General features: G+C 40.7%; 3 protein-coding genes and 1 non-coding gene across 5 annotated transcripts; 1 reads left to right on the forward strand and 3 right to left on the reverse strand.

Annotated features, from left to right (window-relative positions):
* The first annotated feature begins 282 nt into the window (after positions 1-282).
* LOC126251500 (uncharacterized) lies at positions 283-24,510 on the forward strand. The gene is made up of 3 exons (XM_049951975.1): positions 283-459; positions 4,337-4,750; positions 21,356-24,510. Exons 1-3 carry the CDS (start codon positions 295-297, stop codon positions 22,019-22,021), a joined length of 1,245 nt encoding a protein of 414 aa, XP_049807932.1. The 5' UTR covers positions 283-294; the 3' UTR covers positions 22,022-24,510.
* A 34,581-nt stretch (positions 24,511-59,091) lies between these two features.
* Positions 59,092-59,175, reverse strand: Trnas-gga (transfer RNA serine (anticodon GGA)). The gene is given in 2 exon segments: positions 59,092-59,126; positions 59,136-59,175. It is a non-coding gene; the product is annotated as a tRNA-Ser (tRNA).
* Positions 59,176-60,126: 951 nt separating this feature from the next.
* Positions 60,127-179,490, reverse strand: LOC126251508 (sin3 histone deacetylase corepressor complex component SDS3). 2 transcript variants are annotated; one of them, XR_007545751.1, is made up of 9 exons: positions 179,051-179,490; positions 164,132-164,195; positions 116,645-116,758; positions 108,105-108,306; positions 105,298-105,475; positions 85,951-86,053; positions 84,843-84,921; positions 65,108-65,192; positions 60,127-60,547 (listed from the first exon to the last, which is right to left on the reverse strand). XR_007545751.1 is itself a non-coding variant. In XM_049951986.1 (8 exons), exons 1-8 carry the CDS (start codon positions 179,172-179,174, stop codon positions 60,452-60,454), a joined length of 966 nt encoding a protein of 321 aa, XP_049807943.1. In that variant the 5' UTR covers positions 179,175-179,490; the 3' UTR covers positions 60,127-60,451. The 2 variants fall into 2 exon arrangements, 1 of the variants encoding a protein (XP_049807943.1); XM_049951986.1 differs by lacking the exon at positions 84,843-84,921.
* A 49,048-nt stretch (positions 179,491-228,538) lies between these two features.
* Positions 228,539-259,374, reverse strand: LOC126235948 (uncharacterized). Its single transcript, XM_049944922.1, has 6 exons — positions 259,256-259,374; positions 258,916-259,081; positions 258,058-258,242; positions 230,778-230,910; positions 229,144-229,307; positions 228,539-229,061 (listed from the first exon to the last, which is right to left on the reverse strand). Exons 2-6 carry the CDS (start codon positions 259,066-259,068, stop codon positions 228,977-228,979), a joined length of 720 nt encoding a protein of 239 aa, XP_049800879.1. The 5' UTR covers positions 259,069-259,081; positions 259,256-259,374; the 3' UTR covers positions 228,539-228,976.
* Between the last annotated feature and the right edge of the window lie 28,984 nt (positions 259,375-288,358).

The raw sequence follows: 288,358 nt of genomic DNA on the forward strand, positions 1-288,358 counted from the left end.
TACTTGTGTTTGTTTACACTGATCGGTCAGCTGACAGTGAGAGGAGGATAGACTCACTCGGTATTTCCAGCCACGTGTACGAGTCTCTTGCGACTTGTGTGATGCATCGCGCAGCGGACCAACGCTCCCTCGTGACTCACCGTGAGAGTCGCGGAAAAATTTGAGTGCATGCTGGAAGTGGCCGTTGACTCGGATGAGAGGCGTGGAAGGGGGTTTCCGCAGGGAAGGCGCGACACCTTTATCTAGGAGCGCGCCGCGCGCGCCAGCTGCCAGTCGCTCTCTGACAACCGCGCCATGTCGACCGCCAACCTGCTGGTGCTGCTGCCGCTGCTGCTGGCGGCTTCGTGCTTCGCCCAGGACCAGACGGCGCAGCTGCCGCAGGGACGAACCACGCTGGGCGATGGCACCTGCTCCCTCCAGGCTACTACCATCACCTGCGTCTGCCTCCCCGGCCAAAAGGTTAGTCAGGTTCTACCAATGACCCTTCTCACATCCTATCAAAACGGGACGACAGTGCTCCCACCAACGTGTCGCATTTTTGCCAATGGTTTTCTTTAGATTTCTCGCATCCTCTATTCGTTTTATTAGGTTGATGCAAAAGTTCGTAGCGTTTTTCCGTAAGTTTAATAAACACAACAGATACATACAACAGAGACATTCGTCATCAATAATAAATTCTCCTTCACTATTTATAACGTCCACCCCCGGCAGCTGAGTGGTCAGCGCGACGGAATGTCAATCCTTAGCGCCCGGGTTCGATTCCCGGCTGGGTCGGAGATTTTCTCCGCTCAGGGACTGGGTGGGTGTTGTGTTGTCCTAACCATCATCATTTCATCCCCATCGACGCGCAAGTCGCCGAAGTGGCGTCAAATCGAAAGACTTGCACCCGGCGAACGGTCTACCCGACGGGAGGCCCTAGTCGCACATTTATTTTACTATTTATAATGGTCTGCCAAGCTGGGATAACTTTTCGATTCTGCGACTGCAGAAATCACTTGGTTTTGAGGCGCAGAAGCCGTCACCAGGAAAGGAAGGTCCTTGAAGGTTGTTCGGTAGTGAGCGGAAAAGGTGAAAATCTGAGGGCGCGAGATCAGGTCAATAAGGCGAGTGCGGAATGGCCTCCCAACCCACTGTCACTCTAGCAGAATGGGTTGGGTTGTTTGGGGGAAGAGACCAAACTGTGAAGTCATCGGTCTCATCGGATTACGGAAGGACGGGGAAGGAAGCCGGCCGTGCCCTTTCAAAGGAACCATCCCGGCATGTGCCTGGAGCGATTTAGGGAAATCACGGAAAACCTAAATCAGTATGGCCGGAGGCGGGATTGAACCGTCGTCCTCCCGAATGCGAGCCCAGTGTGCTAACCAGTGCGCCACCTCGCTCGGTCTAGCAGAATGGTTCAAAAATGGTTCAAATGGCTCTGAGCACTAAGGGACTTAACTTCTGAGGTCATCAGTCCCCTAGAATTTAGAACTACTTAAACCTAACTAACCTAAGGACATCACACACCCGAGGCAGGATTCGAACCTGCGACCGTAGCGGCCGCTCGGTTCCAGACTGTAGCGCCTAGAAGCGCTCGGCCACCGCGGCCGGCTGGATTAAATTCCCCAAAAACCATGGGATTAAACCATCAGCTATCAAAGAATTATTATAGAAAAATTTTTCGTTTGTTTGTGTCTCCAGTCAATAGGCCACCAAAGTTTCCAAATCTCACCTGTAAATTCTGAAAACATCCTGTCCCTGTCTCGCAAACAGGAAAAGGAAGCAGATAACGTCCTGAGGCGAAGGAAGAGCAACTTGCAAGGCTTCACAGAATCTTGCAGCTCACTGCAAAGGCGGAATACTTGGTTATCTCTGTAGGAGCGTCCGAGATTGGGGAACAGTTGCACGCCTTATCCGGAGTTCATATACAACTCAGTTTGCCGACGCAGTTAGATAAGAAGTGTGCTCCCACCGCTAATTCCGTGCTGCTTTCTTCAGATTGCATGGCTGCTAAAGGGCATAGCATATCTGAACTACTGTACAGGGTCGACGAGGAGATGTGTACCTCACGTTTGTAAAACCGTGATCTCTGTTCCCATACTTTTAAGGAAAAATGTAGTTTTAGTTCATCAGAAACGATCGTTTTGGGAAACGAAGGACGATGAAAAAATCATAATAAGTATGTTAATACATGTCTGGAGCCAACTTAATTGTTTATAAGGCCTTTTTGTAAATAGGTTGGGCAAATGCTCATCTTTGCAAGGCGTTATGAGTTGTCGCTGTGTCTGATTCGCCGGTATACTCATATTCCTACCAATAGTAACGATATTAATAATAACTAGTATCACCTATAGTTGAAATTCGACTAATCGTGCTTATAAAGTAACGAAATTCTATTTTTATATAATTAATTGGAATTTATTCGTATGCAGATACTTAGTTCTTAGCTGAACACTACATTTCAAAACAACAAAAGATTTGTCATTATCAATGTCCACGTCATTCCTATTACTTTGTCAGTGCAAAAATTGTGTTTCTCTAGCTCCTCGTCTCTCAGTCCGATACTCCCAGAACACCAGCGGTCCACAAACAATCCATATAAATTGATGACGAACTTCTTCACAGCGAAAAAATCGAAATGTATATGCATAGTCAGCAAGTCGGATAGTGGGTCCAATATTTTTTGGAACAACTTAAACACTGCTGTGTATATGCAAATCTTTGAGGAATTTTACACAGATTTGACCCCCCCCCCTCCACGCTCGTGAACGTACGTATGCTGTCTTTCAACAGGATGGGGCTACCTGTCACACTTCACGCGAGCAGTCGGTTTTCGTGCGACACCCTTTACTATTTTGAATAACTCCCTTCCCGGTCGTTCACAAACGATGTATACAGGATGATTCAAAAGGTTGCGCACAAACGGAAGGAGCTGATCAGAGGAGTCGAAATACAACGCCTCTAGAACTGAAACTTCTGGTCTTGGCACTAATCCTGAGCCTTTCTCCTGACGTGACATCCACAACTGTTATTCATTATCATTGACAAAATCTTGCCTATTCGAGGCATGTTGCCACAGGATGGTAGGGCCGCAACTGTTCAGTGCTGAGGACACATGTAAAATTGATACTTCCATTTTGATGCCACGTTATTTTGTAAAACAAAATTGTCAACATTTTCTATCATGTAAATTTGATATTTCTTTACTTTTAAAAATCTTACCAATAAAAAAGACAATCGTTGCGGCAACACGATAGAAAACTAATAGGCAGTCATATGCGCACGCGCGTATGTGTGAAGTCGACACTTATAAAGGTGTCCGTTGACTACTGTAGGTAATATTCGTCAGTTTGGTTGTGACAGTCAGTTTCAACGGACACATAAGCCTAACATCAGTGAGGGTACTTGTTTCCCACTTTGCCTTTTGGTACCATATTGTACCATATTGGTACCATACAGTATGAATAATTGCGGTTAATAGCGAGGTACGTCTACAAGCATATGAGCACCTGAAATACGTACTGTTCGTACACATTATTGTAACACATGTATTTTGTAATTTCTAGGTGTGTGGTTTGAGTTGGCGTGTCAGCCCGAAACCGGTAACCATTACAGTTGAATTTTATATCAATCCAGCTGAGACGGACAAAAAGAAAACCATCCAATTTCCTCAACGATAAAATCCGCTACAGTTTCATGCCATGTACCAGGGATACAGCATTTTGTCATATTTTAACCTTTTTTAGCCTCAGATGTGTATATTTATGGACTCACATATTAATGTACACCTGAAGATGGGTTAAAGATCCTGAAACCGGGTTTGCAACTGTAGCAGATTTGATCACTGATGGTGATCCTGAGCCGACGAAAGTTTTGAAATGTCAGTTATAAAAACGACAATCAATCCAAACATGCCGTGAGTTCATCAAAGATAAATTACTGTTTCCGTGAACGTAAAATGGGTTATGGGGACATATTGAAAGCCACGTGTACGTGACACCAGCTGCCGACAAAGAGACACTTCTCGCCTCGACACTTGCAACTTCTGATGGGGTAGTGCGCTGCCTGGCGTACTCGTCAGACTGCACCAGAATATTCTGCGAAGATGTTGCGCAACTATTGACTGTCGTGGTCGCCATTTTGAGCGCCTTCTGTAATATGCAACGCTGCAGAGTAAACAATACGCTATCTTTGCTGAACTTAAACGGCACTAATTATCCTCGTTCTTCCTGGCATTCCAAAGCGCTCACTGGCTGAAGTACACATTAATACAGTTGTTCCTTCGTAATGTTTGGCTCTCTCGGAGAATACTTGAGAGGAAAAACGGCCAGTGTCAAATGCATTCTACGAATTTCAGGCGCTGGACCTGACGGCTCCCTTCATGGAAGGCAGCGGTGCGGCCGAAGTTCTGGAGGTGAGCAGCTGCCCGTCGGTGACGTTCGCCTTCCCGCCGCTGCAGAATCTGCACACGCTGCGGGTCGCGCACACCGCCAGAGCCACGTTCCAGGAGAAGGCGTCGCCTCTGCTGCGCCACCTTGCGCTCGTGAACATCTCGGAGGTGGAGCTCCAGGGCCCCACCTTCCAGGGTGCCGCTCTGGAGACGGTGCTCCTTGACGGAGTTCGCATTAGCGTTGTTCGCAGTGGGGCTTTCGCCGGCCTCAGCAAAATCCAGAACGTCACATTCAGAGACGTACGCTTCAACGCAGTACTACAGGGTGCTGTCGAACTCCAGATGGTCGGCAACTCAGAGCTCACTATCCTGAGAAGTGAAGTAAGTAACCAAGTAGAGAAACAACGAGATTTTTTTTTATTACTGTGAGTCTCTACATTATGAGACAGAAGTCAAAAACACTTGCAATTTGGGCGTTGTTTAAGCGATACCTGCCCTTTGGAGTACTGTCGCCTAACGTGTGTTAAAAAACCAGTGTCGTCTTTCTTTTTCCTCTTGTACTTATTTCTTACTCATTATGCATCCATTGTTAAGTAAAGACACCTTCATTCTTTCTGTTTCACTCGATTCCATGCTATCAAGCATCCCTCAGTTCCAACAATATTCTTCATATCATCAAGGCATTTATTCTACGGCCTCTTGGCACTTATTTTGCAGCCCGAAGAACTGTGGACCAAGTTATGTCAACATCTGTTCGAATCTTGTGTCGTTGTGAGGACCGGACGAAGTAGTTTTAGTCTAGTAGCTCTCTCGGAACTATGAGTTGCCCATGGTTGTCTTCTGCTCGCGTCCTTCTGTAACACCTCCGCTTCTTATCCCGACCTGATCTGATCGAATAGCATCCCAATATTTATTGTTAACATGACCGTGAACCTAATGGGGCTGGTAATCGGAATTGACTGCTACGGAAGTTTTTACTTTCCAGTTCGTCCTGTTCAATACTATAATACTGAATGTATGGTAATAAGGAACACCAACACATTTTTACTGATTACGAACTTATATTCTTCTCAAAACACAAAAAGGAGACAGCCACTTCCTTCGTCATACATATCTAATTACGGCTAATCTCAGCACAGGCTTTCTTCATTTGTCATTATCGTCACACGCTAATCCATCACTGCATCCAACACTGCAATCCAAGGTTAGGCCGGCGCGGTAGACGCGAAACTAAATATCGGCACTAGTAACGTCACTGATCACTTTTACAAAGATACTTCATCACTTTCCTGGTATTCATTTATTATTTAGGGGTCTAACCACGACGATGGTGACACCCTTCTCGGTTAAAAACCCTGTACTCCAATAATGGCCTCCACACACACACCATTCCCGCCAACCACTCTGGCGCGTCTCGACACTCGCTCTGTCAACACGTCACAATCGATTGTACGCCCTATCGACCTGTGCCGAGTGCAAAGTTATAGTAAGGGCCTACGGACCCCTTACACTTCCTAATTCTGCAAATATCTCCCGATTGTTCTTTCTACACGCCATGAACCTTTTCCAGACTCAAAGATTCTCTTCCATAATTCACTAGTGGTAGGCCACAAGTCCCTCACTCTTTCGTTGACAAGTTTACTGACAGATTGTTATTCTCCAGAATGAACTGAAGTTTCCCTATTGCTACACAACTCAATTACTCGTAGACCTATACTCATTGTGCAGTTACGCTCTGTGGTTGGCTTGTCACAGTTGAATTTTGAGCAAAAGGCAATTGTATACCGTTAAACATTCAACAGATTCCATTTTCATAAATAACTGGTTACATATCGTTAGTTGTGGTACTCATTCATTTTGACAGATATTCGTTTCCGAGCCAGCTTCATTTCTTGACTCAGGCCTTCACTTGTGTGCACATTGTTATCCAGAACAGCAGGAATTTCAGGCATTGGCCATCGATTTTAGTCACTTAATACACTCGCATTTTACAACGTAATATCTTAAATTTACACTCAAAGCACCAGGACGTTAGGTCTTTAAACCAGGAGAGACCGTGTATGGTAGTCACACGGGCTGATTGTTCCATAGTCAATAACTCGGGCACCAGACGACTCACTGTACTGGAATGACTTTGTTAAGAGTGGTAGTTTCCGTCGAGTGAGTGAGGAGCAATCTATATTTGTCTGTTAGTAGTGCTAGTTAGTAAATTTTAAAGCATTATAACTACAGTACCTTTTGCTGTTTTGGTGCTCGGATTCTACATACACGCGGCGTATAATTGAATATACACTGAAGAGCCATAGAAACTGGTACACCTGCCTAATATCGTCCAGGACCCCCGCGAGCACCCAGACCTGCCGCAACACGACGTGACAACGACTCTACTAATGTCTAAAGTAGTGCTGTGGGGAACTGACATCATGAATCCTGCAGAACTGTCCATAAATCCTTAAGAGAACGAGGGGGTGGAAATCTCTTCTGAACAGCACATTACAAGGTATCCCAGATACGCTCAATAAAGTTCATTTCTCTGGAGATAGGTGGTCAGCGGAAATGTTTAAACTCAAAAGAGTGTTCCTATAGCCACTCTGTAGCAATTCTGGACGTGTGGGGTGTCGCAATGTCCTGCTGGAATTTGCCGGCCGCGGTGGTCTCGCGGTTAAGGCGCTCAGTCCGGAACCGCGCGACTGCTACGGTCGCAGGTTCGAATCCTGCCTCGGGCATGGATGTATGTGATGTCCTTAGGTTAGTTAGGTTTAAGTAGTTCTAAGTTCTAGGGGACTGATGACCACAGATGTTAAGTCCCATAGTGCTCAGAGCCATTTTGAACCTGCTGGAATTTCCCAAGTCCGTCGGAATGCACAATGGACATGAATGGATGCAGGTAATCAGACAGGATGCTTGTGTACGTGTCACCTGTCAGAGTAGTATCTAAACGTATCAGTGATCCCGTATCACTCCAACTCAATGCGCCCAATACCATTACAGAGCCTCCACCAGCTTCAACAGTTCCCTGGTGACTTGAAAGGTGCATGGATTCATAAGGTTGTCTCCATATCCATACACGTTCATCCGCTCGATACAATATGAAACGAGACTCGTCCGACCAGGCAGCATGTTTCCAGTCATCAACAGTCCAATGTCGGTGTTTACAGGCCCAGACGTAAAGCTTTGCGTCGCGCAGTCATCAAGGGTACACAAGTGGATCTTTGGCTCCGAGAGCCCATATCGTTGATGTTTCATTGAATGGTTCGCAGGTGACACTTATTGATGGTCCAGCATTGAAATCTGCAGCAGTTTGCGGAAATCATGCACTTCGGTCACGTCGATTAACCGATCTAACAACTGCGCGAGACACTTGCCTTGTTTAGTTGTTGCCGACCGCAGCGCCGTATTCTGCCTGTTTACGTATCTCTGTATTTGAATACGCATACCTATACCATTTTCTTTGGCGCTTCAGTGTATTTTGTACGTTCTTCCTAAATCGTTGTGAAACATCGTTAAGCATATTAGCTAAAGTTTTCAAAATGGCGTTTCGGGTTTGCTTGTCACAACCAATGGGGATAGCCGTCACACGGACAACCATCCACGAGAAAGGATTTGCGTTTCAAATTCTGATACCATCCTTCCTCTAATTCTCAGTCCAAAAGAAGTGTGAAAATTGTGTCATGAGTTAGCTATATCTAATAGCCTAGAACTACCTGCAAAATGAACTGAAACTCGACGAGTTGGGGCTGACTGGTTTTCTGGGTTCATGAAGAGACACAATGACATGTCGTAGCAGATCAACCAAATCCTAATAGGTCTACTGCCCTATGTGCTGACACGATAGAAGAAGGAAATAATCAAATTCAAACATTTGAGATCTCTCCGAACCAAATTAATGACACAGAAAAACTGTCTGAGTCCCAGCCTTCTTACAGTGGCTTGGAGAATTTCGGTCAAGGCCTAATATTATTTCTCCGAAAGATGTCGGAATTTTCTCTAAAGCTGGAAAAAGAAAACAACGAAGGAAGTACAACAACACAAAGAGATTCTCCTTACGTACACTCCTGTGAAAAGGGAACTCGAAAGGAAAAAAGCCAATTTCCACAGATCTCAAGAAGTGTATTTTCCCAGCTGAGAAAAGTAAAACTAAAAAGCAGAAACACGAAAAACAATCTCAAAGACCTGGGAATGAGGACGATGACTTTTTGTATTGTATGTCTTGATTCACTTGACAATAGCAGATCATTGGAAATGTGGATACAATGTAAAGACTTAAAAAAATGGGCACACGAGGAATGTACGTCAGGAGATGGCCATTTTGTTTGTCAGAATCTCCAGTCTGATTTTTCAGATTAATTTTGTAGAGTCCTAACAGTTTTTATTATTACAGTTTTCACTGTAGACTGCTGTTGTAAGTCCATGATATTCGCTTTTAAGTCATTTCTTCCTTGTGTATAATGAATTGCTGAACTGTGTATACAATCATCAGAATTATTTTGTTTGCCTTTACTTTATTAGTATTACATAGGATTGTTAGATTTTAATCTTGATTACCCCTTTGGCTTCAAGTAATTTATATGATTAAGCGGATGATTTTTTTTCTTCAAACACGTAGTATTAACATGTCAAAGCAACCCCGACCCCTGTGACAATTCCGCTCCCAGGGACGGTAATCACAGACATTTCGTAATAGAAAAGGCAATGGTAATTTTATCACAATAACTATGAAGTCATAAATTATTTTTGTAAACGTTCTTAAAAATATAGACGAAAAGCTACTTAAGTAAAAGTGTGAATACTTACGTCGGTGACCGCATAAAAAATCTGAAATAAAAAAATATGACTATCACATCTGGTATCCCCTACCTTCTTAAAAAACCACGTCAGAGAATTGTAAGAACACTCGTTAACACTACCGTATGGACAATACTACAACAAATAAAGTTACTGAATCTTAAGTTCTCCTGAGAAACAGCAAAAACTTCACAAACTTTAATTTTCATCTCATAGTGTTACTACAGAAATGGGCCTAAGATAGTACTGGGACGCTAAACTTTAGTAAATTTGACATATTGCGCATAAACAGGCGGAAAGATCCGTTACTATTCTTCTACATCTACATGAATATTCTGCAATTCACACTTAAGTGCCTGGCAGAGGTTGCATCGAACCACTTTCACTATGTTTCTCCACCGTTCCACTCACGAACAACGAGAGAGAGAAACGAACACTTAGATATTGCCGTGTAAGCACTGATTTCTCTTACTTTATGACTCTGCTTGTGCATCAGGAAAGTATTTTTGGGACCATTGCTGTTCATGTTGTATGTGTAAGACCTTGCAGACGATATTAACAACAAGACTATTCGCAAATGACAATGTTTTTTGTAACTAAGTACTGTCTGAAAAAAACTGCACAAATTTTGAGTCGGATCTTGATAAGATTTCAAAAGGGGTGTAAAGATTGGCAACTTGCTTTAAATGTTCAGAAGTGGAAAATAGTGCACTTCACAAAACGAAAAAACGTAATACCTTATGACTTAAAGTTTCAACGCGTCGCAACTTGAATCGATCAATTCATACAAACACCTATGTGTAACACTTTGTAGGGGTATGAAATGGAGTGATCACAAAGGCTCATTTCTATGTAAAGCAAATGGTAGACTTCTGTTTATTGGTGGAGTACTAGGGAAATACAAGCAGTCCACAGAAAAGACTGTCTACATATCACTTGTGCAGCACATCCTACAACACTGTTCAAGGGTGAGGGACCCGTACCAGATAGAACGAGCGGGGGATATTGAACATACACAGAGAATGGGAACAGGGCTGATCACAATTTCGTTTAATTCGTGGGACAGTGTCACAGTGACTCTGAAGAAACTGAACTGTCAGACACTTGAAGGCAGATGAAAGCTATCCACAGGAAAGCTACTTACAAAGTTTTGAGAAGCAGCTTTAACTGATGATACTATAGTTGAATTCTTTTATCTTGGCGGCTCGCGCATGCCCGCCCAGACGCGGGAGATTGCTGCGTTGCCAGTTGCACACGACGCACGCGCCAAGAGAAACAGCGCCATAGTACAGTATAGTTCGCAAGCTTACGTTTAGGGGGGAGCGCGCAGTTTATGAAGTAAAGCCACCACGGCCGCATTAACCCTTTCGCTGCTACAGAGACGTGCTCCCCGCATTCCGCGCTGTGCGCGATTTTGTCACTGCACTGCTCGCCTGTGCTGACACATGGTGTTTCCGACTGCTTTGACACACTTATCATTCGATTCCACAACAACTATTTGGCCCAAAAATTAGATTTTTACACATCTTCTTGACTGATACATTCCCCCCACTTCCTTTGACTGACTGAAGTGCTTTAAAATAAAGCCAAACGCGCCCGGTGTAAATAAAACTTTTATTACAGTCGCGAAAGACGGAATATTTCTCAATATTACATACGACACCTATGTGGTACTTAAATTAAATGAGATATTGTTATACAGTAAATTTTATATGAAATTTAGGTACCTTGTCCACATTTCATTCTCAACATTGTGACAACTAAAATCGACCATACGGAAACTATACGCTATGGACTTTTACCTCTGCAAACTCTTCAAAATTTCGTGCAATGGTTTACTACATTTAATGCTGCACAGTAACTGGGTTGAACATCGAAACAAAATTAAGTCATTTATGGGGGGAAGGTATCAGTCAAGAAGATGTGTAAAAATCTAATGTTTGGGCCAAATAGTTTTTGTGAAATCGAATGATAAGTGTGTCAAAGCAGTGGAAACACCATGTGTCTGCACAGGCGAGCAGTGCAGTGATGACAAAATCGCGCACAGCGCGGAATGCGGGGAGCACGTGACTGCAGCAGCGAAAGGGTTAATGAAGAGACAAAGCACTAGAAATTTCAAAAAACTGCATTCAAACGAATAAAATTCGTGAAGTAAGACACTTCGATATTGTTTTAAAATAAAAAAAAATATTTCACCTCGCACAAGGTTTGAACTCGTTACCTATCACCTTCTAATCCAACACCTTAACCATTACGCTAACGCAGCTCGTCCTGCAAAATGCCTCCATAAGGACTATAACAACAAAATTGTGACAAACACTGTTGGTATGCCTATGAATTACTCGCACTTCGTCGAAGTACAATAGGAAATAAACAATTACCGCTGTTCTTTATTGCGAAAAAGCGGTTCGTGAAATTGATACAAACACCTTTCCTTGCTATCTCCTGAATTAAGAGTCTTATTGCTTGTTTGGTTTAATTAATTAATAGAAAATGAAGCAATTGGCATAAAGAATGGTTTTTCCAAACTTTCAAAAAACAAAGTCTGCTATCAAGACATTGCTTTTGTTCTATTACTTTATTTATGACTGAACGTTTCTAAAACTGAAGACACTCGTCCGTGCTCTGTACTACAGTCGAGATCTGGCAACGTCGTTCTCTGTTCATTGGCTGACTGTATGTTTTGACGGCAGATGCGCAGAACGAACCTAAACTCGGCCGCCAAGATATATGACGCGCACTTTAGGAATACACTGAAACACCCCATGTATCGGTCCCGTAGGGATCGTGAAGATCATACGAGATTAATTACAGTGCCGACAGGGGCATTTAAGCAGTCATGCTTCCCGCGCTCCATATATGAATGGAAAGGGAAGAAGTCCGAGCAACAAGTCCAGTGGGAAATACCCTCTACCATGTATCCATGTTTTTTACAGTGAATGCAATATCCTTTCTTTCAGGAGTGCTAGTTCTGCAAGGTTCGCAGGAGAGCTTCTGTAAAGTTTGGAAGGTAGGAGACGAGATACTGGCAGAAGTAAAGCTGTGAGGCCGGGCGTGAGTCGTGCTTCGGTAGCTCAGATGGTAGAGCACTTGCCCGCGAAAGGCAAAGGTCCCGAGTTCGAGTCTCGGTCGGGCACACAGTTTTAATCTGCCAGGAAGTTTTTTACAGTGGTTTGCAGAGTTTGGATGTAGACGTATATTGTCCTAGGCAAAAGGTTTATGAGTGCGTCTGCAAGAGAGAGAGAGAGAGAGAGAGAGAGAGAGAGAGAGAGAGAGAGAGATAAGTGCGTACATATCCCATATCCCATACATATGGACGCATGTCCATAACCCGCCCTATGACTTGGAAATCCTCAAGTGCCGTTTTGTTAGAGGACGAAGCAAGTATAAATTTTGTAAAGTAACGTGATTTTCGCATCTGTAAAACGCAGTTTGATGCTCCCTAAGAAGGAAATTTAATTTCGAACATTTTTGTCCTTCTCATTTTGACGTACGTCTTATACTCACAAGTTAAGAACACCATCTCGAACGGCTAAAACCACTTAAAAGTGGTTTTAAAATATGGAGATGTGTTTGCTGTACCATCAGTTAAGGCTATTTATCCGTAAAACTTTACGTTTGTGTACAATCGATGTCTGAAGGTTAACGAATCTGAATACTGTAGCAGCACAAATAACTAAGTAGTACGGTGTAACAATCATAACCATCAGATTCACAAGAGTCTTAAATGAGGTAATAGTTGATAAAAACGAAAAATTTGTTTGAAACAATGTATATTAACAAACGCAGCAGTTACATAGTCACATTTCCCAAAACAGAAGTTGCTGTCTTCACTTAAAACTTCCGGGCTGATAGGCCGTGGTCGAAGTATAAAACTGTCTCCTAACGTTTCGTCTCCGACTGCGGGAGACATCATCGGAGGTAAAGCGGCGAACTGCGAAGAGGACTCGAGGAGGCGCTGATTATATAGGCAGTACAGAGGGCGCCACTGTCGATCACGTGGCGTCGGCTATGAGATTGTCTCTGGTAATGCCAACATTCTCGATTGAAAGTAATCGATCGTCACGCTTGCGGTGCAACGCTGACATCCAAATTTTATCCAGTTTAAAGCACCTTCGTCTTTCCTGTTAAAATTATTAAGATGTTTATCAATCTCGATAGCCTCTCTATACAAGCGTGCATCATAATGCGAGGTTTTTGATATGACGCTCGTCTCGCTGAATTTTATTTCATGATCACCTTCCTGGTAAACATGTTCCGCTACGGCCGATTTATCCATGTGACCTAGGCGGCAATTCCTCTTATGTTCGACAAGACGGGTGTTCACACTTCTCTTTGTGGTACCAATGTAAACCTGTCCACAACTACAAGGAATTTTATATACCCCCGGTGTAGCCAAAGGGTGCCGTGCATCTTTTGCCGACCTTAAGAATTCTTTTATTTTCCTAGTAGGTCTGAAAATAGTTTCCACCCCATACTTGCCTAAAACTTTCCCAATGCGATCTGTGACCTTGCTAATGAACGGAAGAAAAACTTTGCCCATGGACGACTGTTGTTCGTCGTTACTCCTAATTCTCTGCCTAGAGTGAAGTGCTCGATCTATATCCTTGCTAGAAAAGCCATTCTTCACGAAAGCTGACCGTAGATGTTCAATCTCATCTTTTAAATAAACAGGTTCACAAAGTTTGTGCGCCCTGTCTACCAAAGTTTTCATTACACCTCTTTTTTGTCTAGGGTGGTGGTTTGAATCTTTGTGTAGATAACGATCAGTATGTGTGGGCTTTCTATACACCTTATGGCCCAACGTTCCGTCCGGTCGTTTAATCACAGACACATCCAGGAAGTTCAATTGCCCATTCCTTTCTGTCTCCATAGTGAACTGGATTTTCGGATTAATGCGAGACGAGCGTCATATCAAAAACCTCGCATTATTATGCACGCTTGTATAGAGAGGCTATCGAGATTGATAAACATCGTAATAATTTTAACAGGAAAGACGAAGGTGTTAAACTGGATAAAATTTGGATGTCAGCGTTGCACCGCAAGCGTGACGATCGATTACTTTCAATCGAGAATGTTGGCATTACCAGAGACAATCTCATAGCCGACGCCACGTGATCGACAGTGGCGCCCTCTGTACTGCCTATATAATCAGCGCCTCCTCGAGTCCTCTTCGCAGTTCGCCGCTTTACCTCCGATGATGTCTCCCGCAGTCGGAGACGAAACGTTAGGAGACAGTTTTATACTTCGACCACGGCCTATCAGCCCGGAAGTTTTAAGTGAAGTCAATACCGGCCGTGAAAGTTTACATTGTATGATCAGAAGTTGCTGTGTTGTCGTATATTCTTCCTTCACTCGTCATCGAAATGAAGACGTCGCGTTTTAATTAATTGATTAAGACACAGTGGAATGTAATAATATGCATACTTGCCAAAGGCAAAATCTGGACATGCTACGTCTTTTTCTCTATATTAGTACTATAGTGGTCCAGTATCAGAAGTCACAGTGATCACATTATCGAGATGTTTAGAATTTTGATGAGGATTAGGTCGAGGGCCTGAATGTAATTAGTGAATGCAGTAATTCCACTCATGACTATGAAAAATATTTATTGCGATTTTAATCTCGACATTTTGCAATTTTCAAGTAGAGAGGTATTGTGAAGCCCACTGTGCAGCGTTAAGTCGTGACGTGCAGGGACGTAATTTCCCAGCAATCTCAATGCAAATGCGTAATGTGATATAAGTATACTCGTGCATCCACTGATCATTTGAGCACGAGCCATGTGATGAGCACTAAAATGCCATTCCGCTTACATAAACATAAAAACTTCATCCAGAATGCAACCGAATGAATAGGTCGAGTTGATAACGTGCTTTTTATAATCCATCCTCTAAGTTGGTCACAGGAGCCAGTGTAGAGTGGGCGTTAATATTCCCCAACGCTTGAAAATTACGAAATGTTGAAACAGCAATAACAATAAATATTTTAACAGCAGTAAACCGAATGACTACATTCATAGAGGTCTTTATCAAGACTTAATTCATTCCGCAGTGTTTTAATCAATTCAATGGAACAGCTTTGCAAAAAGGTCCACAAAAAAATCTCACGCCGTGAGATCAGGCTCACTCGTTAACAACTATAACCTTATATTAAAGGTTTAATACAATAAGTTAGGTATTACAACTTGTGTGTGTGTGTGTGTGTGTGTGTGTGTGTGTGTCCTAAGGCGGCGTAATTCGCAGCGCGCAAATTAGCCCGACTACATTCATCCATTATTTGATAACGAGAACACTTAGAGGCTACCAAAAACTTTACATGTGATTTCAAACCTTTACGAAACTTTTTGTCGCGGATTCCCGCCACCTCCCCTCCCACCCACTTCTTCACAACTAACTCTGTGCGCAACACACTCTGCAGACAGCATCCATGTTTATCACTGAATGTACCAGTAAAATTTCATCGTCGTACGGTACATTGTTCGGGAGGTATGACGGTTTTACACGGGTGTCAGGTTCTATAAGAGGTTGAGAAATAGCCTTATATAGCAATTACCGATGCGATTATATCTATCTTGCTGAAAAATAAAATTTTCGGCATGTTCTCGGAGTTTTGGAAAAAGCAAGGTATATGAGCGTGCGAGCTAGCTGCAGCAGGGAGACCCCTACTGGCAGCCACATGAACCAGCAACTTACAAATGGTGCCAAGTCAGATACCTAATTTCGATGCGTAAGTTAAAATTAACCTTAAGTTTCTATCTTGATTCATGCAGAAGATATATTCTTCTGAAATCGGATTAATTGTTTTGGAACACAGTGTACACTGTTTCGAAGAAATGTTTTGGTTTTTGCGAAATAATACCTAATTTGTGAATCTGCCGGTCATAAATGTCCGTTACACGGTATTGTTCCTTCAGCGACTTATGCTCGTGTAGGGTTCTGTATTCAATATAGGCTAATTTACTATCGATCTTCGTTTATTTCGAAATTACCGGTTTCGGGCAATGTTGCTCATCTTCAGCTCTCATAAACAAAATACAGTTGGGTTCTAATCCTATGTTTACAAAGCTTAAAAATACAAAAGTTGTGTAAACCATATGTCGTAGTTACAAAGCAACATGTAGTAATGAAACTATCACTTCACTGTCATACAATAGAAACATAGTTGCATGCTGTCGCTTTGTATTAACATATCTAAAAGGAATATGATGTGACGATAGCGCCTGTGGCGTAACAGAATGCCCTCTACACGGATTAAAATCGAGCATTGTGGCGCAATGGTTGGATCATTGGTGTCAGATCGGGAGGGTGACACTTCAAACCCGTGTGCGGCCACTCCGATTTGGGTTTTCCGTGATTTTCCTCAATCACTCCAGGCAAATGACGAGACGGTTCCTTTGAAATGGCACGCCCTATTTCCTTGAAACAACCCGAGCTTGTGGTCCGATTCCCTTGACCTTCATGAGGACAGGCAGTTAAACCCCAATCTTCCGTCCTTCGTACTCTGATTAAAATACCGTACCGCTAATGAAATACTTTGTATGTAAAACGTCACTAGCGGCCAATTTCCTAACTCACAAGCATATTTTTGCTATAGGGAAACTAAATAACTATTAAGGGACTTTTAAACATGAGTCTCCTCTCCTTCCCATTGGAGGACGGCAGAGGGAGCTGCGTAAGCGCCAGACCGAAACCAGCGCCATGCTGAGGGTTCCTCCGTTGTGTGAAATTCGAACTGCTCAGTGTGCGGCGGGCCGCCGTTGCGATGGGTTTGCAACATAATATAAGGAGTTCGGATCTCGCGACCTCAGTTTACTGCGAGGCCACTTGAAAAGCTGCAAGTTTATCACATCATGTCGTTTTCTTAATGGATGATTTAAAGTCCTCCATATCTGACTGCTTTTCGTAGTAAACAGAAGGTGGTTTCATCGCAATGCGTTTCTGATCACGACCTCTTGTGTGTATTGCACTCTTTGAATTGCATTGTAAATATGTTGCTCCCATTTTGCTCACATCCGTAATATTGCGTGGAGTAAATTGTTCCATATTTGGTTTTGTTTCATATTAAACAGAAGCTGGTTTCGTCACATGGTGTTCTGTGGACTTTTGTATGGTTGTCGCAGCTTACGAACCCGTGTTTGAATTGCTCGATTTAAACGCGTTGTAAGTGTATTGCTTTTACTCTACTTTATTTTTGTTTGCATCCGTTTTCTTCACTTTCTCGCAGTTAACGGAGAACTCCTTGTTAGTAACTTTTGGCAGAATTGTGTTCAGGTTTATTATACTTGTCACGAAATGGGTATTTAACTCTGCTCTTAATGCTGTTTCTTGCTATTGAGAGCCATGCATTTCACATTGATTTGCAGAGTATGGGTGTAGATGTAGATGAGTAGTCTCGGTGACTAGAGCATTCTTTCTTGCAAAAGCAGCAGTAGTTACCCAAATTTATTCAAACATTATTAACAGTAACTACAAACCACACATTGTAGGAGAAATCAATATACTAGGGTCATCCTCTGACTCCGATGAAAATCTCGGAGACAATCGTTAAACGCGAGAAAGAACTAAGAACGGATGCGAACAAAAATAACATAGAAGATAAGTAATATACATATAGTGTATTTAAATAATGGAATTCACACATGGATTCGTAAGTAGTAACAAACAGATATAAGTCCACAGAATATCACGCAACGAAACCAGCGTTTTTTTTTATGTGAATCAAAAACAAGTATGGAATCATTTACCCCACTCAATACTGTACAGTGGATGTGAGCCATAGTTAAACTGAATATGAGCAACGTATCTACAATACAATTCAAAGAGTCCAATAGACACAAGAAGGTCGTAATCAGGAAGAGAATGCGATGAAATCAGCTTCTGTGTCATGTCATATCAGATAATTTGTAAGTCGTCATTTTTTCTGTATTCTGTTGATGCTTGGTTCTCCACGAAATTTGACTGCAAAACTGTTTATTTGTAAAATTCAATATTGTAATTTCGACTGTATGGCCATCGTCAAACGGGAATTAATTGTGCTTTAGCAATAGTCAAAATTTAAAATGATCATGATGGATGGTACCAGGTGGCTCAGGTGGCTATAATTAAATGTGCAGCTACCCACGGAGATCCAGTGTGGGCTGAAATTATCGAATGGCAGCGAAATTTGGTAGATACTTTAATGTGTTAATGCGGAGCCGACTCTCACTCAAACAAAAAAAATAAAAATTGTCCCACTTTGGGCCGCGAGGTGCATATTTGGTGCTATACAAAATGTCATCAACGTCTATGGTGCTCATAATGGACAAACTATGTAAGCAGCAGTTAATAATAAAATCAGCATATGCGTTTCTCATGTATTTGATCTTTTCTGCCCAAGTTTTTCTTCTAATCCATTACATATGGAATCATTTCTATACGTCTTTCTTGCATTCACAGCGCCATGTTTGCACCTGGTGGCCAAAATTGGAACTTATTTTTGTCCACTGTAAATCGGTTCCGCATTAATGCATTAGAATATCTACCAAGTTTCATGTGATACGATAATTACAGCCCACACTGAACGTCTCTCCGTAGCTACACTTTAGTTGTAACCACGTGGTAGAACAGACACACTTCCATTCATTTTACTCGGTTTTAGCCCTTTGATGTGGAGTACTTCCGTTTACAGCTCAAATGTCACGTTTTAGCTATTAATTAGACTTGTTATGGCACATCAGGGGGTATAGAATAATTTCATTTGGTCTGATAAACATGTTGTTGTTGTTGTGGTCTTCAGTCCAGAGACTGGTTTGATGCAGCTTTCCATGCTAGTCTATCCTGTGCAAACTTCTTCATCTCACAGTACCTACTGCAACCTACATCCTTCTGAATCTGTTTAGTGTATTCATCTCTTGGTCTCCCTCTACGATTTTTACCCTCCACGCTGCCCTCCAATGCTAAATTGGTTATCCCTTGATGCCTCAGAATATGCCCTATCAACCAACCCCTTCTTCTAGTCAAGTTGTGCCTCAAATTTTTCTTCTTTCCATTTCTATTCAATACCTCTTCATTAGTTATGTGCTCTACCTATCTAATCTTCAGCATTCTTCTGTAGCACCACATTTCGAAAGCTTCTATTCTCTTCTTGTCTAAACTATTTATCGTCCACGTTTCACTTCCATATATGGCTACTCCATACAAATACTTTCAGAAACGACTTCCTGACACTTAAATCTATACTCGAAGTTAACAAATTTCTCTTCTTCAGAAACGCTTTTCTTGCCATTGCCTGTCTACATTTTATATCCTCTCTACTTCGACCATCATTAGTTATTTTGCTCCCCAAATAGCAAAACTCATTTACTATTTTAAGCGTCTCACTTCCTAATCTAATTCCCGCAGCATCACCCGATTTAATTTGACTACATTCCGTTATCCTCGTTTTGCTTTTGTTGATGTTGATCTTATATCCTCCCTTAAAGACAATGTCCATTCTGTTCAGCTGCTCTTCCAGGTCCTTTGCTGTTTCTTACAGAATTACAATGTCATCGGCGAACCTCAAAGTTTTTATTCCTTCTCCATGGATTTTAATACCTATTCCGAATTTTTCTTTTGTTTCCTTTACTGCTTTCTCAATACACAGATTGAATAACATCGTGGAGAGGCTACAACCCTGTCTCACTTCCTTCCCGCCGCGGTGGCCGAGTGGTTATAGGCGCTTCAGTCCGGAACCGAGCGACTGCTACGGTCGCAGGTTCGAATAGTGCCTCGGGCATGGATGTGTGTGATGTTCTTAGGTTAGTTAGGTTTAAGTAGTTCTAAGTTCTACGGGACTGATGACCTCAGATGTTAAGCCCATAGTGCTCAGAGCCATTTGAACCATTTTGAACTCCCTTCCCAGCCACTGCTTACTTTTCATGCCCCTCGACTCTTATAACTGCCATCTGGTTTTTGTACAAATTGTAAATAGCTTTTCGCTCCCTGTCTATTACCGCTGCCACCTTCAGAATTTGAAACAGAGTATTCCAGTCAACATTGTCGAAAGCTTTCTCTAAGTCTACAAATGCCAGAAACGTAGGTTTGCCTTACCTTAATCTATTTTCTAAGATAAGTGGTAGGGTCAGTATTGCCTCACGTGTTCCAACATTTCTACGGCATCCAAACTGATCTTCACCGAGGTCGGCTTCTACCAGTTGCAGTGTTACGTGGCTTTATGCTTAATTACAGATTTACTATTTTATCAGTTGATTTGTTTTCACCACGTAACGCCCGCTGTTTACGTCCTTCTTCGTTGCTGAGCGATGGATCACTTTTCCTTCTGACACCGCAACTCTTCCTTTCCTATATCTTAACTACTTTTTATCTATATAAATGATGAACTGTTGGTTTTGCCGTTTAACAACTTTTTAATAACTGTGGAAGTATTACAGGCATCGGGTCCCACGTAATGTGTCACCCGCCTATACGTTTTACAGGAGCCTTTCAAGACTCCATCGATCTGTTTACAAAGAGAAAGCAGAATACCTCTTCCCTTCATGTTGTCCAACAACGACCTAGGAAGCTCGACGCCCTCGCGGCCCAGGCTCTTCCATGGCTCGCGGAAGTTTGCAGCATTCGTTTTATTCCTTGCCCACTTGCCGCTACGTCGATCTTTCGTGGTGAACGTTGGGCAACGTCTTCCACGTTATCTGCAACATAAATAAACTTTCTTCCCACAGTATTTGTGAAAACCCAAAAACAAACTTAAAGAACATAATAATAATAACTGTTCTTACAATTATTCGTATAAGCCTTGGTCGATTTAATGAGGGGTGGGACAGGCCTAAGCCTTGTGAAACCACACAAAAATGGTTCAAATGGCTCTGAGCACTATGGGACTTAACATCAATGGTCATCAGTCCCCTAGAACTTAGAACTACTTAAACCTAACTAACCTAAGGACATCACACAACACCCAGTCATCACGAGGCAGAGAAAATCCCTGACCCCGCCGGGAATCGAACCCGGGAACCCGGGCGTGGGAAGCGCGAACGCTACCGCACGACCACGAGCTGCGGACTGAAACCACACAGTTTTTCCATTCGTCTGTAAAGAATTCGTGTTAGTATTTATAAACATGTACTACTTTTGAAATTAGGTTGTGGCTGGAAAGCTAACTACTTTCCTCTAGCGGCTGTATTGTGCATACACCCCCTGTACGCCATTTATCCGTGTTCTACAGTTGCTGAGCGTTATGACATCCGGCATCGTCGTGAAAGGCGTGACGAACTTCACAATGCACGAGTCTAGACTGACGACAAAGGGAGACGACGGTCTGCAGTTGGACGCCGCTGGCGCCGTATCCGTCTCGGACAGCCAGCTGAAGTCGGGGGGCGCAATCCAGCTCGCCGTGCCGTCCGGCGCCACCTTCAGGTTCGTCAACAACGTCTGGAAGAACTCGTCCTTGCTGGTAGTGGGTCAGCAGCTTCTGCAGTCCGGCGCTGCTTTCGACGTGACGAACAACACGTTCCAGTGCGCCTGCGACCCCGCGCTCGACGCCGTGCTCCGCCTGCCCATGGCCGCCGCGCTGCTCGACAACAACCGGTGCGACGAGAGCCTGTGCGGGCAGCCGGTGCCGATGCGCGTACTCGCCAGCTGCCACAGCCCCAGCGAGAAGCAGGCCGCCTGCGAGGCCGCGCTGCCAGCCGCCGCCGCCACCGCTGGTACAGCCTCCGCACCGCCCTCCACCACTAACCGTACGGTGTCGACCACGCGCGCCGTCACCGTGTCGCCGAGGGCGGCCAAGCCGCTCAGCCCCGGAGGCAACAACACGGCCGCCGCCATCGCCGTCTCCGTGACCGCCGCACTCCTGCTGACCGTACCTGCTGCCGCGGCCCTTGCTCTGTAGCCAGTGGACTTAGCTCACAGGTTGCCACGGCCAACAACCGACGTCTACTCGTAGTGATGAAGGCGCCGACCACCCTACTTTGTGGCCAACGTCGCTCTAGCTTGCCGCTGCAGCTCATCTGTCACAGGTGGCGAGCGGTGGTACTGTGGAGCCGATCGACTGTGTCAACCTGGCGACATTCTGGGCTGTAGAGTATCTCTCACTCCGATATCGGCCCACTGGAGAATCAGGTCTCTACTGTCAAACTGGCTAGTACCCCATGTACATAAATCACTAGTTGCCTCACTACAGAACTGATTAAGTAGGCCCGCCAGTTGCCGTAACATAGATAGTCTGGTAGTAAATTTGAGAACAGTACCTGTCCGAAAAGACGCTGGAAACGAGATGTTCCTCTGTGTTCCCAGGTAGTGCACCAATCGATGGTCGCCTGCGCGAATTTCCGCAAATACTTAAGAGAACGCCGACAGTACAGTGGTGTGCGTGTAATAATGCGAGTGGTCTACATCTACATCTACACTCCGCAAGCCACCCAGCGGTGTGCGGCGGAGGGCACTTTACGTGCCACGGTCATTACCTCCCTTTCCTGTTCCAGTCGCGTATGGTTCGCGGGAAGAACGACTGCCGGAAAGCCTCCGTGCGCGCCCGAATCTCTGTAATTTTACATTCGTGATCTCCTCGGGAGGTATAAGTAGGGGACAGCAATATATTCGATACCTCATCCAGAAACGCACCCTCTCGAAACCTGGACAGCAAGCTACACCGCGATGCAGAGCGCCTCTCTTGCAGAGTCTGCCACTAGAGTTTGCTAAACATCTCCGTAACGCTATCACGCTTACCAAATAACCTTGTGACGAAACGCGCCGCTCTTCTTCGGAAGGGCAGCAACAGGTAGTGTACCACGTAATGTACCAGTTAATAGCGCCATTCGTCCAGGCCTGTCCGTAGGGTGCGCTTCGGGCAGTGCGTAGCACAGTAAGTGTTGACTTTCTTATTACTCTAGGTAAAGTGGCGGTATGTAGCCGTTGCAGTGCGCATTGTAGGTGGCACAAAGCAAACTCGTCAAGGATTACGTCAAAAAGCGATGAATATCGTTTTCCGAGTGCAAAAAGTTTTCTACGGAGTCTCAGAAGCAGGAACAGTGGCCCAGTGTGCGCTTACCCTAACACTAAAGTACTGGGCGAGACAACTGTTACGGTAGGATAAAGACACAGAACACACTGGTGGCGCTGTAAAGTATTCTCTCTCTCTCTCTCTGGACAGAACGCTCCATCCACATGCCTTCTTACTTGCACACCACTGAACTCGATGTCCTTCTGGGTATGAGTGCCGACCTGGAAACACGGCACAATATTCTGTGAAGACCTTCTAAGGCTCGCGAAAGTTTTCTGGACCCTACTACCAAGACAATCTTACCGAGTACTGTGCTTTCCGGCTGTAAAGCGGAGATGTTGATTCCATTTTATCCACAATACTTCGACGACCGGCCCAAAGCCGCCTCCATCAGCTGCCGCAAGCTGTCCTATGCGTAATCGCCGTACGGGTTTCAGCCAGACCAGTGTTCACGCAAAGAGTACACATAACAAAGCTCACAGCACCCGAAGCAGACGACTGGGTCAGTCACTGAATTATTTTGCATGAAACGGAATAAACAGTTAGCTGTTCATCCAAAAGCATATCATTAATCAATCACGACAGGGACACCTAAAAGAACACGCAGTCTTCCCTTCCCATTTATATATATTCTGAACCCTCAGCTCTGCTCCCGCGAATCTTTGAATTAAAGTAAATTCACAAGCCTGCAACCGCAACCCAATTTGATAAACAAAACATTTGTTCACCAGTTGTCCACAGGAAGTATGTCAATAAAAAGCGTACTTTCACCACACAGATTCATATGATATGTGACTGGTGCTTGTCTCACTAAAGGACACGATTATCGCATTAGCAGTATCGTGATGCCAAGGTGGAATCAACAACTGCACATCGCTTCACAATTTGTCAGTCGTGGCAGTAAATTCAAAGGTGCGATTGCACTCATGAAACAGTCGAGAGCGCAGTGCAGTTTCCTGACACTGAAAGGTTAGTGGTTTTGTAAGAAATTTCACGTTAATGTTGCAGACTCTACTGACGCCGCTAGAGATTTCGCAGAGCTGTAGTGTCATGCTAGTGTGATAAGGAATGTGAGCAGCCTGCCAATATGCTGATTTTAACGAGTGACAAGTATAGGACGTGTAATTAATTGTGATGTGACACAATTAAACTTATCCAACCACGTTGTAAATAGTTCCCCTTGTAAGGACTGACTGAACACTGTGAATTTTCTTACTGGCACTGAAAATCAAGATTCCTAGTGAAGTTTCTTCAATAAAATTATACGTTACGTCTGTTGTACGTCACTATTTTTTATAAATATTCGTAAGTATTAATTATTTATATATGTGTCTGTACGTAAAAATAAATTATCAAATAAAATCTTCATATTTCGTTGTTATTAAGAGTCATTTCCTGGTAAAAATGTGTTCAAACATTACGTATGGCTTGGAAAGGAGGATATGCAACGAGGAAAGGTAAGCAATGGTTATACATTAGCGTGAATATCTCCACAAAAACAAGTGTTTTATATATTTAGCAAAGAATTTTCACCAGAATGAGATTTTCACTCTGCAGCGGAGTGTGCGCCGATATGAAACTTTCTGGCAGATTAAAACTGTGTGCCGGACCGAGACTCGAACTCGGGACCTATGCCTTTCGCGGGCAAATGCTCAACCATCTTTTTTTATCTCATTTTGTTCTACATATTTCGTTGAATTCGTTCGTGGCGGACGTCCGACGACACCCGTTCAGGTTGTTCGTTGATTCGTTGACTCAGTTTTTGTATTAACAGAGGGTAGCTAAACCCTCTGACCGAACACGCCGAGCTACCGTGCCGGCTACCATCTGAGCTACCCAAGCACGACTCACGCCGCGTCCTCACAGCTTCAATTCTGCCAGTACCTCGTCTCCTACTTTCCAAATTTCACAGAAGCTCTTCTGCGAACCTTGCAGAATTAGCACTCCCAGAAGAAAGAATATGCGGAGACATGGCTTAGCCACGCACACTCCTCCGCAGAGTGAAAATCTCATTGTGGAAACATCCCCCAGGCTGTGGCTAAGCCATGTCTCCGCTCATCCTTTCTTCCGGGAGTGCTAGTTCTGCAAGGTTCGCAGAAGAGCTTCTGTGAGGTTTGGAAAATAGGAGACGAGGTACTGGCAGATCTGAAGCTGTGAGGACGGGACGTGAGTCGTGCTTGGGTAGCCCAGATGGTAGAGCACTTGCCCGCGAAAGGCAAAGGTCCCGAATTCGAGTCTCGGTCCGGCACACAGTTTTAATCTGCCAGAAATTAATTTTCCCCAGCTTTGAATAGGTAGGTTATTCAATGATAGTGAAGAACAATGAATTAGGGCACTAATGTTGCAGTTGTCTTTGCACTTTTGTTGCTAGTAAAGGTTAGCCTCTTGCTGAAGTTAGAAAATAAAGTAACAAAGACGCCGTTTGGGTGCTGTTTTAAAGGACTGAATACTCGAGTGTCTCGAAGCAGGTCAGGCACGAACCGTATCGCAGCAGGTTTCATGCCAGTTGTTTGATGATATGTCCGAGACGCAGAAAATGTTCGTCCTAGGTTAGGTACAATTGTGAGATGGCAACGTCACGAAAGTGCTCAACCCAGTTACCATTCTCGTCCGCCCAAAAAATCAACTGGTAGTTCTACTCCACTCGAAAATGTCTCAGCTGTTGCGCGGGGTGTCTGTATCTGTTCTGACACGAATGTTAGTGACAGAAATTATACAGCCCGGATTTAATTATCATACTGCTGTTCACAAGCCACTATTTCTCCTCCTCTTTTCTTCCTTCGTGTGTGTCTGCCTGGAGCAAGCCATTCTTGCTGACGCCATTTCTGCGGCTTGTTTGTCGTACATCTGAAGGGTAAATGTTTGTTTTGAGTATCTCCACAGTGTGTCCCAGTTCAAATGGTTCAAATGGCTCTGAGCACTATGGGACTTAACATCTTAGGTCATCAGTCCCCTAGAACTTAGAACTACTTAAACCTAACTAACCTAAGGACATCACACAACACCCAGCCATCACGAGGCAGAGAAAATCCCTGACCCCGCCGGGAATCGAACCCGGGAACCCGGGCGTGGGAAGCGAGAACGCTACCGCACGACCACGAGATGCGGGCGTGTCCCAGTTCCGTTAGGGCTGTGGCTGTGGTAAAAAAAAGTTATAGATTCTGTTCACAAAATCACTGTATTTATTTCAAATGGTCTACCCCTGAGTCAATACACAGCTGAAATCATTTTAAAATGTTTTGAAACAGTCATTGTTGTCCTTTTTGGAACTGCAGTACTGAAGTACAATTTTGAGGAATGTCTTTAATTGCGTCTTAACGGTGTCCTTTCATTGCCAACTTCAATTTGGGCAACAACCCGAAGTTGGCTGGGGCTAAATCCGGTGAATACGGCGGAAGGTCCAGGTCTGTGATCCGTTTGCTGGCCAAAAACTTGGCCGCGATCTTCGCTTTGCGGGCTGAGACCTTATGACAGAGCGACCATGAACCTGCCTCTCGGTATCTGGGTCGAATTAGACAAATTCTCACCCACAAACACAAAACTAAGCACAAAAGTTGATGTTTCCCAACTGCTCCACCGCCATTTTCCGATGATGTCAGACACGTACTGTTACTTTGGGGGCCAGGACAGCTACTCTTCGACCTTCTACACGGCTGTTGTTGAAACTTCAAAGATCGTTACGCCGCGACTCGCCACGAGATTGGTGTTTCACTTTTGATATGCAGTGGTAGATCCAAGTTCCAACCACAGCAACAACTCGGTATACGGCAATGGTAGGACGTTAGAGAAGATAAATTTCTTTGCCAACATTGCTAATAATAACCTTTATTCTCGATAACCGGTTTCGGTAATCAAAGTTACCATCTTCAGATCTGGAAAGGACTTACACGGTGTGACTATACACAAAACAAGGTAATATAAGATATCAAGTATAACCAAAAGAATAGAACCACAAATAAATGAAGACATGGGCGGAAAAACTGGCTAACTCTCAAACGTAAAAACTTATAGATAAGTGCTGCCATCTGTTGCTGGATGCAGGAACTATCAAAATTGACATTGGTCTCATCTCTAAATATAACGTTAGGGTGTAATACAACGCAGAGAATTTCTTGCGTCTCGCTAGATATGATTTCTGTAATGTCAAAAATGGGCTAACCTTCCGCTACTCTCCGGGGTGGGTTGAGGGGGCGCTCGACATCACGGTCATCAGCGTTCTGACGAAAAATCAACAGGAACTCTCATGGGCGGGGACGAAGGCTGTCCCCACATGCAGAGCAGTTTATAACATACTAAAGTCTGCCGCCCTTCCCCACCAGTTTAGGGATGAGGCCTGATAGTTCACAAAATTTCACCACTCTGTTAACATACAGTGGAAAGAAGCTGAATAGCTGAGTAGCAGAATAGCTGGTACTGTGCCATATATTAAAGAGACAACAGATAATTAACCGTAATTTACAAAGGTCTGGGGGACGAGGTAGACTATATTGGAATTAATAAAAGTGTCAACTCGAAATATAATCCCAGTGTAATATGTAATAGTAAGTACTTTACGAACGTAGGGACATTCAGTACAGAATAAAAATACCGGTAGTGAACATGGGGGATGTAGAAGTGGGAAACGTTGACGGAGTGTGAAAAATCAGTGGATATTATCGAATGAGGGAGTTTAATGCTTAGAAATGGCACAAAAAAAGTTGAGAAGAGGAAGCGAACAGTGGCAAAGAGTATAAGGGTGTAGTGGAAAATGCAAAATCACGAGATTCAGATTAAGACTATGCGATAAAATGCTTCGATATTGTACCTACACGGGATAAGTTTTTTCGTGATTTCCGAAAACTAAGTAACAATGATCTTCTAGATTCTTATATATGTGAATATGAATCCTGTCAAGTGGAGATACAATGATGATCCAGAGAGGAGTAGGCGGCAGACAACTAACATCTATAAGGTTTCTGGAGGTAAAATAGACGTTCCGATTTGTTAGAAAGGTTGTCTAGCAATCTTCAGTAGAAGCAATGAACACCTGTCTCATGTGATCCAACAAAAGGAAACATCTGAGACTCCTGAAGTTAGTTCCTGTGTTTCCTGTGTCCCGTTTTAGCTGGCCGGACATCCCCGGTATCCGGCCCGCCAAATATTTGAGGTTGTACCTATACTGCCGATAATTGAGTTTCGAGGCCTATCGCGACATTGGCTCTGCTACTCGTTACAAGACTACATAACTAAACTTATTATTGCGCCGCTTGAAATAACAATGCGTTGACATACTCTACCTCTGTTACGTCTTGCAGTAATAGTGTTGCTAACAATGATTTTGAGATTTCGTTAACTTTGCAGGACGCTTTCATGAAGAATGGGCAGTGACAAACTTTTTTGTCGGTGAAATTCGCCAGAATAAAATAGGTCAGAATTTCGGTCAGGTACGTCCACCATTCAAAATTATGTAATTAAATAAAAATCGTAGTTTGTTTCAGTGCTAGCTATTCCCACAACCTTAGATTTTTGCGATTTCATCTTTCCTTTAGCCTTACATTACGGTGATCATGGAGTGCTAGGGTGCTTTAATCCCACTAGGTAGATCTTGGCCCTTATGACTTCGTGGAGGAGTCAATGTGGCCCGCGGACTAAAAAGTTTGGAGACGCCTGCATTAGACAACAAAACACACAATGATAGATTTACGTGTAACATTACATTAAAAGCCAAATATTTTATTTAACGTGGATAAGCGGGTGAGACCGCCTGCATATTATAACTTTCGTATTAAGCAATATTAGGGAATAAGCCAGCTAAATAGTGTGACGTTCGCAGTTAAAAAGCGCTCCTTTCCCTGCTACGTGAAGTTAAAAACGGTACAGTTATACGAGATTCGGAAATACAAAGGCGAATCGGTCAACAAGTTGGTTATGCTGGTCCACAATACACAGCTCCAGATAGTCGAATGTCTGAACTGTCACTGAAAGATGTGTAGCATTGGTAGGCGTCTCTATAATCTTATACTCTGTTCCATCCAACTGATGGGAAGAATCAGTAAATTCAATGAACCAATCTATCGTTGAGCAATGTGTTCATTGCAATGTTACACCCAACGCTGATTGTACCGATAGCGGGAATATTCACTGTCTGATCAGATTTGTAAAATTTACTGGGATCCGTCTTCGAAACCTATTCTTTTTTGAAACCCAATGGTGGGCCTATTGAACCTTTCTGCTTAAAGTCAGCCGATGCATTTCAGATGTAAGTGAACTGATATTTGCACAGAGCTCAATCCTTTTTCCAGACCGTTTTAAAACTTCGATTACATCGTCAATATCGCATGCACAAGGTTCAGTTTCCACAATTTCGTTTTTACCGTTACACTTTATAAATGGTTCAAATGGCTCTGAGCTCTATGCGACGTAACTTCTGAGGTCATCAGTCGTCTAGAACTTAGAACTAGTTAAACCTAACTAACCTAAGGACATCACACACATCCATGCCCGAAGCAGGATTCGAACCTGCGGCCGTAGCGGTCGCTCGGCTCCCGAATGTAGCGCCTAGAACCGCACGGCCACTCCGGCCGGCTACACTTTATACAGTTTATTGTCGGCCTCTATGATATTTGGAATGGTGGTGTATGTATCCACACCATTCAGCGTTCTACTCCAATCTCCAATGTTTAAATTAGTTGGTGAGAAGTAATTCACGTCTAGTACAGACGATCGTTCTTTTCAAGTCATGGCATCTAAACATCAGCTGGTGAGCGCATGCTTAAAACACATCCTTACATATAATTCGTAAACGCTAGGAGGAACATGATGCATAGATGACCACACAGGAATGTATTCAACTTTTGGTAGCGTAGAAAATTGTAGATCACGTGTCCTCGTTGTAATTTTTCTGGGGGTTGCAGTCGAAATAGTAGACGTTATTTGTATTTCTTTTTTTAAAATATACTGCCCAGTTAGTTACAACAGATTCTCCTGCTAAATCCAGATTCACAATTCCGCATTTTCCTGATTTCCACACAGTCTTCAGTAATGTATACCTCACAAACACACCTCAGAATTTCGGAATGTTGAATTTCTTCTTAACAAACTTAAGCAGATCTGTATTTTTATGCACCCTGTCTGGTAAGACTGCTTGGTGGCCCTTTTTTGTTTATGAAAAGACAGTTTCTTTCTTGTATGGTTTCAAGTATAGCCCTTTTCTAATGACTCCTGCCTCCATCATGCGGTTATATCTTCTATCTTCGTGCCTCCTATAGTTGCTTCTGAGAGTTTTTTGCTTTCCTGACAGTCTTGGCATTAGCTATAGCCTTGCCCGCTGCTTGCCTCCATGGCGGCCGCGTGTAAACCAGACTTTGCCGCCAACCCCCCCCCCCCTCCCCCCCCCCCCAAAAAATATTAGTATTAAAGACTTGTCCTTCGCATTTTCCTGATATAGAATGTTTTTAATAATAATTTTTACAAACAGAAAATCAATTTACACACTAATTCACTAGCTATTACATAAAAATGAGAATCACTGTTAGGAAATTTAAGAATACTTTAATTCTAGCTTGTTTGCTGACTAGAGTGGAAGTTTCTTCGACACATACATATACACACACAAACTGAACTTTTCTCGCTTTCCTAAACGCGAAAAGTCTAGTATCTAAATTGCCTAAGATCTCATGTTCTATTGAAATAACAGCCAAATTTGGAAGCCTCTGCTAATGCATTACGATCTTACATAATTTTTAATTTCGAAAATGATCTTTCACCGGATGCAACTGTCACTGGCAGAGTAAGAAATATTCTTAGGACTATTGCTGTGTTGGGAAAAGTTGATATTAAATAATTTTTGAAAAGATATTGAAGAATCGTATTATGGTTCACAAAGACTGATTTTCTAGAAAATGGAACCTTAAAGCGTCGATTTCATTGTGCAAATAAGTACCGTCAATGTCGGTTTCATTCCTTGAATGGTCTTTAAGTTTCATATGCAAATCTTTACAATTTTTCATTAATTCTTCTTTAGGGTAACTAAATAATGCACAGCTAAAAATACCAAAAATTTCTAAACTTTTTAACTGTTCAAATCTGTTTGTTAAGGAAATCATCTGCTCTAGAATTCGGAAAAAGACTCTACTTTGAAATTCATTTTGGGGTCTAACAAAACTTCGTCATGATGTTCATACAGAAACTGATTCGGTTTTCTTCTTGGGCGAAGTATATTTACTAGAGGGGAAACTTGCTTCGGCCTTTAGTTTGTTTGCCACATTGGTAGCTTCTTTTAAAACTCTTTCAAAGTTTTCATGTGTGCGATATTTTGTGAATTTCTCAATCAACCTCTTTAACAAATTGATGCATATCTGTATTAATTGACGGGTTTTGCAACATTGTACTTAAAGAATTAATTTCGCTCAAAACATCGTGTCAGATTACAAGAAAACAAATGAACTTATAATTATGAATTTTTAAATCTAGTGACTTCGCTCTGTGAGTGGTGGTACAATCCCAACTAGAAGCAGCTTCTGATATTTCCAACAGAGCATCAAATACATTTTCTGTGCAGGACCGTAAGGGTATTGATAGCTTCAATTCTGCTAGACCATCTCGTAGCACTTAAAACTTTTAGCTTTAGATCTGGTAAATGTCTGCAAATGATTGACCACCTAATTGTTGATGATGAAAGGAAGACGTAAATTTCTCGAATTATGTCGAAGAAGTTGATTGTCTCGTGAGAAATATTTGCTGCATCGTTTACCACTAAGTTTAAGCTATGCGCTGAGCATGGGACGTAAAATGCACGCTTATTGATATCCAAAATTCTTTTCAGCAGTCCGCTATGTTTTCCACGAGTGTTAGAGCCATTATCATAATCTTGTCCGCGCAAATTTTGAATGTCTAGGTTCAGTTCAGAAAAATTCAAAACGAAATTTAACAAACCCTCACCAGTTGAACTGATAATTGGGCAGAAACCAATGAAATGTTCACATCTATCTACTTTCTTGTCTGTGTTATTTAGATAAACATGCCTTAATATTACTGTTATTTGTTTTGTATGGCTTGCATCTGAGGTGCAGTCTAATTTGATGGAAAAAATATTTATATTCTTTTACTTTCTTCAAAATATGTTTTTGTATCACTGTGCCCAGTAAATCAATAATTTCATTTTGAAAGTGATCTCCTGAATAGTGGGCCATACCCATCCGACTTGAGTCAGATTTTGATTCAATTCAGTGAAAATGTTTCCGCATAACTGAATCAAAAGATGCCAGCATTTCAACTGCTTTTAAAAAATTTCCATTTTCGTGTTCATATATTTTTTTGGAAGAACTGCGAAAAGCCAGACATTGTCGCGACAAAAACTTAATAACAGCAATAATCCTTTCTAGCACATCACACCAATGTTTTTTTCCTTCTCTATTACTCTCAGTTGCATCTGGTTTACAGTGTTCTTTGTTTGTAACATATTATTCAACTGTACCCATGACTTCACATTTTCATTGTGGGAGGCACTTGCTTCGTGTCTTTTCAGAGTCAATGATAAATGCTGCCAATCTGCAAATCCATTCATATCAAACAGACTACTTACACTTTTGCCAAACATTTTACAACAGAAACAATACACTGAATCCTTTAATAAAGAATAAAGAAGCCAGTCTCTTAACTTTTTCGCAACAAATTAACAAATAAATTTTCCCGGCGCATAAGTGACTATACTCAGAACGTGGTTGATAACGCTACGCAATGTCTCTTAATTTTTTACGAAGTGTTTATTAGTTTAGGTTACAATTGGCAACAGAGCCAGTAAGGCGGAGCCAATTAATCTATCTAAATAGGAAACCACTTTTATGTATGTTACTGTAATACGGACTGTATTTACTGTACTGTTTTAACATTAGTAAATAGTGTAGGCAATTTGTTGAAAAATGTGGATTCGCTTTTGGCTGACGTTGCATCCATATTCGGTTTAACAGTAAAACTATTGGTGATGTACTGGAGATGATATGCAACCAGTAAAAAACGCGACAAAATGTTTCTCTGTTGTTAATCGTCTGTTACGGAAGCCACATCTCCTTGAATGCGCTGCTACATCATGAGGTTATAGCCAGTGGCGGCGATCGTATGTTACTGTGCACAGGGGCGTATATAACTAGGGGGGGGGGGCAGGAGCTGGTCCCTCCCACCCCGAAATAATGAATATAAAGAGAATGGTACGGTATTCGAATTATGTTAATGAATGATGCGTGAAGGTATCGCCGCGGTAGACAGTCATACTTCACTGTATTGGTGAAGGGCGTTGGGTTGTTAGTGGTGTTAAGTTCGTGCCAGTTCGGGTTGATTCGCTCCGAGTCGTGTTCCGTCCGGCCACTTGCGCGTATGCGGACTGTTCTACCACGTTCGGAATAAAGGCCAGTTCACACTATCCCTCTCCGCTCCTGTTTATTTGCGTTCCTTTCAGCGTCCGTACCCGCTCAGAAAATGGTGTAGCATTCAGGCTACCTTCCGTCAACGTTCCGTAAGTTGACGTGACAGATTCCTGTTTCCCATCGTCCAGCTGTTTTTGTATGACGTGTACATGTATAATGGATTTAAAATACCATTTCATACCGTAAGCGCAAGGGAATATATCAAAATACTCGTTAAATCGCGTCGATTCCATTTTGCTCCAAGTCAAAAACAAACTTGATTGTTTATCAATATTCATCGTTCGAAACACAATATTTGTCTTTAGGCAATTGTAAAAATGTAAACTGATTTCTCCACAAGGAACCCCTGAAAGAGGTTTTAAGAGATACTGTTCAAATGCCGTATATCTTATCCCCATCTGAGCTGAAGTTATGTTTGAGACAAAAAGTTTAGTGATTAAGTTCTGTTAGTTGAAGTATCTCCACATCAGCAGCTTAAATCGCATTTTCACTATTTTCATTTGGATAAGTGTTAGAAGAGACATTCTTAAAATCTTGACTAATGTTTGAAATATAGTATTATTGCCTCGCTATGTTGGTTCTCCAGCGACTCGCTTAGTTTCCTCGACGCTGTTATAATCACAAGATGCCGACTACCATGACAACGTAAGGTACTTACTGAATTCCACGTTGACGCGCTAGTCGGCATCTTGTAATTATGAAAGCGGAGAGGAAACGAAGCGAGCTGCTGGACAACCATCATAGCGAGGCAATAATGACCCAGATCTTTTCATCATCTGGTTTTTTTAAAATAGCTATGTATTTTATGATTTCATGTGAACAATTAAAAAGCTTGATCTCGGTAAAGTGAAAGAGGCTTAAGCGCAAATTATCCTCTGCGTATGATACAAGGTATCATGGAATTTCTACTTAAAATTAGTTGTTTTTATATTAATCTTGCCGCCCCCCCCCCCCAAAAAAAAAGAAACATATACTCCTAGCTCACTTATTTGTTACATAGTTTAATTCTTAATTTCTTTGCGTGTTTTTGGTACTTGCATTGTTTAATTCATAAATTTCGGGCGTATTATAGCATTTGAGAGTTGTAGCATCGCGTTTTAGTACCTGAATAGTGTAAAATCGCGTAGTCTCCTTCCGCCGCCGAGCAGTGTGTCAGCAGTGCGCAAGTAGCAGCATTACTGCATTTACTAGGCAATCTTGTATTTTAATAACCGTTTAAATTTTGTGTCGATTTGTTTGTGCTCTCTGTAGATTAGTTCAGACGTTATTTGCACAACAGTTTTAGCATGGATAGGGACTGCAACTGCTGTGTTCGGATGCAGGCTGAGTTGGCATCCCTTCGCTCCCAGCTTCAGGCAGTGTTGGCTTCGGTCACACAGCTTGAGGCTGTTGCCAATGGGCATCACTGTGGGGGTCCGGATGGGGGTTTGTCGGGGACGGCCAGCTCGTCCCACGCATCCCCCGATCGGACTACGACTGTGGCTGCCCGGGATACTGCCCGCATTGAGGCTGATCCCTCACCTGTGGTAGAGTGGGAGATCGTCTCGAGGTGTGGCAGGGGACCAAAGACATTCCAGAAGGCTGAACGGAAGGCCTCTCCAGTTTGTCTGACGAACAGGTTTCAGGCTGTCTCTCAGGCTGATACTGATCTTCGGCCGGACATGGCTGCTTGTCCTGTTCCAGAGGTTTCCCCTCAGTCTGCAAGATCCGGGCAGTCGCAGAGGGTGGGCTTACTGGTAGTTCGGAGCTCCAACGTCAGGTGCGTAATGGGGCCCCTTAGGGAAATGGCAGCAAGAGAGGGGAAGAAAACCAATGTGCACTCCCTGTGCATACCGCGGGGGGGTCATTCCAGATGTGGAAAGGGTCCTTCCGGATGCCAGGGAGGGTACAGGGTGCACCCATCTGCAGGTGGTCGCTCATGTCGGCACCAATGATGTGTGTCGCTATGGATCGGAGGAAATCCTCTCTGGCTTCCGGCGACTATCTGATTTGGTGAAGACTGCCAGTCTCGCTAGCGGGATGAAAGCAGAGCTCACCATCTGCAGCATCGTCGACAGGACTGACTGCGGACCTTTGGTACAGAGCCGAGTGGAGGGTCTGAATCAGAGGCTGAGACGGTTCTGCGACCGTGTGGGCTGCAGATTCCTCGACTTGCGCCATAGGGTGGTGGGGTTTCGGGTTCCGCTGGATAGGTCAGGAGTCGACTACATGCAGCACGCGGCTACACGGGTGGCAGGGGTTGTGTGGCGTGGACTGAGCGGTTTTTTAGGTTAAATGGCCTCAGGCAAGTACAGAAAGGGCAACAGCCTCAAAAGGTGCAGGGCAAAGTCAGGACATGCGGGGACCAAGCAGCAATCGGTATTGTAATTGTAAACTGTCGAAGCTGCATTGGTAAAGTACCGGAACTTCAAGCGCTGATAGAAAGCACCGAAACTGAAATCGTTATAGGTACAGAAAGCTGGCTGAAGCCCTAGATAAATTCTGCCGAAATTTTTACAAAGGCACAGACAGTGTTTAGAAAGGACAGATTGCATGCAACCGGTGGTGGCGTGTTTGTCGCTGTTAGTAGTAGTTTATCCTGTAGTGAAGTAGAAGTGGATAGTTCCTGTGAATTATTATGGGTGGAGGTTACACTCAACAACCGAGCTAGGTTAATAATTGGCTCCTTTTACCGACCTCCCGACTCAGCAGCATTAGTGGCAGAACAACTGAGAGAAAATTTGGAATACATTTCACATAAATTTTCTCAGCATGTTATAGTCTTAGGTGGAGATTTCAATTTACCAGATATAGACTGGGACACTCAGATGTTTAGGACGGGTGGTAGGGACAGAGCATCGAGTGACATTATACTGAGTGCACTATCCGAAAATAACCTCGAGCAATTAAACAGAGAACCGACTCGTGGAGATAACATCTTGGACCTACTGATAACAAACAGACCCGAACTTTTTGACTCTGTAAGAGCAGAACAGGGAATCAGTGATCATAAGGCCGTTGCAGCATCCCTGAATATGGAAGTTAAAAGGAATATATAAAAAGGAAGGAAGGTTTATCTGTTTAGCACTGACAGTGTTGAGTGTTTATAGAAAAAGTTCGAGGCAAACGTAAAATGCGTTTTAGACAGGTACGTGCCGAGTAAAACTGTGAGGGACGGGAAAAACCCACCGTGGTACAACAACAAAGTTAGGAAACTACTGCGAAAGCAAAGAGAGCTTCACTCCAAGTTTAAACGCAGCCAAAACCTCTCAGACAAACAGAAGCTAAACGATGTCAAAGTTAGCGTACGGAGGGCTATGCGTGAAGCGTTCAGTGAATTCGAAAGTAAAATTCTCTGTACCGACTTGACAGAAAATCCTAGGAAGTTCTGGTCTTACGTTAAATCGGTAAGTGGCTCTAAACAGCATATCCAGACACTCCGGGATGATGATGGCATTGAAACAGAGGATGACACGCGTAAAGCTGAAATACTAAACACCTTTTTCCAAAGCTGTTTCACAGAGGAAGACCGCACTGCAGTTCCTTCTCTAAATCCTCGCACAAACGAAAAAATGGCTGACATCGAAATAAGTGTCCATGGAATAGTAAAGCAACTGGAATCACTCAACAGAGGAAAGTCCACTGGACCTGACGGGATACCAATTCGATTCTACACAGAGTACGCGAAAGAACTTGCCCCCCTTCTAACAGCCGTGTACCGCAAGTCCCAGTCTTCAAGAAGGGTCGTCGAGCAGATGCGCAAAACTATAGACCTATATCTCTGACGTCGATCTGTTGCAGAATTTTAGAACATGTTTTTTGCTCGAGTATCATGTCGTTTTTGGAACCCAGAATCTACTCTGTAGGAATCAACATGGATTCCGGAAACAGCGATCGTGTGAGACCCAACTCGCTTTATTTGTTCATGAGACCCAGAAAATATTAGATACAGGCTCCCAGGTAGATTCTGTTTTACTCGACTTCCGGAAGGCGTTCGATACAGTTCCGCACTGTCGCCTGATAAAGTAAGAGCCTACGGAATATCAGACCAGCTGTGTGGCTGCATTGAAGAGTTTTTAGCAAACAGAACACAGCATGTTGTTATCAATGGAGAGACGTCTACAGACTTTATAGTAGCCTCTGGCGTGCCACAGGGGAGTGTTATGGGACCATTGCTTTTCACAATATATATTAAATGACCTAGTAGATAGTGTCGGAAGTTCCATGCGGCTTTTCGCGGATGATGGTATAGTATACAGAGAAGTTGCAGCGTTAGAAAATTGTAGCGAAATGCGGGAAGATCTGCAGCAGATAGGCACTTGGTGCAGGGAGTGGCAACTGACCCTTACCATAGACAAATGTAATGTATTGCGAATACATAGAAAGAAGGATCCTTTATTGTATGATTATATGATAGCGGAACAAACACTGGTAGCAGTTACTTCTGTAAAATATCTGGGAGTATGCGTGCGGAACGATTTGAAGTAGAATGATCATATAAAATTAATTGTTTGTAAGGCGGGTACCAGGTTGGGATTCATTGGGAGAGTCCTTAGAAAATGAAGTCCATGAACAAAGGAGGTGGCTTACAAAACACTAGATCGACCTATACCTGAGTATTGCTCATCAGTGTGGGATCCGTACTAGGTCGGGTTGACGGAGGAGATCCAAAGAAGAGCGGCGCGTTTCGTCACAGGGTTATTTGGTAACCGCGATAGCGTTACGGAGATGTTTAGCAAACTCAATTGGCAGACTCTGCAAGAGAGGCGCTCTGCATCGCGGTGTAGCTTGCTGTCCAGGTTTCGAGAGGGTGCGTTTCTGGATGAGGTATCGAATATATTGCTTCCCCCTACTTATACCTCCCGAGGAGATCACGAATGTAAAATTAGAGAGATTCGAGCGCGCACGGAGGCTTTCAGACAGTCGTTGTTGCCGCGAACCATACGCGACTGGAACAGAAAAGGGAGGTAATGACAGTGGCATGTAAAGTGCCCTCCGCCACACACAGTTGGGTGGCTTGCGGAGTATAAATGTAGATGTAGATGCTACACTACTGGCCATTAAAATTGCTACACCACGAAGCTGACGTACTACAGACGCAAAATTTAACTGACAGGAAGAAGATGGTGTGATACGCAAATGATTAGCTTTTCAGGGCATTCACACAAGCTTGGAGCCGTTGGCGACACTTACAACGTGCTGACATTAGGAAAGTTTCCAACCGATTTCCCACAAATAAACAGCAGTTGACCGCCGTTGCCTGGTGAAACGTTGTTGTCATGCCTCGTGTAAGGAGGAGAAATGCGTAACATCACGTTTCCGACTTTGATAAAGGTCAAATTGTAGTCTATCGCGATTGCAGTTTATCGCATCGCGACATTGCTGCTCGCGTTGGTCGAGATCCAATTACTGTTAGCACAATATGGAATCGGTGGGTTCAGGAGGGTAATACGGAACGCCGTACTGGATCCCAGCGGCCTCGTATCACTAGCAGTCGAATTGACAGGCATCATATCCGCATGGCTGTAACGGATCGTGCAGCCACGTCTCGATCCCTGAGTCAACAGATGGGGACGTTTGCAAGACAACAACCATCTGCACGAACAGTTCGACGACGTTTGCAGCAGCATGGACTATCAGCTCGGAGACCATGGCTGTGGTTACCCTTGACGCTGCATCACAGAAGGGAGCGCCTGCGATGGTGTACTCAGCGACAAACCTGGGTGCACGAATGGCAAAATGTCATTTTTTCGGATGAATCCAGGTTCTGTTTACAGCATCACGATGGTCGCATCCGTGTTTGGCGACACCGCGGTGAACGCACATTAGAAGAGTGTATTCGTCATCGCCATACTGGCGTATCACCCGGCGTGATCGTAAGGGGTGCCACTGGTTACACGTCTCGGTCACCTCTTGTTCGCATTGACGGCACTTTGAACAGTGGACGTTACATTTCAGATATGTTACGACCCGTGGCTCTACCCTTCATTCGATACCTGCAAAACCCTACATTTCAGCAGGATAATGCACGACCGCATGTTGCAGGTCCTGTATGGGCCTTTCTGGATACAGAAAATGTTCGACTGCTGCCCTGGCCAGCACATTATCCAGATCTCTCACCAATTGAAAACATCTGGTCACTGGTGGCCGAGCAACTGGCTCGTCACAATACGCCAGTCACTACTCCTGATGAACTGTGGTATCGTGTTGGAGCTGCATGGGCAGCTGTACCTGTACACGTCATCCTAGCTCCGTTTGACTCAATGCCCAGGCGTATGAAAGCCGTTATTACGGCCAGAGGTGGTTGTTCTGGGTACCGATTTCTCAGGATCTATGCACCAAATTGCGTGACAATGTAATCACGTGTCAGTTCTAGTAAAATATATTTGTGCAACGCATACCCTTTTATCATCTGCATTTCATCTTGGTGTACCAATTTTAATGGCCAGTAGTGTATATTCGCCACTGACTGTGCAACAGCACACTGCAATTATCGTACGAAAATTATGCCATTTATCTTCGAATGCAAGCCATAAATCGCAGTAAAAGTACGTCATTTCTCCTCGACTGTGAGCCGGAAGTCGCAATAAAATTAGGTCAATTCTTCTCCAACGCGTGTTGGTATGTAACTAAAACCAACTCGTTTTCGATTAATTCTGATATTAACACCGCAGGCTAATGACATCAAAAACTCGTATGTGTCAGACAGTGTAATACGTGAAAGCAGCAAGTTATGTATCATTGGCACAACGAATGAAATTTACATAATATATGTAGATGTACGGGGCGGGGCATTGAATTTATCCTACAAGATGGCAAAACTCGTCAGGACAACTAAGCTTATATGCGAAACTATTCATGATAGATTATAAATCATGATTATATTACTGACAAAATTTCATAAAGTCAGTTTGCCACAAGAATCACATGCGTATTGGTATAAAATTGCGCCCTCCTTCCTTCAAAGCAGATAAAGATACCTACATTATTTTGAGAATTAACTGTGCTATTACTGTTAAAAGTCCTTCGTTCATACAGTACTTACTGGGTGTAAATGAAGTTTTCCAAGTGGTGTTACAAATAAAAATATCATCACTCCGAAAAGGCAATAGGTAAGGAGATCAGAAGAGTAGCACTAGCCTATATGATCACTGCACAAATGCTATAAACTTCACCGAAAATTTAATTTTTAATGTCAAAGGTGAATTCCGGCGACTTTTGCAGAACGTTACATCCGACCGAGGATTTAAAGTTCTGTATAGACACTACCGTCAAAAATTAATGTGCTAAAACAGCGACTATAAAACAGAGAATTTTTAGGTTTAGAAATTAGTACAGTTAAAATGGAAAACCGTACTCACCTTATGGACGCTTCTTTCTCCGCCTATCGTTTCTAAAACTTATACGAATATGCACTGATAGCACTCTTAAGTTGCAGCAAACAATCAGCGGGCAATGTGCTGCTTTGTGTATCGCGCTAACGACCCGGAACAAGTGAATGAAGAGAGAAGTTTCGTCAGTCAAATGCACCCGCCAAGGAGATTCCCTACGCCATCTGGAGACCGCCTTTGATGGCTTAGTAATATCCATTGGGGATGTTCCTTCGCAAGTATGAATACCTGTCGTTGTTAATGGGATCCAGCAGACAGACGTTTCGTATTTTAATTCGAACAGTCTGATATAGATTACGTTGTTAGGAGAGGATTATACAAGGTGGTCCATGTATAGTGACCGGGCCAAATATCTCACGAAATAAGTATCAAACGAAAAACTACAAAGAACGAAACTCGTCTAGCTTGAAGGAGGAAACCAGATAGCGCTATGGCTAGCCCGCTAAATGGCGCTGCCATAGGTCAAACGGATATCAACTGCATTTTTTAAAATGGGAACCCCCATTTTTATTACATATTCGTGTAGTACGTAAAGAAATATGAATATTTTAGTTGGACCACTTTTCTCGCTTTGTGATAGATGCCGCTGTAATAGTCAAAAACGAGTAAGTACGTGGTATAACGAAACATTCCGCCAGTGCGGACGGTATTTGCTTCGTGATACATTACCCGTGTTAAAATGGACCGTTTACCAATTGCGGAAAAGGTCGATATGGTGCTGATGTATGGATATTGTGATCAAAATGCCCAACGGGCGTGTGCTATGTATGCTGCTCGGTATCATGGACGACATCATCAAAGTGTCCGGACCGTTCGCCGGGTAGTTACGTTATTTATGGAAACAGGAAGTGTTCAGCCACATGTGAAACGTCAACCACAACCTGCAACAAATGATGATGCCCAAGTAGGTATTTTAGCTGCTGCCGCGGCTAATCCGCACATCAGTAGCAGACAAACTGTGCGAGAATCGGGAATCTCAAAAGCGAAGGTATTGAGAATGCTACACCAACATCGATTGCACCCGTACCATATTTCTATGCATGGCGACAACTTTGAACGTCGTGTACAGTTCTGCCACTGGGCACAAGAGAAATCACGGGACGATGACAGATTTTCTGCATGCGTTCTATTTAACGACGAAGCGTCATTCACCAACAGCGGTAACATAAACCGGCATAATATGCACTATTGGGCAACGGAAAATCCACGATGGCTGCGACAAGTGGAACGTCAGCGACCTTGGCGGGTTAGCGTATGGTGCGGCATTATGGGAGGAAGGATAATTGGCCCCCATTTTATCGATGGCAATCTAAATGGTGCAATGTATGCCGATTTCCTACGTAATGTTCTACCGATGTTACTACAAGATGTTTCACTGCATGATGGATGTCCGGCACATAGCTCGCGTGTGGTTGAAGCGGTATTGAATACCATATTTCATGACAGGTGGATTGGTCGTCGAATCAGCATTCACCATATTCATGGCCCGCACGTTCACCGTATTTCTTTCTATGGCGAAAGTTGAAGGATATTTGCTACCGTGATCCACCGACAACGCCTGACAACATGCGTCAGCGCATTGTCAATGCATGTGCGAACATTACGCAAGGCGAACTACTCGCTGTTGAGAGGAATGTCGTTACACGTATTGCCAAATACTATGAGGTTGACGGATATCATTTTGAGCATTTATTGCATTAATGTGGTATTTATAGGTAATCACCCTATAGCAGCATGCGTTCTCAGAAATGGTAAGTTCACAAAGGTACATGTTTCACATTGGAACAACCGAAATAAAATGTTCAAACGTACCTACGTTCTGTATTTTAATTTAAAAATCCTACCTGTTACCAACTGTTCGTCTAAAATTGTGAGCCATCTGTTTGTGACTACTACAGAGCCATCTATCACAAAGCGAAAAAAGTGGTCCAACTAAAACATTCATATTTATTTACGTACTACACGAATATGTAATAAAAAATGGGGGTTCCTATTTTAAAAAACGCAGTTTATATCCGTTTGACCTGTGGCAGCGCCATCTAGCGCGCCAACCATAGCGCCATCCGTTTTTCCCCTTCAAGCTTGACAAGTTTCGTTCTCTGTAGTTTTTTCGTTTGGCTTATTTCGTGAGATATTTGGCCCGGTCACGATCAATGGACCACCCTGTATAATTGTATAATGCGTATTTGGAGACACTGAAAGGAATCCGATCAAAGCGATTTGGCTGAATCTGCCGCCCCCTAGGCGTGCCGTGCGCGTGCGCCGCACGCCTTGCACGCCCGCTCCCGGCGGCCCTGGCTGCAGCACCCCCAGCCAGTGAATCCATACCTCAGGGGTCGGCTAGGATAGGAATGAGGAAGGGAATTTTTCTAGCCAACGTCGTGGGTATTGGTAGAGTGCTGAATGATTTAATCGATTTTTCTTTCCGCTCCTTTCTGTCTCAGGGCGCTTATAGCTGCATACAACGCTGTTAGGACACTGTTTTTCATGCAACCTTTGGTTATCACTTTCTTCCTTAGCGCCATACATGCAGCGCTCATAACTTGGCTAAACTTTTTCACACCCAAGCCCAATTTAACTTTACTACGCACAGTTTATTCACTGCAAATGCTGCAGTGCGTTGACTTACACCAATATCCCTTCTCGGGTGTACTGCCTTAGCTTTATCAGCTAAGTTCAATCGGCAGTGTGACGATCTTTATTTGCTGCGTATGCGATGTCATGTCCCACACTTGCTTCGTCGAGCAGATTTATTCCCTAATCACTCCGTGCCAATTATTTTTGAACTTTTGTGCCAGATCCACAGCAGTTACACTATGCGATCAAAAGTATCCTGACACCCCAAAAACATACGTTTTTCATATCAGGTGCATTGTGCTGCCACCTGCTGTCAGGCACTCCATACCAGCGACCTCAGTAGTCATTAGACACCGTGACAGAGTAGAATGGGTCGCTCCGCGGAACTCATGGACTTCGAGCGTGGTCAGGTGATTGGTGTTACTTGTGTCATGTGTCTGTACGAGAGATTTGCACACTCCTAAACATCCCTAGGTCCATTGTTTACAATATGATAGTGAAGTGGAAACGTGGAGGGACACGTACAGCACAAAAGCGTACAGGCCGACCTCTTCTGTTGACTGACAGAGACCGCCGACAGTTGGTCGTAATGTGTAATAGGCAGAAATCTATCCACACCATCACACAGGAATTCCAAACTGCATCAGGATCCACTGCAAGTACTATGACAGTTAGGCGGGAGGTGAGAAAACTTCGATTTCATAGTCGAGCGGCTGCTAATAAGCCACTCCTCACGCCAGTAAATGCCAAACGACGCCTCGCTTGGTGTTAAGGAGCGTAAACATTGGACGATTGAACAGTGGAAAAAAAGGATAGTAGTCTCCTAGTCAGTATTTCAGATGTTAGGAATTTCATTGAAAAATAGGAGACTGGCGATCGCAAAAGTACCGGTATGATTAAATGATATGACAATCTATGGCAGCCTGACACAAATTACAATTTCAGGAATGATGTAGATGGCATGAAGAGAACACGTTGATCAGATTGACTGTAACCTCATCCATAGTTGGTTTATTGGAAAGCAGTTAAAGGTGCACTCGTAAGTTGTGTGTTGTTCTCAGACCACGTGTAATGCATTCCAGTCGTCATGGCACGTCCATAAGCGGTCCATTCACCTATTTCAAAAAGTATCTTCTATCCGTAAAAATGCACATGCAGTCTGACCGGCATAAAGATGCAGTTGGAAACTGAAGTAATTTTGTTAATATTGTGGCAAACAAAACAAAGATGCAGACTACCTTGTGAATAAAAATCTTACGAGTACAAACTAATCATACTAACTTGAAATTAAATGTTTCTCGTGTATTGCATTGTGCATTAAATGACTTCCCTTTAAGAAGCAAAAAAATTCAAATGCTGTATTTCATTAAATATTGCACTTTACAATACCGTCAGGTGACGTAACATAGCGGAAATGTTATGAAAATATCCCTAAAATTCCGAAAATATTTCTCACGGAACGTAAAATGACTTCAATTGTGAAACGGACTGTCCAGTTTTTCTTTCTTTGTTTTTCACATTGTACACAAGCAGATCACAAAATAGTTTCCACACGAAATAATCTGAAAATCGATGTTAAAACTTGTAATAGTTGTAAAAAGCACAAAATGTGGAAAATGTTATCCATACAAGGTTTTAAATGGTGGAAAAACAATTGAGATAATACGGCTTATGACGAGACCAACGTAAGATAATGCAAATTATGGGAAAATGTAAAATCTAGGAAAGTAAGGGAAGGTGTTACCGTAACTATACTGTTGGCTAGTTTATGTTCATAACATTGACGTGTAGAAACGAATAGGAAAAAATGATTGGCAGATGACAACATCCTTAAAATTTCTGAATCCTGTGTAACCAGCTCCGCAGATGACAAAGAGATTGATGAAATGTATGATGAGATAAAAGAAATTATTCAAATACTGAAGGGAGACGAAAATTTAATAGTCATGCGGGATTGGAATTCGACATTAGGAAAAAGAAGATAAGGAAAAGTAGTAGGTGAATATGGAATGGGGGTAAGGAATGAAAGGGGAAGCCGCCTGGTAGAATTTTGCATAGAGCATAAAGTAATCATTTCTAGCACTTGGTTCAAGAATCATGAAAGGATGTTGTATACATGGAAGAGGCCTGGAGACACTGAAAGGTTAATGGTACGACAGATATTTAGGAACCAGGTTTTAAATTGTAAGACATTTCCAGGGGCAGATGTGGACTCTGACCACAATCTATTGATTATGAACTATACATTAAAACTGGAGAAATTGCAAAAGGTGGGAATTTAAGGAGATGGCACCTGGATAAACTGAAAGAACCAGAGGTTGTAGAGAGCTTCAGGGAGAGCATTAGGGGACTACTGACAAGAATGGGGGAAAGAAATACAGTAGAAGAAGAATGGGTAGCTTGGAGAGATGAAATAGTGAAGGCAGCAGAGGGCGAAGTAGGTAAAAAGACGAGGGCTAATAGAAATCTTTGGTTAACAGAAGAGATGTTTAATTTAATTAATGGAAGGAGAAAATATAAAAATGCAATAAATGAAGTAGGCAAAAAGGAATACAAACACCTCAAAAATGAGACGAAGTGCAAAATGGCTAAGCAGGGATGGCTAGAGGAAAAATGTAAGGATGTAGAGGCATATATCACTAGGGGTAAGATTGATAATGCTTACAGGAAAATTAGAGAGACCTTTGGAGAAAAGAGAATCACTTGTATGAATATCAAGATCTCAGGTGTATACCCAGTTCTAAGCAAAGAAGGGAAAGCAGAAAGCTGTTCAGAGTATATAGAGAGTCTATATAAGGGCGATTTACTTGAGCACATTATTATGGAAATGGAAGAGGATGTAGATGAAGATGAAATGGGAGATATGACACAGCGTGAAGAATTTGACAGAGCGCTGAAAGGCCTAAGTCGAAGCGAGGGCGCGGGAGTAGACAACACTCCATTAGAACTACTGATGGTCTTGGGAGAGCCAGCCCTGACAAAAGTCTACCATCTGGTGAGCAAGATTTATGAGACAGGCAAAATTTCCGCAGACTTCAAGAATATTGTAATTCCAATCCCAAAGAAAGCATATGTTGACATCCGTGAAAATTACAGAACTATCAGTTTAATAAGTCACGGCTGGAAGATACTAACACGAAATCTTTACAGGCGAATGGAAAAACTGGTAGAAGCCGACCTCGGGGAAGATCAGTTTGGATTCCGTAGAAATGTTGGAACACGTGAGGCAAAACTGACCCTACGACTTATCTTAGAAGATAGATTAACCATACAGTTCTAGCATTTGTAGACTTAGAGAAAGCTTTTGACAATGGTGACTAGAATACTCTCTTTCAAATTCTGAAGGTGGCAGGTGTCAAATGCACGCAACGAAAGTCTATTTACAATTTGTACAGAAACCAGATGGCAGTTATAAGATCGAGGGGCATGAAAGGGAAGCATTGGTTGGGAAGGGAGTGAGACAGGGTTGTAGCCTATCCCCGATGTTATTCAATATGTATATTGAGCAAGCAGTAAAGGAAACAAAACAGAAATTCCGAGTAGGAATTAAAATCCATGGAGAAGAAATAGAAACTTTGGATTTGCCGATGACACTGTAATTCTGTCAGAGACAGCAAAGGACCTGGAAGTGCAATTGAACGGAATGGACAGTTTCTTGAAAGGAGGATATAAGATGAATATCAACAAAAGCAAAACGAAGATAATGAAATGTAGTCAAATTAAATAGGGTGATGCTGAGGGAATTAGATTAGGAAATGAGACACAAAGTAGGAGGGTGAGTCTAATGAAAACCTTAAATATTTTTTTAAATATTATTTATTATGCAGAAGTGGTACAAAGCTGTATCACTTTTCAACATAATCTCCCCCACGCTCAATGTAAGTCCTCCAGCACTTTCAAAGTGCATAAATTCCTTTAGAAAAAAATTCTTTTGGTGGCCCGCGCAATCACTCATGCACTGCGTGGCATACCTCTTCATCAGAACGGAACTTCTTTCCTCCCATTGCGTCTTCAAGTGGTCCAAACATATGGAAATCACTTGGGGCTGGGGCTGGTGAGTATGGTGGATGAGGAAGACACTCAAAATGCAGGTCTGTGATTGTTGCAACTGTTGTATGGGCAGTGTGGGGCCTTGCATTGTCATGTTGCAAAAGGACATCTGCCGACAGCAATCCATGTCGTTTGATTTGATCGCAGGCTGCAGATGATTTTTTAGGAGATCTGTGTATGATGCACTGGTGACAGTGGTCCCTCTACGCATGTAATGCGCCAAAATGATGCCTTTTTCATCCCAAAAGAGAGTCAGCATAACCTTTCCTGTTGATGGTTCTGTTCGAAACTTCTTTGGTTTTGGTGATGAGGATTGGCGCCATTCCTTGCTCGCTCTCTTCGTTTCCGGTTTGTGTAAGTGAACCCAGGTTTCGTCCCCAGTAACGATTCTTGCAAGGAAGCCATCACGTTCTCATTCAAAGCACTGAAGAAGTTCTTCACAAGCATCAACACGTCCTTCTCTCATTTCAGGAGTCAGCAGCCGTGACACCTACCTTGCAGACACTTTTGTGAACTGGAGCACATCATGCACAATGTTGTGTGCTGACTCATGACTAATCTGTAAACATGCTACAATGTAACTCAGTGTCACTCAGCGGTTTTCCTTCACTATGGCTTCAACTGCTGCAATGTTCCTGTGGAGTCACAACTCGTTGTGCCTGAGCTGGACGAGGAGCATCTTCCACAGAAGTCACACCATTTGCAAACTTCCTACTCCAATCGTAGACTTGCTGCTGTGACAAACATGCATCACCGTACTGTAACTTCATTAGTCAATGAATTCCAATAGGTTTCACACATTCACTACGCAAAAACTGAATAACAGAACACTGTTTTTCCCTGGTGCAAGTCACAAGTGGGGCGGCCATCTTTATACTGATACTGTGATACTATGTGTGCATCTGCACTATGCTGCCACCATTAGGCCATTCTGCACGCTGTTTGTAGCACGCTTACCAACTTACAGGATAATGGCGCAAAATTTCGATTTGTTATTACAAATGTAAGGTTTTCATTTGACTCACACTCGTAGTAGATGAGTTTTGCTATTTAGGGAACAAAATAACTGATGATGGTTGAAGTAGAGAGGATATAAAAAGTAGACTGGCAATGGCAAGGAAAGTGTATCTGAAGAAGAGGAATTTGTTAACATCACGCACAAATGTTTCAGGAAGTATTTGGGAGTGTATCCATGTATGGAAGTGAAACATGGACGATAGATAGTTTAGACAAGAAGAGAAAAGAATCTTTCGAAATGTGGTGCTACAGAAGAATGCTGAAGATAAGATGGGTAGATCACATAACTAATGAGCAGGTACTGAATAGAACTGGGGAGATGAGAAATTTGTGGCCCAACTTGACTAGAAGATGGCGTCAACTGGTAAGGTATGTTCTGAGGCATTACGGGATCACCAATTTAGTATTGGAAGGCAGCGTAGAGAGTAAAAATCATAGAGGGAGACCAAGAGATGAATACACTAAGCAGATTCAGAAGGATGTAGGTTGCAGTAGGTACTGGGAGATGAAGAAGCTTGCACAGGATAGAGTAGCATGGAGAGCTGCATCATCAAACCAGTCTCTGGACTGAAGGCAACAACAACTACATGTGTCACGTAGAAAACGTAAAACCAAGTTAGCTGTGGAGGCATTGTCTCCTAAAATTGAAGGAAGTGTGTCAGAAAGATTAAAATTCCGTCTCAGAACAGCTAGATGTGGACAGTCCAACAAAATGTGGACCGCAGTGACAACATGGTGGGGCCTCATGCCGGAGAAGATAGCCATACGTCAGCCAAGTGTGGCTGATGTGAAGGCGGCAGAGGACCACAGAGTCCCTGCGAGAAGCCCACAGAGAAGACTTCCACTCATTTGTGCTCTCCTTGATGGCGCGGAGTTTATTGGGCGTAACTAAGTTGCGCCATTCAGCATCCCAAATCCCGAAAACTTTACAGCATAACACCGATCGGAGGTCAGGTTTGGGTAGACCAATCACCAGAAGCGGCTTATGAGTGGCCTGTTTGGCCAGCCTGTCAACGAGCTCATTTCCCGGAATCCCGACATGCCCCGGGGTCCATACAAAGACCACTAAACGACCAGACTGACTCCTGGATAGCTGCTATCAGAGGATGGCATGGGTAGCACTGATCAATAGCCTGTAAACCAATTAACGAATCACTGCAGACCATGTAGGACACACTGGGGCAGGAACGAATATGCTCAATGGTACAAGAGATGGCCACCAGCTCAGCAGTGAAGACACTGCAGCCATCTGGCAAGGAGTGCTGTTCGATATGTGCCAAGTGAGCACAGGCTAAGTCTACGTAATCATCAACCAGCAAGCCGTCAGTATAGGATTTCAAAACCCTGGGACGCGTCAAAGATCGACAGGAAGTGACTGGAGTGTCTCAGGAGGAACGTAGTTCTTATGGAAACGTGATAGGTCCAGCCGTAGTTCTTATGGAAACGTGATAGGTCCAGCCGTAGTTTCGGCTGAGGCATACACCACAGAGGCGAATCTTTATGGACCAGCACAGGATGCTGTAAAGAAAAGGACTCGAGTTCAGACAGTAGGGAATGGATACATACAGCGATCGTTATACCTTAGATCGCCGTTCCGGGAGATGAACCACTGTGTTCGGGAATAAAAGAGGGTAATTCGGATGCTAAGGTGGGCTACGGACGTGCGCTGCGTAGTTGGCGGCTCCTGATGTGCAATGGAGGGACTCCAGCCTCCTCTAATAGACTGGCCACTGGACTTGTTTGAAAAGTGCCCATCGCTAGACAAACCCCACAGTGGTGCACAGGATCAAGCAACTTCAATGCTGAGGGCGCCAACTAACCATACGCTACACTCCCATAGCCAAGTCGTGACTGAACTAGGGCTTTGTAGAGCCGCAGCAATGTAGAATGATCTGCCCCACAAATGGTGTTGCTCAGGCAGCGGAGGGTATTAAGATGCCGCCAGCATTTTCACATAAGTTGACGAATGTGGGGGAGCCACGTTAGCCAGGCGTCGAAAACCAGTCCTAAAAAGCGATACATTTCAACTACACGTAGCGGACGGCCATCAAGAAAAAGAGTAGGGTCAGGATGGACTGTCCGTCGCTGACAGAAGTGCAAAACGCAGGTCTTGTTGGCAGGGAAGTGAAACCCATGGGCGAGAGACCATGTCTGCGCAGCCCGAATGGCTTCCTGTAGTTGGCATTTACCAACATCAATGGTTGAGGAACTGAAGTAAATGCAGAAATCGTCAGCATACAATGACACTGACGGCCCTACAGCTGCTGCTAGGCCATTGATAACACAATGGAAAGCTCAATACAGAGCCCTGCAGGACCCCATTCTCTTTCATATGGGAGGAGCTAAAGGAGGCCCCAACTTTAACACGGAAGGTACGGAAGGAAATTTCCGTATAAAAATCTGAAGTGAGCCACGGAGGCCCCACCCAAGCAGTGTGGCAAGGATGTGGTGGCGCCAGGTCGTGTCGAAGGCCCTCCGTAAGTCAAAAACGATGGCTACCAGATGTTGGCGCCTGGAAAAAGCTGTTCGGACGGCAGACTCAAGGCACACCAAATTATCAGTCATCGAGCGGCCGCAGCAGAAACCACTATGGGATGGAGCCAAAAGGCCCCGAGACTCCAGGAGCCAACACAACCTCCAGCTCACCATTCATTCGAGTAACTTGAAGAGAACGGCGGTGAGGCTAATGGGGCAGTAGCTGTCCAACTCTGCCGGGTTCTTCCCAAGTTTCAACACTGGGATGATGATGCTGTTCTGCCACTGGGACGGGAACACTCCCTCACCCCAGATGCAATGCAAGATAAATTGAATCTGATGCAGTGAGGCCACAGGCAGATGTTTGAGAAATTGGGAGTGAACCAGTCATGGCCTGGAGTTGGGTCAGGGCAATGGGCAAGGGCACTGAGGAATTCCCACTCACTGAAAGGAGCATTGTATGGCTCAGGGTGGCGCAACGTAAAACACAAATGCCATCGTTCTGCCTGCTCTTTTAAGGAACGAAAAGCTGGTCGATAGTTTGCAGATGCAAAACACTCTTTGATGGCCACAGCGATTTCTGGTGACCACCAAGGCACAGTTTTACGCTGAGGGCACCTGGAAGAAAGAGGAACCACGTGTTCCGCAGCCAATACGATCGACAAGGTGACCCGCTCGACCAACACATCAATAGTGTCATGTGCAGGAGTGTCAACAGTGACAGCAGATGTGAAAGCCAGCCAATAGGCCCTATTAAGGCCCATCACGGCAAATGTCCAGATGTGTGACACCTGGGTATTGACAGGAAGATCGGAAAGTGGTCACTACCACACAAGTCGTCATGAAACCTCCAGTGGGCAGATAGTAAAAGTCCGGGGCTGCAAAGCGATACGTCAATGGCCAAATACGTGCCATGAACCACACTGAAGTGTGTGGGGTCTCCTGTACTTAAGAGGCAGCGGTCGAGCTGAGAGAGAAGATTCTCGATATCTCTACCCAAGCCAATAATCATGGCGCCACCCCACAAGGGGTTATGGGCGTTGAAGTCCCCCAAAAGTAGGAATGGTGGGGGGAGTTAGAAGACTAGAGCAGCCAACTCATTAAGAGGTATTTCACCATCTGGAGGAAGGTAGACATTGCAGATGGTAAATCCAAGGTCATCCTTATCCTCACAGCAACAGCCTCTATATTCTGAATCAGTGACCTGATTCAGAATATACAGAGGTAAGGACATATAGACATACACCACCTGATGCCCTGTAACAGACAGTCCGGTTTTTATAAAAACCCCGATAGCCACGAAGGGCAGGGGTCTGCATTGCTGGGAACCAGGTTTCTTGGAGGGCAATACAGAGAGCAGTTGCTGAGCTTAAATTCTGTCTTAGTTCAGCCAAGTGGTGGAAAAAAAACCATCACAATTCCACTGGAGGATAACGCTTTCTGTGTTCTGGGAAGGTACGAAGGGACATAGAATGCAGGTTACTCCCTAGGGTCAGCTGTTGCCAACAGTGGAGGGCTAATGGCTAGAAGCATTGTGTCGGAGGCATCGGCGAGAGCTTGGTCCTCATGGGACACTAGAAGCTCCACCTCGTCCTCAGAGGCAGAAGTGGTGGTGGTGGTGGTGGTGGTGGTGGTGGTGGTGGTGGTGGTGGTGGTGGTGGTGACCACCAGAACCTCTTTTGGTGGAACAGGTTGTTTCTTTTCCTTGGACTTTTGTTTGTACTCCCACCGCTCTTTTGGAGCTTGCTGGGAGGGCTTCCCCGAAGCAGCATCAGGTAAGGATGAAGAGCGGGAAGCCCTTCAACCTGCAGCCTGTTGCTCCTTGAGCCACTGGCTAACTTCCACTTGTGCACTGTGTGGGACCTTGGAGGGTCGAGCCCCAAGGGACCCCATACGTGGGAGAGGGGCCGAAGAAGAGGGGCACTCCTTCGACTCAGATGTGGGGACTGGCGGCCCTGACGGTCAGGAGGGCATTGCTCCCGAAGATGGTGTTGAGGGAGCAACAGTGACAGGTGGAGCCCCCTCCCTTAAGGGGGCAGGTGTGGTCCTGTGGTCCACGTATAAATATACAAAAGGTATACGTGGCGCCTTACAATACAACATGACAATGTCACAGTATACAAGTCAGCCAGGGGTGCGAGAGGTTTGGAGTTCTGGATGGTACAGAGAGAATAAATCTGCTCCTGTAACGGGCCAAGCTGGTTTTGACTGTCAGTTATCACCTGCCCTGCGGAACAGTTTCTATGAGTGGACATGATATTTAGGGAGACACACCAACAACTCGGAAGTTACTTGGTCGATTTGACACAAGTGAAAGCTGTTTGGTTTCTTGGACACTTAAGGAGTGGAAGGATGGTGGCCACCCTGTCCAAGTTAACTAACTTTCATGTATATCCTTACCTCTCCCTCTTCCCCTTCCTGCCCCCTGGTAGGTTTTATGTAATGACCACTCCTAACTAATAGCAGTCATTTGGTTAAAAACTGAGCAGTGAATTTTGGCTAACAGTAGCTCTCTATTCAGTGAGTGTTAACTGTTCAAAATTCTTGTTTTCTGCTGTGCCCCACTCGGTCCTTTAACTAACATCCTGACTGCACCTAGCTTGCCTACTCTCTCTCCATTTCATCCCTCTATGCTTCCCCAAGCAGCACTTTAGTCCTCCAACCCCACCCTGCTATCCATATTCCTCCCCAACTGAGCTGTCTCCTTGCCCCCACAACTCCTCAAACCTTTCAGTGTGCAAATATGAAACTGTATCATTATGTTCTGGATAAGCTACACCTCATTTTCATTTTAGCTTTATTGGCATCAATAAATTGTTAAGATGATGTAATGACAGTTTATTGAAGTCCATTTTCTGATGAGGCCACCAAGTTTTCAAAATGTGTGAAACTTTTTCCATTACTGAGTTAGGTGAATACATTATGTGAATGAAATCATACCAATGACTTTTCATCTACATAGAAATGATCATACCTCTGGTGTAGAGAAACAACTGAAAAATTTGAAAACAAATAAATCACCAGGTCTGGATGGCATCCCAGTTCAATTTTACAAAGAATACTCTATGGCCTCTTACCTAGCTTGCATTTATCGTTATTATCTTGCACATCACAAAGTGCCAGGCGACTCAAAAGAATCACAGGTGACTCCAGTATATAAGAAAGGTAGAAGAATGGATCCGCAAAATTACAGCCCAATATCCCTAACTTCTGTTTGTTGCAGAATCCTTGAATATATTATCAGTTCGAATATAATGAACTCTCTTGAGACTAATAAGCTTAGGTACATGAATTAGCATGGTTTTAGAAAGCATCACTCATGCAAAACTCAGTTTGCCCTTTACTCACATGATATACTGAGAACTATGGATGAAGGGCAACAGGAAAATACCATATTTATAAATTTCCAGAAAGCAGTTGTCATGGTGCCCCATTGCAGGCTGTTAACAAAGGTACCAGCACATGGAATAAATTCACAGATATGTGACTGGCTCTAAGACTTCTTACATAATAGAATCTTAGTATTTTGTCATTGATACCGATTGTTCACCAGTAATAAAGGTATTGTCACGAGTGCCCCTGGAAAGTGTGATAGGACCATTGTTGTTCTCTATAAACATAAAATGATTTGGCAGACAGGGTGGGCAGCAAGCTGTGGTTGCATGCTGATGATGCTGTGGCATACGGTAACGTGTCGAAGTTGAGTGACTATAGGAGGATACAGAACGACTTGGACAAAATTTACACATGGTGTGATGAATGGCAGGTAGCCCTAAATGTGGAAAAATGTAAGTGAATGCGGATGAGTAAGAAGAACAAACCTGTAACGTTCAGATTCAGTATTACTAGTGTCATGCTTAACACAGTCAAATCGTTTAACTATGTGGGTGTAACACTGCAAAGAGATACGAGGTGGAATGAGCATGTGAAGACCGTGGTAGGGATGCAAGTGGTCGACTTCGGTTTATTGGGAGAATTTTAGGAAAGAGTGGTTGACTTGTAAAAGAGACCACAGATAGGATGCTGGTGCAACCTATTCTTGAGTACTATTCGAGTGTTTGGGATCCATAAGAGATGAGACTGAAGGAAGACATTGAAGCAATTCAGAGGTGGGCGGCTAGATTTGTTACCGGTAGATTCAAACAACACGTAAGTGTTATGGAAACGCTTCCAATACTGAAATGGGAATCCCTGGAGAGTGAAGGTGACATTCTTTTCAAGAAACACTACTAAGCAAATTTAGAGAACCGGCATCTGAAGCTGACTGCCGAACAATTCTCCTGCCGCCAAATTACATTGCGCCGAAGGACCACGAAGATAAGATACAACAAATTAGGGCTCTTATGGAGGTGTGCAGACAGTCTATTTTCCCTCGCTCTATTTGCAGGTGGAACAGGAGGGGAAATTACAAGTAACAGTACAGGGTACACTCTGCCATGCACCGTGTGGTGGCTTGTGGAGCAGTATGTCATACTTTTTCCATGATGCTCCACGTATGATTGATAGCTTTCTGCCTGTCTTCAGAGAAAACATCTTTAACGGCTTATTTTGCAACTACTTTGATTGCAGACACAGTAAATTTGTTATTACTCTTGGCAACGTAAATTTTAATTTCTTTCCTTATCAGCTCTACTACGTTCAAATCGCAATGGAGATGTAATTGTTTAATAATTGTATGCCAATGTTTTTGCCACTGTGGTGATTCTGTAAATGGAGAACTGGGGTTTATGGAGAAATACAGTCAATTATTTCCTTCTTTCACTTTGCCATGTTAGGTGTCTTTTCATCATCCAGGTGGTTGGAAACTTTATCAACATCTGACAATAATTTCCCCATATTTGTAATTAGTGACTCTATAAAACTCTTGCTAAATGTAACATGGTTTCATGATAATCTTCTTTAACATTTGATTTAAAAAGCAAAATAATGTTTGGGAGCAAACCTGAAATCTGCCCTCCCTTGTCATAAGACACTTTCATTGTTCCTTTAGTTGTGTCACCTGTCCAGGCCTGCTTGACATGAGGACATCACACACATCCATGCCCTAGGCAGGATTCAAACCCGTGACCGTAGCGGTCTCGCAGTTCCAGACTGAAGCGCCTAAAACCGCTCAGCCACACCGTTCGGCTGTATGTCATACAAAGAGTTTCCACCTGTGCAGTTCACAAAAGCTATTGTTGATGACAAGAAGCCACATGGCATAGGCTGTGAAGGAGTCATGAAAGTTTTGGCTGGCAGGTACACTATGTGATCAGAAGTATCTGGACACCCCCAAAAACATACGTTTTTCATATCAGGCACATTGTGCTGCCACCTACTGTCAGGCACTCCATATCAGCAACCTCAGTAGTCATTAGACATAGTGAGAGGGCAGAATAGGGTGCTCCATGGAACTCACAGACTTCGAACGTGGTCAGGTGATTGGCTGTCACTTGTGTCATACATCTGTACGCGAGATTTCCACACTCCTACACATCCCTAGGTCCACTGTTTCAGATCGGATAGTGGAGTGAAAACGTGAAGGGACATATACAGCACAAAAGCGTACAGGCCGACCTCGTCTGTTGACTGACAAGAGACCGCTGACAGTTGAAGAGGGTCGTAATGTGTAATAGGCAGACATCTATCCAGACCATGACACAGGAATTCCAAACTGCATCAGGATCCACTGAAAGTACTATGAGAGTTAGGCGAGAAGTGAGAAAACTTGGATTTAATGGTTGAGCAGTTGCGCATAAGCCACACATCACGCCCGTAAATGCCAAACGATGCCTCGCTTTATGTAAAGAGCGTAAACATTGGACGACTGAACAGTGGAAAAACATACGGAGTGACGAATCACGGTAACATTGCAGCAATCCGATGGCAGGGTGCAGGTATGGCGTATGCCCTGTGAACTTCATCCACCAGCATGTGCAGTAACAGTGTGTATTATGGTGCGGTCGTGTTTTTCATGGAGGGGGCTTGCACTCTTGTTGTTTTGCATGGCACTATCACAGCACAGTCCTACATTGATTTTTTAAGCACCGTCTTGCTTCCCACTGTTGAAGAGCAATTCGGGGACGGCAATTGCATCTTTCAACACGATCGACCACCTGTTCATAATACACGGCCTGTGGTGGAGTGGTTACACGACAGTAAAATCCCTGTAGTGGACTGACCTGCATAGAGTCCTGACCTGAATGCTATAGAATGCCTCTGGGATATTTTGGAACACCGACTTCATGCCAGGCCTCACCGACTGACGTCGATACCTCTCCTCAGTGCAGCACTCTGTGAAGAATGTGCTGCCATTCCCCAAGGAACCTCGCAGCACCTGACTGAATGTATGCCTGCAAGAGTGAAAGCTGTCATCAAGGCTAAGGGTGGGTCACCACCATATTGAATTCCATCATTACCAATGAAGGGCACCACAAACTTGTATATCATATTCAGCCAGGTGCCCAGACACTTTTGATCACATAGTGTATGTGCAGCAATCAGATGGTCCAGCTATCTCCTGGCCACCTTTTGGCAGTGGACATTCATGTGGACAGACAGCTGTTGGTACACACGTGGAATGCGGCACAGTGTTTGTAGCTAAGTTTGTAGACCACACGACTGCTGTCAAATTTGGTCCCGCCTTGATGGCATAGGAGATGCCAGTGACTGACTGGCGTAGGTGGTTGTGGGAGGACGTATGGGACAGGTCTTGGATCTGGGTCTATTGCAGTGATGTTAGCCATGAGGTAAGTGGTTGGTGGCAGGGACAGAGTAGGGAAGGACAAGGTTTGGTAGATGGTGTACATCACTGTCAGAGGGTTGGGGAGGATAGTGGGGAGGATATCTGTCATTTCAGGATAGGATGATAGATGAACCCCTAGTGGAGAATGTAATTCAGTTGCTCCAGTCCTAGTTGGTAATGAATAACGAGAGGAGTGCTCATTTCTGGTGGTGGTGGTGGTGGTGGTTAGTGTTTAACGTCCCGTCGACAACGAGGTCATTAGAGACGGAGCGCAAGCTCGGGTTAGGGAAGGATTGGGAAGGAAATCGGCCGTGCCCTTTTAAAGTAACCATCCCGGCATTTGCCTGAAACGATTTAGGGAAATCACGGAAAACCTAAATTAGGATGGCCGGAGACGGGATTGAACCGTCGTCCTCCCGAATGCGAGTCCAGTGTGCTAACCACTGCGCCACCTCGCTCGGTGCTCATTTCTGGCTGGACTGTGGGTATGTAGTGAATGGTAGGTGACTGGTGAGACAAGGCATGGCAGATCTGTTTCTGGACAAGGTTGAGAGGATAATTTCAGTTTGTGGAGGCCTCAGTCAGACCCTTGGCGTATTTGGATAGTGAATGCTGATCACTACAGATGTGATGACCACAGTTGCCTATGCTGTATGAAAAGAACTTCTCTGGTGTGGAATGGGTGGCAACTGTCTAAATGAAGGTATTGTTGGTGATTGCTAGGCTTGATGACGACAGAGATATCAATGAAGCTATCCTTGGGATGGAGGTCAACATCACGCAAGGTTGCTTTCTGGGCTGAGGACGACCAGGTGAAACAAATGGGTAAAAGGTATTGTGATTCTGGAGGAATGCAAAGTCCAGGTCATGAAAATGTCATCAGTGAATCTGAACCAGGGGAGATGTCTGGGTTTATGGGTGCTTAGGAAGGATTCCTCTAGTTGGCTCATGAATAGGTTAGCATAGGATGGTACCCAGTGAGTGCCCATTGCTTAATCATAGACTTGTTTGTAGGTGATGCCTTCAAAGGGGAAGTAATTACAGGTGAGGATATAGATGGGTCATGGTGACCAGGAAGGTGGTTGTAGATGTGGAGTCAGTCAAGTGTTGGGAAAGATAGCAGCAAGGCCAAAATCATTGGGGATATTAGTGTACAGGGAAGTGGCACTGACAGTGATGGACAGGGCACGGAGTGGTGAAGGATCAGCAACTATGGAGAGTCAGGGGAGTAAACGGTTGGTGTTCAAATGGCTCTGAGCACTATGGGACTTAACTGCTGAGGTCATCAGTCCCCTAGAACTTAGAACTACTTAAACCTAACTAACCTAAGGACATCACACACATCCTTGCCCGAGGCAGGATTCGAACCTGCGACCACAGCGGTCACGCGGTTCCAGACTGTAGCGCCTAGAACCGCTCGGCCACTCAGGCCGGCAAACGGTTGGTGTCTTTTATAGAAGTTACAGGAAATATGCTGAAAGTGTTGGACCACAAGGACAGAAATTTTCTCTCTGTGAGGCACAGAAACCAGCTCCTTAGTAGATCGGTTTACAATCTTTAGGAAGTATGTAGGGAGCAGGACTGCAGAATGACAATCTTCACCCCTCTATCTTCCTTTTTTCTTCCCTTTTCCTTTATTTTTAGTTTGTTCTTTGTTCCAATGACAAAAAATTGTTTTGAAAGCCATTATTCCTCTTTTAGTTTCTGCCACCTCAAAGGACACTCGCATTCTGGTTGACAGAATTTAACGCCACTCTGACATGTAGCTCTGTTTGTATCACTGCATACTTGCCTTTAGTCCACCTCTGCATCTGTGTGGTCAACATGGCTGATTGCTCCAAGTCAACCTGGGTTCTTTACTGGTGCTGACAGGAATTTTTCTCAGTGGGAGGACTGGTACGGGATGCACTCGGCCTCATGAGGCCAACTGCAGAGCTATTCCAAGATCAAGAATCCTTTTGATGACTGGGAGAGTGGTGTGCTGACAACATGCCCCTATATACCGCATCGAAAGATGCCACTAGCAGACGATGACATAATGGTTGATGGTCCCTGACTGGCCTGTCTAGGGCCAGAAGTCTGAACTACTTTAATTTATACTTACATTATCTTGTCACTGCTATCAGCTCTTACACCTTTCAAATCACTTCCATCTAGGGACATACAGAACATACAAAATATCGAACGTCAATTCAGTATTTCGTTTCATTGTTGAAAAAAATTTCAGCATACAGTAATCTTATTTTAATTTTAGTAACTCAACTGGTAGCATGCACAGACAATTTCAGTACAACTGCATGTAGTTTCCCACAAGGCTTTGTCAATAACTTCGAAACACTAGAAGGGTGTATACTTCTAAACAACAACAAAAGCACTGATAAGTAAAAGAGACAAAATAGCGTTTATTTACAGTATTTGTCATACAAATATTATAAAAATTAGGTGCTGTACACAGACTCTTGTAAAACAAGCAAGGTCTATGAAGCACTCTATCACATTTTAAACTGACGTTTCCAATATCTGAGATGATACCACCTCCTGGTTTAGAATAAATGCTACTTACATATTCTGCATAGAATATCATGCAGATTTAATAAAACTGAATGGCCAGAGATATGCAATGAGGGAATGCTATGGTCTGCACATCAAAAGTAATTATTTCACAGAAATCCAAAGATTTTGAAGGATATCGACATGTTTATGACACCTATGATGCTCTTCTTTTTATTGAGACCTTCCCACGTGTCAACTGTGACAGAAAAATGCGAACCTTGTTTCCATCAGAGACTTTTTTCACCCAGACCTGTGAATACAAACATTTCATTTCCATAGAGTATCTGCAGGAAAGTCAATATAAACTACATGTAGAAGATTTATTTACAAGAAAGCAACAATGAAATAGAACACACACAAAATTTTAAGTACAGTGGAGTAGAACTGACTGTGCATATTTTTTTATTTGGTTAAAAATGTCAGACTATTTATTTGCGTATAATAATTATCACCATCAGGCCGATAGCTTGACAAACAGTGTGACATATAAATTGCCCCCCCCCCCCCTCCCCCAGTTTCATTTTCCAGTAGATGGGATGAGTCACCAAAACTTAGCTACGAAGTTTCCTTGATATCCTGTTCTCAGAATAAGGTTTTCAGTAAGTGGCAGCATGTGATGGGGTAAGTATTCCACTATATGTTCAATGCCCACATGTTAAAATCTACTACAGATTTTACAATGAACTCTTGATTTTTGACAAAATTCCTATGTCCTTTCGAATAGAACATGCTGTGGTCTGCTGTGAAACTTCATGAATAGAAAGATGAAAATACATTAAGAATGAAGAGAAAGACTCCCTACATTGTGCTGCTCCATCACGCTTTGCCACACAGCTTATCACGCAACACTGTGGAACTTCCACTAGGCACACAGTCGTAGCTTCAATGTTCAGCATAAACCCAATCGATATTTATGAACAGTTCCACAGCAAAGTGCAACAATAAATCATCATAACACTATTCTCCTCTTTCAAAACCTATGAACTGTTGGAGAGTCATTCTTCATCCCAACACGCTGTGTGTATTACTGTATGAGAGACTTCATAATGCTGTGCCCATCCACATTTCTTGTTCACACAGCTTACGCCACATCAGCTTTTCAAAGTCATCATGAGATCTAACTGACTCTTAGCATGAATATTTTGATCAAAGTATATTAAAGGCATCAAGTGAGGAGACACTGCCATGCCATCTGTTTACTTTATGGATCTCCAGCAGGCCTCTTTTCAATGCCAGCTGTTAGCAGATACATTCATTCTTTATTTTGTACATCAGGACTGAGAAAGTTCATTTCTGTTAGTTGGGATGACAAACAGTCTAGTAATTTTTGCTTTTCCCACCTCCAAATCTGTATCTCACCCTAGGTACAATGCATTTTGTACAGCCCAATTCTGGAAGCCAGGGGATACGCGTCAACACAAAATAGCTGACATACTACAAGGAGGCAATACTTGGTCAGCCGGCCAGTCTCTCTCTCTCTCTCTCTCTCTCTCTCACTCACTCACTCACTCACTCCCCCCTTCTCCCTCCCTCCCCCCCCCAAGTGCCCAATATTTCTGGTTCTTAATGAATTTATGAATTGTTGAAGTTCTGCCCGATTCCAAATCTAATGTGTATTTTGCTGATTCTGAGACCTGGTGTCAAATTCTTTATGTCAGAGATCTAATTTGACTATACAGCAACATGGGGAACAGTTTTCTATCACTGAGCAATTCTACCATTTTGTGTACTAGCACATCAAAAAACTCTTTTGATATCTCTACAAGTTTCTAAAATATTTTAGTTTGACATCTGAAGTGACACAATGCTTCTGACTGTTACATATCTTATTACTACAGTTGGAAGCTAATGGAATGTAATCTGTTAACACTTCAACAAATAATCCAATATTAAAAACAATAACAATTTTTCACTTCTTTCTTTTATTTCATTCTATATTTCTCCCACAAGGAGGTAGTAGTGCATAGTCAGGGTCTATGTATGGTTTATAATTTCTGGATCTAGAACATTTAGACTACGTTAAATCATGGTCCAAATAACATACGGAATTTGGTTCTGTAGACATCATCCTCCATTCTTTCTTTTTCACCTTTGCTGATTGAATATCTGTTCACAGGTCACAGAAAAGCACCCCTGGCTCCTACAGGATCACACCTAGTAACATGTCTAAAGTGCTTTGTGAGGCTTTTATCTGTTTTTAAGTGTTCTTTCACCTTGTACCAGACAGAACCTCCGCTTCTTCTAACTGTTCTTCCCATAAAGCTGTTTTTACTATGAAGAAGAAAAGGCTATGTACTCTGGACACAATCTTGTTTACTGGCGAGATCATATATCAAACTCAATTTACAACTCAGATTACAATTTAATTGTTTCACAAGAACATCTCGTCAGACGAATTCTGTTGTCAGATTATTTTCTTTTCTCCATTCTACATTCTTAGATCAGTGTTGATAAAAACCAAGGAATTTCACCAGGGAGGAGCTTCATAGTGTGCCCACAGTGCTGCAGACTCTGAGCGACTACTTGTACTGACAAACTCATCAAAAGGGTGTCTTTTCCACCGCACAATGCCACAGGAGCACTTCAAGTATAAAAATCAAACGCCAACAAACCCAGAATCATCTTAATACCTTAACTAACAGTGATAATGCTGCTTAATCTTAGCTGAATGCCAACTGTGCTCATATAGGTACAGGTGTTTCACAAAACCCCTGAAATGTTAGCCAACTTATCTTTACCCTCACAGTTTCGACCAACCTTCAGGCTGATCAGAGTGCAATTCCTGTTACTTCTGCATTCGCCTTCATCTTAATATCCTAATTTTACATGGAAACTGCTTCTACACATTGTAGTATTGGTGTGTATTTCAATTTGTCCCTAACCAGTCTTTCATTTAAGCCATAAATACCATTAAGTACTGAATGGGGAGCAGCAAAAGCGGAAAATCGATGTCTTATTTGAAGTACCCCTTACCACGTACCATTAGATGACTTGTGGAGTCTAAATGCAGGTATCGGATAGTATTAGTATGTCTTATGTGTTCATGATAAACCTCTCTTTTGTACATGTTCATATTTTCACTGTCATGTGTATTCTGTGTAGTAACTAAAGGAATACTCAGCAACTCAAACTGTTTCATGAAATGTTTCATCTTAAAACTCTTTATGGTACTCCTTTGTTTACTCAACAATGCGTAATTTACATTACTAAATACACGCGTGACTCCTGCAAAACTTTTAAGATTTTGTGATCCATACTGTTTATTATCCTGAAGCAGGAAAGTCGGCTGGCTGAAAACTTGTCACAAGGAGATCGTGGTCTCAGCAAGGTGAGATCTCAAATCTCCAAGATTGATTACTGTTATGGCTTATACAATAGAGGACGAAACATACCTGTCAGTGCATGTGCTTAAATTTTTCACTGTCAAGCTGGGCATTACAGGATTCAGGGGGAGGCGGGAGGGAGGGATCGATCACACTTAAGGAGATTTGTGGTGGAAGTCTGAGCTTTTAAAGATTAAGATTAGAAATGTCATGGGGCGGGAAACACAGTGAACAGTGAGTAACACTGTTGCTTGCAGTGAACAAGAAGTTCCCAGAAATTAAAACATTTTTTATACAAAAAGCTGCCATCCTTGAACATTTCAAAGACAGCAGATTATTTCTTGTGTTCCAACATCGCTGTAAAAAAACGTGACAACAGAATTGTTTAACAAATGGCTTTTAAGCCTAAACAGATATTACAAAAACAGAAGCAAAAACCTGTGCTTCTCAATGATTGTGGAGTTGTTGATAACACATCACTTCTAGATGATATGTAACTTCATGTTTTCCCCAGTAACACCATTCCACAATTACATCTACTTGATCAGAATTTAAAAAATTTTTATTGCTAATAAGGAGCAATGACTGTGTCAGATAGCACTGAGGATGGTCAGAGGTCCATCATAAAAATTTTGACATTGATGACCCTGGCTTATAAAACATGGAAGAATGTTACTCTGATAATGATTCGGAACAGTTTCAAGAAATGTGGATTCATCAGGGAGCACCAGAATTAACTGGAACAACAGGAGAGCACAGAAATTCCGAAAGACCTAGGACATGCTTCCTGACTTAGGAGAAGATGTGAAATTTCATACATTTTGACAATGACAATAATGTGGGAGTACGTGGTCGTCTGATGTTGAAATTTTGGCTATTCTGAGTGACAAGAACAACGACAATGACAAAGCAGAAAAATGAAAAGGAAAATCAGAACTGATTCTATCTGTGACTCAAAAAGAGGGAAAGTTGTCATAGGAAATGTTGCACATTTACAGCCTTCGAACAAAAACAGACAACTATTTATTTCTGGCTTTGATCACAATATAAAATTCCCTTCAAAAGCAGCAGTGGAGGTCACTGAAGCTTGAAAAAAGTCATCAATTTCTTTGCAAAATCATGTTTTCTTGCTTATTTTCAGAAATCTATGTGCCTTTTGTTTGATATGTTTAAATAAATTAATTACTAAATAACATAATTGGTAAAAATATCACCTTCCTTTTACTTAAATTATAATTCTTACTTTTTACTTCGCTTTGTAAAGAATACAAATGTTTCTGAAGCTAACAGCACTTTTTTAAGGGTAGACTGACAGACTTTTCCTTGATTCTACTTATTCTGCTTTGATCAGTCAAATTTTGATTAAATCAAAATCTCAATTACTCATCCGTGCACTTCAATTTATCAAGAGTTGTCTGTACCACTAAAATAATATATTACACATCAAAGTACATGAAAAGAAGAGTCAAATTAAGGGGAAAAATTACCACATCCAATCCAATGGCAGAAATTACTGCTGAAAAGCGAGAGATGTCCTTTCCCTCAACGTAAACAGGCTGTCCTCGATGATACCTGGAAGAAATACAACAGCTTCTTGAAAAACAAACTTAAAAGTAAACTCCTACCGTACACAATATATTTCATTAACTCTGCTGTCGTTACCATTTAAAACCCTAGTCTGTAACCCTCCAAGTAGGAGCAGTGTTATCAATTAGATAAATGGGATGGACGACTACCCTCTTGCACTGAACATGGACGCTGCTAACGAGATCATCATCATGGCAGAACAATTTTAGTTCATCCATTCTGCTAAAATATGCAGGACGAACATTGATAAAACCAACAAACTGCAGGAACTGATTCCTAACTGGAAATTGAGGAAAAAGGGTTCTATGAACATGTCCAGAAATGCGTCATTGCCACGATAAATGGTGCTGACAAATGACAGTTGCTCTGACCATTTAACGTGTGTTTTTTGTGTGTTGCAGATGATAAGGATAGTAATAGTTGTCATGGAGGATACACATAATCATACTTTGGTTTACACCATGTTAACAGGTCACTTATCTGTAGATTGTCCTAGGGTTCCTATCAATACCCTGAAAGAGCCTGGTCCTCCAAATCTGGTGAACGCACAGTCTGTCGCCTCCCTGCACGTTTGTCTCAAAGCTTCCATGACCACACGAAACACCCAAAAAGGACTTGAAATGTTGTGTGACACATTTGGTGTCTGCGTGGGTACTTGTTTTGATATAGTCGTGCTGCCTCTCTACCATTTCTATCTGCTTGGCCATACACAAACACCTTCTCGGTTTGTTCCCAACAGGAATACTGGACAATTCTGCTGCTTACAGTATGCTTCATCAAACACATAGCCTGCAACACAAAAGGAACAAATGACACATGGACAGAGAAACTGTCATTCATCAGTGCCATCTACTGCGGCAACAACGCATTTCCAGACCCATGTTCATATAACCTTTTTTCTCCATTTTTTGTCCGCCATCTGACTCTGCAGTTTGTTGGTTTTATTAATGTTCACCCTGTCGGTCCAGTAAAACCATATGAGCTTAGAAAAGTTAGCGGCATAACTGTCAAGCACTCCAACTTAAGTGTGACAGTTACAATTGAGTATGTTCGCGTAGTTCAGAAACCACCAATTTTGCATCCAGCAGATATAGGCTTCAGGAATTGGTTGCCTGAACAATTACATATTATCTTACATAACAGGCAGAAACAAGATATCTAATTATATAAATGTAGGCTTCCACGGCCATTGTCACAGTCAATAACACACCCTGAAGGAGGTCACTTGCAACAGTGACCCAAATGTCATTAGTTTTACATACTGACAATGCAGTCACAAACCCAGAAAAATTTTACTGACTAAGATTTCTAATGTGTGTACCTGATTAGGTCTCCAACTCTAAGCACAACAGAAATGGCACGTAACATGTTTCATGTAGATGAAACTTGTCTGCTGGGCCATTTACAGATATGATACTGTTTCTTATTTACAGTCATTGCTATTTCCTTAATGGTAAATTCTTAAGGGTAATGAACAAGCACATATGAATAAACTTTATGTTGTGATGCAATATAACTGTAAATGTAAAAGAAGAAGTTTCATTGTTGATAATAAGACTTATTTTGAAGTCAACTAAAAAGTTCACTAATATTACACACAGGACAGTACAAAACAAATAGAGAAACAATTATTTCACATTTAGTGGTTCTGTTTTGATCTTTCCAAATAATACATAATGTTCTACTAGTTCACATTTAATGGTGGCATACAGTTTAACTAGCTTCAAATGAAAACGCGAAAGGAATTCTGCAACTGTCTTCACTATCCAGTCTTACTTGTACGACATCAGCATCAAGAAAAATATGTCGACTGCCTGAATGCAATTGCCACCTACCATGAATATTTCAGTGCATTACAGACAAGAAACAAAGATGGATGACTCACTTAACTTTAAATTATGGCTCTATTGTTCATGTTTAATTTATGGCCTCCGTTATTGTTTACTGCACAGAACTGTTTACTTAATGTAATAAAATTGAAAATTTTAACACAGCACTGACAACAAAAGCTATCACTGCCCTAAATGGAAGTTCTTTCTTGACAAGTTTACATGAAGAATTCTCCCTTATTAGTAAAGTTTTTAGTATTGCAACTCAGAAATCTTTCCATCCCAGTTGTTAAATTGAGTTAACCATTTCATGGGCAATGGGAAAATACCTTCCCACACACTCTATTGTCTTCCATGGTCCAAGGGACTAAAGATTCCACGTCTTGCTGGTGCCATCATCTGTAGATTAGAATGAGAAACACATGAAAATTCCTGCCACTGCCAGCATTCGCACTGTCAGCAACTGACTGAGTATTATTTGTCTCTTGTTCTCAGTTTGGTGGCAGAAAGACGTTTTGCTGTTATTTTGTGGTTTTGTTTATCTGCAAACAGTGGCATTTGGAAGTAACCACATGGTACTTATTTGATATTTTATGTAATTTTCTTTATGTCAATACATCAAAAATATGACTTAAACATGTGGGAATTTTTGCCCCCACAGTCCAAGTTGGACACACATCTAGCACTGTTTCACACTTTTAGTGTAGACAATAAGCCCGTTTATTGAGGTGTTATTAGGCACATTCACTTATTTGAGGTATTTCATCACAGAATTACTTCACCAGACAGGAAGATGGGTGGAGTATATCTTCTCAATTCCTGAGGACGAGTCAGTTTCCACGATTGAATCAGATGATGTTTCAACAGATGAGGAAAACGATATACTGAACATCCAACCAGTGTCTCCCATTACTTTTCAACAATTGGTCCCCTCAGTAGTAGACAATGTTTCAGTCCAAGAAGTGTGTTCGGTAGATGCAGGTTCTTCCACAGAGTTGACAAAAGTTCCACTCTGAGTGATAGTGGTCAGAGTCCTGAAATGACTGGGATGAAACACTGCCAAAAAAAGCATTATCTAAAACGAATAGTCCATATGAGTACTTTCTTGATATCTTCAGTGAAAGTATCATTCAGAATATTGTTGAAAAAACGAACTTATATGCATCCGCAGAGCACCAAAATCTTCAAATGAACTCAAACACCTGTAGCAACAAAGAACTGGGTGGGCACAGCAAAATCTGAAATAAAAGCATTTATTGGGTTGCTCATCATTATGGGCAGCTACAAACAGATAAACTTATCAAATTACTGGAGTCCAGATCCTCTTTTGCATGTTGAATCAGTATCAAAAGTGATCGCTCTACAAAGGTTCAAAGCAGTTTTAGAAAATCTTCAACTCAACAATAATTCAAAGGCTGTGGGGAAGGGTGCTCCTGGATTCGATAAATTATAAAGTGAGGCCGCAAACTGATGTCCTAAATAGTAATTTCTTAGAAGCATATACTCATTCTGGCAGATTATCCATTGATGACGCTATGATACCTACCAAAGGAAAACTGAGCATAAAACAATATATGCCCATGAAGACTATAAAAAGAGGGTACAAGGTCTGATATCTGGCTGATGCTAAGAGGTTCCATCTCTATTGTGAAACAGGAGAAGATAATAATGCCAAAGTTCCTCTTGGTGAAATGGTTATACTTGCATTGTGTCCAACTTTGAAAAATAGTAAATGTATTGTTGCATTTGACAGTTATTTCATTGCGTGCAACCTAATGAAAACACTTTTGGATAATTGAGTATATTCTGCAGGCAGTGTCTACGTCAACAGCAAAGTTCTTCCGGAAATGATGAAAAAATGACAAACGTTCACAAGGTGAGTTCAAGGCACAGATCAAAGATTCAGTCGTTGCAATAAAGTGGCAAGGAAAAAAAAACAGTTGTGTCTACAGGAACATCTCCCAAGGATGGAATATTTATTTCCACAAAAGAAAGAGATGGTTTCATGTGTAACATAGCTCATCCAAATGCTGTGAGTCTGTACAACAGTGTAAAGGGCAGTGTGAATCTCTTCGATCAGAAGTGAGAACCATGTGAGGTTGAGACAGGGATCTCTAAAATGGTGGTGCACAATTTTTTGTTTTCTAGTTGATTCTGCCATTGTAAATGCATTTATACTGTACACAGCAGTCACAGAAAATGGAGAGCAGCTAACACTCTGTTTACAGTTAGCAAAGAGAATTACTGTCAGGGTTCTCACCATGGAAACGACGTGGGTGTCCTCCTGTATTCATTTCAAAAAAAGCAGACAGCATTGGTGTTTCTGATGAACTCATACTTTAAAATGTGGGTGAAAATCAGCCGAAGAAAACTGAAGTATAGGCATTGTTGTATGGGCAGTACAAGAAAATAAGAAGAAAGGACAAAATAATATGCTCCAATTCCAATGTTGCTTTGTGTGTATATCCGTGTTTCACACTGTTCCATAACATCTGGGAATTAAATTTTCATTAATATTTTGTAAATAAAAGGTAATCTAGCAATCTTGTATTTTTATTTTGTTTTGCAGTGTCAATTTTTATAATAAAAAATCCTAAAAAATTTTATAGTAGCATCTCAGGGTCCATGGAAAGCAATCTTCTTACACAAATTTTCAAAAAATTGTTGCCTTAACATTTTTGTTTTGCCATGGTGTGACAAGTGATTCATAGCAAGTCATTGAACCACCAACTGACACCTGTAACCAGCTTAGAAAAAAGTGCCCACGAAAAGGTTAGGTCGATGTTGCTTTTAACTGCTGTATACAAAAAAACAAACAATTGGAAGACAGAAAAAAAGTTTTCTGATAAATAAAAATGAAAATGATAAATACAAATGAAAACTGTAGAAAAAGTAATTTTTAAACCAGTCTCTGGACTGAAGACATTAACCACACTATAGCTGATCATTTATTTGAACCACAGTTGTGATTTAATACAGATTACTGGTTTTGGGTGTTATCAGCTGTTTTCAAATCTTCTCACTTAGTTACAAAGTAACTTGTCCTCTTCTGTCACTGGGTATGATTGCTTCATCATTCAAAGACAGGCTGGGGAGAAGGGGGTGGGGGGGGAGGATCTAGGACACATAGAAACCTTTCTGGATGTCTATCCACATCATTTTAATGATGGGACAGCATTTTGACCATTTATGCCACAGCGACAAAGTTGCAGGATGAGATATTCACGCAGTATTGTCAGATAATACCCAATGTTAAAGGTGAAAGTTATCTCATTTTCTTCAATGAAATAATGCCCTGTGACACCAAAGTTACTGTCACATTGTAACTAAGCAAACGTACTGGTTGCCAGTAACAGCCAAAGCCTGTAACTGTGTATGTTAAATCACAACTGTGACTCGAATAATCAGCTCTAACTTACGAACAGTTTCTGCAACTCTCCACAAGCATTATGTCTGCCCTTGCATAACAAATCACACTGAAAAATAGAGAATGTATTATGAGATATATGATAATTCCAGGAACTGTGACTGCACAGTGTACTGTACATTACAAAGGTACGTGAAATAGTAAGTAGTTGCAAGTTTTTGAAGGGAGCTGCATTTCAGATTTCAGGCTCAATTAAAAAGAAGTTAAACCAATATACAAGGTGAGTCCATGTTAACTGGTGCTGTTCGCTCAAGTAGTATTGGGTGAGTCAACATACTGGAGGGGTGTGCTTGGGTTCATTGTTTTCCCCTACAGCACCAGTTTAGTTACAATGGAGAGATGGACTCTGCAACACCATGCATTCATCACAGAGATGTTCTTTAAAAGTGCGGAATCTGTGACCACCACTAAGAGGAAGTTCCGTCTCCAATTCAATGTTCCACGTAATGGTGCAATTCCAATCCATAATACCATGTTGCTATGGGTCAGGAACTTCCACGAGACAGGTTGTGCACTGAAGAAAAAACTGGGAGGCAGTGCGAATTCGGCCACATCACGTGACAACGGTGAAGTTGTGCATCCTGCAATTCAACAGCATCCCAAACGATCTGCAATATCACACACACAGTCTTTTGGATTATCAAATACATGTGTTCAACACAATTTACACCATCTAAATTTTAGTCGCTACAAAACCGTGATTGTTTAGGTGTTGATGCCCCACGATTTCATGACATTGAGGTGTATTGCTGGAGTAATGGAGGAGATGTTGGAGAAAGAACCCAAAATTGTAGTTTTTAAGTCAAATGAGGCTAATGTTTACCTAAATGGCAATGCTAATAAACAAAGCTGTCATTACTTGTCTCCAAACAAACCTCAGCAACTGCTCCAGCACCTACTGCACTGTGACAGCATTATAGGATAGGCTGGTTTAGGGAAATTTGGTGTCGCAGGGCCTTATTTCTTTGAAGAAAATGAGAGAGCTGTCACCATGAACTCAGAGTGTTATCAGACCAAATTGCGTGAATTTCTCATCTCGGAACTTCGCCACTGTGGCATAAATGGTCAAAATGCTTTGTTTCAGCAAGATGGCACAACAGCTCACACTTCCAGTGCTTGTATATCTGAAGTAAGGAAGTTGTTTCTAGAGAAAATGATACCCAACAGAGGAGATGTTGACTGGCCAGCCATATCTTCAGACCTTACTCCATGTGACTTCCGTCTGGGGCTTCCACAAGAAAAAAGTGTACATCAGTAAGCAACATACAGCGCTTCAATTAAAGGATACCTCTGAGCGAGAAATTTGTGCTATACCCTTTAATATGTTGGAGAGAGTGATGACAAACTTCACGCAGAGGGTTGATGGGTGTGCCAGAAAAAGTGGCCAGTACTTAAGGAACATTATCTTTCACAAATAATTAATCTGTCAAAATTAACATATACGATGTAAACTGTTATTCGCTGTGTATCTTTTGAAATAAAATAAGTTGCTATATCTCGAAATGTGTCTGTATACTATAAATTCAAATCACTGAAGACCTCAATAAATTTAATTAATCAAATTTTTGTCAGTCCCCTAGGTGCAAGATCTCTGAATACTACCTTTAGCCTACACAAAACAGAACATCTGTGGTTAAAGCTAAACTGCACGGTCATCTGTCTTAGCCTCCTTCCCTTTGGGAGAAAAAAGGAAACACACAATTGTTGTGATGGTAATCATTACATGATGTGAGATATTAAAAATAACAAATTGGTGTTTCACTGAAAGTAAGGCACAAAATTGCAATTACATGGGAACTGCAGCAGTGGTAGACGAAAATAATACAATGGAAGATCCTAAAATATAAGTGAAAGAATTAGTGAGTCGAAAACACAAGAATCACACCAAGATACTTTGAATGTTGCTGTAGTTGAGTTACATGGTAAATTCCATGACGTGTGCATAGAAATTCAACAGTTACACTTCATGAAAAGAATTTAAGTGTCAATGCTCTTATCTCTCAAGAAAAATGACTGACTGACATGTACACTGCTTAGAAAATCTAAAATACTAAGTCACTCATACATAAATATATTATTTTTATGTTCAGAGGAATCGTTCTACACATTTTTAAAATTTTCTGTTTGGAATTAACTAATTATATTGCATAAAAGTGCAGCACACATCATCACTAATAAGCATTGTAATTGAATAATTATGAAGCACAATAAATATGATAGTTTGGAGTATGATTTGCAACCACATAGTGGATGTAGATGATTTAATATCTCCTGCTGTTTAAGCCTGAAACGTGAGATGGTCGGTACAGCAGTTCAATTGTCTCAATTTTTACTGTTATGTGTGATCATCAATCAAATAACTTGTGGTGTGTGTGTGTGTGTGTGTGTGTGTGTGTGTGTGTGTGTGTGTCTGTCAGAGAGAGAGAGAGAGAGAGAGAGAGAGAGAGAGAGAGAGAGAGAAGAACTGAAAGAGGGATACTAACCATTTGACTGTGCACTACACACACCTACCATACAAAATTCACAACTCTGGTACTAAATTGGCTGAGGTATTACGTATTTTGTTACATAGATCTCTCCATGGTTTGTCAACAAGCTCAAATGTCACAGTGACAGAAATTAAAATCCCTCAAGGCACTAAATAAACACTATTACAAAAATTGTTTTTAAAAAATTTAGTGTCATATAATCACATATGGAATATGCTTGAATATTCAAAATGAAAAGTAAGAAAGTGATATGGTCCAACTACAATGTTTTTACAAATGTATTTCACTACATAATGTAAATCTAAATATAGCCATCTTTCAAATTAGCTGGTGCCATTAAAGTTGGGCTCGATCTACCAACTGGTTTCTAGTGATCAATGATTTTTTTGTATTAATAAACAATATCATCATTCCTGTAAATGACAACCTGTGACAATTCTCACTCATTAACAACCCCATTAAATCATTAACAACCCCATTAAAAACATTTTTTCATTATACATTCTCTTCTGATAAGCATGACAACATAATTTGTTGTTCACTTTTCTGCTTCTGCAACAGGAGCCTCAATATATGCTGGTTACAAGTCATTCAAATCCCCCCCGATCAGATGCCTGGCCTTACCAAAGGGAGAACTGAACACAATCAGCATGAAAGAGATTCCTAAGCGACTTTGTATTACATACAAACTAATTTTTAGTTTCACATTTTGTGCAAGAAAGTAGGGACACACAAATCACTCTGAACCTAACAACTCTCACAATGATTGTCACCCCATGTTGAGCAAATGGTTGACTCATACTAATGATAAGCCAGAGTTTCTCAAAAGTGTGTAAGTAATTTCAATTATCTTCACATTATTCTTTAACAAAATCAAAATTATACTGTGCAGAGACAAAATAACTGTCTATACTTACCTTCAGGAGATGCTACTCCTAATGCCGCTGCTACTAAAAGTACAAAAGAAAATGCTGCTCCTATCTTTCAAAACACTGTGTTCCATCTAGTGGGAGGAAAGGGATTGATTGGGGAAGATTGGGGGGATAAAAAGAAGGAAAAAAAGAAGAAAGTGGTGAGAAATCACTCTAAGCCTAGGCTGAGTGGGACCAACAAGATGTGAGAATGATGGCAATGATGAAGGGTAAGACATTGGAGAAATGAGGTCAATGATAGTAAATTGGTAAAGCATTTCGCCAACTTCAATTTAGAGCAGGTAAAGTGCAATGAATAATGTAGTTTGAGAATAGGAAGATTTATTAGTAAATGATGAAATTCCACAACCTGAAAGTCTCCCAAATACCAGAGTCACACTAGCCCACATAACCCTTACCCACAACTACTTTATACCTTTAAGGCATAGACCTACAAACAGAGGAGGATGGCAATCAGAACCAGGTTGACGCTACCCTGTGTCACCTTTCAAACAGCCACATGAAAGAAGTGTGTCTCAATTTCCACAAGATATGCCCTAGGCTTGAATCTCTGATCTGGATTCATGGCATACATACAACATCTTCTACAAACACAATCTCCAAATCCACTATCACCTTGATGAATGTTTATCTTCCGATTTAGGATTACATGCAACTCTCAGACCAAATCAGTGCAACCAATAAGTGACAACATTTTCACTTTGAGCCACCTCTTCAACATGTATGAATCCCTTCAATGCAGCCCATGAATCTATTCTGAACTTCCTGCCCCAACACCAAATCCCTCAAAATCTAAACCCATCACCTCTCCCAGCATTACTCCAGCCCAATCCAACAATAAATCCTATGACACTAGAGACAGAGCTACATGTGAAACCACTCACGGTGTTTACCAAACAGCACGTTTTCACTGTATCGTTTTTTTCTATAGAGTAACACAATCATTAAGCTGAACACGTACCCAAATGAACACAAACAATTGTACTTAAGGACATCCAGTGCCTAGTTGCCGAGCATGATATGTAGCGTAACTCTACATACTTGAGTTCCTACTTCACCACATGGGCCAATAGGAGCTTCCCACCCAGTATTAGTTCCGCTGAACTGCAGATATGAGAAGTTTCTTGCCAACACATCAATTCATCCCATCACTTTCCTAAACGAAAGTTCTGTTAATATTCCCTGTTTTTCCAATAAGGTAGAATATCATTGTTGACTCACACGTACATTTACTTATCAATCTATTTTGAACTGCCTTTCAATTTAGGCTGTGGGTGAGCTGCCTCTCATGCCCCACACTTTACAATCTTTCTCAAACAAAGTATTTAAGGGTGAACAGTAGCACCAACTTGGTTATTTGTCTTTGATGGGTAGTCTTTCATCGTGAAAGCTGTATTGGCCACAGTAGGTGACAGTCTGATTATCTTAGTTCGAGTGCAGATCTTTGGACTTTTAATGATTTTGGTGAGTGCAGGTTAGTACTTAAACTTCTTGCTGGACTTGAATATGAGTGCCCATGCAAACTTTACTTTGTGGCATCTGAGGCAGCTGAAAACATTTACTACTTCGAATAATTAACACTATGCCATCCGGCGACACCACAGTGGTGTAGTGCACAAAATAGCGGTCAACGGCCGGTAACACCAGTGGTGTCTTGTGCATAGTATCAATCACTGGCCAGCGACACCACAGTGGTGTCATGAGCATAGTGTCGTGCAGTGACCGGCGACAGCACTTTAGTATCTTTTGCATTCTGTTGGTGTTTTGTTTTTATAAGTACTTGTGCCCTTTCATCATGGCAGACAAAAAGAGGCGATACAGTTATTTACGATGAATGCGTGGACATTTCGTCTGACGTTCCAGACAACTTGGCCGATTGGGAAGAAGACATTGGATCTCAAAAAAATGAAAGTGAAGCAGAATCATCGGAAGATAGTGAAATACGCCCAAGAAGAATTCGGCGAACGCTATGGTTGCCAACTGATTTGGATGAATCAGACAAAGAAGGTGACGCACAGAGGTCAGACTGATTTACCGAGGATCAATAATAAATTTTAAGGAACTCCGGATCCAAACATATGTCCCAAAAATACACAGAGTGTCAAGGGTATTGTATAATTATGTATTGGGAATGATCTATTTGAATACATTATTAATGAAACCAACAAGTACTACAGTCAAAATTGCAATAGAAGGAAACTGTATTTTTAAAAAAGCCAAATTTTTCGACGATACAGGACCAAAACTTAGAAAATGGTTGGGGGCTTGCTATCCTTATGGGAATTGTAAAAAACGCAAGGATCGATGATTACTGGTCAACGAATCCGTTGATAGACACACCGATATTTCGCAAAACAATGTCCTGCAACTGATTCAGACAAATATCATCATTTGTACATTTTTCTGGAAACAACAATAAACCAGATAATGCCGACCAGCTTTTCTTAGTGCAATTTGTAAATTGATTATTTTTCCAAAAAGTTTGAAGAAACTTTTAATCTAAGCAAAACATCTCAACTGATGAAGGAATAATACCATGGCATGGATGGTTAAATTTTAAAGTTAACAACCCGTCGAAAATTACGAAATATGGCACACTCATTAGGATGCTGTGTGATTCGAGTATGGGATACATTTCCTCATTCAAGATATATTCCAGTGCTGGACAGTCTTTAGGAAAAACAGTGATGGAACTAATGACGCCTTATGGAAAGTGGCATCACCTCTACAAGGATAATTATTTTAATAAAAAATGAAAGCGTGCAAAAGTCAATGTGTTTGAAGCTTGTTATCAAAGGAAAAGTGAAGTACTCACACAGGTATGAAGAGCTTAGAAAACTAAAACGATACGAATGACCTCTACAATACACAAGGCCACTTTGACTGACACTCAAAGAAAAGTGTGTTGGACTACTACAAATACATGAAAGGAGTGGATTGGGTAGACAAATATTTGAGTTATTACCCTATATACAGAGAAATCATAAAATGGTCAAAATAGGTTTCAATGTACCTTTTTAACTGTGCATTATTTAATGCATTCCATACAAGTCAATATTTCAATACAGAGCACAGGAGTCTCAAATTTCACGATTTTTTTTATTGGAAGTGTCCGATTCATGGATAGAAGATCATTTATCCGCTTCTGAGCAAAACTTGGAGGTTGCCACTGCATCGTGTACATCTCATCATGATCCAGTTGACACGCTTTCTGGTCACATTAAGCAACACCAACTAATACTTATTACTGAAATGAATAAACGAAAATGAAGAAACTGACATGTATGTTCCAAAAACAAAAAAAGAAGAACAACTGACTTAATGTGCAAGTCTTGTAGAGTTGTGTTACATCTTGGAGACTGTTTTGCTCAGTATCATATTGAAGAGAAATACTAAGTATCAAAGACAATGCAAATAAAGAACTATATGAAACACACAAACTCTGTATTTATTTACGTATGTTTATTTTCAAAATTTCATGAAAGTAGGGGGACAGGGTTGAGAACTTATAAGAACTGACGATGAGATTAGTAAAACTTAACAATTTATAATTGCTCAATAATGTCAAGAATGGCCAGGGACAAGCGAAGTAACCAAATTAGTGCTGCTGGTGTCAAACAAATAAATCTGTACTAGACGTGCAGACGGCAAAGTGTTAATATTGAGACACACACATGATGGATTTGCTTTTTTTTTCTTTTCCTTCCCCATGGTGATTATTTAGGGTAATGAACTTCAGTTTTATGTCACAATTAATAGTGAGAAACTAGGTTTTCAGACTGAGAGTTTGCTATTGAATTTTGTGACTAATGGGCAGTTAAACAAACTCTGCACACATGCTCCTCTGTTGTGCTGCACTACATTAATAATCATTTGTCTTCGTTTTCATTTGTCAGGGGTGATCCTACGCTATTGGACGGGTTGAAGGTAGCAGATAGCGGATGGCCCTCAAAAATGGGGTTTATCTATAAGTAAGACAAAAAAAATGGAAAAACTAGTAGAAGCCGACCTCGGGGAAGATCAGTTTGGATTCCGTAGAAATACTGGAACACGTGAGGCAATACTGACCTTACGACTTATCTTAGAAGAAAGATTAAGGAAAGGCAAACCTACGTTTCTAGCATTTGTAGACTTAGAGAAAGCTTTTGACAATGTTGACTGGAATACTCTCTTTCAAATTCTGAAGGTGGCAGGGGTAAAATACAGGGAGCGAAAGGCTATTTACAATTTGTACAGAAACCAGATGGCAGTTATAAGAGTCGAGGGACATGAAAGGGAAGCAGTGGTTGGGAAGGGAGTAAGACAGGGTTGTAGCCTCTCCCCAATGTTGTTCAATCTGTATATTGAGCAAGCAGTAAAGGAAACAAAAGAAAAATTCGGAGTAGGTATTAAAATCCATGGAGAAAAAATAAAAACTTTGAGGTTCGCCGATGACATTGTAATTCTGTCAGAGACAGCAAAGGACTTGGAAGAGCAGTTGAACGGAATGGATGGTGTCTTAAAGGGATGATATAAGATGAACATCAACAAAAGCAAAACGAGGATAATGGAATGTAGTCGAATTAAGTCGGGTGATGTTGAGGGTATTAGATTAGGAAATGAGACACTTAAAGTAGTAAAGGAGTTTTGGTATTTGGGGAGCAAAATAACTGATGATGGTCGAAGTAGAGAGGATATAAAATGTAGACTGGCAATGGCAAGGAAAGAGTTTCTGAAGAAGAGAAATTTGTTAACATCGAGTATAGATTTAAGTGTCAGGAAGTCATTTCCGAAAGTATTTGTATGGAGTGTAGCCATGTATGGAAGTGAAACATGGACAATAACCAGTTTGGACAAGAAGAGAATAGAAGCTTTCGAAATGTGGTGCTACAGAAGAATGCTGAAGATTAGATGGGTAGATCACATAACTAATGAGGAGGTACTGAACAGAACTGGGGAGATGAGAAATTTGTGGCCCAACTTGACTAGAAGATGGGGTCAACTGGTAGGGTATGTTCTGAGGCATTACGGGATCACCAATTTAGTATTGGAAGGCAGTGTAGAGAGTAAAAATCATAGAGGGAGACCAAGAGATGAATACAGTAAGCAGATTCAGAAGGATGTAGGTTGCAGTAGGTACTGGGAGATGAAGAAGCTTGCGCAGGATAGAGTAGCATGGAGAGCTGCATCAAACCAGTCTCAGGACTGAAGACGACAACAACAACAACAAAGACAAAACCCAAATACAATGCTGGAAATAAGGGTGAAGTCATTGTATTGCGAAGTGCGGTGACAAGTAATTCACCATTGTATGAGTAGATAATAAATTCAAACCAAATAAAACTCACACCTCACAGTAAAGAGTGCCCTAACACTCACATCAGTACACAATGTACCCCTCCGGTGGCAAAACACATGTATTCACACACCTAAACAATCAATCATAAAGGTGTCAAATGGAAACCTGGAATAGATAGTCTCAAGAATCTACCATCCTTTGTCACAATTCAGCAATAGTTCACACAGGCCCCAAAGAATGAGTAAGTTCTCACTTTATCGGGATCCAGAAGTGTGGCAAGTTAGCCTCTGGCAGAACTACAATCAGTGAACACCACATATCGATGGTAGGCAAAGAAAACCTTTTAAGTCCATTTTGTTAAATTTTACGGGAGAAGAAAAAACAGTTTCTTAAAAACTATGTGAAGTGATACAGATAATGTTACTTCATGTGTAACTACATAGCAGAAGCCTAGTTATTCACAAGTTAGAGAAATCCATGCCCTTTCAAATCACTCCCAGATAATGGAGTTACTGGTATCACGAGGTTTTCATTGCCTACCATCAATATGTCCAATGCTACACAACCCGTGCCCCCCAAACCATGGACCTTCCATGGTGGGGTGGCTTACGTGCTTCAATTATACAGATAGTTGCAACCACAACAGAGGGATACCTGCTGAGATGCCACATGAACATCTGGTACCTGAAGTGGAGCAGACAATTCATCCGCAACACAGCTGCACGTAACCCCAAGAATGACACTCTGCACACTATCTCTGCTTATGGCCAATAGCATTTGGGCATTGTTGATTTTTTTTTAAACAAGAGGCAACAGTAGTTGCAGGGGCAACAGTCTGAATGATTCCCTGATCTGGCTTTGTAATATCAACCAACAATGCTTTGCTGTACCAATACTGTGAACAGCAGAAAGCTAGGGAAAACTACAGCCATTATTTTTCCTGAGGGCATGCAGCTCTTCTGTGTGGTTAAATGATGGTGACATCCTCTTGAGTAAAATATTCTGGACGCGAAACAGTCCCCCATTCAGATATCCAATGCAATGACTGCCCAGGGGGATGTCATCAGGAAAGAGGTATCTGGCAATCTATGGGCCAGAGTGTAGAATGCTAGAGCCCTTAATCAGGCAGGTAGGCTAGGAAATTTACATGGGGAATGGATAGGTTAAAGTTAGATATAGCTATGTTCGTGAAGTCCAGTGGCAGGTTGAACAGGACATTAGGTTAGGTGAGTACAAGGTTAATTTAGCATTAGTGTGGAGTGTAGGTAATAAAATTTGTAGAGGGAGACCAAGAGATGAATACAGTAGACAGATTATTAAGGAGGTAGGTTGCAGCAATTATTCAGGATGAAGAAGCATGCACATGATTGAGTAATGTGGAGAACTGAATCAAACCAGTCTTCGAACTGACGATGATGACATGCTCAATGCTGATCCTATCTCAAAGCAAGTAAGCACCAGTATTAAATGCTACCCTTGCTGTCTTGGGGGCAGAGAGTGGCCTGAAGACTAAGGGACAGAAGACCCCAACACAAAACTAAAGAGCAGAATCAGCCAATCTTTTTACTGGAGAAAGCTCTTTAAATATTACAGCTATCTTTGGTGTTATCACATAGTAATATGGTACTACTTACTCATCTGGAATTTAAAAAAAAAAAAAACACATCGGCAATGCCCAAATGCTATTGGCCACGTGCAGAGTGTCATTCTTGGGGTTACATACAGATTGGTTGCACACTGTCATGTAGTGGATGAATTGTCGGAAGAATTTGCTAGGAAGTTGCAAACATTGTCTTGATTTGTAGGGTAAAAGTATTTCAGCAAATCTGTTCATTCATGGAAAGGGGCACAGAGTTACTTATGAAAACTGTGGTTGAAACAATGTTTTGTTTGTTAATCAGTAACTTCCAAGGCAGAACATATTTGCTATTAGTACATTTTCATTTTTAAAAAAATAGCTTCCATGATTAGTGATTGCTTGTTGAATTAAAGTGGAAATGTAATGCAGAAATGGTTTGGTTCGTAAGTGCAAAATGAGCTTAACTGTTAACACAAGTTAGATTTAGGCACTGTTGGGGAGCATTTTATTTGCCAAACAGGTAATATATGTAAGCAATATTGATGTGTACTGTTATTACTCCAAGGTGATATTTTCACCATTTAATCAAGATACTTCAACACCTGAAAAACATGAGACACACTTATTGTATTAGGCACATGATCAGATTTATTTTGTTATGAACTGCAGTTTCTGTGAAGCTCCAATAGTGGAGTCCAATAGTCGAGAAATAATTATAAAGGAGCTTTGCAACCTTGACTGGCAAATTTGCATCCTCCACACTGAGGGTTGGCGACAGGCTACCAACCTGCCTCAAAAAATAATTATCCGTATAAATGACACACTAGGATCTTGGATAGGGCTGATCTCTGCAAAATGACCAAGTGAGAACATGGAGTACGAAATGAAGTATACTTAGCTATACTAGCCTGGAGCAGCAAAACCAGCCTGGAGAAGCAAACTGCATTGTAAAGGAAGCTGATAAATATGGAATACACTTGCTGGCTCTGCAAGAGCCAAGGTGGACAGGAACTGTGTCTGTAGAAATGGAGAACTATATCATGTTCTATTGAACCTTGGAAGCAAATCCCTCACTAGATATTGGTTTTTGGTGAATCATAGTGTACCAGTCCTTTAGATTTTAAAATCAATCAATCCCAGAGTCTCACATGTAGCAGTAGTTTCCAGGAAACAGTTCGCCACATATATAAACCGTTACTCCCCAACTGAAGAGAGTGATGGTATCAAAAATGATTCATTCTACAAGAAAATAGGGACAGTCTAACAATTTGCCAAATGAGAACAACAAAACCACCTTGGGAGATCTTAATGTGAAAGCTGGGAAAGTGGAATCCCCCAAGGAACCCACTGGAAAGCACAGTGTACACGATGTAATCGTTCCTAAGCAGTACTGACTTCATCAGGAAGAAAATATATTGTGGGAACTTGGTTCTCTCTGGTAGGATGTCAGTTAACTAAATTTATAGTGATATAGACAAGAATAAGTAAGTGGATGCAGATCAGACTTCCCAACCAGCGTAGTGATCAACAGAATTAATTTTTGGACCCAGGAAGTGAGGAGGGAGGGAGGTGGGGGGTGACACACACACACACACACACACACACACACACACGAGAGAGAGAGAGAGAGGAGAGAGAGAGAGAGGGGTGGGGGAGGAGAGAGAGAGAGAGAGAGAGAGAGAGAGAGAGAGAGAGAGAGAGAGAGAGAGAGATTACTGAATGTGTGATCAGGAACGTTTGAGCAATGGTAATATAAGGCACTTTCAAGATCAAATTGACCAACCATTTTGAAGTACTGGAGAATGAAGAGGATGGAAATATTCTGCTATACCAAAACTTGAAGGTAACTGCAGATGCAATTAAAGAAGCAGTGAAAGAAGTAACTACAAAGCAAAATTTGATGAGAAAAGTGAGAATGCTATCCAGACAGCAAGCCGAACTGTACGGGTAATTGCACATCACGAGGTCCTATGGACCTTATCACACAAAGTAAGCAAATTATTTTGTTTTCACTTGAATTCACAATTGTGTAAGACCACCATTTGCATATGGCAAAGATACATTTATTGGGTTTAAGTGATAATTATTTTGTTTTGACAGCACTATTAATCCCAAGATGTTTAATAGTGTAGTTTATTTGTATATTGCTTCACTAACCTGTCTACCATTATTACAATCATCTAAGGGTCAGTTCTTTAATAAGTGCCCTGAAGCAAGTCAAGCTAATAGTCTAGGTAATACCCACACCACAGGTGGATTTTAAAAATCAGTGGTGCAATCTTAACTTGGGTATACTATGTCAATTTCAGTCAGTCACATCTGAATTAGGAGGCTGAACCTAAGACATGTTACTTTGGTAATTGACCTAAACTTTTTTTCCTAATTTTTAAAAAAATTTTATACTGTGTGTAAAAAATTTTTGTACCATGTATAAAAATTTCTTCAAAAATTTAAGGAAGTATTAGCAACTGTAAATAATTACTTTCAAAACACACAGGTAAGATGAATGTATTTAAAGAGTTGTCATCTGGTAACCTACAGTAACATATTGCCTGTCACCTTCTGTCTCACATACTTCAGTTGAAGTTAGTTTAACTCTTTTGCTGACATTTCACCAGCACACATTGCCAGCATTGTCAGAAGTTCACCCTCCATTGCTGGTGGCTGACTGGAGTCTAGATCGCAGACAGAAATTGATGTCCCTGTCATGTTAACATCTCAGGGCTTTTCTAGGTCATTACTTCTGTGGTACACCCCTGTGGGGAAGAGCTACCAGGCCAGTTCATCCACGCAAGCCTTACAAATTCGCTAACATGACGACAGCTTCAACAAGAAAAAAGAAAGCCTCAAGGATACTGGATTTCTGTGCTGCAGCAAACTGCAGTTACATCTATTAAGGGGATAATCACAGCAGTAATGACCTTGAAAAAGCCCTCTGATGTTTGCACAATAGGTACACATCTGCCCACAAGCTCGACTTTAATCGGCCACCAGCAATGGAGGATGAACCTTTGATAATGACAGCCACTCATTGAATGTCAGCCGAAGAAACAAACAGAAGCCAACAGACAAAATGACAAGAAGTGACCATGAAGGCCTATACAATACAAAATCTACCCTACGGTTATGTTGGTAATTCACCCTAAATTTGCATAGTGAGTGGGCTATGTATTTTTGAATACGAAAACAGCCAACACAGATGCAGCACGAACTTGGTATGATGAAAAGGAATTGCAGAAACCTAACTGGTAGACTGATGCTCTTGGCTTGGAAGCAAATTGCTGTCACCACTTTGACTCCTGACAGCTTTTAATAATATAAAAAGTATTCCTTGCTTGACATTTGTTCTCAAGTAGACTTTGATGGTGTATCTTCCTTTCACTACAGGGCTAGTGTCATTATGTATTTCATTTACCCTTATATGCATAAATAGGTGACTTCTTTGAACTTAATGTTTCAAAGACAATCACATCACACTCCATAATAAGTAACATTAACAAAAATGTAAGAATAAGAACTTTAAAACAAAGTAAAAGACTGTCAACTATGTTACATAACATTATGTGATGTACACATTATTTCACTCCCTTGAAAGGAAAGGTACAAAAATGCAGAGCTTCTCTTTGGCATTGCCTGAATCTAAACAACAAACCTTATTTCTTTTGAGCACAGTGAACACACGAAACTCTGCAAATCAAAAAGATATTGGCACACAGTGTAACTAATAGACTAACTGCCAATATGGTTTGTTTATTTTGGACCAAATGAGATCTCTACAGTCAAGCATGAAACTGTTTTTCCTACAGGTTCTCCATTCCCCAAAATTATGTCATGGATGCTGTGATGGTTACAATAAGAAAATACACAAAAACTTTCACCACGACTCTTGTCAAGAAGCCAGCAAGGTGCTAAAACGAATTTTTTATATTAACTGGTCTCTCAAACTCTAAAGGCTCAGTTGGGATCTGAAACTGCATGACAAAGTAAAAATTTACAACTGGCATTGCAGTCCCTGGTCTGAAACAATGCTTATTTCTTGTACCATCATGACTGTGCAGTATTATAATTCACTTAAGCAGTGTTCTGCCCCTGGGATCTTACCTGTACAGCCGTTCCAGATGCATATCTTGTCCAATGCATCCATCTATCACTAGTAACTCCAGCCCAGCCACTGGGACCACTGAAATCACCAGAGGCAGAGCTACCTGTGATCACTAACTTCATACAAAATGGAATGTAAACACAAAGAAGTTCCATTGCTAATAATGAGTTAACAGTAGCAAGGGTTGGCTATAAGCAGATGTTTGTGATGTGGAGGTGAAATACTTAGATACAGTTAACTGTCTGAAAATCTCTAAAATTACTAGCCTGCTCTTTTGAATTCCAGTTCCTAATCTTGCCTGTATCATCTACCTTTCATACTCCCAATCATTTTTTAAAGCTGGACCATATTCCACAAATATACAGTTACCTATTTCCAAATTTGAAATGATGTCCACTTTTATTAACTTTCATAGTTTATAATAGTTTAAAATGAGGGATTTAGTATGTACTGGTCATTTGTGTCACACTGAAGTAAAAGTCACTTTAATGTAACACTAGATTAACGTTTGGCCATTCCATTCTCTGTGGCATTACCCATTAACTTCACATCAAAAGGAATAAAGTTGAAACAAGGTTAGAATTTTTGGTCTAGAAATATACTGCCATAAATTTCACAATAAATCCTAAAGAAGTGTTGATCTATAATGACAACAAACAGTGCACTAAGATACTGCAGCAAATCATACCACCAATTAATGTTAGTATACACAAACACATAAAAAAATTAAAACTGACCACTAAACCTCTTAATACACTACAAGTACTGCACAGATAAATACATTTATTATTTTCTGTTTTTATCTCCAATTCAACTTAATTACAATGCGTATTTGAGAAATTCCTTCCATATTTCTGAAGATAACACATTTAAGCCTTATTTCAACTGAGACTCCAGTGCTGCTTCACAAGTACTCTCGAAGATCTACACATAAGAACTGCTGCTTTTGGTCATACCTCAAAACGGATACCTACACAAGTAACTAATGGGGTGGTCTTAGTCCACTCTTTATGTAATACTATAAACAAATAACTTTTTAAATTTCAACCAATGCTTTAAACATTTTTGCTAATTTCAAAACAAGAATACTGACAAAAGATCTCTTACCATCTCCTCTCATAGAGCAATTTACCATCTTCAATTCTTGTCTCTGGTAGTGAATTTTCTGGGACAGCTGGTGTAACAGGCAAACCAGTGTTGGATACAAGAGCTGGAAACAAATACCATCCATGAATATGCACTAATAGTTATGCCAAAAAACACAATATCCCTATTTGCAATACCAAGCACTAACATACAGAATAAGTGAAATGATCAACCTTGTGCAATGTAACAACAAATACACAACATTATTTAACAGAACAGTCAAATATATATGGACAAAATAAATCAATAATAAAACAAGGACCATTAGTAGAGAACAAGAAATGGGTTACTAGAAAATCGAAAAAAGTTTTCTAATTCCAAATGTGTAATTACCATATAAAACTGATTAAAGGAAAAACTCATTCAGGAAGAAACAGAAGTATGCCTGCCACATTAAAGCAATCTCTGGAAATTGGTGAAGAAAGAAAGGCACAAGTAATTAGTTCTAAACTCATTATAAAAATAATTTACACACTGTACTGGTTGATGTATGCAACAGCACGTATTAACAGAAACAGAATATACCTTTAATGTAAGACATTTAATGATCAGACGACGAAAGTATTTCCTCACTTTGGCTGTTCTAAAGTGACAGATATTTCATCACTCCCAGAATTTATCAATGATAGATATCAAAGCCCATATTTCAAACAGTTACATAAAAAAAAAGAAAATGAAGAGTCAATTTCATTAAATCTCTCCGAAGAAACATGTGCACCTGAGAAAGATGAAATAGAATGGAGTCTGAAATGTGGCTATAATCAAGTGGAGAATTGTATTCTGCCACATTTTGCAAACTAGCATACACAATAAATAGAACATGTTCAACAACTTACAACTCATCTGACAACAGAGATGATACTAACAGTTGACTGCACAAATGACCACAAGGTATCTGTTAGCTAAGATATAGTGCAGCAGGCCCATGTGCATGTGCGCAGGGGGGGGGGGGGGCCTTTATAGAACATGATGAAGGAATCCTTGTTTAAAAAAAAAATCTGAGGAAAATGAAATAGTCAGAAGAAGTTCATATGGCTTACTGTTGATAACAGATTCATGAAGCAGAACTGATACCGTATCAGTCAAAATTTGGACTGTGGTAACAATGCCCAGTGAACTGTTAACGAAAACAAGTCAAACGTTATGCACCCTAATGACATGCACCTTGTAAGCTATATGTTCTGAGAATTCAGTTCACTAAATGAAATTCTCTACAGTAATAATCCTCCATTTGTATGTGAACTAACTGCTGGACTTTACTCATTAGTAAAGTCTGATTATTTAGAGGGTGTGGCACAAAGTGAATACAACAATGAACAACTGCATAAGAGATACTGGTTGTTGGAAAGACAGGTTTGAGAAAACAGGGTAGTGCAGCCTAACACACAACCATAATAATCTCAGATCCTTTACTAGTCATCTGAAAGACTGTCTTGCACAATTTGGAGAAGACACAATGTGTGCATTTGACTGAAACCACACACATGGATGATTTCATCTTAGAAGTTGTGGGGAGCGAGGCATTTCTCCAGGAAAGACTAATTTGAGTACGTTACTCCAGATAAAATTGATACTACTAAAAGTGTTTTTCACACTCCATTATGTTTATTTTCTGTTGCAGTGTGAGCCAGATGTCGTCTATATTGCAGCAGACTGTGAGCCAATTCAAAGCTGGACAACCATGCTACGTCAGCAGTTATTATTAATTACTCATTATTCACTCCAAACGTAGGGTCTCTCTCATGAGTATGTCTCCTAACTTCAACCACAATGGTGCAGAAACTACCACAGTGTTACAATGCAGTCATAATAATAAATTATGGTAAATGGTCACTCGCCCTATTTTCTGGTCACTAAGACAAGAAATGCATATAGAGAAATGGATCTCACTTGCCAGCAAATTTGATTCAGAAAGTAGTAGGTATTACAGGCTGGGGAATGATCAAAGAGAATAAAACAAGGTCACTCATACTTCTACCATCAAAAGTATACTATACATGGAGTCTGCTAGCATACCCCTACTTCTTCATTAACAGACTCCCCTGGTGCCTATGGTCAATCCACCTCTTCCCAAATTAGCTTAATGCCTATCTTATATAGCACTTTGGGTGCTATCAAAAGGACTGGACCTGTCTTGGACCTGCTCAGAGAAATTTTAGCAAGTTGTGGGCTACTACACATCAGAAATCCACCCACAAGGTAGTGGATATCCTGTGAGGTATGTTCAAAAGTGTATACTGTAATCAGATTTGTGTTTGTAATAACAACTAACTCTGTTATAAAACCAGAGTCATCTGATCTGCTCCAGATTTATTGACTTCTTTCCATAACCACACATTATGGACCTGAACTACCACAATTTTTAGAATACTGATAAGCCTGTCAGAATCCACCAGTTCTTTTCTAAAACACTATGCTCCTTTTCTTGTCCTTGTTCATCTGGCCCAGCCCCACACTTCTTTTCACAACATGCAAACCAATAGTAGTTTACTGTATTTTCTTTATGTGCAACTAGTTCATGGGTAACTTCTTTTCCCTTCATTTTCTGGGCCTTCATGGCACAGAAATATCTGCAAACACACATGGGTAAGCTAATCAGAAAGGACATCAAACAGCCTTGTAAAAAAAAAAAAAACATGGATCACTAGAGGGTAAGTGTCTTGTGAAAGGAAAAGGTAAATGTATCTGTTGGCAAGAACAACTACAGAGATCGTGCAGTACTTATACACTACAAAAACTACTCAAAATTATGAAGAAAAGTTATTAAAAATCAAGGAACATGCACATAATTTCAGAAATCAGTAATTTTGACTTATGGAATGCAGTGAAATGAGAAACAGGACAAACAACCACAGTACAGGATATCATCATAATCACTGAACTGAAAGGAGGGCAATAAATGATATGTTACAGGTAACAAATATATTTAATAATCATTTCTTAAATATAGTAGAGAGTATAGAGACAAAGAGTTCTAGATAATCACTGCAGTATGTTAAAAAGGAAACTGCCATAAAATCCAATCATATGAATTTAACACCGACTTTTCCTCCTGAAATTAAGAAAATTAATATATTCTCTCAAAAAAAAAAATAAAAGCTCATCTGGTTTTTATGTTGTTTCACATCAAGTACTAAAAATTTGTTCCCATACAATATGCCGCTGCACAGTTAGAGGCGCCATGTCACTGACTGCACGGCCCCTCCCACTGGAGGTTCAAGTCCTCCCTCGGGCATAGGAGTGTGTGTGTTGTCCTTAGTGTAAGTTAGTTTAATTAGTGTGTAAGTCTAGGGACTGATGACCTCAGAAGTTTGCTCCCTTAGGAATTCACACACATTTGAACTTTTAATATGCCCCATCTTATCTGAAATCTATGTTGCATCACTAACTCAAAGCATTTTTCCCGAGAGACTGTAATGTACCTTTGTCGAAACCCTCTTTAAGATAGGTGACAGGAGAGACATAAGTAACTACCAACCTGTTTCCTGCTGATAACATTTTCCAAATTTTGTGAGAAGGTGATGTACTGTAGATCAGTATCTCACTTGAACAACAATAATATCTTCAACAAATTTCAGGTTGGATTTCAGAAGAGTTGCTCTACTGAGAATGCCATTTATATATTCACTCACCAAATTTTACAAGAATTAAGTAATAAAGTAATACCAGTTGGTATTTTCTGCTACCTATCTAAGGCATTTAACTGTGTAGCTCACAGTATTCTCCTACATAAATTGAAGTTTCATAGGACTGATGGTATAGCCAATCAACATATATATATCATTCTGAATGAAACAAATGCGGAAAGTTTTAGACTGGGAACATAATTCTGACTGGGAAGAAATCACATACGGGGTTCCCCAAGGCTCTATCTTAGATCCACTATTGTTTCTCACAAGCAAACAATCTTCCATCTGCTACACAAAAAAGCACAATTACTTCTTTTTGCTGGTGACAGCATTATTGTAATCAATCCAAGCACACATACTGAAAAAGAAAATATAGTCAACAATGTTCTTAAAAGTATCATTGGTTTTTTGGGCAGTCTCATCCTCAATTTTAAAAAGACACTACATATTCAGTTCTCCACATGTAGTGGTACTACACCAATGATAAGAGTAACACATGGTGAAGAAATAATAAATAGAGTGGAAACTTCAAAATTCTTACGTGTCCCCATTGATGAGAATTTAAACTGGAAGCAGCACACTTTGGAACTCTGAAAACAATTTAGTTCAGCCACATTTGCACTTAGAACCACTGAAAATCTTGAGGAGAGAGAAGTAACAAAGTTGCCACGTTTTCGTTCAATAAAGTCATACGGAATAATGTTCTGGGGTAACTCTTCTTTAAAAGTGAGTTTCAGAAGGGAATAGTACGAATAATGTGTAGTGCTCACTCATCATCATCATCTTGTAGACATCTGTTTAAGGAGTTGGGCATTTTGACTGCTACTTCACAGTGTATTTATACCCTCAAGAATTTTGTTATAAATAACCCAAAGCAATTCGCAATGAACAATGATGCACATAATTACAATACCAGAAGAAAAAATGACCTTCATTACTCCACAGTAAGCATGTCTTTAGAACAAAAAGGGGTGCACAATACGGCAATTATAATTTTTGACAAATTACCAGTGATATGAAATGTCTGACAAACAGCAAAGTAAAAAGCAAACTGAAAAAGCTTCTACTTGGCAACTCCTTCTATTCAATAGATGTTCTATTATTGCAGTGTCTAAAATGTGGTGGGTAGAAATTACTAACACACATCTGTATACTGAGAAAAAGTAACACTTTATAAATGTCAAGCATGTAGCCATATTTACAAATAAATTTGCGATTTTAATGTAAAATGAGTTGTTCCACATCATTACAGTTTATCGTGCAAGTAGTCCATCAAACATGAAACTAACCAACCAACCTTGACAATATTTTGCATACCAACAGTGCTTGTGTGCAGGCATGTGTCTCATACCATCCTTTACAGATCAAGATTAATAGTACCACATCGAAACAATATTTATTTTTACACAATGCCACCTGATCTTCGAGCGTAATTTTCTTGAATCAAGGTCGTGAATAATAAAAAAAATACTTATTTTGTAAATAAAACAACCTTTTGTTGCTGCAACTTATTTTTCCCAGGCGTGTTTTGCCTGTTTCTTGCTTTAAGGCATCTTCAGTGGGGTCTGTAATGATACAGTTGTGTTATTTTAGATTAAGAAACAGTTGAATAAGCCTTTTTTTACGCGATTAATTTATTCCTTACAGTTTGCTGTGATCTGTGTTTCCTCTCATCTGGTCTAGAGGTTGAATACCACTTTATTTTCGAAACATAAGCGCAGTTTTGTACTCCGAACTTTTTCGCACTGTTCATCATATTTCTCCTGCTTTTTTGCGGTGTACTATTATTATTTTGCCACTAGATATAGCTATTTGTTCAAACACTGTGCTTTTAGGAACATAAATATTGGAACTTCACTATGTGTTTCTTCCTCTTTGGTTTGTTTACCTACATGTTATCAACCTAACAAAGAACATATTCAAAAAAAAAAAAAAAAAAAAACACACACACACACACACAGTGTTGCGAAGTGTTGAATACAAACGTAGTAGCTCTTAGAGAGTGGTTGAAATTTTAATGAATTTCATTTATAAGCAGATCAATTACCAATGGGGTCCCCTGTTTCAGCAGCCTTGGCAAATATTTTTGTAAATCACATTGTACAGACCATTTTCACAAAAATAGTAGCAAATGAATACAGTGCATTATATTGGTTTAGGCATATGGATGACATCCTCTGCTTAATAGATGAACCACAAACAAAAATTGATAAGCTACATGCTCACTCTGACAAAGTATATAAAAATATAATTATCACAATTGAAAGAGAATAGAATAACCAAATTAACTTTTGGGATATAACAAGCAAAAAACAAAACAATAAGCAACAAGCAAGTTCGGAATACAAAACTGTGCTTATGATTCAAAAATAAAGTTGTAGTGCAACCTCCGGACCAGATGACAGGAAACGCAGATCACAGCAAACTGTAAGTAATAACTTAATCACGTAAAAAAAAAAAAAAAAAAACGCTAAGTCAACTGTTTCATAATCTAAAAATAACACAACTGCATCATTACAGACCTCACTGAAGATGCCTTAAAGCAAGAAACAGGCAAAACATGCCTGGGAAAAATAAGTTGCAGAAACAAAAGGCGGTTTTATTTACGAAACATGTATTTCTGTGCTTGCTGTAGAGGATGGCCACACAAACAAACTTGATATCAAAAATCCTTTGTATACTTCCATAACTAGCCTTCTGCTGTACACACAACTGAATAACACTCCAAATATGGACTGTTACACCACTGCAACCCTCATCCATTTTATATTGGCATTCATGTCTTTCACAGTCTTCTTTTCATATGTTTTCTATTTGCACTTTTTTGCCCCACCACAAGTTTCTCACATTCCTATATTTTCTTCTCTCTCTCTCTCTCTCTCTCTCTCTCTCTCTCTCTCCCTCTCCCCCCCCCCCCCCCCCCCCGATCTGCCATAGTTGTCTAATTGTCTTTCCCATTTCATTTTATCTTTTATTTGTACATACACCCACAGTTCTTTGAAATGTTGTAAGCTCGTATATATGTACTCTCAAATTCTCTCTCTTGAGCAACAATTCACAGAGATTTCTATTGTTCTGCAGCACTTACATTACTTATTATTTCCTTTTCCACTGACCTATTTTCCACTCTCTCTTCACAAAGGAGGAATTCTCAAGTACTGGAAACTTTACATGCTTCTCTATTTCTACCACGTACAAGTCAATCGTGCTGAGCTATTGGTGCTTTTGCAATTGGCAGATGGACACCTCTCTCTCTCTCTCTCTCTCTCTCTCTCTCTCTGTCACAGAATGAGAAAAAAAAAACATTCTGTAATCTACAAGAGGCAGATTTCTATAACTAATCTTTTTCTCAAATAGATAAAACAGTGATTCTACATCTATCAAAATTATTCATTCTATTCATTTTTCGATATACTGTTCGGTATCCACGTGTACTGTTAAAAGCCAGTATTTAAATTTCTTATAGCACTGGAGAAAACACTGTATATGACACTTGGCTTCATGTAAGTCAGGGAAAAAAAGTTTTGGAGAAGTTATAGTTCTCTTTTGTTTGAAAGTCATAATGAGATAGATGTTTGTAACAGTTCTTTTATTTCATAAGTTTAGATATTCTCTTAGAAACTCACCTTCCCCTCCCCTAACGGACCTCATGACGAATTGCAACTGTAGTTCACTACATCAAAGAAAGTAAATACATGTCTGAGAACCAAGGGATGCAATAGATTCATTAAGTAAATACAATAAATCTGCAACATGTAAGCAGATACATACTTCCTCTGTGTGGCAGTGGAAAGTTTATACCTAAAAATAAACTTTTTTATGTTGTCCCCTGTAACATCACTTTACTTTGCCCAATGTTTCTCCAGTGAGTAGAATTCACCTCTAAAGCACAATTCTGGAACGTCTGTAAAACGTGTCCACAGTTGCCATTACATCTTCACTGAACTCTGTTTTCAATCAAGTTTCTTTAGATGTGGAAGGAACAGGAGTTACAGAGAGCAGGAACTACCAAAAACTGCCTGCTCCAACCATTACTGCCCTGATCTCTCAATTTTCCAATTGACAAAGCAGATGTGGAAAGATGGACTGTGTAGAGAAAAACAATTTTGTTGTGCAACATTGCAACATAGCAACCTAGGTCTCTACTCTTGTATTTGTTCATTCAGTTGGTCCTTTTACAAGGAAATAAATAAGAACTGCTTTGGCACACACGAAAAAACTCCAAGAAAAAAGAAAAAACCTTTCCAGTAGATGAACCCAATTTCATGTTTTTGGTACAGGGTCACACTCTTCCTTCCACTGCTTCAATGGCTCAGGATAAACCAAAGCTGTAAATAGTGCTTCATTTTTATGTCAACCTGTTTCAAACAAAGATTAGCATCTGTGGCACATTTTGTTGCTTTTACTTGTGGTATGGAGCCTGTCTGGAATTTGTGTTCATTATGTGGATTAAAATGCTTAATAGAGCTCCGATTACACTGATACTTACAATATTTGTGGAGCAACTGTCTGGAAATTCTGCATTGTGTTGCCTATGGTTTAGGAGGTTTGTGGTATTGTACAGTATATACATCAAGCAGAGTTCCCTAAAAAAGCAGTCACCATTCCGAAGATTGTTTTTAACACCATAGTGCTTTACTAGGCATGGAGGTGGTATGTCGTTGCTTTCCCTCTAGTATTGTATACAACCATGTCCTCTGAAGTAGTTTATTGTTGCCCACATAACATAATTTGCAGCTTTACAAATACGCTAAAGGAAAGGTCTAGGCGGAATATAAATAGTGCAAGGAGTATTGAGACATTCAGTCACCAATAGGCACAAAAATATTGGAGAATGCACGCACGCCCCCCCTTCCTACGCGCACCCCCCCCTCCCACACACACACACACACACACACACACACACACACACACACACACACACACACGCACGCACACACACACACCGTAGTTAACATGCAGGTGTATCGGTACCCCATTAACATTGGAGAACAATTTGTCAGGAAGCTAAGAATGTTCAGCCTAGTTTATGTGCCCCTGGAAGAATCAATGCCTTAACTCTACCATTAGTTGTCACCTTTATGCCTCCCATTACATAATTTTCAGGTTTGGTGAATCTTTTCAAAATGTTCTTTTTTGAATACATAAAAGCTGTGAAACACTAGCCGACAAGACATCTCCACTTCAACTTCTAGAACAATTGGTGGGCCAATGTCTCATCTTCAGTAAAAATTATTATAATCACTAACTATTTCTCCTTTGAAGGGATGGTACACAAACAAATACATGGCACAGCCATGGGCACCTGCATGGCACTGTCATATGCAAGCCTCTTCATGGACCACCTAGAGGAAACATTTCTAGCTTCCCAAAACTCCAAAACCCCTGGTCTGGTTCAGGTTTACTGATGATGTCTTTATAGCCTGGACCAAAGGACAGGACACATTCCTCCACAACCTCAACACCTTCTCTCCCACCTACTTCACCTGGCCCTCCTCCATCCACCTTTTCACCTTCAATAGATGTCGATCTCCTCCTCTCATAGCTCCACACAACCCACCAGTCATCATCAACAGTACCTGCACTTTGACAGCTGCCACCCGTTCCACACCAAAAAATCCCTCAACAAAGACTGGCCACATGTGGTAGACGCATCTGCAGTGATGAGAACTCTCTTGCCCAGTATGCTGAAGGCCTCACAAGGGCCTTCACAAACGGACAATAACCTCCAGAACTAATTAACAAACAGATCTCCAGAGCCATACCCCCCCCCCACTCCACTCCTAATCCTCACACCAATCCAAAGAACCAATCACAAAGAAGCATCCCCACTTGCTACCCAGTACCACCCGTTACTGGAATGACAGAACCACATCCTGTATCAGGGCTACCATCACGTCCTGAAATGAGGGACATCCAACCCATGATACTTCCATCCCCTCCCGAAGTGATGTTCTGTTGCCCACCCAACCTCCTAAACATCCTGGTCCACTCCCACCCCTAGTCCACTGCCACAGGGATCACACCTTTGTGGAAGACTGTGAAGCAAGACCTGCCTCATCCACTCACCCAGCACCACTTACGCCAGTCCCATCACAGGCTTGTCCTACACCATCGAAGGCTTTGCCACCTGTGAAAGCAGGCATGTTATATACCAGGTCTGCACTTTTTCTTCTCCTACAAGCTTAAGAAAGTAAGTTCAGTCCAAAAACTATTAAAGCTGTGTACCTTTCGCCTGTGAACCTACTGACAACATAGCGCTTCTGTCTTTCGGTGAGCAGTCTCCTTTATTCCTAAATAATTCTTAATTCTCAAGCTGAATTTTTCATATATTACTATTTTTTAATTAAACCTTCCAAGCACTGTTAATAACCCCCTTTCTTCATCATTATTCAACAAATGCAGCACCCAACTTGTATCACACTTATTCACAGTTAATTATTTAAGATCTATTGCATTCTGTCTTCTAGTTTGCATATGATATCGGCTGTTTCATAGACCTATAATTGTCTGTCATCCAACACCATATTGCACAAATTTCAGTACTAGTACTATGTGGCATCTTTGACCTAAATCACCTTCATGAGAGGGAAGGCCATATTTGTATTCAGCCATCTACTTCTTAGCTGTTGAATGTGAAGAACAGCCTACTAATAAACTTTCAAAATTAGTTCGCTGACTGCAAATTCTTTGACATCAGCTGTGCTGGGCATAGATCTACCATCCTATAGTTACATATGAAAGTTTGTGCCAGACAGGGACTGAAACATGAATTTCCTAGCGGCCCTAGGCAGGCACATGACAATGACTTTGGTCTCTATTACTCACTGTCTCATTCTGCCTCTCATGGGGAAGTTGCAAGCATTAGGCAATTAATTTAGAGAACTACAATAGAACATGTAAGACAGTATGACATGGGAAGTTTGAGTCAGTCCAGGAAGTGTGCTCAGACAGCCAAAGTTGTTAAGCCATACACTTGCAATAAGCAGGAAATCCGAGTTCGAGTCCCGCACCAGCACTTATTTTCATATGTCACTACTGGATAGAAGACTGATACCTATTACAACAATGTCAAAGAATATGCAGTCAGTGAACTAATCTTGAGCGTATTTTGTGGAACTGTGGAACATCAACAGTGTATGCTTTCAGACATGCAGATAAGAACTATTTATACACATTTATGAGCTTCAGAACAGTTTTTGTTGACAATAATCATCCAATAAAGTTATGACGGCTTGGTATTCCAATTTATCCACTTGAATGAAACACAAATATCACAACTACTTTAAATATCTTTTCGTTATATTAAGCACCTAAGATCGGAATGCATACTTTGAATATACGTCATTCATATCTTGCTTGGTTTAAGCAGCACACTGCATGGTACTGCCAAAACTGATTGGCATGCATTCCATCATTTACCTTCTGATCATGTCAAACAGACAACCACCAATTTTTATAAACACATAAGTATACGTGCATCAATCCACACGTACCTAGGGCACATTCTTTTTTGCAAGAATCTCAGTTCTCTCGGTTTTTATTTATTTTTTTTTTTACAACCAAAACAACCAATTTAAGTAAGTTACAGAATGATCAAACTTACATATGAAATGCCATGTAATTCTGTTAATGTCTGAATGTCTCTGAAACTTAACAGTATTGATGAAAAACTTTAACTACCAATCAATATGTGTAAAGTCCACATTAAAAGCTAACACCACTGATCAAAATCATACCTGTCATATTTCATGTTATTTCTTCCACAAGGCTACATACTGTCAATATTTTGGCACTAACTCGTGTATTTCTTGTCAGCTATTTACTTAAGGAACACTACTTGCTAGCAGCAAATGGAAGCCAAGTGCATATTTTCATACGAAATTACATCACTTGATCCTATGTGTTTTTGAATGAAGTATGAATCACGATATTATTATATAGTAATTACAGTTTTACATTCTCTTATGAAGACCTGCTACTATGGTAATAAAATATATAAAATGCCAGATCAAAGAAGTCAAAATGTGTGGAAAAAACAGGCCTTAATAGGATTCCCGTCAACATCGAGGTTATTAGAATTGGAGCACACACACTGATTGTTTCCAGGATGGGGAAGGAAATCAATAGTGCCCTTTCAAAGAAACCAATCTGACGTTTGCCTGGAGCGATTTAGGGGAACTATTGAAAACCTGAATCTGGATGGCTGGATGCAGATTTGAACTGTCGTCATCCTGAGTGTTAAGGTACGTTTACACTGGGATACATGTATCGCGACATGTATGAGCGACATGTCAATTTGACATGTCGCGATACATCACCTCATACAAAAATTCACGGAACTTGTATGCGGACCCTCGAGCTCATACATGTCGCGTATACATTTTGTATATCGCTTTTTGGCCATATACGCGACATGTATGAGCGACATTTGAACTCGCGCATGCGCAGTACTATCATTTCCTGTCGTCTTGTCGACTGCCGCTTATTTCGATGATTAGCGCATGCGTAGTACCAGGCTCTTTGGCGGCTGTTTGAGTTTTGAAGGTGCCGACTGTCGTTTCGACGTTAATGTATCTGCATAGAAAATCAAAAAGTGCCATATGCAACATTATTCTTCGTGTTTGCGAGACCATTGTGCAAGTTTTATCCCAAGAAGTGAAGGTAAAAGTTTTATATATATATATCAGAGTATGTAATACATTATATAATTTTTTCATGCATCTGGCACGTATATCAATGTTTTGCTATTATTCCGGCGGCCTCGCGTGATAATGTTGACAACGGATGCCGACAATCGTGTGTGAGACGTGCGACAATGCAAATGTTTTGTCATGAAATATTCGTTTTACGAGGAATCCCCAGTGGCTAAAAAACGGAGTGTTACTGCCAACTGATCCTCTGGTGGAATCGCTTCCTGAAAGTTTGTGTTGGTTTTGGACACAAGAGGAGCCACAAGTGATAACAAACCGCGGAAATCCTCCATACTCATCCTAACATAATTTCTAAAATATGCGCCATCCTCTAGCGTTAATTCGAGAGAATCTCTCTGTGCCACTATCTACGCTTCCTCCGCATTTGCTTCCTATCATCTTCCAAAAGAGCAAGTGTATCAGCACATAAAAATGTCAAATCTTCCAAATCGTCGTCGGAAGCTATCGCACAGTGATACGTATCAACCAGTGTAAACGCACGCTCATACATGTATGAGGTTGATACTTGTCAACTCATACAAGTCGCGATACATGTCGCAAAGTCGCATATACATGTATCTCATACATGTGCCGATACAAATCGCAGTGTAAACGCACCTTTAGATCCACATGTCAGTTGCAACAAGACCTTTTCTTTAATATTAATCTGTTTCCTACTTAATGTAAATCAATACCGTACTTTACCTGCTTGTTATATAGAAACACAGAAGTATTAATAATGCACATCAGACACATTGCAATAATTACAAGTATACAATATTGTGAAGAACAGACCAAGAAACAATCTGTAACTGATTTAATTTGTGTAATGTATGATGAAAACTACCAGCAGCCTATATCAGTGCAAGTTTTACTCCCAGGGACCTGAAATTCATTGTTTATAATAATTTATAAAAAATAAAAACTTCTGTAACACAAACCACAACTTACAACCCCGGATATATGGTCTAGAGTGTGTCTGTATATACAAATGGCCATGTGCAAGTAGGACTCGTGCTATGAGGATTCCATACACACTTATCTGCACAGATAATTAGTTTAACAATACATTTTTAAGAACAAGTGTGCAAGTATCAAAATACACAAGATAAATGGCTGGATCTTTCGACTTCACTGACACAGAAGCTTACATTTTTTACACAGCCGAGGAATTGTAGACATAGAATGTGACAAATTTCTACCTGCTACCTCTACCTGTTCCTAACAAAAAGAGGGGATCAAGAGACTGACATTGAAGTAATCCTATAATGGTTCCATTTTTACTAAAAAAAGAGTACAAAGAAAGCAACTTCAAACAGCTGTTGTACAGCATCATATTTGTGCATCAGAGTTTGTAGCGAGCATCTGCAGAAGCAAGAGTGACAAGGAGCCAACAAACATAAAACATTTAGTGTAAACAAAAACAAACTGACTTACAGACACATGTTCAACAATGACACATGCATCCAATTACATATAAAAATGAAACTGCATTCAACCACATCTACTAATGATACTACCTAAGGCAGTATGGTTTGACAGGTTGGCAGCACTTTAACAAAACACTACCATCCCAAAGCCTCAGTGGTTTATCTAAGTGAAGGACTACTGACTATATGAGAAATGACATAGGAGACATGAACAATTTTGAAGACGTATGAATGGGAGTCTCAATGACAGCACTAGACTCAAATTTTTTAAGGGACAGGAGAGCAGCAAACATCTCTGCCAGGGAAAAGTAGCAAGAAAACAGTGATGGGAAAGATCTACATCTGTGTCTAACATATGCATCCACATAAATATTCCAAAAGCCACCACCTGGTTCATGGCAGAGGCTAGTTTGTACCACTACTAGTCACATCCCTTCCTGTTCCACTCGTAAATATGCCTCCATATGAGCCCTAATTTGTCTTATCTTCACGGTCCTTACAAAAAATGTATACTGACAGCAGTAGAAATGCCATTTTTAAACCAAGATTGCAACAATCTCTGTATCCTCAGCATTTTAGAAATTAACAACTATTTATCTGCTCTTTACAGAAAGTACTTCACAAGGCTGCCTGTCCATACCATCTGCACTGAACCCACAGATGTCTCAATCTATACTCTGTGGACTGAAGTCGCCTCCAATTACAAGGCTGCGACAAAAAGTAATGCCTCAGAATTTTTTATGTGAAAACTCTTTCAGTTTTTTATATGTTACAACTTTATTAACATTCTACATCTTTATTCTTGATTTTAATTTATTTGCAGCCCTCTGCCACTAGAGGGCTATGAACTGTAGCATGTAACATGGTAGTGTGTTATGTACCTATGTCACTGCATGAGAAACAGCGTGCTGTAATCGAGTTTCAAATTCGAAGAGTTTGTCCTCACATGGAGCACCCTCCCCTTCAGCATGGCAATGCCAGAACTCTCAAGTGTTGTGACATCTGCAACAATCCAACACCTTCTATTCACTGTCATCAATCATCCTCCATACAGTCCCGACTCAGCTCCATCCAATTTTCATCTTTTTCCAAAATTTGGAAAACACCTTCGAGGATTTCACTTTGATAGTGATGGACTGGTGCAAGCTAAGGTAAGGTTGTGCCTTCCTGAACAAAGTCAAACACTCTACAGTGACAGCACCAACTAACTAGTCTCTCAAGGGGATACATGTTCGTCCCCATCTTGAGAAATAACTGTGTAGGCATGACGAATAAACATGTAAAATGCTAATAAATTATTTTTAGAGATTTCACATAAAAAATTCATAGGCATTACTTACCAGTACATCCTCTTACTAATGCATGATCTGGGTTTTTCTGTACTACTGAGTGTAGACTTTCACTGAATAATTCTAAAACTGTCACAGCAGAATTAGGTGACTGGTAAAGACATACAATAATTAATTTGAGGTAACCTAGACCAGCATCAAGATAACTTCACAGTCAGACTCAATACGCAATTTTGACTGTAACAGGCAATATTTTTGTCCGCTTCAATAAACACTCCCCTTCCTTTGGCATCTGATCTGCCTTTTCGATAAAAGTTTAATGTCTAACTGAACATTTCAGAGCTTTCTACTTCAGTTTTCAACTAGCTCTCGGTTCCACGAACAATTTGAGCATGACGGCTTTCCTGGAATGCACTAAGTTCATGAACTTTGTAACAAATACTTAGGCAATTTATTATTAACATTTCGACTGTCTAAGTGTCCTTACATTGTATGAGATCCAATTTTGCTCTCTGCGTATCAACTGGTGAATGTTCATCAGAGGATCTCAAAACTACCATCCAGCCTCATAGAAAACCACTTGCATTACAAGTACTCTGCTACCTGAATAGCTGCTCCTTTGTGTAGTGCACTCCTGAGCTATCAATGGGAGTGCTACAATTCCCCACATTTAACACAGGTCCAGAAAATGATCTAGTAACCCTAAGAAGTAAGTACAAAAATCTGATAACATAGTGGAATCTGCCAACTAGTGAAGCTTAAGTGCAACTAGAGATCTAGAAGCAAACATTCCCTTGTAGAGCTACAAAGCAGCAGTATTTCACGAGACTTGCAAAGAATGAGGTCCATAGGAATAGATACTGAGCTAGTTCTGTAAAACTGTGATTGGTTTGTATGTGGATTAAGGCACCAAACTACAAAGTCTTCACTTCCTCATTCGCAAGACAAGTCCATGGAGAATAATGTTGCTAACTGAAGTAAAAGCCATCTTAAGCACGTTGCCATTCCACATTGGAAAGTTGTGCTGATATTTGTAACTTCACTTTGGCTAAATCGAAGAAGCAAAACAATTAAAATGAGAAGTTAATGACAGCGGTACCATCTATGCACATAATAATAGAAAAAGGCAAGCTGAACAGAATGCTGAAAAAAAGGTGCAGAAAAGTGACACTGACTATGAATGGAGAAAGGCAGAAACACAAAAGCTTGAGATGGAACTTCAGAGTACACCCATGAAAATATATTGCACTTTTAATTTTTAACATGCATCAGTCTGTAGTCAAAACAGTTCAAGGACATCGAAATGAAGTTGAAAGTGAAAGCAACTGACATGTTTATCACACCTAGAGAAATCCTGTTTCCACTAACCAGTAAAACTAAGCTTTGATGAAGACAGAAAGTACTTTGTAATCTTTCGTAGCTGGAAATGTCCACCTAGAAGACAGAAGACTATCGCTTGATCTAGTCATTATTTCATGTCAATAGCATGTGCATTGATGAACCAAACCATTATGACCACATTCCACCACGACACTGATGGCTGGTGGCATTCCTAGCATGTGATGCGCTGCAGAAGGGTTATTTGCAGAACAGTGATGAATAGAGTATCATTCGAATAATTAAAAGGGTCGCAAATGGAGAATTCAAGACTTTGACAGTAGGTAGATTGTCATGGCCTGGAGCCTGGGAATGAACATCTCTGAAACAGCAAAGCTTGCATGATCTTCACATGCTACTGTCTTGAGTATCTGTGTAAAATATTTGTAGGGCAGTAAATCAGCAGTAGACAACACAGTGTAGGACATCCACACCTCATGACAAACTGTGGAGGCAATCTGAAGACAGGGCAGGCAGCAATCTATGGCAGATCTGATGGACAAGTACACTACTGGTGCAGGCACAAGTGTTTCTAAACACCTTGTTCAGTGCACATTGATGAACATGGGGCTCCACAGAAAATTACACCTACTTTTCCCATGTTGACCCAGTACAACAGCAGTAGGTAAAAAATCATCAACACTGGACCACGAATCAATGGAAACATGTCACCTGGTTGGGCTAATCATGTTTCCTTTTACATCAGGTAGACGCTTGTGTTTCGATATACTATCACTCAGGCAAAAAGCTGCCACATGCACCATGCCACTGGTGCTGTTGGGAGCAGCATTATGCTATGGAGGACAGTCAACAGGGCTTCTATGGATCTGTAGTAGTAATCAATGGTGTCATGACAAATACAGATGACAAACATTCTTGTGAACCATTTGCATCACTTTGTGCTTGATGTGTTCACTGACAGCAACAGGATCTTCCAGCACGAGAACTGTCTGCAGGACAAACCCAGAACTCTGCTACCGCAGTTTGAGTTGCATGATAGTGGATTCACATCAATGTCTTACCCACCAAATTCACCTGACTGACACCCCACAAAACCCGTCTGGGATGCTATCAGGAACCAGCTCCATACCTACAAACCCTCCACAACATTTATGGAATTGCATAACCCTTACGTACATTTCTTGTGCCATATGCCCCCATAAATCTTCTGAAGATTGTCAAATTCATGTCATTCAGAACTGCTGCTGTACTGCATTCCAATAATAGGCCAATACGTTATTAAGCAAGCAGTCATAATGTCTTATCTCCTCAGTGTAACAGAACTGAGGTGCTCAGGAAAGAATTAGTTGTTACTGTAATATGACTCCAAAAATATTACAGCAAATAATACATTTTTCACAATATTATACAACAGCACAAGACTTGACTTACAATATTTCTAGAGGATTCCCTATAAAAAGACCTGTTCTCCACTCCCAAAAAGTAAACTACTGTACTTCACACCAAAAAACATACTGCAGACAAATAAAATGCAAACTGTAACGATATTCAAATCACCGAACGTGTAAACAGTACAGCTAATGAAGCCAATGACTAACAAAACAGAAAAAGCTGACATACTAGCCAGTTTTCTACATTACACAACATGTCGTCTTGTAGTGCCCATATATTTTTAAAGAAGTACAGGGAGAAAGAAAGGAAACAAAAAAAACATTTAACGTTTCATATATTTCAGCTATAAAATTAAATTAGCTGTACATCTCTTCTTACTGAGGTGTTCACGAACATTTGCTTAATAACCTTACTGACCATAAAGTCTGACCTATTATTGAGCACAACCTAAGTAATTTTTAGTAACTTAGTCCAAACGAACATTTCCCCATATTTCCCCAGAAATATCTTCTGCAAAAATCATTGCAATTATTATCTTCATTACATCAACTAAAACAGACGTACACTAAAAACTTAAAAATACAAAAATAAACATGAAAGTAAAATAAAAAAAGTGAGTTACGGAGTTTATCTCCAAAGGGTTTACGAGTTTACATAAACTGCAGTAATTACATATTTTGCAAAGGTAATTAAGCTATCGTGTTCTTGCTGGAATTTGTAGTAGACCTGCTACAACGAGCACTGATGGGTCTAGAGATTCTGAGGTAGCCAATGAGGAGTTTGAGCACCAACATCTGTATATTCTCTATGAATGGTCCTTTTGTTTTAAGTGAAAGCACTTAGTAACTGCAAGACCATGTTGTATGCAAGAATCATCATCCTTTCTGAAATGAATCAATCAACCAACCAACACCCCCCCCCCTCTCTCTCTCTCTCTCTCTCTCTCTCTCTCTCTCTCTCTCTCTCTCTCACTCACTCACTCAGTCAGTCAGTCAGTCAGTCACTCACACACACTTATATGCATCCTTTCCTAAGTGTGTGCTGCTCAGTGGCTATTCTGCTCACAGAGTAATCAGCTATCTTCTTCCATTACCATACTAGTGTATCACCAAACTTTGTTCATTACAATGTTTCCAATCAAAGCCGTCATATTAATTCTCTCTCTGTAAAATTATCTACCATGTGTTGTGCAAAATATTCTGCTTTCTTATACTGAACAGAAATGGAAGTTTATTGCTCCCTTCAAATGAGTTACTGCTTATCAGTTTTCATGCTGAGAACTCTTTCATATTCCCAACATGCATTGTATCTGCAGAGATGATTCAGACCGGTAACTATGAATAAATTGAGCAAAACATATGTGCAGTTTTCATTTCATAAAACTGGCATAAATTTTCTTCTGTTCTAACTTCTGAGACTTTTATCCCTTCCATAAAGCACTGCTTCATCCTCACTCCTCTTGTCTCTTCTTTTATAAGTAATACAATTTTCTTTAACATCAACTGAAATCAATGAATTCTGATAGGTAGATCATAACCTGGTTTTCTGATAGGTCCCATTAACTTTCCTCTATTAATTAATTTAAGATCTGCTTCTACTTCTTTCTCATCTAATAAATAATTCAACTGTGCAGGTGGAGGTTTCCGCCTCTTCTCTGGAATTGGAACTGGATCGTTTGGCCGACGACGTAGTTTCCTCGTCATGACTGGTTTCACCTAGAACATATTGATTTATAATTACAGTAAGAAATTAAACTAACATAAGTTTCCCTTGTATCAAAAATAATGTGTCTCCACATGAGTTATATTGCAAGGAATAAAAATAATTTACTGAATTCAAAAGTCTTTCCCAATATCACACTTTTCCTGTTTTAAGGAAGTATTGTGATTCACTTTGTTTTTGCTAGTTACAAGTAAATGAGATTTCACAATACACATCAAAAATTTGAAATCATGTAGTTCCCAGATCATTTATAAACATTCATGATAAAATTGTGTGCCAAACAAGAACCAACCCATTTCCTGCCTGATCAAGCTTCACAAACCAACCAAGAGCTTCAATCTTCCATTCATCTCTCTCCACACCAACAAAATCCAAAGATGATTTTCCATAACATTTGGACTAGTGGCTCTGGCAGAAAATTTATAGATGATATCTCAACTTAATCTGAGGCATTTTACTGATTCTGTTCATACTCAACTGAAAAAAATGTAAATTATCTCAACAGCATCCCTATGGACCAGTCTACCTACAGGAGTCCAACTGCCTCGAAGGAGAAGCCTATGGTAAGCTAAAGATTTGAGTCAATCCACGAGGTACGCATGGATAGCCCAATTGGTTGCCCACTGTCAATGAAAAGCAGAGACAAGTCCCAGTCAAGCGCACACTTGTCAGACATACACTGTAGCCTGTAGTTCACTTAAAACTGTCACAACTATTCTTATTTGATACAGAAAACGAATAACTTATTCTTATTTGATACAGAAAACGAATAACTAAGACTAAAAATTTACCAAGAATTAAAAAAAAAAAAAAGAAAAAAGAGTGTAATGAATGGCTACAGAAAAAGAAACTGAACCATGCCCAATGTGAACATTTAACAGGAGTGAAAGAGGAAGAAAGATGACAGCAAAGTTTTGGGGGTAAGTTTCTAAACAACTGCAAAGAGGAAGAAAAATCAATCCCAGCTATAATGAACAATAACACCTTTTTCCATGTAAGTCTTCCTAAAGAAGATAGCACTTTTACTTCTCCAAGTCTTCTTTTTCCTTAACCTATCTTCTTTTTTATGCCCACTAAGACACAGACTTATTCAAAAGTTTCAATATTTAAGGGGACCACACCGTGGTTCAGGTCGAAAAAAAATCTATTTTCAGTTTTCATCATATTTCAATAGATTAAGGTTTTATTTAAGTACTCTGAAAAGGATTTCACTGAAAATTTTTTTTTTCCGAGCATTTAAAGAGCATTTTCCTACCACATGCGTTTATGTGTCACACCCACTTTTCTGTCACCCACTGTCAACCCATACACTGTCAACTCTAAGCCCTATGGAGATGCCATTATTAGCAAAACAGAATGTGTAGGCCATGTTCAAAAACGTTTGGGAACAAGGCTGAGAAAACTAACTGTTGATATGAGAGGAAGAATATTAGAAGATGGAAAATTGTTGAACACACAGGGTCTGTTAACTAAAACTGAAATAGAAAACTTGCATGTATACTATGGGCAGGCAACTAGGAGAAATAAAGAAAATCTGGAGGCAGTTAAGAGAGATGTTTGGGCCATATTCTTCCATAAGTCCTCTACTGATGATAAGCCATGTCATGGATTGTGTCCATCAGGAGAAAATTCGTGGTGCAAATACAATAAGGCTCAGGTAACTGGAGAATCTTATTCTCACCAGCATTCTCTTCCTGCTGCTGTTATTACAGCAATTAAACGTATTTTCAGAGACTTGGCTCATCCTGATCTCTTAAGGAAATGTCTGCATGGGCCGAAACAGAACCCAAATGAATGTTTCAACAGCATAATTTGGAATCGCCTTTCTAAAACTGTATTTATAGGCATGCACATAATGAAACTAGGAGTTCATGATGCTGTTATTACATTCAATTGTGGTAATATTGGAAAGTGCTGGGTACTGAAAAAGCTGGGAATTAATCCTGGTGAAAATATGATCACTGGGCTGCAACATTGCGATAAAATGAGGATAGCCGATGCAGACAGGTCTGCATCTAATATGGCCAAGAAAGCAAAACAAACATCCAGGGAAGCGAAAAAGAAGGGCCATCATACACAGCAGGACAGTTTTAACTAACTGTAAGTAGCAAATTTAAAAAGTTTTTTCTTTAAAGTAAATTTCCCGCAAACTAAAATTTTCAGTACATATGTCACATTATATCAGAAACTATCATAGATAAATGAATGAAATTTTCAGAGACTCTGCATAACATAAAAAGCCACATATGGTACTACATTCATTAATATTCCCCCATTAGGAAGTTCACAAAAAAATATTTTCTGCAGAAAAAAAACTTTATATTTTTTGTTAGTAAATTTCAAAAAGTATTTCTTAAAAACTATAAAATGGATAAAGTAGATTTTAGTACAGATGACTACTAGTATCATGTAACATACAGTAAAAATATTATGGTCCTGCATCAATTAGCTTTTTCAGAAATGGGTCAAATACTTGCCTAAATTAACATGGGTTAGATAGGCAGGGTGTGGTCCCCTTAAAATCACCATAATTGTGTGTCCAACAGCCACTCCCCAGTTACTACAGTCTTAAAAATTGATAAGTGCGGGCTCTTTTCTACTACAGTACTTCACAATACTTACTTCCATAGAATCGCCTGTCAACTCCATAGTGTGACGCTCAGATTCTATAAGTTTTCTCTTTTCCTCCAAATCACTTATAAGCGTCTCACGAAGTTCTATCTTCTTTTCTTCAAATTCTTTTGCTGCTGCCTTTTTTTCAATAGTGTAATCTCTTTCCACACACTCATTTAAATAATCCCTTGAAATGATGTTCAAACGCAACCTGGAACGCAAGGAAGGTGCCCAAATTAGCTTTTTTCTCTTTTTCACACTTTAACCCTAGAACACTACAGGCTGGAAAATCTTACATTACTAGTAAACCACCGTGAAGTTTACTACTACACATTTTATTCAAAGAATCCCATAAGATATAGATTATGCATTAGTTACTTTCAAGTATTTGATCTCCAATATTATGTCACATATTAGGTTAAGTACAGAAGTCCTGTTTTATACCCTACTGCAGTTTTAAATTTTATGGGAGTTTAGTAATCTAAGGTTATGTACAATTCAATTTTTATCTGTAGTTCAGACACTGCGCAATATTTCCACTGAAAAACACTTCACTTCATAACTCTTCACCCCTCAATTTGACATATGAAATGTCACTTAACTGCAATGAACACAGTAGCCAGACAACAACAGAGTGAGATTATAAACATTACTTCCAAGCCAAATTGCATCTATTCACATCTATTTCTCCCACACCCAAAATGAAATAAAATCCAAATATTTAACACTTAGCAATTGGAGAGTGAAAAGTGATTTTCAATTAATACTTGATATTTCAATCAAAAAATTATTCAGAACTGAGTCCTCAACCAATACCGAAGTTTCAAGCCACCCTTCGTTGGGTAACTACCACTGTCATAAGCTATATGATCAATCTGTAATCTACGATGGTTGGAACTTAAATAGTGACAACCATTTATTCACAACTGATACAAAAGAGTTACATGTTTGCACCTGTTACTGTCCTTCAAAGTAGTCATCAGTATTGTGTAGAACCAATTTCCAGCTATGTGGAAGCCGTGCTTTACCATTAGTAGAGCCTGTTCTGTTGATGGTGCTTTGGAGCGGTCTACTGCCTGTCGAATCTCTGGAACAGTTCTGAAGCGAATGCCACAAACTGGCTCCTTTATCTTCGGAATCAAATCAAAGCCACAAGGGCTTAAGTCCAGGGAGTATGGTGGATGGTACAGTACTTCCCAGTCCCATCTACCGAACAGAGCAGCCACAGCTTGTGCTGTATGCGCCCGCGCATTGTCGTGCAAAATGACGGGTGGGCACTGCAAATTCCTCGCACGCCTCTTTGACCTTGATGACACTATTGTGGTGTATGACCTCTGGCACATTCAATCTTGATCAAAATCCGTTTTTCCTGTTTCGAAAACATAATGACACCATTTTGTTAGAACACTCGCTCACAAGTGACTGTGTTTCCGTCAACTGTGCGTACGGAAGTAACGCGGGACAGGCGAGTCCATTTGCTCAGAGGTGCTATCAGTGTTGCCACTACTTTACTGTTGAAGAAAAATAAGTAGACCATTCGTAACTATTTTGGACAATGCCCTTTACCATTCAACAAGCCTTAGGAGGCACTAAGAGTCAACTAAAGAAAATACAGCATTTTTGATGTCCAAATACAAGAACAGTTCAACAACAACACTGTAAAAGTGGAACATTTCTTTCAGAATCAATTTCAGTTGCTTCCTACTTTTTGGATCTTGCCTCTTCAAAGATCTGCTCGTGCAAGCTGCTTCATAGTTACATCACAGCAGTCAGCATTCAGCCAGCTCACAGTGATTACCAATGGGGATTCGAAAGGGGGGGGGGGGTGTAGGAAGGAGGAACGAACACATTAACTCTGCATGAGAAACTGTTGTTAATGAGTACGTTCTACGACCGCTAATGTGGATTCTCTGGAAATGAATGTAGCTAATTAACAGTGCAGCTAACTACAAAACCTATTCTTTACAATTGATGCAATGTTATGATGACTGTCATTTCTGGACTATATTTAAACTTACGTCAACTTGTATTTTGTCAATATGTTATTGACATATTAAGCATAAAAACATTGGATGTTAATGAATACCACTTATTTGGATTTTCACTTAAGCACCAATGTCTGATACCACGTCCTGAGCACTAGTCATTCAAAGATATGTCTGTCGGTGAGCTTCTGTGGATGGATTTCATTCTCTTCATTGCGAATAAGTTGCTCTCACAAGTATGTACGTCCAAACATCGATATGATTATAGCTACGAACATGTCAAGTCATCGAAATTTATGTTGAGGGAAATTTCTATACAAGTCTATGAGACTTGTTTCATTTTGAAACTTGTCACTCAACAGCCAGCCACATTGTGCAACTGTTTTCAGAGCATTCACACAAGGTTGGCGCCGCTGGAGACACCTACAACGTGCTGACATGAGGAAAGTTTCCAACCGATTTCTCATACACAAACAACAGTTGAACAGCGTTGCCTGGTGAAACGTTGTTGTGATGCCTCATGTAAGGAAGAGAAATGCGTACCATCACGTTTCCTACTTTGATAAAGGTCGGATTGTAGCGATGGTCGCGATTGCGGTTTATCGTATCGCGACATTGCTGCTGGCGTTGGTTGAGATAAAATCACTGTTAGCAGAATATGGAATCTGTGGGTTCAGGAGGGTAATACGGAACGCCTTGCTGGATCCCAACGGCCTCTTATCACTAGCGGTCGAGATGACAGGCATCTTATCCGCATGGCTGTAACGGATCGTGCAGCCACGTCTCGATCCCTGAATCAACAAATGGGGACGTTTGCAAGACAACAACCATCTGCACGAACAGTTAGACGACGTTTGCATCAGCATGGACTGTCACCTCGGAGACCATGGCTGCGGTTACCCTTAATGCTGCATCACAAAGAGGAGCGCCTGCCATGGTGTACTCAACGACGAACCTGGGTGCACGAATGGCAAAATGTCATTTTTTCGGACGAATCCAGGTTATGTTTACAGCATCATGATGGTCGCATCTGTGTTTGGCAACATCGCGGTGAACGCACATTGGAAGTGTGTATTCGTCATCGCCATACTGGCGTATCACCCGGCGTGATGGCATGGGGTGCCATTGGTTACATGTCTCGGTCACCTCTTTTTCGCATTGACGGCACTTTGAACAGTGGACATTACATTTCAGATGTGTTACGACCCGTGGCTCGACCCGTGGCTCTACCCTTCATTCGATGCCTGCAAAACGCTACATTTTAGCAGGATAATGCACGACCTCATGTTGCAGTCTAACATTTTCTGTATCCAGAAAGGCCCGTACAGGTACGGGCCTTTCTGGATACAGAAAATGTTCGACTGCTGCCCTGGCCAGCACATTCTCCAGATCTCTCACCAATTGAAAACGTCTGATCAATGGTGGCCAAGCAACTGGCTCTTCACAATACACCAGTCACTACTCTTGATGAACTGTGGTATCGTGTTGAAGCTGCATGGGCAGTTGTACCTGTACATGCCATCCAAGCTCTGTTTGACTCAATGCTCAGGCGTATCAAGGCCGTTATGGCCAGAGGTGGTTGTTCTGGGTACTGATGTCTCAGAATCTATTCACCCAAATTTCGTGAAAACGTAATCACATGTCAATTCTAATATAATATATTTGTCCAATGAATACCCGTTTATCGTCTGCATTTCTTCTTGGTGTAGCAATTTTAATGGCCAGTAGTGTACCTACTATGAACAAAGTTATGCATTGATGATACGTAGAGTGGTCGTATACTGATATCAAAGATCTTGCAATTGTTAATATTAGAAAGATATTTGCATGTACTACTAAATTAAAGCTCGTACTGCACTTTTCTGCCTGAATGTGATGGCTAATCTCAGTAAACGCAGTAGTGATTTTGATAGGGATTTCACTAAATGACTGATTCACAAGGAAGGTTTTTGTATCTTATTTATTACTGCGGCAACCAACATTTAGTGCCACCCGTGCGAAGCCAGGATAAGTTGCTGTATGAACTGTTTAAACAGTAAAGGCATGTCAGGCTCTTGAGTTGATCCTCCTCCAATTGGTTGCCCACTGCTACATCACTTCAACTCTTACGTTATACAGAGTGTCCTGCATAAAACCAGTACGCCTTATGTACTGAGTAACTATAGTTGAATTTCTTGTGAAGTGGAAACCCTGTGTCTAAGGTTGGTTACACTGCATTTGATCAGCCAACAACCAGCGTATCTTGTGCACTATGTACTAAAATACATTAAATTAGAAGCCCATCACATGAGTGTGGTGCAAGTGTTGAAATTTAATGATCAGGAAAAAAGAACTAATTATTGTAACTGGTTGTTAACATCAAGTGCCAACAGTTACTTGGGTATCCTTGCTGTACTTTATGTCTGATGAGGCCTGGTTTCATTTGTTAGGTTAGGTAAACTCAGAGAATTCCAGTTACTGGCTGCAGGCCAATCCAGATATTCTGCGTGACGAATTCCTCCACGTGGAAAATACAGGTGCGGTGTGCAATGTCCGCTTGTGCATTACTGACCCCATATTTTCAATCGCACCTTAAAAAATGCCGGATATCTAGAGACCTTGAATCTTTCTATACATAATTAACAAGTGCAGAGAAGCTGTATGCAGTATTCCAACAAGATAAAGCAACTGCTTGCACATCCAACCAAAATATTGTCCACATCCCCAACATGTTCCCTGAAAACAGACTTGGCAGTGGAGGCATCTAGCCCTAAAGTTCCGCTGACTTAACATCATGTTGTCTTTATGGGGTACACTAAAATGCAAAGTGTATGCAGACAACACTCACACAACACGACCTTAAATAGAACATTACTAGAAAAATTATAATCATCACGCCTGCAGAATTACAGTGTGTTGCAAGTAACACCATCACACAAAGTCTGTGACGCATGGATGGCTGTGGCCACAACTTCCAGAATCTCTGACAAACATGTAAAAACATGATTTTTTAATGTTGCCTATTCTTTTTTAGTTAGTTCATTATTACTTGAATCTCAAGCATGAGGCATACTGATTTTATGTGGGACACCCTGTACTACATTCCCCACTATGAAATTAGTTTAATTCTTGTGACAGTCTGTCAATTTGGCAAATCATTTATTTACAGGCAGGTGACACATTGTAGAGCTACTGAACTGTCACTCCATACTAATCAACCACTGTGATTGAGTTCACCAAGTGGACATGTTTGAATGTGATGCTTCACAAAAATAACTGAATGTAATCGTAACAGTATTTTCCATGTATTTTAAATTATATAATAAAATATATTAATTACTTAGATAATGAAAGTAGTGAAAGTACTTTCAACTGGACAGTTTTGTCAGATTGCCATTGGAGAACAAATTACGATGTAGCAGGATGTTTTGTGCAGACACTTTTTATTGAATTTAATTTCCCTCAGCTTACAAAATTATTGGTAGCTGTATACAAACAGAAGACTTATTATTTTGTCTTTTACTGCAGTCATCTATTGCACTTATTCTGACAACTATGTTACATAAGCAGAGCATGGCATTTTAAATTGACTGGCTGCTCTACACTTAGAATAGATATAAAACTGTTCTACAACTGAACAAAATAAGTGATTGTGAAAACAGGCGAGACAACAGACTGCAATGGAATACATTACACAAATTGATCTGTAAAATGTTTTCTCCATTTAACAACATATAGAGCTTCCATAACAATTTTGCATTAATGAAAATGTATGATGAAATATAGTACACATATAAGAATAGGTCATTCCCCATCAAAAAGAAACAACAGTGATCAACTTCCATAGTTTCCCATGCCTACATGTTAACAGAGTGACATATTGACAGTGTCTCACCAACCTCATAAAAGGGGATATACACTATTTAAGAAAAACGTGAAGGAATTATCAAAATGTGCTGCAAATTGGTAGGTGTGATGTATACGTACAGGCAAACAAATGATGACAATTTCAGAAAACTTGTACTGTTTATTCATGAAAAAGAGCTTCACAAATTTAGCAAGTCACCAATGTGTTGGTCCACATCTGGATGCAAGTAGGTAATCAGCTTGGCATTGATTAATAGTTGTTGGATGTTCTCCTGACAGATATCATACCAAATTCTGTACAACTGGCACTTTATATCATCAAAATCCCTGGATGGTTGTAGAGCCCTGCCCATAATGCTCCAAACTTTCTCAATTTGGGAGACACCTGGTAACTTTTCTGGCCAAGGTAGGGTCTGATAAGCATGAATACAAGTAGTAGAAACACTTGTGTGTGGGCATGCATAATCTTGCTGAACAGTAAACCCAGGATGGCTTGCCATGAAGGGCAACAAAACGGAGCATATAATATCATCAATGTACTGCAGAGTTTTAAGCGGATGACAACCAAAGGGGTACTGATATGAAATGAAATGGCGTCACAGACCATCACTTCTGGTTGTCAGGCCATATGGTGAAGATGTGTCTTGAGATGCCCCAGGCAGGGCGGGATACCGACCTGTTGTCCACCATCTGGCCCAACAATCTGGAGAGATGACCTGGGGAGCTATTTCACTTCTTAGTACGACCCCTTTGGTTGTCATCCACAGCACCTTTAAAGCACAGTAGCATGTCAACGATATTCTATGCCCTATTGTGTTGCTCTTCATGGCAAGCCGTCATGGACATACATTTCAGCAGGTAATGCCCACCCGCCCGCACACGGCAAAAGTTTCTACTGTTTGTACAATCTTGCCAAACCCTATCTTAGCCAGCAAGATGGGCGGATTTCTTCCAAACTAATCATGCTTGGAGTATTGTGGGCAGGGCCCTCCAACCAGCTGGAAATTCTGTAGATTAACATGCCAATTGGATGGAAATTGACAGGATATCCCTCAGGAGGACATCCAACAACTATCAATCAGTGCTAAGCTGAATACCTGTTCACATATGGACCAGATGTGGACCAACACATTGGTGACTTGCTGAATTTGTGAAGTTTTTTCTCTTTAATAAATCATCCAATTATTCAGAAATTGTAATTATTTGTTTGCCTGTACATGTACATTACATCTAACAATTTCTATCCGATTTGGATAATTCCTTCATAATGCATCGTTCTTTTTGTCTTTGAGTGTGTCATGTGGTGTTCCACAGGTATTGGTACTAGGTGTAATCCAGTTCTTATCCTACATAAATGATCTTACAATGATTTTAAGACACATCTGAAAACTGCCACACTTGCTGATGCTTCAAGCACACCCATCAGTGTCCAAGTTCAACATTACCACGCACAGCTTGGATGATAAACAGTTTAAATCTTAATCTCACAAACATTCATATCATGCAACTTCAAACATTCAAAAATTATCTGCTAATACCACAAACACATACTGTCGGAACTGAATGAAACTCTGGGTGTAAAATTCTTGGATCAGTATGATGAACTGGAGCAATACAAAATCTAATCAGCAACCTAACTAAGTATCTTTTGTCCTTTAAAGCACCTATCATCGTGTTGAGCTGAAGACTACAGTGTTGTCTTACTTATTTTTCACTCTTTGTTGTCCAAGGGAATTACCTTCTGAGGCAGTTAACCTATGGTAAATACATTATTCATTCAGGAAGTGTGAGCAGTAAGAAAACTGTTAGAGAACTGACCTTCTTATAGCGGCCTCTGTAAGGATCTTTGAATTTGTACACTCTTTTCCCTACAGATTAACTCCTTAATGGCAGTTTCCGATCAGCTGTGATTTTCCCAATTACAATGCAAGGCAAAATAATTTTCATATACTTTGCCTCCTATTCTAGGATTGAGAGTAGTGGTACTTATTTATTGAGTGAAGAACTTGCCTGACAACGGATGAAATTGAAAATTTTGAACAAATCAGAAAAAAAAGAGAAATATTTCATTAGCAATTCAGTTCATATATATTATCAGATTTTCTGAATTCGAGGAGAGATAATTCCTTTTAGGTCCAATTCAAAAAGGAATGTCCATTGCAGAGCTGCATGGTAAGTGCTGTAATGTAGACAACTATTTCCTTTGAAAAATACTAGTGTATTAAGGTAAACACTAAACAGCGTAAGATAAAGAACTGTTATTTAATGTAACTGAAGAAGATACAGCTTTTTTCCCTTTTAAGTAGTGGTTTTCCCGTTCATTTACTTTGTTACTTTTAGGTGATGTAAGCACAAGAAGTAGTAACACACACAGAGGGTTAATGCATTTGCATGCACACAACACCTTTGTCTAAGCTTGCAGAAACAGACAATACGCACAATCCATACTGAGAGTAGTGGGCCTACCTGCCAACTTTTGAACATTCCGTTATGGCACTGAATTAGTTATCTACTGTAATGTTATAAATGCATAGTAACAAACATTCGAAAGATTTAATCCAAAGAAATCGTAATGATAGTAATGGAAAAACTCATGTTTTAACTACTCGATGACCACTCATGTTGAAAATGATGGCCAATAATAATAATAATAATAATAATAATAATAATAAGTGACAATTATGACTTTCTGTACCACACAATTTATAAAAATATTACCTCTCTCTATAAGCTTGTTCTAACTTCTTCAGTTTTCTGTTATATTCTGGGTGTGTCCCATCTTTCAATTGCTGGAGCTGTTTCTTTAAACTGGCAAGTTTGTCTTGGTACATTCTGCAACACAAATTTCCATATAAATGTTCACAATTGTAAATTCCAGTAAATACTAAGACAAAATATCATTGAACAGTTTAAAATTAATTGCCACTGATTAAAATATACACATCTCGTGTAAATACGTGGTTTTTTTTCTATTTTCTTTTCATCTACACTGCTGTCTTTAATTATTACAACATTGAAGACTGTGACCTTCCTTCTTTTTTTCTGGAAGAAATGGAGTATCTGTTCTCAATAATATTCTGTTACTAACACGGAAGAATGCTAGAATCTCAATTTTATCACATTTTCTATTAGCTAAGAATCAATAAATCAAGCTTGTTGTGCAAATGCCAAATAAGATATTAAGAACCAAATAATACTTTCCTCATTAGCAGTTGATGCAATTCATGCAGTAAACTCAGTGTAGTTTTATATAGGCCATATTTCCTATACTTTATCTTTCCTAACACTCCTTAAAAAATTGCTTGCAAAACTTTGTCTATGGCCAAGTGTCTTTGTTCCCTTATTGATGTCACTGGTTTGAACCAAACCAGTTTCCAAACTCAACTCTTCTTCTTGTGCCCTGTAAGTATATACCACAGACTCCTGCTTCAGCAGTTTCCTGTTGTTTTCTTGGTATCGCTCTCTGTTATCCCACCTACAAACAATGATCCCATAGCAATCTTTTTCTTGGCTCAAATGGCTCTGAACACTATGGGACTAACTTCTGAGGTCATCAGTCCCCTAAAACTTAGAACTACTTAAACCGAACCAACCTAAGGACATCACACACACTCATGCCCGAGGCAGGATTTGAACCTGTGACCGTAGCGGTCGCGCGGTTCCAGACTGTAGCGCCACCCCGGCAGGCACAATCTTTTTCTTCCACATTATGTATTTCATCCCACTGTGAACATGTTTCTGCATAGTTCTCCTTTAGCAACATTATATTTGAATACCAAGAGACCCTTATTCCATTCCCTCTGGATAGTCTAAGGTAAAGAGCCTCTTTCTTTATTATACAACATGATTTAGTGTATTTTTCTGTATTTTCTGTCAAGACAAACCACTTAAGTCTGTGTCCTATATACTGGCCTTACTATGTGTACGATGACAAAATACTGTCTTGCCTTTACCACATTAAATTTCCACAATTAAATTTTTGTCCTTATATTACCCAACAGCTTTACATTTTTATATTGTATTTTAGATTGAGCCTCAACATGTTGAAGACACAGTAGAGAGTAATTACAATTATTTGTCTCACCTCCACAGCCAAGAGTTAACGAAGGGACTGCCATGTATGTCGGTACACAGCTTCACACATCCCAACATCTTTTAATTTGGCTGTTCTTATTTATTTCACAAAAATGAAATAGCACCTCATCACATTTTACCCTCAACATGTTTGGTAAATGTCATAAAATTCACACAAATTGCTTAACTCTTTCCAGTGTGATAGACTGCAGTTTCTATTCCAGCTACCGTCTGCATGGGAAAATATTGGAATTGCTGTAACAGAATCTTTCCTCACAGGGGAAAAAGAGGTCCAGTGGGTGCATTTCCCACTAGTGGAGACAGAGTAATAAAACACAAGAAATGCCAAGTTGACACATGCACACCCACACACGATATTTTATAGCTGTCAAAGTAAAGATGTCAGGTTTAGTCATACTGATTATGCAGACTGAAATTCTTCAACTACAGTCTCAAGATTGACCATCAACCAACTAAGCGAAGAGTAAAGAAAAGAAAGATGCTTTTTATGATGGTTAGATGAAATATGCAATGAATGTCAGAGGAGAAGCTTAGACATGCTAAAATAGGGAAAGACGAGTCTTCCATCGGAAAATACAGTCTTCATGACAACTTAAATGACAATGGGGTCAGAATTTTACACTTTGCTTCCATGAGACATATGGTAGTGGATAGTACATCTCTTAATGACAACAATACACATACAATGGTATGGAAACCTCCAGCGTGCCTACATGCAGCCTCTCCAACATCCTCTTTAATAGACCTCTACCCTATGCTGAAAATACTGTTGATGACTGTAAATGTCAATTTTTTTTTCTAAAAAAGAACTACTGTTGATTAGATCTTCACAATACATCAAGTACTAGAAAACATAAAGAACTTGGCATTGATACACTTTGAGTCTTTTAAAAACTTCAGATCAGTCTACTACAGTATTGACAGAATGGGCAGTATATAGCAATGAGAAAGTAAGAGATTCCTAATGAATTTATCATCTTGAGTGAAAGCTACTATGGAAAACATGTGGAGTGAAGTTAAGATACAGAATAAGTCATCAAGTGCTGCGACCACAAATAAAAACTGGACAAGTGCAAATAAGACTTGTGATTTGATGGTTCTGCACAAATTTAATTATATATATAGATGATGATGATGATGATGATGATGATAATTTCTGTGTTGTTCAATGTCCTATGTAAGTCTTTCTATTTGACACTTCAGTAACTTGCGCGTCCCTAAACTACCCAGGGAGAGGATCTACAGTTTAAAGTGGAATCTGAACTACCTCCTCTCTCCCCCCTACCTAGGAGACTCATCACATCATTGAGATGTGAAGGCTATGTTTAAAAGAAGACCAAGATTTGATCTGAGAGTTCGCCAATAGGTTTCGATGAGTGAATTTGCAAATATTGAAATCCATGACACAAATCGCTGTATCTTTCAACTGCACTGACTTAGTTCTAGTTTTTCACACCACCAGGGGGCCATATACCTTAGTATGTGGTGTAAATTTCAAAATAGTACTTCTACCTGTTCCTGAGAGAAAGGGGGTCCAGTCAGTCAGGCTGGCTATGAGTGTTCTGTTTCTACCAGCTGAGGTGCAGAACCCTAAAAATGGAGTACGACTGGGACATTCATTATCCTGACTCCCTAGGAAAGTTCGTAAGATTCGGGCATCAATGCAATGGGGACTATCCTGCACAAACCAGTTCAGATGCTGGCATGTGCAGATGATACTAACATTACTTGTAAGAACACTAAGAGCAATGAAGGAAGCCTTTACAAGTTTTGAAACAGCTGCTAAAAAGATGAACCTACAGGTATGGAGGCTGTCCTAATGAACACCCATTCATAGAAATTGGTTTGTATGTTTCATGTGTATAGTTTCACTTGCCTTTGCAGAAGTAAACTGCTACAATAATGTCAGTTCTGAAATCCGAAACTGAATATTATCTGCCGCATGACAATAGTCAGATCTTGGTCATTACCTCTGTTCCATAACATTTACGAGTAACACCCATACCTGCCGACACTTCCACAAAGTCACCTGGAGGCAGCTGCACTGCAACCCTGTAGCCTAACAGCAGAGTAGCAATGTGATGTCCATCAATGTCTATGATGATGCTGCCATTACTATATCACAAGGTTCCAAGTTCCTGTCCCCAATCTGAACAACTAGGCATTAGGGCAGCTCCACATTCTGCTGCCTTCATGAAACAACAATGAAGGGGATCCACATCCATCCCAACCTCTGCGAATTTACCAACACAGGACTTCCACACCCTGTATCATTGCGGACTGGCCATTAGCCCGATGTATTCACCACAAAGCAACTGCATCAGGCAAGCGATGCTGTGGCCAGGAAATACAAGACTCCAGAAACGCATCAATGGCCACAGTGGGAGCACATGTCCGTGCTTCCACCAGCAAGGCGACATAGAGAGAGATGCTGTGATGATGTATTCGCCTTGTTCACCATCAATGCTAGCAGCTGCTAAATCCAATAACAGTAAAGTAACTGCAATATAAAAGTTCTTGTGTAAACAAACTGCCTTCTTCTGCTGCATCTGAATACGTCTTCAGCAGAGAATCCCCACCGACATCCAGTTAGCCTAGAAACACTATTAAAATTGATGTCAGAAATGTTCCTTCATCTCCTACTCCATTATAAATAATCAACAGAATGAACCCGACTGTCATTTACATTAAGATAAAAAGGCTGGAATTGGCAGAACATATATTGAGAGATAAAGGGAGCATGATTAAGAAGATACTCAGTGTAGCGCCTCAAGCAACAAGGGGAGTGTTAAGATCAAAACTGCCAGAGAGAACATAAGAAACTTTGGAATTCAAAATTAAAGTTTGGCACTAAACAGGGAAGAAAGAAACAATCTTCTGCAGAAGAATAAGGCTTACAAAAGCTGTTATGCCAATGACAATGAATATCTCACTTGCGCTAATTAAATACATTTATTGGCTTTCAGAACTTATCTCCAAACACTCCACAAACCACTTTATTCACTGTGATCGACTGCATTTTCATTCATACTTTGCCTTGTATTGATAACATAGGGAAAAAGTTTTCTTTTTCTTGACAGAAGCACATTTTGCAGCTGTCTTAGTACATAACATACATTGATGGCCCATAAGGCTGAGTAGCTGCTTATCTGCAAACTGGTCTGCCTTTACAATGCAATATAGCGATAATTGTGCACGGTATGAATTTGACAAGTTCTTGGTGCATTTCCAGAGATATGTGGCATCAAATGTCTATGCACAGGTCATGCAATTCCTATAAATTACAGGCTGGTGGTTTATGGGTGCACTGATGGCATCAAATTAGAGGTCCAGATGTGTTTCATCAGTTTCCGACCAGACAAAAATTAGTTCGCCAAGAAATCACCGTTGCGTTCACTATCACACTAGTTGTCAAACCAGTGTAGCACCATCTTGGCCTTTTGACATAGAAGTTATCCTGCCAGAAGACGCCATCTGTCGAGGAAGACATCAAGCATGAAGGTAGGCAGGTGACCTGCAATAATGTTCACATAGTCCATCTGTTAGTTACTATCACAGGTCGCATAGAATCCCAGGTAATGTCTCCCATAGCATAGTACTGTGTCCATTGTCCTTCGCCCATGGAGCAGAAGTTCTACTAGATTATGGCATATCCAGACACACTGATCAACATAGTCTAACAAGAAATGTGATTCATCCACCCAGACAACACTTCCATTGATCCACAGTCCAATCTTGATGATTTCGTGCCCACTGTTATTGTAACTGATGACAATATCGTGTAAAGGGGTCGTCTGCAATGTTCAACAATGTACACTGAACTGTGTTCTTAGAAACAGTAAAGCCAGCATCAGCATTTTACTACTTCATCAGATATGACACAGTTCACTGCTTATGCATCATCACCATCTGTGATGAGAAATCAATGTCTCGAACCTTGTCACCTACTCAAATCATCATCCTTCAACCACTTCCCGTGGACACTTATTACAACAGCATGCAAATAACTGACCAGCTTCAATGTCTCCAAGATCATTCCCAAGAGTGGGGGCCAGAAAATATGCCTTTTGTCGAAGGCATTATCTACAGCTACATCTACATACATGCTCCACAAGCCACCATATGATGGATGGCAGAGGGTACCTTGTACGCCTGCTTTCCTATTCTACCCACAAATGGAGCACGTGAAAAAACAACATTCTACATGTTCTGTACATGCCCTCATTTCTTTTATCTTGTCTTTATGGTCTTCTGTGAGATGCATACTGTGGTCATTCTGCAGTCTGTTGTAAAAGTCAGTTCTCTAACGTTTCCCAGTAGTGTTTTGCAGAAAGAATGTCCTCTGCCTGCCAGGGATTCCCATTGCAGTACATGGAGCATTTCTGTAGTACTCACATGTTGACTCAACCGACCAAAACAAATCTAGCAGCATGCCTCAAAATTGCTTCATGTCTTCATTTAATCCAACCTGAGGATCTCAAACACTCCAGAGCCATTCCATGAGGGGAGAAGGCTTTGTTACATTTGTAAAACTTCCTTCTCTTTTGTTTAGGAGCAAATCAATACAACTTATATCGTCAAACCTGCAATGTATATTGTTCATATTCAGTTCTATCCATTTTTATTTTCATGTTAATGCTTCAATGTCAATTGTACAATTGTCACATCAGTAACTGTGGACCATCAGTAATCAAGATTTTACCTAGAACTCTTCCAATAAACCAAAATCGACCATTCACCTTTCCTGCAACAGACCTTATGTGGTCATTTCTTTTCACGTCACTTTGCAACATTATGGATAGATATTTAGTCGACATAACTGTGTCAAGCAGCACTGTACTGTATTCGAACATTAAAGGATTAGTTTTCCTTCTTACCTCCATGACTCACATTTTTCCACATTTAGAGCAACCTGCCATTCTTCTTGCGAAAAAGAAGTTCTGTCAGTTATTCTGTATCATCCTACAATCACTCAATGACTACCCATTCCCATACACTACAACATCAGCGAACAGTGGCAGACTGCTGCTCACCCAATCCATCAGCTCATTTATGTATACAGGGTGTCCCATAAGGAATGGTCAACAGTCAGGGATATGACAAACATTCATATGAAATAAAGTTCATATGAACATACACCCTACTCTAACTGGTTTCTGAGACAAAACACAATGTACATTTGTTTCTGGGCTAGTGGTGCACACCTGTGTCTTACCTACCCAATTCCTTTGACCCAACCTACCTCAATTTCAGCCTCTTTGCTCGGGATGTCATCCTGGCATTAAACTAGCCAACGAACTTTTAGGTGTCCATGGTGTGTTGTGGGTTAAGTAGTGCAAGGGATAGAGAGTGAATCAGAGACCGTCTTTGAGTGTTTACCAGAGTTTTATCACATGCATGAACCAGATATTCTTCCAAATTCCAATTTTTCTTCTCAATATTTAGTTTAACAACCTTTGCAGCAATGGCAACACACTGTTGAACTGGTGCAGCACAGTCCCACTGCCAGTGCACGGTGACAGTGTGCACAAATCAATGTCCTCGTGTATGGCGAACACGATATGTGGGAAATTAGTATCCATTTCACATACAGTATGTCCACGACCTTCACAATGGCAACAACGCCACATCAGTTGAATTTTTCACTGGTTAAACAACATTGTTTCCATTAACAATATTCACTGACAAAGCCATGTTTAAGAATCAAAAACACATGTAATAATAATAGTCATAGTACCCATTGATGGTCACAGGAAAATCCACAAGCTATGACATACACCAATTTACAACTCTGTTTTTTGATTAATATTTGGTGCAGCATTATCAGTAACATTTGATAGGTCCAGTAATCTTAGTAAAGGAAATGACAGGACAGAATTACAAGCACTTTCTTGAAAAATTAGTTTAACACCTTGAGGATGTTCCTTTCCCCACACACACTGCAATGACAGAGCCCCTCCACATTTCACCTAACATGTAAGGGAACATCTCAACTGCACTTAACCTAATTGCTGTATTGATTGTGTTAGTACAATTAACTGGCCACTGAGATCATTAGATGTTTGTTTATTGGGCTGGATGAAGACAGGTGTATAAACAAAACATTAATTTAAGGGATGAAATGCTCGGTCACACCACAGACGCTGCTGCCCTCATTGATGTGATGTGCAAGATAACTCTTACAGTTCAATGTGATAAAAACACGTATTTTTAAAATGATACTTTGTAAAACACATGTTATAATGTATACTAAGTGTTGTAGATTCATAAACCTGACAAAAGTACTGAATAATACAGAAAACAAAAAAAAAAAATGTACATCAAATGTCTTCTATCTCGCAAACCATTTGGAATAGGGCGTATGTCCGTACGAAGTATTTTTGCTTCAAATGATCGTTCCTGAATACTGCTCATTCCACCTGCAGGGTGTATACGCAGACAAAGAAAAAAAAAATCCTGGGTTTCCCGGTTAAAAAGACACTTTCTCCTGGATGAAAACAAACTTTTTCCGTGTTATTAAGTGATAGTATATTTTCCCTCTGAACTGTAAAACTTATCAATCCTTTGAATTGTTATGTTTTTATACATGGGCATAGGATTTCCTGGCACTTTAGAAAACTAAACTCAGGGAAGAAAACCCCTTTTGGAAAGATTTTTGATGTGCAGCAACATGTATATTTTCATATTACAAAAGTATAAATTCGAATTCCACCATACACCACATGTTACTTTCCGAACCATTGTAATCGAGATTGCAATGCACTTTTGTAAAGCCAGTCATAGCTCATGTCACGTGATTCCACCAGCCGATGACAGCAGTTATTCAGCCCACAGTCGGCTAATAGTAACATCACTGTTAAGTCACGCAGATGCACAAACAGGCAAAGTTCATGTTTTAAATTAATAGACATAGTGTTGCTAAAAGAAAAAAAAAAGCTTTCACATATAATATTGGTCTCTAAGGTTAATAAGTTGCAAGAGAAACTAAGCTTTCACATATAATGTTGATCTTCTTTGGCGTGTTACGCTTTAAGATATATCACACAAATGTGCCAGTAAAATTTTTAGCCGAGTCCAGTGAATTGTCCTCGAAGTTTTCCACAAATAAATTAGTTACCGTAGAGAAGAGAAAGCTGCCCATAGCACTACATCTATTTGCTCATAATAACAAGAATGTCTGACCTTCTGGGCTCGAAATGGCTCTTCATCGAACGCTCTGTGATTTAAGAAATTAATCATACATTCTCACACAAAGTTCAACTTGCGTAAAAGGAAATTTACTTTGAAAGTAATGCTTTTCAAACTACCACTTGCAATATTTTCCCATGACCTGTTAGAAATAGGTTGGTTTCAATAGTTGTCAGAGAGTGCCAGATAACAGGCACCACCTTGCTTTGGCAGCTACTATGATACAGGAAGCCCGTATGGTCGTACATGTAAAACATTAAACGATCTTACATTATGTCATAAAAGAAAAAAAGACATCAGAGAATACTCCAAGAGCATCGGAATTTCGTGAACCATACTGAAATGGCACATTTAAAGTGTATACTTACAGAGCACATTCGTATATTCAGATTCCCAATGATGTAGGCCTCGACCTGATATTAAGTTTTCAGTGTGGGTTTCGGGATGTAAATTTTCTTGGAGTACCAGTACTGTATTAACTCATTTTTGATTCTTTATTATGGCATAATGCCATATGTGCTAGAAGATGAAAACGTGCACTTGAAATGCAGCAAGCAGTTGAAATTCGTCAATAGTGAGGAACTAAACACTTCATTTCAAACACATTGACTGCCTCGGTGTAAAAGGTTAATAAAAACCAAATTTCTTTAGCAAACTGACAAAAATATCTTCATTCTTCTACAAGGCTATTAATGTGTGACTGTCAGAAAAGTGACAATAAAATAAAATCTGAAACTAGTAACATATATTAGCCTTCCGTAATTATGAGAATTTATTTTAATTCGCTTGATAGCTCCCAGCCACAGAAATCCGTTTTGTTTTCATCTGATGTGAGAGCAGTAAACGAAGAGGAAACAGCAAAATCACTAAATGTAAACACGGGGCACGTGGAGACTACACACTTCCCCACTATAACTCTGACTGCTCTGCGCTTCAGACCTGGATCTACGATATTTCCGAACTGGGGCGATTTCCACTCTGGTAGTCCGACTGTGGATTTCCCTAGTGATTATAACAACACTAACCATTCGCAAACCCAATCAACAACATAATCAAGACAGCGATTCGCGTTCACTCGTTTGGCTTTACTCCGCTCAGCTCGTATAGCCCGGTCCCCTTCTGCCTGCAGGAAAGTTTATTTCTAGATGCGATGGGGATTCCCCTGACAGACATCACATACACTATGTACGCATTCAAAAATCAACTTATGATTCAGTCAGAAATCAACTTACAGAGTGTGTTCAAAAACCAACAGGGATGCGTTTCAAAATCATATGAGCAATTGATAGACCAACGTGTGCTGGATGCTAGGCACTTTGTGAAACTAGGTTTTTTTCTCCTCAAGAATATGAATTTGGTGCTTAAAACAGGGAATCAGTGAACAGAGGGACCTCCCAGCATCACTGAATACAGCAGTAAATTGTAAAACAAAGAAACATAGTATGGTATTTCTGCGTAGCGAGAGTGAACAAAAACAGATTTCAGATTACATACGAGATCAACATGAAAATTTCATCTCCTCCACGGACAATGTTGAGCATAAATGGACAAGTTTAAGAGAACAATAAAATGAAAAGTTGCAAATATTTTATTTTTCACTGATTACTAGTTTTGGGCCAAGACCCATTTTCAAATCAACCTACACGACAGAAAAACAAATTTACACTCAAGCATAATACAGTTATTACTAAACACTTAAGCTGAAGTTACAGAACATATCATTTCAAACTTATGTAACAATGTCATTTCTGAAGATGTCAATGTGTAACGTACATTCACAGTACATACAGATAACTGGCAGTTTACTCCTTTCTCTGCCGTAAGGAAATCTCAGGTAGGGGGTGCCCTGACAGGGCACAGGAAACCTTTTATTTATTAAAATGTTCTACAACAATCAGACTACAACAATTCATACAATAACCATACAAATACACAATAAAATTTATACTGTTTTTAAATCTTTACCAAAATGAGTAAAATACTTAAAAACACAGACCAGTAGCACACAGCAGCAGCACCACAAATGACACATATTACATCACTATGTGCCATGTAGGCACACAAAGATCTCTAAAAATGAACAGCAATATTAATATTAAAATAAAACAAAACAGGAGATTCAAAATTCTCATCACTCCTGATTATTTACAAGTATAAAAATTTTCATCACACCAAACTTTGCACATTCCGTGCAGATAAAACCTTTTTCATAATATGTCCCATGAAAACCAAACATAAAACCACAAGTTGTCTCTTTTCAAGTCATCAAAAATGGAGGAAGACATAGCATAACCATATCCATGTGCATTTAGGGCGGGCATGTGGTTGCAGGAGGGAGGGGGGAAAGGGAGGAGGGGGATGATGGCGGGCTGGGAAAGGGAGATAAAAAGGGCGGGGAGGGGGGAGGAGCATGAAGATGAAAGAGTCAAAAGGAGGTTATTAAGTGGACAGCATGGCATAAACGTAAATACATTATCAGCAGTAATAAGAGGAAATTACTAAAAATTAGACCACAAATAACTATATGCCATTTCTTTACGACCTAATAAATATTAACTGCTCTGTACAACAGGGAAACCAAACGTAAGGAGGAGTAATCATACAGATAACATACGTAAACAGAAAGGAACCCAAACAACTTTTTAAAGAATTTAGTGGTGAAGATCACATAATAAACCAGTTATTTTTAAACTGAATCAGGATATCTCTGATGACATTGTTTGTTATAAAAGATATGTTGACGATGTTTTTATGGTCGTGAAGGGCACTTACAACAAGGTTGTGTCCATTTCTAATATATTCAATGAGCAGCACCTGAGGATTAAGTATATGGTGGAAGTTGGAGTGGAGATGAAATTGAGTTTCCTGGATTTGCTTCTTATGAGACTAATGAGAGCCTTGGCTTGTCAATTTTTCGAAAGCTAAAGCTATCGGATGCCATAATATGCAATGATTTCAATCATCCCACTAGGCCCAAGGCAGCCTATTTCGTGCTATATAACTGTTGAGTTTGCTTCTAAATGAGGACGAAGTTAATAAAGAGTTAAACACTTTGAAGCAGACTGCGGTGGCTAATCGCTATAAGCAGTCACTGGTCACCAGTTTGTACAGGAAGCATGGGCAGGTGAAACCACCACGAACAGGTGATATAAAAAAGTACCGAATGTTACAATATAGGAAACCCATCACCAAAAAGGTGGCCCACTCCTTCCCAAAAAGACTTAGAATAGGATTCCTACGAGGGGGCAACTAAGGTGTAAGTTGAAACATAGGTTCGGCAAGCTCGGAGGGAGTCAGGGCAATGGTAAATATAATTCATCCGGCTGGGTACATTCAATATGGATCCTGTGAATCATTTTATACTGGACTAATGTGTAGAAGTTTTGTCACCCGCTTTAAAGAACATGTAGGTCCGTCTAATAGGATGGTGTTTGAACAGCATTTAAAAAATATTGGGTCATAGGGTTGGTACTACAGAGAACACACTTCAGGTTTTGCATCATGTATTGAAAGGTATGCAGTTGGATATTTTGTAAGCACTTGAGATTTTTAAGAGCAAGATAAAGGAGCATGAAAGTGTTGAACGAACAAGGTTTAGTCGGTTCTCTGCTCTGTTCCAAAATGGCGTACAGTTTATACTCTCTCCCCTACCACTAACCCCATTGTTACTTCCACCAAACCTTGGACCACGAACTCCTGTACACTGGGGCTTCACACACCAAGATCTTTTCCTTCACCACCTTTCCTTCCTCCATTTCCGCCTCAGCACTTCTACTCATTTTCTAATATTCTCGTAGCAGCAATTTGCTTCCCGAGTTCATTGTCATGACAGTTCAGATTCCACCTTTTTTATCTATCTGGTTACCACCTGGAATTTGTGCTTCCCCACCCCATCACCCCTTCAATCTCCTTTTCTCATTTCATAAAAATGCATTGCATATTTCACAGTATGTGGTTCCTGTCTTACATCATTATTATATTTTGTCATTGTTGTTGTTGCTGTTGTTGTCGTCTTCAGTCCAGAGACAGGTTTGATGCACCCCTCCACGCTACTCTATCCTATGCAAGCGTCTTCATCTGCAAATAACTGCAACCTACATTCTTCTGAATCTGCTTAATGCATTCATCTCTTGGCCTCCCTCTACGTTTTTTACCGTCCACACTACCCTCCAATACTAAACTGGTGTTCCCTTGATGCCTCAGAATATGTCCTACCAACCGATCCCTTCTTCTAGTCAAGTTGTGCCACAAATTCCTCTTCACCCCAATTCTATTCAAAACCACCTCATTAGTTACGTGGTCGACCCATTTAGCATTCTTCTGTAACACCACATTTCGAAAGCTTCTGTCCTCTTTTTATCTAAACTGTTTATCGTCCATGTTTCACTTCCATACATGGCTACACTCCATACAAATACTTCAAGAGAAGACTTCCCAACACAAATCTTTACTTGATCTTAACAAATTTCTCTTCTTCAGAAACACATAACTTGCCACTGCCAGTCTACATTTTATATCCTCTCTACTTCGACCATCATCAGTTATTTTGCTCCCCAAATAACGAAACTCAGTAATACTTTAATTGTCTCATTTCCTGAACTAATTTCCTCATCATCACCTGATTTAATTTGACTACATTCCATTATCCTCGTTTTGCTTTTGCTGATGTTCATCTTATATCCTCCTTTCAAGACACTGTCCATTCTGTTCAACTGCTTTCCCAGGTCCTTTGTTGTCTCTGGCAGAATTATGATGTCATTGGCAAACCCCAAAGTTTTCATTTCTTTTCCATGGATTTTAATTCCTACTCCGAATTTCTGTTTTGTTTCCTTTACTGCTTACTCCGTATACAGATTGAACAACATTGGGGATAGGCTACAACCACTGCATCCCTTTCATGCCCACTCGATCTTTTAAGTGTCATCTCATTTCTGTACAAATTGTAAATAGCCTTTCGTTGCAAGTATTTGACCCCTACCACCTTCAGAATTTGGAAGAGAGTATTCCAATCAACATTGTCAAAAGCTTTATCTAACAAGGGAACCTCCCCATCGCACTCCCCTCATATTTAGTTATAAGTTGGCACAATGGATAGGCCTTAAAAAACTGAATACAGATCAATCGAGAAAACAGGAAGAAGTTGTATGGAAAAAAAAAAAAAAAAAAAAAAAGGCAAAATATACAAACTGAGTAGTCCATGCGCAAGATAGGGAACATCAACAAGCGTGTGAGCTCCGGAGCGCCATGGTCCCGTGGTTAGCGTGAGCAGCTGCAGAACGAGAGGTCCTTGGTTCAAGTCTTCCCTCGAATGAGAAGTTTACATTCTTTATTTTCGCAAAGTTATGATCTGTCCGCTCGTTCATCGATGTGTCTGTTAACTGTAATAAGTTTAGTGTCTGTGTTTTGCGATCGCACCGCAAAACCATGTGATTAGTAGACGAAAGGACGTGCCTCTCCAATGGGAACCGAAAACATTTGATCACAAGGTCATAGGTCAACCGATTCCTCCACAGGAAAACACGTCTGATATATTCTATACGACACTGGTGACGACGTGTGTCACATGACAGGAATATGTTGCCGACCCACCTAACTTGTACACTTGGCGAATGGGTAAAAAGATCTTCGACCTTGCCCGATTTAGGTTTTCTTGTGGATGTGATAATCACTCCCAAAAAAGTGATGAAAAAATAAGTTTGTCACATAAACTGCAACAAGTGAATGCAACAGTTTCACAGTCGCACAGTTTTCCTTGTGCTATGTCAAAACATATGTTTTTAACGTTTTCAAATTTTTCCATGTTTAGACCGTCAAATCCTGCATATGTCCAAGCAAATCTGAACATGTCCTGGAATTTTGTAGAGCGAAGTTGATTATGTGAGAGTGCCTGAACTTTGATAATTGTCTGAAAATAAAAAATTAAATATTACACTTGAGGGAAGACTTGAACCAAGGACCTCTTGTTCCGCAGCTGCTCACGCTAACCACGGGACCATGGTGCTCCTGAGCTTACAATATCCTTGATGTTGCCTATCTTGCACATGGAATACTCAGTTTGTATATTTTGTTTATTTTTTTCATACTTCCACACAACTTCTTCCTGTTTTCTCAATTGATCTGTGTTCAGTTTTTCAAGGCCTGTTCACTGTGCCAACTTATAACTAAATCTGAGGGGGGTGCGATGGGGAGGTTCCCTTGTAAGTCTACAAGTGCTGGAAACGTAGGTTTGCCTTTCCTTACTCTTTCTTCTAAGGTAAGTCGTAGGGTCAGTATTGCCTCAAGTGTTCCAACATTTCTACGGAATCCAAACTTATCTTCCACGAGGTCGGCTTCTACCAGGTTTTCCATTCGCGTGTAAAAAATTCATGTTAGTATTTTGCAGCTGTGACTTAGTGAACTGATAGTTTGATAATTTTCACACCTGTCAACACGTGCTTTCTTTGGGATTGGAATTATTATATTTTTCTTGAAGTCTGAAGGTATTTTGTCTGTCCTGATAACAATGTCCTCCTGAGTAATCCCTGCCCGGAGGTCCAAATGGGGACTATTTTATCTCCGGAATATTTTACCTAAGAGGACATCATCATTTAACCATACAATCAAGCTGCATGCCCTCCCATTGTATTCCATTATATTCTACTGCTCATAAACCAAGGAGTGCAGCTCTTGTTTTAAGTATGTTTTATTGTCTGTGGTGCGTATAGGCTGCTGCTGGTTGGATAATAAAGTTTCTGGGTTTGTTGTGCCTTTACGCTGTTTGTAATATGATGTGTATGGCATATTATGAAGCCAGGTTACTGGTTGATTATGTGGTCTTCACCACTAAATTATTTAAAAAGTTGTTTGGGTTTCTTCCTGCTAGCCTATGTTACCTGTACGATTGCTCCCCAGTAACATATGGTTCCTATGTTGCACATGGCAGTTATTATTTATTAGGTTGTAAAGAAACGGCATATAGTCATTTCTCGTCCAACTTTTCCTCTGGGTGGCAAGTACATTTTTGGTGCCTAGAAAAAAAGACAACTTGTGGTTTAATGTTTGTTTTTAGGTGGGACATATTATGAAAAAGGTTGCTTTATCCTCACGGAATTTGTGAAGTTTGACATAATAAAACTTTTAAACTTGTAAATGGTTGGAAGTGATAAGGATTTTTAAACTCCTACTTTTTCCTTTTAATACTAATGTTGCTGTTCATTTTGATGCTGTTTTGTAATACTCGCTGTATGTGGCGCTGCTGTGCACTACTAGTCAGTGTTTTTAAGTATTTGACTCTTTTTGATGAAGATTTAAAAACAATATTAATTTTATTGTGGATTTGTACAGTTATTGTGGGGATTGTTGTGTTCTTGATGGTTGGAGAACATTTTTGTAAATAAAAAGGTTTCCTATATCCTGATAGGGTGCCCTCTTTCTGTGTTTTCCTTACGACTGAGGAAGGAGTGAACTGCCAAATTATGCATTTTGTTGAAATCTTCGGAAATGCCATTTTTGACTTTGTTATGTAAGTTTAAAATTATATGTTCTGTATCTTTGGCATATGCTTAAGAATTTGGTAATAACTGTATTACACTTGGTTGTAAATTTGGTTTTCTGCCCTGTAGGTTGATTTGAAAATGGGTCTTGGCCTGAAACTAGTCGCTGAATGAAAAATACAGTATTTGTAATTTGGATTGATTTGAGGAATGGGAATGACCTGTCTTGTTGGACAGCTTGTTAGGAAGCTGCTACATGACACCTTTATCTTCACTGTAAATTTAAACATAGCCAAAACCTCACAGACAAATAACTGAATGAAGTCAACCTTAGCATAAAGTGAGCCATGCATGAAGCATTCAATGAATTCAAAAGTAAAAATCTATCTGCCAAACTGATAGAAAATCTTATACATTTTAGACTTAAGTTAAATAATAATCTGATCAAAACCATCTGCCCGAAAACTGTGATCGTAACGGCACTGAAATTTCGGATGACAGAAGGCCAAAATACTAAACATTTTTTTCCAGTGTTATTTACTGAGGAAGAGTGCACTTCAATTCTTTCTTTAAAATATTGCACACTCTGCATATAAAAGTAATTAAAACAGAGTGAAAGAGGGACATGAAATAGGGTCAGGGAAGAGGGATGAAAAAGCAGCTGGCAAAAGAGGTAGAGTCGAGGGTCCACCTGATCCAGCAAGCAGTGGAAGACGTCCCAACTCTAACCACCCTAACCCCATCCTGAAGCTAGTTTAAAAATGGATATCTGGGACCCAGAGGAAGACAACTTAGCAGATATTATGACTGACGTCACAGAGGGAAGGTCATGAATAGAATATATCACCGGATGACAAGAGTAACAGTCATCAATGACTTGGGGCTGCTCACTAAGTCACAGCAAATTAAAATGTAGCCAAAGAAGGCTTGCTTAGTAAAATTTAGTGCCCTGTTAATGGCTATCAGATCCACAGTAAAAACATTACATCTTCCCGACAATGGATGGTTTTAGAGCAATCAGTGCAAATGACAGTATCATTCTGATGCTCTTGGAGAACTCTAAGGAACAGATGCTGAAAGATCACCAGGTACCAAATCTTAGGAATGTGAAATAAATCAATGCTAATTGATGGCCTGGTACCAACCAAAGACGGGCGTGTGGGAAAACTTAGGGTGTACTTTAAGGGAGTTAGGCAGAGGTCCTATGGAAGGCTACAAAGAAGATTCGAACCGGTAATTCCACCTAGGGGCTAGTGCCCTCAATGCAAAAAGAAAGTGATATATGAGGTCTGTTCAAAAAATTCTGGAACTTTGTCCACAAGATTTTTCTATGTGGTCTCCTTTGAAACACACTCCTCCACAATTGATACACCACTCCCAATCCCATTTCCACTTCTGGGAGCAGTCTTTGAACACCTCTTGCTGGACTGCACGAAGCGCCATCTTTGAATTTTTTTTTATCTCATCTATTGTTGCATATCGTCGTTCTTTCATTGGGGTTTTCAACTTTGGAAATAAAAGAAGTCTGCAGGGGCCAGGTCTGGAGAGTACAAAGAATGAGGTAATATAGTGATTTTGTTTCCTGTTCAATAGTCACGCACCAACACAGATGAATAAGCAGAACCATACAATGATGCTTAATAGCTGTTGCAATGTCTGTAAACCACCACAGGACTGCCAGAGGCAGAGCATGCTTGTAGAAAGATGAACAGCAGTTCCAGTTGCATTATTGTGTTGTCTCACCATATTTCAGGCAGTTTCCATATCACATTTTCTAGCACGTGTCGCAACACATACCAATAGTACCATCGATTAACGACTTGTCCCTGTGGCACAAATTCATGATGAACTAATCCCTCAGAGGGAAGAAAATTATCAGCAGGGCTTCAACATTCAACTGGACCTGACAAGCTGTTTTGGTCTTACAGAACCTTTCCCAACCCATAGTGAAGAGTGAACCTTGGTCCCAATGTCATAACTGTAGACCCACACCTCAATACCAGTTACGATTCTCTCAACGAAACATCACATTCCCATTTGCGTGATCCAAAAGCTCTTCACAGATAGCGAGGTGAAGGTCTTTCTGGTCTGGACTCATGAGTCGTGGAATGAACTTGGTGGCAACACAATGCATTCCAAGTAGCTGTGTCAGGATTTCATGGCTGATACATCTGAAATGTTACATTCTTCTGAACTCTGAGTCGGTCAGTCTTTGATTGGCATGCACAATTTTGTTGACATTCTCGACATGAGCATCATCGGTAGACGTCGAAGGGCGTCCTCAACAAGAGTCATCTTTAACTTCCATCCAGCCATTTTTAAACCATGTGAACCATGCGAACCATTTGTAACACTGAGTATGACTTAAGCATTGATCACTGTTGAGTTCCTGCATCATTTGGTGTGGCTCCATTAAGGTTTTATCGAGTTTCACGCAAAATTTAATGCAGACACGTCGCTTCTCTAGCTCTCCCATCTTGAAATTTGTAAACTGTGCGACAACATTCTGTCAGTACAGCACTGAACAATAACTAACAGACATACAACAATTAAACTTCCAACAGTTACACATTAAACACAGGCATGTGCAGGGTGCCATCCGCATTTTTCTCCAACACACCATTGGCGTGAAATTATGAATGCTCTGGAAATTTTTGAACAGACCTCTTAAGTTGGATGATGAGGAAATTGTCGAATAGTGGCGGCGCAAATAAGCAACAGCAGGTAACATCAGAGCTTAATTGGGAAAAGCCCCACTTTATCAGAAAGACAGGTATCCAAGAAGAGATAAGCGTCAGGATGGGCTGTGGTATCGTAACACAAACACACAGCCTGTGTTTTGCAGGAGAGACCTGGAAACTGTGAGGGAGGGTCCAAGCAGAGGCCCTTCAGATGGCACTTTGGAACTGATGGTCAGCTGAGGCTAACAATGTGGAAGCTGTTCAACTTGGTGCAAGAGGGTATGAGGAGGGGGGCGGACAAACTTTAGCATTAGAAAAGTAGCCTTGTAAGATACCGACACTTTCAGAAAGCGAGTTGTAACGTATTCAGCAAGAACTGATGCAATGGTAAAACTAACACCCTGGAGGAAGCAAGCCTTATCAGTTGTTGAACATTGCTAGAACAGAAGACTACAAAACTTGCCCTACACATGGGAGGAAGAAGCGTACATTCTCAAGGAGAGACGCGGCATTCCAAGCATTCCTCCTCAATGTATTTAAATAGATAGCAAGCCTTGGCATGGAGTCGCTTAAAAAGAAGGGTGGCCTGTGACGGACGCCGCTCGAGACATTGCAGAACCATACAATGATACTTAATAGCTGTTGCAATGTCTGTAAACCACCACAGGACTGCCAGAGGCAGAGCATGCTTGTAGAAAGATGAACAGCAGTTCCAGTTGCATTGAAGAAGTCTCCCACAATCTCGCTGATGCAATCTAACAGAGGAGGTAAAGATGAAAGCAAAGGTATATATAACTGCCAGCTGATTCTCTGAGGAGTCCATCATGCTAACTGGTACACTGGGTGGTGACAAGGGAATGCCAAGATCTCCAGAGAATAGTCACTGTGGAAAGTTCACAATGGAGGGACCTACGTAGCAAGGTATGAGATTGGGGGAAGAGATCTTAATGTCAATGGCTCGAAAGCTGTCCTGAGCAGTACTGAGGTAGGGAGGAGTACCGTCATTGATGTGGCACCAATCAAGATCAGAAAGAAGCTGGTCTATCAGAAGGCCCCTCCCAGACAAAGTGTTAATTCCCCATAGGGGGTACTGAGTACTGAAATCCCCACTTAGGAGAAAGGGGAGAAGATCTATTGGATTAAGGTGGTCATCTAAAGGGAAGTAAGTGCCTGTCTGGAGATAGATAAATGTTACAAATGACAATTGGTGGGGTAGTTTGCACTCTCAACACTATTGCTACCAACTTGATATAGAGGGGAATGTGTGCAAACCAATGTACAGACTACTCCAGTTGCCCTCCTGCGTCCATTACAATTCCAACAGAATGCACAGTAACTAGGAAATGTTGGGACAGTCATCAATAAAGCGGGTTTCTTGCAGGGCAATGATACAGACTGTAGAATGAAGTGGGATTAGTTCCCAAAGAGGACGTTGCAGGAACCACGAGAGTGAAGGGAGGCACTAGATCTGGTTTAGAAGTATTAAAAGTGGGAGGGGGGGTAAGAGGGAGGGAGGGGGGAGGGGGGGTGACAGCAGCGACTTTTGTATAGTAGCCATCACCTCAATAGGATAGGCATTCATATTTTCTTATTGCCTCAGTACATGACAGACAGTCATGTGATTTATATGCTTATATCGTTGGGAAATGAGAGAACTTCGAGGTTGGTGTTCATTACAACTGACACACAAAGGCATTTGCAATATGGAACCTGTGCCTGTTCATTTATCCTCAAGCCCTTTTTGTACACTTTGGAGAAAATGCACACCTCACTATTCACGATTAGCTCATAGTTCCTCTTCTGTCTGGAGTGTATGGTCTTGAGATTGTGCAGCAGGTGATGCCTTAAACAGTAGTGACCCATTACACATTTTTCACAGTAAGTCAACTTCTCCAAATTTGTTTTGTGTGTTCTGTAAAAAATAATCACTTTGTTACCATAGAAGTATCTGCATCTGTTGTAGTATGTGGCACGTACTGAGTAAACTGTTCTGCTCCCAGTCATCTGGCTTGTCCCTCTTCTCATGGAGTAGCCAGGGTAGGAAAAGTAGCAGGATTGTAATTGTAACTCTTCAGGTTTTCCCGGCGAGATCTTGACATGTGGAATAATTGGGTCTACTGCCAGATGTTTGTGTCGCTCTGGCACAATATTTCGGCCATGTAACTTGTTGCCTTCTTCAGGTGCCTATAAATGATGAGAGGGAAATAGCTGAAGATGTGGATAAACAAAAACAGTACCTAGGGAAATAGCCAGGTCAACATCATAGGCTGCCACTACACTGGGGTAACAGAAGTCATTGGATAGCAATATGCATATACACGGATAGTAGTAGTACCGTGAACACAAAGTATAAAAGGGCAGTGAATTGGTTGAGCTGTCATTTGTACTCAAGCAACTGATGTGGAAAGGTTTCCCCCACATGATTACAGCCACACAACAGGAATTAATAGACTTGGAATGTGAAATGGTAGTAGGAGGTAGCTGCATGGGACATTCCATTTCGGAATTTTTAGGGAATTCAACAGTGCAAGCTCTACAGTATCAAGAGTGTGCCGAGGGTGCCAAATTTCAGGTATTATCTCTCACTAAAAACAATGTAGTGGCCAATCATTTTCACTTAACCACCAAGAGTAGCAGTGTTTGTGTAGAGTTATCAGTGCTAATAGACAAGCAACACTGCACGAAATAACTGCATCGATCAATGTAGGATATACGGTGAACCTATCCGAAGGTCAGTGGTGCAAAATTTGCCATTAACAGGCTATGGCAGCAGGTGATCGATGTAAGTCCTTCTACTGACAGCGCGACATTGACAGCAGCACCCCTCTTGAGCTCGTGACCATATCGTTCGGATCCTAGGTGACTGGAAAACCCTGGCCTGGTCAGAAGAGCCCCATTTTCAGTTGGTAAAAGCTGAAGGTTGAGTTGAGTGTGACACAGACCCTAAGAAGTAACAGACTCAAGTTTCAACAAGATGCTACGCAAGCTGAGGGTGGCTCCATAATAGTGTGTTTACATGGAATGGGGTGGGTGGGTCCTGTAGTCCCGGTAGACTGACCGTTGACTGCAAATGGTTATGTTCAGCTACTCTGAGACCATTTGCAGCCATCTGGACATTATGTTTCCAAACAACAATGTGATGTTACTGTGTCACAATTTTTCACGATTAGTTTGAAGAACATTCTGGAGAATTTGAGCGAATGATTTGGCCATCCAGATCACCCAGCATCCAACATGAATCCAATCTAACATTTATGCAAAATGTTTGAGAGGTCAGTTCGTGCACAAAATCCTGTGCAGGGAACACTTTCATACTTATGGATAGCTGTAGAAGCACCATGGCTCAATACTTCTGCCAGGGAATTACGAAAACATGTTGAATCCACACCCTGTCAAGTTGCTACACTACACCGGACAAAAGGAGGTCTGACAATGGTAGAAGTGTACAAGAAGAAACAGAAGGAAAGATAGTCTGAGATGGGATGTTGCAGTGCCACAAGAAAGAAAGAAAGAAAGAAAGAAGAGTTTCATCAGCTTGGGGTCCCATGGCCACAACGCACATACTCATGAAAAAGTTATGTGTGTCTTCAGGGGGAATCAATACAGGTTTCAAAAACAACAATTGTGTGAAACCTGGCTTACTCTGTTCACAAGACCCTGAAAAACAGCAGGCAACAGTGCACAGGTTGATACCATTTTCATTCACTTCCAGAAGGCATTCACAATACGGTTCCACACAGCTACCAAATCAACAGAATACAAGTGTACAGAGTATCAAACAAGCTGTGTAATTGGGCTGAAGTTTTAATCAGAAAATAGTGTTCATTCTGAACAGAGAAATCTTCAGACGTGAAAGTCACCTCACTTCAAGCATACCCCAAGGGAGTGTTATAGGACACTTTATTGTCATAATTTATATAAATGACCTAGTGGGTAAAACCAGAAATACCATGAAGCTTTTTGGGTGATGCTGTTGCATACAGAGAAGTCATAATGCTAGAAAATAATAGTGAAATGCAGGAAGACCTGCAGAGGATAGATGCTTCATGCAGGAATTGGAAACTGAACCACAACACAGACAAATTTAACATATTGTACATAAACAGGCAGACAGACACACTATTTTATGATTACACAATTAAAGAATGCTCACTGGAAGTTGTCATATCCATAATATATCGAACATCATACATACTAAGTGATTTAAAGTGGAATGTCGACACAAAACATATTACAGTTGAAGCAAATGCCACGCAAATTCACTGGAAGAATCCACAGTAAATTTAGTCCACTCAGTAAGGTGACAGTTTACAAAATCCTCATCCAGCCAGTACTTTAATATTGCTCATGAGTCTTGGATCCACACCAGATAGACCTGATATAGGGAATGGAGAAGCTCCCAAGAGCAGCAACCCATCTTGTTACAGCTTCATCCAGTACATGCAAAAGTCATGGAGACACTCAGCCAACTTCAGTCAATGTGAAAGTGCCGAGAGAAAATATTACTTGAAGAGTCAAACAATATATTGCTTACACCCACATACAGCTCACGAAAATACCGTGAAGGTAAAATTAGAGACATTCAAGTTTAATGAAGAATTATCATCAATTTTTCTTCCCACGAACTATTCACGACTGGTACAAGAAAAGGGGGAAATGACAGTGGAACACTGAGTACCCTCCACTGAACATCATAAGGTGGCTTAAGATTTTGGAGATGATGTCAAAAGGTTGATTTTTCCGGCATTCATTCTCATTATGTCTTTTACTGACGTATACTACGCTGCGCGCCGAACAGAACGTAAAATATTTTCCAATTTTCATTCACTAACGTCTTGTAGCATCATATTCTGGGGTAAGTCATCAGTTGAGTCAGAAAATAATGTGTTCATGTATAGTATAATAAAAATAATATTTGGTGTCCACTCTGGAACTTCTTGTCAATAGCTCTCTGAACAGAGGGCATACTGACAACGGCTTGACAGCACAGTAGTTGTCAACAAACTAGCACAGTTGTTGCCATCAGCTTCAGGTCAAAGACTGTCTTAAGCATATCTCCACACTAGTCTACCCTTTGCAAGCCACCTCAACTCTGCATAACTACTGCAACCTACATTCTGCTTATTGTAGTCAAGCCACATTCTTCCTCCCTCCACACAATTTTTATCCCCCCCCCTCCGGCACTATTCCTTGACAGCTCAGGAAGCATACTATCAACCGATCCCTTCTTTCCCACAATTTATTTTCTCTCCAATTCGATTTAATACCTCCTCACTAGTTTTCCTGATGACTGCATCCTCCTGATTAGTTTCCTCCTAGAGATCCAAATGGATCACTTTACCTTGAAAATATTTTGCCCTAGAGAAAGTAGTCATAATTAACATGTGCAGACTAACGCCTACCACCGGTGGGAAGCACCTAGGAAAAATTGCCTATGGTTGCAAATTTAAGTAATGGAATTGAAAAAAGTAGCAGTTATTTTATTTCATCTGAATAATATAAACGTAACTAAATGTAACTCCCAACCATCAATTGTAAAAGCATAATAAGTCAGTACTATAAAATTAACTTATTGTTTACGTTTTCTATGCAATTTCTGAAAGCATTTCAAACAGAGTGCTGGTAAGCCCTCACAGATGGCAGTAAGTTGTTACCCTTTAAGTTTTCTTTTGTCATAGTATCAATTTTTTTTCTTTACAGAACTGTTTCTAATATTTTTTTACATCTTTTTATTGACTTTCTTGCAGGCTCTAGACTATTCTTTCATACGGTATTTGCTTTTCAATATCCATTTGCCTTATGTGATGAACATTGCTCAAAAGGTCATTAATAATTTGTTTCCTAAATTGTAAAATATTCACGTGCTTATTGCCATATTTCTGATTTATATATCACACATTTATAAGGCAAGACCTGCAGATTAATAGTATAATAATTTGTCTAGACTGTTTAATGCTTTTCTAATAACCACTACAGGAAGACATCAGTTCCCTGTATAAAGCAATGCCCTTTTCTTACATTCTTACAAGGGCTATCCAGAAAATAACAGACATTTTGAAATAAAAAATTACCAATATAGACAAATCAAATTTTATTATAAACATTTTGAAGGTACACTCTTCAGTTATTTTTCTACATAATCACCATTCAAATTTAGGCACTTATCATATGGTGGCAGCAGTTTTTATATACCGTCTCTGCAGAAATTTGCTGCTGTAATTGCAATTGCTGGTTTGTACTGACATGCAGTTCGGCATCAGTATCAAAGCCTTGTGTAGCAAGCCATGTCTTCACTGCTGGTAAGATGTGGTAGTTGCTCGGTGCCAAATCCGGGCTGTATGGTGGAAGATTAAACACCTCCCATCCAAAACCCCGTAGGAGCTCTCACGTACAATTGGCCATGTGTGGATAAGTGCTGTTAAGAGAGAACAAAACTTTTGTTTTCCCTGACACTTGTTTTGAATCGCCAGCCTTGTCAGTGTTTGAAAATACCTCAGAGTTTTTCACCAACAAAAACCTAATCACAGAACGCACCTCACACATGGCGGGATTTTCTACTGCAATGCACATTTTAACTCAACACATCACAGAAAGCAATGTAGCAGAGAGACAGACCACACACTACTACCATTGGATGCATATTGAGTGTAGGAACATTATGGCACAAAGATGGTGGCTGTAACACCACACACTGCCGCGATAGACCAAAACATGTTACTTTCTGAATAGCCCTCGTAAAAAAAAAAAACCTGTATCAGGTTACAGTTGACCTTTCTTTCCCTTGAGCAACTGTTTATTTGTGACTTAATGAACTGGCCTTTTGTCAGTCCATTTCAAAATTTAACGGTACTGCGAGTTTCAAATATCATGTCAGCCCATTTATGTTTTGTATTCTTTTGCAAAAGATGTTCAGTGAAAGGGGGTACTCGTCTAATAGTTACACATTGATATTATACTGCCCTCAAATAATAATCCATTTACTGATCTTGTTACTCATGCAGATGTGTTTTCTTGACTGTTGCTTCTCATTTTCTGGCATAAATTTTAGTGTTATAAATTTAACTTTCAGGAAGACACAGTTTATATACTTTTATACCATACTTATGGTGCCTGCTTTGAATACATTCATGAAAACTGAAACATGGAACCACACTTTTGTGAATAAAATGTTTTGCCAGGCTTAACAGCATATTTGAAAATATCAACAATTGCTTCTACAGTACTTCAACTTTCATTCAATCAATCTCCAGCTTTAACTGTGGTATTGTCCAGAAAAAGTAAAAATTTTGGATACAGATGTATGTTTAACACAAGTAGTTGTCTTTGATTAGTGGCATAGAAAACATGTGACAAACTGTGCACAATATGGTGACTAAAATGTGATGTTACTGATTTTTTCACATGGGCTAAGCTACAGATCAGTCTGTCACCACAACCAGTATTTTCCCCCTTCTTCTTCTTCTTCTCCCCCCCCCCCCCCCAAATTTGTAGGCTCTACCAACTCACAATCAAACTGTCACCTTCCAACCTAACCACAGGCAAAGCTACAGAGCAATGTGCCACCACTAATCAGTTCCCCCATCCCCACTGCTTTCACACTTGTTGGCTTCACCAACTAACAGAACTGTAAACATATGCGCCAAAAGGTAATGTGATAGTAGCCATTAATGTTATGTCACTGATCAAAGCCAACAACCCATATTGACTGTTCCTCTTAACCCAGAATTTCAATATGGATTAAAAACGATCATGTGTCATGGCATTTTTTATTAGTGCGTTCATGTACATGTACCTCTTAGACCCGTACCTATTAGACTAATACAGTGTAACTTTTTGGCAGTTGCACTACACCCATGATAAGCAGTGTGCCAATGAAAGTATTCATTTCATCTCTTAAGAGACTGGCAGAAATGATACTGTCAGCTGCTCAGTAAAGAATTTATGAGTGGTACATTTGTTTCTTCATTCTAATATAATTTGTTTAAAGCTACATGGTCATTGCAATGAATGTTGTCGATTACAACTTTCTGAATACTCATTTACTATTAGATTTTTTTTTTTTCTTATTTGCTGCCATTCCTTATCTCCATCATCTTCCGCTGACAATGAATCAGATTCTGAACAAAAAAAACTTCATGGTACATTCATTCATTTCGTTATCGAACTGCAGCGCTACCAGATGAAGTGTGAAGTATCTATACGCTCATCGCCTCACAGCGAGTAACATAGTTACCATATTTTCCAGACTATAAGATGTACTTTTTTCTTCAAAAAATTGCCTCCAAAATTAAGGGGCCTCATACTCAAAATTAACATGATGTCCAGCATTTTATTTAAAATTCCCGCCCATCTTAAAACTGGCCATATATTTGATAGCGCAGGAAACCTCTCTCTATCTGGCAACATTGGAGTCAACTAGCAGCAGCAGTGCACTAATGCAACAAACATGATATGCGGGGAATCACAAGCTTGCTAACACTATCCTCCCTCCCGCCCCGCCATCACAAACCCAGAACACTGTCTAGTCTATGTTGTGTCACTGCAGTCTATGGTGCCGGTGCACTCTAATGGGAAGCGATTTGTATTATTAGTAACAGTACACTATTTCTATTAGTAGTTAGTTTTGTAAAGGAAAAATTAAAAGGTATTCATATGATGTGTGCTATAAACTGAATGTAAGAGCATATGCAGAAGAACATGGAAACAGACCCACTGAGCAGCATTTCAGCCCTTCACCAACTGAAAAAAAAAACCTTTTAAACTGATGAGCTAATTTAGAAAAACTGAAAAAAGAGGAAGGCTAAATGTGCAAATAGAGGACTGAATGCAAAATGTTCAAATCTAGAAGATGATGTACTGACATCGACTCAAGGACACCGTCAAAACGGCATTACAATTAACGCAAAAACTATTCAAATACTTTTGAAGTGTTTTGGGCTTAGCATGCGAACCAAAACCAAAATATCTAGGGAAACACCACAAAAGTATGAAGAGAAAATATTCTCTCTCCATCACTTCATTATTCAACACCGAAAGAAAGCTAGTGTGTAATCAATCCAAGTAATGCATATGGATGAAACTCCTCTGACATTTGATGTGCTGAAAAACAGAAGGTGCTAAAACAGTAACTATAAAAACAAGTGAACATGAGACAATGCGCTACACTGTTGTCCTTTCATGTTGTGCCGATGGTACTAGACTTAATCTAATGATCATTTTCAAGTGCAAAACAAAACCAAAACCTTCTGAAATACCACCAGGTGGTGGTGTTCACATGCATGACAAGGGTTGGAGGGACGAGGCTGGTATGAAACTATGGATTAGCAGAGTGTGGGGGAGAAGGAAAGGTGCTTTATTGAAGAAGAGTTCTCACCTTGTGCTACATCAGTTTAGTAGTCATTTGAGAAATGCCTTGAACGAGAAATTGAGACAGGGAAATACAGAGCTTGCTGTTATTCCAGGAGGACTTAATTCACAATTGCAACTTCTTTATGTCTCAATAAATACACCATTTAAAATGTATATGAAAGAGGAATGGAACAAATGGATGACAATGAAATCCAGCATGAATTCACACCAGAGGAAGCTTTAGAACGACCTACAATAAAACAAAGTGGATAAAACAGTTGTGGTGTAAAATGAGAGAAGACAGTGTTAAATCTTTCAAGAAATGTGACATAAGTAACGCTCTCAATGGCAATGAACCAAGAATTTCTTTTTAGTCTGATTTTGCAATCTAATAATAAAAAAGGTAAAAATGTTATTTTTTTAAAAAAAATTGCTTAAAAATTAAGGTGCATCTTACAGACCATAGCGTCTTATAGTCAGTAATATATGGTATCAACATTGGCATGAGTGAGAAACTACACCGCAGAGCTGCATAGCTTCGGGAAAACAGCTGCTTTCAACCATTCACAGCACCACCATAACAAGACCGTGCTGGCTAATGTTATGAGGTTAAATCAGTCAATCATTCATACTGTTGCCCTTCAACCACTGTGAAAACTGTTGCCTTCTCCAGGAACTACACTACTCAGGTTTTTACAGGTAACATTCCGATGTGGTTGCACTTATGGTACAGCTATCCGTATTTTTGCATCACATGAGCCACACCAGTGCGACAAGATCCATGATTTGGGGGTAGTGTCCGTCAGTGTGCACTGGGCACAAGAAATGGAGGGAGGGAGGGTGATGGAGGGGGAGGGGGGGAGGGGAGAGACAGAGAGAGAGATCTGAACATAACTGGGTATAGGTCATTATATGTAAAGAGCAAAACAGATAGCTTAAGACAATTGTGTGAATGGTCAGCATGTTGTCAAATTTTTCACCAATATGAACTACAAGGGACATTCAATTAAAAGTAATTTTTTCATCCATTACAAGAATGGAATAAAACAACAATTTTTCAGCGTAATTCCCCTCAAGTTCCATTCACTTATGCCAGTGCTGGATAAGCATCTCAATTCCACATCCAACGAATTCTTGGGGCCATGTGCGTAACAAGTTATGCACTGCTGCCTGGACTTCATCATCATCAGCGAAGTGCTTCCTTCAGTGTGTTAAAAATGTGATAATCTGAAGGTGCCAATTCAGGGGAAGAGCGTGAGGTGGGGAATGAACTTTAAGTCTCCCTGCACACAGCCTTCAGTTCATTTCTAATTTCAAATAGTTTTGAATCCATCTCGCATTCACTTTCTTGAACATCAGTACATGTTGGGCTGATCCGACACTCATGTTCATTGTTGCTGCATCATCACTCACCATAGTATGCCTGTTTTCCCATATCAATTCAACTCTCGCAATGTTTGCTCTCTGTGACTGCACAGAAAGGGCGTCAAGGGCGTGGTGAATTTTCAACACATGTAACACCACATTTGAACTGATCTGTCCACTCATACACTTGCACTGAACTCTAACAACTTCGCTGTATTGCACTGCCAACTGATGGTGAATTTCAACTGTTATCACTCCTTCGCCTGCCAGAAATGTAACGACACTCCACTGCTCCACGAGAAGGAATGAAACCTGCAAGCGTGACGCTATCATGTTCCACCAATTCCCAGCACCCTGTTCATGAGACAGGCATGCCAGCTCAATCTGGTGATAGTTCTAGGATACCACCAGAAATAACAGAAGCACAAACTTCTCACAGTTTTTTAGTTTTTAAGTAACTTTTTCTGTTATTTAGTGAATGGATCGTGCATAAATTTAAAACTGACGTGTTCCAGATCTTAAGAGGTTGCATTTATGATTCACAGAACATACAAATAAATGAACAAGCTACACTACACAGACTACTGCTGCTACACTAAACACAGGCAAGCATTCACTGCGTACATTGCAACACATTTAAAAGAATGTAATAAAATACTGAAATCCCGAGAAGCATCTAGGGACTTTGCACAAAGCATCACCACAATCAAAAAATACAGTGCCTCTGAAGCCTTCAGTCACAAGAAAGATTAACATATGAACCCTACATTTAAGGATATTTAAGATGTAAACAGCTCCACTCAACGTAGTGATATTACACAACGAGACTGAGAAAGTCTACTGAAAATGGAACACAACAGACTGCCTGAAGATGCCCTCGATGAACCCCTAGTCATAGTAAGTATTACAACATGTTACACAGAAACTCATGATTAGGGATGGAGACTCCACAAAAAATATAAAAAACAGGTATTAACTACTCTCCCTTGAACATAATTACAGGGGGAGGATATTGATCATGCAACACAATTTTTTCCCTGCATCTCTTTTTAATTTCATCCCATTTTTCTAATGGCCACCCTATCTTTTCTGCTTTGCAAATTTAAGTGTTTTCATTTCTCATCAATGCAGATTATACACTATTTCTTTCGCTTCACAAACATTTCTATTTCCTTTCTTCATCAAAACCCAATACCTCACCCCATTACTAATGTACCACAACACACCCCTTCTCTCCCTTGCTGTTTTTGCATACAACTATCTGTTTGTAGCAGTTATGACAGTGGACCTAGCCTTAATTATTTCTTTCCTTCCATTTCCTTCTGAGAGTTTCAATTTTACACCATCATATCTTAATTCCTTGACATTCTAGTAACTAATATTGTGTTTGTCATCCTTAAAAAGTTTCAGTCTAGTCTTCATGTAATCTTCATTCTCTTCTCATCTCACTGACTTTTTCTCAAACAATTGGTTAACACAATGACCCAAGGTGTATCTTCCTGTACATCCTGGTCTACGAGATTCATCTTGATTTTTTATAGCATTTCTACAGCAGTGAAGTGAAAACTTCTACTATACCACAGAATTCATTCTTTTCTCCCACTCGTATTCTCTGGTGATTGTTACTTTCACCCTCCCCAAAGACCATACAACTCATTTTGCACACACTTTCGCACATTTTATAATGTCCTTGGTTTTTTCATACATAATGTCAGCGTATAAATCAGCACAGTGCTAGCTGTAGTTTCTTTTAGATCACCCCCTTAAATGGAAATTTAAAAAGAGCACTGTTAGTAATAAAGCCATATGATGCTCACGCATATTCAACATACAGCTGCTTCAACAATGTCAGCTGGGGTGGTTATTGCCAAAAGCTGCCTTATTAAATGTTTTTGACTTCTATCAATTTTGCTTCACTAACTTCTTCTATATTTACCTATAGCCCCCAGAACTTCATCTGAAATTCATTCAGCAATTTTAATGTGACAATGATGTTAATGATATTTGTACAATGCTCCTAGTACAGTGGTTTAATTTACAGCTGATGTTATCTTCCTGATGTAGATCAACCTATCTAGTTTGTTTTGGAACTGATAACCTTAAGACTGACAGGAAGTACAAATGCACTCACTTACCTATAGATGAAAGTTGCTCCACTCCATATAGCAGAAATGCTGAGTCACGATAGGCACAACAAAAAGATTCACACAATTATAGCTTTCGGTCATTAAGGCCTTTGTCAGCAACAGACACGCACACTCACGTAAACCCAACTTGCACACACGTCTGCATTCTCAGATAACTGAAACCACACTCGAGCAGCAGCACCAATGCATGATGAGAGTGGCGACTGGGTGGAGGTAAGGAGGAGGCTGGGGTGGGGAGGGGGAGGGATAGTATGGTGGGAGTGTCTGACAGTGAAGTGCGCTGCAGTTTAGACGGAGGGCAGGAGAGAAGGTGTGCGGAGGGGGTGGGGGGGGTGGGGGGGGGGGGGAAGTAGTGGAATGGAGAGAAATAAAAAGAAATTAAAAGACCACATGTGGCACTGAAATGACAGTTGTGTAGTGCTGGAATGGGAACAGGGAGTGGGCTGGATGGGTGAGGTCATTGACTAACTAAGGTTGAGGCCAGGAGTGTTCGGGAACGTAGGATGTATTGGAGGGAAAGTTCCCACTCGCGCAATTCAGAAAAGCCGGTGTCGGTGGGAAGGATCCATATGGCACAGGCTGTGAAGCAGTCTTCGAGATGAGGGATATCTTGTTTGGCAGCATGTTCAGCAACAGGGTGGTCCACTTGCTTTTTGGCCATAGTTTGTCAGTGGCCATTCATGTGGAGAGACAGCTTGTTGGTTGTCATGCTGACATAGAACGCAGCACAGTGGTTGCAGCTTAGTTTGTAAATCACATGACTGGTTTCACAGGTAGCACTGCATTTGATGGGATAGGTGATGTTAGTGACTGGACTGGAGTAGGTGGTGATAGGAGGATGTATGGGGCAGATCTTGCATCTAGGTCTATTACAGCGGTATGAGCAATGAGGTAAGGGATCGGGAGCAGGGGTTGTGTAAGGATGGATGAGTATATTGTGTAGGTTTGGTGGACAGCGGAGTACCACTGTAGAAGGGGTGGGAAGGATAGTGGGCACGACAAGAGGTAATCTAAATCCTGGCGGAGAATGTAATTCAGTTGCTCCAGTCCCGGATGGTACTCAGTTATGAGGGAATGCTCCTCTGTGGCCGGACTGTGGGACTTTGGGAGGCGGTGGGAGACTGGAAAGATAAGGGACGGGATATTTGTTTTTGTACAGGGTTGGGAGTGTAATTACGGTCCGTGAAGGCTTCAGTGAGACCCTCGGTATATCTTGAGAGGGACTGCTTGTCACTGCAGATGCGACGAGTGTGGGTGGCTAGGCTGTACGGAAGGGACTTCTTTGTACAGAATGGGTGGCAGCTGTCAAAGTGGAGGTATTGCTGGTGGTTAGTAGGTTTGATAGGACGGAGGTACTGATGTAGCCATCTCTGAGGTGGAGGTCAACATCTAGGAAGGTAGAATTACGTCCAAAAAATTAAGCAGATGGACAAACCTTGCCACAGTGACTCCATTCCAGTAATCCAGCAGGATCTCCAATCACTACTCAAACCCTTAGGCCCATCCCAGAACCTCTCCCCAGAGTCCCTCTCTCTACCTACCCCTACCATTCCCTGCACACCCACCCTCTACATGCATCCTGAAGTCCATAAACCCAACCACCCAGGACGACCCATTGTGGCCAGTTACTGTGCCCCCACTGAGAGAATCTCTGCTCTCACAGACCAACACCTTCAATCTATTACCCGGAACCTATCCTCCTATATAAAGATACCAACCATTTCCTCCACAGACTACACAGTCCCTGTCCCTATACCACACGGTGCCCTGCTCCTCATTATGGATTCCACCTCCGTGTACACTAACATTCCTAATGCCCATGCCCTTACTGCTATTGAACTTCTACCTTTCCAGACGCCCTATGAATTCCAAACCAACAACCTCCTTCCTAGTCGTCATGACCAACTATATCCTCACCCACAATTACTTCTCCTTTGAAGGCATTACCTACAAACATATGTGGGGAATGGCTAAGGGGACCCGATATGGCACCATCCTATGCCAACCTATTTATGGGCCATCTAGAGGAATCCTTCCTATAAACCCAGAATCCTAAACCCCTCACCTGGTTCAGATTCATTGATGACGTCTTTGCTATCTGGATTAAAGGTGAGAACACCCTATCCACATTCCTCCAGAACCTCAACAACTTCTACCCCATTTGGTTCACCTGGTCCTACTCAACCCAACGAGCCACCTTCCTAGATGTTGACCTCCACCTCAGAGATGGCTACATCAGTACAACGTCCATATTAAACCTACTAGCCACCAGCAATACCTCCACTTCAACAGCTGCCACCCATTCCATACCAAGAAGTCCCTTCCGTACAGCCTAGCCACCCGTGGTCATCGCATCTGCAGTGACTAGCAGTCCCTCTCAAAATATACCGAGGGTATCACTGAAGCCTTCACTGATTGTAATTACACTCCCAACCCTGTACAAAAACAAATATCCCGTCCCTTATCTTTCCAGTCTCCCACCGCCTCCTAAAGTCAAACAGTCCGGCCACAGAGGAGCATTCCCTTGTAACTCAGTACCATTCGGGACTGGAGCAACTGAATTACATTCTCCGCCAGGATTTAGATTACCTCTTGTCGTGCCCACTATCCTTCCCACCCCGTCTACAGTGGTACTCCGCTGTCCACCAAACCTACACAATATACTCTTCCAAGCTTACACAACCCCTGCTCCCGATCCCTTACCTCATGGCTCATACCCCTGTAATAGACCTAGATGCAAGACTGTCCCATAATACATCCTCCTCCCACCACCTACTCCAGGGTGGTCCTATCACCACCTATCCCATCAAAGGCAGTGCTACCTGTGAAACCAGTCATTTGATTTACAAGCTAAGCAGCAACCACTGTGCTGCTTTCTATGTAGGCATGACAACCAACAAGCTGTGTCTCCACATGAATGGCAACCGACACACTGTGGCCAAAAAACAAGTGGACCACCCTGTTGTTGAACACGCTGCCAAACATGGTATCACTCATCTCAGAGACTGCTTCACAGCCTGTACCATATGGATCCTTCCCACCAACATCAGCTTTTCTGAATTGCGCAGGTGAGAACTTTCCCTCCAATACATCCTACGTTCCCGTAACCCTCCTGGCCTCAACCTTCATTAGTCACTGTCTTCACCCATCAGCCCCCTCCCTGTTCCCATTCCAGCACTACACAACCGTCATTTCAGTGCCACACATGGTCTTAATTTCTCTCCATTCTGCTACTTACCACACCCCCCCCCCCCTCCGCACCTTCTCTCCTGCCCTCCATCTAAACTGCAGCGCACTTCACTGTCCGACACCCCCACCATACTATCCCTCCCCCTCCCCACCACAGCCTCCTCCTTAGCTCCACCCAGTCGCCACTCCTATCATGCACTGGTACTGCTGCTCACAGTGTGGTTTCAGTTATCTGAGACTGCAGATGTGTGTGCAAGTTGCTTTTGCACGAGAGTGTGTGTGTGTGTGTGTGTGTGTGTGTGTGTGTGTGTGTGTGGGCGCGCTGCTGACAAAGGCATTAATGGCCGATAGCTACCATTGAGTGAATCTTTTTGTTGTGCCTATCTTGACTCAGCATCTCCGCTATATGGTGAGTAGCAACTCTCCTTCTCTAATATTGTTACATTCCATCCTGGATTTTACATTGCTTGATTTTTACCTGCAGATGAACAATAAATGGTAAATGGACACACTTTTATAACTTTAGTATTTTCCACTCTTTCTCACATACAAGACAGCGGCTATCTGTCTCACATACAAGACAGGGGCTATCTGTCTGCCTATGCTCCACCCAATATTTATCTCCAGGTGAGCAGTTGCTGTTCATTTTTTTATTTGTTGTTTTCAGCCTGTAATTTCTATTATGAAGCATTTAAGAATGTTATATATCTTAATGACAACCTTTATATCTTTGACACAATCGTTTTCACAGAATTTTACATTAATATGATGTTTATAACTGCTGTAACTTTATTCTCTCATGGCCACCAGCTTCCCAACACACAGAGAACAAAATGCCTGGAAACACTATCAATTTCTCTGTAATAACTGTGAGTACAATTGCAGTTGCCCATATGTATAATTACTTCAGAATCAAAAAGCAGCTTTGATTAACCTAATTTCTGTTGATTAATGGTGTATGTTTCAGAGCTTATTAGTATCTTAAATGCAATTTTCAAGTTCACTGATGCTATAGTGTTCATCTCATACTTGATCATGTTGCCATTAATCCTGTCATCTTACTTCAGTTGCTTACTTACAGACATCTTCCAATTTATCTTTATCACTTCATTTCTTTCTTCCATTTCACATACATACGTATTATGAATCAATAATTTCAAATACTATGCCACAACCCAACCATTAAACACCAATTAACTGCAGGTCAATTTCTGCACCGTATTTCTAAATTCTAAACAACCTTATGATCAGCAACACTAAAATTCTGATTTTTGATAGTACAGTATATTAAAGGTATCATCTAGTACCTACAAAACAACTTACAATACGGCACAAGTTGAATTCCAAATATGGAAGGAAGTGAGGTGATTTTGTATTAATATTTTTGACTGCCTTGCGTCTATAATGTTACAGCAACTACGAGTCCGAAGTGTTTTTCTCCCTCCAGTTGGCACACCTGCGAACTTACTGTAAATGCTTCGACGTACTTCCTACTATTTAAAATGATTACCAGCAGAGTTCTTTTCAAGTGTCATGTTACTGATGATCACTACCTACAACAAGACAATGACCCGTCATTTGGCATTAACAATTTGTTCCGTTTGTGCACACAGCTCCAATATAGTATGAAATTTGGAAAAGGGAGGTGAGCACTGTAATACCTACAAGGGGTGGATAAAACACACACACACACACACACACACACACACACACACACAGTGTAGGAAAACTGTTCACATTCAAAACAGCATTTAGTCATCTCACAATGGATCCTGTATGGTATTCAAGGAAATCTTATATCATTCTTCCTGCAAAATAGTGGCAAGTTCAGGTAACAATTATAGAGATAGATATCAGTCAATCATGCAACCCCCCCCTCCTCTCTCTCTCTCTCTCTCTCTCTCTCTCCCTCTCCCTCTCCCTCTCCAAATTATACCACAAATGCCTAATAATACTGTGATCTGGTGGCTGTGTTGGTCAGAGGGGACGCAACAATTAATACTCGTGCTCACATAACTGGTCCTGGGTGATGCAAGCACTGTGTATGGTCCCTGTCACCTTGGACCACAGTATCACCATTAGGGTACAAACCCTGTACCATGGGATGGATTGGTTGGTTGGTTGTTTGAGGTTTAAGTGACCAAACAGCAAGGTCATCAGTCCCTTGTTTCAAATATGCTCCATTCCGCTAATGGGACATCTGAGGAAAGTCAGAACAATAAAACGGAAAAAGGTAAAAACGTAAAAGGGCGGTCATGTTGTCATTGGTAAAAACAAAATGAGGGAAGTCGGCAAGAGAACGAACTAAATGCTATGCTGAAGCAGCATAGGCAAGACCACCTGTGACTTAAAAGGTGCAACCGCTAGAATGTAGAAATACGTATGGGAAAAGGAGACTAACCAGTCCTTAAAAAAAGGTAAAAACAGAGTAAAAGGGGAAGAAAAAGAGGATCTCGGTCAGGGAGGTGAATCTGGAATCTCCAAACACGGCTTACAGTGGGAGACACCCAAACACTCACCGCCCTGCCCCAACACCAGAGAGAGATTAAAAATCTTAAAACTGAATAAAAACCACTTTCCCGGAGGAAACCAAGAACCAGAGAGACCATCCGGGAATCATCAGCCAACATCAAAGGTAAAGTGTAGGGGGGAGTCTGTACTTAGCACGCAGAGCCAAAAGAAGGGGGCATTCAACCAAAATGTGGGCTACTGACTGGAAGGCTCCACAACCACAAAGTGGGGGTGGCTCATCACGCAAAAGAAAACCATGGGTCAGCCTGGTATGGCCAATGCGGAGACGACACAGTGAGGTCGAGTCCTTTCGGGAGAGGGGAAAGCCATGGGATGGACCTTATCACCCAAAAGGCTCAAATAATTCTTGGCAGTAATGTGACTGACAGTATCCATGGAGCCCATGTAATACCATAGTATGGCTGCCCAAATCGTCAGAGACTCCCGCCACGTTTCACTCTTTGGATGTAAACTCAGCCAGAAGTTGGGAACAGTGTGCAACAAGACCCTTCCATTGCTCCACAGTCCAGGTTTTATGGCTTTGATACCACATTTTCCTGTTATGGGCATTTTCATCACTGATGAATGGTTTTGGAATTCCAGCTCTACTGGCAGTTTCCTGCTTCTGAGGCTCTGTTCATATTGTTTTGGTGCTGACAAGGTCCTCAGGGGTGAAATTCAGTTTTTCAGCGACTTTTGCAGCTGTCATCGTCTTATTTTTCTCCACAATCTCCTTGAATGACTGACTGACACAGTCACTCACACGACACTTTAGTTTACATTGTGATTCAGCAGATGATGATTTTCCACTTTCCCACACATAGTATACATCTTTGATATGGTACCTCTTGAAACATTAAACATTTCGGCTACCTTGGTTATGGAAGTATCCACCACATGAGCACCAACAAATGGCCCAAGTCTGGATTCACTTGGCTCTGACATAATGGACTCACACTTTTCTGACCATGACTGACACTTTTAACTTATTGAGGACTCTGCACAGGTGCCACTGTAGTCAAATACAACAGCACAACCTGCAGGTTTGGCCAACACTGCATGTTCAAGCATGCATTTCTTGCAATGTTTCCATATTTTTGTCAAACCCCTGTACTACAAGTGAATGATTCTTAATATATCAAAATAAGATTTGTGTAATTTACACACGTGAATAAGCAGCTCCTGTGATTGACTGTTTACTCACCATAATGTATCCTCACTGCCCACTTCTTATAAACTGCCTTGTGTAGATCTGCATCAGTTGTTGGTTAATTTCTCACTAAATTGGGCACAATGAATACTGACTTTCTCATATGATCAACTACATCTTTAACAGTGTAATAGGGGTACTCCTGTTATATCCCCCGTCACTAAAAGAGTGAGAAAATGTAGGCTTGTATCCCCTCATGTTAAGAATTTCTCTTACTCAGTTTAATTATTTGCTCAATGCTGTCAAGATGCAACATCAGATGTGCTATGGAGCCCTTTAGGGATGAAAAGGAATCCAGTGTGCACTCAGTTTGTCTGGCAGAGGGGCCTCATCCAAACTGTTGAAGAGACCCTGCCTGCAGTTATTGAGCAGGCAGGATGTAATCATACACAAGTTGTGGTTTATGTCAGCACCACTGATGTCAGCACTTGGGTTCTTAGGCCATCTTCACTTCGTACAGGCAGAAGGTGCAAGTGGTAAAGACAGCTGACCTCACATGCGGAATGTAAGCATAGCTCACAATCGACAGCATTGTTTCTATAATTAATCAGGGTCCTTTGGTTTGGAGCCATGCAGGAGGGTTGGATATTTCTGGACCTGTGTTATAGGGTGAAGAATTGTAGGAATCACCTTAATAGGTCAGGGGTGCACTACACAAAGGTAGCAGCTACTTGGGTAGCAGAGTACTTGGGGAGTGCACATGGGGATTTTTTAGGCTTGCCTATAGTTTGAGGTCCTCTGACAAATGATCGCCAGACAGATGTGCAGAGAGCGAAATCCAACAGTGTAGAAGGCAAAGATACTTCTATTGTCAAAGTTTAACTGGAAATATACCTGCCCACCAGGAAAATTTTCATGCTCAAATCTTTCTCTAAACTGACAGCTGGCTGAAACCCAAAACAGGATGCTCCAAAGTATTTGGCATGACTTGGAATGTACATCGAAAGGAAAGGCCGGATGCCAAAGGAATAGTAGTAATTGTTTCATTGCTATCTACAAAAACATGTTACCTACTGAGATCGAAATTGAATCCAAGTGGGAAATTAACTGGATGCGAGTAGCAGGCATAGGTGCTATAAAGTTTATCACCGGAGGTTTTTACCGGCCTTCAAATTCCACCCAATATTCAAATAAAGTCTACGGTCAGTTGAGTGGAAATAATACCCAGACCGTGCAATATTAGTTGCAAGTGACTTTAACATAGTAGAGACTCCGTGTCTATTGATTAACTTCAGATGGTATGCTCACACAGTTTCGTGAAGTACTTTTGATCATTTTTCCAGAAACTGTCTTGAACAGCTAGTTAGACAATCTACACACAACGGAAATATATGACGGTAATATCTGTTCCCGAAAGAACAGTTACCGTTGATGACCATGCAGCTTTGCTAGAAATGAAATAAGTAAATGGACAACCTAGCTGCAAACAGGCGTTGATGTATTTTATTGGGGACGCTATGCCTGAACTCGTACGGGACTTGGTAGATTAATCTGCCACGAGTAATGAGTATGATGGGCAAACATCTATTAGGCACACTATGAATGTAGTGGTGTGGACGTGTTGGGAATGTGGGCCTCACGGGGAGCATGCAAGGGATAAGTCCCTGCAGGCGCACTATCCTCTGTGCCCTCAGTGGCTCAGATGGATAGAGCGTCTGCCATGTAAGCAGGAGATCCCGGGTTCGAGTCCCGGTCGGGGCACACATTTTCAACATGTCCCCAATGAAGTACATCAACGCCTGTTTCCAGCTAGGGTGTCCATTTACTACTTATGTTGTTGTTGTTTGTTGTGGTCCTCAGTCGTGAGACTGGTTTGATGCAGCTCTCCATGCTACTCTACCCTGTGCAAGCTTCTTCATCTCCCAGTACCTACTGCAACCTACATCCTTCTGAATCTGCTTAGTGTATTCATCTCTTGGTCTCCCTCTACGATTTTTACCCTCCACGCAGCCCTCCAATGCTAAATTTGTGATCCCTTGATGCCTCAAAACATGTCCTACCAACCGATCCCTTCTTCTAGTCAAGTTGTACCACAAACTTCTCTTCTCCCCAATCCTATTCAATACCTCCTCATTAGTTACGTGATCTACCCACCTTATCTTCAGCATTCTTCTGTAGCACCACATTTCGAAAGCTTCTATTCTCTTCTTGTCCAAACTGGTTATCGTCCATGTTTCACTTCCATACATGGCTACACTCCATACAAATACTTTCAGAAACGACTTCCTGACACTTAAATCTATACTCGATGTTAACAAATTTCTCTTCTTCAGAAACGATTTCCTTGCCATTGCCAGTCTACATTTTATATCCTCTCTGCTTCGACCATCATCAGTCATTTTACTCCCTAAATAGCAAAACTCCTTTACTACTTTAAGTGTCTCATTTCCTAATCTAATTCCCCCAGCATCACCCGATTTAATTTGACTACATTCCATTATCCTCGTTTTGCTTTTGTTGATGTTCATCTTATATCCTCCTTTCAAGACACTGTCCATTCCGTTCAACTGCTCTTCCAAGTCCTTTGCTGTCTCTGACCGAATTACAATGTCATCGGCGAACCTCAAAGTTTTTACTTCTTCTCCATGAATTTTAATACCTACTCCGAATTTTTCTTTTGTTTCCTTTACTGCTTGCTCAATATACAGATTGAATAACATCGGGGAGAGGCTACAACCCTGTCTCACTCCTTTCCCAACCACTGCTTCCCTTTCATGCCCCTCGACTCTTGTAACTGCCATCTGGTTTCTGTACAAATTGTAAATAGCCTTTCGCTCCCTGTATTTTACCCCTGCCACCTTCAGAATTTGAAAGAGAGTATTCCAGTTAACGTTGTTAAAAGCTTTCTCTAAGTCTACAAATGCTAGAAACATAGGTTTGCCTTTTCTTAATCTTTCTTCTAAGATAAGTCGTAAGGTTAGTATTGCCTCACGTGTTCCAACATTTCTACGGAATCCAAACTGATCTTCCCCGAGGTCCGCTTCTACCAGTTTTTCCATTCGTCTGTAAAGAATTCGCTTTAGTATTTTGCAGCTGTGACTTATTAAACTGATAGTTACGTAATTTTCACATCTGTCAACACCTGCTTTCTTTGGGATTGGAATTATTATATTCTTCTTGAAGTCTGTGGGTATTTCGCCTGTCTCATACATCTTGCTCACCAGATGGTAGAGTTTTGTCATGACTGGCTCTCCCAAGGCCATCAGTAGTCCTAATGGAATGTTGTCTACTCCCGGGGCCTTGTTTCGACTCAGGTCTTTCAGTGCTCTGTCAAACTCTTCACGCAGTATCTTATCTGCCATTTCATCTTCATCTACATCCTCTTCCATTTCCATAATATTGTCCTCAAGTACATCGCCCTTGTATAAACCCTCTATGTACTCCTTCCACCTTTCTGCCTTCCCTTCTTTGCTTAGAACTGGGTTGCCATCTGAGCTCTTGATATTCATACAAGTGGTTTTCTTCTATCCAAAGGTTTGTTTAATTTTCCTGTAGGCAGTATCTATCTTACCCCAAGTGAGACAAGCCTCTACATCCTTACATTTGTCCTCTAGCCATCCCCGCTTAGCCATTTTGCACTTCCTGTCGATCTCATTTTTGAGACGTTTGTATTCCCTTTTGCCTGCTTCATTTACTGCATTTTTATATTTTCTACTTTCATCAATTAAATTCAATATTTCTTCTGTTACCCAAGGATTTCTATTAGCCCTCGTCTTTTTACCTACTTGATCCTCTGCTGCCTTCACTACTTCATCCCTCAGAGCTACCCATTCTTCTTCTACTGTATTTCTTTCCCCCATTCCTGTCAATTGTTCCCTTATGCTCTCCCTGAAACTCTCTACAACCTCTGGTTCTTTCAGTTTATCCAGGTCCCATCTCCTTAAATTCCCACCTTTTTGCAGTTTCTTCAGTTTCAATCTTCAGTTCATAACCAATAGATTGTGGTCAGAATCCACATCTGCCCCTGGAAATGTCTTACAATTTAAAACCTGGTTCCTAAATCTCTGTCTTACCATTATATAATCTATCTGATACCTATTAGTATCTCCAGGATTCTTCCAGGTATACAACCTTCTTTTATGATTCTTGAACCAAGTGTTAGCTATGATTAAGTTATGCTCTGTGCAAAATTCTACAAGGCGGCTTCCTCTTTCATTTCTTCCCCCCAATCCATATTCACCCACTATGTTTCCTTCTCTCCCTTTTCCTACTGACGAATTCCAGTCACCCATGACTATTAAATTTTCGTCTCCCTTCACTACCTGAATAATTTCTTTTATCTCGTCATACATTTCATCTATTTCTTCATCATCTGCAGAGCTAGTTGGCATATAAACTTGTACTACTGTAGTAGGCATGGGCTTTGTGTCTATCTTGGCCACAATAATGCGTTCACTATCCTGTTTGTAGTAGCTAACCCGCACTCCTATTTTTTTTATTCATTATTAAACCTACTCCTACATTACCCCTATTTGATTTTGTATTTATAACCCTGTAATCACCTGACCAAAAGTCTTGTTCCTCCTGCCACCGAACTTCACTAATTCCCACTATATCTAATTTCAACCTATCCATTTCCCTTTTTAAATTTTCTAACCTACCTGCCCGATTAAGGGATCTGACATTCCACACTCCGATCCGTAGAATACCAGTTTTCTTTCTCCTGATAACGACGTCCTCTTGAGTAGTCCCCGCCCGGAGATCCGAATGGGGGACTATTTTATCTCCGGAATATTTTACCCAAGAGGACGCCATCATCATTTAATCATACAGTAAAGCTGCATTTCCTCGGGAAAAATTACGGCTGTAGTTTCCCCTTGCTTTCAGCCGTTCGCAGTACCAGCACAGCAAGGCCGTTTTGGTTAATGTTACAAGGCCAGATCAGTGACTCATCCAGACTGTTGCCCCTGCAACTACTGAAAAGGCTGCTGCCGCTCTTCAGGAACCACATGTTTGTCTGGCCTCTCAACAGATACCCCTCCGTTGTGGTTGCACCTACGGTACGGCCATCTGTACCGCTGAGGCACGCAAGCCTCCCCACCAACGGCAAGGTCCATGGTTCATGGGGGAAGTACTTATCATTACAAAGGAAATATTTTACATGTTGTAGCTACAACTGGAGTTGTTATCAGTGTCAGCAGACATAGACATTAGTGATCAAAATCTCTTAGTGGCACTGGTTACTAAAGTGAATAAATCCAAGATGAAGGTTAGGAGAGCATTAATGCTAGAAAGTGTCGATAAGCAACTGTTAGCATGTCATTTAGACAATGAATGGACATCATTTAGTTCCATTATGATGGACATAAATTACGGCTTAAAGTTTAAAGCAACTGTGAATCATTCTGTGGATACATATTTGCTGAGTAAATGGATTAAGGACAGGATAGATCTGCCTGGTTTAATAACAACATTCAGAAAGGGGTGAGAACCAGAGATGGTTGCACTCTCATTTCAAAAAATGAGCACAATAATGACAAAAGCAAAATTTAGTAAGAATTTGTGCCTCTGCAAAAAAATCGACCTGCGAAGCATATAACAACTTTCACCATCATAACTTAGAAAAAGATCTTGCTGCGAACCTGACAAAATTATGGTTCTACGTTTAATATCACTAAGTGGACCGAAGGCTTCTAGCGAGGTACTCGTCAACCAGTGTGGTATGGCAACAGAAGACAGCAAAAACAAAGCTGACATTTTAAATTTCGCATTTAAGAAATCATTCTTGCATGATAAGCTTAAAAAGATAACGCTGTGTACGAATGCATGTTCTCACAGTGATATCCATTAAAAAAATATTCTCAGGTTTCAAGCCATGTCAAGTGGTTTAATGCCCAGGAGCTTTAGGCAGAGGTCTCCTCTGACATTGTCAAGTGGTTGACAGTCATGTGAATGCCATTGCTGTGCTGATATAGCCATCAGATCACAGACCTACACACTTGCAAGGCATTTGGCCACATATTCTCATAAACATCTTGACACGGCTTGAAACATGAGAATATTTTATTAAACATACCGTCGTCTGACTACCACACAGACTCCCATTCACGAGACACAGTAATAGGCACCCCTGGCGTAGAGAAGCAATTAAAAAAGTTGAAAACAAAGAAGTCACCAGGTCCAAAGAAGTCACCAGGTCCAAAGAAGTCACCAGGTCCAAAGAAGTCACCAGGTCCAAAGAAGTCACCAGGTCCAAAGAAGTCACCAGGTCCAAAGAAGTCACCAGGTCCAAAGAAGTCACCAGGTCCAAAGAAGTCACCAGGTCCAAAGAAGTCACCAGGTCCAGATGGAATCCCAATTCGGTTTTAGAGAGAGTACTCTGTGGCACTGGCACCTTACTTGGCGCACATCTACCCTAAATCTCTCGCCCAGTGCACAGTCCTAATTGACTGAGAAAAAAGTACAGGTGACTCAAAAGACAGGCATAAGAACTGACCTGCATAATTACAGACCAATATCCTTAACACTGGTTTGCTGCGAAATTCTTTAACATTTTCTGAGTTTGAATATGATAAATTTACTTTAGACGGAAAAGCTTCTGTTCAAAAATCAGCATCAATTTAGAAAGCATCATTCATGTGAAACTCAGCTTGCCCTCTTCTCACACATCATCCTGAGAACCACAGATACACAGGCAGATTCCATGTTCCTACACTACCAGTGTGTGTTTAAAATGGTGCCCCAGTGCAGAGTGTTTAGAAAGGTATGAGCATATGGAATAGATTCCCCAGATACATGAGTGGCTCAAAGACTTCTTAAGTAAAGGAACCCAATACACTAGGATGACAAGTGTTCATCGGAGACAATGGTGTATCATAAGCACCCCAAGAAAGAATGATAGGACTGCTGCTATTCTGTACATACATAAATGATCTAATAGAGAGGGCAAGCAGCTATTTGCAACTGTTTCTTGATGATTCTACAGTGTACAGGAAACTATCATCATTGAGTGACTGTAGAACGATACAAGATGTCTTTGATAAAATATCTAGTTGGTGTGATGAATGGTGGCTTACTCTAAATGTAGAAAAATGTAAATTACCACAAATGAGTGTTAAAAACAATCCCAGAATAGTAGAATATAACATAAGTAATGTGCTGCTTGGTACAGTCGCACTGATTAACTATCTTGGCGTAACACTGCAGAACAATCTGAAATGGAATGAGCATGTCGTGCTGATAGATTTGTTAGCAGTAGTTTCAATCAGCATGCAAGCATTACAGAGAAGCTTCTTTAACTCAAAAGGGAATCTCGGGAGGAAGGACAACATTTTTTTTCCCTGAGACACTATTGAGAAAATTTTGGAAAACCAGGATTTGAGGCAGTCTGCAGAACAATAATTCTGTTGCCAACATACATTACATGTAAAGACCATGAAGATAAGAGAAATTAGGGCTCAATGGAGGCATTTAGGCAGTCACATTTCCCTCATTCCATTTGCTAGTGGAACAGGAAAGGAAATGGGTGACAATGGGTGACAATAGTAACGCTGTGACGACACTGAGGCACTGTCAAAGAGACATTTACAAAATTGCAATATGTTAATGATTTTTTGAGGTAATCCCACAAAGTTGCCATGCCCAGCACACTGCAACTGTCAGGTATCAACTTACGCAGACTCACAAGGGGAGGCCGCCAATTGTGAAATTCAGATTCGATTCATACTGCGCATAATAAAAGCTCATGGCCAGAGGTGTAATGTGGCAAAGCACCAAGATGCACTTCTCAGCCTTTGTCGAGAAAATCGACAGTTGAAAGAAACCGTTGCGGTGAAATACTCTCTATGATTAATAAGTTCCTACAGCGTCGTGGCGTAGCAGTAAGGGCTCGGGTTTGTAATCCGAAGGTCGCCGGATCGAATCTCGCACCATGCAACCTTTTTTTTAGTATATGTTTTCCGTAATTCACACACACACACACACACACACACACACACACACACACACACACACACACACACACATAATTCCCGGCAATCAGTTGCAACAGTTATGCATATAATAAGTTGTTGAAAGTTGTTTGTCGTGGAAAAACTGTCGACTTCGAACATCATTATGTTTTCCACAAATAAAGTTGTATTTCACAAATGTTATTAATTGTCTTCATAATGTTTACCACGTATAGTTAACGGAAGACGTAGAAACGATATTCCGAAACGAATACGTATAGCGTAAGTCAAACGTTCGAATTAGAATAGGGACCCCACTAACACAAATTCGCTGTGCCAGGTATGAAATATAAACTCCGTTACTCACTCGTTACAGTTGAAGGACAGACATTGAATGGGCCGAAACGAGCCACCGCATAACAGCGTAGTTGCCTGTTAACTTCGAAAGAAGGTAGATGCGGTCCCTAGCGCAACTTATAACATCGTCGAAAATCAGTGCGGGCGGGAGAGCTTTGGTACAATTGGAGAGCAATCCGCCTTCACCAACATGCATAAGCAATTCATTAATACTATATATATTTGAATTACAAAAAACTAATAATGAAAAAAAGTTGCATGGCGCGGGATTCGATCCGGCGACCTTCGGATTACAAACCCGAGCGCTTACCGCTGCGCCACAACGCTGTAGAAACTTATTAATCGTAGAGAGTATTTCACTGCAACGGTTTCTTTTAACTGTCGATTTTCTCGACAAAGGCTGAGAAGTGCATCTTGGTGCTTTGCCACATTACACCTCTGGCCATGAGCTTTTATTATGCGCAGTACGAATCGAATCTGAATTTCACAATTGGCGGCCTCCCCTTGTCAGTTATAGAGTGTGACATTTTACCCATACTATACTACTATTCTGCAGTTTAAAAAGCATTCATATTTATAATTTTGAACCTTCAAAGCAAGATGCTAATCTCTGCATCACTATGAAATCTTAACAACTGTCTGACTATTTGTGCAAGGCTTTTTTTTATTATAGTATGCCTACTTCATTCTGGAATTAGAATACAAGCATACATTACTTTAGCTTCAAAGACAAATTTAACTGCATTTACTTACTGCTCTTTGATTTCCGTGTATTCTTCGGATTTTCCCATATCTGTTTCACTGGCTTCTTCCGTATCTAGAGAAGTAAAACAAAAGAATTAGAAAATAACAATCTGTAAAGGAACAATAATTTTAATAAACACATCTCATGTTCTCTTGCCATATAAGATCCTTAGAGACGATCGTACCACAACCTCGTGATGAAAGGAGAAGACACTGGCTGTAACACTGTTTATGGCACAATTCCTGCATACACCAAACAAAGACCGACAGATAAAATAAGAATGTGGATGATCTAATTCAGTACAAACTAAGTAGGAAAAAAATTAATATCTGAAGAAGAAACAGGCTCCCCTATATTTGTAAGTTGGCACTCATGACACAGACCTCACACTGTAGGTTAATTAACTGCTAACAAGGAAACATTGCCAAATGTCAATTTGCAATCTTGATGAAACCTGGCAGGTGTGAAAAAGGAAGCTAAATAGTTCAACACATATTTTTTTGTTTATGTCCAATTTTGTTTTTTACGGGTGAAACACAACATGAAAGGTAATTTGGCATTTTAAGTTTAGAGGGAACATCTCTGACATGATGATATATAAAAACTGTTTTCATATAACAGTTCATAAGTAATTAATGTTCTTCAAAACTATATAATAAACCTACATAACAATTTGAAATTTTGCAAAATACTCGACAACCATTAATTAATTTTGAAAAATGAAAACTTTTGTTACAACATAAATTAGAGAGGCTTTCAAGCCACATACATCCCTGTATAATAAAGCTGGAACCTGAAACACCATTTCTGGAAAATAAACTGTACATAATGTGCTGTCTAAGTACTTTCAACATACCTAATTCAATCTGTATATTGAGCAAGCAATAAAGGAAACAAAAGAAAAGTTTGGAGTAGGTATTAAAATCCATGGTGAAGAAATAAAAACTTTGAGGTTCGCCGATGACATTGTAATTCTGTCAGAGACAGCAAAGGACTTGGAACAGCAGCTGAACGGAATGGACAGTGTCTTGAAAGGAGGATATAAGATGAACATCAACAAAAGCAAAACGAGGATAATGGAATGTAGTCAAATTAAGTCGGGTGATGTTGAGGGTATTAGATTAGGAAATGAGACACTTAAAGTAGTAAAGGAGTTTTGCTATTTGGGGAGTAAAATGACTGATGATGGTCGAAGCAGAGAGGATATAAAATGTAGACTGGCAATGGCAAGGAAATCGTTTCTGAAGAAGAGAAATTTGTTAACATCGAGTATATATTTAAGTGTCAGGAAGTCGTTTCTGAAAGTATTTGTATGGAGTGTAGCCATGTATGGAAGTGAAACATGGACGATAACCAGTTTGGACAAGAAGAGAATAGAAGCTTTCGAAATGTGGTGCTACAGAAGAATACTGAAGATTAGATGGGTAGATGACGTAACTAATGAGGAGGTATTGAATAGAATTGGGGAAAAGAGGAGCTTGTGGCACAACTTGGCTAGAAGAAGGGATCGGTTGGTAGGGCATATTCTTAGGCATCAAGGGATCACCAATTTAGTATTGGAGGGCAGCGTGAAGGGTAAAAATCGTAGAGGGAGACCAAGAGGTGACTCAGAACGATGTAGGCTGCAGTAGGTACTGGGAGATGAAGAAGCTTGCACAGGATAGAGTAGCATGGAGAGCTGCATCAAACCAGTCTCAGGACTGAAGACCACAACAACAATTAAAATATCTAAATAATCATTACTATTCTAATTATTTATTTTACTTTTATTTGTTTTATGTTTTAAGTTGTTATTTTATGTTTTAAATTCATAGCTTTTTGTTTTTTAATTCACTGTTTCACGTATTGTAAACTGGGACAAATTTGCCACTTTTTTTCTCTTCAGCCTGGTTTTTTAATCCTATAATGCAAAAAAACGTTTTTGAAATCATCTTAAAACAAGAGTCTTTATCTCTAACTTCATAATTTGTGAACAGATTACAACTTGTGAATTTGTATATACAAAAAATTAAAAATGTGTTTGGCAAAGTTACCTGGCAAACTGGGCAACTTCGCAACTGTGTTAAAATCAGTGGAAACCACTAAAAAAATTACCAAAAAAGAAGTTCAAAGCACTGAAAACAATTTCCACATTGGTATTAAATGCTTTAATGCAAAGATATATATAAAAAGAGAGTCATACAGATAGATACATACAAAATTTAAATCTTCTAAGTTGAAAGTTAAAAGCGAAGTTCAATATTTTCATCAGAAAAGAAAAATTTGCCTCGATTTCAATTGCAAGGATTGTTAATTATGTACACAATGTCTTTTACATTCAGGGATGTTTCATCTGGCATATCTGGAAAGTAACAACATTTCTCCATCTCCTGTAGAAAGATATGACACCTCGAACTCCCTGATTCCGTAGAACTGAATAAGCCTGCCAACAAAATGTTTGGCAGTTTTTTTGTCATGAATTTTACTACAACAAGCATTCCAAGCTTCAGTCTTAAGATCCTGGGAAATTCTGGCATTAATTTAATTATGTTCATGAATGGCTGAATTACAATCATCTTCACTGAAAAAAGAGAGATCAACTAGATCAACTAATTCCTGGCTACCTAGTTCTTCCAAGGTTCAACATCTGTTCAGGTTCAAAGTCAATTTGTGTCATGAAAAGAAAAAGCACGGAGGGATTCCTCTGAGTGCTCTTCCATCGAACACCCTGCCCCGCCCCACACCCCCAATTTGTTTTGTTACAGAGGTACTCTGACAAGATTGATGGTTCATGAAGTGTGATTCATTAACAGCTTCTCCTGTGACCATATCAGTTCTCCTTCTATTCAGTGGACCCTTATTTCTGCATCAGGCTCGAAGGTAATTCAAGAGTGAATCACTAATTCTTGTAGTGCTGTCATTACCACCAGCTCTCTCTTCATATGTTATTCTAGAATAAATTACTTCAGTGGCACAGTGCCATATTCCTTGACCCCTGATATGATGTTCAATTTCATTTTCTCTCCTTCATCCAAAGCAAAGAGAAGTTTTGCCAACAGTTTGGGAAATGCACTTCTCTCAATCATCGTGGAACTAAATGAATTCCTCATATTATAATCTGACAATATGGCTCTCCATTTCCCTTGACAGAAAACAAAGGCTGAAACATACAGAGGTTGACACAGATGAGTGGATGCTGGAGGCAAGAACACAAACCGAACATTGTGAGTTCTGCATACCTTGATACAAAGGCTATCCACGAAGTACATTACGTTTTGGAATTAAAAATAAAGTATTGGAAATTTTTTTATTATATACAGATGAAAGCCACACTTAAATACTACTCTTCTACGTAGTTGCCATTTAAATTAAGGCACTTATCGTAGCGATGGACGAGCTTGGAAATTCCTTCGTCGTAAAATTCGGCCACCTGCGCCTTCAACCACGTGGCGACTTTCTTTTGGGGCAGAAGAGGTGTGATTTTTGTGAATTTCCTGGAAAGAGGCACTACAATAAACTCTCAAAGGTATTGCCAAACTCTGCACAACCTCAGAAGAGCAATACAAAACAAGCACAGGGGAAAGTTGGGCTCAAAGATCTTGCTGATTCACGACAACGCCCGGGCCCACACGGCAAAGTTCTCGAATCTTTTAAGTGGGAGTTGTTTCCTCATCCGCCGTACAGTCCCGACCTGGCACCGAGCGACTTCCACTTATTCCCAGCAATGAAGAAGTGGTTGGCTATGCAGCGTTTTGATGACGACGCACAGCTTCAAGAGGAGGTAACCACGTGGTTGAAGGCGCAGGCGGCCGAATTTTATGACGATTTCCAAGCTCGTCCATCGCTATGATAAGTGCCTTAATTTAAATGGCAACTATGAAGAAAAGTAGTATTTAAGTGTGGCTTTCATCTGTACATAATAAAAAAAAAAATTCCAAAGCTTTATTTATTTTTAATTCCAAAACGTAATGTACTTTGTGGATAGCCCTTGTATCTCCTATTGAACATTTGGGCCAGATGGATTTTTGCCCATGGCACAACATGGAAAAATCACTTTTCAAAATGCAGAGCATCAAACCATCCACCTGCTGTATTGCCATATTTTGTTTCTTTTGGTCCTCCTAAAATCCACGTGTCCCATAACAGTTTTGAACGATAAATCACAAAAGGAGGCAGTAGTTCTCCTGATGCCAAAGCTGCAAATATTAAAGAAACACTTGCTTTGGTAGAATTTATGACTTTATGGATACTTGCAGCCCCCATTAAATAAAACTTGTTTTACACTCTGTATCATCAGTCAAAATTTTTTTTGTCAATGGGATAATATGTGGGATAGAGGAATTCCTTCTAACGAGTCTTTCAGATGACTAAAGTATGCTTTAAGCTGTTCTATTCCAATGCTAGTTTTGGAATGGGAAATACTTTGGCGCTTCATTAAGAAGGTATTTGTTAATGCCATTTCACGAAATACTGACTCTTTTACTGTGTTTCAATTGTTCACTTATTAATCACTGTAGAGCTTTAGTGTACTGTAGTCGCAAATTTGATGCCTGAGCGTTTCCAGTTTCGTTCTAGTAAGTCTCGGCACTCTAATAATCTGTACAAAGACTCAAAAATCCTTGATTAAAAAAGTGTGAAAGAGGTCAGAAATAGGCAAAATTCTAGGTTGCCAAAGTTGTCCCATCTACACCAAGCTTGCTGGTGCAACATTGCCAGTTATGTTACTGTACTAAAACATCACACAATTTTATTTCTGACAGTGATTCTGAAACCTAATTATATACCACATAGAACAACAGAAGTAGTTTTCACTTATATTAGAATGAGTGGACAGGGCGAGACGCTTTTGTAGACTACCAGAAAATGTGTTTTCCACAAGCGGAAAGAAAAAATAATGGTCAGTCTGGATCGAGAATTCAAGAATACCTTTTTGAATCCCCATATGTCCTGGTTGTTTGTTTGTTCGTTTTTGTTTTAGGGCTCAAAAACAACTGGGGTCATACATGCCCAAGTCAAAACTATAGAACTCTAAGACAGAGAGGAGAAAAGAACCGACTATACACCAATCCCAACTGACATAACAGAAGACAGCTACTAAATGCAGCTTTGGCAGCAGTGTCAGCAGCCTCATTTCTTGGCAAACCGACATGACCAGGAACCCACAGGAACATCACACTGGCTCCATCAAGAGTGAGCAGGTGACAGTTTTCTTGGACCAGCTGCACTAAGGGATGGGCAGTGTAGAGCACACATAGGCTGGGAAGGGCACAGAGAGAGTTAGTGGAGGACACAATTGAAAAGGCTGTGTCGCTGGATGTACTCCGTTGCCTGATACAAGGAGAAGAGCTTGGCTGTAAATATGGAGGAGTGTGCCGGAAGCCGATATCTAAAGACACGGGTGCCAATGACAAAGGCACGCCTGACCTCACCGTCAGTCCTAGAGTATACAACAAAAGTACTAAAACTGAAGGCGATAGACTGAGGCCGGAGTAGTGTCCTTAGGAATCGAATGAAGGACAAGGTTAACATGTGCCACTTCAAAATCCAAGGTGGCAAAGGGTTCACACCCACTGGGAAAGGTGCAGGCAGTGCGAAGATAAGTCGCTGCAGCAAGTGCCGAAAGTGGACTCCAGGAGCTAACAAAGAAGGGAGAGCCTCATACTGACGATCAAAGGAATCGTAAAAGGAGGAGGCATAAGATGGATGGCCACTCATGGCAAACAGCATGCATACCTGCTGAGGAGAAAGTCACGGCAGTAGGACAGTGGTAATTCAGCAGCTTCAGCATACAGACACTCAACCAGGCTGGTGTAAAAGGCGCCTGTGGCTAAAAAGATGCCACAATGGTGGATAGTGTTTAGATAACGTAAGAGGGATGGGCGTGCAGACGCATGAACAAAGCACTCATAGTCTAGTTTCGAATGGACAAGGGATGTTCGATCGGCACCCCAGGAAGCACCACTGAGGACATGTAGGATATTGAGGAAGCGCATACAGTGGGCTGCCAGGTAAGAGACATGGGAGGACCAAGACAGTTTCCTATCGAGCATGAGCCCCAGGAATTTCGTAGTTTCAACAAATGGAAGGGCAACAGACCCAAGATGTAAACGTGGTGGGAGAAACCACTTGCTTCGCCAGAAGTTCATACAGACAGTTTTGTCAGTGGAAAAGCAAAAGTCATTGTCAATGCTCCAGGAGTAAAGACGATCAAGACACCACTGAAGACATTGCTCAGTGTGACAGGTCCGTGGAGAACTGCAATAGATGGCAAAATCGTCAACAAAAAGGGAGCCGGAGATGACCGCTGGGAGACAGGCCATGATAGGGATAATGGCGATAGCAAAAAGGACAACACTCAGGACGGAACCCTGAGGCACACCGTTTTCTGGACAAAGGTGTCCAACAAGGCAGAACCCACACACACCCTGAAGAAAACAGGACAGGCAGCCACGGAAGCCCCAAGTGTAAAGAGTACGGAGGATACTAGTTCTCCAGCACGTGTCATAGGCCTTTTCCAAATCGAAAACATGGTCACAGTCTGGGATTTCCACAGAAAACCATTCCTGACATGGGTGGACAAAGTAACGAGATGGTCAACTGCAGAACGCCGCGACCAAAATTCACACTGTGCATTTGTCAGTAAATTGCAAGAATCGAGCTATCATACCAGACGGGCATGAACCAAGCGTTCCATCACCTTGCAATCACGGCTGGTAAGAGAGATGGGCGGTAGCTAGAAGAAAGGATTTTGTCCATACCGGACTTAGGTATGGGTATGGATATGACGGTGGCTTCATGCCAGCATCCAGGGAATGTGCCCTCTGCCCAGGTGTAGTTGTACATGTTAAGCAGAAAGTGCTTGCCCATAAGAGAAAGGTGCTGCAACACCTGTATGTGGATGGCGTCTGGCCCTGGGGCAGAGGATCGGGATGAACTGAGCTCCCTCATAGTAAAGGTGGCACTGTAGAACTCACAATTCAGAGAAGAGAAGGGTATGCCCCAGCCTCCTTCACTCGTTTCCAATGGAGGAAGGCAGGGTGATAGTGGGAAGAGTTCAAAATATCCACAAAATGGTGGCCCAAGTTGTTGGAGATAGCAATAGGGTCCACAATAACATCATCTGCTACTGGGAATGGATCTTAGTCCCAGAGTGCCATCTGAGGTTGGCCCACGTGGCACAGGAAGGGGTGGAACTGTTAAAGAACTAGTGAATGAAATCCAACTAGCTCATTTGCTATCCTGAAGAAAATGATGAAACTTTGCACTCATCTGTTTCTAATGACTGCAGTTTGCCACCGTATGATGATGAGTAAAACACGGAGAGCACGTCTCCGTGTGTGAATGACATTGCGGCATGCCTCAGTCCACCAAGGGACGGGGACACGACTTGGTAAAGAGGAAGTACGAGGAATGGAACGTTCTGCAGCAATAAGGATAACATTGGTGAGATAGTCTACCTGATCATCACAACTGGGGAAATCTTGTTCTTCGAAGGTTGCCATGCAGGAGTAAAGCTGACAGTCAGCCTTAAGAAGTTGCCACTTAAACACGCACGTGGACGGGGTAGGAGTCAGCAAACGAATAGCACATGGGAAACGGTCGCGGTCAGAAAGAACGAACCACTCAAGATGAGGGACAAGCTGGGCAGTGCACAAGACAGGTCCAAATGGGAATAGGTGTGTGAGGAGTCGGAAAGAAAAGTGGGTGCTCCAGTGTTAAGACAGCAGAGGTTAAGTTGGTTAAGAAGGTCAGCCAAGAGGGCACCTCTCTGACAGGTCCTGGGAGAACCCCAAAGGGGATGATGCGCATCAAAGTCACTGAGTAGCAAAAATGGGGTAGGTAGCTGCCCATTAAGCTGAAGGAAGTCTGCCCGGGTGACATCAAATGACGGAGGGATATAAATGGAACAGTGGGAAAAAGTCAGGTGGGGAAGAAAAAGGCAAACTGCAACAGCTTGAAGACTGGTAGTCAGGGAGATGGGTTGACTATGAATGTAATCCCATATGAGCAGTATAACGCCCCCATGAGATGGAATGCCGACCTCGGGGAAGATCAATTCGTTTCCTGAAGCCAGAGTACAAAGGGACACTAAAAGCAGCTGTAAATCCTCTTTGTGGGACCGAAGGCTGCGGATGTTCCTTTGGAAGACAGTCATGATGAGGAAAGAGATGTAGGGGTGTCAACTCGGCAGCCACTGACTGACAGCTGGTGTAGAGTGACTGCTACAGGGCACAGAGGCAGGAGGACCCTGCTCCAAGGGGTCCACAGAAGCATCGGCATGCTTGTACGGTCCGTCTGTGGAGTCCAATGCTGAAAAACAGTTGGTGGTGCGCACCGGTGAAACTGAGGCCGGCCGGGCTAGGAAACCACGTGGTGACACCACCTAGGAGGATCTTCGAGTTGGCGAAGGAGAAGACCATTTGCCTTTGGTAGACTTCTTTGAGCCCTTCCAGTTAGAGGAAGACTTGGATGGTGTTTGGCTGGAGGGATGGAGGAAGTCTTCACAGGAGAACTACCCCTGTCCTTTCCAGCCTATTGGTTGTGTAGCTGGTGGCTGTGCCCCTGAGGCGAGAGTTTGACGAATTGTTGCACAGCTGTACGGGGGGATGGCGATGCTACCTTGACACTGGGTGATTTCACAACCTCAGAGCTGAATTTGAGGTCGCATGTCTGCGTGGACAAGTCCTTCATGGAGTGACAGATAACAAGAACATAACTGTAGGTGCCAGACTGAAGAAAACAGGGTTTGTGATTAGCCAGTAACTTACTAGCTACTGGGTAAGGCACTTTTTCCTTTACCCGACTCTCTTGGACAGCCCACTCATTAAGATACACGGGACAATCTCGAGAGAAGGCTGCAGGGCCGCCATTGCAGTTGACACAGCGGGGAGGAGGAGGTGGACAATCGCCCTCGTGCACATCTCTACCATAAGTGACACATTTGGCTGGGTGTCGACAAGGCATTCTACTGCAGTTGAAATTATGACACTGGTAACAGCGCACTGGGTTCAGAATGTACAGCTGGACTATTATAATTTAAAAGCCTGCTTTGAGCTTGGACGGAAGCACCGCTCTATCAAAGGTGAGAAAGAGAGTGCGGGTGAGCACTGAGGAGGAATCAATCTTTTTCATTATACGATGGACGGCTATGACACCCTGATCAGAAAGATAAGATTAGATTTTGGCCTCTGTTAGACCACCGAGAAGCCTGGTGGAGAATTCAAAGTTCTATGGGACTGAATACAAACAGGGTAACCATGGAGAAGCGAGGCAGCAAGCAGTAGTTGTGCTTAAGAATCAGAAGAGGTCTCCAAAAGCAAAGTGCCATTCCATAAATGAGAGCAGGCTTTCACAGGGCCAGCAATTGCATCAACACCTTTCTGAATAATAAATGGATTTCCCATGGCAAAGGACTGACCGTCTTCAGTACGTGACACCACGAGAAATCATGGCGCAGTGGGAAGGGGCTTTGAATCATTAGCCTCATTACATTTGTGTTTTGTACACTTTGAGTGGGAAGATGATTGACTCATCGCGAGAAAATCCCCATGATTGCCAGTGTCTCCGATGGCACACTCCTTCCAACTGGGGGCCCTAGGGGGCACACACACCTTAGGTGATTGTTCACATCTCCCGAACACCTGACAAGAGGGACCAATCAGCAATTTGGGAAGGTTACAGCTCAGGCAATCACCCCTCCCTGGGCCTGGCCTGTACCAGGGGGTATGTGCTAACCCTACCTGTCTACCTGGGGCTGAGAATTACGCGTTACCCAGTCACCTGTTATGCGTGAGACGCGTGGGCCGGCCTTCACGAGCGCACAAGGAGGAAGAAGAAAAAAAAGAGTATCCTCAAACACCAAAGCGGAGGAATGAGAGGAGAAGGGAAACAAAGAAAGGAAAAGTGAGCGACAGAATGCAGGACATCCCCAATAATATCCAGATATGTTCCCCAAGGAAGGGGAAAAAGAATAGCAAGAAGATAGACATGCAGCACAGAAGGAAAAAATGCTGAAACGCTGCAAAGGCTGGGGCCCTGTGGTAGCCAAGCACAAACCTGCTAAAGAGTGGTGAGCCCCCTGGGAGGCTATGTCCTGGTGAAAATATCAATATTTGGGAAACGCTTGACCATGTCAAAAAATATTTGGAAGATGCTTTCTTTCTCAGTGAGGGAGCAATATCCGTATTATTGCTAGATTCTTGCGATGCTCAATGTGAAAGAACTATTTAGAGCATCGTACCAGAGGACAAGGAACTTGTTCATCTGGTGATCATACGGGATTCAACAGCACAGGTGGAGCCTTGGAAGTATACAACTTCCAGTGTTAGAAGAACTTTGTGAAAAGACTTTTAGATTTGATGATGATATCAATTTCTATTTGAGAAACTATAATCACGGTGCAGTCATTAGTACAGAATCAATTCTCTTTGCCAAGGCTTATCAAAGCACTGAAATATGATGAGACAAATCATGGTATTTAGAGGATCACCCACGACAATTTGAAATCCTGCTGAATTCCGTTTTATGTTGTCTTCTCCACTGTGTAGGCCTACATTGTGAGACGAAACTTCATTCCTTTTACTTGCACAGTGTAAAAACAACAATTTTTTAGGCGTTCCATATAGATCATCATTATTGTAATTATTTTCTATCATAACAATCAATTATTATTTTCAGTAAACAAAAATCACATGCAAAAAACAATAAAAGCCATGAATTTAAAATGTAAAATGACTGTTCAAAACATAAAAGAAATATAAGTAAAATAAATAATTAGAATAGTAATGAATGTTTAGATATTTTAATTAGGTTTGTTGAAAATGCTCAGACAGCACATTGTGTAAAGCTTATTTTCCAAAAATGGTATTTCAGGCTCCAGCTTTATTACACAGGAATGTATGTGGCCTGAAAGCTGATTTAATTTATTTTCATAACAAAAGTTTTTATTTTAAAAAATTAATTAATGGTGGTACAAAATTTTGCAAAATTTCAAATTGTTACAAAAACAAGTTTTCAGGAGCCTTAATTACATATCAACTTTTATATGAAAAACATTTTTCATATATCATTTCAAAAATATTCCCTCTAAACCCGAAACGCCGAACTACTTTTTGGTGACTTTTACCCCTTAAAACTGTCATTCCATGTGAAATCAATCAATAATAATAAACGAAAAATGAACCCTGACGATTTAGAATCTTTTAATATTTTGCTATTTATTCTACATATGAAAATAAGACAAAAGCCAATACTAAAATTTTTTTCGACACATTGTTTTTGAATTATCACTTTTTAAAGCTCTCGAAATGGAGTGATTTTTGCCATGTTTTGAAATCTTAAATGGTCATATCTTTGAAAGTATTCACGGTACAGACTTGAAATTTATACCATTTCACTCAGTTCATAGCATACCTTGAAAATATGATTTGCTGAACCAAATTCATAAAAATGCTAAATTTTCCCAAACAATTTTTTTTCCAATTCTGAACATTTCGAAATAGAAATTTTTTGTTTTGAAAAAATATATATTAGTTGTACACTACTTGTTAAAGTGTGTACCAAATGTCATGATGTCACTCCTAAGGGAAAACATGGAAATAAATTTTATTTTACTGCTATTCGTGTTGACTACTATATCTCAACTGCACTTTGTTTGCAATCTGGTTCCTTAAGCTGTTGTTGAAACAAAATAACAGAGAACTAATTAAGCATACATCATCCTTTTGAAATTGTACTTAACTATGCCATGTAACAATTACCATCAATAATTTAAGGGATAGTCTGCATTTTCCATTTTATGTAACTTAAGTTGCATTAGTTGTTGTACATATTTATACAACTGTGTGTGTGTGTGTGTGTGTGTGTGTGTGTGTGTGTGTGTGTACATTTACTTCTACTGAAAGTAATTCAATTCATTAGAAATGAATTATTGAGACCAAGGGAGTAGATGGTCTTGGGTGGTGACATGCTAAATATACAGTAACAATGTCACCATTCTAAAACCATGCCAAAAAATAAACATGAAATCTTCGTGAATAAACCGAACAAAAATTTAAAAATGAAAAAAAAAAAACTGGAATCTAACATTTCATTTGACCAATATAGCTCTACGGATAGTAACGATACCAGACACCTCCCCCACCCGCCAATCTCTCTCTCTCACACACACACACACACACACACACACACACACACACACACACACAAACACACACAAACAAAATAACCATCACTGAAAACATTGCCACATACACCTGTACCTGGTTTGAGAAGCAGAAACTTGGCTCAACATCATAATTTCCATGCACTGCAAACACTTTACACATTCCACCAAGTTGTTACATAACTGGAGAACTTTAATTGCATAAGCCATATTGTCGTCCATAACAGCAACCAACCAATGACTAGTAAACTTTGTTTTAACATCCACATATAGTAAAAAAAAGTTTTCTGACTATTAACAACGCAATCAAACAATTTAGAAACCTACATCACACACTAGAATGTGCCATGGCTTGCTCCAGTTCACACCTTTGGCAAGCACAAACTGTTTCTAACACGCTGCGCCTCAATGATGTCACAACTAAGACAGGTCAAACCAAATGGGTGAAATAGGACCCTTCCATTGACTCTAATGTTAGACTGTAATAAGATGGTTAGTGGATCACCATAACATCTTACTTGTTGAATATGAGTAAAAAATCTCTTTACAAGGCACACAAGTAACAGCTTGGCCTACATCATTGTTTAATTAATAATACTGAATATCGTTGTTTAATTAATAACACTGAATCATATTAATGTGTCTGTGAAATGATGGCATAATTAACTAAATTATTTTTAGTCTCTTCGTAGTATGTGTTGTTACAGTGCATGTTAAAATATCGTCACACTTAACATTTGAAAGCTGAATGTTAATTTCAGTTTTAAGTGTATGATTGTAATAATGTACTAAACTGATTATCATTAAATAAAAAATACTTCTTTGACAGTTATTTGATTTTTAACATATTACACCTTAGTTAGAAGTCAAAAGGCCCAACAAACTAATGCACAAGATGCTGCGTTTATCATAAAATGATATTAATTTTAGTATGTTCCTGCTGGAGCACCATCATGGAATTTGGCACACATTAACAAATAATGAGTGAATAACTTTTTTTTTTTTTTTTTCAAAACAAAAAATATAATTTTGAAATTACAAAAATTAAAAAACAATTTCATTTGGGAAAAATGCAGCATTGTAATGGATATCATAAATTAGCATATACTACCAAAGGTTATAAGAATCTGAATAAAATGGTACAAATTTTAGGTCTGTAAGTCAAGGAGATATAGTGATTAACATTGCGCTTAATTTAGGAAGTTTTTGAAACTACTAACCCAGAATTGAAAGGTCCAAAAAAATTTTTTTAAATTTAATTTGTGATTTTTCATACAACCAAATTATCAAAATTTGATACATCAAGAACCAGACCATAGGTTGATTTTGCATGGACTGACCCAAACATAAAATTGGGCACAAACAAAAATATATGTATTGCACTATTCTGCCCTATCTACACATCCACCAAGTTTCATCACGACTGTTTATTGCCACTTGGGCACATATAACATTAGAAAAGGTTAGAAGAATGTAGAGAAAGGCACAACATTGGCACAGTACTAAAGTATTTGCCTTCCATCACAAAAAGAAGCTTTTTCAGGTAATTACAACATACAATTTAAAAATATTATATAATAAGCCCTATATGGGGAACTGGTTGATATTTTACATCTCCCACTGTAAAATCTCTATTGCATCTTTAACATGTAGAGTGGTAGTTCTATCAACAGAGAGGTAGGGAGGTTAGAGATAAGCACCCAGTCAACAATCACGTCATTAAAGAATGAGTGGGAGCTCAGATTTAAGAAAGGAGAGGAACATAAATTAGTTGTGTCCTTTTCATAAGACCCAACCAACATTTTTCTTAACTTGAGGAAGCCACAAAAAAAACCTACATCAGGAGGGCCACAAAGAGTCTGAACTCCCTTCTTGAATTTGAGTTTTCTTGGCCACCTCACTCCATAGGAGATAAAAGCTGACAGCAAATGCGAAAAGAAAAGAAATTATATAGATGCGCAATAAAAAAATAAAATCGACATGAACGTCATCCCTCAAAGGAACAGGATTGGAATTTGAACGTTTCTCTTCCAGAACACATGTATAAGCCTTCACCTTTTCCTGTACCCACTTCCTCACACCGTAAGAAGAAAGAAAGGCAGAAAGATTTTTCTACAATTGTTCTATAACACTAGGCAGTAGGCACATGCTTTCATGTCAAATGTTGGGTGTACCTGTAAGTTAAGAATCCATATGACACTCTTCTGTTAATAACAGTATTACTTGTCTTGACTGGGTAACATATGCCTAATGCTCTACTACAAAGCAACCATGGAATTTAGCAGTTCATTTCACTCTACAATAAATCACGATTTAAGCTATTCTATAAACTTTAATACAATACCTTATTATGGTACTCCTAGGCTTAATATCTATGTAAACTATCTAGGCTACATGGAAGTTTTATATTAATATACCGGTATGCCTAAAATTCATAAGAGCTTCGTCAGTTATTCAGAACCTAAATTAATAATGCTTGACACGTGAACATCCACTGATAAATGCTGACCCTCACTGACAATCTTACAGAAGAATAAAATCAATTTACAAAACTGTTGATCAAGCCAGAGGTCGAACACAAATACCGTTTTAAGACAGTTTACAATTTAAGATAGCTTTAGTCTGATCGGGAATTACCGGTCTTGTCACTGCACAACAAATTAAATCACTGGAATATTATGAAAAGTAAAAAGATTTAATTTGCCACAGAAGCTTTAATCAAGTCCCGTATAAGACAGCTGCCTTGCAAACTGGTTTTGTCAATAATCCGCTATCGTATTATTACCTTCATCGCTTTCATCGTGCTCGTCATTCTCTCTGTCGTCGTCCAAATCATCGTCGTTGTCATCTTCAAAATCATACTCGTCGTGTACGTACGCTGGCGAATATGAAGGTCCATGATGAGACATTTTGTAGAATGTGTCAAAATATTCCACTACGTACAAGTAACTGTTTATGAAATACACAGGGGACGGTGAAATATTTTATAAAAATGCCAGCGTAAACAGGCATTCTTTTGATTACAATGTTCGTGGCCCATAACAGTAAATCCTGACACAACACACAGCTAGCCTAAACATATCTATGTTCCCATCGTTCTACACACGTAAAATCTATACTGAACCTAGCATCCGTCTGCTAATTTCAACCTGACAAAATCCATACTGCCACAACATTACCGCCTCAAGCTCGGAACAAAACTAACGCTTTCACTGTTTAAATCACAGATGATAGCAACATATACAAACGAGTGAATTGTCTCTGACCCCAGTTACAATTACAGAAATCGACTCACGATATGATTGGGAGAGATTTTTCATTGACTACAACAATGTAGATTACATATTTTACCATGGTATTTATTTTCTACACAAATTGCAAAAAATTAAAAATTATACGCATTATATCAAACAAAATTAAAATTCAAGTATTCGTCATTTTTTGTGCTCAAATAAATATTCCGACACATAAATGCGGGTCCAAACGCAACGATCTGTCTGCACAGCGAACCTAAAGCCACAACTACACTGGGTGTGAAACAATCTGGAAACAATGTTCACAATATTGTTTGCCGCTACTGCTTTACTATCGATGTTCGCAACGTGTATTGTATTGAATTTTTTATGGTCCTTAAGGCTGAGTTCACTGGATGCGTCTGGAGCGGTTTTCGTCGAACAAGTTAGGCGTCGCTATATGACTGCACGAGTCCGACTAAAACATGTCACGGCATTGGTACGCGTCCACTGCATAGTGCACACGAACGGCAGCCATAGAGGAAACAGAGTTCAAACAATTGCAGATTGTGGCACAATTGAGGCCTCTCGTCTTGGCTCCTGAGCTCATAATTGGGTTATTCCAGCGACTGGCAGAGAAGGCTGAGAAGACCAGCCTTGCGTATGGAGCCTCAACGAAGCTCACAATCTGCAGAGTTGTTCCCAGAATAGATCGTTGACCTTTGGTTCTGAGCCTAGTGGAAGGGCTGAACCAGAGACGTCGAAGGTTATGTTACAAGTTAGGCTGCGACTTCCTGGATATGCAGCATAGGGTTGACGTGCACTATACACCAGAGGCTGCTACTCAGGTAGTTGACTGCGTGTGTGGTGGACAGAAGGGTTTTCCAGCTTAGGTGACAACCCCCTCCCCCCCCCCCCCAAACCCCCCCCCTCTCCCAAATCCAACCCATATAACGATATCTGTTGGAAAAGCCAGAAGTATCAGTGAAAGATCAAAAGAAATGCCTCCCACTGGTGTGAGTATTAAAATCCCAGTGATTAACTGCCAGTGCATTCACAACAAAGTACCAGACTTAGAAGCACACCTGAAAAGCAGCGAAGCCCACATAATTCTAGGTACCAAAAAGCTGGTTGAAACCTGAAATTGATAGCAGTGAGATTTTTGGAGAAAACTTAGTGTATATCGAAAGATTAGGCTAATGGGAAATAGAGGTAGTGTATTCGTCATACTAGACAAGAACCTCAAATTCACTGAGATGGAAGTTGAAGCTACAAACAAGATTGTTTGGGCACGACTCAATATCAGGAGTGGGCATAAAATGGTAATACTGTAATCATCAGTGGAGACTTTAATCATCTAGCTATCAACTGAGAAAGTTAGTTTTGTTTGTAGCGGTCATGATCAGACATTCTGTGAAACATTACTAAATGCCTTCTCTGAAAACTATTAAGAACATATAGTTTGGAACCCTACTTGTGATGGAAATATATTGGATATAATGGCGACAAACAGACCTTACTTCTTTGAGGATGTCCACAATGAAACTGGTATCAGTGACCATGACGCGGTCATGGCAACAGTGATTACCAAAGTACAAAGGGCAACTAAAAAAAGCAGAAAGAATTATGTGTTCCATAAACTAGATACAAAGTCAATAGCGTCATATCTCAATGAGGAAACCAAAAATTTCAGCTCATGGCAGGAGCATGTAGAGGAACTATGGCTCAAGTTTAAAAGACTAGTTGACCATGCACTGGATAGATATGTACCCAGCAAAACCGTTCATAATGGGAGGGAACCTCCATGATACACAATCAGTGTAAAGAAACTTCTGGAGAAACAAAGACTGCAGCATGATGTGTGTAAAACAAAGCATAGGGCTATATGCGGATAGATGCTGAACAAAAAGCATTTGGCTGTCAAGAGAGCAATGCGCGGTGTCTTCAGTGACTACTTCAGCATAATATTGTCAAATGATCCCTCACAAAACCTGACGAAATTCTGGTCACAGGTAAAGGCTGTTAGTGGCACCAAAGCTAGTGTCCAGTCCCTTCTTAAGGAAACAGGAACTGAAACTGAGGGTAGCAAAGCAAAAGCTGAAATGATTAACTCTGTTTTCAAATTTCCTTGACAAAGGAGATTTGACTCGATTTAATCCTTGTACCACTGAAAAAAATGAATGAAATAAGTATGTGTGTCATGGTGTTGAGAAACAGCTGAAAGTGTTAAAACTGGACAAAGCTCCAGGACCCACTGGAATCACTTGTCAGATTCTATACTGAATTTGCACCTGAGTTAACCCTTCTGACTATAATCTATTGTAGATCCTTTATACAAAAAACTGTGCCCAGTTGTTGGAAAAAAGCACAGGTCACACCCTTCTGCAAGAAGGGTAGTAGAAGTGACCCACAAAACTATCGTCCAATATCCTTGTCATTGATTTGTTGTAGAATCTTAGAACATATTCCGAGCTCAAACATAATGAGGTATCTTGAACAGAATGACCACCTCACTGCCAACCGGCACAGATTTTGAAAACATCGATCACTCACATTTTTCTCATGTGACATACTGAAAGCTTTGGATCAAGACAGTCAGCTAGATGCTGTATTTCTTGATTTCCAAACAGCATTTGACTCCATACCACACCTATTCTTGTCGCGAAAAGTACAATCATATGGGGTACACAGTCAAGTTTGTGACTGGATTTAGGACTTTTTGGTATGGAGAGCACAGTATGTGATCTTGGATGGAAAGTCATTGTTGGATGTAGAAGTAACTTTGGGTGTCTCCGAGAGAAGTGTGTTGCTACCCTTGCTGTTCATGTTGTATATTAATGACCTCGCAGACAATATTAATAGTAAAATCAGGCTCTTAGCAATTGATGCAGTTATCTGTAATGCAGTACTATCTAGAAGAAGCTGCATAAATATTCAGTCAGATCTTGATAAGATTTCAAAGTAGTGCACAGATTGGCAGCTTCCTTTAAATGTTCAGAAATGTAAAATTGTGCACTTCACAAAATGAAAAAATGTTGTATCGGATGATTATAATATCAATGAGTCACTGTTGGAATTGGACAACTCATACAAATACCTGACTGTAACACTTTACTGGGATATGAAATGGAATGAGTACATAGGTTCAGCAGTGGGTAAAGCAGGTGGTAGACTTTGGTTTATTGGTAGAATACGGGGGACGTGCAATCAGCCTACGAAGGAGATTACTTACAAACCACTCATGGGACCATCCTAGACTATTGCTCAAGTGTTTGAGACCTGTACCAAATAGAACTAACAGGATATATTAAGCTTATACAGAGAAGGGCAGCATGAATGGTCACAAGTTTGCTTGATCTGTGGGAGAGTGTCGCAGAGATACTGAAGGAACTGAAATAGAAGACTCTTGGAGATAGGTGTACTATCCTGAGAAAGCCTATTAACAAAGTTTCAAGAACTGCCTTTAAATGGCGACTCTAGGAATATACTACAATCTCCTACATACAGCTCACATAGGGATCATGAGGATAAGATTAGAATAATAACTGTACACACAGAAACATTCAATCAATCATTCTTCCCACGCTCCATATGTGAATGGAACGGGAAGTCACCCTAATAACTGGTACAATTGGACGTGCCCTCTGCCATACGCTGGATGGTGGTTTGCAGAGTATAGATGTAGATGTAGAACATGGACCAAGTCAGCCGACTGACAGACGGACCCTATGAAATGGGATTGGTCAGACACAGTCAGTGCTTGTTTCTGTTTGTGTCTGTGTGTATTTTGTTCTTAATTATCAACTACGTACATAGAGAAGTTTACAAGTCTTGTAATGATTCCAAGCCACTACCATGATGCAAATGAAATGGTCCCTATGCTGACTGTGGCCATCTAACTTTCAAACTCTGCAGACAGTAGTACAGATTCATAAACTCTGCTCATGTACAATAGATATAAGTACCAGGTAGTTACAATTAAAGTACATCTACTCACAGAAGTCCAACATGTGCTGTAACTAGCATATGGTATCAAAACTTGCTAGATATTAGAATACTGCGTTAATGCAGAACCAATCTATGCTGGAAAAAAATTGGTTTTAATTTTTGTCACCAGGTGAAAATCTGGCACTGTGAATGCAAAAAAGGAGTATAGAAATGTTTCCATGTGAAATGAATTAGGAACTGTACATGGGCAGAAAAGGTCAAACAAATGAGAAAGACATAATGGTGATTTTATTATTACCAACCACTTACATAATTTGTTCAAATGGGCACCAGAGATGTTGATGAGATGCTGTGTCTATAAAACAATGATCCACAGTTGCTCATAGCAGTTCTGGTGGGAACTGAGCAAAGTGTTCCTGTATACGTGCCTACAGATCAGATAGAGACCGAATGTGTCTCCAGTAAAGACATTCTTGTAGATATCACCAGACTCAAAAATCACACGGATTCAGATCAGGCAGTCTTGCAGGCCATGCATTTAGAACATCTGTGGGGAGAACACGTTTGTGGTAGTTGCATTAAGCAGATCTCTCACTGGGCAAGTGACATGAGGTGTTGTCTAATCTTGCATGAAAAAAGTTGTTTCTGCACAGCTGTGTTATTCCAAAGCAGGAATTACATGTTGCATAAGGAGGTCTCAATGATGTGCAGATGTCACAGTATACCTGACAGGCCCTCTGGGTGTATTGTCTTCAAAGAAGGAGGTATTGAGAATAAAGGTACTGATAAATACACACCACACGGTCACATGTGGTAAGTGCAATGGCTCTTCATGCACTATACTTGGTATGACAGTGCAGCAAATTTGTTAATTCTGTGTTTTCACTGCACCCTTTGGTGTAAAATGTGTCTCATCACTCCACATACTTTTGCCCAGCCACATGTCATCTACTTTGATCCACATCAGAAACCAAAGAGTAAATTCAGAATGTTGCTGCAGGTCATAAGATTTCAGTTGCTGCACAATCCAGATCTTGTACAGGTACCAGCATGAAACAGATCACAAAATGTTCCGTACTGTTGGCGATGGGATGGACAGTGACAGTGCATGAGTACTAGCACTACACAGGCCATGTGCTGCATGGCTAGTTACAGCAACAGTAACCTCATCAATAACTTCCACTGGGATATGGCATCTTCCTCTTCCAGGTGCCACACCAAGCTTAAACATATTTTTGAATTTCATTGTCATCATCCTTAAACCATTTAATGACATCGGGTCCCTTCTCAGTCCTTTCAGTCTGCAATTCTCACACAGTGTAGCACTGTAACTGCTGCTGTTCACATAAAACAGTTTCACTAACAGCACACAGTCACTCTTCTCGATACCTATACTGTTCACTCATGTTATGGCTTGTCAAATGACAGCATGGATGTCATACCATCATACAAACATACCGCACCGCCAGTGGTGGAAACAGGCAATGGTGGCACGGTATGTTTACTTGTGCTAGAGGGCAGTTACGGCACCTCCTCGCGCACACATTGTGGGCCTTCTGCGGCTTATATAGGGGATGCTGCTTGCGCTGAGAAGTCAGTTCCAGTGATATCATGTACCAGCACTCTCACCTGAAGATGGCGGCCAGTTGGACTGCTGAAATATTGTGTCAAGATGACGTTATGATCCGGCTGCACACCAAAGAAGAATATTATCTACATACTGAAGAGTTCAGAAAAATACAACACATATTTTAAAAAAATATATGTTTTCAGATACACTGCTTTACATAATGGGTATTAATCTGATCTGAGAGTTCTTGCAAATTAAGAGTTAAAAAAATAAATAATTAATATGTATTTAAGAAAGAACATAAACACACATATAACTAAGGAATATTTGAACTCTGCAGACAGTATCGCATCATTCAGGTAGGTTACAGCTGCAAAGATTTAAAACCAGAAAATTTATACTCATTTGACCATTTACACACACTGACATACATAACTTAAGAGGATAAAATGACTTAGACATACTTGCTGTCCAGGCATGCTGTCTGTCACATAACTAAACCTACCTGCTATGAAATAAGCTTTGGTTGTGGATTGCCACCTCAAAGTGCTGCTATAGGATCTATTGTCAAAATTAATAGCGAGAAGCTTCTTTTTTTTTTTTTTTTTTTAAGTTCAAAATTGTATGTCAACCAATCTTTAATCATGTCTTTAAGATCCGACCAGTGGTGACCAGGTCTCTTACAGTCTCTAACTAAGTTTACAAGGAATTAGTTAGCACAGACATATGCAGAGCTTAAAAATTATGTCAGAAAATAAAAGAGCACACAGTACAGATGAAGTAATCAAAAGTTGCTTCACATGCAATTAAATAAAAATCATTATGGAACTACTACTATAGCCACAAAGATTATTCAAATTACCTAAAACACACATTTTGACGTCTATTGCTCATAATCATAAAATATATCTTATCAGCTTCAATTAAACAAATGGTGAGGCAACACAAACGGTTTCCGAGACTGGACTAAAATACTGACTAGCTAACCTGAACCTATACCACATGAAGATTAAGACCAGAATGAACAGAATTACTGAAAGCACAAACTGACTGAAATGGTGTAAATGTTGGCCTTATAAAGAGGATATCACTGAACTTTGTTAACTTATAATAGTTTGCAAATTCTACAGATCACAAAGTTAAACTCTTATTGCCATTGATTTTGTCATTATATTTTGTTAGTATTTTATTTCTCATGAGCAGCAGCTATTAAAGTATGCAGTACTACTTCATGCCTCACAATGGGGATCCCAGATTTATGACCATAGGATCCATCTTGTATGTTAAAATTTAGTTACTGAAAATTTATTAATTTTTAATTAAGGAACCTTGCTCAGTAATAAAGGTGTCAATAGAGTCAGAAAAGTCTGGCCATATCTACAGATCCTGGAAACACAGTAGTTTGCCTATAATTGGCACTGAAAGTTGGCCAGATGAAATCTTTAATTAACAATATCTTTTAAAGTAATTAAGTTTGAGTTAATGTAAATACTTTACAGAAAAGACAAAAAATAGCTCTTAAATTTGGAGTTGGTCTTTCCTTCTGAACTTACATCGTAACTCATAAGATTTTCCCTGTGGCAAGATGAAGGAAATTTTATAACTCTAGTAGCTTCTGTTGGCCTTCATTTCTGGTGAAACTAAATAGCGCTTTGCAATCACAATAACAACCTGAATTATCTGGATAAGCAAGTTTTGTGTGCGGATTTGTTTCTACAATCTTAGTAATTTTCATAACATATGATTAATGTAGGAATTGTAACACTGGAATTTTGAAAAGAAATTTAGTGGAAACTTCATATAGACATTAATGTATGAAACAGGACTGCAGACAAAGTGGGATGGATGGTCGGAGTCGAACTGCTTTGTCACATGCGGCTTACTGTGTCAAGACAGAGTCTAAGAATTATCATTTGCTTTAAAAGCAGAGCTTTATTAGGAGTGATCTTAATTTTTTTTTCTGAAATCCTTTAGCTCTATGGTGTTCTTCATTAGTATTGGAAGATGACTGCACAATTTTATTCCCATATATTTGCTGTAGTGAGTTTTTTTGAACTTGCGTCATGGTGGTGCCAATCCACGTTCCTATTTAGTTTACTGTTGTTTCTTTTTGTAAAATGTAGTAGGTCTAGTATATGTTGGTATGGTAGAGGTAATATACTCACTTTCTTAAACAACTTTTTACATTCAGAGGAAGTTATTAAGTAGTCACAAAATATTATCACACAGTAGGTTACTGTAGGTTGAAGCCAGGATAACTTTGGTAGCAGTGGATGTGTTGTGAGGATAACTTCCATCTGTGCGCTCCAAAAAAGCAGATGGTGGAGGGGGGAATCTACATGGTCCAGGAGGTGAAGCAATCATTGAAATAAAGCATCTTATGTCCAACTGCAAGTTGTGCCTCAGGGTGGTCTACTTTACTCTTGGTCACAGTTTTGCATTGGCTGGTCATCCCTGTGAACAACTGGTTGGTTGGGTTGGGTTGTTTTGGGGAAGGAGACCAGACAGCGAGGTCATCGGTCTCATCAGATTAGGGAAGGAAGTCGGCCGTGCCCTTTTACAGGAACCATCCCGGCATTTGCCTGGAGCGATTTAGGGAAATCACGGAAAACCTAAATCAGGATGGCAGGATGCAGGATTGAACCGTCGTCCTCCCGAATGCGAGTCCAGTGTCTAACCACTGCGCCACCTCGCTCGGTCAGCTGGTTGGTAGCCATACCAATATAAAAAGATGTGCAATGATTGCAGCAGTGATGGTATATGACATGGCTGTCTTCACAGGTGGCCGGTCTTTGATGGGATAAGTCAGTGACAGGAATAGAACAGGAAGTGCTGCATGGATGGATTGGGCAGGTCTGTGTCTTCCACAGGGATATGACCCCTGTGGAAAGGGATTGGGAATGGGAGTGGCATAAGGATAGACAAGGATGTTGTGGAGATTGGGTGGGTAACAGAACAGCACTTTAGGAGGGGTAGGAAGGATCTTGTGTAGAATGTTCCTCATTTCAGGATATGGTGTAAGGAAATCAAAGATCTGATGAAGAATGTTATTCCAGAGTGCTATATGGTGATGAAGGGGCCACTCCTTTGTAGCTGGTTCTTGGGGGTGATGGGAGGATTGGGGGTGTGTGGGGAATAGCATGTGAGATCTATTTGAAGACTAGGTCTGGGGGACTGGGTAATAGTGCATGTCTGGAAAGGCCTTGCTAAGACCTTCAGCATACTAGGCAAGGGAGTTCTTGTCACTGCAAAATACGCCAGTGGCCAGGCTGTATTGGAGGGATTTTTTGGTGTGGAAGAGATAACAGCTGTCAAAATGCAGGTACGTTTCATGGTTGGTGGGTTTAATGTGGACAGAGGTGTGGATGGAGCTATCAGAGATGGGGAGGTTAATGACCAGGAAGGTCACTGGGTTGAGGATGACCAGGTGAAGTGCATGGGAGAGAAGATTTTGAGGTTGTGAAGGAATGACGATAGTGTGTCTTGGCCCTCAGTCCAGATCAGAAAGATATCATCAATGAACCTGAACTGGACTAAGGGTCTGACATTTTTTGAAGACTACAAAGGTCTCCTCTAAATAGCCCATAAAAACGTTGGCATAGGAGGGTGATGAGCAGATTCCCATGGCTGTACTGTGTGTGTATTTGTATATCTTCCCTGCAAAGGAATAGTAGTTGTGAGTTAAGATAAAGTTAGTGAGGTGTACGAGGAATGGGGTAATAGATTTGTAATCTGGAGGACGTTGGGAAAGGTAGTTTTCAGTAACGGCAAGACCATGGGCACAAGGGATGTTGGTATATAGGAAAAGAGTGTCAAACAGTGATGAGGAGGGATCCAGGAGATAAAGTGGAGGGGGTGGTGGAGAATCAGTGATGGAAATGGTTGATATCATTGACACAGGAGGACAGATTTCCAGCAGTTGGTTGGAAGTGTTGCTCAATGAGGACCAAAATTCTTTCAGTGGTGGCATAATAACCAGCCACAACAGAGGCAGCCAGGATTGTTAAGTTTGTGGATTTTGGGGAGCATGGAGATGATGGGTGTGTAGGGTTTTGTAAGTGTGAGGAGGTAAATGGATTCAGGGGTGAGGTTCTAGGAAGGGCCTAAGGCTTTCTTCTGAGATGGTGTCACTCTGACAGAGTTTATAGGTGGAGGAGTTAGATAATTGGTAGAGCCCTTCCGCCAAGTAGTCACTGTGATTCATAATTCCAGTGGTGGAAACTTTGTTTGCAGGTAGGATGATTAGGTCAAGATTTGTTTTGAAGTTGTGGCTGAAAGGTTGGTGTTCTACAGAAGGGACCTAGGAAAGGATGGTGAGGCCAAGTTGAAAGAAAGGAATTGCTGGAAGGTGACCAGGGGGTGTTGGGGTGGGGGTGTTCATGGTTGAATGTTACTATTAATTGAGAGAGGCAGGGTTCAATGTTAGGTTGGCATTGGTTGGAGGGATTAATGGCAAAGCAGTGTTTCCATTGTAGGGATAGGGAGAAGGAGAGTAGGTCTTTGACAGGTCCAACGTGGTTAAATTTGGGTGTAGGGCTATAGATGAGGCCTTTTGGATAAGACTGAAACTTCTGTGGGGCTGAAGATTTTTAGGGAAAGGTTAACAACAGTAAAACAAAACAAAGATGAACTAACAGAAAAGCACAGGTAAAGGTGACTGGCTGACCACTTCCAAAAAACTAGGGTGAGCCAGCTACCCTTTGTCACATTAAGAGCATCTCCCTAAAATCTTGTTAAAAACATTGGATAATTCACAAAACTTTACAACCCTAACTACCTTGGTTAGAACATTACATAAAATAGATGACAGATCCGCTAGCAAATCTGTCGCAGTCCGCTGGTCTTCAAATACAATGCAGTCCAATAAAATGTGCCACACCGTGATCTGCACGCCACAAGCACCACACACTGGAGGGTCCTCCCACCGGAGTAAGAATCCATGTTTCATAGGGCTGTGGCCTATGGGAAGATGAGTAAGAAGGACCTCGTCTCTCCGATTTACTCCACAGCTGAGTTGCAGGCTTGATGACATGGAGCTCATTATCAGTCACTGCCAGCCACTTGTCTTCCCGTTGACACATGACTTTGTACCTTAACTGCAAGATGATAGCACACAGGGAGATAGCACACCAAAATACTAGAGGATCACGACACACCTCCTTGGCTGCTCGATCTGCCCTTTCATTCCTCACAGTCCCAATGTGCCCAGGTACCCAGCAGAAAGATACCTCCTTCCTTATCATTGTAGGTATAGGAGGGCATTTTGGATATTCTGGGTTACTGTATTTGCTGGGTACAAATGTTGGAGAGAGTAAAAGGCACTCAGAGAATCTGAGCAGACAAGAAATCTAACACCGCGAGAATGTCTCATCTGCTCCAGTGCTTGCAAGCTCGCATATAATTCTGCGCCGAAGACAGTAAATTTTGGAGGCAGTCAGACCTAGATGACACAATCTGGGAAAACGATAGAGCAACCAACAGAGTCCCCTGCTTAGACCCATCCGTAAAAACAGCTACATGTTCATGGTACTCAGATAAAATACCAGAGCATATCGCATTAAAAACAGAAGTGGGAGTGCTATCTCCCCTTACTGCACCAAATCTAAAATCACTCTGGGCCTCTCCAGTAACCAGGGCAGCAGACGGTTAAAACCCTGGATTTGGGGTTGTACTGGCTCCACACCGAGTGATTCCAGCACACACTGCAGGTGGATCCCAAATGGCAACTTGGCTTGTGGACGGTTGGAAAACAGGCATTCCAGAGGTGGATGAGCAACAGTATGGTGTGCGGGTGAAGGTGGAGCTGCAAGGAACTTACATGCCTGATGTACCATGAGTAGCTGGTGCCGGGTGGTAAGTGGCGGTTCCCCCACCTCAGCACAGATGCTAGGTATGGGACTGGTCCGATAAGCACCTGTGGCCAGCCAAATCCCCTCATGACGGACAGCGTCAATGACCTGCAAGTAAGAGGGCCTCACTGACCCACACACCGTGCAACCATAGTCAAGCCGGGAATGCACAAAAGCACAATAAAACTGAAGGAGACACACGCTGTCTGCTCTCCAACACCTTTGGCTGAGGCACTTGGTGATGTTTAGTGCCTTCAGGGCTCTGGCTTTCAGGTCTCTCAGGTGTGGTGACCACGACAATCAGGAGTCAAAAATGAGGCCCAGAAACTGCACTGTGCCTCTAAAATGTAGGATGGTGTCCCCCATCCTCAAGGCAGGCAAATTAAAAAGATGATGAGAATGATTAAAATGAACAAACACACACTTATCTGCCGAAAACTGGAATCCCATCTTTGCAGCCCACTCCTCTAACCTCCGCACTGTAAGTTGCAACTCACCATTGCCAAACTGGAGGGGGAACAGAAAACAGCAAAATCGTCTACAAATAGAGAGCATTGTACAGGACTCCTTACTGTAGATGTGATACTGTTGATGGCTATGGTAAAGATGGTAGCACTTAAAATGCTGCCCTGAGGAACACCATTCTCCTGCTCAAATCGACCAGACAGCATGTCGCCAACTCGGGTCATAAAACACAGCTGAGATAGGAAAGACTGTATGAAGGTGGGGAGGTGGCCACGAAAGCTCCAATGATGCAGTTGTGTGAGAATACAGTGTCTACAAGTAGTATCACATGCCTTACTTATACTGAAGAATATGCAGATACAGTAATGCTTATGGAGGAAAGCCTGCTGAACAGCCACCTCTAGGAGGGTCAGATTGTCCACAGTGGACCGAAACTTTGGGATCCTCACTGAGAGTGGCTAAGGAGTTGCCTGGTCTCTTAACAACCAGACCAGATGATGATTAACTATTTGCTCCAGGGTCTTTCCTACACAGCTCATTAAGGCAATACTCTGATAACTACTGGGACGTGTGCGCTTCTTTCCTGGGTTGAGGATAGGGATCAGAATTGCCTCCCTCCATGGGGAAGTTGCCTGTCTGCCATATTAGATTAAAACATTCAAGGAGGATTTCCTTTGATGCTGCTGGCAAATGTCGAAGCACGCAGTACCGGATTTGGTTGTGATCGGGCACAGTGTCACAGACCTCAGTCAGTGCTGATTTGAGCTCCCACATGGAGAAAGGGGAGTTGTAGGCTTCAGAACTGTTGGACCTGGAATCCAACTTTTCCCTCTCTACAGTCGTATGATAGTGACAAAACGTCATATCCAGGCTTGCATTGGCAGTAGTTAGTGCAAAATGTTCGGCCAGCGTCTGAGCAATGTCTCTGGATGTTGTTTGGAGGCACCCTTGTTTCAGAACTGCTGCTATCGGTAAACAGCTGCAATTACCGTAAAACCTCTGGATGGCTTCCCATCTTTTATAGAAGAAGTGGAATGATTGATGGAGTCCAGGAACACTTGCCATGACCTTTTCTTATTGCACCTAATGATTCGTCGAGCCTTGGACCTCACAACTCGAAAGGCCCTAAGGTTGTCTGCTGTCGGTCGGCATTTAAAATGTTGAAGTGCCGCATGCCTTTCCTGGCTCGCGAACCAGGACTCAACTGTCCACCAAGGTACTGGTCACCTCTTAAGATGACCTGAGGAGTGTGGGATGGAGAGGTCAGCGGCACGATGGATCACTCATGCGAGGTGATCCACCGGTCCATGGATGCTGTCGCAGTGTTCATCAGTCAGATGGGAGAGAATGACATTTGGCGGCACTCGAGACTGCTTCGATCCAAACATTGTGAGCTTTTTCCTGCATCCTGTCCCTTCGAGGATGAGGGGGAAAGGGGGCATTGAGAGGCACTCTGCTTTTCTTGTGCCTTCTAGATGCTTGCTGTGGAACTGTTGTTGGTCTTTCCTGGTGCGGCTGCCTGGATTGCTTTGTCCTTACTCTTTTTCCCTTGACATGTACACATGCAAGTACAGGTGCTTGTGGTGGATACAGGCACTACAGGTGTCATCTGCTTCAAGGCATCCACCTTGGGAATAGATTTCTGCAGCATGGAAGAATATGAGATGGCAAAGACAGGGATTTTCGTCCCCTTATATTCTTTTTTGGTTTCGGCATAGGGGATCCACTTGATCACTTTTATGTCCTATATTTTGCATTCTTCAGCAAAAACAGGGCAGTCTTGGCTCCAGACTGGGTGGTTCCCAGAGCAGTTGATGCAGATTTCCAGAGACAAGCAGTCAGTCCCAGTGTCATGAGCGGCTTTTGCACAGTTCCTGCAGATTGCTTCACCTCCACAACTTATGGTTGTATAGCCAAAACGCTGGCCATACATTTATAGCACCACATAGGGTTTGGAAGGTAAGGCCGAATATTAAGTTGAAGGAACTGGGGTTCAGGCAGTGTTGGAGAACTGAATGTGACAATGAAAGTGGCAGTCTTTTCAGTTGCTCCATTATACCTGCATGTTCCTTGCTCCACAACAGCTATTCCCTGGGATGCCCATTTTTACTTCAGTTTGGCTATGTCCATGTCCATATCATCTCAGCATATGACAATGCCCTTACTGGAGTTGAGACAGGTGTACATCTCAACAATGATATCATATTCACCCAGTTTCTGCGATTTCTTAAGAAAGTCCACCTGCTTTTACCTGTTAGTTTCAACCAACAATAAGCCATTATGCAATCATTCTATAGATTTTAATGTTCCAGCAAGGTCTTCCAAACCCTTATGGATATGAAAGGGTGACACTTTTTCAAATATCTCCTCCTTCCTCTTTATCACCAGAAAAACATTGTTATTCATGACTACATGAGACCTGTTACTGCAGTCTGAAGTATTCTTATTGGGTTGGATTGTTTGGGGGAGGAGACCAGACAACGAGGTCATCGCTCTCATCGGATTAGGAAAGGATGGGGGCTGTGCCCTTTCAAAGGAACCATCCTGGCATTTGCCTGGAGTGATTTAGGGAATTCACGGAAAACCTAAATCAGGATGGCCAGGCGCGGGATTGAACCATCGTCCTCCCAAATGCAAGTCTAGTGTGCTAGCCTTTGCACCACCTTGCCCAGTGAAGTATTCTTATTACCAGGAGGATACTCTTTCTTTTGGATGAATGGGCGTGAATACTCCCAGGCGCTACACCCTTCCCGCTGGGAGGAGAAGAAGATGATTTCATGGGTTCCATCCTGGTGCCATGAGCAGCTAGGGAAATAACGGTCCACTCAGACAGAGCCTCGCATTTCTGAGTAACCCTTATACAGCTGAGGTGCGGCAGATTCCCCAGAGGTTGCCCCCTAGCAACTGTTCCACCTCAACAGCCATGCATCCCATCAGTGTGCACCACACCTTGAGATTGAGGTTTTTTTTTATAGAGGTTTATCCCATCCTTGTGAACCAGGTGGTCAAGCCAAGATCCCTGTTCCTTGAGATACGCAACATACCATCACCACGCCATACAGTGGACGCTGAAGCATGCCCAGGGCTTATGGTGACAGGAGATTGGCAGTGTCTACCAGTCCCCAGCTGAGGAAACACAGGGTCGCCAAGCCTGCACCCAGCTAATCAATGCTGCTGAGCCACTGAGGGTGAGAGCTTTGGAGGATGTAGCAAGTTGAACAGGTCAGCTGGGCATGGTCTTGGTGCTATGAGGGATTAACGAAGAGAAACAATGTGGCTAGGATAGGGGATGGATGGTGGTGCCCCAAGGCAGCAGTAGGATGTCAGCAGGTTGGATAACTTACATGGGTGGTGTTTGGAATGATCCTCCAGGTGCTAAAAAGCAAGGGATTCACTTCAAGAGATGTTAAGTATGTGATAGGGATTGCACAGTGACAGTATCATGCGGAGGGACCAGAGGTTGTTGTATGATGCCTGTGCCATAGAAATTTGTTTTTGTGCTACCAGTTTTGTGAGGGCCAGGGTCTGGCAGAGTCTGAAAAGGACGCTGTTAATGTGAAAGGAGGAGTGAGGTCCAGAGAAGGGAATTTTTATGGTTAGGACATTTGAGGGGGGGGGGGGGAGTCCATTGTTTAGGCAGTATTTAAGGAACAAGATGTGGGATCATGTTTTAGCCAGGCAAAGGGACACTGTACTGAACTGGTGCAGATAGATGGAGCAGGGGACCACTATGCAGGGATGGCATTGGGGAAATGGGAATGATGCAGTAATGGGCAAATGAAGGTGTTAGGTGGTTGTGAGGGAACCTGAATAACAGAAAAGACATGTAAAAATACACAAAGACACTCAAAAACAAGCACAAATACTTAAAAATACATAAAAATTTGAAAAATGGTTAAACACCGTAAAAATAAGCACCAATAAATAACATAAAAAAACTTGGGAGAAAAGGAGTAGTTGAGGTATGGGAGCATGGGCATATTGGAATGAGGAACGAGAGAAGGAGGGCATCTGGTTAGGTTGAGGTTTACAAGTTTGTGTGGTATTTGTAAGAGGTAGGAGTGGAAAATAAAACATGAAAATATGCAAGGATGAAGGAGGAAATGTGATCAATAGGAATAATAACAACTATCAGTGGGAAGAATTTGGAGCATGAGAAGCTGCACCAACAATCATGTTGTGCATGGAGAAGATCATTGATACCATGTGACTTGGAAATCAGATCATGTGGGGTTTGAAACGTGATGAAAAAACACAGGAAAGAAGAGAAAGATGTTGAGAAGGGTAAAGCTGTAGAGAATAGTAAGAAAGGAAAACATCACAGGGTTGTGGGATGGAAGAAAAACCATTAGGCAAAATCAAACAATGGGAACTCCATGTTGGAATATCAACAATATGAGGAAAGTGCTACTCACCATTAGGATGACACATCAAGTTACAGACAGGCACAATGAGAAGACTGTTACTATTTAGCTTTCAGACAAAGCGTTCTTCAGAAAAGAAAACACAAACACATTCATTCACACAAGCAAGCACGCTTCACACACACGACTGCATCTCTGGTAGCTGGGAACAGAATGCAACTGTCACAAGGAATGAAGGCAGAAACATAGAGGGTGTGGGTAAGGGGAAGGGATAGCAGGGTATGGGTAGGGAGAGAGAAGAGTGCTTTCTGGCGGAGCTTGCAGGGCCTAGATGCAGGCATAAAGAATGCCAGGCACATTGTCAGGAGAATGTGGACCATGGAGGTGATGGGGAGGGAAAGGGGGTGGAGGAGGTCACAGAAGAGGAAGACAGGTGTGTGTGTTGGCAAAGGGTGGCACACAATGAGGGTGGGGGATGTGAATAGCAAGGAGGTGACAGGAGAGAGCGAGTGGAAACTGTTGGGTGGAGGGTGAGGAGACAGTAGGTTACTGTAGGTTGAAGTCAGGATAATTTCAGGAGTGTAGAAAGTGTTTTAAGGATAACTCCCATCTGTACAGTTCAGAAAAGCTGGTGCTGGAGGGAAGGATCCAGATGGCCCAGGTTGTGAAGCAACCACTGAAATCAAGCTTGTTGTGTTCAGTTGCATGTTGTGTCTCAGAGTGGTCTTCTTTGCTCTTGGCCACAGTACGGTGGTGGTCATTCATCCTGCTGGACAGCCAGTTGGTAGTCATACCAATATAAAAAGATGTGCAATGGTTGCAAAAGAGCTGACATATGACATGACTGCTTTTGAAGTGGTCCAGCTTCTAATGGGGTTGGACAAGCTGGAATAGGAACGGCTTTGTGGTTGGATTGGGCAGGTTTTTCACCTGGGTCTTCCACAGGGATATCATCCCTGTGTTAGGGGGTTGGGATTTTGAGTGGCATAAGGGTGGAATAGGATGCTGTGGAGGTTGGATGGGCAACAGAACATCACTTTAGGAGGGATGGGAAGGATCTTTGGTAGGGTATGACGAAGATAGTCGAAGGGCATGATGATAGGTAATCAAAGCCCTGATGAAGGATCTGGTTCCTTTGTTCCAGTCTGGGGTGTTTTACATTATATATGTTAGTGTGTATGACCTACCATCTTAATCATATGACAACAAATGGATTAGTTCTGTAAAGGAACAACTCTCAAATACATGAAAATAGTTTCCAAATGCAAATATTTTGGATACCACTTATATTTGTTGAAGATTCCATTTTACACGTGGTCTTCATTTAAACAGCCTTGGGAACAAATTTTTAACACTAAGACAGCTTGACACAATCACTTTGAATCCCTTTGTGTCAAATGCAGGAAAAATGAGACAAACAAAGAGGAAAGTAGAAGCATCAGCATCCTCACTAGTAACAACAGCAAGAGCATCAACAAGATTAGAACCAATATCAGTAGTAGCAGCTGAATCATCATTAGTAACATCAGCAGAGCTGCTACCATCAGCATCAGAACTAACAGTGGCACCACCAGTTATAGAGATTGTAGCAGCAGCTTCAAATCCCCCCCTCCAAAAAAAAAAAAAACTTTACCTTCTGCAAACAAGATACAAGCCCTTTAAAATATTCCCAGCAAATTTCATGAGTCAGTAGTAGCAAATAAGATAGCATCAAGAGTCTGTCACCAATATGCATTTATTTCTAACACCTGTGTCCAAAAAATTTACTTTTATAATGTACAAGAGCTGAAGAATAAACTTAGTGAAACAGATATAGTTGACAGTAACAGTGACTTGTCAGATCTATTAATATTATGCCTTACTGAGACCTACATGAGGTCTTCTGAAATAGAATGTGTTGCGTTATCGCAGTACAGACCACTGTTTCAGTTTTCAAGTATACAGGGAGAAGCATATGTGAAAGACAATATCACTAGCATATCATTTAACATATGCATATGTAGCTCCCTCAGCAATGAAAAAGACATATTTCACACCATGTTTCCACCAAACAAAGTGGAACCCTCCTGTGACCAACTCAGCAAAACATCATCGTAAGGATGATGATGCAAGAAGACTCAGTAACTAGCTGTAGGTGCAAGAACATGCATTCAGCACACTGATGTTGCAGAAGTCACTGCCTGGAGCTCCTGTAAGGAGAACTTGCAGCACTACTACAATATCACCAGGACTGTGGAGTTGCTGATATGATGGGAAAAATGGAGCAACAATGTCATGCTTCTCAACAATCAGGACTTGTGCTTCAACTTGAAAAGCAAAACTGCTATCATTTCAGGAAAGACAGCAGACCAGCTTCCATATACAAGGCCAGTCTCAGCCATCAACAGCGGCTAGACACTAGAGGAGGTCCAGGCTAGTCTTTGAGCCAAGACGCGTCAGTGAGCTGCCACTGCCAGATGCTGTCTTCAATAGCCAAGGTCACAGCCTGTGCTAAATCTGACTACCATCAGGTTACTCTCTCAGTGATTATCATTTGCTGCCAGACGCCTGCCTAATGGAACAGCATTTAAGTCTCAGCCATCTAACTTCTCAGCCATTGCTGCCTGAGAGAGCATGTGCTGTCACTTTTCACCATCACCCAGTGCAGGCACACACCACTGGCATCATCCATTCTGGGGGTCATAGTTTGATCCTGCCTGGCCCTGTACATTCCATGCTGGGCAGTGGGTATGGGCCAGCTGCACCAAGGGTGCTCTGCACTGTCTGCCACAAGCCGCTGCGCTCTGTTCCTTATTCAGGGCTACAGTATGCTGACAGTATCTAGTATCATTCACTGGTTGCCACCATTGCCTGAGGGAAGATGCCGCATGCTTACCATCCACTGGTCCACTACTGACATCAGCATGCTTCCCCATCTGAAGCCATCTCATGTCAAAGAGAGCACTGACATTTTCTCAGTACTGTCTTCCTTGCTGTACTTGTTACATAACAAACGGATTTTCTTCAACCAGTACTGTTTCCATGACAGAACATAAGGAGACTGTATACCAGCACCAAACTGTAGACAACAACTTTATAAGCTGTCGCTTTAACCGCCACTTCCTTTAAAAATAAGGAAACCCTCCAAATGGATCACCACAGCTTTCATTACATCAGCTAGAAGAAAGAGAGAGCTTTGATCCCTCAGAAAAACCAAATTTGGCAATAGTAAAGAATGAAGTACTTTACTACATATAAAAAGATTTGTAGAAATATAGTTAGTGCAGCCACCAAAAAGCTGCAAATGATTAACTGCTCAAATCATCATAAAACAAAAGTAACTGCACATGAGAAATTATTAATACAAACACAGGTAGTAGCAACATTGACCTACAGTAAATTAACATAATTTACAGAAACACTTGAAAATCTCGCAGATCACCTCCAGAACTGGTCTCAAATATCTGCACTGCCTCATTGTTCTTACCACTGACATCAGACATAGAGACAGAAAAAAATTCTCAATCTAAAATACAGAAAATGTTATCTACACGACCAGGTACAATTCTGCACCTCCTCTTCCATAAATGCAGCAAGCTTATTAGTAAATCAAAACCCCACATAATAAACTCGTTATTGTTAAGTGTCATATTTCCAACTAAATTTAAAATGCCACAGTTCATATCAAGACACAAAAAGGGGAGCAGAGAAGATATTAGCAATTACAGACCAACTACAGTACTCTTAGTATTCAGCAGGATATTTGAATGCACCATGAGATCAGATTAAATACATAAACGTTTTGTCTCTTGCAAAGTTTGGCTCCCAAGGAAAGAGAACTAAATTTTACACTTACAGTTAGTCTTATTGACAAGAAGCTACCAACAATAGGTATTTTTTGTGGTCTTAGAAAGTCCTTCAACACAGTGTCAACATCTTGCTGCAAAAGATTTATTCCTATACTGGACACCGAGCGAGGTGGCACAGTGGTTAGACACTGGACTCGCATTCGGGAGGACGACGGTTCAATCCCGCGTCCGGCCATCCTGATTTAGGTTTTCCGTGATTTCCCTAAATCGCTCCAGGCAAATGCCGGGATGGTTTCTTTCAAAGGGCACGGCCGACTTCCTTCCCCATCATTCCCTAATCCGATGAGACCGATGACCTCGCTGTCTGGTCTCCGTCCCCAAACCAACCAACCAACCAACCTATACTGGACAAGGGGAACTGGCTCTGACTGGTTTAAACATTATCTTAAAGACTGAGAACAACATATTCGAGTAAATCATATCAGGAAATTGCCAGTACTGTACTTTCATCTATACAATCCATAAAAATGGGGTTCCACGAGGATCAGTCTTAGGCCCTTTATTGTCCTTGCTTCACACAAATGAACTTCCCTTAAACTTACCTACTAAGAGAACTTTTCTCTTTGCTGATGAATCACAATTCTCATTTTGTTGTTGTTGTGATTGTGATCTTCAGCCCAAAGACTGGTTTGATGTAGCTCTCTGTGCTACACTATCCTGTGCAAGCCTCTCCATCTCTGAATAACTGCTGCAAGCCATATTGTTTTGAAACAGCTTAATGTATTTGCCTCATGGTCACCACCTACAATTTTTTGCTCCACCTCACAGTTCCTTCCAAAACTAAATTGATGATCCTTTGATGTCTCAAAGTGCCCTGTCGAACAATCCCTTCTTTTAGTCAAGTCTTGCCACAAATTCCTTGTCTCCCCAAATCTATTCAGTACCTCCTCACTAGTTACATGATTGACCCATCTAATCTTCAGTGCTCTTCTATACCACCACAGTTCGAAAGCTTCTATTCTCTTTTTATCTAAACTGTTGATCACCCATGTTTCACTTTCATTCATGGCTACACTCCAGACAAATACCTTCATAAAAGACTTCCTAACACTTAAATCAATATTCAGTATAACAAATCTCTCTTCTTCAGAAATGCTTTTCTTGCTGTGGCCTGTCTACATTATATATCCTCTCTAATTCAGCAATTATCATATATCTTAATGCCCAAATACCAAAACTCATGTACTACTTTTGGTGTTTCGTTTCCTAATCTAATTCCCTCAGCATTGCTTGATTTAATTTGATTACATTCCATTAGCCTTGTTCTTCTTTTGTTGATGTTCACCTTGTATTCCCCTTTGAAGAACCTGTCCATTCCATTCAACTGCTCTCTGAAGCCCTTTGCCACCTCTGCCGGAATTCATTTCTCTTCCTTGAACTTTAATTCCTTCTCCAAATTTTTCTTTGGTTTCCTTTACTGCCAGTTCAATGTAAGATTGAATAACATTGGCGACAGGCTATGACCCTGCCTCATTCCCTTCTCAACCACCGCTTCCCTTTCATGCCTGTTGACTCTTGTAATGGCCGTTTAGTTTCTGTTCAAGTTCTAAATAGCCCTTCAAAATGGTTCAAATGGCTCCGAGCACTATGGGACTTAACATCTGATGTCATCAGTCCCCTAAATAGCCTTTCACTCCCTCTATTTTATCCCCGCCACCTTCAGAATTTCAAGGAGTGTATTCCGGTCAACATTGTCCAAACCTTTCTCTAAGTCTACAAATGTTATAAAATAAGTTTGCCTCTCTTTGGCCTATCCTTTAAGAGAAGCTGTAGGGTCAGTATTGCCTTACATGTTTCTACATTTCTCTGGAATCCCCTGAGGTCAGCTTCTATCAATTTTTACAAGCTTCTATGAATAATTTGTGTTAATATTTCACAACCACAGCTTATTAAACTGATAGTTTGGTAATATTCACATCTGTTTTCTTTGTAATTGGAATTATTACATTCTTCTTGAAGTCTGATAGTATTTTCCCTGTCTCATACATCTTGCACACCAGGTGGAATAGTTTTGTTTTGGCTGGCTCTCCCAAGGATGTCAGTATTTGTGAGGGAATGTCATCTACTCCAGTGGCTTATTTCGACTTAGGTCTTTCAGTGCTCTGTCAAATTCTTCTCATGGTATAATATCTTCTATCTCATCTTCATCTATGTTCTCAACCCTTCTGTAACATTACCTTCAAATTAATTTTCCTTGTATAATCCCACTATATACTCCTTCCTCTCTTCTTTGCATAATACTGCTTTATTTATTTATTTATATCCTTTTGCATGTAGCCATCAAGCTGACAGCTTTTGCAAATGCCATACATAGGCCGAGTAATAAATTAACACAAATAACACGTATGTATAGTAGTGGTACAGATATTCATCTTAATGTTCTAAAGATATTACATGTAACAACAGAGGAGGTGTAGCTTAGAACTCACTGAGTGAACACAAACACTTACTTACTAGGAAAGCTTTTAACTCAATGCAGAACAGCTCTACTTAATATGTTTTCATAGTACATGGTAGCTTGTTGAACCATGTTGGCCCATTAATATGTGAACCAGTCATTTCTAATTTTGTCCTCTGCCTGAAGTAGTTACCTTTAGTTCTAGTATCATAATTACACGTATGACTGTACTTCTATACTTTGTGTTTATTTTCAAAAACATAATAAGTCTATATAAATATAAGCAATACATTGTTAAATATTTATGTTAGACAAAGCTTCCATAGCAGTACTCGCAGGGCCTCAGTTTATGCATTAACCTAATTACTCTCTTCTGTAATATAAATATTCTATTCAGATGCAGGTCTGCCACACAGCCCTGTAGTTCAGTACCAAATTAAGCAGTGGATAAATTTTTCAGATCATACAACTTTTAAGGTTTGACTTAGAACTATTGTTGATAGGTGGGTTGTCAAGTGCAAGCTACTGTGGATTTTCTGACACAGAAAATTAAAGTGGTTTACCCAACAAAGACTTTTGTCCAGGTGGACACCAAGAAATTTGCCTTACAAAGAATGATAAGTTCAAATATTAATTGCTACGTCAGGACAATAGATATCTTATCTCACTGTATGAGACAGCGGAGTATTTGTTGGATGGGTGAATTGCAAACTACAAAAATTCAAAGTTAAAACAGGACACCAGCCAAAAAATCACCGCTGTGCTTAAAACCAGCAGCAGTGATATAGAAAATAAACTGAAATCTCTGCTGACATAGTACAAAGGTATCTTTTGAGGCAACACTGAATTGCCAGGGGGGAAGCCACAAGGTCTGAGGCATCTTGGCACAGTTCGTGCGGCTGTGTGTGTGTGTGTGTGTGTGTGTGTGTGTGTGTGTGTGTGTGTGTGTGTGTGTGTGCGTGTGCGCGCGCGCGCGCGTGTGCGTGCGTGTGTGTGTTGTTGTCCTTAGCGTAAGTTAAGTTAGATTAATTAGTGTGTAAGCCTAGGGACCAATGACCTCAGCAGTTTGGTCCCATAGTCCTTACCACAAATTTCCAAAATTTTCCGACACTGAATTTATATAAGCGAACAGTAGTTTCATCAGTGATAATGGACAAGGAAGGGGAACTGACAACAACTGCCGAGTCTCCTGTCACATTCAACTAGCACCAGTTGTGTCATTGCTGTAGAAATGGTGGTAGATGAAGATTATTTGATTTTATGTATTAATGTATGATCAGTATTTCAGTACATAATATAACAAGAATTCTATGTTATTTACATAACTCAATTGCCTTTACATAATTATTCAACTGTTGTTCACAGACTGCAGGAACTGTCTGAGATATAGCTGGTTTCAAAATCTGAAATAAACTTGCAAGGTTCTGAAAGGAATCTCTTGTTGACAAAACCGAAGACTAACAGCAAGTCTCCAGTTCGTAGGAATTGCTTTTCAGAAATCTCGTGCCTTTCTTTGAAGCAAATGGCTCTAACAAGTATGTAAGAATTCTAAAATCAGACTGCGACATCCTACTGATATTACAAAAAGAGTGTCTTCTTCCACATTCAGTTCATGCAGCATATCATTTCCGCCACATTTACTACAGTATATTTTTCATCTAACATGATGACTATATCCTTGATGAGTATTAGTGATGATTACTTATCATTAATTCATCATCTTCAATGAATGTAGTGGCCACACAGTGCAATATGCAATGTGAAATATTTTCCCCCGGATCCAGTGTTGCAGATGATGCAAATGCACGAACGGAAATGTTTGCCACTAGTGTGAATGGAGACACAAATAACAAACAAAGTTGCAAACATGTTGCAGACATACTTAGAAACAATGTTGGGAACAGGTACATGTTTCTAAACTCACGTCAGTGTAAATGCAGCAGGGCAGGCAACCCCTTCAACACCTCTTATATTCCACATGCCCACAAGCAGGCATTAGAGAAGCAGCGTAGCACCACACAGCTGAACGGGCGTTGATGTGTCTGCACAGATAAAAAGTGATCAACAAAGATGTGCAGGTGGCACCAAGGATTTTGCCAAACTGGGGTCTTAGAGGGACTCTGCCCATTTTATTCATGCATGTTCCAATGTTGCATTCCCCACAGGAGGGTGCAAAATAGGAGAACTGAAAAAGCATTTAACACATTTTGCTGCTTCGGATCACAATTACATTTTGTTGAATGGTGCCTAGTTGTTCCACATGTAACAAGGGCAAAAATTGGGGTCAGGGTGTATTTCAAAGGGGTCACATCATGTTCAGTGGCGTTACATGACCATGATGTCCTTAGAGAAGGGCTGAATCATCCAGGGACAGTCAGTGAAGTTGCACATCATCAAGATCATCATCCTGTTGCTTATCACACAGCAAACTTATTTTTGACTGCAAAATGTGTGGGACTCAATGCTACAAGGCAAGGTATGGTTTCATTGATGCCTTTTATGTCACCTCCTGAGGACTATTCAGGTCGATTTTGAGCAGTGGTGTGTCTGAAATATCTGTATATGTTTTGAGGCAGTGTAACTCACGACATGCAAATTTCACAAACTATGTTCATACAGTATTTGAGAATGAGACTTACAACAAATTTTTCATATAATTTCAAACCTTTATGAAACTTCGTAACACTGACACCTCCCACAAAAGGCTGAAAGGAAAAAAAGTTTATCGCACGCTACATTTTTGCTGTTCATGTAGAAAACTTCAGCATCAGGCATGCCATTATAGTTTATTACTTCTTTACTGCTGACCCTATTCACAACATACTTTGCACACAGTATCCACATATAGAGTGTCCAGTGCAGAAGTCCAATTTCAAAATTAGATATCTCAAAAACTAAGACTGATAAACAAGTGCAATGAAAAGTACATTTGTTGTAAAAGCTGTAACAATTTTGTACAAAAGTAATGGGAAGTTTCAAAACAGCTGAAAAAGCTGCTAAGAGATGGTATGAATGCTGTATAGCTCACACAGTATCAGCGTGCATAATTAAACTCATTCTCTGCAAGCAATCTTTGCAAACAAATCACAATATTTTCGAAATGTCCGCCACTCGCAGTATGGAGGCGGCACAAATGAACAATGAAATTTGCTTTCGTAGACTGTTGTCTCTCAACGGAAATGGATTCAGACATCACACAGATCACTGTTTTTATCTCATCCAGCATCGTGGGGTGATTCCAACAGACTGTCTTTCAATGTGTCTCACAAAAATGTAGCCACAAGGAGCCAAATTGGGTAAATATAAAGGCCAATCCACCCCTGTGCCAGTAGATTTGCAATAACCTAACAACAATGACTCTGTTCCTGAATTTTTCATCAAGAAAGAGAAAACCTGTACAATGTGATGTGGTCTGGTGCATTCTTGCATGACCACTCGGTGCCTGGTTGATCCTCCAATGCTAGCTGTGCGGCAACAAAGTTTTCCAAAATTACTGCTTAACATTCACTGGTGATCATTTCTCACACGAAAAAAGGCCAGACAATGCTTCTGCTGCTTACCACTGCCACAACAGTAACTTTGCAAGAAAGGAATCCAAAAATTGTCAGTTTTGGTTATTTACAGCTCCCTCAGGTGGAAGTGTTTTTCATCTGTAAAGCAGATGCAGCCAGCATCAAATCCTTCATTATTAATCATTCACAAAATGACAGATTTGAAGGAAATTCACTTAATAAAATGAATATTATAAAAGAGGAAACAGGAAATAATAAAAACAACAGTAAGTTGGTACAATATAGCCACATATGTTTGTGTGTGTGGGGGGGGGGGGGGGGGGGGGGAGGGCCATGTGCATGTGCTCTTGAAAGAGGATTCATCCAGGAGATAGTGATGCTCTCAGTCTTGTTTATGTGCCTTAGGTGACTCAACACCTTTATTACCGGTATTCAATGAGTTGTTACCTTTACTCCTTAAATCATTTACGATAACATACAGATGAATAAAAACTGCCAAATTTCCAGCAACCCAAAAGATGTAGATAGTGCTTCATACTTTTTGTGAATGTAGCTCATAAGCTTATTGGACAAAATATCATTCATAAAAATTTCATACATCTGAATCCAAAAACAGAACAGGCACGTAAAACAATATTTCTCATTATAACAAATGAAGTACAGCAAGTAATTAAGATAAAAATTAAACACTCTGCAGGAAGATTTGCTTACAAAAGTAATGTGTAAACATATTCCCTGAATCATCAGCTTATTTTACATATTAGTCCTCCTATACTGGCTACCTTTTCAGATCACTTACAAACTGCAAAAATGTTTCATAAAAAAGAAAGCCATGAAGAAGTGAAAAACTAAGACTAGTATCATACCTGTCAGTCTTTCCAAAATTACTTTAATTACTTTTTTATGATGGACTGTCACATTTCTTAAATAAATACAAGATATTAAACAGAATCTCAACATCAATTTTGAAGCCATCACTCACCTGAAACAAGCTATATTTTCTTTTCTGTGTGAAGCACTGCAGACAATAAATACAGGGTAGGATTATGTTTAATACATATTTCAGGACTTCTGATGCTGTCAACCATGATAAAATATTTATGACGATACATGATTTAGGTATTATAGGAGCAGCTCATGACTAGATCAAATCTTACCTCCATTAAAGAAAGCAGCACACACATATAGCACAAGAAGAAAATGACTAGCATTTCTATTAGCAATTGAACAAGCTGTGCCTCAAGGAACCATAATTGGACCAATTCTGTTTCATTGTGGGTAAACAACTTTCAAAATAATAATAATAAAAAAAAAACAGTCATAGTAAAATATAACTACTTGCAGATTACATCAGCACCTTACAACAGGAAATATTAAACTAATACTGGAAGAAAACATCAAAGCTGTTGAGAATATAGTAGACTAGCAAACCTGGCAGTGCTTTGCAAATGCTAAATGTGTGTGGGAACTGGATACATATCCTGACACCTCTCTCTCTCTCTCTCTCTCTCTCTCTCTCTCTCTCTCTATGCCCATTTCATCACTCACTTTCCTCCATGCCAATCTCCTCTTCTTCTCTTGCTGACCTCGAGCCTTGTTTATTGTTACAGCCAACAAAAAATTTATTATTACTTCAAGTCACTTAAAATAAATGGGTAAATCCCTTGGTATCATTGGTACATGAGGTATGAGAGGCCTCTCCTGCTGCTGGATCTGTGAGGATAGTAGCTCCAATGTCAGTATTCACACAGTTTTAATCTGGAACAAGTTGGATTACAAGTTTTGGATGCTTAAGATTCTACAGAGTATTCTAATCATGAGCCGATAAGCCATGAATACAATTTTCCTAATTTCTGTTAAAATTGACTGTGAGGGAAAAAACAAATCAGTAGAGAGTTGTGTATACAAATTTTGTTTAAAATTATATGGAAGGAGAAAGAATACATACGGGGGAGGCAAATCGTCTAATAGTTTAAATGTCCTGCTGTCCTAGTTAAAACTGACTGTGAGAAAGAAAGTACAACTGCACATTTTCACAGCGTAGCATTTTCTTTCTCCCAGTCGGTTTTAACAGAAAACCTGTCCATTGCTATTTTAAAAAATCTACAGGCTACATCCATCTGAAAGTTTATTAGAACATCGTGTAAAAATCTGAAGTAAGTTCGTCAAACTTTATGTGTTTGCTAATGACTTTCCCTATGTTACGTACATATTTATATATTAAATATATATTTAAAATATATAGTCTACAGTTGTTCAAATCCTTATTACAATATTGTTTACAAACCCGAAGTAAATCAGTCTAGTACTTTTCAATATTTTTGGTAAAAATGTTAAATGACCTTTCTTTATACAGTAGTGTAGATTACTTTAAGGCAAACAAACTTATTTATAAACTTAGAAAAAAAACTTTTGCAGTGGATATATTTTACCATACAGAATAGGACACCAACAAAATAACCCTCATATCGAACTAAATCACAAACAATTACCAAAATAAAGAGTACAACTTTTTTGTCATTTGGATACAACAAAATGTGAAATGGGCTACACAAATAGACTGCAAAAACAAAAAAATTGAGCAAGATATGTTTCATTATCAGAATGATACTTAAGTTCACCTCACACGATAATCTTAGGACTATATGTTTTCAATACGGTCACTCACTACTGACATATGGAAGAGTATTTTGAGAATACTGTAGAGCAAGCCAGAAATTTTTCAGGCGACACAAAAAGATAATCATGTTAATGTTGGTAGCAGATCTAAGAACATCATACAGGCAACTATTTCGCGAAAATGAAATTCTACCATTTTGCTTTACGAACATATTAGGAAATGAGTGATCCTGTGTGTGTGTGTGTGTGTGTGTGTGTGTGTGTGTGTGTGTGTGTGTGTGCGTGCGCGCGCGCGGAATTGTCCAAAAGCTAACTAGTTTTTATTCTTTTCTGTCTGCCTGTTGACAGCTTAATATTACTACTTTTTGGTGAATGGTCTCCTTTAGCTATCCCTAAATTATTTACAAGTGAATGATCTGCATGTTCCGTAGACAAATACAGCACTGTTCCAAAAAGGGAAACTCCATCCTACCGTCAAACTGTATAAAGCATTACCAAGATACACAACAACAGTAACAGACAATAATAAATTGGTTGAGTATTGCTTCTATTCTGTGAGGGAGCACCTGAGCGGAAAAAAAAAAAATCGTATAATGTCCTCACTAGTACGGTGTTACGTAACATTTTTAATTTCAAAATTGTGTTTTGGTGTAAGAAATGTTTGTAGCACTTAAGGATTGGTTCACTTCCTGCAGCACACATTGTAACACTAGATTTACAGACCCATTAAATAAATAAATATTACATTACAGAACATGAACAACTTCTCACAACACAGTACCCATAGAGAAATTACGGAGAACAACATCGGGGAGAGATTTATGCAGTAGACAGTGTAGATGGACAAATTTAACTCTTCCTTAAAATTATTTCTAAAACACCCTGTGTGACATTTTACTCTAGAACAGATAAGGGTTAAATTTAACACAATGTGTAAACTGAAAGAATGTAGGAATGAATAGAAGCAACTATGGGGTGGGTAGCTCCTGGTACTTAAGTATATTGTGCTAGGAAGAGAGATCTATGCAATTCTGAAGACAAGCTATGCTTGAAAGTTGAAGCTCCATTCCCAAGAATATTGTAAATGCCTACAGTCTGTTATTAAGAAAGCAAAACTCTTGCACTATGCACAAAAGTAAATTACTCCAAGAATAAGACAAACAATACAGAATATTAAAAAATGAGACATAAAGAAAAATAATGATATAAATTAAACTGAGCTCCCAGAAAACAGCTCTAGCATAAATAATGACACATTCTTATTACTGTCCACTAAATTCCATGGTAATGTCAGAGTGGCAGTAAACCTTGCACCCACTAATAAATAACCAAATACAGATGCATTTACTTCCACAGATGCTGAATGCAATACGACGACAGATTAGATTCTAAAACACAAGCTCTAAGGTGATAACAAAATTCACCAGTTGATTAAAAACTAGTAATTCTGTTAGTTGTGACAGTGTTTCTAGCAGAATAGTGAACTTGGGTTAACTTGGTAGGACTAACATTAAGGGGAGTTAGAACGCAAAATTTTTTTTTCGCAATTTCAGATTTTTATCTCATTATAAAATTTGCAGTTTTCCTAATAAAATCTTATAAACTCACATGGGAAGTATTTTATTTTTTTAAAATATAATCTATACCAGGTGAAAATGTTAAAATTTTTTAAGTGCATTACTTCAAGATCTAGTAAAATCGGTAATTTTTTATGTAGAAGGCTGGGGATTGTGTGTCATAAAGGTTAAATTACTTGTTTGTATTGGTAGAACTGTCAAAAACAGTATTGTATCATTCCATAGTATAAACACACATTTTATGTCAAAGTGCTAACATTTTTCTGAGTGTTGTGGGTTCAGGGGGGTCGAACCATGGACTCCAGATGGCCGAGCTGAAGCTGGGACCCACCGTGCCATATTTCGTCAGGAGGCTGAGCAAGTTCAAGAGCGTCGAGCGGCAGTGTAGAGTGATACAGCAGTATTCGGAAGTGTTACTTTATTCAGCCAATTCAGAATATTAGATGGGTGCAGCGAAGTGTCAGCATGCCGCCCACAGCGCTGCCACAAGTCCAGCCAGCTCAGCTGACCCCTGGTATGCTAACGCCACTGCTCTGTCATCAAGTCCGCTCAGCTGGAAGTCGGCCTCGCTCACCCCAGACACTGCCTGCCGATGCATCACGTCTTGCGCCGCGCTGCTCGCGATTCCGGAGGCTGCTACAGTCCCTGGTCCTTGCCACCCTCCGCCCCATCTGGCCTGCTCTGTCCGACCATGGGAAGAAGAAGGATGTACTGGTGCCCTGGGACCCTCGGGCTGCAGCTGCTCCCAGGACAGGACCGGACTCGAACCTGTGCCCTCCTGGATGCAGTGCTGCAACTTGCTGCTAGTGGTGCTTGCCGGATGGCAACATCCACCACTGTCCCTGGTGCTGCTGCAGTGCTGCCGCGCTTCCTGCAGTATACGCCTCGCCCGGACCCCGGTAAATCAGGTGGAAAGCAAACGTGGCCTTTAGACTGGAGTGGAACCGAGCCCCTCCTGGACCTGCACCAGACCACTGTCACTGCCCTCTTTCGAGCAGACCATGTGATCTCCAAGTTCCAGGCTGCTGTTTCATCCCACCCCAGTGTTGTGACCCCAGAGGCGGAATATAGCCTGAACAAGTACATAGAAACAAAGTACAAGTTTATGTAGACTACTTACAACATTGCTGCCAGACTGGTCCCTGTAAGCGTAAATCAGCACATGTCCGTCCCGACACTTGACTGATCTGGCACACTCTCTCTAACTAAAACTGTTCATCTATTTATACTGGTTCTCCCCTTGCTTCTGATGTAGTATCAGAGAGAGATAGAAACTATGGCAGGGATAAATTCCCACCCGTCAGCCACTTACAAATCGCCCTCCTGGCTCTGGCCTAGTGCCCCGCCTCATGCATCGCAATAACTTCAAGCAACGCTGCAGTTTCCTGCACCACTCAAAACAAATCATGCGTGAAATACTGCCGTCGCAGCTCCGTACCCGCAGGTGCCATGTTTACATTGCCTGGCCTGCTAGCTGTCGACTGTTACCATACTCTGCCAGTGGCCCCAAATTCCATCGTCCAACTGCCTCTTCATTGACTTCTGATAAAATTTCCCTTTCCCTCGACTAGGACTGACACCAGTGCAGCACGAGGAAAAGTGATGAAAAGATTGGTAAATCTCTTAAAAAGTAAAGTATGATGCCAAAATGAAGTATTTTAAGAAATGTGGGTTTCATGGAAATATATTTTCATATAAAGGGAAACACTTTGTTCAACATGTGGCATGTGAAGTTACAGGCAATGAAATATAGGGAAACTCATCAGTACCTATAGAAAAACCCACTAGTGCCTTGAAGATCAAAATAAAACATTATGATACACAGTTTTCCCAAAACGAAAGTGATATAAATGGTAGGTTAGGTTATATTCTGATAGATTTACACATCCTAACAAGGGTGTTAGGTGAAGGTGTGTGTTGTAAAATATGTGGAGGGCCAGTTTCTAATTCTCATAAGGGTAACACAGCTCCTGTTCAACATGCTGTCCACTGTTTTCTGCCATCAGCTGAAATCGAGAAACAAGAGGTTCCATAACGAATCGGAGTGTCTGAGTGGGTACATTCAGAATGTGTTGTATAATGAATGCCTTCAATTCAGTTACATTTGTAATCTGAGCACAGAACACAGTACCTTTCTGATAACCCCACAGCCAGAAGCCACATGGATTACGGTCAAGCGATCTGGAGGACCAGGCTGTAGGGAAATACTGCTGATAATTCTAGCCTTTCCAAAATGTCTCTGCAACAGCTGCTTCACTAGCTACAGAATGTGTAGAGGAGTACCACCTTGTATAAAAGTGGCCCTACCCACTAATTGCCCATATTTTGCAATTCTGTGTACTGTATTGACAAGTCTGGAGATGGATATGGGCTTTGTCTGTCCACAGACAGTTCCATGACTATTCATTCTCCACTTCCATGTGGGCAAGAAATTCTAGAGCAAATGTGTGTTACTGGCAGGGCAACATGAAGCAACTCAATTTTGTGTAGATAACAATACAAGGTGTTTCATAGAGCTTTATGCACCATGCTCACAGGAATGTCTATGTCTACATCTACATCTACATACTCCGCAATCCACCATACGGTGCGTGGCGGAGGGTACCTCGTACCACAACTAGCATCTTCCCTCCCTGTTCCACTCCTAAACAGAACAAGGGAAAAATGACTGCCTATATGCCTCTGTACGAGCTCTAATCTCTCTTATCTTTGTGGTCTTTCTGCAAAATGTAAGTTGGCGGCAGTAAAATTATACTGCAGTCAGCCTCAAATGCTGGTTCTCTAAATTTCCTCAGTAGCGATTCACGAAAAGAACGCCTCCTTTCCTCTAGAGACTCCCACACGAGTTCCTGAAGCATTTCCGTAACACTCGCGTGATGATCAAACCTACCAGTAACAAATCTAGCAGCCCGCCTCTGAATTGCTTCTATGTCCTCCCTCAATCTGACCTCGAGCAGTACTCAAGAATAGGTCGCACCAGCATTCTATAAGCGGTCTCCTTTACAGATGAACCACATCTTACCGAAGTTCTACCAATGAACCGAAGACGACCATCCACCTTCCACACAACTGCCATTACATGCTTGTCCCACTTCATATCGTTCTGCAATGTTATGCTCAAATATTTAATTGACGTGACTGTGTCAAGCGCTATACTGATAATGGAGTATTCAAACATTACGGGATTCTTTTTCCTATTCATCTGCATTAATTTATATTTATCTATATGTAGAGTCAGCTGCCATTCTTTACACCAATCACAAACCCTGTCCAAGTCATCTTGTATCCTACTACAGTCACTCAACGACGACACCTTCCTGTACAACACAGCCTCATCAGCAAACAGCCGCACAATGCTATCCACCCTATCCAAAAGATCATTTATGTAGATAGAAAACAACAGCGGACCTACCACACTTCCCTGGGACACTCCAGATGATACCCTCACCTCTGATGAACACTCACCATCGAGGACTACGTTCTGGGTTCTATTACTTAAGAAGTCTTGGAGCCACTCACATATTTGGGAACCAATCCCATATGCTCGTACCTTAGTTAGGAATCTGCAGTGGGGCACCGAGTCAAACGCTTTCCGGAAGTCAAGGAATATGTCATCCGTCTGATACCCTTCATCCATGGTTCGCAAGATATGTGAAAAAAGGGCGAGTTGCGTTTCACGGAAGTGATGCTTTCTAAAGCTGTGCTTATGCATGGACAGCAACTTCTCTTGTCAAGGAAATTCATTATATTCAAACTGAGAATATTTTCAAGAATCCTGCAACAAACCAATGTTGAGGATATTGGTCTGTAATTTTGAGTATCCGTCCTTCTACCCTTCTTATATACAGGCATCACCTGCGCTTTTTTCCAGTCGCTCGGGACTTTACGTTGGGCAAGAGATTCGCGATAAATGCAAGCTAAGTAAAGAGCCAATGCAGTAGAGTACTCTCTGTAAACCGAATTGGAATCCCATCAGGACCTGGCAATTTATTTATTTTCAACCCATTCAGCTGCTTCACAACCCCAGGGATGTCTATCACTATGTCCTCCATATGGGAATCTGTACAAGACTCAAACGGCGGTATGTTTTTACGATTCTCCTGCATGAAAGATTTCTCAAATCTAAATTTAAAATTTCAGCTTTCGTTTTGCTGTCTTCCGTTGCCAGGCCAGACTGATCAGTGAGTGACTGTATGAAAGCCTTCGACCCGCTTACTGATTTTACGTAAGACCAGAATTTCCTTGGGTTTTCAGCAAGATCTTTTGCTAAGGTATGACGGTGGTAGTGGTTGAATGCTCGCGCATCGCTCTTTTTACAGCAGCACGAATCTCTACTAACTTTTGCCTGTCCTCATTCTCCCGATCTTTCTCGTACCGCGAGTGCAACTGCCTTTGCTTCTTGAGCATTCACCGAATTGCGCTGTTAAACCACGGTGGGTCTTTTCCGTCCGTAACCCACTTTTTCGGCACATACTTGTCCAATGATGATTTACAATGTGTTTAAAATTTGCCCATAATTCTTCCACGTCCATTGTAACAGAAGTAAATGAAGTCAATTCATTAACTAAGTGGGATGCTACCAACTGCTTATCTGCTCTTTCTAGTAAGAATACTTTCCTAGCCTTCTTGACTGCCTTTTTAACTATTGTAACCATAGTTGTAATGACATCATCATGATCACTAATCCCTTTCTCAACACTGACACTGTCGATGAGGTCTGGTCTGGTCTGTTCGTGGCTACCAGATCTAAAATATTTCCATTATGCATTGGCTGTCAATTTAGCTGCTCAAGACAGTTTTTAGATAATGTGTTCAAAAGTAATTCACACGACGGCTTGTTTGTACCACCTCTAATGAATCCATAGACATCCCAGTCTATACTACGTAGGTTGAAGTCTCATCCGACTAATATAGCATGATCCGGGTACTTCTGCGATACAGAATGTAGACTCCCTTTCAATGATTCTAGAACAGTCACGGTGGAACCTGGTGGCCGGTAATAACACCCCACAATTAACTTTATTTCCCCTAGCCCTGTTAAATGTATCCAGATAACTTCACAATCACACTCTACTTCGACCTCTGTAGACACAATATTTTTGTCAACTGCAATGAAGACACCACCTCCTACGGTGTCTAATCTGTCTTTCCAATACACTATCCAGCCCTCACTAAATATTTCAGAACTTCCTATCTCAGGGTTCAACCAGGTTTGGGCAACTTCCTGAGCAGTGCATGTCTGCACAGCAGCACTCATCTTCTGCTTTGCTGCAGCTACATCTGCTACTGATATCTGATCAGCTGTTATCTACTTCTGCCTCACTGCAATTTCAAAAGAACCTGTCTTTCTGAATATCATAACCATTTTCACCAAACCCTTGACAGCCATCAGACCAATTATTTTTTCATACCCTTGAGTGCCCAGAACTTCTGCAGAGCTACTAGTGTACAGTGACCATTCTTGTAAAACAGCTACACCATCAATGCACAATCCTGCATCAAGACAGTCATGTCAAGCATTACAGATGCAAAATGAGTATCAGCAGTGTACTCCACATCTTATTTCGCATATTCTGCTGTCTACAGCAGTGGTAAAGTTTTAATTACTTTTTTCCTTCCATACTGTTTTCCCCTTCTCCATTAACATTCCGATCAAATTCGACATCATTCTCAGCAGATTTTCTTAAATTCTTCTTCTTATTCTTTTTTTTTTACGGGGTATTGAAATGGGAACTCTAATTATAATAATATACATCGGCCAAACAGCTTAGTCTGAACAAGCAAGTCACTTTGCTCCAATGGTTTTTCATTTTCAAAGAAATGTCAGTCACTGTTAAGTCCTTGCCCCGAGATAACGATCTAACCTCAGGTTTGAGCAGAAGTGTTTTATGTCTCCAGAATGAGATTTCCACTCTGCAGCGGAGTGTGCACTGATATGAAACTTCCTGGCAGATTAAAACTGTGTGCCAACCGAGACTCGAACTCGGGACCTTTCTTTCAGGAGTGCTAGTTCTGCAAGGTTCGCAGGAGAGCTTCTGTAAAGTTTGGAAGGTCGGAGACGAGATACTGGTAGAAGTACAGCTGTGAGGACTGGGCGTGAGTCGTGCTTCGGTAGCTCAGATGGTAAAGCACTTGCCCGCGAAAGGCAATAGGTCCCGAGTTCGGGTCTCAGTCGGGCATACAGTTTTAATCTGCCAGGAAGTTTCATGTTTTATGTCTGCTCACATAATCTTCACACAATATTGAAAACAATTGGCACGGAAAGGAGTGAGATTTAACAGTTCATTATGTTACTGCTTTATCAGGATTCCGATTTGGCAATGTCATTTTTATTGAGAGTGCTTGTCAATGCAGGGTAGAATTGTTGGCTTTGCAGTTTGATGCTTTACTTTTTTTACTAGTGATACCACCTCCTGCCATTTCACCAGTCATTCAAGGCCTTCACCCCACCTATATTTATCTTGATACAATCTTACAGATTTAGACAGTTTATTTCAAAGAAGTTGTTAATGTGCTAAAAATTTCTTTTCCAATAGTGTTAGTTTTGCAGCAATATGCATATAAGCAAGTCATCTTCAATTGAATGTTTATACGGATATAGTCCGATGGCCAGTCCTGTAACATTAGTTGACTCTTCAACTTGCAATACGAGCTTGTTCTATAGTATGTGGCCAACAGTTCTTGTTTGCTATAGCCTCCCAGATCGTTAATTCGATGCAAAACAGTGTCATTCAAAACTGGCACTAGAAAGATGCTTTGCAGATTTTTCATGAAGCATACATTGTGTTATGCATGACACAGATGGTTTTATTAAATTCTCAGCCATAGTGGGTGCTTCGCCTGCTCGTGCAATGTGATAGCTGACCAAATACACACAACAAAAAAACTTCTGCATCATCTCAGTTCTGAGAGTTCTGGAACCTGTACAGAAAACTGAAAGAGAGATCAATATAAACATCATTTCTGCCCTTTTTATTGCTCATGAAAACCACGCATTGCATTTTGTACCACCATAATGTGAGATCTTCAGAGGTGGTGGTCCCGACTGCTGTACACACTGGTACCTCTAATTCCTAGTAGCACATCCTCTTGAATTGATGGATGCCTGTATTCGTCGTGGCATGCTATTTACAAGTTCATCAAGGCACTGATGGTCCAGATTGTCCCACTCCTCAATGGCGATTCGGCGTAGATCGCTCAGAGTGGTTGGTGGGTCACGTCGTCCATAAACAGCCCTTTTCAGTCTATCCCCAGGCATGTTCAATAGGGTTCATGTCTGGAGAACATGCTGGCCACTCTAGTCGAGCGATGTCGTTATCCTGAAGGAAGTCATTCACAAGATGTGCATGAGGGGGCTGCGAATTGTCAACCTTGAAGACGAATGCCTCACCAATATGCTGCCGATATGGTTGCACTGTCGGCTGGAGGATGGCATTTATGTATCGTACAGCTGTTACGGCGCCTTCCATGACCACCAGCGGCGTACCCCAGCTCCACATGAAGCCATCCCTAAATTGCAGGGAACCTCCACCTTGCTGCACTCGCTGGACAGTGTGTAAGGCGTTCAGCCTGACCAGTTTGCCTCCAAACACGTCTCCGACAATTGTCTGGCTGAAGGCATATGCGATACTCATCAGTGAAGAGAACGTGATACCAATCCTGAGTGGTCCATTTGGCATGTTGTTGGGCCCATCTGTACTGCGTTGCATGGTGTTGTGGTTGCAAAGACGGACCTCGCCATCGACGTCAGGAGTGAAGTCTAGCATCATGCAGCCTATTGTGCACTGATTGGCAACACAACGTCCCATGGCTGCACGAAAAGCATTATTCAACATTGTGGCGTGGCTGCCAGGATTCCCCTGAGCCATAATCCATAGGTAGCGGTCAGCCACTGCAGTAGTAGCTTCGGGTGGTCTGAGCAACGCATTTCATCGAGAGTTCCTGTCTCTCTGTATCTCCTCCATGCCCGAACAACATCGCTTTGGTTCACTCTGAGAGGCCTGGACACTTCCCTTGCTGAAAGCCCTTCCTAGCACAAAGTAACAATGCGGACGCGATCAAACTGCAGTATTGACTGTCTAGGCATGGTTCAACTACAGACAACACGAGTCGTGTATCTTCTTCTTGGTGGAGTGCTGCTTACGCATCATTGTTTACATCTTTGAGTGGGTTTAGTGACATCTCTGAACAATCAAAGGGACTGTGTCTGTGATACAATATCCACAGCCAACGTCTACCTTCAGAAGTTCTGGGAACTGGGGTGATGCAAAACCTTTTTTGATGTGAGTAAATTGCCTCTGTGGCTTTTTGAGTCACAGTTTGAGTCGCAAGCTTCTTAGCTTTTTGACTTTTTTATTGTTCTTTGTTACGTATAAAAACATTCTTCATTCTGATCTTTTCAATTGGGGTGTGTAGTTTGTAAATATCAATTTACCTTGACAGGTCCATGGAACTATTTAGAAATAACTTGCTACACAACATGCAGAGGTGAGCTCTTGTAATTAACAAATCTAAAATTTTGTGTAAGTTTCATCACAACTTCCTTTTTTCACCTTTTGTGAGTCATATCTTACTGCCTGAAACCTTGATGCTGGAAGTTGTTATCTGTCAGCCAAACCAGCTCTGAACTTTCAATGCAAGATTTTGTTGCAACACCTTTAAGCCAACACACTGTTCTGTCTTTAAAATCAACAGCTTAATTTTAGAGTATGGATGCGTCATGATGAATATTGTCGCCACATTTGTACTCTTACAAGTTACATTCTTTGGTTTGTAGTTTTTGGTCACAGCATTATTGTAAATTTATATGCTGCTTGTTGCCTCGTTTTCATCTATTAGGCACACAGAAAAAAAATTGCTTTTGTAAAATCAACACTGATACAATATTTATAGAGTTATTTCTCTCAGTGTGTGACAAACCTTGATGAGCTTTGTTCTTTATGTTGACATTATTCTGGCAGAGCCCTCTCAGAGGCCTTTTGGAACCCCAGAACTCTGTGAAGCACACACAGTATCTCTGGTCGACTGGAATTACCTTCTGGGGCAGTACACATAAACTAATTGAAGTATTTGTTCAGGAGAAGCAAGCAATCGGAATATTGTGAAAACTAAACTGTGCATCCTGCAAAGGTCTGTTTAAGAATCCGGGAATTTTTACTTTCACTTCATAGTATTTTTCTCGTAATTCTTTTGCTGCTGACAGAATCTGCTTCAATTGAACTACGCTCCATACAATCAAAACAAAAGACACAAACAAACTTCAAGCAGACTTTGTTTCCTTGTCAAGGGTTCAGAGTGGTGTAGTGCACTCTAGTGAAAATATGTTCAACAAACTTCTAAACGTAATGAGACACATGGAAATTCCAATTAATTCAAAAGAAAAAAATCTCATTACTTACGTCTGCTGCAATTTATCTGAATGTCTAGGTACAAAGATTGAAAAGTTCTATTATCTTATATTTACATTTACTATGACATTTTATCTATGTGAATGCAAAATGCAAAAATAAAATTTTTCACCACGTTATATATTCCCTTCAGAACAAACTTCTCTTACAATGGCACACCCACTGCATTGCTTTCATTGACACTGTTCTCTTGACGTATATTAATTTCATAAATCATTTTCACACCATTTATTTAATAATAAAATATAACAATCCTCTCGATTATCTTCTTTTTTGATAAACAAGTTTTGGTATTTTTAAGAAGCCATAGTTTTCCCATAAGCTCTGTATATTGTCAGGATGGAAGAGCTGCTTACATGTAGGAAGGTTGATATATGAGAAAGACGACTCGTTTCATACAATTACTAATGCTGGTTGTGTGATTTTGAAGTGCAATACTACACAAAAGAGCAGAGAACGTGTTTGACAAAAGTGTTTACATTATGAGGTGAGCTGGTTTAAGCCATGAGCAGAGTTCTCCACCATGATATGGTCCAGTACCCAGGCAATTTTACTAAAAGTTACCACTTTGTATAATAACAATCAGTACACAGATTTGAAGCTATCATTAAGATGACTAATATGAAACTAGGGCCTGTATCACACAATTCGTACATCAAAAGTTATGAACTATTCAAGTTTTTAATAGTGTTGGAAAGACACTAACATACTGATGTACCCATGGAAGCAACACAGTTGAGACACCAATATCTCTGCATGTTTCCATTTGCCGTTTACAAGAAATTCGTTTCATGTTCTTTGTCACCAATAAAATATATCTAAAACAAGAGTATGTGTGTCCAAATGCATCATGAAGTGGCCCATAGGTTCAAATTGGCAGATACACATGCTGTAGAGCCTAATCATAAAAGAATTCTGACTGAATTCTCAATACATTTACTGTTCGATCAACATCAATACAATCTATTAACTGATAGTTTTAGAATATTTTTAAGGACTCTTTTTACACCAAAAACACACAGAGTCTCATATATGTGAACAGCCCTAATAATTGGGACACATTATGTAAAAACGAACAAGTTGTTCATTTTTGTATTCATTCACCACCTCAACATGTTTTTCATCTTTCAAATGGGGTGCTTCGTTCCACGTGATGCATAACAAGTGAAGTTAATCAGCAGCACGCAGAGACAACAGACTTGCTATTCAATCATTCTCCATTACAGACCACCAATTTGCTGCTGCTAAACGACTGATATAGCAACACAGAGAGGCTGAAAACATGATTCTGTCACACTGAATATTTTCAGTACATAAGTCAGAAAATATAGCTGTTGCTAAGTTCGTTAGGTGCTGAAAACTTTGTCTAAAGCTGTTGCAAGGCATGGTGCATGCTTTTACACTTTTCACGTGAATGTTTCTGGTAATAGAATGACCTAAAAATGTTACATAGGTAATTATCTCTTTGTATTTGTGACAACGCAAGTACTCCTGATAGCCCTACTATAGAAGTATTTACTTAATGTCAATCAATTATCTCTGTTCTCAAACATTTACTTTTACAAATGAAGATTTTTGTGAACAAGCTCCAAGGAGGATGGTCTGTAACAATGGACCCAATATGAGTACATAATTACCATCCAAGGACAATGTAACAAGTATTTACACACAAAATTTCCATTCACTCCCAGAAGTTAACCTCCATTACACTTTATGAAAATAACAGACTAACACACACACACACACACACACACACACACACACACACACACACACACAAACAAACACACACAAACAAGCACATTTCAAGGATACATGACTGCTATCTCCAGCCCCTCAGTCAACGTGTCATCTTTACGGTGAGTAGCAATCTATCCTTTTCATAATATTTTTGATATTCCTAAGTGGACTTACAACACCGTTTCATTCCGAAAATTTTACACCTAAGTGACTCTCTTCTGAAACGCCAACAAACGCACCAAATACATATTACCCTGAAGGTATCAAAAGAGGGAAAAGTTAATGCTTACCTGTGCTCTCTTCAATTACCTCTCCCGCAAATCAGTTTCCATGTGGTTAATGAGAAATGACTTATCTCATACACGACACAATTCTTGAACAGTCTTTTGCAGATTTTGTTGAAGGCTTCCGCAATATTGGAGTAAATAAGAATGTGACTCAACATTAAATTGCAAATGCTCCATATAATTGGATGGGTAAGGGGTAAGTCAGTTCACAAGTCAGAGAAAGACGGGAATACTATCTTCAATACAGACACACCAAATAAAGGAGTCAAATAAGGCAAGAACATTAGGATTTACTGTCCCACTGGCAATGGGTTCATCTGAGCTTAAGTTCACATATGCGTGGACATGGCTATTCTGCAATTCATAATTGCTGTAAGTGACTGGGAGAAAGTTCATCAAACCACTTCCACACCATTTCTCTACAGTCCTACTCTAAAAAGATGTGTGAGAAAAATAAACACTTAAATCTCTCTGTGCGAGCTCAGATTTCTCTTTAGAAGGCCATTTCACCCTATACGGGTGAACATAAATAAAATATTTCTTCACTGGGGAAGGAATTTGTGAAAAGATTTTGCCACATCCAAAAATGCCTCTATTTTAATCATTGCCACACCAATTAGTGTATTTTATCCATTAGTCTCCCCCAATTCACAATAATACAAACAAGTTGCTCTTCCTAGAACTTTATCAGTGTCCTCCGTCAATCTTATCTGGTAAGGATCCCATACCACATAGCAATATCCTAGCAGGTACACTGTATGACCATAAGCATCCAGACACCTCCAAAAACATACGTTTTTAATACTAGGTGCATTGTGCTGCCACCTACTGCCAGGTACTCCACATCAGTGACCTCAGTAGTCATTAGACATCCTGAGAGAGCTGAACAGGGTGCTCCGCGGAACCCACAGACTTAGAACATGGTCAGGTGATTGGGTGTCACTTGTGTCACACGTCTGTACGTGAGATTCCCACACTACTGAACATCCCTAGGTCCACTGTTTCTGATGTAACAGAGAAGTTGAAACATGAAGTGCCACATACATCACAAAAGCGTACAGGCCGACCTCGTCTGTTGACTGACTGAGATCGATGACATTTGAAGAGGGTCGTAATGTGTAATAGGCAGACATCTATCCAGACTATCACACAGGAATTCCAAACTGCAAAAGGATACACTGCAAGTACTGTGACAGTTACACAGGAGGTGAGAAAACTTGGATGTCATGGTCAAGTGGCTGCTCATAAGCCACACATCATGCTGGTAAATGCCAAACGACACCTTGCTTGGTGTAAGGAGTGTAAAAACTGGACGACTGAACAGTGGAAAAATGTGTGGCATGACGAAGCATAGTACACAATGTGGCGATCCAATGGAAGGGTGTGGGTATGGCGAATTACCAGTGAACAATATCTGCCAGCGTGTCTAGTGCCAACAGTACGATTCGGAGGCGGTGGTGTTATGGAGCGGTCATGTTTTTCATGGAGGGGGCTTGCACCCCTTGTTGTTTTGCATGGCACTATCACAGCACAGGCCTACATTGACGTTTTAACCACCTGCTTGCTTCCCACTGTCGAAGAGCAATTGGGGTACGGCAATTGAATCTTTCAACACAATTGAGCACCTGTTCATAATACACAGCCTGAGGAGGAGTGGTTACACACCAATAACATCCCTGTAATGGACTGGCCTGCACAGAGTCCTGACCTGAATCCTACAGAACACCTTTGGGATGTTTTGGAACGCTGACTTCATGCCAGGCCTCACCGACTGATATCGATACCTCTCCTCAGAGCAGCACTCCATGAAGGATGGGCTGCCACTCCCCAAGAAACTTTACAGCACCTGATTGAACGTATGCCTGTCAGAGTGGAAGCTGTCATCAAGGCTAAGGGTGGGCAAACACCATATTGAATTCCAGCATTACTGATGGAGGGCGCCACGAACTTTTAAATCATTTTCAGGTAGGTGTCCAGATACTTTTGATCACATAGCGTAGTCTTTTCAGTCTACCTTTAACATCCATTCTGCCAATATAACCCAGTTTTCTTGTTCACCCTCCCTGTGTCATCATTCCAATTTCAGTTGTTCATAAGCAGTATCCATAGGTTTTTAGCTGAATTGACAGCCTTCAGATGTACATGATTTAACATGCAATCAAAATTTAACGGATTTCTTTTAATACTCATATGGACGACCTCCCACATTTCGTTATTTAGGATCAACTGCCACTTTTCGCACCGTACAGATGTCTGAATCATTTAGAAACTCGTTCTAACCTTTTGATAACTTTACTAGATGGTAAGTGACACTACAATCCGCAGGGAAAATAAGAGGGCTGCTCAGATTGTCTGGTAAATCATCTACATAAATTATAATATTATAAAAAGGATGGACTGCTACTCACCACACAGTGGAAATGTTGAGCCGCAGACAGGCAACCAATGTATCTGGCTGTCGATGCCTACTGTAAGCAAAAGCACATCACGGTAAAACTATCAGGGTGGTGAAGATAAGGAGGAGGCTGGGGCAAGGAGTGGGAGGTATAGCAGTTTAGGGGCGGGGGACAGGTCAAGTGCTGCTTGTGTGAGCATACGGGAATGAGCTGGGGAGAGGGTAGGGTAGCTAAGTGCAGTCAGGAATTTATACGGAGGGTGTGGGGGTGGGAGCAGCAGAAAAGAAGTAAAAATACCGTGCATGCATGCACTGGTAGAATAGAAGGCTGTGTAGTGCTGGAGTGAGAACCGGGAAAGGGACAGGTTGTGAAGGGCAGTGGCTAACAAAGATTTGAGGCCAGGAGGGTTACAGGAATATAGGATATATTGCAGGGAGAGTTCTCACCTGTGCAAATCAGAAAAGCTGGTGTTGGTAGGAACGATCCAGATGGCACAGGCTGTGAAGCAATAATTAAAATGAAGAACACTGTGTTGGGCAGTGTGTTCAACAACTGAGTGATCCAGCTGTTTCTTGGCTATAGTTTGTCAGTGGTGATTCATGTGGACAGACAGCTTGTTGGTTGTAATGCCCATGTAGAATGTAGCACAGTGGTTGCAACTTAGCATGTGGATCACGACTCATTTCACAGGGAGCCCTGCCTTTGTTGGGATAAGTAATCTTGTAACCAGATTTGAGTAGGTCATGGTGGGAGCTTGTATGGGACAGGTCTAGTATCCAGGTCTATGAGCCCTTAGACAAGGGGTTGACAGCAGGGTCGAGTAGGAATGGACAAGGATATTGTGTACGTTCCATGGGCAGCGGAACACCATGGTGAGAGGGGTGGGAAAAATAGTGGGTAGGCCATTCCTCATTTCAGGGCATGATGAGAGGTAGTTTGGGTGGTACTGAATCACAAGAGCAAAGCTGCAATGTGGCCAGATGGTGGAACTTTGGAAGGAGTTGGGTGTCTGGAGACATAAGGCATGGGAGATCTCTCTTTGTAAAAGGTTGGGAGGGTAATTGCAATCTGTGAAGGCCTCAGTGAGACCCTTTTGCATATTTCAAGAGGAATCGCTTGTCACTATAGTGCGACAGTTGTAGGCGAGTAGGATGAATGGAAGGGACTTACTGGTATGGAATGGGTGCAGCAGTCGAAGTGAAGATATTGCTGATGGTTAGTAGGTTTGATATGGATGGAAGTACGAATGTAGCAATCTTTGAGGTGAAGGTCACCATTGAGGAAGGTGGCTTGTTGGGTTGAGGAGAACCGTTTAAAGCATATTGGGGAGAAGCTGTTGAGGTGCTGAAGGAATGCAGAGAGAGTGTCCTCACCCTTGATCCTAACCACCAAGATGTTACGAGTGAATCTGAACCAGGTGAGGGGTCTGGGATTCCAGTTGGTTATGAAAGATTCCTCTAGATGGGCCATGAATAAGTTGGTATAAAATGGTGCCATGCAGGTGCCCATTGTTGTACCCCAGATTTGTCTGTAGGTGATGCATTCAAAGGAGAAGTAATTGTGAGCGAGAATATAGTGTGTCATGGTTACAAGACAGGAGGTTGCAGGTTTGGGATCCATTGGGCAATGAGAAAGGCAGTGTTCAATAAGAGCAAGGCCATGGGTGTTAGGAACGTTAGTGTAAAGGTAGAAGCTGGTGTCTTTTATATAGGAGGGTAAGTTACGGGTAATAGGCTGAAGGTGTTGGTCTACGACAGCAGATATTCTCTCAGTGGGAGCACAGTAACTGGCCACAATGTGGCGTCCTGGGTGGTTGAGTTTATGGACTTTAGAAAGCATGTAGAACGCAGGAGTGTAGAAATTAGCACTGGTGAGGAGAAAGAGAGACTCTAGGAAAAGGTTTTGTGGTAGCTTTAAGGACCTGATAAGAGACTGAAGATTCTGTTGGATTTCTGGAATGGGGTCACTGTGGAAGGGTTTGTACGTGGACAAATCTGACAGCTGCCAGAGTTCTCCACGAGGTAATTCTTGCAGTTCGAAACGACATAAGTGGCACCCTTGTCAGCAGGTCGAATTATAAGGTCAGGATCAGTTTTTAGATGGAGTACTGTGCATTTTCTGCAGATTTAAGGTTAGTGTGGATATTCAGAGATTTGAGAAATGATTGTGAGGCAAGGTCGAGGTTAAGAAATTTTGGAAAGTTAACATGGGTGTGATTTGAGGGCAGTGGGATTCAATCACAGTTGGATGGAGGAATGAACTGGTTTACGAAGGGTTGAACATTGGTCTTTGGTCGAGTTTGATGTCGGGTCGATGGCAAAAAACATTTCCATTGTAGGTAACAGGATAAGGAGGGAAGCTTTTGAACAAGTCCAGCATGGTTGAATTTGGAAGTAGGACAAAAGGAAAGGCCTTTGAAAAGGGCAGGTAGTTCTGTAGGACTAATGCTTTTGGAGGAAAGGTTCACGACTTTGTTTGGCGTCTGTTTAGGTTCTGCCTTATGTTCGGTTGTGGGAGGGAGTTTTTGAGGTTGGGGTAAATATAGCAAGTCTGCAAGGCAGGGTTTGTCTGCTATGAGGGGAGGTGGGGGAAATTTAGTGGCTGCTGTAGATGTGTTAGGTAGTGGCAGTTCAAGGCAGGAGTGGGACATCCACCAGTGGACCCAGGGTCTTTTCAGTCCTCTCCCATTCTGCTCCCCCACCCCCCTACTCGCCCTCTGTCTAAACTCCTGACTGCACCTAGTTGCCCTACCCTCTCTCCACCTCGCTCCCATATGCTCCCACAAGCAACATTTGACTGTCCTCCAACCCAACCCTGCTATGCTTCCCCCTCACCACACCAGCCTCTCCATTACTGCACCACCCATACTGCTTCTAACACCACACACTGTCACTCGCACTCTGGCTTCGGCAGCCAGAAACAGTGGTCATGTATTTGTGCATAAATGTATGAATGTGCGCACGCCTGTGTGTGTGTGTGTGTGTGTGTGTGTGTGTGTGTGTGTGTGTGTGTAATTCAGAAGACAGGCTTTTGGCCAAAAGCTTACTTGCTTAGCAATCTTTCTGTTGTCCCTGCCTGCAACTCAACATCTCCACTATATGGTGAGCAACAATCTGTCCTTTTCATAATACTGTCATTATTAAATCCTGGATTTTCCATTGTTTCATCTACATGCATCAGGAATAGTAGATGACCTGTAACGTTTCCTTAGGGAATGCCTCTGTAACATTTCCTGACAGAAAGCCAGGTATCACTTCCATTTTACTCTGAAACTTTCTATCGGCTACTGCAAACTATGAACCTCCTGACAGGAAATCACAAATGCAGTCGCACAACTGAGAAGAAACTCCATAGGCACACAATTTGATTAGATATTGCTTGTGAGGAATGGTATCAAAAGTCTTCTGGGAATGCAGAAATAGAGAACCAGTTAGAGATCACCAAGCGAGGTGGCGCAGTGGTTAGCACACTGGACTCGCATTCGGGAGGACGACGGTTCAATCCCGCGTCCGGGCATCCTGATTTAGGTTTTCCGTGATTTTCCTAAATCGCTTTTGGCAAATGCCGGGATGGTTCCTTTGAAAGGGCTCGGCCGACTTCCTTCCCCGTCCCTCCCTAATCCGATGAGACCGATGACCTCGCTGTTTGGTCTCTTCCCCTAAAACAACCAACCAAGTTAGAGATCTCTTGATGCTAGCACTCATTACTTAACGAGAATAAAGAGCTAGCTGTGTTGCAGAAGAATGGTAATTTGCGAATGTGAGCTGACTGTGTGTCAACTAATCATTTTCCTTGAGATAATTCATATTGTTCGAATACAGTATATGTCCCGAAATCCTACTGCAAATTGACATTAGGGATATGGATCTGTAAATGAGTCAATTACTCTTATTTTATTTCTTGGGTATTGGTGCGACCAATGAAGCTGTTCAGTCTTTACATGTGGATCTTTTGTCGAACGAGAAGTTGAATATGACTGCTACATATGAAGCTATTATATTCTATTACATTAGCATTTTCCGAGAAGAATCGAATCGGTGTACAATCTGTACTAGAAGAGTTGTCTTTACTACGTGATTTTAGTTGCTTTGCTACACCGAGGATATCTACTTTTCAGTTACTCACATTGGCAGCAGTTCTTGATTCAAATTCTGGTATATTTACAGCATTTTTTTTTGTAAATTTCAAAACATCCCATTTATTAACTCTGTTTCAGTGTAACTGTCATGGGTAACATTACTATCACTATAGCAAAGTGAAGGTATTGATTGTCTCTTGCGGTACAACCAGAATCTCTCTAGATTCTCTGCCAGGTTTTGAGATGGAGTTTTTTTGAGGAAACTATTGACAGCATCTCACATTGACATCTGTACTAAATTTCAAACTTCTGTAGAACTTCCCTGATTGTTAAGAGTTGGAGATCTTTTTTTAATTTGGCATGCTTTTTTTTTGTTGCTTTTACAACAGTGTTCTGACCTGTTTTGGGAGATCAGTTCTGTCTCTTACTAATTTATTTGCTAAAAATGTCTCAACTGCAGTCAGTACTACTATTTTGAATCGAAGCCACAGCTAGTCAATGCTTACACGGTTAATTTGGAAGGAATGGAGACTATCTTCTAGGAAGGCACCAAGCAAATTCAGTACACAAGGCTGAGAAAGAGAATGTGCAATTTCCTATGCAAAAGAACCACACAGGCATGTGTGCATTACCAGAGGGGAATGTGAATTCTGATCTTCTCAAATGGAGGCCCATGATGTTTAAACCTACATTTGGTATGAAGACAAGCTGTTTTTTGCTTGGGAATGTGGCATGATGTAATTACCATTTTTGGATTTCTTTGACAAATATGAGTAGAAAATCAAACTCAACATGGAAATCCATGAATACGTACTATTATATCAAGAGGAATTTTTTTTCAGCCCTGTGCAACTGTCCTTTATAGATAGCTCCCATTCATTAATTAACTCATGTTGGCTGAAAATCATCTGCAATTAAAAAAAAATACTTTGTAGAAATCGTCATTTTCTTAACGGAAAAAATGGTATATTCATACAATAAAAAATGGCATCATTTATATTTATTTTAAGGCATCATGTTGCAGAGTACGGCAAATATACATAAAAAATTACCTTACTAAAATCAGCACTAAATTACACTCAAAAGTGATACAGTGTTCTGTAATACGTCATTCATGCAGCAACTATGGATTGGACATTCACAGCTTAAATATACTGGAAAGAAATGAGAAGACAACACAAATATTCTTTCAACAAGCTTATCACAGATTTTCTCCACACAGGCTATTTTCTTGCTAGCTTGGTTCACATTTGTGTTAAAAAAAAAAGTAACAAATTATTTACAGAGAAAAAGACAACTGATATGAGAAAATAATCACATGAATGTGAGCTGTATTTACACAGAATATTGCTGTTCTTACTTAAGCATACATTAGTAGTAATTAATGCTTATGAAATCTCATTTTTCTTGTTGACATTGTTCACTCAGCTATCATGTCAACACTCAGACAGTCTTCACCCATATTGCTTGGAGATGTTTCTAGTTCAAATATTTCATTTGATTCACTGGAAAAACAAGAATTATCTTTAAGAATCATCAACATGGTGACAATTAACAATGTATGTATAATTAATTGTAATGCATTACCTGTCTAAAGATGGATCATTACTGAACATCTCTGCAGGTACTGTGGGGAGAGCCTTTTCTGGTACAAGCTCCAGATATGACTGCCTAGATTCCAAGTGTCGTTCAACTTCTTCTGGAGTCATATGCCCATCTGAGAGCATGGTAACTGGCACATTTCCGAATACCTAGAAATGAATCACTACAATAAACCTATCACCAACATATAAGAGGGTCATTCCAAAAGAAATGCTCACTATTTTTTTTAAAATCCATCTTTTAATCTAAATGTTTGAAAGTTTTACAATTCGTAGATACATCCTTTAGGAACAATATTTTCATTTCTCCACATAATTTCCATCCCTCTCAACTGCCTTACGCCATCTTCGAACCAGCGCCTGTATACCTGCGCGATAAAATTCTGGACCAACCTGTTGGAGCCACTGTTTGGCAGCGTGCACAAGGGAATCATCATCTTCAAACCTTGTTCCACAAAGAGAGTCTTTCAGTTTCCCAAAGAGATGATAGTCACATGGAGCCAGGTCATGACCGTAAGGCGGGTGTTTCAGTGTTGTCCATCCGAGTTTTGTGATCGATTCCATGGTTTTTTGACTGACATGTGGCCATGCATTGTCGTGCAACAGCAAAACATCCTGCTTTTGCCAATGTGGTCAAACACTACTCAGTCGAGCTTGAAGTTTCTTCAGTGCCATCATATACGGATCAGAATTTATGGTGGCTCCACTTGGCATGATGTCCACAAGCAAGAGTCCTTCAGAATTGAAAAACACCGTAGCCATAACTTTTCCAGCAAAAGATGTGGTTTTGAATTTTTTTTTTTTTTCCTTGGGTGAATTTGCATGATGCCACTCCACTGATTGCCTCTTCGTCTCTGGTGAAAAATGATGGAGCCATATTTCATCACCTATCACAATTCTTCCAAGAAATTCCTCTCCACCATTCTCATACTGTTCCAAAAGTTTGCTGCATACCGTTTTTCTTGTTTCTTTATGACCCACTGCCAACATCCTGGGAACCCACCTGGCACAAACCTTTTTTAATGCCACCACTTTCAGGATTCTGCAAACGCTTCCTTCCCCTATCCCAACGTAGCGTGACAATTCGTTCACTGTGATGCATCTGTCAGCAGTCACCGATTTGTTAACTCTCTGCACACTGGAGTGTATGCAGTACGAGGCCTGCCGCTGCGAGGACAATCCTCAATGTTGCTGTGCCCACTTTCATCATGTAACCTGCTTGCCCACCGACTAACTGTACTGCGATCGACAGCAGCATCTCCATACACCTTTTTCAACCTCTTGTGGGTTTCCCAGTGTCTCGTTTTCACAGCACAGGAATTCTACGACAGCACGTTGTTTCTGACGAACGTCAAGTGTAGCAGCCATCTTGAAGACGTGCTGTGACGGCGCCACTCACGGGAACAGGTTGAACTAAGTTTGAAAATAAGCGGGAAGGATGTATCTACACACTGTAAAACTTTCACACATGCAGAATGAAAACTGTATTTTTACAAAAATAGTGTGCATTTCTTTTGGAGTGACCCTCGTAAAATCATTAGACTGAAACTAATTACGAACGCTACCAACAAGTAAACTTTTAAACAATTAAAGTGTTTAAACCACAGCAATTAAACTTACTGGAGGAGTACTATTCTGCTTTGGAGTTTTAAGTTGTGGTCTCTTCTTCTTGACTGGGTTATGGTTCCTGGCAGCTCCAGAGGATGACTGACCTACTGATGTGTGATTGTTGATATTCTGCTCTACTTTCCTTCTGTAAACAGATTTAGAGAATTTGCACTATTAAATGAAGTTCCATTATCAGCCATCTGTACTTTAACTACAACAAGCAAATTTATCTTGCAAATAAATGTACAGTTTGGAGGCAACCTGGTCAGGCTGAATGGCTTAGACGCACTGTCCAACGAGGTGGAGGTTCCCTCCTGTTTAGGGATGGTATTATTTGGGGCCAACGTACGCTGCTGGTGGTCATGGAAGGCGCCGCAATGGCTGTACGATAGGTAAATGCCATCCTCCGACCGACAGTGCAACCATATCGGCAGCATAGTGACGAGGCATTCGTCTTCCAGGGTGACAATTCGCACCCCCATCGTGCACACCCTGTGAATGACTTCCTTCAGGATAATGACATCGCTCGGCTGGAGTAGCCAGCATGTTCTCCACATATGAACCCTATTGAACATGCCTGGGATAGATTTAAAAGGGCTATTTATGGACGACGTGAGCCACCAACCACTCTGGAGGTTCTACACCGAATTGTCATTAAGGCCAGTATTACACTATCAAATTTCTTTGTCAAAGATTTGATCAAGTATTCCGTGAAATATATTTGACAAAGATCTTTGACGTAGCACTAGAAGGGTATTACACTGTCATCATATTTTTCGTCAAAGTTCATGGCTAACAACAACAACTTGTTATTAACCGCAGCAGTTGCACGTACCACAATTGCACTGTGTGCATACGCGGAAGGGAAGCACGGGGAAAAAAAAGGAAACACAGCTGGATGAAGCCGTGGGTTTTACGACGACACAATAAAAGCATTCAACAAAACTTGTTACATGAGCTTATAGTGAAGGACGTCAAGTGGTACTCAATTACTTAAGAATGGATGAGCACACATTTCTGTATGTGCTCAATGAAGGGTATCCTCATATCACAAAGCACAATATTCGCTTAAGAACTGCTACATCTGCAGAAGACAGGCTCACTGTAACACTCAGATTCTTTGCTCCAGGAGAGGGTTGGATTAGGTTAGGTTAGGTCAGGTCAGGTCTCCAATCTTCGTAATCTATTTTTGTATTCAGTGTGCCTCACATTGTAAAGCACCTCATCAGCTTCATACATCTCTATTAATTTTTTAGTTGTTGGCACACACCAATTGTATTTACCCGCAATGTTTATAAAAACACTACAGATGACAGAATGCAGCGATGCTAGTGCTCCATTTGGTAACATGTCGTGTTGCAGTGAATAGAAGACAAGTGACTTCTTTGATCAAATCTACAGCGAGGCCCTAGATTTGATCAAATATTGGACGACATTTGAGAAAGTTCCCTATTACACAATCAAATATCTTTGACAAAAATATTGGACAAAGAAATATGACAAAGAAATATGACAGTGTAATACCAGTCTTAGGAGTGGGACAATCTGGACCAACCGTGTCTTGAACTTTAGGCTAGTATGCCATGACAAATACAGGCAAGCATCAATCCAAGAGGATGTGCTACTGGGTATTAGAGATACCGATGTGTACAACAATCTGGACCACCACCTCTCAAGGTCTCACTGTATGGTGGTACAACATGCAATGTGTGGTTTTCATGAGCAATAAAAAGGTAGAAAATTATATTTATATTGATATCTATTCCTATTTTCTGTACAGGTCCCGGAACTCTCTGAACCGAGGTGATGCAAAACTTTTTTTTATGTGTGTATTTAACACATTGTCTTATTTGTACAGAAATCAGATGTTTGGAGCTGTTTTATACATGAGTGTTCGATTCTTTGAAGAACTGGGGGCAGCAGGATAGAGTAAGTTCATTTCAATAACAACAAATGAGCAAAAAAATCAATGCATTGCTCCTATACAGCAAGGCAATGTTGCCCCAACCTATCCACAAACAACAAGCAAGGAAATTATTTACGCAGTATGTACCCTTTTTGTTTTTCACAGTATCTTCCAAGGATTACGTTAACATCCTGCAACTTCGTCATAAAGAAAGAAATTCACATTGGCTAGGACTAGTATTGGTACTGAGTCCTTCTCCAATAGACGAGGAACAAAGAATATCTATAGCTTTCCAGAAAGTGAGTGTACCTAAGTCATCCCAGAGACTGGTAATAGTGTTCTCCTGAAAAAACCTGCAGAGAAAACTGCTGAAAGCCAGAGTATTCTGACATAGCGCGAATAGAACATCATAAAATTTGCTTTATCAAGTTTAAAATTTAGCTCTTAATTCTGCCAACACTTGTGTATTAGCTGCCACTTTGAATATTATAACCCATTCATATTCAATTACATGTAGTACAAGTAGCAAGGTCCTTAGTATACCATTACACTCATTCCAGGAAACCTGGTCTATGTACCTCCCTCCTCCCCCTTCACTTCAGCATCACAGATTTTGTTAAAATTTGGTACGTAGAGACCAAACTTCCTAAACGTAACTATACAAATTTGTAGTTCTTGATTGCAATACCTGATGTGTTGCACTAATTCAAGAAAATGTCGTGCTTGACTCTCAAAATTCTTTGTCACATTTGACAAATAATTACATAGTAGTTAAAAGTGGTGTCCTTGTGAAACTTATTGCATTGACTCACTGCTAACTGTAGCTACCAACTTAGAAACTGCAGGATACAAAGCTGAATTGTCTTATTACCACAGCTACACAAAGCTGACAAAAATTGTCAGAGTGGGGAAAAAAAAATAAATGAAAAAGGCCCTTTTATGTTTCTTCAGAATGAAATTTGCCCCTCTTATTTTCTGCCAATGCCAGTATGCCATTTTCATTTTTTTACTTCTAAGGCATGCAGCTTTACTGTATGGTTAAATGATGATGGCGTCCTCTTGGGTAAAATATTCTGGAGGTAAAATAGTCCCCAATTCGGATCTCCGGGCGGGGACTACTCAAGAGGAAGTTGTTATCAGGAGAAAGAAAACTGGTATTCTACGGATCGGAGCGTGGAATGTCAGATCCCTTAATCGAGCAGGTAGGTTAGAAAATTTAAAACGGGAAATGGATAGGTTAAAGTTAGATATAGTGGGAATTAGTGAAGTTCGGTGGCAGTAGGAACAAGACTTTTGGTCAGGTGAAAACAGGGTTATAAATACAAAATCAGATAGAGGTAATGCAGGAGTAGGTTTAATAATGAATAAAAAAATAGGCGTGCGGGTAAGCTACTACAAACAGCATAGTGAACGCATCATTGTGGCCAAGATAGACACGGAACCCACGCCTACTACAGTAGTACAAGTTTATATGCCAACTAGCTCAGCAGATGATGAAGAAATTGATGAAATGTATGATGAGATAAAAGAAATTATTCATATAGTGAAGGGAGACGAAAATTTAATAGTCATGGGTGACTGGAATTCGAGTGTACGAAAAGGGAGAGAAGGAATCATAGTAGGTGAATATGGATTGGGGTAAGAAATGAAAGAGGAAGCCGTCTGGTAGAATTTTGCACAGAGCATAACTTAATCATAGCTAACACTTGGTTCAAGAATCATAAAAGAAGGTTGTATACAAGGAAGAATCCCGGAGATACTAAAAGGTATCAGATAGATTATATAATGGTAAGACAGAGATTTAGGAACCAGGTTTTAAATTGTAAGACATTTCCAGGGGCAGATGTGGACTCTGACCACAATCTATTGGTTATGAACTGCAGATTAAAATTGAAGAAACTGCAAAAAGGTGGGAATTTAAGGAGATGGGACCTGGATAAACTGAAAGAACCAGAGGTTGTACAGAGTTTCAGGGAGAGCATAAGGGAACAACTGACAGCAGTGGGGGAAAGAAGTACAGTAGAAGGAGAATGGGTAGCTCTGAGGGATGAAGTAGTGAAGGCAGCAGAGGATCAAGTAGATAAAAAGACGAGGGCTAGTAGAAATCCTTGGGTAACAGAAGAAATACTGAATTTAATTGATGAAAGGAGAAAATATAAAAATGCAGTAAATGAAGCAGGCAAAAAGGAATACAAACGTCTCAAAAATGAGATCGACAGGAAGTGCAAAATGGCTAAGCAGGGATGGCTAGAGGACAAATGTAAGGATGTAGAGGCATATATCACTAGTGGTAAGATAGAGACCGCCTATAGGAAAATCAGAGACCTTTAAAGAAAAGAGAACCATTGTATGAATATCAAGAGCTCAGATGGAAACCCAGTTCTAACCAAAGAAGGGAAAGCAGAAAGATGGAAGGAGTATATAGAGGGTCTATACAAGGGTGATGTACTTGAGGACAATATTATAGAAATGGAAGAGAATGTAGATGAAGAGGAAATGGGAGATACGATACTGCGTGAAGAGTTTGACAGAGCACTGAAAGACCTGAGCCGAAACAAGGCCCCGGGGGTAGACAACATTCCATTAGAACTACTGACGGCCTTGGGAGAGCCAGTCCTGACAAAACTCTACCGTCTGGTGAGCAAGATGTATGAGACAGGCGAAGTACCCTCAGACTTCGAGAAGAATATAATAATTCCAATCCCAAAGAAAGCAGGTGCTGACAGATGTGAAAATTACGTAACTATCAGTTTAATAAGTCACAGCTGCAAAATACTAACACAAATTCTTTACAGACGAATGGAAAAACTGGTAGAAGCCGACATCGGGGGAGATCAGTTTGGATTCCATAGAAATATTGGAACATGTGAGGCAATACTGACCTTACGACTTATCTTAGAAGAAAGATTAAGGAAAGGCAAACCTACGTTTCTAGCATTTGTGAACTTAGAGAAAGCTTTTGACAATGTTGACTAGAGAAAGCTTTTGACAATGTTGACTAGAGAAAGCTTTTGACAATGTTGACTGGAATAATCTCTTTCAAATTCTAAAGGTGGCAGGGGTAAAATACAGGGAGCGAAAGGCTATTTACAATTTGTACAGAAACCAGATGGCAGTTATATGAGTCGAGGGACATGAAAGGGAAGCAGTGGTGGGGAAGGGAGTGAGACAGGGTTGTAGCCTGTCCCCGATGTTATTCAATCTGTATATTGAGCAAGCAGTAAAGGAAACGAAAGAAAAATTCGGAGTAGGTATTAAAATCCATGGAGAAGAAATAAAAACTTTGAGGTTTGCCGATGACATTGTAATTCTGTCAGAGACAGCAAAGGACTTTGAAGAGCAGTTGAATGGAATGGACAGTGTCTTGAAAGGAGGATATAAGATGAACATGAACAAAAACAAAACGATGATAATGGAATGTAGTCGAATTAAGTCGGGTGATTCTGAGGGAATTAGATTAGGAAATGAGACACTTAAAGTAGTAAAGGAGTTTTGCTATTTGGGGAGCAAAATAACTGATTATGGTCGAAGTAGAGAGGATATAAAATGTAGACTGGCAATGGCAAGGAAAGCGTTTCTGAAGAAGAGAAATTTGTTAACATCGAGTATAGATTTAAATGCCAGGAAGTCATTTCTGAAAGTATTTGCATGGAGTGTAGCCATGTATGGAAGTGAAACATGGATGATAAATAGTTTGGACAAGAAGAGAATAGAAGCTTTCGAAATGTGGTGCTACAGAAGAATGCTGAAGATTAGATGGCTAGATCACATAACTAATGAGGAGGTATTGAATAGAATTGGGGAGAAGAGGAGTTTGTGGCACAACTTGACGAGAAGAAGAGACCGGTTGGTAGGACATGTTCTGAGGCATCAAGGGATCACAAATTTAGCATTGGAGGGCAGCGTGGAGGGTAAAAATTGTAGAGGGAGACCAAGAGATGAATACACTAAGCAGATTCAGAAGGATGTAGGTTGCAGTAGGTACTGGGAGATGAAGAAACTTGTACAGGATGGGGTAGCATGAAGAGCTGCATCAAACCAGTCTAAGGACTGAAGACCACAACAACAACAACTTCTAAGGAATTTAAAAGTTCTTTTTGAAACGATGAACTCAGTAACTGTATTTTCCACACCCCCCGAACAAACAGCCTACAGTCTTCTTAGCACGATTTGAAATGCACAGCTTTAATATGCCAAGCAAATCAATGAAAAATTCACAGCTTTTACAACTGGGCAGCTCAGAAAAATTTAAACCATGAAGTGATGTGTCCACTTACCACAATTTTTTTCTTTTGAAACTTTAATGGTAAGGCACCAAAACAAGTTAAGCATGGTAACTTTTTCTGTAACAACTTTCATGCTGACAAACTTATCATCATTGTCAGATCACCATCACCATCATCAGCCTCAAGCATTTTCGAACATGATGATCTGGCTTTGAATGGGAGCTACAACAAATCCTTTGCGAGAATTCACAGTTCATTGAAGAATATGCTCATTATGTAGGCAAATCACTGATTCCTCACCGAATTTCAAATCTGGGAAGGTATCAATAGCTGCTTTTCATAGTCATTAAAACTCCCAAGCAATAATGATTCCTTGATGGAATAATAAGTTCTTTCCTGCAGTACATGTGTTGGGACCTGTGCTGTTCATGTTGTACATTAATGACCTTGCAGACAATATTAAGTATAACCTCAAACTTTTTCCAGATGGTACAGTTATTTATAATTATGTACTGTACAATGAAGTACTGTATAATCAAGTATTATCTAATAAAAACTGTTCAATTACATCTTGGTAAGATTTCAAACTGGTATGAAGATTAGCACAAGCTTTAAATGTTAGAAATGTAACTTTATGCACTTCAGAAAACAAACAACTATAGTATCCTGTGACTGCAACAACAATGAGGCACTGCTGGAAACTGGTCAAACCATAGATACACAGGAGTAACAATTTGTAGGGATATGAAATGAAATCCTTACTTAGGCTCAGTAGTAGGTAAAACTGGTAGCAGATTTCAGTTCACTGGTAACATATTAGTGCAATGTAATCAGTCTACAAAGGAGACTACTTACAAAACACTTTTGCAACTCATCCCACAATATTTCTCGAGTGTGTGCAACATGTATAAAATAAAATTAACATGGTATAGTGAAGGTATACAAAGGGGAGCAATGCAAATGGTCACTGGTTTGTTTCACTGGCAAAAGCATGAAGATAGAGACAAGCTATTCTGTGAAATCTGAGTTAGAAAGCTGCAATTACCAGCCTTAAGTAAGAACCCAGGAATATACTGCAACACATTACGCACTGCTCCCATTGGGATCACAAAGTGAAGATTGGAGCAATTATGGTGGCACAGAGGTGTTTAAGCTATCTTTCTTCCTGTGCTCAGTACACGAGTGGACTGGGAAGAAAACTTAGCAACTGGTACAATGGGAAGTACCTTCTGCCATGCATTTCACAGTGGCTTCAGAATAGGGATGTAGACATGGATATAGACACGTAAATGGATGGGGGAAATAACTGCTTTTGGTGACATGGCACACTGATATAGGGAACTATATAAATGATTTGATACATATTTGAACCTTATTCATTGACTTCACCACTCTGCAATCTCTCTCTGTGTACTAATTCCAGCCTACATGGATGAAATTATGATAACGGCAGAAATAATTAATTTCAGTATAGGCTATGACGCTCTGGCTGTAACGACAAAAGGGCAAATAAGTTAACAATGCTTTGACTTCTAAAAGGATAGATGAACCATGAATGACATACAACAATAAAGAGTTGAATGCTTGCAGTATCAAGAGAAGGCAAGAGCTGTGGTGGGTGCCGCAGGGCACAGCGACACTGCTATCCGGAGCTGGTAATGTAATGCTCAGACAGCTGCAAGGCAAGCATCTGCTGCCACTCTTAAGCCTCTTAACCCTCGATAAAGTCATTATGTTGTACTTCTGCAACATACAACCGTTAAGACGCTTTCAAATTTCACATTACAGAATATGCAGCACACTAATGCTGTGATACTGTAGGTTTCAAAACGGCCTCTCACAAACCTTACAAAACTATTACCCAAAATCTGAACACTATCAAGGAAGTTAAATATGTTAAGAGAAAATATGAGCAATCACTATTAGTGACAGTTCAGATATCAGAATAAACCACAATCCTATGTGTTATGGAAGTGGTGTTTTAACTCATACACTTCCTCTCTCAGTAGCAGGAATACATAATTTTCATTTCAGTAGGCTTTACATAGTTATAGCTGAGAGGTAAGTTCATCCTATAATAAAAATCTGAATGTGGTACTTCTTTCTGTATCACAGAGTGAAGCAGACGTTCGTAGGAGAATATTTGCTAGCAATAAGGATAAACAAATATTTATAAAGGGAAAAGGCCACTAAAAACAGACAAGTTCAAAAAAGTTGCCTTCGCTACATTTTTCAATATTAATCACTATAGGCACAACAGAAAGACACATAACCAAGGTCTCTGGGAGACAAAGCCAGACTGCAAGCAGCAGTGCATGATGGGAGAGGCAACTGGGTGATCAGAGTAAGGAGGAGGCTGGGACATTTCCACTATATGGTATGTAGCAACTATCCTTTTCATAACAGTGTTACATTCCATCCTGGATTTTCCATTGTTTAAAACCAAATGTATGACAGAGAGCAATGTCAGCAAACACACACAAGTTACTATTACCTAACCGTTGTAGTATAGACTTTCACCAGACAGCAGTTGTTTTTTTAGTTTAGTTTTATTTTTTCAATTTATCTCTGGAGTAGGACGAGCATCTGAAAAGTGCAAATTAAATTTCTTACAGTATATATGAATGCACAGCGGCAGATCTGATATATTAGCAGACCAGTATGTTTGAGTGCTGCTAGACTGTTTCAGAGACGACAGCTTTAGATTGGTTGAGGACGGATGTACGCATTGTTGACATCCACTACACTTGCCAACATACATTAATTTAGTATTGATTCTACACCCACAATTTTTATCCAGGGGGCAAACACTTAGATATTAGCCTAGTATGGAATTTTTAGTATTTATAGCCACAGCAGAACAATTTGCTGTGCTGATGTTGCAACTAAAAACCTTTGCTGAGGAGCAGCCAAGAAGAATGTCACTATTGTCAAGACAGCAACTTCTCAAAAAGCTGTGTCTGCTGCGGACTTAACTGTGAATTGAAGAGTAGTCATAACATAATTTAAAAAGCTGGGGTATAAACTCTGACAGGAGTTAGTAAAATCGACCGAGTAGCTGGACAAAAAAATTCATGGATATTTTGGAGAAAAAGTTTGATGAGTGGCGCAAAGGGCAACCCTGTAGGTTAGATAAACAATGCACAAGTCAACAGGAAGGCCACAACTAGAGCCCCATGAAGGCATTTTCCCAACAATACAAGGAAACTGAAACTTTTGTTAATGAAAGGTTAAATACCACGTTGGTAAACCTGGAGCTAACAAAGGTTAACTAAGTCATGGTTCTAGTCGAGGATGTATCTAAGGCTCAGTGCCAGGTACTAAGTGAACTACACACTGTGCAAGTGCAAGTCAACATGACAAAATTACAAGCCAAGGCACTGAGGGAGGTAATGATCCCATCCCAAGATCTGTAATGGAAAATCTGTGCACTGAACTCACAGATCTCTGCATTTAAAAGCTGAGTGGGCATCCCAAGAGCAGTACAGCACTACAAATGAAGTGGGGGAGAAGTTAGCTGGACGGGTCCCTGTTGCAGAAGGTAGCAACTTACACCTTCCCGCTTGGAAGGAAGGAAGGAAGTCTACCCATTGGTTTTTGTCAAATCATTTCCTGGTGTTTGGTCTTCTTGCTGAAGTGATGAGCAACATAAGTAACTTTTTGCTACACATCAGCTGCAAGGTGACACCGCTTGTGGGCAGGAGGAGGAGATTTGTGTTTAACTTCCTGTCAACAACGAGGTCATTAGAGAGAGATCACAAGCCCGAATTAGGGAAGGACGTCAGCCATGCCCTTTCAAAGGAACCATCCCAGCATTTGCCTGAAGCAACTTAGGGAAATCACGGAAAAACTAGATGCAGATGGCTGAACGCAGGTTTGAACCATCATCGCCCCGAATGCGAGTCCAGTGCCTGTGGGCAGCAGGTGCCACAGAAAGATATCAAGATTATGCGAACTTTTGACTCTGAAATGTACAACAGTCAATAGTACGGCTTGACAGTATTTCAGGGAATATCTTAAGAAAGCGAAGTGCTGGGACCACGAAATGTCACCAACAGACATTTGTTTATATAATGAAACAAAATACCAATCGAATACCTTGAGAATTTGTTCACCCTACATGACAAAGTTACTGAGGAATTTTTGGTGATGATCCATGAAGTTGATTTATTACAAGAGGGTACATGGGTGGCACCAAAATATGCATATGGCCGATCGTAAAAGTGACAATGTAGCCAAGGGGATGGAATGACCAATTGAGAATACAACAGAAATACAAGAGATACAACTGGTGCTTCACATTTGGAGCAACAACAGACGTAGAGAGCATCGGCATAACAACCACTTTGATACAGCCATCTGAGGTAATATGCTTAAAAGATTCAATAAGAAATTCCATGGGTCAAGGGCAAGAAATGAAAGTGTGACTGATGCATTTCCTCGAACAGCTGGTTGGAGGTGCGTAGAAGCAGCTCCAGACAAATCTGATTCATGCGATGGCATGGGGACAAGCTAGATCAGCAGCTGGTCAAGAGTCTTAGGTATACAAAAGACAGCAATGAATAAATCATCCATTACTATGGCATGGAAATGGGCACAAACGTTAGTGTTGCGACGCTAGAACTGTGCCATAAAGTAAAGGAGCGTTTAAGATTTTTACACCTCCCGTAACAATGTGAAAGTATGTGAGTGCAAATCTAGTGCATAGCAAGACTGTGAAAGAGCATGTTTGCCTATAAATGTTTGTAGGCAATGCTATTTGTAACAGAGCAAGCTGAACCTGTTCCATCTGCTATTATCGGATCTCTATTTTATCTTCTTCTCCTAATTTTTTGCTTAAAATGATTTATATATATCACATATGCAGAGGTTGGTCACAAATATTGAAACACCGCGAAAAATGCATGCTTGAACAAATGCAGATACTAGCTAAGCCTGCAGACTGTGCTGTAGTCTTTGTCTAAAATCAGAACCTGTGCAATGTCCCAAACACATTGCAAGTGTGAGTGCATTATGAAAGAGTTAGTGAATTTGAATGAGGGCAAACTGTTGGTGGTACTTGTATGGTGGGTGCTCCTGTAACAAAAGTAACTAACAAAAGTAGCCTAAATGTGCGTCATTTCAAGAGGCACAATATGATTATGATGAAAAATAAAGAGGACGACAGCTGTGTATGGCCCTACAAACTGAATTTCACACTCATGAACCCTGTTAGCACCAGAGCAATATGGTGGGAGATCCATAGGCAGGGAATTTCAGGGCAAGTTGGAATTCTAAAACCACTCATCAGCGATGCACAAGCCTGTAATACGAAAACTTAAGTGACCAAGACCTAAAACCCTGACTATGGAACAATGGAAGAATGTTATTTGATCAGATGAGCCTCTTTTTTCATTGTTTCCAACTTTTGGCCGAATTTGTGTCTGAAATGCGGCTGAGATTCAGTGATTATTTAGGCAACCATATCATGGTGCCCCACTGGCTGTTGAATCACCTAGAATATACGATTTCATTCTCCTACTTTCAAATAGTGTACAAACTGAGAGCAAATTTGACAATTTTTAGAAAAAAATTTGGTAATTTTAACCCACTTTCATTAGAAAGCTTATGTTTGAAACCAACTAAAAACTAGATTTACTTTTGCAATATGAACACATAAGGTGCTTAAAAACAACAATAAGGGGGCAGTGTGGCGAAAACATGTCCGTATTCCGCTCATACTCAAATCTGATTTTATTATTATTATTATTATTATTATTATTATTATTATTATTATTATCATCATTTCTTTCTTTTCTCAGACATTATGTCTGGTCAAAAATGGAAAGTGACGCGGACCTAGATCAAGCGCAACTTCCTTTTAACTATACAGTATATGTTATATTGCATTTAGGAACTTTCGGGTAATTGAACACGTATCAATAATTACAGATTTCTGTAGTTGTATATATAAGTTTGGATGTATATCTGAAAACAAAGATGATGTGACTTACCGAACGAAAGCGCTGGCAGGTCGATAGACACACAAACAAACACAAACACACACACACAAAATTCTAGCTTTCGCAACAAACAGTTGCTTCGTCAGGAAAGAGGGAAGGAGAGGGAAAGACGAAAGGAAGTGGGTTTTAAGGGAGAGGGTAAGGAGTCATTCCAATCCCGGGAGTGGAAAGACTTACCTTAGGGGGAAAAAAAGGACGGGTATACACACACACACACACACACACACACACACACACACACACACACACAAGCAGACACATTTAAAGACAAAGAGTTTGGGCAGAGATGTCAGTCGAGGCGGAAGTGCAGAGGCAAAGATGATGTTGAATGACAGGTAAGGTATGAGTGGCGGCAACTTGAAATTGGTGGAGATTGAGACCTGGTGGGTAACGGGAAGAGAGGATATACTGAAGAGCAAGTTCCCATCTCCGGAGTTCGGATAGGTTGGTGTTGGTGGGAAGTATCCAGATAACCCGGACGGTGTAACACTGTGCCAAGATGTGCTGGCCGTGCACCAAGGCATGTTTAGCCACAGGGTGATCCTCATTACCAACAAACACTGTCTGCCTGTGTCCATTCATGCGAATGGACAGCTTGTTGCTGGTCATTCCCACATAGAATGCATCACAGTGTAGGCAGGTCAGTTGGTAAATCACGTGGGTGCTTTCACATGTGGCTCTGCCTTTGATCGTGTACACCTTCAGGGTTACAGGACTGGAGTAGGTGGTGGTGGGAGGGTGCATGGGACAGGTTTTACACCGGGGGCGGTTACAAGGATAGGAGCCAGAGGGTAGGGAAGGTGGTTTGGGGATTTCATAGGGATGAACTAACAGGTTACAAAGGTTAGGTGGACGGCGGAAAGACACTCTTGGTGGAGTGGGGAGGATTTCATGAAGGATGGATCTCATTTCGGGGCAGGATTTGAGGAAGTCTTATCCCTGCTGGAGAGTCACATTCAGAGTCTGGTCCAGTCCCGGAAAGTATCCTGTCACAAGTGGGGCACTTTTGTCGTTCTTCTGTGGGGGATTCTGGGTTTGAGGGGATGAGGAAGTGGCTCTGGTTATTTGCTTCTGTACCAGGTCTCCTCTCTTCCCATTACCCACCAGGCCTCAATCTCCGCTAATTTCAAGTTGCCGCCACTCATACCTCACCTGTCATTCAACATCATCTTTGCCTCTGCACTTCCACCTCGACTGACATCTCTGCCCAAACTCTTTGTCTTTAAATATGTCTGCTTGTGTCTGTATATGTGTGTGTGTGTGTGTGTGTGTGTGTGTGTGTGTGTGTGTGTGTGTGTGTGTGTGTGCACGCGAGTGTATACCCGTAGTTTTTCCCCCTAAGGTAAGTCTTTCCACTCCCGGGATTGGAATGACTCCTTACCCTCTCCCTTAAAACCCACTTCCTTTCGTCTTTCCCTCTCCTTCCCTCTTTCCTGACGAAGCAACTGTTTGTTGCGAAAGCTAGAATTTTGTGTGTGTGTTTGTGTTTGTTTGTGTGTCTATCGACCTGCCAGCGCTTTCGTTCGGTAAGTCACATCATCTTTGTTTTTAGATATATTTTTCCCACGTGGAATGTTTCCCTCTATTGTATTAAGTTTGGATGTAGCTGTATTGCGTTGATGTACTGGTGGATATTGTGTGGTATGACTCCTGTAGTTGATAGTATAATTGGTATAATGTCAACTTTATCCTGATGCCACATGTCCTTGACTTCCTCAGCCAGTTGGATGTATTTTTCAATTTTTTCTCCTGTTTTCTTTTGTATATTTGTTGTATTGGGTATGGATATTTCGATTAGTTGTGTTAATTTCTTCTTTTTATTGGTATGATGTCAGGTTTGTTATGTGGTGGTGTTTTATCTGTTATAATGGTTCTGTTCCGGTATAATTTGTGTTCATCATTCTCCAGTACATTTTGTGGTGCGTACTTGTATGTGGGAACGTGTTGTTTTATAAGTTTATGTTGTAAGGCAAGCTGTTGATGTATTATTTTTGCTACATTGTCATGTCTTCTGGGGTATTCTGTATTTGCTAGTATTGTACACCCGTTTGTGATGTGATCTACTGTTTCTATTTGTTGTTTTTGCAAAGTCTGCATTTATCTGTTGTGGTATTGGGATCTTTAATAATATGCTTGCTGTAATATCTGGTGTTTATTGTTTGATCCTGTATTGCAATCATGAATCCTTCCATCTCACTGTATATATTGCCTTTTCTTAGCCATGTGTTGGATGCGTCTTCATCGATGTGTGGCTGTTTTAGATGATACGGGTGCTTGCAATATAGTGTTTTCTTTTTCCAATTTACTTTCTTCGTATCTGTTGATGTTATGTGATCTAAAGGGTTGTAGAAGTGGTTATGAAATTGCAGTGGTGTAGCCGATGTATTTATACTAGTGATTGCTTTGTGTATTTTGCTAGTTTCTGCTCGTTCTAGAAAGAATTTTCTTAAATTGTCTACCTGTCCATAATGTAGGTTTTTTTATGTCGATAAATCCTCTTCCTCCTCCCTTTCTGCTTAATGTGAATCTTTCAGTTGCTGAATGTATGTGATGTATTCTATATTTGTGGCATTGTGATCATGTAAGTGTATTGAGTGCTTCTAGGTCTGTGTTACTCCATTTCACTACTCCAAATGAGTAGGTCAATATTGGTATAGCGTAAGTATTTATAGCTTTTGTCTTGTTTCTTGCTGTCAATTCTGTTTTCAGTATTTTTGTTAGTCTTTGTATATATTTTTCTTTTAGTTCTTCTTTAATATTTGTATTATCTATTCCTATTTTTTGTCTGTATCCTAGATATTTATAGACATCTGTTTTTTCCATCGCTTCTATGCAGTCGCTGTGGTTATCCAATATGTAATCCTCCTGTTTAGTGTGTTTTCCCTTGACTATGCTATTTTTCTTACATCTGTCTGTTCCAAAAGCCATATTTAGTTTGTTGCTGCCAGTAGTTTTAGATCATCCATGTATAGCAAATGTGTGATTTTGTGTGGGTATGTTCCAGTAATATTGTATCCATAATTTGTATTATTTAGCATGTTGGATAGTGGGTTCAGAGCAAGGCAGAACCAGAAAGGACTTAATGAGTCTCCTTGGTATATTCCACACTTAATCTGTATTGGCTGTGATGTGATATTATTTGAATTTGTTTGGATATTAAGTGTGGTTTCCAATTTTTCATTACTATGTTTAGGAACTGTATCAATTTAGGATCTACTTTGTATATTTCCAATATTTGTAGTAGCCATGAGTGGGGTACACTATCAAAAGCTTTTTGGTAATCACTGTATGCGTAGTGTAGCGACCTTTGTTTAGTTTTAGCTTGATATGTCACCTCTGCATCTATTATCAGTTGCTCTTTACATCCTCGTGCTCCTTTGCAACAGCCTTTTTGTTCTTCATTTATAATTTTGTTCTGTGTTGTATGTGTCATTAATTTCTGTGTAATGACTGAAGTTAATATTTTGTATATTGTTGGTAGGCATGTTATGGGGCGATATTTAGCTGGGTTTGCTGTGTATGCTTGATCTTTAGGTTTCAGATAAGTTATTCCATGTGTAAGTGTATCAGGGAATGTGTATGGGTCTGCAATGTAACTATTATTATTACTATTATTATATGTTTTACAATGGTTCAGTAGTGTCAAGGGAAAGTAAAAGCAGAAATTCTAATGAATAGGAAATGCACTTATAACACAAAGAAACTGAAAAAATAGTCTCTCTTATTTTTTAAACATCTCTATAAAGCATTTAGATTGGAAGGGTATAAAGAACTCAACAAAAAGGATGCGTTTTTTGTTTATGACTGTCTAATAATCTGAGGTAATCAAGCTTCCAAAAATATTTTTTGGGTTTTGTACTATCTAACACTTTCCATAAACAGTCAGCCTTTAGTGTTGAACCATGCATTACATGATAAAAATATTTGTATCAATATGATGAAGTATTTAATTCTGAATAAAATCTGTACCCTGTGGTTTTTTTGTCAAATTAGACTGCTAAAAATGTGGAAGCTACCAGCAGTGACAGCAAGCTTGCAACAGCCAGTTAATAGGCAGACAGATCTGTTTCACTTCTGTATCGAGAGTATTAACGGCATTAAATTCACTTTCATCAGCAAAGAAGAAGAACAAAATACAGCATCGCAAGAAGAAAGGTTTAAACATAGCATACTCTAGCATGAACTGCACAAAATCATCATCTTTTGGCAACTAATTAAACAAACAGTCTGATCACCAGAGTTTCAAACAATGCACCATCTTTTCTGGTACAATTAGAGTAATTAGTGAAGGAGATATATCAATATCAGACATCCGGCCATTAAATTTTGTTCACCACTGAAGAGCACCACATTCTGGGTCCTTTAACAGAACATTATTGCAAACACTCCAACTCTGTAAGTGACGTTGTCTGGTTGGCAATATAGATTTCCTCATGATATTCAACAGTAAATTAATGGAAACTCTAAAAAGAAAAATGACGTAGTTTGGAGTACACATAAGCTTAGGATCCTAAGAGAGACCTCTTCTAGCTTCAGCCAATCATAAGGCGTGGGACCCAGTGGAAACAATCAACTATCAGGCTTGAGATCCTGTATGAAGAACCCTTTGTCAGTCTTGTGATCCTGTGTAAAGAAACACTTACAGACCTAAGGATCCTGTGGTACGGAATCCCATCAGTGGTTGCAGTTATACATGGGATCCTGTTTTCTCACTGTAAAATAAGCTGGCATTGGTTAAGCCACCATGGACTGTATCAACACATTTATACTATTTTTCCATTAGTACACTTATATTCTGTATGAACAATGAATTATGCACACAAAGAGTATGCTATACTTTAGAGAAGTTAAATGACAGTATCATATTACTGGCAGATAAACTAATCTGCAGTTGTTCGGCTGCCTGGTGCAAATATTTTTATTTGACGTCACTTTGGAAACCTGCACACTGACAAATATGAGATGAAATGATTAAGACGCTACAAACACTCAGTCCCCGAGTGAGGAAAATCTCTGACCTAGCTGGGAATGAAACCTGTGTCCCTCTGATATAAACCCCTAGATCATGAGCTGTGGAGAAACTAGGAATTAACTAGTACATAAAAAGCATCAATCTTTTGGAATGCTACTTACATGTAAACCAGAATTAAACTAGCACACAGATAGCATTGAAAAACAAAGACACAATCAAAACGTGCAGTAACATATATCCACTTCCAAAAAATGTCAGACAGACTGCTATGCATTTCGTCAAATTTTTCACAACATGGCAGTGGTATAAAACCTGAATGCAGTTTACAGGAAGTATCTTGCAGCTTTTCTGCAACAATTTTGCTACCATGATCTCCAGCACCTTGGTAATGCCTATTTAAATTTTGAAATTTGTAACTATTTTGATTCTGTAATTACTAACTAGTTTTATTCTGTACTTATTAAAGTAGAGGAATTGGCTGAAATATGTCATTACGAGTCATGTAGTTTTCCAAGTCATTCTCACTAGAGCCCATTTCCTATTCATCAGGGCTTTTGACATTCCTTTCCCCAGAGATAATTAAATGACAGTGAAAGATAATTAAGAAATGTCAGATCTAACTGGAATACCTGCAAAATACGGGCACATTTTTATTATACATCCACATTGTTGCAGCTTTTTAGGGCCTCATATGCTTGGATTGCAAAAGCAAATTTAGTTTTTGGGCAATTTATAACTTGATCTTTCTAATGGTGTGCAGAAAATACTTTTTAAAAAAAATTAAAGAAAAAGAGGGCTAAAATAGCCTTTTTTGGAGTTCGTAAAAACATAGTTGATTTTGTCCTCAATACACGAACTATTCCCATAGTGCTCAGAGCCATTTGAACACGAACTATTGGAAAGCAGTAAGACAATGAAATTTACGTTGGTAAGTTATTACATGCTGAGTGTCAGGTTTATCCTGTGATAACTTGTGGAGAAAAAGCTGGGCTTCATATTTTTTTTACAGCGGCCATTTCTTTGGCTAACTTTGCTTCAAATTATCCATAAAATATTTTTTAATTATTACATCACTTAAAAGTGTGGAAAAAGGTACACAACATGGCCAAGTTTTGTTTGTAAAGAAAATATTGCACTGAAAGCTGCAATTACTGAATTTGTGATTGTAAATCATGACCTGTGTTTATTGGGAATATGTGTGAATGATTCATCAAAAGCCATGATGATCATGATGCAATCTCTAGACCTGGGGTTCCTAACCCACCCCCCCTCCTCTCTCGACGGAACATTTTGAGAATCTTGGTGCTTTGATGAAACACCCTGTTTGATTACTTTTATTTTGAATCATAATTAATAATACAGAAATCACAACAAAATTTTAAAAAATAATTAGTGTAATTAGAATGTTGGAAAAAAATGCTATCTTATTAATAGTTTTCAGTGGTGCACTTCTTTAATTCCCACGAAATTCCAATGTTCCACAGAACACAGTTTAGAATAACCCTTCTCTAGACCATTTGGCATGGAATGATCTGTAGGTTTATTTTTCCCCCTTCCTCCCCATTCACTTGTGTTAACTGAAATGTGGTAGGAGTTAAGATGTGTCAGGAATACATTATCATAGTATAGCAATGTTGTTCCATCCGAGCATTAATGCCACTGAGAAATAGTCTGGAGTTGGCAAATAATTGATGTTTGTTTGTTCCCATAATTTTGGTTTCAATTTTATTATCATTTCATGTCTAGGACCAAAACAATGGTTTTCATTTGGCAAACACCTGCTGATAGTCTTTATTCGTTCTTTAACATACAGAGTATCGTAACAACCATTAACAACTGTATACGTGACATACAGAAATGTACTGGTGTAATGGATATGGGGCCTCCAATATTACTACAGTCCAATCCATGAATGATGGCAGTTCACAAAGGCCAGAACAAGGATGGGGAGTGCACTGTTGCTGGTTCCAAGTGACAGTTGTGGTACATATGTGCACATCCTTTGCTCTTTAGGAAAGCATGTATCCTGTATAATACCTCTCTCACTCACTCATGCAGAATGTGTCACTTACCACTACCATCAGCCCCAACAACTCACAACAAATGGAATAAAAAGTCACTAAATAACTTGCTACAATCAAGCATAACACTCACAATGTATAAAACACTAACAGCAGAGTGCTCAGAACACTCCTAACCGCTCATTGGCTGCCAAAGAGCTTGTGATATAGGTGCGAGCCTGAACTCTACCACCATAATTCATGACCCCAACTACAATAGTACGGATAGAGGTACAAGTTTAGTTTCTTATACGTCATCTGCCAATTGGAGAAATGCTTCCTATCTTTATAATAATAATGATTGTAAGTTGTATGACTTACCTCAAAGTGTAATCAATTGCTCAGAGTGAGCAGGGCACTACTTGGACTTTGTGTGTGTGTGTGTGTGTGTGTGTGTGTGTGTGTGTGTGTGTGTGTGTGTGTTTTATGCAATGCCTTCACCACAGAGTGGCAATAACCAAAGAGACTAGGACATTATTAAATAGTAAGTGAAACTGCATTTACCAAGGCTCGGATGAACACCGTATCGAAATGTGCGAATGTGGAATGAACAGTGAAGGTGTTGCAGACACCATCCAGTAATGGAGAATGGAAACCTTACATGTTATGTGGGGTAAACTTATTTAATCGCTTATGGAAACATACAAAGGTGAGAGGAAGTGCAGATGTGCTATGGATGAAATCTAATCATGAAGCACAGAAAACTTGACACAAATACAGAGCTCTGTATACTATGTACTAGTGAGTACTCCAGATACTGATCTGCAGTAGCAAAATAAAATATTAATGTCTTAACACAGCATCAACAATGCTGACAGCTGCATTGTGACAGCTTGTGGAATTGTAGCATCAAAATGTCTATGACATGAATGAATGAAAGATTTGATATTTCTTGGAGACGATGATCTGTCACAGAACTTGGTCACACGAGTGATCCACAGAACACAAACACATGAATTATTGAGTAAAATGTGAGTGTTCTGATAAGCGTCCTTGTTGAACCTCTGTGCAAGGCATTATATGAATTACTGAGGTAGGACACTTCTGATATAATTTTAACCTTTGATTTTTAAATGGCCCTGTCCTCCTGAGAGCTAATCACAATTTTGCTGCTTTTTATTAAGCCTATGTGTAATGACATCAATGCTGAATTTCTTCCATGGGGAGTACATTAATTACTTTATACTAACACTCATCAAGTGAAGATCCTAGCACACACATGAAAGGATCATCAGTGTAAAAAATTCTGCAAGCCGTGGCTGGTTTTCACATATCCCAGTCACTGACAGTCGAATAGAGGGTGAAGATCACAGTCACAGTCAAAAAGTTTACGGGGGGAGGGGAGAGAGAGAAAGCAAAAGAGAGAGAGAGAGAGAGAGAGAGAGAGAGAGAGAGAGAGAGAGAGAGAAAATTAATTGAAACCCCCAGTTGCCGACAGGTGCTGTTGATATACCTCTATGAGGACAGCTGAAAATGTGCGCCCCGACCAGAACTCTAACCCGGGATCTCCTGCTTACATGGCAGACACACTATCCATCTGAGCCACTGACGACACAGATGAATAGCACAACTGCAGGGACTTATCCGTTGCACACTTGCCGTGAGACCCACACTCCGAACCTCTCCACAATCTACATACGTAACCCTCCTAACAGATCTTTACCCATCCACTCATTACTCGCGCACACTAAGATGACGATTCCCGTAAGAGTTTGGGCAACCTCAGCGCACTCTCGCAGACGAAGGTCAATGGCCAGTTAGCCTTTAACTATATATGAAAATAGTAACAGGTTGCTCAAACCCTTACGGAAATCGTCACCTTAGTGTGTGCAAGTAATGAGTGGATGGGCAAATATCTATTAGGAACATTACGTATGTAGATAGTGGAGAGTTGGGAATGTGGGTCACACAGGAAGCGTGCAAGGGATAAATTCCTGCAGTTGCGCTATTCACCTGTGTCCTCAGTCGCTCATACGGATAGTGCGTATGCCATGTAAGCAGGAGATCCCGGGTTCGAGTCCCGGTCGGGGCACACATTTTCAGCTGCCCCCATTGAGGTATATCAACAACACCTGTCGGCAGTTGAGGGTTTCAATTAGCTATCATTTCTAGAGAAGCTGCATGGTCATCAACGGTATCTGTTCTTTCTAAAACAGTTACTGTCGTCATATACAGAAAAAAAATACTGCAAATAAATATTTTGTGGAGAAAAAGAGTAAACTAGTTGATTGTAAAACAACTGTTCTCCGATTTAAATTTTTTAAGAACTTATTTAAATGCAATCTGTGTATCACTGAATTGCATCACGAATGTGTAGCTAGTTTCCGTGTGAAAGATTACTTGAAATATATGACTGACTGTACTGGGGTTCAACATGCAAAGCAGCTAGCAACAGTGACACATAGACTCACAGAGAGTAATGGAAACATCTTAATCCAATATAATAGAGGGAAACATTCCACGTGATGTGTGGATGGATATGTGCGTGTGTGCGAGTGTATACCTGTCCTTTTTTTCCCCGTAAGGTAAGTCTTTCCGCTCCCGGGATTGGAATGACTCCTTACCCTCTCCCTTAAAACCCACATCCTTTCGTCTTTCCCTCTCCTTCCCCTCTTTCCTGATGAGGCAACAGTTTGTTGCAAAAGCTTGAATTTTGTGTGTGTGTTTGTGTTTGTTTGTGTGTCTATCGACCTGCCAGCGCTTTCGTTCGGTAACTCAAAACATCTTAATCCCCTTTTTTAAAAGTTGTGCACAGAAATGAACTGGTTTAATCTTCATAGAAAAGTCAGAGAAAGTGGTGGAAGAGAAGGGAAGAGAATACAATGCCAGCAATGATGTCGTAAAGACACACTGGTGCCATTATTGAGGGTCGTTATATCTCCTGCAATTTGTGTGTGTGTGTGTGTGTGTGTGTGTTTTTTTTTTTTTCCAACAGCAGGAATCAATTGGTTATAACTTCATCATCATCATCATCATCATCAACATAATACTGTAATGTAACATTATCATTAAGAGTTAGGTTCAATGTGTCATCTGTGTAATCTTTATCTACAGAAATTATCACTGGCTTCCTCTAGTTAAACAAATAGGCTAATGAAAATCTGAATGTGGTATTTGTTTCTCTGTCACTGAACAGAGCACACGTTTGTAATTACAGAGAATATTTGCTAGCTATAAGAATAAGCAAATATACATGAAGAGAACAGAATAACAACCGATAATTTGGAAAAAAATAATCTTGGCTAAATCATTCACCAGCAATCACTATTTTTGTTATGTTTGAAGCTCCACCAGTCTAATATTGGCATTACATTTTTTTTTTTTTGGGTGGGGGGTGGGGAAGTCTTCTTCCATTAAAAGATATGGTACAGTGGCTCATAGAATTTTGAAGTTAACAGAACCAAGTACGTTGTCCTGCAGTTGTTTGCTGGTGGTGCTGCATGGTACGAGGCAATGTCTTTAACTGACTATAGAAGGCTAAAGGGTAATGTGCATGGAATTTCTATTTCGTGTGAATGGCAGCTTCCTCTAAATGTGGAAAAATTTAAATTAGTGCAGACGGGTAGGGGAACTAATCCTATAATATTTTAACACAGTATTAGTGGTGTAACGCTTGACATAATCATGTCAGTTAAATATGTGTAATGTTGCAAAGCAACTTGAGGTGGAAGGAGCACATTATATCAGTTGTAGGAAGGTGAGTGGGCCACTTCCGTCTGCTGGGAGAGTTCTAATAATGTGTAGCTCACCTATAAAGGCGATTGGATTCAGAACAGTTATGTGATCCATTCTCGTGTACTGCTCAAGTATTGAGATACACACCAGGTCAACTTAAGGACATAAAAGGAACTCCAAGGCATGCTGCTAGGTTAGATACAAACGTTTCAATCAACATGTGAAATGCCACGCTAGGGTGCAGACAAGAAAAAAAAGTTCTGGATTTTTCCCAGATGTCCCTGTTAAAAATACTTTTTACTGGCTAAAAATGCACATTTTCCAGGTCAAAATATACCACACCCCAGATGAAAGTACATGCTCAGAGCCGTAAAACTTTTAAACCCATTGGATAGCAAATGTTTTATACAATGGCGTAGAACTTCTCATCACTTTAGGAAATGAAGCCCAGCAAAAAGCAAAGCATTTTGGAAAAATCTAATGCGCAGCAACATGTAGATTGCGTATTTTCGTATTATGAAAGTATGAATACGAATTCCACCAAATACATCATGTGAGATTCTGAAGCACTGAAATTACTAGTGAGATGCACTTTTGTCAGCCAGTCTCAGCTCATGTCATGCGATTTCGCCAGACAATGACGGCAGATATTAAGAGCACAGGACATGTGATGTAGTCAATCAACAGGAAAATCACAGTTAAATAGTACAAACACACAAACAGGAAAATTAAATTACATACAGCATATTGACAAAAGAATGCTATGCTTTCACATGAAATACTGGCACCAAAAACTCTATATATATTTACAACAAAAATAAAAAAATAAAAAATATAATTTTTTTTTTTTTTTTTTTTTTTTACAGAAGCTGAATATTTGTGACAAGCAGGATTATAACCTTCACTGCTGTGCAACAAGCATTTCGTGGGTTACCTGGCTGATTACATGTTCTGTCGAGCACTTTGGCATTTCCACACAAAAACCCATTACATGTGAAACTGCTCAAGAACTTACCTCACAGTTTTTTTAAGCATAATTATACTTTCTGGCATTGTTATTGCCCTTTAAGAATATCAAACACAAATGTGACAGTAATATTTTAAATAATGGCATAAATGGCTGGTCTATTGGGCCTGCAATTTTTTTTTACATGGCTGGTCCTCACAGTGTTACGTTTTAAATGAGAGTCAAATGGGCAGTGATTTAAGTAAGACATCCATTGCACATTCTCAAGCGTAACTTAAGCCATATTGCATGAAAGGAAATTTACTATTTACTTTGAAAGTAACTGCCTGAAACCACCATTCACAATATTTTTCCACGACCTGTTAGAAATGCAAACAGTTGAGATGCCAAAAGCAGTTTGTTGTTACGAAGTATTGCATATTCTTCATCCTAAAGCCTCTGGCACATTTTGCTGTAAGTGGACGCTTGTGTGTGCATTGTGTTCTGATTATGTAAATGGCACATTTTCTTTGCATTTTAAGTTTTATTTTGGTGTTATTCTATGATTTATGTTTTATTGCTGCAGCAGCAGGTTAAAGCATAACCGCAAACTAAAACAATGAAAAATTCCCAGGATTCTAAAAAATTCTCGCACTTTTCCTAGTCGTCCCGTGGAATATACACCGAACATGTGATTTAAAATGAGGACCCCTAGAAGAAGAATGACAAAGCACTACTGACAAAATTTAGGGGATATATATTTGTGATGGACTGCAGAATGATCCTACTGCCACCTTGATACATGTTACAACTTCAAAGACAATATAAGAGATGTCAGGGGTTGCAAAAACGGATTTAGGCAGTCATTTTTCCCTCTCATTCCATTTGCGAGGGGAACAGGAAAGGGAATGACAGGCAATGGCAAAGGGTACTACCTGCAGTACACTGTGTGGCGTATGTATGTAGGATACATCAACAGATGACATACAAAACTATTCTTAATTCAAATTATAAGCCCACACAGTGTTGAGCAGTTCATCAGCATTACCAGAACCCATAATGAAACCTGGATAAGTTTTGTTCTTTATATGGAAAAGGAGCAGCTACATCATACTAACCATGCTTCACAGATTGTGGAACAATGTTAACATTTGCTAGTCTTCGCATCATGTCTGATGTGAAGACATTCATAAAGATGCAGACTACCCCAGTTCTCACAAGTATATTCTTAAATTAATAATTTTCTGAACCTCAACAGTTATATAAATAAATTCAACTACAAATTTCAGGTCATGTAATTTCTTTGATAGGCCTAAATATGAAGCGTAATATAGTCCACCTAGGAAAACCTATATGAAACATTTAATTGAAGTTATTTTCCACAATAAGTTTAATTTGTAATATTCCCAAAGTGTGTCCATGAAACAAATTACAGTTCTTCCACATGCTAATATAAGCTAAAAAGTGGAGATTTCCCTTTGGGTTACAGGACTTCAAAATGGAGTAAAACTTTGTGTGAACTTTTTTGGGGTCGACAGAAGCGTGCGATCCCACCAGTCGGCTTCGACCCATGACATAAGGCTGTTGTGGTGTGTGACCTCACAACGGCACGGAATTTCGTTTGAGAGTAGTGTGTTTGTAGGTGCCGTTTTGGTGTGATCGGTGGTGCTCTCTGGTGGTATGTTTATGGGTAGCGTGTTAGTATGGGGTTCATTTGCGTGATAGCACTGCACGTGTGTGTTATCGGGACTGTGCTTTCAGCGGAATATTTTTCAGTGAGTTAACAATTTTAGTTTTGTTATTTCAACGTGACTGTAGTTTTTTTTCTGTTTGTCGTGTGTGAATTTTGGTAAATTGCTTTTTTTTATGTCTTTGGTAGGTATGGATATGACTGACAAGGTCAACAGTTTTCGGTTGTCGGCGATTATGGGGGACAGTGTGTTATCTCTAATAAAATTTCTTCAACTGTTCGAATTTTTGGATGATGTCGTGAAGAAATGAGGCTTACTAAAGTACCAGCGTTTTGGACCAGGGACAGCTGTATGTTGAGAATTCGTAAGGATAACAGGCCAAGGGAAGTGTTCCATTCCAATTTTGTTGGTTTGATGTGTTTTTTGAGGTAGTGATGAGTGTGGATGTGGTTGTAGTTTTGGGTTTTATGATTTGGTATTGGTAGTTTCTGTTGACCTACTTTTTTTTTTTTGTATGGTGGTGTGTGTCTAAATTTGTTTGTATTTACTTTGTCCCCACCCAAAAACCTCCAATTTCCCACACTGTCCCGTTAGTTTCATTAGGTTTTTCAATGTATTTTCGTGTTTGTGGTCATGTTTAGGTGATGACGTCATAGGCGCCATATTGGAGTCTTAGTGTATGGTCGTTTCCGCCATATTTGTGACATCATGGGTCAAAGCAGACGGGTGGAATCGGACGCTTCTGTATTTCCTTTTTTTGGATCCCCTTTACCTCAAATGTCTCAAACCGTGTAACAGTAATGCCTAGAGGACTTTGTTCATATCATAAAGTACACTACATTCTTACAGAAAGAATCCTTTTTGAAGTTTTGTAAAGAAAAATGACCAAAATGTAAAGATAATTGACATTTTGAATTTTTGGATAAAGATGAATGTTCAATACCAGTCATCAGTTTTGATTACTGATACAAAACTACATGACAAACATCATATATCAACAGAGCAACTATAACGTGACATCAGAAGCAATTTTTTTGAAACGGGCTACGCTGCAGATCAGTCTGTCAATGCAACCGCAATTTTGGCTTTCACATTCGCTGGCTTCATCAACTCAATAGCCAACTGTCATTCTCCAACCTAACAGACACTGGATTATACTACAAAACAGGCCATCGCCACCGAAAAACTTTTTTCCTTTCACATTTTTTGCTTCACGAACTAAGAACAAAAGTTCAAAAATATGTACTGACAGGTCATGTCACAGCAGCCATTAATATTGTATCATCGGTCAAAGTCAACTAGTACTGAATATTCCTCTTGACTAATTTTTCCTTTGCTTTCAGTGGCTACGATATTTGAACTATTCCTAAATGAATCCTGCAATTCGTAAATTGATTACTGTATTCAGCAGTGAGTTGACACAGGAAATCCCACAAGGAGACCACCCTTAACAACTATGGAATCTTTTGCCAAAAATGTCAAACAGTACTTTACAATACAATATTTTAATCACTATCATTAAAGTGAGTGCAACATCAGCATACCAAGCTTTAAAACTTAGTGAAATTACATTCGATAAGTTGTGAAAGCTATAAACCAAATTCCTAATTTTATTGAGATTATATGGTAGGGAGACTAGATCAGTTGGGACGGAATGATCAAATAGTAAAATACAAATCAAGGAAATTGAGCCCCTGTTCTCTTATCACTGAAGTAATAGTGTAATAGCCTGTGTCACAAATAATTCCCAAATAAAGAAAGCAATTCTAGAACCACATAGGCCTATTTATCACTGAATAATAAATTAGGATTACCTCTTAGACTGATCTGTGCGAATGATTTCACCATCATCTGATGACTCCGTTTCTTCACTTTCGCTGGATGTAATATCTAATTTTTCGTACTGAAGTAATCTGTCCAACAGGAAACTGCGGTCCCTTGCAATCTTCAACAGACGCCGCTGGCTGTTCCTAAGTGCTTCTTGGAAACACTCATTTTCCTAAAAATTACCCACCAATAAAAATAAGTGATGTGAGATTTTGTAAGATTTAGACACAAAAAAAAGATTGTGGCACAATCGCAGTTTAAAACTACAGAAGAAAGAAGTACATTGTTCTAGCACGAATACCGTTACATCAAAATCAATTCTCTACCTTTATCAACAAGTCTCGCTTCTCTCCAGACAATGAAAATGGGCAAACGCGAAACTATCTTTAATCAGGCAAGGATGAAATACAAAATAGCCTTTCAAAAATTACTGCCATTCTCAGTTTCTACAAATGGCAGTAACAAAACTTCATACAACTATGTAGTCTTACACACACTTAACGCATCTCTCCACTTAACACGGCCAAAATCAAACCTGTGCATCAATTGAACAAACCATCTTCTATAACCCTAATCAGATTTCCGTGTTAGTATAATTCCACGCCAAAACGGGTCACAGTAAAGTTTACCAAACGAATTCCTAAGTAGGACGTCACTTCATTATACCCTACTCCTACACGAGTTAAACATGAAATCGCTATAATGTGTCAAAGCTAATGACGTTCAATAATGCCGCATCATTTCTACGCCATAGTGATAATAACGAAAACATAATATATAGTTGACAGACATGGAAACTTAAAACCAACGTCATCAAACGATAAACTGTCGCAATCGTAACTCACATAGATAAGATCCTTTAACTTCCTTTTCAAACTCCTATACTGGGCTTTATAATTAATTCCTTCTTCTTGACTTTCCTCCTCTTCTTCATCATCTTCATCGTCCTCTCCTTCGGCATTTGCTACTACAGAACGACAATACCATCCATCCAACATCTGTCATCTGTATCTGGAAGAAAAGCAGGATAACTAAACAAAAACACTGTATCATAACCTCAAAACGCAGCACCACCTACCACAATGTATGGCAATTTCATATACAGAGCCAACAATCACGACAAAATAATAAAGCTGTAAGATAAGAAGAAGTGGATTTTTTTTTTTTCACAGTTGTCGTAGTTACCTTCCTACACTCACAACACGCATTTGCAGCAACAACTAAGTTCTATTATCAACCTTCGCGGTTTCGATTAATAAAAGACAGTCGCAACTCGCAAGAACGCGCAAAGCTGCAGTCGACTGCGACAAATGCTATCGAAACATCAAAATATCGTTGGAAAATATTTGGATACATTTCCACGTTTATATATATTAATATATTGATCGTTTTTGTGCTTTAACCGACGATTCCATGCATAACTTGAACACTCATATTAATAACTCTATGACGTTGTCCTAAAGCCAGGTTCATAACGCAACTAATGTGACGCCACAGCTTGTGGCATTGTGTTGTCGCACCACGATTTACCGTTCACACAGGACCACACAAATTCTATAGTCTGTCTGTAAACTCAAGAGCGAGCAGCGCTTTTGGTGGGGGAAGTGGCCTTTCCCGGAAGAACGCTGCCACCGGCCTACAGGGGCACCCAAAATCTGTTGCCCCTTACCTGTCCAGCGGTGTAGATTGGCGTGCAGTGATACACGTCGGTTCTGTTCGTGGGATATTAGCTGTCAGTGTCAGTGTGTTAAATTTGTATACTTACTGATGTACTTCGATACCCGGAAGTGACGGATAATCGTCTAGCATTGCAAGAAAATAGGCAAAATACGAAGAAGTGGAGCTATTTGCGGAGTAACGAGCGTTCGATTGTCTCTAGTGTTATTACAGCGTGTATTAAAGAGGCGGCCCAAAAAGAACTATTGGCTAATATTACCAGTCCCAATGAAATGGGTGGAATCCATGCAAGCGTCACCCTCACCCAATAGAACACGTAAGTAAGGAACGGAAAAATAAGCCGCATGGTTTACTGGAATCACCACGAAGGAAAACTAATAATTTTGGGAGGAAACCCGTCATTATAGACAGTTTCAAAATCACGTGAAACCTTTGATGCTTATGGAACACTAAATCTGTATCTCGGTCACTATTCACCCGATTCTAAGACATATTGGTTAAAACATGTGCGCATTACCTATTCTAAGCACTACTGAAATTTCGTTCGAAACATGTACACCGATTCTGGACTTCTAAGCAAAAAGCTTGACATTCGAGGTGCTTTCACATATTCATTTTTATTTTTTGGTAAGAACTTTATTTGTTAATCTACAGCAATGTTATCCTCTTCAGAATGTTCCCCATTACATACTATACACTTATGCCAATGCTTTTTCCAATTCCCGAAACACTTCAGGAGCTGTTTCTTCGGGACAGTTGATACGTCTCTTAACTGTGCATTTTTAATCTCGTCCATGCTTGTAAAACCGCTGTCCTATAAGGCCTGCTTTGAAATGTTTATACCACTTGTCTGCCTTTGGTTTACTCATAACAGGCTCACCAAAAGCAATATTTACCATTTCTAAAAATTTCATACACTTTATTCCATTCTTATAACAAAATTTAATACAGATTCTTTAATTTATTTTATACAAAACAAATAATTGTTGATGGTGTCAAAACACATGTAAGCTTTCTGACAGCTGACAACAGAGTAAACACCCAATATGGATAACATTGTACACATACTTTAGAGGCATGTTTACAAAGACAGTGCAAATCGGACTAACACAACACACAAAATTATAAATTTCTACTTACTTTTTAAACACTCTTTCTGTTGCAAGAATTGTTAAGTTTCAATGCAGTCCTTCAAAGAAAACTTCTACCTCTTGGTAGAAACACAAAGTAAGAACAGGCCTTAAATTCTACAGACTGATTGCGTTATATGGGGTTCGTTTCACGAATAGCAATAGAGGGACATACATTCACATGAACAGGCATTCGGTTCTCTCTTTGTAGTATAATCCTGACTTCCGTTCTTATGTTAATAATATTTACTCTATAATGTTGTTTCGGAAGAACTATCGTTTTTTTGTATTTCTTATGGTCTTAATGCATTTGCCTAAAAACAAACGCAGCCGAGACGTATCTGTACACAGCGTCGCCACAGATTTAAAGTGCGCGCCGTGGCAGGGCCGGTACCACGTTGTGAAACAGCGTGTAGAAGCGCCCTGTGACGTAGCTGGGTTGGCAGAGTGGGGACTCGCTCGCTCACTCTTCAGTTTACCGACAGACTATACGTCATTGCACAGTTACCAGTATGGCTTCAACTGCAAACATATGAGCGGGTATGAATGTTACAGTGCAGGTCATTGCATTAGAGCTGCGAGAAGAGCTAAATACAAGGAAGACGAAACCCAAATGTTGGATCCGAAAATACATTTCGCACCGAGGCAAATCAGGGATCACGAACACATTTATAAAATAAATAACATTCGGTGGAGAAAATGCTGTATGCTATGCAAACGAACCAAAATCTGACAAGTAAATACCATCTGCAGACACGCCATTCTTCCAAGATTTTAGAATTTATGTATTAACTGATGTATGCAATTTGAATAACTAATTTTTAGATTAACACCTGCTGCATTACACCACAGTCTAACATAACAGTCGCAACACTTCGCCTCGATTTTGTTGCCAGCAGCGCCCCAAGCGGCCGGTAGGTTGAACTGTGACTTCAGCGCGATCGTGAAAGCAAATAGTGATTGTTTATTTTGATTTATACAATGGTTTTTACCATCGGGAGCGTTTGTAACGCAACCAATTGCAGCAACAACAGGAAGAAAAAACAACAGCTATCTTTTTTTAGGTTTCCTAAGGATCGTGAGAGGTATATACCATCATGTTACTAAACTGTATCGTCAGGATTCACTTGCTAACTATATGTGTATAAATGATGAATGTTTCGTTTTAGGAGCAGAAAATGGCTAGTTAATAGCAGACGAGAAGACCTTATGAAGAAAGACTCAGTTTACCTGTACAATAATATTAGGTTTTGCCGGCTACATTTCGAACAAAACCAGTTCATGAACGCAGACAATAACAAACTCGTGTGGAATGCAGTACCCACACTGTTTGACATTCCAAATAAGCCACCTCAACTGACGATGAAGAGGAAACTGCCACAAAGATTCGACAGTCAATCTAAAGCTATAAAACAGTCCTATGACACAGAAGCAGCCAGTTCAACTCTCCATGTATCAGAGCCAGATTCGTGTGAACATCAACACAGACCTGCTTTGGCGATGAAGTGGTTAGATTAAGTGCAGCTGTTCGTGTCTTACAAAAGCGTGTGAAGTGCCAGAATGTGCAGATCGAGCGAAGCTATTACGGGACAAGGAAAGTGCCTACAGACAGATTGTTTGAAAATTATTCAAATATTTGGGTTTTCGTGAAATGTAATGTAATCAGCTCATTATAATGTTTTCAGCATATTTCTTCCACTATTTGGCAGTTGCATGTCCCACTTAGAATAATACAGAGATGAAGGATCTACTTGTGGCAACAGGCGACAATGACACACACAGTAGGCCTCCAGAACGATAAACGAGCTGTCGATCGCTTTCGCATGTAGAGGTACATGTCTGTGGTTCTTACGTGTGAATCTGTGTGTTTATATTCTTTTGATATCAACGTGGTAAGCTGCAATTCTGTCAAATGTCACAAGTGTTTCTTCACGAATGTGTTGTAGCTTGCCACTCGATTCATGGTTTTTGTCCATACTTGCGCTTATTTTAGAATCGTTTTTAGAAACATATGTGCCTTCTGATACTATACAAACTCTTGGAGGCAAGAAACTAACTCGAATAATTCGGAAATTACGTAGTAAATGGATGTAAACAAACATAATGCTTACGACGCGTCTGACGTTCACCTTACCCGCCGCCTTGAGCGCTACTGTCGCTCCACCTGTCAAAAGGCAACAACTTTCACAGCAGTGAGTGTCGCGACTGTTATGTTAGACTGTGATTACACTCTGAGGCTATTTCCTGTATATAATCCACAATTTATACAGTGTTTAGTCTCACAAATTCCGAAGTTTATACGACATGATTTTTTTGGTTACATATTAAGTTTACTTATTTATTAACCCAAAAGTCTTCTAAGATTGTGTGATACATCACTGGTTTGCATTCACACACACACACACACACAGCTACAGAAAATAAAACATATGCTGCAATTCTTGTAACTCCAAAGGCTGCGAAAGAGTACCTGCCGACCAATGGTTTCTCTATTTTCACTAAAACAACGAAAACACGATGTAAACGAATGGAGTGAAGCAGCAATTAATCCACGATCATTGCGATAGAATACATGTTTCGATATACAACCAGCAGCACAAGCAGCAGTGGTGGAAAGAACGTGACACGACAAAGTAACACCATTTATACTTTTGTGACATGACAAAAGTTGCGACTCTTAAATCGCGCCAGTAAAAATATGGAGTTCCCACATGCAGCAACAATAACAGTAACAATAATAATAAAATTTCACTGTCATTCAGCTCTTACAGCAATAGACAAACTCAAAAGCATAGATTTCTACATTAACTGCTATAATAATGTAATTTAGTTTACATGAAATAGTAAAAACTAGTAAGTAGATGTAAGAAAGAACTATTTTCATCTACAAAAAATTCGTCAGCTGTGCAACAAGGATTGTTTACTACTAGCTTATACAATTTACCTTTAAAAATATTTATAAGGAATTCTTTAAAATCTACTCTTAACCTAGCAAAAGCCCTTAGCACAAGGACAAAGTAGAAAATTTGTGGTATTACACATGTACACATGTTCTATTTCTAGAGTTATAATGTTATAAAGACGTACATTACTTCTCAGCACAAAATTAAAAATTTCTTTCTGACATAAAATAAAACTTTATAAATGAATAAGATTACTATTGTCAGTTACTTCAGTTTAATGAACAGAGGTTTACAATCTTCTATTTTATCGGAATCAATTATGATTCTTGTAACTTTCTTCTGCAAGAGTATAATGCCATTTACATGACAACTACCACCCCACAATAAGATTCCATATAACATGATACTTTGGAAGAAAACACAAAATACTGGTCTTAGATAGTTATTTGGAACATATCTTTTTAAATTTCGTGATTGAATAAATAACTCTTGAAAGTCTAGGAGTTATATTTTTAATGTGTGCTTCCCAGATCCATTTACTGACAATAAGAACAATTAAAAATTTAACAGTTTCTAATTCATGATTGATAGGAATCCCTTTGAGATTTAAGTGAAGTACCTGTGTTTTACTTTCATTTAATGGGCAGCTGTTCACTCTAGACCATAATGAAGACTTAGAATGGGTATTTTCAGTTAATGTTTTCAGTGTGCTCAGATTTGTACTTTTATATAGAAAACTTGTGTAGTTGGCATACAGAATCTCGTGAGAATATATGAACAGATGCAGATCATTAATCATTAATAAAACAATAAATGTCTGGAGACAGACCTCTGTGGCACTCCAGACCTAACATAAACTAAATCTGACTTCACACTGGTGCACATAACTTGTTATCGGTTCTCTAGAGAAGATTTAAATATACTTATGCTGTTGCCATGAAATCATAATGGAATAGCTTATTTAACAAAGAATCATGCTCTACACAATCAAAAGCTCTGCTCTGGTGGCAAAAAGTAGCCTAGGCATAGCCCCTAGCCTCGATCACATCTAGAAGAAATTTTACTAGGGAATTAAACTCTGGACGTTTTTATTATATCAGGGGACATACTATCAACTAGACATTTATTTACACAATAAGTTAAATAATTAATTACACAAAGAATAACATCTTTCAACATATTACATGACAGATCATAGTAATCCATACTACCTGAGCTCTTGAAATTTTTCACTATTTGTAGGATGGTTTTTGGACATAGTTCTGCCACGCGGGAATAGCCTGTAACCTCCCCCTCACTTATCGACCTTAATGACAGTGAAAAATTAAACTGCGTGTACCTAATGGAAATTTGGGAAAAGCAATCTTCACCGAAGTTAATCTGTCGGTAAAGAGGGAGGAAAGAGTTACATCTAAATGAAAGGAAAAATGCAAATGAAACTGGTGGAAATTAATTTTGAAAAGGGGTAAAATTAATAAAGAAAGTAAATGTGCGGCCGTTACGTTAACGATTAACTAGCGGTAATTAGATATTTGAGATTTGGGGGAAATTACGGTCGCCAGTCATTAGGACAATTACTATAGTAACTGAAAAAGAAAGGTTATTACACATATAATTAGCACTAGAAGCGTGGCAACTGAAGGTTGACACGTGTAGTGTGAAAACTGAAAGTTTGTCAGAAGTAATAAATTTCGCTACACTCTGACTTAATTTAGCAAAAGAATTAATAAAACTGGAAAATCGAAAGTTAATTTAGTGACTGAAATTAAAATTAATAGTGAGATTTGTTTCTGAAGCACTACGAAATTCAATAAAATAAGGTTAGTCTTGGGCTACCTCAACAATCATTTCAAAAGCTACTTGAATCCACGCAATTTAGAAATAAGAGATTTAACTTCGAACTTGAATTAAATGATTCTGAACAATTAACAATAGTAAAATTTAGTACGTACCAAGCTGAGCTGCAGTCACAGGTAATCTAAAATATGGTAATAAAACTCGCACTCTTGATTTGTGCTTGTGTAATCTAAATATTGTAGCCAGCTATGAATACTTTAACTGAACTTTGAAATTAAAGCAGTGAAGTAGAATAATATTGCTTTAATGCTGGCATTTGAATTTCAACGAGACTCGGGTTCATTCCGGAAAAGGAAGGGACCCTGCTTGGTAATGCAATTGGGACAATGAGCAACAAAGGTTCATGCTACGTTGCTGTAATTTTGTGATTTGAACAGTTTTAAAAGCTGAGGTCTGCCATACAGTTCTAAAACTTAACGTGCTTCCAGTCTTCCTTGTTGGTTGATTGAAGGTTTGAAACCGTCGATCGAGGAGGTGGCGACAGTCACTCATTGTCGGCCATCGCTGTTGCAGAAGCTGGGTGTTGGCGCGCCTTCTTCTCGACACGGTCACCAGGCGAAACAGGCTCTTGATGTGCGCCAGCTAATGCTTCCCGTCCGCGACACCGTGTCAGAAACTATCATAGCAAGTCGAGCGCAATTACATGCCGCCCAACCCCGAAAGCGCGGCAACTCGCGGGAGCGTCACACAACACACCTGCTCCACTGCACTACCCCAGCCAGACCCTCCCTTTGCTCAGCCCGCGCTCCACGCGGCAGAGTTAACACTACCAAAGATCCTAAACACTTTCGTTCTCCACACGACCTATCGATGTATTCGTTCGATAGCATAGTTTTCCCTAGGCCAGACCCAGCGTATAAATACAAATAATATTCATAAACAAACCAATTATACATCGACATAAATGCATATATATACAAATAGTAAGGCAATTACAATATACAAAGACACAGAAATGTTATATCTTCAGGTAACAAAATAAGGAAAGAAATTTGCAGTGCAATAGATGGAAATAGGAGGATATGCATTTCCGGCGTTACAAGCCGAGCAGTCTAAGGCACTGCAGTCGTGGACTGTGCGGTTGGTACCGGTGGAGGATTGAGTCCTCCCTCGGGCATGGGTGTGTGTGTTTGTCCTTAGGATAATTTAGGTTAAGTAGTGTGTTAGCTAAGGGACTGATGACCTTAGCAGTTAAGTCCCATAAGATTTCACACACATTTGAACATTTTTTTTACGTAGTTCTGTGAAAGTAAAAGTGAAAATGACCAGGGGAGGCTTTTGAAAGCAGTTATCTATGATATCAAGAGCATTTTCTGGGGGTTTATATTAAATAGTACTAAACTCTCCAATAGATTGGATGCAAAATTTATTACGTTCTTCTGGGGTTATGGTAACATTATTTCTTTGTTTAGCGTAATAGAATTATCCCAATCCAGGCTTTTTTACATTCGGTTTTGGAGTTTTCAATGTTTTCTGTGTTACGTAGTTTCTTTGCTTCATTGACTGCCTGCTTGGCAGCAGCAGCTGCCGAGACTGACGCATCAACAGGGAACTTACCGAGTTCTTAACCAGGAGCGAATTGTATAATACCATCTGTGAGCTTTAATAGTTTAGTTTCTTGAATTTCTGCATGTTAATTCAATATCCGACAGCTATGATTCTCGCATTTTCGTTTACATTGGAAAGTAAACCGACTTTTTTCCTAATCAGAGGCAAAATATTTAGTTTCACATGAGTGCTTTGGTAGTTCGGTTCTTGAATCTCTGTGTATTAATCTAATTTATTAGGTACAGATCATGCATTTTGGTCATGGTCTACAGAAGAGTTCCTTAGAACATGCTGGTAGTCCGTTTATCTGGGTAGTTTAGTTTTCCACCGTCTTTCGTATGGATAGGGACTGTGATTGTTGTGTGCAGATGCGAGCCGATTTGGTGTCACTTCACTCTCAGTTCCAGGCTGTGGTGGCTTCAGTTACACAGCTTGAAACTGCAGTGGATGGGCACGACTGTTGTGGGCTGGCTGTGGGGATCCAACAGACGTCCAGCATGTCCGAGTCCTCCAATCAGTCCTCACAAGTGGCCAGACGAGCTACTGCTCGCACTGAGGTTGACCCCTCACCTGTGGTCGAGTAGGTGGTCTCCCCGGGGCGTAGCAGGTGGCGAAAGACTTCCCAGGGGTTGACCGTAAGGACTCCCTGGTTAGTCTGACAAACAGGTTCCAGGTGCTGTCTGAGGCTGACATTGTCGCTGAGCCAGATGCTGTCGCCTGTCCTGTTTGACAATTAACCTCTCAGCCTGCAAGATCTGGACAATCACAGAGGGTGTGATTATTGATATTCAGGAGCGTTATGGGACCCCTTAGGGACGAAAATCAATGTACACTCCATACACATATTGGGTGGAGACATTCCGGATGCAGAATGGGTCCTTCCAGATGCCATAAAGAGCACAGGATGCAGCCAACTGCAGGTAGTGGCTCGTGTTGGTACCAATGGTATGTGTCACTTTGGATTGGAAGAGATTCTCTCTGGTTTCGACCAGCTAACAGAAGTGGTAAAGACTGCCAGTCTTGCTTGCGAGATGAAAGCAGAGCTGACAATTTACAGTATAGTCAACAAGACTGATTGCGGACCTCTGGTACAGAGCTGAGTGGAGGGTGTGAATCAGAGGCTCAGACGGTTCTGCGATCGTGTAGGCTGCAGATTCTTCGATTTGTACCATAGGGTGGTTGGGTTTCGGATTCTGCTGAATAGGTCAGGATCCCCCTGTGTGCAGGAGGTGGCTACTTGGGTTGCAGGGGCTGTCTGGCGTGGACTGGGCGGTTTTTTGTAGGTTAGAGGGTCTCGGGAAAACACAAAAAGGGCTTCAGTCACAAAGGATTAAGCCGAACACAGGAAGAAAGTAGATATAGGAACCGTCGGTATAACAGTTGTAAAGTGTCATAGCTTTGTTGGGAAAGTACCAGATCTCCAACGCTAAAGGAAAGCACTGATGCTCAAATCGTTATAGGCACTGAAAACTGGCTAAAGCCGGAGATAATCCCAGCCAAAATTTTACCAAAGAACGTAATGGTGTTCCAAAAGCAAAGGTAAACGCGGTTCGAGGTGGCGTGTTCGTTGCTGTTAGAAGTAGTTTATCTTGTTGTGAAATTGAGGTAGATAGTTCCTGTGAGGGCAGAGGTCATTGTTGGCAATCGAAATAAAATAATAATTGGGTCCTTTTACCGACCTTCTTATTCAGATGATACCATTGCTGAAAGGTACAAAGAAAACTTAAGCTTGATTTCAAACATGTACCTCACTCATGCAGTTATAATTGGTGGTGACTTTAATTTGCCCTTGATATGTTGGCGAAAATACATCTTGTAATCCAGCCTCTGGTTCAACGATTCCTTCTATTTCAAACTCATCCATCATAGAAGGTCTACTTTCCATTGACTTAACTGATAATCCTCACACATAACTATCTGCATAAATCATGATTTTACCTTTCTTCTTATATATTAGTTTGCTATTTACTATGTTTGAGTCTCTTGCACTGCCTTATCAGATAGGCATGCTGATACAATTTCTATACCATCTGTGTTCTGCAATGAATTATATTTGTTAATAATTGATAATACAAAATCCTGCCCATATTTATTATTGATGGATTTGTAAGAGCTTCTCTTAGATTTCACAGTTTCCCATACCTCTGCTGGACCCGTTATTGTGAGCTTTCTGGCAATCCTTCTGGTTTAGAATTATTGAGACATACCTGATGATCACTCTCTTCCAAGGTATGCTTGAGTCTTCTGTTTTCACCATTCAGTATTTTTAAGTTCTCTTGTAGCCCAGCAATAACTGATAATAAAGAATTTTTATCTCCTCCACATACTGTGTTAGGTTTTACAATGTTACCTATTGTATCAGCACACCTTGGGAAAATGCAATCTCTACTTCCTTCAGGTAGGGCATTTTCGGTAATGTTTGCACAAGCAAAGTCATTCCAACAATCGCACATACCACGCAGGATATCATTTCTATTACATTTTACAAATTTAATGTTACAGATCAAACTTTTTTATGGGAGCTGAATCATTACCTACTCCTTTGACCAACTCAACTCTGAGCAGCTACAAGAAATAAGTAACTATATGTACATAAGAATAAAATACTTCAACAATTTACAACATTCAGCATTTTTAATAACATCAAACAAATATGAAAGAACATTGGAAAATAACATGAAACGACAAAAATTCTATATAGGAATTCTTATAAAATCAGTCATTACATTAAATGTTTTCCTAATTGTTTAAAAGCACATAACTTTTTGTGTTAGTGGATGTGAGTCATTACCATATACAATTTGACTCTGTTTTATATTTTGGAGTGGTCAGTTGCATGAAACATATTGAAAAAATCAATAAATATTTTGATTCTGTTAGTTTCAAATTACTCAGGGGAGCACCTGTAACCCATAGAAATGAATATGTGGAAAATTAGCTACTGCTGTTGTCACCTTTCCTTAGAACCTGCACCAGGCAGACATTTGTATGACCTAAACTAACAGTGCTAGCTTCTCTTTCCACAAGGTAAAATTAAGTGTTAACATTTACTTAATATTTGATTCAATTAGGCACACTGTGTGTTTTGTAGACCAATACTGATCAGATTAAAATATATCTACAACAGAACAGAAAAAGAAATGATATATTTAGATAAATACACAGTCAACAGATCCTCAAGGATGTAGAACATGTCAAAAAATTGGAAAACTAGAAGCTTACAAAGAGACATAAAAAATTTCGTTGGCTTTTAGAGCCAAGATTCATCAGGTGAAAAGGGTTTCTACAAATTACATTATTGTTTTTAATCTTCACAGACGCTGTGTTGTAGACTCAATCATGATAAGATACATAACAGTTGTTCCTGTTATGCAGTTGGAGTAGAAGGAACTCATCTTATTTCAATATACACTTAGGGGCAGTAGTCATCATGCATAATCTTCAAAACAGCTATGACAGAACGTTTCTCAATACAAAAAAGAAATAATTTGCTTTTAAACTTGAGAAACATAATCTTGGCTGGGAAAGCTGCTCAGAATACGATGCTGCATAACGTAATTGAATGAAAGTATGCAAAGTACTATTTTAATCAAAACGAACCTAGCAGCTGACACAAAGGAGCAGATAAGAGATACAAATAAATCTGCATACACACATACTCTGCAGCTCACTGTATGATGCATGGTGGAGTGTCATAACATAGAACTTAGGAAGACAGCACATGTAGTTGTTATATGAGAGCAAACAGAATGCAAACAGCAAAATATTTTGCCACCCTCTCTTCCTCCAGCAAAGAAATAGAAATGTTTATACATGATTTTAGACACATTTTGGAACTGCTGTACTATGTAAAAAATTATGTCTGTCTGGAAATATTTAGTATACAACAGGTCAGACTTGTTAGATATTAAAGTCACATTGTGGAATGATTTATTCACATCTTGTTCTAATAACATTTGTCTAGAAAAAGTTATTATGTGTAGAAAAGAATACTGTTTTCAACCATATATGTAAGAGAAATTTTGATAAATTGATTGCATAGGGGGTTCACTACTCTTTAGTGGACACACTACATAGTTGGTAGTATCTTCCCCCGTTGGGTGTATCCACCGGTACAGTAGGGATCACAAGGTGTATGTAGAGTAGCGAGACGCGCCATTGACGGCAGAGTGCACCCAAACAGCACTCGGTAGCCCACAATTGCTGTAACATATTATGTTGTAAATGCGTTTACCATAGAAAACAAGGTTGATTATGGCAGAGTGAAATTTATTAGTGACTGGAAATTGAGCTCAGGATTATGCCATAATTATTAGTGTACTGAGGGATTTTTTAGAATAACTTCTTAAGTGAAAAACAATAGTTTGCTGTGCAGAAGCCATTTGTACTAACCACAGCAGAAAAGTAAGTAACTTAGGAATTAAATTTCATATATTTCCTAAAAACAGCAAGACAGTGGATAAATGCTTGTAAATGTGCAGATTCATCTTCAGTGAAAATGGTCATGTCTGTTCACTACATTTTACTGATTCTGATTACGAAAGTTATTTAAAAAGTGAACTGTTGAATATTCCTTCGAAAGGTGCAAATGTTCTCTTTACGGATGAGGCTTCATTCCAACGTGATGAAATTGTAAATTTTCACAATCAGCATGTGTCGGCTGACGAGAATCCGCACGCAATTGTGCAATCACGTCATCAACACAGATTTTCTGTGTACGTTTGGGCAGGCATTGTTGGTGATGTCTTGATTGGGGCCTATGTTATTCCACCTACGCTCAATGGAGCACGTTATCATGATTTCATATGGGATACTCTACCTGTGCTGCTAGAACATGTGCCTTTACAAGTACGACACAACATGTGGTTCATGCACGATGGAGCTCCTGCACATTTCAGTCGAAGTGTTCGTACGCTTCTCAACAAGATTCGGTGGCCGTGGATTGGTAGAGGCGGACCAATTCCATGGCCTCCACGCTCTCCTGACCTCAACCCTCTTGACTTTCATTTATGGGGGCATTTGAAAGCTCTTGTCTACGCAACTCTGGTACCAAATGTAGAGACTCTTCGTGCTCGTATTGTGGACGGCTGTGATACAATACGCCATTCTCCAGGGCTGCATCAGCGCATCAGGGATTCCATGCGACGGAGGGTGGATGCATGTATCCTCGCTAACGGAGGACATTGTGAACATTTCCTGTAACAAAGTGTTTGAAATCACGCTGGTACGTTCTGTTGCTGCGTGTTTCCATTCCATGATTAATGTGATTTGAAGAGAAGTAATAAAATGAGCTCTAACATGGAAAGCAAGCGTTTCCGGACACATGTCCACATAACATATTTTCTTTCTTTGTGTGTGAGGAATGTTTCCTGAAAGTCTGGCCGTACCGTTTTGTAACACCCTGTATATTACTCATATTTTACTTTCCTTATGTCTAATTAATAACCAAGAAACTTCCTGCCAGGCCGAGACTCAAATTTGGGACATTTGCCTTTTGCAAACAAGTGCTGCGTCAACTGAACCACCCAAGCACAGCTCACTACCCATTCTTCCAGCTTCATTCTGCCAATATCTCATCTCCTACCTTCATTATGGAAACTGATTGCGTTGTAGCCCTGCACAGGCCGCACATATGGAGACAGAGCTCTCGTGAAAGTTAAGTAATTTAGGTTGTAACTAATTATAGTTGAACGCTTTTAACTAATTAAATAGGTTCTATAGTGTACTCTTCAAGCTCACTATTAAATTTTTTTCTTTTATTTCCGTAGTGTTCTAGTAATCGCGAAAAGTTCGTTTGTTTACTTTCTGCTGCTTAGACCTAATTTTTCGAGTGTGCATATTTAGAGTTATACCGCAATTGGAAGTGCATTGGCTGTAGTTTAACTAATTAAATACGTTCATAAGGGTGCCTTTCAAGCTCACCATTAAAGGGTTTTCTTTTATTTGCGTATTGTTCCAGTAATCGCGAAAAGTTCGTTTTGTTTATATTTCGCGGCTTTGCCTTACTTTCCGAGTGTGCATATTTAGCGTTATACCGCAATCTTAAGTACATTTGGTATAGATTAACTAATTAAATACGTTCATTAGTGTGCTCTTCAAGCTTGCCATTAAAGATTTTTCTTTTATTCACGTATTTTTTCACTTATCTCAGAAAGTTCGTTTTCCTTACATTCGGCTGTTTAAGCTTAATTTTTGATCGTGCATGTTTAACGTTATACCACAAATTTAAGTGCATTTGGTAATAGTTTACTTGCATATTAGTTTCCAAAACATATTTAGTGTCCTTTTGCATCTGTATTTAATGTATTATCGTTATCGTTATTAAATCTCTTAACTAATTTCCAATCTACCATGGATACTAAGTGTGTGAGCTGCAGTAGGAAAGTTAGTTCAGGGGTTTTGCGCAGCTGTTGTGACAGGTGGTTTCATTGGGGAAATTGTAGCGGCGTGGGAAATGGGGAAGCAAACGAGACTCTTCCATTCTTTTGTAGGGTTTGATCAAGAGATAGGATTATAGCTGAACAGGAGGAGAAAATTAGAGCCCTTCAGGCTGATTTGGACGGAACGATGGAGGAACTGAAGAGGTTAATGGGGGAGGAGGGTAATCGGCGTTGGAAAGTGGTAGCGGGGAACAGGGGCCACAGAAAGAGGACAGTGTGTGACAGTTTCCCAATTGGCACAACCAATAGATTTGCCTTGCTACCACAGTTAAGTAAGGAAGACGTTCCAGTAGAAGTGGATGTAGTTAAGATGCAACAGAATCTCACTAGGAAACCAACTGTTCCGAAAAAAGTGGGAAGTAAGAGTAAAGTTCTGTTGCTAGGTAGCAGCCATGGAAGAGGTGTGGGCCAGATTTTGCAAGAAAAATTAGGTGACAGGTACCGGGTCAACGACTTTTTCAAGCCAAGCGCAAGTCTTAGCCAGGTGGTAGAGGATATAGGTTCCTTGTGCAAGGATTTTAAAAAGCAGGATCATGTGATGATAGTGGGTGGAGTGGGAAACAGTATTGATAGGGATCAGGGCTACAGTATTGTGTGTGACCTGGTGAAAATAGCCTCAGTAACGACCCATACCAGTGCTGGGCTGGTGCCTGCTTTCGTGCAGCATGATCAGCCCCAGTTGAACCGCTCTGTCAGGAGGGTAAATATGGAGTTGGATCAGTTGCGTAGGGTGGCCACTCTGTCAGTCATTCGATTGGTTCCTGTCGAGGCTATTGATAGGGGGGATTTCACAAGGCATGGCCTACACTTCAATAGGCAGGGTAAAGTGGCAGGGTTGCTAGCGAAATCCATAAGGGGGGACACTAGTACTCATGGATGTACCTCTTTTTTAGACTAATATCAGTGTCCAATGAGAAGTTCAGGCAGGCAGGTGCTAAAGAGGTCCAAAACTCACAAAATTCTCACAACAGGAAAGTAAATAATGATGTTACCATATTTAACCGAAATATTGGTGGATTAAAGAAAAAAGTAGATTCTCACAAAAGTAAAGTAAAAAATAATGTTACCATTTTTCAACAAAATATTCTGGGATTGAAGAATAAAGTAGATGATCTCCCTGTTTGTTTAGGTGATATTGAATCTGATAATGTAATAGATATACTATGCCTGTCTGAGCATCACATTGTGTCTGATATGGAAAAGGTAAGTATCAGTGGTTATAAACTAGCTGCACATATAAATAGAGAGAATAAGGTGAGAGGAGGAGTTTCCATATATGTCAAACGTTATCACTGTGTAGAAAGCTTAGATACAAAAAAGTTTTGTCTAGAGCAACATATAGAAGCATGTGCCTGTCAACTTAAACTGAAGGAGGGCTCTTTTATAATTGTAACAGTATATAGGTCCCCTTCAGGGGACAATTAGAAATTTCAGAGAAAATCTTCAGCAGTTAGACTGGGATGTGGTGTACAAGGAACCCGAAACTAATTAAAAATGTAACTTATTTCATGATACTCTTGTAAGAGAATTTGAAAACTGTTTCCCAAGAAAGTAGTCAATCAAATTATAAGAAACCATGCAAAAAACCTTGACTTACTAAAGGAATTTTGTAACCACAAAAGGGAACTGCATCTAACAACAAGAAAGAGTAATGACCCAGAAACAGCCAAATATTTTAAAAACTACTGTGCTACATTAAGAAATGTTATTAAAAAGTCCAGAAGCATGTGCATCATGTCTCAGATTAGTACCTCTGATAACAAAATCAAAACATTTTGGAATATTCTTACAAGGGAGACAGGGCAACCAAGAGTACAGGATGTTGGCATCACCATCAAAGCAAATGGAAACTTGATAAACAACAAGCCAAACGTCGAAAACATTTTGAAAAATCATTTTTTAAATGTTGTAGAGAAAATTGGATCTAAATGTTCATTAGAAGAAGCAAAGCAGTTAATGGAAGAGGCCTTACCCACACCCTTTGATACAATTGAAATTCCACCCACCTCTCCTGCTGAAATTAGGAAGATAATAAACTCTCTCAAGAATAAAAGCTCACATGGAATTGACGGCATTTCCAGCAGGATAATAAAAGCTTGTTCCCAAGAAATAAGTGGGATTCTTAGCCACATATGTAATAGCTCTCTGAAGCAAGGTATTTTTCCAGATAGAAGTATGCCATTGTGAAACCACTGCATAAAAAAGAGGATACGTTTGATGTCAACAACTACTGCCCAATCTCTCTTCTGACTGCCTTATACAAAATTCTTGAAAAAGTAATGTATTGTAGAGTAGCTTCACACCTTTGTAAAAATAAAGTTTTAACAAAATGTCAGTTTGGTTTCCAAGAAGGTTCTTCAATGGAAAATGTTATATATACTTTCACTAATGAAATATTAAATGCTCTGAGTAACCAGAAGTCACCTGTTGGGATTTTTTGTGATCTATCAAAGGCTTTTGATTGTGTAAATCATGGAATACTTCTAGATAAGTTCAAGTACTGTGGTATGAATGGGACAGTGCTCGAATGGTTTAAATCATACCTAACTGGAAGAGTGCAGAAAGTTGAAATAATTAGTTCATATAATATGCGAAAAACTGGTGATTTCTCAAACTGGGCACAATCAATAATGGGGTGCCACAAGGTTTGGTCTTGGGCCCTCTGCTGTTCTTAATATATATTTATGACTTGCCATTCTATATTCACAAAGACACAAAGCTGGTACTTTTTGCTGATGATACAAGTATAGCTATCACATCCAACAGACAAGAATTAACTGGTGAAATTGTAAACGATGTTTTTCAGAAAATCATTATGTGGTTCTCTGCAAATGGGCTCTCATTAAACTTTGACAAAACACAGTATATACAGTTCCACACAGTAAATGAAATGACACCATTGATAAATATAGACTTTGATCAGAAATCGGTAGCTAAGGTAGAATTTTCAAGATTTCTAGGTGTATGCATTGATGAGGGGTTGAACTGGAAAAAACACACTGAGGATCTGCTGAAACGTTTGAGTTCAGCTACTTATGCTATTAGGGTCATTGAAAATTTCGGCGATATACATCTGAGTAAATTAGCTTACCATGCCTATTTTCATTCTCTGTTTTCCTATGGCATCATATTCTGGGGTAACTCATCATTGAGGAAAAGAGTGTTCATTGCACAAAAGCGTGTAATCAGAATAAATGCTGGAGCTCATCCACGATCATCCTGCAGACACTTATTTAAAGAGCTAGAGATCTTCACTGTAGCCTCACAATACATACACTCCTGGAAATTGAAATAAGAACACCGTGAATTCATTGTCCCAGGAAGGGGAAACTTTATTGACACATTCCTGGGGTCAGATACATCACATGATCACACTGACAGAACCACAGGCACATAGACACAGGCAACAGAGCATGCACAATGTCGGCACTAGTACAGTGTATATCCACCTTTCGCAGCAATGCACGCTGCTATTCTCCCATGGAGACGATCGTAGAGATGCTGGATGTAGTCCTGTGGAACGGCTTGCCATGCCATTTCCACCTGGCGCCTCAGTTGGACCAGCGTTCGTGCTGGACGTGCAGACCGCGTGAGACGACGCTTCATCCAGTCCCAAACATGCTCAATGGGGGACAGATCCGGAGATCTTGCTGGCCAGGGTAGTTGACTTACACCTTCTAGAGCACGTTGGGTGGCACGGGATACATGCGGACGTGCATTGTCCTGTTGGAACAGCAAGTTCCCTTGCCGGTCTAGGAATGGTAGAACGATGGGTTCGATGACGGTTTGGATGTACCGTGCACTATTCAGTGTCCCCTCGACGATCACCAGTGGTGTACGGCCAGTGTAGGAGATCGCTCCCCACACCATGATGCCGGGTGTTGGCCCTGTGTGCCTCGGTCGTATGCAGTCCTGATTGTGGCGCTCACCTGCACGGCGCCAAACACGCATACGACCATCATTGGCACCAAGGCAGAAGCGACTCTCATCGCTGAAGACGACACGTCTCCATTCGTCCCTCCATTCACGCCTGTCGCGACACCACTGGAGGCGGGCTGCACGATGTTGGGGTGTGAGCGGAAGACGGCCTAATGGTGTGCGGGACCGTAGCCCAGCTTCATGGAGACGGTTACGAATGGTCCTCGCCGATACCCCAAGAGCAACAGTGTCCCTAATTTGCTGGGAAGTGGCGGTGCGGTCCCCTACGGCACTGCGTAGGATCCTACGGTCTTGGCGTGCATCCGTGCGTCGCTGCGGTCCGGTCCCAGGTCGACGGGCACGTGCACCTTCCGCCGACCACTGGCGACAACATCGATGTACTGTGGAGACCTCACGCCCCACGTGTTGAGCAATTCGGCGGTACGTCCACCCGACCTCCCGCATGCCCACTATACGCCCTCGCTCAAAGTCCGTCAACTGCACATACGGTTCACGTCCACGCTGTCGCGGCATGCTACCAGTGTTAAAGACTGCGATGGAGCTCCGTATGCCACGGCAAACTGGCTGACACTGACGGCGGCGGTGCACAAATGCTGCGCAGCTAGCGCCATTCGACGGCCAACACCGCGGTTCCTGGTGTGTCCGCTGTGCCGTGCGTGTGATCATTGCTTGTACAGCCCTCTCGCAGTGTCCGGAGCAAGTATGGTGGGTCTGACACACCGGTGTCAATGTGTTCTTTTTTCCATTTCCAGGAGTGTATATTCACTTACGAAATTTGTTATTAACAATCCGAACGAATTCAAAAGTAATAGCAGTGTACATGGCTACAACACTAGGAGAAAGGATGATCTTCACTACTCAAGGTTAAAACTAACTTTGGCTCATAAGGGGGTAAATTATGCTGCCACGAAAGTCTTTGGTCACTTACCTAATAGCATCAAAAGTCTGACAGATAGCCATATAGCATTTAAAAGGAAATTAAAAGAATTTCTTAGTGACAACTCCTTCTACTCATTAGATGAATTTTTGGATGTAATAAGTGGGTAAAAAAATTAAAAATATTAAGTGTCATGTAATATTTTATGTAATGTAATATCTTGTGTAGACACATTCCACATCATTACGAAGTGTCATATTCATGATCTATGGAACAAGTAGTAATCTAATCTAATCTGATAACTGTTTTGCCACTGTGTTTGTACAGTATACCCTTGAACAGGTAATGCTCTGTAATGAATCAATCAGAAACAGATTTTCATTTACCTGTTTATTGTAGTCATTGAATTCCTAAACTTTGTTAGTGAATGTAATTATTTTGTTACTCAAGATATTTTTGAAAACATGATTTTTCACTGTTTCACTTTTCTTATAGTGTAAATCTTGCTATGTACCTTGCAGAAATTTGCTATTTATGTTATTTCTTCACATATGTGTTATAACAACATGAACAGTATGTTTTCTTTACAGAAACAAAATGCCAACATAATGTATCAATTCACTTTATGCAATTGGTAGCATTTGGCAAGCATGAAGACAAGCAGCAGAAACTATCGCCATGTGTGAGTGGGCGTTATCTTGCTGAAATGTAAGTCCAGGATGGCTTGCCATGAAAGGCAACAAAATGGGGGATAGAATACCGTTTATGTACTACTGTGCTGCAAGGATGCTGTAGATGACATCCAAAGACAACCTACTATAAAAAGAAATGGCACCCCAGACTGTCAATCCTGATTGTCTGGCTGTGTGGCAGGTGCCAGTCAGGTTGGTATCCCACTGCTATTCGGGGCATCTCCAGATCGGCCTGAAAGCTCCTTGACTGGAGTAGAATTGTTTTCAGTGATGAATCCCACTTTGAACTGTGGCCCAATGACCAGCAAAGACAGGTCTGGAGATATTGTGTGCCCGACCGAGACTCGAACTCGGGACCTTTGCCTTTCGCGGGCAAGTGCTCTACCATCTGAGTGTGCGCTGATATGAAACTTCCTGGCAGATTAAAACTGTGTGCCCGACCGAGACTCGAACTTGGGACCTTTGCCTTTCGCGGGTAAGTGCTCTACCATCTGAGCTACCAAAGCACGACTCACGCCCGTTACTCACAGCTTTACTTCTGCCAGTATCTCGTCTCCTACCTTCCAAACTTTACAGAAGCTCTCCTGCGAACCTTGCAGAACTAGTACTCCTGAAAGAGAGGATATAGTGGAGACATGGCTTAGCCACAGCCTAGGGGATGTTTCCAGAATGAGATTTTCACTCTGCAGCGGAGTGTGCGCTGATATGAAACTCCCTGGCAGATTAAAACTGTGTGCCCGACCGAGACTCCGCTGCAGAGTGAAAATCTCATTCTGGAAACATCCCCCAGGTGTGGCTAAGCCATGTCTCCGCTATATCCTTTCTTTCAGGAGTGCTAGTTCTGCAAGGTTCGCAGGAGAGCTTCTGTAAAGTTTGGAAGGTAGGAGACGAGATACTGGCAGAAGTAAAGCTGTGAGTACCGGGCGTGAGTCGTGCTTCGGTAGCTCAGATGGTAGAGCACTTGCCCGCGAAAGGCAAAGGTCCCGAGTTCGAGTCTCGGTCGGGCACACAGTTTTAATCTGCCAGGAAGATTCATATCAGCGCACACTCCGCTGCAGAGTGAAAATCTCATTATGTCTGGAGATAGTTTGTCGAATGGTGTTATGTCAGGGACATTCAGATCCCATGTTATGCCAGGGACAGTCAGCTCCCTGATGATGAGGGGCCGAGCCCTCATGTAGATGATGGGATTTGGCAACGAAAAATATGACCCCTATTTCAGCCAGAACGTCACACAACTGGAATTCAGTTGTAGACGTCTTAATTACTTGTGTGTAGTTGCTCTTCCAAATGGCAAACTATACAACCAGGTGTGTCTTAACCTGCAGTTACTTGTACTTTGGGTACTTGGGCCACTCATGGCTCTATAGTCAGAGTGTCGATGATGATGATATTGATGTTTGGTTTGTGGGGCGCTCAGCTGCATGGTCATCAGCGCCTGTACAAAGTCCCAATTTTCACCAGTCCAATCTAGCCACTGATGATGATGAAATGATGAGGACAACACAAACACCCAGTCCCCGGCAGAATGTCGAGTGTCTGCTCTTATACATCACAGTTAATTCAATGCAAATAATAACCTATAGCTGTGATCCTACAATCAAATCGTCTATTCACTGGCTAAAATTGCGAATTACTAAAATACACAGAAATATAAAATAAAAGATAAATGAATAAATTAATAACAGGTGTTCCATCCTAATGTCTATAATTGATATAGACGATGGAGAACTATAACAAATAAATATCAATTCAAAAAAGTACATCGCAAATCAACAGCAAGTAATCCTACAATATTCAATTAAAATACAGACAAAGATACCCTTACCAAATCACGAAAGTTATGTTGAGAGCGTTACGAGACCGACAGCAGAATCAAAGTAGTCATCAAAGACTTCTGAAAAGTAAGTCCGTTTCGTGATCACAATACACGAAAGATTCATCAGCTGATTGTAGTTCAGAGTTCAACATGATGATTCAGAAAGAAACACACGCAATACGAAGAATAGTAACTCATACTCTCTCTTTTCTCAGTTCTGTAAATCACATGGCAAAAGTTAGAATCCTACTCTGGAGCACATTCAGAACTCTCGAAATACACTCCTGGAAATTGAAATAAGAACACCGTGAATTCATTGTCCCAGGAAGGGGAAACTTTATTGACACATTCCTGGGGTCAGATACATCACATGATCACACTGACAGAACCACAGGCACATAGACACAGGCAACAGAGCATGCACAATGTCGGCACTAGTACAGTGTATATCCACCTTTCGCAGCAATGCACGCTGCTATTCTCCCATGGAGACGATCGTAGAGATGCTGGATGTAGTCCTGTGGAACGGCTTGCCATGCCATTTCCACCTGGCGCCTCAGTTGGACCAGCGTTCGTGCTGGACGTGCAGACCGCGTGAGACGACGCTTCATCCAGTCCCAAACATGCTCAATGGGGGACAGATCCGGAGATCTTGCTGGCCAGGGTAGTTGACTTACACCTTCTAGAGCACGTTGGGTGGCACGGGATACATGCGGACGTGCATTGTCCTGTTGGAACAGCAAGTTCCCTTGCCGGTCTAGGAATGGTAGAACGATGGGTTCGATGACGGTTTGGATGTACCGTGCACTATTCAGTGTCCCCTCGACGATCACCAGTGGTGTACGGCCAATGTAGGAGATCGCTCCCCACACCATGATGCCGGGTGTTGGCCCTGTGTGCCTCGGTCGTATGCAGTCCTGATTGTGGCGCTCACCTGCACGGCGTCAAACATGCATACGACCATCATTGCCACCAAGGCAGAAGCGACTCTCATCGCTGAAGACGACACGTCTCCATTCGTCCCTCCATTCACGCCTGTCGCGACACCACTGGAGGCGGGCTGCACGATGTTGGGGTGTGAGCGGAAGACGGCCTAATGGTGTGCGGGACCGTAGCCCAGCTTCATGGAGACGGTTACGAATGGTCCTCGCCGATACCCCAAGAGCAACAGTGTCCCTAATTTGCTGGGAAGTGGCGGTGAGGTCCCCTACGGCACTGCGTAGGATCCTACGGTCTTGGCGTGCATCCGTGCGTCGCTGCGGTCCGGTCCCAGGTCGACGGGCACGTGCACCTTCCGCCGACCACTGGCGACAACATCGATGTACTGTGGAGACCTCACGCCCCACGTGTTGAGCAATTCGGCGGTACGTCCACCCGACCTCCCGCATGCCCACTATACGCCCTCGCTCAAAGTCCGTCAACTGCACATACGGTTCACGTCCACGCTGTCGCGGCATGCTACCAGTGTTAAAGACTGCGATGGAGCTCCGTATGCCACGGCAAACTGGCTGACACTGACGGCGGCGGTGCACAAATGCTGCGCAGCTAGCGCCATTCGACGGCCAACACCGCGGTTCCTGGTGTGTCCGCTGTGCCGTGCGTGTGATCATTGCTTGTACAGCCCTCTCGCAGTGTCCGGAGCAAGTATGGTGGGTCTGACACACCGGTGTCAATGTGTTCTTTTTTCCATTTCCAGGAGTGTATAAAGTCCCTTCAGAAGTGTTGTAGTGGCCATTCACCTTCCAGAAACAATCACCTGTATGCCTTAGTCACATACGTCAGATAGGTCTGCCTTCTTCCAAAACTCCCCACAAAATGCCCATTTTCGCTCCCTTGAGCTCTTCACACGAAAAGTCCCAGTCTCCACTCGAGTTCCGTACTATTACGCTACTATCTGCTCTTCCTTTGTCTGGAGACCATTCCCACCTAAAATACATCGTCCTTCAGCTCTACAGACATGATCTGATTCAAGCTGATCACCGCTCGGACTAATCTACATGTGAGGGCTGTTCAGAGAGTAATTTCTGATGAGTCATGCAATGGAAACGAGTGCGACAATAAGAAATGTTTTCTAATCATAGCGTGTAGGCTTTCACGGCCGGCGTCTTCAGTAATTAAAACTTCCGGGCTAAGAGGCCGTGGTCCAATAGTAGAAATACTTCTCCCTGTCGTTTCGTTGCCAGCTGCGGGCAACATCATCTGAGGTGAGTCTACGACTGGCTGCTAGGCCGTGGAGGTCCTGTTTATATAGAGCGCGTAGAGGGCGCCACCACTCGTCACGTGTTGTCAACAGTAAAACTATCTCTGGCTGGCGTCATTACTCTCGATCGAAGGTAATCAATTGTCACATCTTTGGTATAGAGTCGATCGCCATATCTTATCTAGCTTCAAGCCTTCTTCTTTCCTGTTAAAATTATTGTGGTGTTTAAAAATCTCTACAGCCTCTCTATACATACGTGCATAATAATGCGATGTCTTAGCTAGCACGCTCGTCTCACTAAATTTTATTTCATGGTCACCCGTTTCAAAAACATGTTCCGCTACAGCCGATTTGTCCGTGTGTCCCAGTCGACAGTTCCTTTTATGTTCAGTTAGGCGAGTATTGATACTTCTTTTTGTGGTTCCAATGTAAACCTTCCCACAACTACACGGAATCTTATAGACACCAGGAGTAGCTAGAGGGTGTCGTGCATATTTCGCCTATCTTAAGCATTCACTAATCTTCTTGGTGGGTCTGAAGATTGTTTCAACTCTGAACTTGGCCAGCAGTTTCCCGATACGGTCCGTAACATTGTGGATGAATGGAAGAAAAACTTTCCCCACCGATGGTTGTTGTTGTTGCACGTTTTCGGACATTTTTCTTCTGGGATGGAGTGCTCTATCTATCTCCTTGCCAGCGTACCCATTTTTCTGGAAAGCGGTTCGCAAGTGGTTTAGTTCCTCTTGCAAATAAGCTGGCTCACAGATTTTATTAGCCCTGTCCACCAATGTCTTGATAATACCTCTCTTCTGCCTGGGATGATGGTTTGAATGCTTATGAAGATAACGATCGGTATGCGTATCTTTTCTGTAGACTTTGTGACCCAGAGTCCCATCTGCTCGTTTAATTACTGAGACGTCCAAAAAATTTATCTGTCCATTACTTTCTGTCTCCATAGTGAATTGTATTTTTGAATTAATGCTATTCAAATGCTTCAAAAAACGGTTCAGTTCTTCTTCACCGTGATTCCATATGACAAAAGTGTCGTCCACATACCGATACCACTTCAAAGGCCTTTTTCTGGCTGACTGCAGTGCTTGCTGTTCAAAAAATTCCATAAAAATATTGGCAACGGCTGGACTTAGAGGGCTACCCATTGCCACTCCATTAATTTGTTCATAGAACTCATTATTATACTGAAAATAAGTCGTGGAAAGGCAATGTCTAAACAAAGCTACTATATCAGTCGGAAATATGTCAGATATGCAAGCAAGAGCTTCGTTGACAGGAACCATGGTGAACAGAGACACAACATCAAAGCTGACAAGAATATCACTGGGGCTGACGGTAATCTCCTTCAATTTTTCGATGAAGTGCATAGAGTTTTTAATATGATGATCAGTTTTTCCAATAAACGGTTGTAACAAGGTGGCAAGATGTCTAGCCAGTTCTTGAGTGGGGGATCCAATAGCACTTACTATCGGTCTAAGTGGCAGATTAGGTTTATGCACCTTAGGTAGCCCATATAATCTAGGAGGATAAGCTTCCGTTTTACAAAGATCTTTTTTATCCTCTGAAGGAATAGAAGACTTTTTTATTAATTGATTGGTAACTGTCAACACTTTCGTTGTAGGATCCTTTTTCAACTTTTTATAAGTGGTAAGATCCAAAAGGTCACTGATCTTCTTGTGGTAGTCTTCACTCTTCATCACCACGGTAGCATTACGGGAGATTAATGCGGACAAGAGTATTATTGTACTTTCTGCTGACAAGGGAAATGCTACCGTGGTGATGAAGAGTGAAGACTACCACAAGAAGATCAGTGACCTTTTGGATCTTACCACTTATAAAAAGTTGAAAAAGGATCCTACAACGAAAGTGTTGACAGTTACCAATCAATTAATAAAAAAGTCTTCTATTCCTTCAGAGGATAAAAAAGATCTTTGTAAAACGGAAGCTTATCCTCCTAGATTATATGGGCTACCTAAGGTGCATAAACCTAATCTGCCACTTAGACCGATAGTAAGTGCTATTGGATCCCCCACTCAAGAACTGGCTAGACATCTTGCCACCTTGTTACAACCGTTTATTGGAAAAACTGATCATCATATTAAAAACTCTATGCACTTCATCGAAAAATTGAAGGAGATTACCGTCAGCCCCAGTGATATTCTTGTCAGCTTTGATGTTGTGTCTCTGTTCACCATGGTTCCTGTCAACGAAGCTCTTGCTTGCATATCTGACATATTTCCGACTGATATAGTAGCTTTGTTTAGACATTGCCTTTCCACGACTTATTTTCAGCATAATAATGAGTTCTATGAACAAATTAATGGAGTGGCAATGGGTAGCCCTCTAAGTCCAGCCGTTGCCAATATTTTTATGGAATTTTTTGAACAGCAAGCACTGCAGTCAGCCAGAAAAAGGCCTTTGAAGTGGTATCGGTATGTGGACGACACTTTTGTCATATGGAATCACGGTGAAGAAGAACTGAACCGTTTTTTGAAGCATTTGAATAACATTAATTCAAAAATACAATTCACTATGGAGACAGAAAGTAATGGACAGATAAATTTTTTGGACGTCTCAGTAATTAAACGAGCAGATGGGACTCTGGGTCACAAAGTCTACAGAAAAGATACGCATACCGATCGTTATCTTCATAAGCATTCAAACCATCATCCCAGGCAGAAGAGAGGTATTATCAAGACATTGGTGGACAGGGCTAATAAAATCTGTGAGCCAGCTTATTTGCAAGAGGAACTAAACCACTTGCGAACCGCTTTCCAGAAAAATGGGTACGCTGGCAAGGAGATAGATAGAGCACTCCATCCCAGAAGAAAAATGTCCGAAAACGTGCAACAACAACAACCATCGGTGGGGAAAGTTTTTCTTCCATTCATCCACAATGTTACGGACCGTATCGGGAAACTGCTGGCCAAGTTCAGAGTTGAAACAATCTTCAGACCCACCAAGAAGATTAGTGAATGCTTAAGATCGGCGAAAGATGCACGACACCCTCTAGCTACTCCTGGTGTCTATAAGATTCCGTGTAGTTGTGGGAAGGTTTACATTGGAACCACAAAAAGAAGTATCAATACTCGCCTAACTGAACATAAAAGGAACTGTCGACTGGGACACACGGACAAATCGGCTGTAGCGGAACATGTTTTTGAAACGGGTGACCATGAAATAAAATTTAGTGAGACGAGCGTGCTAGCTAAGACATCGCATTAATATGCACGTATGTATAGAGAGGCTGTAGAGATTTTTAAACACCACAATAATTTTAACAGGAAAGAAGAAGGCTTGAAGCTAGATAAGATATGGCGATCGACTCTATACCAAAGATGTGACAATCGATTACCTTCGATCGAGAGTAATGACGCCAGCCAGAGATAGTTTTACTGTTGACAACACGTGACGAGTGGTGGCGCCCTCTACGCGCTCTATATAAACAGGACCTCCACGGCCTAGCAGCCAGTCGTAGACTCACCTCAGATGATGTTGCCCGCAGCTGGCAACGAAACGTCAGGGAGAAGTATTTCTACTATTGGACCACGGCCTCTTAGCCCGGAAGTTTTAATTACTGAAGAAATGTTTTATGTGCAACAGTTAGCTAAACCTTCCAGGTCCAACTTAGACATTCGTCGTAGCGTTGTACGAACTTTCCAATACTCTCATAATAGAAGGCTGCTGCCTATGCTTTCTGCCAATACTCTAGGCTGGTCTACATTTTGTTGACTGTGTCAAAATGTTTTCTTCAAAGCCAGCAGTTCATGTGACCAGACACGAAACACAGAGGCAGCCAGTTACGGGCTGTACTGCGTATGATCACACACTTCCCATCGAAAACGCAGCAGAACCATCTTCATTGCCCCTGCAGAATGTTGCCAAGAATTGTCTCGAAGAAGGAACCGCATGACAGTTGTGTTTTGTGGGCTTCATGACTTCACGAGAAATGTCTAACAAGATCCTCATATTTGGCCGTAGACGCCATTTCATAGCCACGTTTATGTGCTCACTGTGCCCCCAGAACTGAAAAGATAAACGTGAAGCTGTCTACAGGTATGGTGGAGACACTGCCCAACACATCTGTGTAAAGCTTCATTGGATTTTCACAGCGGTTTCCATTTTGCGACCAATCGGGATTTACTTGCGAAATAGCCCTGGTATTACAACAATATTTAAATAAAGAAAGGTCTTAAACATTTGGTTACACTCATATCATTTACAATAAATATAAGCAATCGTTGGTTCATAAATAATAAAGCCATCATTCTTGGGCAAATGTGCTCACAATAAATGACAACATATTGACTTGAAGTAGTTTTTAAACAGTTATTTATGCCTTCTTGGCAGAAGTATCTTTTGGTTCTCTTTTCAATAATGGTATTCACTAACACATGTGATTGACCACTTATAAATTAGCACAGGTTTTTAAGATAGCTAGTAATCAACATTTAAATAAAGTTACTCACAAAATAGTAACCTGTTCATTAAATAGCCACTCAAGTATGGCAATATGAGGTACTGATGCTGTGTTCATTTACTGTGTAATAGCGGTGGATACAATGTTCTGACAAACATTTATATATTGAATCAGACATAAAAGACTTTGTGAATCAATAAATAAAATAGATACAGACATAGCTTTCAGGGATAATAGCCATAGTGTAATGCTATCATCTGAGATATCGTTTATTGAAATCGCGTAAACAGATTAAAATGTTTCCAGAATTAAATCCCCCAGGCTGTGGCTAAGCCATGTCTCGAAAGTATCCTTTCTTCTTGGCGTGCTAGTTCTGCAAGGTTCACAGGAGAGTTCTGTGAAGTTTGGAAAGGAGGAGACGAGGTACTGTCGGAATTAAGGCTGTGAGGACGGGTCGTGAGTCGTACTTGGGTGTTCAAATGATAGAGCACTTGCCTGAGAAAGGAAAAAGGCCGCGAGTTCTAGTCTCGGTATGGCACACAGTTTTAATCTGCCAGGAAGTTTCAGATTAAAATGTGTTAATTAGAGTTCATTGTATAATTATTTATCCACTGTGAAATGTTAACGTCGGTGTTGATGATACTGAAATTTGTTGTGTCATTGGATGTGTTTCATTTCTCTGCAATCGCCAATGTTCACAGATTTCATTAATAGTTGATTTTAAGGTATTGTAGACTCTCAAAGAGCTGTAACAGGCCATCTTTCAGTTTGTGT

Source organism: Schistocerca nitens, chromosome 1 (assembly GCF_023898315.1).
Source record: "Schistocerca nitens isolate TAMUIC-IGC-003100 chromosome 1, iqSchNite1.1, whole genome shotgun sequence".
NCBI lineage: Eukaryota > Metazoa > Arthropoda > Insecta > Orthoptera > Acrididae > Schistocerca > Schistocerca nitens.

Excerpts from the sequence above, each read along its gene's own strand:
- LOC126251500 (XM_049951975.1), top strand. The coding sequence starts at position 295 with ATGTCGACCGCCAACCTGCTGGTGCTGCTGCCGCTGCTGCTGGCGGCT. Across the intron at positions 460-4,336 it reads TCTGCCTCCCCGGCCAAAAG|GCGCTGGACCTGACGGCTCC; the intron begins GTTAGTCAGGTT and ends TACGAATTTCAG. Across the intron at positions 4,751-21,355 it reads TCACTATCCTGAGAAGTGAA|TTGCTGAGCGTTATGACATC; the intron begins GTAAGTAACCAA and ends CGTGTTCTACAG.
- LOC126251508 (XM_049951986.1), bottom strand. The coding sequence starts at position 179,174 with ATGTCTCATCATGGACCTTCATATTCGCCAGCGTACGTACACGACGAG. Across the intron at positions 164,196-179,050 it reads GCACGATGAAAGCGATGAAG|ATACGGAAGAAGCCAGTGAA; the intron begins GTAATAATACGA and ends TTACTTCTCTAG. Across the intron at positions 105,476-108,104 it reads TGACAGGCGATTCTATGGAA|GTGAAACCAGTCATGACGAG; the intron begins GTAAGTATTGTG and ends AATATGTTCTAG.
- LOC126235948 (XM_049944922.1), bottom strand. The coding sequence starts at position 259,068 with ATGTTGGATGGATGGTATTGTCGTTCTGTAGTAGCAAATGCCGAAGGA. Across the intron at positions 230,911-258,057 it reads CGCACAGATCAGTCTAAGAG|AAGGAAAGTAGAGCAGAATA; the intron begins GTAATCCTAATT and ends ATCTGTTTACAG. Across the intron at positions 229,062-229,143 it reads AATGATCCATCTTTAGACAG|TGAATCAAATGAAATATTTG; the intron begins GTAATGCATTAC and ends TTGTTTTTCCAG.